Consider the following 288,358-nt stretch of genomic DNA (forward strand, 5'->3'; position numbering starts at 1 on the left):
CGTGTCGGGATACAGCTATCGTCATTTCTCCACTTTTACCACAACCCATAGAGGGTGCCACAAATGTCATTTAGCTAGCTGCTGGATTTTGTTGTTCGCTAATTTGATTAATCGGACCTATAAATGTAGTTGGAGTGTTGTATTCAGGCGTTAAAGCATGCTAAGTTTCAGATCATGAGATCAAGATGTTTGCTATGCAGGTTCTGGAAGATCTAGAAAGCTAGCCTTTTAACACTTTTGTTCATAGTGTGACCAAGCATGCCAAGTTTCAGATCATGAGGTTCGTACATTTGGAGGAAGTTTGGGATGGCTCTAAATGCTCGGTTTCAGAGAGATTCTGGAAGATCTAGAAAGCTAGCTTTCTGTGCCGGTTATTGTGTGTAGCTGCTCTACAGCAGACCACAAATCAACACAAATGAGCATAAAAGGTCCCCTCAAAGGTCGGTTTGAAAACAAAAGTCAAGTAGAAAGTGGCTAAAATAAGGAAGATCATGAAGTTCGTGTATTTGGAGGAAGTTTGGGATGGTTTCAGAGAGTTCTTCCAGTGTGACTTCCTGATGTGGGCGTGTCCAGGTACAAGCTGTACAAGATGTTTGCTGTGCAGATTCTGGAAGATCTAGAAAGCTAGCTTTCTGTGCGGGTTAATATTGTGTGTAGCTGCTCTACAGCAGACCACAACTCGACACAAAAGACCAAAATGAGCATAATAGGTCCCCTTTTGGGCTGCACGGCGGTCGAGTGGTTAGAATGCAGACCCACAGCTAGGAGACAAGGGTTCAATTCCACCCTCTGCCATCTCTGTGTGGAGTTTGCATGTTCTCCCCGTGCATGCGTGGGTTTTCTCCAGGTACTCCGGTTTCCTCCCACATTCCAAAAACATGCTAGGTTAATTGGCGACTCCAAATTGTCCATAGGTATGAATGTGAGTGTGAATGGTTGTTTGTCTATATGTGCCCTGTGATTGGCTGGCAACCAGTCCAGGGTGTACCCCGCCTCACGCCCGAAGATAGCTGGGATCCAGCAACTCCCGCGACCCTCATGAGGATAAGCGGTAGAAAATGAATGAATGAATGAGGTCCCCTTTGAGGTCGGTTTGAAAACAAAAGTCAAGTAGAAAGTGGCTAAAATAAGGAAGGTCTCATCTTTTTTTCTTTCTCGAACAGCTGCCATTTTTGTTCAGTGTGACCCCCCCCCCCCCCCGCCCTCCCAGACAACCTGCAGAAAAGTGCAATCACATCATTTCAATACACAGACCTTCAATACTGGAGGTTGACTTTGAATTGTGTCTAGGTGAGAGCATGGCGTGAAAAAAAGGGCACCAGATAAGAGAGAGTAAAAAGAGAATAAAGAAGAGAGGCTATAAAGACTGGAGGACACATGCTGAAAGCTCACAGTGTATATCAGCCCCAATCAAAAGGGTCCCAGTCTTTTAGTGCACTGCTTTCTTTTCCTTTTGTCTTCTTTGCATTACTGTCTCTCTGTAGTCCCACTGTGGTGCAGTGGGCTCTGGAAAGCAGTCATGACTAGTTGTCACCAGTGGGCGTGGACCTCTGCTGCCACCTAGAGGTGTTACGGATAACAGCACGTCCAGTTGAAGGGGTCAGAATGAAGCAATAGATGAGTCACTGTCTGCACATTGCATAAAGCCAAGTCATGTGATATCATTAAAAAAAACGAGCTGAAAGTAGAAAAAGACTTGCTTTGAGGAGGTGTCGCTGTGCAATCAACATAAACGTAAGACATGCTGGGAAGTTGACATGCACGCTGCCCCATCACGCTCCAGTACAGGACTGCTGGCGCTAAGTTGGAATGGCCGAGCGAGGTATTGATGCTGCTGGATGGATTTGGTAAATGGAGGAAAAAGTCAGAAGTCACCATGAAGAGACCGTAGGAAGGAAACCAGTCGAAGCAGCTCGCAACTAGTCTAGCTTTAAAAACACTAAAATGCTACTAGAGAGGCTAACAACACGTTACCGGTTATGGAGTAAGTAAAGTATCGATATTTTGATTTTACAGCATGAAGAGCTGGTATCGGAAGTGTCAATATTTTGTATTGATCCCAACCTATAAGCTAGCTGTAAGCTAACGAGTCCAACCTGTAAGCTAACAAGTCCAACCTGTAAGCTAGCTGCAAGCTAATGAGTCCAACCTGTAAGCTAGCTGTAAGCTAACAAGTCCAACCTGTAAGCTATCTGTAAGCTAACAAGCGCAACCTGTAAGCTAGCTGTAAGCTAACAAGTCCAACCTGTAAGCTAACAAGTCCAACCTGTAAGCTAGCTGTAAGCTAACGAGTCCCACCTGTAAGCTAGCTGTAAGCTACCAAGCCTAACCTGTAAGCTAGCTGTAAGATAACAAGCCCAACCTGTAAGCTAGCTGTAAGCAAACAAGCCCAACCTGTAAGCTAGCTGTAAGATAGCAAGCCCAACCTGTAAGCTAGCTGTAAGCTAACAAGCCTAACCTGTAAGCTAGCTGTAAGATAACAAGCCCAACCTGTAAGCTAGCTGTAAGCTAACAAGCCTAACCTGTAAGCTAGCTGTAAGATAGCAAGCCCAACCTGTAAGCTAGCTGTAAGCTAACAAGCCTAACCTGTAAGCTAGCTGTAAGATAACAAGCCCAACCTGTAAGCTAGCTGTAAGCTAACGAGTCCAACCGGTAAACTAGCTGTAAGCTAACAAGCCCAACCTATAAGCTCGCTGTAAGCTAACAAGCCCAACCTGTAAGCTAGCTGTAAGCTAGCTGTAAGCTACCTAGGTGCATACAAGTTAATAAGGCGGAACAAAATTTCTGTAAAATCGTCGTTTCCACACATGCACATTTAGTTGTTACACCAATAGAAAATAAGATCAGTTGTTGCCACACTGTTTGGAGCTCAAAGGCTAATAGGTGGAAAGGCTCAAGATCATCTCTATAATTCCCTACTAAGGCACGTGTGCAGCCATTAAGGTACAGTATATGTGTTTTGTATTGTTTTCATTTCAGTCTATTAGTGTCTTAGTTTAGTTATTAGTCTTATTAGTTACTGTATATTTGTATTATATGACCTGTAATTTATTGTATTTTGTATCTGTTTGAACCCCTTTCAGTTCTCACGTTGGTTTTGTAATAAATCCATCAGTAAAATACAAGAACTAGGAAGGGGAATGTTTACTTTTAAGTTGATTTTTTGTGTGCCCCCAAATGTTCTATTTACACTCCTAAAATTTGAAAAACAAGCTAGTTGGGGCCCTGAAAAGTCTGAATAAAAGATGCTTCATGAGTCAACCAGACGCTCTTATGATGTTCCCTGAAGGCCACACTGTGAAGACATTAACTAAAATGGCCATGTTTTGATTTGTTTCAGACATACTTAACAAGTTAAAGGATCAAGTTAAGGATCATCACGTTTCCACTCGCACAGTTCAACACGTCCGAAACTGAGTCCGAAGAAGCAGCACTTATTGATTAATGAAGATGATTCACGGTAAGAAGTAAAACGGACTAAAAGGAATTGTGGCTTTTTCTGGGAACACAAGTTAACCTCTCTCTTTAATGGGCTGCTTGATTATGAATACTAAAGCTAGCTGTTATTAATTCATGCATTCCCATTCTTCTAATGCAGCGCATGGACTGCTCCGTAGCACTAATCCTAGCGATCTGCTGTCACAGTCAATTTAGAAGCAATCATGGCTCCCCCTTGACACCGTTGCTCACATGATGAGCCCCCAGAGGAGTCTCCTTTTTTCCTGATCTTCTGTGCTAACTTGAATTGCTTTTTCATGAAATCCACACAGCTGAGAGTGGACCGTGACGTTAGTGACAGATGGAAAAAAATGAAGCTCCTGAAAGTAAGATGATCAAGCTGTGGCACTTTAAAGTCTATCGCCGACATCTTGGGTGACTCGCTACCTTCATGTTATCACATTAGCGAGCGGCGTCAGCCTGATCAAGGTTTTATCTCCAGCCACAGATGTTGGGGAGATCATAACCTCCCTCGGTGGTGATATTTGAGCCATGGGAGTCGACTCTATCTTCCAGCTGTTCGAAACTATTGCATTGATAAGACATGAAAAAAGAAAATGGTTTTTATGGTCAGAGCTTTACAACAAGCATAATTCAGACTCCCCGACGCGCCCGAAGCTTTGTTCTCATGCTACATTTGTCAGCAGCCTTCAGAAACGAAGGTCTTTTAAATCCCGGATCCCCGGTGGTCAGCCCCCGACTCCGACGCTAAAGGGCTTAACGGCTCTGAAGCTCGATGTAATTATTTTTAAAGGCTTTATCTCACGTGATTTGTGTTGACATCTGCAAATTAAAAAAACGTTAGGCCTCGCTGTAATTCCAAGGAGACAACACAAATTTGTTTACACGATGAAGCAAAGGGTGGTGGATTACGGGAACGGTTGAATGCCTCACCTCATTAGACAGTTTAAGGGCTCATTTTGTGAATTATCTTACGTACATTCTACATATCAACCCTTGATTAATCCAATTTGGAAGGATTGCATCTTCTATACAAATATCTTAGACAACATCCCGCTTTCTCTTGTTTTTCACTTTTTTTGTCTCAAAATAGAAAGTGTTTGCAGAAAATGAATAATTAATTCTGAGGCCTACACTGTTTTATATGGTAAGCGACAGCTAGCATCGCTAGCGTTGTTACCATTGTCAATAAATACAAATAATAATCCAACTGCTGGTTTTGCAGTTGCTAACATATATATCTTTGTAATGTGACTTTAGAAGTGGGAGTCCCATTTCGAGAAGGCAGTGGTTCGAAACCCGGCTGCGATAAGTGACATTCCGCAAAGTTAATAAATGGAATCTTTTCAAATAGTTTCAACGTAGGAACCCTGATTCTGACTTTCCAAATATGCAGTTTTTCCATCCTTAGAGCCCCGTAGACATGAAAGAACACCCTTGTAGTCACCTCTCCACTCCTATTGTTCTTTGTTTACCACACATTGCTCAACTGGGATGTGCAGGCTACAGGATCACGGCAAGGGCACGAGACATGAATGCCTCTTTAAATATGGTATGCTAAAGTGTTAGCCTCCAATGTGTTTATTTTAAACGTCAACGGCAGGGGCGTCACTAGCTTCTGAGAACTGGAGGGGGCTTAGCCCCCTGGAGATGCACAGGATATGAATGAATGTAGTAGACATTCAAAAAAAAATTGCCTGTTATGATTACTGTCATCATTATTCTTCTTCTGATTATTACTATTACTAGTACTAGTAGTAGGCTAGTATTAGCCTGCTTATTGGCTTTCTTATTAGCCTGCTTTTGCCCTGTTATGTAAAATTTGTCATTTTTTAAATTTTTTTATTGATTTTTTTTGTAAAAAAAATCAATAAATTTTTTTTTTTTAAATCTATAAGAAATATAAAATTAATTAGGGGGACTTAAGATCATCTTAGGGGGGCTGAGGTCCCCATAAAATAGGCCTAATGACGCCACTGCTCAACGGAATGGGGATGAAGGACAAAGAAGCCAAAAAACGGACAAGAAGAACTGCTTTTCACTGTATCACGTATCATGGCTGACTCCATGCAGTGTGACGCTAATCGAAGCCAATCAGATTGACTTGACTCTACTCTACTCGGTGGGACACACAAGCACCAGACTTGATTGCCGGAACAACAGGCAGGTTTGAATATCTCACAACAGGCACGATAAGTAAAAGAAGTAAAAGTCCCAAATAAAATTACTACGACTACTGCGACTGTTACTAACTTTTTGTATCTGAGTTTGTATCTCCGTTGGGCATGTCAGTGTGGCGTTTGCACGATCTCCCTGTGCATGCGTGGGTTTATGCGAGTACTCTGGTTTCTCCCAACTTCCAAGTATATATATGTATGTTAGGTTGATTGCCCCCCCTCTATTGCCCATTGGTAATATAGGGGGCCTGCCATTGGCTGACGACCAGTCCGAGGTGTACCCAGCCTCATGCCCAATTTCAGCTGGGATAGGCTCCAGCATACCCCCTAGAACCCTAGTCAGAACCGGTGTGATAGAAAATGAACATGGACTTTTTCTTATCTTTAAAAACATGTTTTTAAATTCTTATGTAAACACATTTAGTCTTCATCACAACCCTGACAGCAGCACACTGAGGAAGCGTTGCACCTTCTGCTAAATTTACCTTTGCTTTCAATGTCTGTCAGACGTGACAGGGAACATTGCTCTACCTGTCTCTTAGCGAGGCGTGTCGGAAATGACATCACGCGTATTTACCTTTCACCATGTGCACTAAGTATAAATGAAACGAACATCAGGGAGGGTCAATTGTTCATGCATTATAAGGAGAAAGGGTGAGTGGAAAATGGAATGGGTGGGGATGCTTGTGACCCGAACCACGGCCTTAGTATTCATGCGTGTGCTACTATATATCATTTTCTCATCAACATTTTCTCGGCATTGCTCTTTTATCATCAGTGTATTTTCCCTTAGCTGCCTTTAGCGTTGCAGAGTGCTGGTGCCATTTTCTGCCTGCCTTCTCCATTTATCCTGCCTTTAATCTTGCATCTACCATGCACGACTGGCCTTATTCTCCTGCTATGACCTCTTTTATTTTGCTATATGGGTTCCTGTTCATCAGGCATACGTTTCAAATAGAAGCTTTTTTCATGTCGGCCGCGTTGTTTGCCTTTAATATCTGACCTGACATCATTTTTAATGCCCTGCTTGGAGCGTCTGTGTTTCCTGTTTATATGACGTTAAAGTTGTTGGTCAACTTCATATGCAAGTGTTTTATATGTTATGAATATGTGATAATTGTAAGTATGAGCGTAATTATAATTAACTGGTTAGAATTTGGTGGAGACACGGCGGTCAAGTGGTTAGCGCGCAGACCTCACAGCTAGGAGACCAGGGTTCAATTTCACCCACGGCCATCTCTGTGTGGAGTTTGCATGTTCTACCCGTGCATGCGTGGGTTTTCTCCGGGTACTCCGGTTTCCTCCCACATTCCAAAAACATGCTAGGTTAATTGGCGACTCCAAATTGTCCATAGGTATGAATGTGAGTGTGAATGGTTGTTTGTCTATATGTGCCCTATGATTGGTTGGCCACCAGTCCAGGGGTGTACCCCGCCTCTCGCCCGAAGACTGCTGGGATAGGCTCCAGCACCCCCTTGTGAGGAAAAGTGGTAGAAAATGAATGAATGAATTTGCTAAATTGTGTGCACGTGTTTGTGCACGTGTGCATTGTGTAACCTCCTCTGCACAACACAGCGAACTGCAACGTCTTTGGTAGCGAATCTTTTGAAGTCACAGAAGCCAAATGGAGTGCACTACTCTGTTGCAACCAGCAGAGGCGCTGTCATCAATGTTGCACTTCTCACTATACTACAGCATAACCAACCACGAGTCCAGTTGCCTTGATTTAACCTTTTGGGAGGAACAGATGAATTAACGGATGAATTGGTTTGATTTACATGATTATTTCTTATGATGTATATTTTTCGATGAGAATCGGACCTTCTGGACCTCATTAATGATGGAAACCAAGGGTCCGCTGTGTAATAAACTACAAGTGGCCCAGTGAGATACGCATCATGTGCATCTAAACGTGTTTCTCTGCTTCTATTATACAGTATGTGTTCTAACTTTATCTACCAGCGAATGACCAGAAGTGTCTGATGATGCCAGATGAAAAGATCAAACCAGCACTTCATCAAATACTCGAAATAGAACATTCATAAAACATGCTTTCCTTAGCTAGCGTGTAATAAATCACATAATGCATTTTTTATCATCTAACTGCTGCAGGGTTGCATTGAAAGGTACCGGGGAGGAGAACTGGAGGAGGTTTTTAAAATCATTGATATTTCCTCCGAACAGTACTGACCCGTGTTCTAATATTCACTTTTATATACACTGCAAAAATCTTCAAAATCTGCCGTGACGTTTGCATCTCTGCTTTTTTCACCTTAGTTAATCATTTTACCGCAGGCATTAAAGTTTACCGCCTTAGGACCCCCCCTTTTAATTCAAGTGGTGCATGCGGCTCGCACGCACACTTTTAACAATTGATGACATTCCCCTTTCGGTGCCTTCTTCTTGTTATCGCCGGTAAACTGCCCTCCTTGTTATTACCTCCATGTATTTCCAATTATTTTATATGTGTAAAAGGGCAAAGGGACAAACGCAATGGAAAGGAGAGAGAAGGGAGTCGGGCTGAGCTGAAGCACTTTGTAATGCCACGGGCAGGTTATAAGAAAGATAAATAGTGTGACACCTTAATGGAGCCACGCAGTTATCCTTTATGAATAAAGTGAGATTGCTTCATAAAAGGTGTGCTGGTGGTGATTAACGACGGAGATGAACCGCTTGCATCGATCCTAAATGTAAAAGGACTCTCTCGTATTTTACGGCCGGTAATGCTCAACAAATGGCCTTGTTAGTTGGATTCAAGCTTAGGAACTTGCAGTGTTGGACCAATTAGCCATACAATATCGGTGAAAAACTTATTAACAAATATATTACACAACACAGGAGCATCAGAACCAATGTTGTAATTTGGTAACATGTTACACCAGAATACAACATTCATTCATTTTCTACTGCTTTTCCTCACAAGGGTCGCAGGGGGTGCTGGAGCCTATCCCAGCTGTCTTCAGGCGTGAGGCGGGGTACACCCTGGACTGGTCGCCAGCCAATTACAGGGCACATATAGACAAACAACCATTCACACTCACATTCATACCTATGGACAATTTGGAGTCGCCAATTAACCAAGCATGTTTTTGGAATGTGGGAGGAAACCGGAGTACCCGGAGAAAACCCACGCATGCACGGGGAGAACATGCAAACTCCACACAGAGATGGCCGAGGGTGGGATTGAACTCGGGTCTAGCTGTGAGGTCTGCGCGCTAACCACTTGACCACCGTGCAGCCCAATTGAGCAAATTCTTACCATTCATTCATTCATTTTCTACCACTTTTCCTCACGAGGGTCGCGGGGGTGCTGGAGCCTATCCCAGCTGTTTCGGGCGAGAGGCGGGGTAGCTGTGAGGTCTGCGCGCTAACCACTCGACCGCCGTGCCGCCCTAGAATACAACATTATAACTACAGTTATAGCTTCATAGGTGCCCTTTAAAGCGCATGCAGAGGTAATTAGTCAGTAGAGACTGAGCGGGGATGATTATGGGAGACCGGTACCGGTCCGTGGCGCATTTGCTACCAGGCTGCACAGAAATAATAAATAATTTATTAACGACTCACCGTGTCCCATCACACCGAGATGGGACCATCTCGTCTCGACGAAACAAGCTCAGGCTTGTATATATATATATATATTCCCTGCACTTAACATTTGTTTTTAGCCCCGTCGTATTTTATATTTGCTATATTTTTCAGCCACACATTGTCCGTGAAAAAAAAGACCCAAATCACACCAGTCCGTGGTGCAAAAAAAAGTTGGGGACCCCTGAACTAGACAGTGGAACCTTGGTTAGCATTCGCCCCTGTTAGCATGTTCTTTGAAAATGTATGCTCAATTTTGCGTCGGTTTGCATTCATTCTTGGGTTGCACATCTTAGCTAGCGAACAAAATGGAACTGGAAGTATGATGTCGTCAGTCGTCACGGTGATTATAGTTTTACAAACACAACAAACAAACGACAAACACAAGGAATACATGGAAATGTATTCCGCAAAGACGCAATTGGGCGGCTAGGTCGCCCGCCACCATCTTCATGTTTTGCCATAATTTATTTCTTGAATTCTATCACTGTTTCTCACCTTTTTTATCAAAATGCTGGCACTTGTAACTTTTATTTTACTTTTTTTTTTTAAATCGGTGCATAGTGCATAGATTACATGCAGGGAATATTCTGTTGCTTCCCAGGCGGGGGCGGGGGGCAACAAAAATGGCCATCTTACTGCTAGCACCACCAGAGTGTAATACGGCCTGAAACTGCCAGGGTATGAAAGCCCAGAACATCTTGGCTCCTTGGATGGCGCCACAATTGGGTAAATGACACTTTAGTGCCGTCGCTGTTGGTACTACATACCCATTGCTGTGTAATACGGAACAGGAAGCGGTGCGAGGCCCAATTTAATCAGGTGTTAAGTTTAATTATGAGGTGTTGTTATCACTGTGACTATTTCACATCAGGCCATAGATTTTTAATTGGGCTACGACACGCCCATGCATGGTTAAGCGCATTCAGAGCAGCTTAATAGACTGTGAAAAAGGGTGATGCATTTAAGAGGCAGAGGGAAGTAATAGAAATACTGGAAAGATATTGTTGCCTTGTGTGCTTTGCTCGTTATTTTCCTTGGGCAAAAAGAGCGTTTTTAAAGGTCAGGCCCTACAGCATAGTCCGTCCAGCCCTCACCATGTTTGCTTCTACTTATACATTTCCATTTTTCAAAGCTTGACCGCCAGTATTTGCAACTTAAGGCTATTTGGTTGTAAAAATCCATCAAAGGCCCATGATTTGTTTGTCAATTGGACTAATGGTGCACTCCTGCCCAGGCCACATATTGTTGAATACTGAAGCTTAAATCATAGTTATTATTGTGAGACGTTCTGGAGGGGGGCCAGACAGCCCCTAAGCATGCAGCACGGCTAACTAGAGATGTGCTCCATTTGCCAACTCATTAGCCTAATTTGATCAGTTATTTTGTAAATTGGGTGTACTGTATGTGGATGGTGAGCCTTAGCACTCACTTCAGGTTCCTGATTTTAACATTAACGTATTGTTGGATCACCTTCGATAAAATAAATGACTGGTATTACATTTTTCATTGCAAACTGAACATGTGATTTTATTTTATTTTTTTATTTATTTTTTTATTTTTTATATTTTATTTATTTATTTATTTAGTATATTTTATTTATTTATTTATTTATTTTGGGGGTCCCGTCCAGCCATTGGGGCAGATATTATTATTGATCTAAATGCCCTTACATGCTAAACAGATTTGCTCTGTGTCAGGAAAGGTGTAGGCTACAACTTCCCTGTACCATGAAATTTTATTTGCCGTTATTTGATGTTTTTGTTGTTCACATTTGGAGTGACCGGACCGGAGAGACAAAAACAGCAGCAACAACAATTCCCATAACAACAACAGTGACAAACAGGACTGCATCAGTTAAATGTCAATAATGGCTAAGGGTCACAAAGGAGATGATACGAACATCGTGAACATGTGATATTAGAAAAATAATATAAATCTGGTCTTGCTTGGTCTTTCATTTAATTTTTTATACAGCTTATATTTAGGGTCGTACCATTCAATTGAAGCAATGCTAATTATTATTTGTTGCTGTGTGGCGTGAACTGTACAGAAGTACTTTCCATCTGGTGCCTGACACTGCCATTTTATTTTGGATAATTGCAAAAATCATGTGAACAGTCTGAATATTTGCATCTAGTGATATATAATAATAATAATAAGGAGGGTCTAATGAGTTGCACTTGGGCTTGTCTGACCGGGATCGATTGCTGGTGGCTCGAGTGAGGACATGCGATCCTGATTTGTGGTTTCTCGCCGTAAGACCCCTTGCTCAGAAGCCACTCAGAAAGCTTCCCGCCCCCGCACTCCATCCACACACACAATTTGCCCTCTATCGCTTACTTTCTCTCCGGGCTAAAGAGTTTGCTGGCGGTCCCCGCAGCATGGTAAAGTCATCGTGGCTTTTGACAGAGATGGAGAGGATTATTTTCCGACACCGCTCTGGATTCATGCTGCAGGGGGTGCGGGGGGGGGGCACGTGGATCAATAACCTCACAAGTGCTGCGGCCGCCTCAGACTCTTGTGCAATTTTCTGTGCGTACAGACAGCTTGTATCGGTTGCTTTGTGTGTCAGCAAGCGGGATTATGCAAAGACTACTTCACTGATTTTAAATAAAACTTTGGAGATAGATGGCACAAAAGCAGATCAAGGCTTATGTGCACATAAGAATCAAAATGTGGGCCAGGGAATTGATTTTCTTTCATTCGGTACAAGGAAATGAAATGCACAGACAAAGACAAATAAATATCCTCTCTCATTTGTTCCTAATGCCAAAAACCACAGCTGTAAAAAAATAAAAACAGTAAGTCTGCTTCCCGAAAACCACTTCAGTATATTCACATATCTTATACGAAATTTATTTTTGGTAAGAGGAACAAATGTGCCAGGTTTTGTGTCGCGTGGCCACATGATTAATTTTTTCAGGACTATCCTAAGGAAACTTCATTTAACAAATCCAATATGGTCGGAAAAAAACAACAAAGAAAAAAGGAATAGGACGGAATGCTGCTGGCATCTCTTAAGGGTTAAATTATTTGGCATTCCAAATCCTCCTGCTCGTTCCTCGGTTTTTCCTCCTGGACCCAGAAGTACTCGTCCTGCTGCAAGCGAACTAGTCGTTACTGCAGTTCTTCACAATATTTTTAAAGGGGTTCCCATTGGTTTTGACCACATTGCCAACCATTCAGAAACCAGACCACAAGACCCAAGTCCAATTATGTCTTTAAATTGAAACTACTGTCATTCGGGCTGACATTTTGTCCGCCTATTCTAATGAAAAGATACGGCAAAATTAATTGGCTAATGGCGTTGACACAGAGGGGGAAAGGCAGTAATTGCATTTGAAAAACTTCTTCCTATTACACCGAATCCAACCCCCCCAAGATGTAGAAGGACAGCCCTCAGTGTTTTACTAAGCCAATGGTTCGCAATTATTTTCTGTCATGCCCCCCATTTCCCCTCCTTTCTTCCGATTTGAAATACTCTGGAGAAACATATAATATCTGTGTATTTATCTGTACTCTACAGTAGAAAGAAAGGGAATCCTAAAAGCTTATTTAAGACTTAAACTGCTGAGTACAACAAATTCATCCATGTTGGATGACATGCACCCCCTGACAGTACAACCGTTGGGGGGCAGGGGGGGGCGCCCCTCTATTTGAGAAGTACTGCACTAAGGGAAGAAATAGCAAAGACAGCAAAGGGGGCCTAGCCTGCCCCGTAAACAGCAAACAAGATGACGTGAATAACCTGAATAAAGTATATCACTCCGAGGTTGCTGTTCTTGAGCAAATTCCTGCATCATCGCAGCATGACAAAAACTGAGGGGGGTAAATCAGTTCAGTTCCTATTTGAACTGCTTTGGAACAACAATGAAAGATTCATTCATTCATTTTCTACCGCTTATCCTCACAAGGGTCGCAGGGATGCTGGAGCCTATCCCAGCTGTCTTCGGCCCAGAGGCGGGGTACACCCTGGACTGGTCGCCAGCCAGACAAACAACCATTCACACTCACATTCATACCTATGGACAATTTGGAGTCGCCAATTAACCTAGCATGTTTTTGGAATGTGGGAGGAAACCGGAGTACCCGGAGAAAACCCACGCATGCACGGGGAGAACATGCAAACTCCACATAGAGATGGCCGAGGGTGGAATTGAACCCTAGTGTCCTAGCTGTGAAGTCTGCGCACTAACCACTAGATCACCGTGAAGCCCTATAATGAAAGATATGCGAGATTTATTATTTAAAAAAAATTTTTATGCATGGTGCTAATTAGTGTCGGGCTAGCTCGGGCTAGCGGGAGTTCTGTTTTACTACATAACTCCACAAGATGGTGATTGTTGGACTTGAAGTATCAGTCTTGAGATCAGCTTTATCTACCTCTGCATGTGTGTTAAAATATCGGTTGTAAATATTGGTTTGATATCCATACACATTGTTGCAATATTGTTATTACACAATTGGTTGTGTTGCTGATGTGTTGTGTACATTATTGTCAACAATTGAACATGTGGTCAAAAAGAGATATTTTTCCTTTTTGCCAATTATCACCTGCTTCCAATCAACACTCCATCTTCGTTAGGTAAATAAACACCCCACCTATAATTGGAGCATTCTCTTTACTTCCATTGCAATTCTTTTTCTAGGATCAGTCTTATATGTTGATGTTGAAATTACCGTGTGTAAGAAACACTCGTAGAAAATGGTCTTCGGTCTTCTCACCTGGACTTGGGTTTTGTCTTTCTTCAACTATCTGGTAGAGATAGACTCGGCATCTTTCCCATGTGCAGTAATAGCTGTCATCACCGGCTTGTTGTCATTTAGCAATCACCCACTCAGGACTCATGCTGTTCTGACAAACAAGGCTTTGGGACACAGGTTTTGGTTTTGGTTCCAGTGGCGGGAAGGCCCAGTGCCAGGGATTCACCCAGGAGGTTAACTGATGTGAAGTAGCGCTTGAAGTACAGGCGACTACTTGTGTTTTAACCATGCCGCCCCCCCATTCCCAGCCTTTGATCAGCAATGTATCCTTTCCTGGGTCAACGTCCAAGTCCAGCATCAGACCATCTGGAGAAGCAGAGATCAAGAGCTTTAAATCTGCAGGGTATGGCTTGGTGGCCTGTAAAAGCCATCACTTGCTCATCACTCAATGGAGACTTTTGTGGTATGGGCAGACTAACGCAGACTTACTTTGTCCAGAAGATCAGGCCTGACTCTTCTGCGTTCTTGTGTGTCTTTGCTACACACAGGTCATACAGGACAATCTTCAATGAGTTCCTCAACTTGAAGAACCTTACTGTTTTTTTGGTATTTCTGGCCCTCATCTGGAGCATCTGAATGCTTCCAAGTATTCTGAGATGTTGTCACCAATATACTGAGCACTTCATCGAACTCAATCCATTCATCACTTTCAGTCTCTCCAACCTGTCCTGGGTCTTCCCCGAGGCCTCATTCCCATCGGATGTGCCCTGGACACCTCTCGAGGGAGTCATCCGGGAATCATCCTGGCCAGATGCTCGAGCCACCTCATCTAACTGCTCTCAATACAGAGCAGCAGAGGTTCTTCTACAAATTTCTCCTGGAGGACAGTGCTTTACACCTTATCTCAAAGGCTTTCGACCATTTTCTTCAAGGAATCCACCGGACATACTTTGTGGAGTTTGAGGCTGGAATCCCTGATGGAGGAAAAATAAAAAGACAATCAATGAGGTGATGAAGACAATATATGACCTGTCTTATCTATTTATCTATTGATCTATCACACCAGGGGTCTCGGCCCACAGAGAACCACAGTGATTGGTGGAGATTCATAAAAGGACTATTATTTTCCCAACAGCAAAGAATGAGCTGGTTCTCAGGATGATATACGTACTAAATACACAGATATATATAGATAGTAAGTAACATATAATTTTGATATTTAATATGACTGTACTCATTGTGGACCAGTCCAGGGTGTACCCCGCCTCTCACCCGAAGTCAGCTGGGATAGGCTCCAGCATACCCATAGTGAGGATAACCATGGAAAATGGATGGATGGATATATTATTGTTTTATGCATGCAATTACCCAGTTACAGTACATTCTTCAGTTATGCTATTTTTTTAATAATTCATCTGAATCTGAAATACACTTTCCACATGCAGTTAATCTGTGTATAGTATTTATTTAAAAAAAAGTCAGTCAAGTCCAATGAAATATTCACAATAAAACATACACTATGCAAAGCTAATATCCTGTAGCTGCAAGCACAATAGTTAGGATGTTGTGTAAGTGAGCACAAATTTGAAACACAAAATTAGAACATAACGTGCTGTTACTTTAGACTACTAGTCCTGTCCCCCCATAAATCCCATCTCCAAAATCCTTTCCTTTGTAAGCCATTGTCAACATCATCTCCGCGACATCCAAGCTCATGCTGTCCGCTCCAACCCCCTCGGCCCCCCCACCTCAATGACGACACGCTGTGCAACCCGAACCTCTCCTTCTGCTATTTTTGCTATTCTAAGGACAGCACTATTTGGACACAATCTCCTGGAGAGCCATTGATCTGGAGTGGACTCTATCAGTCTTCATAACTGTGACCAAGTGTGACCACGAGGGTGGCCAGTGAGACGCATGGAAAATAGACCAGCTCTGTTTTCCCAACTCTTCAAAAACATTTGTGGCATTTCAATAAGATATTGCATTGAAAACAACAATGAGTGTAAAAGTGACTATAGGTGTGTTCTTTCATGTCTGCCAGGCTCCAATATTGTGCAAAAACATATTTAGAAGGTCTTAAATAGATTTTCTGTGCTCTGACTATGAAAATATTCTATTTATAAATAAGAAATCCTACTTAGCGGACATTTTCTTAACACGACTGTGCCTGGGAACAGTTCGTCGTGACAACCAGAGATGTTAAACACGGATGTTATTCCTGCAAATAAGAGCAAAAGCATATTGTTTCATGGCCTCTGAGAGACCATTCATGTGCAAATCAACAACTCCCGTCTTAGGTCGCTGCAGAACAACCACAGTATCTTACACCGATAGATAAAAAAAAACTGTATGCACTGGTATCTTCCACCAGGGAGATGAACATGTCACGGTCCAGTATTCTCTTCTTCCTTTTCCTTTTGAAAGAAATTGGCCAGGGAGCGCTAACTTCAAAAGAGTCACTCCCCCCCATCTCTCTTGACTCTTTGATTGCTATCTATTCCTGCCGTGTACACGCTATTGTAGAGGCTGCAGACGGCTTTTATTCTTGTCGTCTTCACTTCCACTGGATAAAGGCCGCCATTGTTGCACCAGTAAAAGTATGGAAATTGTTTTGATGATGTATACTGAATTTACGTGGCTACACCAGGCCTGCCAACATGTACGTATGTTTTGTAGTTTTGACCGTTAAATACATATTTACTGTATCTCTGCTATAGAGTACATGTTTTTATGTCTTTTATCCCAGTGGCTTTCCTTGTTTACACTCTGCGCATAGCGCCTTTAAAAAATCCTTGAGCTGCAGGCGTTTATTTATCAGCTTGTAGACTTTTAGTTCATTGTGCCAATTATGATCCCACAAGGGAAATGTATGTGTTTATATTCATCTCCACTAGTAAGCACCATCGGTATTCGCCAGGAAGGGCATCCGGGATGTAAAGGGCTTTAGCCAAAAATCAGTATGCGGATCAAGAAGATCCGCCGTAATCAGGAAAAAAGCCAAAATAAACAAAAAATATATATATTGTTATACGACTCACAGTAGTAGGAGCAGTTGTTGTTGTACACATCTTCTTTAAAATGTATTTATTCCTTCAGTCCCGTTAGAAATCCAAATACTATCAATCCACTGCGTACCAACACTGTGTGTAATAAAAACATTTTGATGCCTCCCAGTAAACTCATCCCTTGTAGATGAGGTCAGAGTAGAACTCGAACATGTTATTTTTGTGTGTACCATTCATTAACTCTGACATTCATGATGGCCTCGGCCATAATTGCTGAACGACAACATCATCATATTCAGTTTTCTGCGTTCCAATGAAGTCATCTGGCTCTGTCCGAGACCCTATCTCATCTGGTGTGGTTTGTTTTGCAGTATTTTCATCAAACTTCCCTCTGTAAATATGATGCAAAGACTCCTCACCAGTGGAGTTGAGGTGCTGTGATTGCTCCAATTTGCAGAGCAATGTTGCCCCCTGTTGGTGACATAAAAGAACGGCGTTAAAGCTGCCAGGGAGTGGCTGCTAATGGTTCCACACATGCATTGTGATGATGCTCTCTTACTCTGGAAACAATTCCCGTTTGAGTTGAACTCAGTCAACCAGAATATTGCTTTGCCTTGCTCATGCTGTCAGCGCTTGACAGCTGACCCAGCAGCTCACACTGAAATGATGGAGCGAGGATATGAGCAAATGATGGGGTCATCTGGAGGTAGACGTTCTAATACTGGGAGGGGGTGTCACAGAGGCCTGTCAATGAGGTGGGAGTCCGTGCATGCTGCCGTCCTAGCTTCATTTCACATGCACGGCTTCACTGTGGTAGCACGCAGCTCCGGGATAGAAAATTGCACCAAGGAAATCCACTTGCTGCTTTTGTTTCGTTTCACCGCCAAAGCCGCACGTGACGCAGACACGCTCACGTGCAACACAAACATCATCTGGGGACCGCAATTTATGTTGGGATTACAAATGACAATGACAAAAGAAATGAACAGAGGGGATTCTGCAATCTTTCCATTTATCCGTATGTTTATGCATTTTTTAACTCACTCAGTATTATTATTATATTAATATTAATATAACACATTTAAACAAACTTTAAATCTTGGAATAATAAATTGTACAAAAGTATATAGGCTATTTTGAGGACATTAAATAAAATATAAATATAAATATAAATATAAATATAAATATAAATATAAATATAAATATAAATATAAATATAAATATAAATATAAATATCAAGTCGTCCCAATTCAAATTTGGCAGCTTCACTTTTTAAAAAAAATATATAATTTGGTTCAAATAAAAATGCCTAGATGATCTAAAGTACAAATACACTGTATCAGGCATTCAGAAGTAGTAGTACTCCTGAATAGCAGTAGTACTAGTAGCAGTATGTTGTCAACACTGGTCACTAGCATTACACAGCAGACATGATTGGCGGAACAACATGCTTAAAGATCTCAGCAGGCACCGCTGGTAATCACCCCTGGTAACAATCTCTGGTAATCACCCCTGGTAATCACCCCTGGTAATAATCCCTGGTAATAACCCATGGTAATAACCCCTGGTAATAACCCCTGGTAATCACCTCTGGTAATAACCCCTGGTAATCACCCCTGGTAATAATTCCTGGTAATCACCCTTAGTAATAACCCCTGGTAATCACCCTTGATAATAATAACCTGGTAAAAAAAATCTCTGTTAATCACCCTTAGTAATAACCCCTTGTAATCACCCCTGGTAATAACCCCTGGTAATCACCCCTGGTAAAAATCCCTGGTAATCACCCTTAGTAATAACCCCTTGTAATCACCCCTGGTAATAACCCCTGGTAATCACTATCACTGATACTGATATTCCTGGTAATAACCCCTGGTAATCACTCCTGGTAATCACCCCTGGTATAAACATGCTCGACTGTGGCTGGAACCCACCTGCAGCTAGAAATCAATTTCCAACATCACATCCTGTCCACCTGCCACTCAGCTCCCTTAGGGAACGCATTTATATCAATACACAATAGCTCAATATGTGCTGCTATTACGTCTACTGTATTGGGTCATTCAGGTTTCATTAGGTCATGTCTGGAGGGCTCTAATCATATTACAAACAATACATAGAAGGGAGGAAACGGCTTTTCTATGCTCAAAATATGAAAATATTCAATAGAATGACAGATGGGTTTGGTTATTTCCCTGCAATGAAACATTGAATGGATTCATCAGTTCCCAAAAGGCTATACTTTCATGAAGGAATCAATTTATGCCATGATCACCTTGTCACCTGCCCTCAGCCAGCCTTGCGAAGCTCCACAACTGTTCAGCGCCGCACACACACTTGTCGCTGTTTGTCTGGAATAAACCAAAATATTACATAAATAAGTGCCTTTGTTCCATAGCCTTGCTGGTGCAGGTCCAGTGGCCCATACGACGACGCACATGAGTCAAATGAATAGCTTGCCATCTAGCTCTGCACAGGCCTGATAACGAGCCATTCATTTGAAGGATGCGTGTTGGAGCATATAAAGCACAGAGGGTCGAGGGTCCCTTGGCACTGGCTTTGGTATATTATGCCATTAAAGTACTGCTAATTTAAAGTTGTTTTGGGGGGTGGGGGGGTTGTGTATTGGAATGTGCTCCAGCAGCGTTTACGTGCCGTACCCTAACACAGTCAGATATGTAGGCTCAAAGTGGACACATCAAGCCTTTGTATTTATTGGTGTGTGCTTTATTGGTATGTTTGCCCTACCCAAAGGACGACAATCTAAATATTATGCCAATAAAGTCATAATTACGAGAAAAAAATGTATAAGAAGTTTTCCTTCGATCAACTTTCATATTTCATATTTTATGTCAATGTGAAATTTTTCTCTGTGGATCCAGGAGATTGTAAAGCTATCTATGAATAAATAATAATAATACATTTACGCCTGACTAATTACATCTGCCAACAAAAGCCAATAAACATCCAGTCGTTGGCACAAATGGCATCCTTCCATCTTCCTTGATTTCAGTGCCAAACAAGTTTTGATTTCCTCTTGAGAGAAATGCTTGAAGATTTTAAATGATCCTAATTACCTGTTTCACCTTGAATGCATCACCGTTGGGCCAAAGTGCTGCATAGGCTTCATTTCTGAAGTTAATCAGGTCGCCTTTCTTAATACTCTTTCCGCACTAATCTGATTATGTTTATCTGATGCTCGCCAGGAAAATAAACGCTCAGGCACATATTAAGTTGCCGCATTATCACTTGCTCTAATTGCACCTTGTCCGTTTAATTAGTTGGCCCGGATTCTACAGCGGTCAATGTGTGGGAGGACAGCGTCAACAAGGAAGCTACCAATTAGGACCCGGGGTCGAGCTGATGGGGTGACGGACGGAGGAGGGGGTCGATTGAGGGAGAAGGCCGATGGGCGGGCTCCGTGACTGGATAAAAGTCATATGCTAACTCTGCCAATAATGCGCTAGTCCAGATTTAACTGACTTTTTGACCTTTTTCCCGCCTCTGTACGCCTCAAGTAACATACGTATGTTGACAGGGCTGCTGATAACTAATTTACATTTACTATAACTCATTGGAGATTTAATATACAGTATATTCCCGGGGCGTCACGGGGGGGGGGGGCTTAGTCCCCTGGAGATGCACAGGATATGAATGAATGTAGTAGACATTTAAAAACATCCCCAAAACAAATAAGGAACAAGAACCGGGATATAACTTTCCCACTTTTGGACAGATTTAGTAGAGATACTCAATTGTTTTAGGCCACCATTAAATGTACACAAGTACACACAATCTACACTGCAAAACCGCTGCTCAAGCCCTGGAACCATTCTGTCCGGTGGACAGTGATCAATGACATAATAATCATTATTATATTATTAATTAGCCTATTATTATTACTATCATCACTATTCTTCTTCTGATTATTATTACTACTACTAGTAGTAGTAGTAGGCTAGTATTAGCCTGCTTATTGGCTTGCTTATTAGCCTGCTTTTGCCCTATAGCATGAAATTTGTCAGAGATTTTTTTTGTAAAAAAAAAAAAAATCTATTAATTTTTTTTTAATCAATAAAAAAAGATAAAATTATTTAGGGGGACTTAAGAACATTATAAGAAATTTTTTTTATTTTTTTAAAAAAGTGAAGCTGCCAAATTTGAATTGGGACGACTTTATACTGTATATTCATATTCATATTCATATTCATATTCATATTCATATTCATATTCATATTCATATTCATATTCATATTCATATTAAATGGGCCTAATGACGCCACTGGTATATTCAGTTGCAACATTGTATAGGAATGGCATGTTGTTCCCTGTTCCCATTCAATCAGCCGAGTGGAGCATCACTGTAAAGTGTAGTATTCCGTTTTATTGGCCTATTTGGGACATGCTTGTGCTTCACAAATTCTGCCTAGCGATAAAAGTCCTTGCATATATGTAACCAGGAACATTCATCCATCCATTTTCTATACCGCTTATCCTAATTAGGGTGGCAAGGGGATGCTGGAGCCTATCCCAGCTTACTTTGGGCCAAACAGAACAGAGACATTTAAAAATCAGTTCTATGTTGTTCCACCATTTTTTCAAATAAAAAGCACCACTGTTCACGCTCGAACCAAATAAAATCCACGTCTCTTTATTAGCTCCTAATATAGTTTGACTGCCAAAAAATGAATGCATGTAAGCATCCCATATTAATGCGCCAATCTATGAAGTCAACAAGCTAAGTGGATGGACTATTTCCTTGAGCTTGTCCATGTAGGCAGGGACTTCAACTCTCCAATCACCTTTCCTCCGACGTTCAGCAGCTTCAATGTGGCAATAAAAAATGCTTGAAGGCAAAAATAAAATATTGCGCCTGTCTTGGATGGTGACAGATGGAGACGTGGGGGCGGCGGGGTGGTGGTGATGTGGCTTTGCTGGAAGTAACGCTGAGGACCAAGGCCAGAGTGATGAGAGTAAGGCCACATACTCCTGACCTTGCCCGGCTGTCCCGGCGCCACCTTCTGTCACCGGCAGGACTAGCGGATGAGGGACTCAGCGGGCCAGGATGTGCTCGCTAAACCCGGCTTGACAGAGCATGACGGAAGAGGCGGTGAGCGGAGGGGCGGGGGGTCACCGAGAGGTAGATCTTCTTTCACTCGGGAGTGTACCACGGAGCCGCTGTCGGTGACGAGCGCCGTGGCCTTGGATGGCAAACAGTCCGTGAATCCATTGACACATAAATCCACCGTTTCCACAGCAGCGGCCATAAAAACCTTTCTTAGTAAATACCAACCCGACCGGCCTTGAACCCATGCCAAATGCTGAATAGGGAATATCTCAACCTGCAGGGGAGATTTCACAACATTCATGTTTAAAAACAACTGGTATTTGTATTGTATTTGTATTGTATTTGTATTGTATTTGTATTGTATTTGTACTTGTATTTGTATTGTATTTGTATTGTATTTGTCCTGTATTTTTATTGTATTTGTACTGTATTGTATTTGTGTTTGTGTTTGTATTGTAGTTGTACTGTATTTTGTATTGTATTTGTACAGTATTTTGTATTGCATTTTGTGTTGTTTTTGTATTGTATTTTGTATTGTATTTGTACTGTATTTTGCACTGTATTTTGCACTGTATTTTGTATTGTATTTGTATTGTATTTGTACTGTATTTGGTATTGTATTTGTATTTGTATTTGTATTTGTATTTGTATTGTATTTCTACTGTATTTCTACTGTATTTTTATTGTATTTGTACTGTATTTTGTGTTGTATTTTTGCTGTATTTGTACTGTATTTTGTATTGTATTTGTATTGTATTTGTATTGTATTTTGTATTGCATTTTGTATTGTATTTGTACTGTATTTTGCACTGTATTTTGTATTGTATTTGTACTGTATTTGGTGTTGTATTTGTATTGTATTTTGTTTTGTATTTATATTTGTATTTTATTTGTACTGAAGTTTGTATTGTATGTCTATTGTATTTCTACTGTATTAGTATTGTTTTTGTACTGTATTTTGTATTGTATTTTTACTGTATTTGTATTGTATTTGTACTGTATTTTGTATTGTATTTGTACTGTATTTTGTACTGTATTTTGTATTGTATTTGTTATTGTATTTGTATTGTATTTGTACTGTATTTTATATTGTATTTGTACTGTATTTTGTATTGTATTTGCATTTTATTTGTACTGTATTTTGTGTTGTATTTGTATTGTATTGTATTTTGTATTGTATTTGTGTTGTATTTGTATTGTATTTTGTGTTGTATTTGTACTGTATTTTGTATTGTATTTGTATTGTATTTGTATTGTATTTGTATTGTATTTGTATTGTATTTGTATTGTATTTGTATTGTATTTGTATTTGTTTTTTACACAATGCGTTAGCATCCCACTTCCTGGTTCAGGTGGGAAAATGTAAGCTGACGAGTTCCAGTTTTGATTGACATACGTAATTCTATGTAGAGATCCTCCATATTATTTGGGTATTTGCGCATTCCCAAATATGAATACAATTTAATAAGACTGGCGACTATGCAACTTGGAAAGCTGCTCATTTTTTATCTGGCACCAACATTCATGGACATCAATGGACAAATATGAACATTTGCATATTTCCTGACTGAATACAGAGAAGAAACCCAAGATGAGACTGCAGAGAGTGTCTCCTCTCAGCTTAGCGTGCTTTCCATCTGAGTGCACTCACTGAGTGCACTCAGTTGGATCATGGCACCTGCCAGTTTTTGTTTGATAGCATGTTGCCAATAACACAATGTTTGCAGAAAATGACACAAAAAAGTAGTTTTACATCAAAATAACAATTTATTAACCAATATGACACTATGGACTATGTATAGTTGTCACGTGAACTTAACTGTGTGTATGCAAACACAAAATAAGTCTTTTTTTTGAGTGATCACAAAAACAATACAAGACGTAAGAAAATCTTGGATAGGACGCTACCATGTGTATTCTGACCCAGGAGAACACTTAGATATTGGGTACGATGATGACAAAAAGTGAAATTAAATTTCATTTTTTTCCAATTCCAGCCGTGCAGAGAAGATCTCAGCTGTTGAAAGAGAAACACTTCGCTTGGAAAGGAAGCGAAAGGTCAAGCTCTCCGCTCATCTCGTTAAACATCTCTGTCTCAGGTGAAGCTTGTTGTTGGTTAAATTCAATTTTGACAGATTTAGAAGCCTCACACTGCCACGTTCGGGGTCGATGCAATTTCCACAGCCATAAATCTCAAATAACCAAGCGAAGACCCCTTTTTAAAAGCTCTCAGTCAGCTAATAAAAATGCTGCTACTTTTTTTTTTCCCCCCCGCTCCCTTGTTTTTAGTTTACCCCGTGCACCTGAATGAGCCTCCTCGACAGCCATCGATCCCATGTGATGTCTTGTTACTGTTTGGACGCCACTCGATGGAATCTATCAGCCAAACGACACGGCATCTGCTTCCACTCACGTTGTCAATGTCAGCACTTTGGCCACCTCGAGGCAAACGCAAGTTGCAAAAAAAAAAAAAAAAATCCAAGAACTTTTGCCCTTCTGGCAAATCTTTGAAGCTAGCTGTTCTATTAGCAAATCATTGAAGCGTTTTAAATACCACAGAGGGCATCGCTCAAATGCTAATAACTGTCAGGGTGGCAATTTACAGCGTCTTTAGCTCCTCAAAGTGTCGCAAACAAGCTGACCGCACACTTTGCTAAGTACGTATCTTTCACGATAATTCAGTTGGAGCTTTTAGAAAAGGCATCAAAAGTTCTACCTCGAATTAACTCCACTTCTACTCCTGTTTGGCCCATAGGACATCATGGGAATTGAACTCACCTGTTGTCATTATGAAAGTTTTAGGAGTTGTTTTTGTACAATTTGAACTTTCTTAGACGCTTTCAATTCAATCTCAGACGTTTTTGAAAAGCCATCCTTCTCGGTACTCGCCATTTTTGATGATTTTGACAGATTTTTTTACAGAATATTGCGTTCTTGGACTATTTTGATATGGTATGTAAATAGCAAACATTCATTCATTCATTTTCTACCGCCTTTTGCCGCCTATCCCAGCTGTCTTTGGGCAAGAGGCGGGGTACACCCTGGACTGGTGGCCAGCCAATCACAGGGCACATATAGACAAACAACCATTCACACTCACATTCATACCTATGGACAATTTGGAGTGACCAATTAACCTAGCATGTTTTTGGAATGTGGGAGGAAACCGGAGTACCCGGAGAAAACCCACGCATGCACGGGGATAACATGCAAACTCCACACAGAGATGGCCGAGGGTGGAATTGAACCCTGGTCTCCTAGCTGTGAGGTTCGCGTGCTAACCACTCATCCGCTGTGCAGCCCTATGATGAAAGATATGCAAGATTTATTATTATAAATATTCCAATCACAGGGCACATATAGACAAACAACCATTCACACTCACATTCATAACATCAACACCACAAAAAATGTGGTGAAATTTCCCTTCAACATGACCTCCTTTGTACCTTTTCACTTCCTGGTTGCTGCATAGATCTTTTATAAGGCAAAGATGGCTGCCTTGCTATTAGAAAATGCACTTCTACCACCTTGTGGCCACCGAACATGCGCTCTTCTATTGTAGAGTTGAGTCATCACTTCTTTGTGCCTCTCGCCCCCCCCCCCCCCAAAAAAAAATTAAAATATGTATAAATACTTCTTACTTCTAGCGAATGAGTTAAAAAACAAAACAAAAAAAAATGTGTCATCATGCTTATAAAAAATAAAAGTAAACGATGGAAAACATTCCGAGCAGGATTAAGTGACAGGCCTGGGAGGCGGGTCTCTTCACGTAAGACACAGTGTATATATTGCAATCTATTCTGTTCTTCCTTTGTCACAATAAGTTCCATTTTCTGTTTTTAATAGCTAATTGTTAAGTTCTCACAAGCATGACGTACCTTTAAATTTTGTGCTATTTGACGGGTGGTTGTTCCCAAAATTTGTCAGCTTTGCTTCGCTACATAATTCTTTGCATAATCCTGCCTATGAACTAACAAAGCTGCAAAGGGAAAGTTGCACCTTTTACCTAATTATTATGAGTACACTGTACACCACGAGCAAACAACACTGGCAATGTCCCATTTTAAAAGCATTTCATAGAGTAAAGCAACAATTTTTAAAGAATAATACCCACCCGAAAAGTCAAATCTCATGGGACTTGAGCTCCGTGAGCATCTAATGCTTAAGCCTGCCAAGTAATAATAATAATAATATGAACAGTATAATTAACTGCCTGCACAAATTGTCAGGTTTTAGCTTCCCAACATGCGCAGGAGCATAATTATTTTGTACTCGACAGAAGCGAACCGTCTGAGTGAAGCCAGTGGCGCAAACAACAACAAAGCAGACTGCAGGCCTCACAAAGCCCAGCTAATTCGCATCAGTGAGTTTTGCTTTATGCAAATGAGCACCTCTAAAAGCCATTATGTTGGACTTCATTGATCCTGAGGCTTTTTTTTCCCCCTGCTCCATTAAGATGTGTCTGAAATTTCAATGACTACCTTATTTATGCCATATTTTATGCAGGTAAGAGTAATTGTTGTTAACCTGCACGGTCTTCTCCACTGATTGAGAGTCGCGTGCACTGTAAAAAAATCCAAGTTAAAAAAATTTGTAACCTTGCTGATTTTGATTAAATCTAGCAAATTATTCCAAGTAATTTCAACTCACAACTAAGTTTCTTCAACTTAAAAGATCAAGTCCATGTGACTTATTGCTTTGTTTTGGGAATTTTCTTTATTAGGTCAAATATTTTGGTTGTATCAACAATAGAACTCACTTTTGATTTAGTCTAACTAATTAGCAAACTCCACACAGAGATGGCGGAGGGTGGAATTGAACTCGGGTTTCCTAGCTGTGAGGTCTGCGTGCTAAGTGGCGGGGTTATATTTGGGTTGTTTTTAACCATCGTTTGTCAGAGTGTAGCTTCCAGGTATGAACAGTGGAACCTCAGTTAGCGTGTCATTTACATTACAGCCAAGTTAATAATAAGTAAAAGAGTAAAAAAAAATATTAAGAACTACTCTAAGAATTAAAACTTTATTCACATTCCACACATAGCACTGTTTTTGAGCATTTAAGAATGAATTTTAGAGCATGAAGAGCTGGTATGGGAAGTATCATTGTCGATCTAAATTCCAGCATCAAGTCATTTTTTGGCCATCTGACTTGTGAAACTCCCGAGGCTCATTTAAAATGGTTGAAAAATACTATATTATTGCACCATTTTGTTGTAAAATGTATGCAAGAGAGATGTGAGAGATGAAAATGATTTTGGAGACTGTCTGTCTCGTTTTCATTCCTGTGTGCAGTCAACCAAAGTGAATTATTGCATGGCGGAGTGAATATTCTGTAATTGGAAGTGGGATCTCTCAGGTGAAACATCCCGGGTTGGGATTAATTTAACTTGTACATTTGCAGAAGTTGGATGAGACAGTAACAATGGAAATGGACTTCCATGTAAACGTGCACTATTAAGCTTGGATATTACCGACTTTAATTACAGTATCCTGCAGATACCATCACCGTTTAAGGGGGTGGTCACAAAGAACGTGTTATTCACGGAATAACAGCAATGACTTGTGGCGCAACTGTGTTAACTAGCAAATAACTACGGAGTCAACCACTGACGACACAAACGGGGCAATGACATCCATTTTCGGTTTCCATTTTGAGTTTTATAATAAAGATTCTTACAAAAACAGTTGGATTCATACAGTTTAATAATAACATATTGCTGACATATTTTAAGGCACAATTTTTGCACAATGTTTCAACGTATTCCAAAGTTCCACAGCACATTTTTTCCTGATACTATCCTAACTTTATTCTTGTAATGACTTCCTGTCAGTTGTATTTTCGAGATACAGTCGTCCCTCGCTACATTGCGGTTGGGACATCGCACCCCCAGTCCTTTGCAGTAATAATGATAACGAAACAAAATGCAAATATGCAAATGCAAGTATACGCATTCTAATCGTGAATGGGGTACTATATTCCACATTGGCCACTAGGTGTCAGTATTTGGTCAGACTAGGGACAGGCAAGATAATAATAACTTAAAGGGGGCTTATGATGCTTTTTCCACGTTTCTGACCTATAAATGTAGTTAAAATGTAGAATTCTGGTGTTAAACCATGCCAAAGTTTCACAAAATGAGGTCTGAGCATTTAGAAGTGAGCCCTGAAATAAGTTTGGGATGGCTCGGTTTCAAAAGGCGTGGTAAAACTGCGCTTTTGTGATGTCATAGATGAGTGGATTCCCTTATATGGATGTGACTGTAAGCCAGATAAGCTCTGTGCCCTCCCACAAGCGCTGCTACTTTGTTTATGAAACAAGTTTTTATATTTGGTTTTGTGTGCTTTTGGGTGCTGGAGCCTATCCCAGCTGTCTTCAGGCAAGAGGCGGGGTACACCCTGGACTGGTGGCCAACCAATCACAGGGCACATATAGACAAACAACCATTCACACTCACATTCATACCTATGGACAATTTGTCGCCAATTAACCTAGCATGAGGAAATCGGAATACCCGGAGAAAACCCACGTATGCACGGGGAGAACATGCAAACTCCACACAGAGATGGCCGATGGTGGAATTGAACTCAGCTCTCCTAGCTGTGAGGTCTGTACACTAACCACACAACCACCGTGCAGCCTTTAAGTACTATTTTAAGGACAATTCATATGTTTTCCTTTTTAAAAATTGCAGGTTCGGTACTGTTCAAACTGGTATTGAAACCATTTCAAAAGTATAGATATGTATCGATATGTAAATGATATGTAAATGATATGTAAACGACACCCAGTCCTACTCAATGAACCAGTAAATTATTGCTTTCTAATGAAATGTTGTGTTAAAGTGAAAATGAAGCGACAGGAAGGTTGCTAAGGTCAGGTCCTGGACTGCCTTGGACCCCCGCCCCCGCCGCCCCCCCCCCCCCCCCCCCACAAGCTCACCTGTGCTGCCGCCTCCTGGACGGCAGTGCATCGCTGCTTGTGTGTGTGTACGTGCGTGCGCGTGTGCGTGCGCGTGCATATGCGTGTAGTGAGCGAGTCTGCTCCGCTCCTCACATTAAGTCCACGGCCACTCGGCAGGCGCCTTCCAAGCACGCACAAGGAAGCTGGGGTCCAAATGGCGAGCACCGCACCGCCGCTACCGCTGCTCCTCCTTCGGCTGCTCCTCGCCGGAGTCGCTCTCACACGGACCGCGGAGACGCTGCGGGCCGAACGAGGAGGCGACGACGGGACGCCCGGAGGCAGCGAGGGCCACGCGTCAGGGACGCCGTGCGAAATCAAGACCGTCACCGTCTCCACGTTGCCCGTGCTCCGGGAGAACGAGTTCAGCTTCACCGGCGTGGGAGCCTCCGGGAGTGCGGTTGGAACGGGAGGAGGAGGTGCCGCCGGAGCAGGTGGCGCCGCTGGAGGAGGACCAGGAGGAGGAGGAGGAGGAGGTGGGGAGTCGCGGCTCCTGTTATTCGTCAGGACGGATGTACCTGGGAGGATTTCCGTTATGGATGATCTTGACAACACGGCTCTTCCTTACTTCACACTCGGTAAGAAGCGCCCTGATCCCGGACCACCTCATTCCATGTTGTCCCCTGACACCAGCAGACCTCCTTGGAGATACTTGGAGACACTAATTGTCCAGAAACGCCGGACACGACTTTAGCACAACAAAAGTGTATTATTACTTGAAAACGTGGTATAATAATAATCACTATTATCATCACGTGGGCGTCTATAAACAAAATATCTACTTTTATAGCCATAAGATGGTAGTAGAATGATGGGGTAACCTAGGGGGGGGGTTTCAAGTTACACTAAAATGAACAAATAATAGTTGAATTAAGTGCAAAAGGTGAATGCAATGTTCCAAGGCTAAAGAAAAAGTCAAAGTAAGTAAAAGTAAACATTACAGGACTGAAGTCATGAAGATCCTTTTTTGTTATGTAAAGTTGGGGCTCCTATACAAACAATGCTCAGAGAACCGACAAAGGATTTTAGCTAATGAACCATCCTGAGGTGCAACCCTAACCCCCAACCCCTAACCCCTAACCCCTAACCCTGATTCCTGATTAGTTCTTCAGTAAATAATATTTGCAGTCGCAGGCCACCCAAAACTTGATTCCAAACTTTCTGATTTGGATGCAATGTACTGCAGGAAACCGGAGCAAGTCTTGGACGGGAAGAACAGTTGGTCCATTTTGATGTGTCGACCAGGGTTGTAGGACCTGGCTAACCCTAACCCCAAACCCAACCCCCAAGCCTCTAACCCTCTAATTAAACAGTTTATTAACCCTCTAATAAATATTTGATAATATGAGAAGTTTGAATCTCAGTTTGTGCATCTCTGTGTGGAGATTATATTTTCTTGGTTTACGTCTTTGTGGTTTACGTCTTCTTGGTTTACATTTTGTTGGTTTACGTCTTCTTGGTTTACGTTTTTTGGTTTACAGCTTCTTGGTTTACAGCTTCTTGGTTTACATCTACTTGGTTTACATCTTCTTGGTTTACATTTTTTGGTTTACAGCTTCTTGGTTTACGTCTTCTTGGTTTATGTCTTCTTCGTTTACATTTTCTTGGTTTACGTCTTCTTGGTTTACAGCTTGTTGGTTTACAGCTTGTTGGTTTACGTCTTCTTGGTTTACGTCTTCTTCGTTTACGCCTTCTTGGTTTACATTTTGTTGGTTTACGTCTTCTTGGTTTACATTTTGTTGGTTTACGCCTTATTGGTTTACGCCTTATTGGTTTACAGGTTCTTGGTTTACATTTTCTTGGTTTACGTCTTCTTGGTTTACAGCTTCTTGGTTTACATTTTGTTGGTTTACGTTTTTTGGTTTACAGCTTTTTGGTTTACAGCTTCTTGGTTTACAGCTTCTTGGTTTATGTCTTCTTGGTTTATGTCTTCTTGGTTTACATTTTGTTGGTTTACGTCTTCTTGGTTTACATTTTGTTGGTTTACGCCTTATTGGTTTACATTTTGTTGGTTTACACCTTATTGGTTTACAGCTTCTTGGTTTACGTCTTCTTGGTTTACGTCTTCTTGGTTTTCATTTTCTTGGCCATTCCAAAAACATGCTAGACTAACTGGTCACTCCAAATTGTCCATAGGTATGAATGTGGTTGGGAATGGTTGTTTGTCTATATGTGCCCTGTGATTGGCTGGCCAAAATGGCTGAAGACAGCTGGGGTAGGCTCCAGCATACTTCCTGGTCATCCTGGTGAGGACAGGTGGCATAGAAAATGGATGGATGAATAATATGAGAAATATTACAAGAAACATTGTCAATTTACCAGAATCCAATGAGAGTAAAGTAACATTAATATTCTGCAACTTTACAATTGCCACTTCCTGCTAATATGAATTGTTTCATGTAACTACTTCATTCTCAAATCTCTACAGTGTTTTTCTACAATGTGAATAGTACAAATTTAATTTAATTTTCCCATAATATTGAAACTTTAGTTTAATAAAATCCCAAACAAAATTCATAACTTCATACTTGTAAATTGTAGATATTTTATTGTAATATTGTGACTTCATTCTCATTTGAAATCTTCTCATATTACATTCATCTTATAATGATTCTTGTTCTTTGTGTTAATCGTGACCTCCAGACGCCACAATGGTTCAGTCGCTCCTGGATTAATCGAAAGAACAGGAAGTGACCCCCCCCCCCCACCGGCCCCCCAGCACAGTTTTAGTGACAGTCTTTTTTCTTCTTTTTTCATTTCCACTCAGCACTGCTTTCCCACGTTGTAGTTGAAATAAGATTACATTTCATGCACCCCCTCGCCCTCACTGTGCCACCAATCAAGGGATGCAATTTGGTCCTGCAAATGTGCATGAAATTGATATTTTATTCTCACACTAGAACACACCCACAGTCCAGTGGTGGGGGGACTTCCAGTGAACGAGATACTTAGCTGGAATTTGCATCGCTGTCAAGCAAAATCATGCACACATGACCCCCCCCCCCCACACACACACGCCACGCCTCCCATGTCCTTATCCCCCACATAGAGAGATCAGTGAATGGGTGTAAATGGCACCCTGCTGCTCGTTTCACAGGTCAGGTGTTGAATATGAAAAATGTGACAAATGAGGACTTTAACATTATTTTATAACGATTATTACAGATGTACTTTCCTGTGCACAACTCAATTCTGAACTCCCAACATAATTTCGTGTTCGCCACTCACTCTGCTCCCCTTAGGAACACATTTACTGCAACACGCACAACCGCAAGTCTTATTTATGTCTTAAATGGCTTATTGACTTTTATTATATTACTAAACTTGTTAATACGATGGCTCATGTCTAGAGGGTTTTCATAATGTTAAAAACATATTTAGAAGGTTGTAAACAGATTTTGTATGATTTGAATATGAAAATATAGATTATTTATATGAATGATCTGGTGTTTTAAGGTATCTGCTGCAAAAAATATTGTCCTTCCCAAGTTTTAAAGTGAACGTGGGCCAGTTTGACTGCATTCACAAGCTGGATTTATACATATTTGGCCTGTGGCCTGTGATCACCTTGAATATTAATATTATGTGTTAATATTAGCACCATAACTGCTATGTTGTTTACTAACTTCGTCCATTCTCTAGCATACCTTTTCTTCAGTGGCTTGGTGTTGCCAGGTTACTGGTTTATGTGTGTGTGTGTCTGTGACTGACAAGAAGAAAAGCTCTGGCTTTGTGGGGGTCGAAGGTGTTTCTGGTTTGAATGTGTCAATCATTCAACCCCAGATATGAGGTGATCTATCATTTTGACCGGTCTTATTTTGGTATTAATATGGTATATTTTGCACATATTCAGATGCTGTAAAGGTCCAGAATCCACATTTCCAACCAACTGAAGACTCAGTATGTGGCAACAGTGTTTTTATTGGACTATATTTAGCCTGCTGTGTTATTTTAATCTCTTCCCTTGCTCTTAATTTTCCTTCAAACTTGCTGCAGGGAGGCTAAAAGCCAGGCAGGAATGGCTGGGACGGGCTGGAAGCACTAAGCTAGTAAATCACTTTCTGTTCTCATTAAGGACCAACTGGCGACTGGCGAGAAAAGGATTCTCTGTGCTCTCAGGCGAGCACGTTTGCAGCTGAAACCGCTAGTCTATCTAGTATCTGTCTGTCTATCTAGCCATCTATCTCTTACATATCTATGATATCTCATAAACCGTTTCGTACACATTGCTATAGCTCATGTTATTTTGCACTTAATGCACTTTAAAACCCTATACAGTATTCTACGTAGGTGTTCAAGAGCTGTTTTATTTAGGCGACAAGCAGATGTATGCACTCTATTAATGACTGTTTCTGTGAAGCTGAGTGCTTATCAACAAATCAGCTTGTAAACAGCAATGTAGTAAGCTACATGATATGATCACAGGATATTGTAGTCACGTTTGATCATTTGTTCATGCAATGGATGGTATTACATTCAATGGTGTCACATCATTGTGGCCTGTGGACTCATATATATCAACTAAGTGTTTTTTTTTAAATTATGATTGGAGTGCATGAGAAAGTGGAAAGTAAATTGTAGCTCTCTTTGACCACATGCAAATTTATTCATAAATATATTGGACGTGAGGCAGCAACAGAACCAATGTTGCAATTGTGGTAATAAGAAGCAGCATTTACACATACACATACTGTGTCTCCACAGTGGTGCGCAATTTTGCATGCCAGTAAATTGCCTGTAAACTGTAACAGTGTGTATTTTGTAATGTTCGACATTTGCGGCACGCATCATTTCAGTGAACCAGTCCTGAATGCAACATGAAGGCACTTCAGTCTATGTACAAACAATGTGGGCGGTGTCTATAAAATGTGATTGGATGTGGAAAATTGGATGTGATGTTCTGTTCATAAGTGATCATGATGCACAAAGAGATGGATGCCTTCTCGTCAACAGTTCCCTCTCTCACAACTGCCTAGTTTTTTGTCGTTTGTTGCCCTCTTCCTGCTTTCTTCACTAACTCTATCCGTAGCTGTGACAAAATATACTTACCTTTCTTTTTGCATGAGCTTCTTCTCTGGAGTTCAATATCTTTTGGTCCCTTGCAAACAGAAGAATTCATGACTGTTGTTGCGTGGCGTCAAGCGGCCCCCAGCAGGATGCAGCAGCACCCCACCAAATAATGCCACAACTGCTTCACGGATGGGGAAGCGGTCGTGACAATGCATACCCATGCAGTAAGAAGGTGTGTCGCACATACTCGGAGACGGAAACAGTACTTGACATAAATGAAAGTATTTCATGTAATCTTTGTGTTCCCACTCAATTTAATCCGGAAGGTTCTCATCCCTCATTCTCATGAGGTATTGTTGTTGTTCATTGATCCTGCAGGTGACAAATGCTAAAGCCTTGGCAGAGGTCTGGTTTGCTGGTGCAGGTGTCAACAGAATAGTGCAAAGACTATCGAGTGGATTTGAATCAAAAGTGCTCCTGGGGGTTCGATCATGGCAAGGAAGAACCTTGGGACATTATTTTTCAGTAATTGCTAAAGAAAGTGAATTGATGCCTTGTGTGTGTTCCGTTGGTGCTTTGGTTTCAATTAAAGGAACACATCCGATTGATGCGTGGTCGCTCCTTATTAGCCAAACACAGCAAAAGCACAAGAAGTGCTATCTTTTGTCGGCAAACATGGAGGTTTAGTGTTGGGGGGAAAAAAAAGCATTTAGTGCATTTAGGGATCCACAACCTGGCAGGCTGTAAAACTTTTATCGTGGTCACAGAAATGATGTAGAGGCGAGATGTGAAAGGACACATTGCCATGACACTGGCCTTTTGCCACCGTGATTTGCTGACACGCTAAACTATTTGACAAGGGCAACACACTTGTTTTATGCCTCGCATTATAAATGTTATGAACAACAATATTAAAGTTGCTGTTCCTCTTTGGCGCCAAACTACACTGTTTTTAAACCAAAAATATAAGAACATCACCAAAGTATAGCAGTGATTTAAAGAAGAGATTGGACAAAATTAACCTATTAATTACAGTCATATTTATTCATTCTTTATTTTAATCTTGTTAAGCCAATATTTATTCTCCAATATAAGCGTTTCGGTATGCACATTGGCTTTTTATGAAGTACGTTTTTATGTTTTGTGTTTCTTGTGATTGAATTGTTTGGTGTGGGAAACGGAAACGGACATTGATTGGCTGTCATTGTGTTTGATCTTGTTTTGCATAAGCTAATAGGCTTGTAGATGGGAGGGCAAGGTGAGTAGCGGAGAAGAGGCGGGAAAATGGAATGGCATGTGATAGTTGTTAGACGATGAATGAGTAATTTACATTTCAAAGGTTCCCCAGAAGCAACATTGATGAAGGTAGCATGATTTGCATTTTTAGGAAGAAGGAGTTTGCGTACCACTGAAGTGTAGTTTGCAAGAAGTGGGTGGATTATACAGTTTTTGTGGGTCAGCATCCCCGTGCAGAACCTAGCCAAATGTGAAGAGTCCAAAGATAAAACCAGACATTCAAGATCGATACGATGGCTTTTTATATTTAAAAAAATAATAAAACTAACTGTATTTTGTGCACACCTGGAGGTAAGAACAACTCAAACTAAGTTGGATTTGACAAACTGGGCCTTTTTCCAAACCAAGTATCATGACATCACTGATAGTAACCAAACATTAAAAAAGCAGTGGCATCTTAGAAGTGCAAACCGTGGCTCCAAGGTCGTCGACATCGCTCAACAACAGTAAACCTTTGGTCCTGAATCAGCTAAGCAACTCATTTCACCACATTTCAAATAATTACAAATTTCCCCACTGAGGGACGAATAAAGGCATATCTTAATCTTAATATTTTATTGTTCTTCCTAATTGCAGTGGTCAACCTTTTTACACTTGCCCGATAAATCAACGGCAACAGCATTTCTGTGATTTCTCTGTGAGCAGATCTGCTCCAAAAATGCAGCTACAAAATAGTTTTTCCACTTGTTGACATCTTCTGGATTCCGTCTATCGACATCAATTTAGCTGTCCGGCATTTGAAAAGGATGATTTGTCCTTCATCTTTCCTTGACTAGTCTTTACAATGTTTTCTCAACATTTTCTTTTGCATTCTTCTGTCCCTTTCAAAGTGGAGAGCAGTCTTTTAACATTATTTTTTGATAGAATAGGATAGAATAGAATGCCATTGTAGAAAGTACACCATTAAAAAAAGACTTAATAATAATAACAATGAGAAAAAAAAAACACAAGCATAAAACACACTAAGGCCGCACGGTGGTAGAGTGGTTGGCATGTTGGCCACACAGAAGATGGTAAGACCTTGGTTCGATTCTCCGCTTGGGCGTCTTTGTGTGGAGTTTGCATGTTGTCCCTGTGTGTGTGTGTGTGGCTTTTCTCCCCCTCCCACCTCCATTCTAAAAACATGTTAGCTTCATTGGCGACTCCAAAGTATCCATAGGTATGAATGTGGGTGGGAATGGTTGGTACTGGATGGATAAAACATACTATAAACAGAAAAGCATCAGCTTCTGTATATGAAAACAAAGCCCATTGTGCATGTAACACATTGGTGGCATAAGCTCATAAGCTTACTTCCATGTACAGTATACGGCCCACTGTACTCCCTGGTGTGTGCATTTACTGCATAATGTGGCACTGATTTATAAGAGCAGTTCAATTGAGGTGCTCTTTTTACCCCCCCGCCCTTCGGGAGCCGCCTCCGATGTGTCCTGAGCACATAATGCAAACCCCCAAGTGGGACATAATGTCTAATGTGTCTCTTAGTTTGGGAATGCCTGCGACACATTTGGGACACGGGGAGTTTGGCTGCTGTCCCATCATCATGCAGTCAAAAACAGAAGATGAAAAGCATTTTCCTTAAGTAACAGTTGAATTTATCTCATCCAACACAATATGTTGTGGGACACTGATCAATCTCTGATGGGTTGTTTGAGGTTCTGTAACCAGATTAGTGCATGTTTAAGTGTTTGCAGCATCACACGCTCACTAGCACAGCATATGTGTTTCTTCATCAGCTTTTTAAAAGTAAATCTTTTGTGCAAGTGGACTCCGGTGAAAATAGATCTGTGAAGTTGATAAAAGGTTCACATAATTAAAAATGTATGGGGAAGTTCAAATAACTCTGGCTAGCTCCCTTGTTTAAACCATGTAAACTTTTATGCCCCTGCCTGATTAAAATGCGTATACCATATTTCTTGTTTTTGAGAAAATCTGAGGACAGAGGACAGTGAGAAATCAATTACACTGTAAACTATTGGATTGGAACTACACCTTGCAATCCAACCTGCCTCAGTGTTGCCAGTGTCTATTGTTAGTGGTGATGCAAGAGGCACGATTGGAACTACACCTTGCAATCCAACCTACCTCAGTGTTGCCAGTGTCTATTGTTAGTGGCGGTGCATGAGGAAGGACTGGAACTACACCTTGCAATCCAACCTACCTCAGTGTTGCTAGTGTCTATTGTTAGTGGCGGTGCATGAGGAAGGATTGGAACTACACCTTGCAATCCAACCTACCTCAGTGTTGTCGGTGTCATTCAGTGGCGGTGCATGAGGCAGGATTGGAACTACACCTTGCAATCCAAACTACCTCAGTGTTGCCAGTGTCTATCATTAGTGGCGGTGCATGAGGAAGGATTGGAACTACACCTTGCAATCCAACCTACCTCAGTGTTGTCGGTGTCATTCAGTGGCGGTGCATGAGGCAGGATTGGAACTACACCTTGCAATCCAAACTACCTCAGTGTTGCCAGTGTCTATCGTTAGTGGCGGTGCATGAGGAAGGATTGGAACTACACCTTGCAATCCAACCTACCTCAGCGTTGCTAGTGTCTATCGTTAGTGGCGGTGCATGAGGCAGGATTGGAACTACACCTTGCAATCCAACCTACCTCAGTGTTGTCGGTGTCAATCAGTGGCGGTGCATGAGGCAGGATTGGAAATACACCTTGCAATCCAAACTACCTCAGTGTTGCCAGTGTCTATTGTTAGTGGTGATGCAAGAGGCACGATTGGAACTACACCTTGCAATCCAACCTACCTCAGTGTTGCCAGTGTCTATTGTTAGTGGCGGTGCATGAGGAAGGACTGGAACTAAACCTTGCAATCCAACCTACCTCAGTGTTGCTAGTGTCTATTGTTAGTGGCGGTGCATGAGGAAGGATTGGAACTACACCTTGCAATCCAACCTACCTCAGTGTTGACGGTGTCAATCAGTGGCGGTGCATGAGGCAGGATTGGAACTACACCTTGCAATCCAAACTACCTCAGTGTTGCCAGTGTCTATCATTAGTGGCGGTGCATGAGGAAGGATTGGAACTACACCTTGCAATCCAACCTACCTCAGTGTTGTCGGTGTCATTCAGTGGCGGTGCATGAGGCAGGATTGGAACTACACCTTGCAATCCAAACTACCTCAGTGTTGCCAGTGTCTATCGTTAGTGGCGGTGCATGAGGAAGGATTGGAACTACACCTTGCAATCCAACCTACCTCAGCGTTGCTAGTGTCTATCGTTAGTGGCGGTGCATGAGGCAGGATTGGAACTACACCTTGCAATCCAACCTACCTCAGTGTTGTCGGTGTCAATCAGTGGCGGTGCATGAGGCAGGATTGGAAATACACCTTGCAATCCAAACTACCTCAGTGTTGCCAGTGTCTATTGTTAGTGGTGATGCAAGAGGCACGATTGGAACTACACCTTGCAATCCAACCTACCTCAGTGTTGCCAGTGTCTATTGTTAGTGGCGGTGCATGAGGAAGGACTGGAACTAAACCTTGCAATCCAACCTACCTCAGTGTTGCTAGTGTCTATTGTTAGTGGCGGTGCATGAGGAAGGATTGGAACTACACCTTGCAATCCAACCTACCTCAGTGTTGTCGGTGTCAATCAGTGGCGGTGCATGAGGCAGGATTGGAACTACACCTTGCAATCCAAACTACCTCAGTGTTGCCAGTGTCTATCGTTAGTGGTGATGCAAGAGGCACGATTGGAACTACACCTTGCAATCCAACCTACCTCAGTGTTGCCAGTGTCTATTGTTAGTGGCGGTGCATGAGGAAGAATTGGAACTACACCTTGCAATCCAACCTACCTCAGTGTTGCTAGTGTCTATCGTTAGTGGCGGTGCATGAGGAAGGATTGGAACTACACCTTGCAATCCAACCTACCTCAGTGTTGTCGGTGTCAATCAGTGGCGGTGCATGAGGCAGGATTGGAACTACACCTTGCAATCCAAACTACCTCAGTGTTGCCAGTGTCTATCGTTAGTGGCGGTGCATGAGGAAGGATTGGAACTACACCTTGCAATCCAACCTACCTCAGCGTTGCTAGTGTCTATCGTTAGTGGCGGTGCATGAGGCAGGATTGGAACTACACCTTGCAATCCAACCTACCTCAGTGTTGCCAGTGTCTATTGTTAGTGGTGATGCATGAGGAAGGATTGGAACTACACCTTGCAATCCAACCTACCTCAGTGTTGCTAGTGTCTATCGTTAGTGGCGGTGCATGAGGAAGGATTGGAACTACACCTTGCAATCCAACCTACCTCAGTGTTGCTAGTGTCTATTGTTAGTGGCGGTGCATGAGGAAGGATTGGACCTACACCTTGCAATCCAACCTACCTCAGTGTTGTCGGTGTCAATCAGTGGCGGTGCATGAGGCAGGATTGGAACTACACCTTGCAATCCAAACTACCTCAGTGTTGCCAGTGTCTATCGTTAGTGGCGGTGCATGAGGAAGGATTGGAACTACACCTTGCAATCCAACCTACCTCAGCGTTGCTAGTGTCTATCGTTAGTGGCGGTGCATGAGGCAGGATTGGAACTACACCTTGCAATCCAACCTACCTCAGTGTTGCCAGTGTCTATTGTTAGTGGTGATGCAAGAGGCACGATTGGAACTACACCTTGCAATCCAACCTACCTCAGTGTTGCTAGTGTCTATTGTTAGTGGCGGTGCATGAGGAAGGATTGGAACTACACCTTGCAATCCAACCTACCTCAGTGTTGCTAGTGTCTATCGTTAGTGGCGGTGCATGAGGAAGGATTGGAACTACACCTTGCAATCCAACCTACCTCAGTGTTGCTAGTGTCTATTGTTAGTGGCGGTGCATGAGGAAGGATTGGAACTACACCTTGCAAGCCAACCTACCTCAGTGTTGTCGATGTCAATCAGTGGCGGTGCATGAGGCAGGATTGGAAATACACCTTGCAATCTAACCTACCTCAGTGTTACCGGTGTCTATTGTTAGTGGCGGTGCATGAGGCAGGACTGGAACTACACCTTGCAATCCAAACTACCTCAGTGTTGCCAGTGTCTATTGTTAGCTTGCAATACGTGTCTGCTTTTTTTTTTGTATATGTTGTTTTCTGAAAAGTAATGTTCAAATCCTGGCTTGATCTCGAGAGCCCGATCTTGTCTCGTGAGTCCCACCCCTACTAATTAGCAAAATCACATTGGCGTATAATTGCATACGAGGAGACGATCAGCCTATTCTTGGGGAAGAAGGGGGACAAGAGAGGCGTCTTTGTTCGTATAAGCTGATCACAATGATGTTTAAGACCCATAAAATTTGATTCCCGCCAGAATTCGCTACGCACCTTGGAAGCCTTCCAACTTTTGCACATCCCGGCATTCTCTCCCAGTTTTTGCTTTCCGTGATAAAACATATTCACCTCTTATGGAGCATTTGTGTTGTCTTGTGCAATGCACATTTGTATGTGTTGGCTTTATCTGCAGAGGGACACGCGCTCTAAGTCTTCTTTGTTGCCTGCCCATTAGTCTGTGGGTAATATTGTCCCTTTCACTTCAAACAAAAGCCAAGACATTTTTCTTGATGTGTGGTCGGCAAGATATAAAAGGAAGGCGTCCTGCTGTAGATAATGCCGGTATTGTGCTGCAAATCTTATTTTTAAGGAGTGGAAGTTTTTTTTTTTTTTTGAAGTCCAGGGTCTGCATCGCACTTGAACACAGTGTACGCTCGGGTTGGGTGATATGGACGTAAGCATGTATCGCGATATGACCATAGAATTAAATTCAGCGGGATCTTATATAAAAAGCTCCAAACCAGTCACTGATTATGTAGTGGACCGTGACGATGATACATATATGGTTGAGTTAAAAATAAAAATGATCACCCAACCCCTGCTTACACATCTCCGTACCATCATCACCTGATCTACTTTGGACAACTGCAGCATATTTTCCAGCAGCACTGCTAGACTCTGAAGCCAGGCCGTAAGCGTTGTTGTGCACTCGTTGCACGCTCATTGCTATGACACAGCTGCTCCTTTTTGAAGGCCCATTGAGCTTTTTTTTTTTCAGGTAGTTTGTCTGACGGTGGATTAGCTCTGATCCATCCACAATTACCCTTCAAAGTAGAACACAGCCGAGTGTTTCCTCCTGAGGTCATGGCTCTGGGATGCTTTTTTTTTCTGGTTAAAAGGTGAAGAAGTGGATTTGCAACCCATTTTGCTGCAACATTTTATTGACCGGGCGGTAAGATCTTCATGCTTATTTAAAAGATTGGCCATTTTGAAATGTCAAGCATTTTTATTGCACCGTTGTACGCTTGTATGGCAGAATAGATTTACTATCAACTGTCCAAATAGCTGGTAACACATGAGGAGCAAGATAATTATGTCTTGTCTACAGTCAAGCATTGTGCTGGTCTGGGGAAAGCATGAGTGCTTCTAGCTACTGTTCATTGTGGGAAACATGAATTCCAAGTGGGATGATAATGAAAATGATATTTCTGGAGCATTCACATCACTTAGAATCGTAAAACAACTAAATGCGCCTGACACCCAAATTCGGATTTAAGCTAAAAATGAATGTAAGGACAGAGGCATCAATCAGCATTCGTTCCCCTCCTCCTGTCCCGCCTGCATCCTGACTCGTCCTCTGGGCTGCTGCTGTTGTGGTGATTTAAGCCCCGTTGCAGCCGTCAACCATGGAGAGGATGAGTGGCTGCCAAAAGCTCAGTTTACAAGACCGGGCTTTTTTGTAGTTCAGACTCAAACACAGATTCTCAGTCTGTAATCATTCATAATTCAAGTACAAGCATGCTTAAAAAAATGGGCATGGTATCAGAAAGTGTCAAAAATAGGCATGAGTATAAAAAAAGGTAAAATTCATTATTTTTTTTATATGGGTCTTATGAACATTGCTGTTAAAAGTTTCAAGTTCTATGTAATTTTCCTGCATATACTGTATTTACTGGATATATGAATATTCAAATTACGAGGGTATGATACTGCTCTGTGCAACACAGCTGGAAAAAAAGTCAAATCAGATATTCATAGGAATTAAGTATTCATTTTTAAAAGAAAGGCAAGCAGATGTTCTCTAATTCCAAAGCGCATCACATCGTAAAGTTCAGCGACAGTCACGGCTGATTTGATGAGTTCCGGAAACTTAACAGATCATAATAGAGTGCTGTGTGTGCAGTGTGCCTTCTCATCCATTAGTCCAATAGCGAGATCGCTGTTCCGTAGCGTGACCGCAATCGGGACAAATGCACAATTAACTCGGTAATGAGACAGCTCAACAAACACTATTAATGAGTTCATTCCAAAAGTGGCGTTTTCAAGCAATCAAAGCTTACGTTTAGCCTGGTAAATATCGCTGCTGCTATCAGAGGGAGCATCACTGAGAATTCTCATTATTTATGGGTGTGATTCTTATTATTCGTCCCTGTAAATCGTCATTGGCTCATGGGTTGATAATGTTTAGTTGAATCTCAATGTACGGCTACATCAAGGATGTTAATTCGTCTAATTTCTGGACGACCCATTTATTGGGACACTAGGAAAACATGTACTAACTCTGCACTGCCTTTTTTAGTCATACACCCAAGCCACTTCCTCTCGCTTGTGGCAGTATCATTTCCATGATCAAGGAGGTTTTTCCGTCACTAGGTCATGGAAATCCACAGCTTCTACAAAAACCAGTTGAGTGCCTCCTTTCAAAAGTGACGTAATCAAGTGAGGGATGTTGGTGGTCATGAACATGCTCGAGTTCAGTGCTTCTGTTATTTTCTGGCATTCATCCCCACGGCACAGAAATGTTTTTCATCTGTTCCGTACAGACTGAAGTTGAAACTGAAACCAGGAAAATGAAGGGGAGCTATGAAGCATATTGGATGCTGAGTAAGACAACTGTGTACATGTTGGCAGGTCTTCACTAGCATTGGAACTTCTCCCTATCTCTCATCCCCCGACAGTTCATTGCACACCATGATTTGGAATCAATGAATTCCATTAGAAAAATCTTCTACTACCTTTGATGATTGGTGTAACTAATAAAAATCGATAAAATCCAGACAGCACAGAGTGACCAGAACGTAAAATACACAAAATGGGACTATACGTCTGTTGCAATACAGCGAACATGAGAGTGGCACCCACATCGGGTGTCGTATTCTTTGGCAAGAGTAGAGGGAGAGACAGCTCAAAGGAAAATAGTGACGAGGGCGGGAAGAGCGAAGAAAATGACAGAAGCTGTCAAAAATTTGGGATCATTTCAAACTCAAAAAGACAGACAACCTGGTGCAATGTTTGCACCGTCAAACGGAGCTGGCATTCCAACAGTAGTACTACAATAGTACTACGTCACGGGTCCATCACATTACCAGAAAGCACACTGAGCAAACAGCCAGAAACAAGGTGGAAGTCTATTTCGGCAGATACCTATTTATATCGGGGCCTATTCTCCCATTGATGCTTTAGTGTTGGAAGTTCAGCACATTCCCATGTTGGTATTCTCCCATCCAGAGTCCTGGATGCATGGAATCACGGACAAAGGACTGAGGCGACCTTTGGCGTGACCTTATTTTTTGGGCTGCATGAAAGTGATGGAACATTGGACTTTTCCCTATACTTGTAAAGTATATGACAAAGATAAAGAACACTTTTGATTTTAGAGCCCTGTAAACATGGAATAACACCCCTATACTCACTTTCACACTTATTTTTTGTTTATATCACCGGGTACGGTGTCACTACACGGACATAAGAGTCCCCCCCCAACCAGATCTCCTCCCTAGTGTCACGATTGGGATTCACTCCCTCATGACAGCTCTCTTAGTTTTCCTCTTTTCCTCTGTTCCTGGTTCATGCCCTTATTTTGTATTCACTTCCTGTGTTGCTCTGTTCTGTTTTCCGTTGCTCTCCATTATCTCCCGCACCTGTTTCCCATTTTCTGTGATGCCTATTTAGTTCAGGTGCGCGCTTCTTTAGTTGTTGGGTCATTGTCGTTTTTATGTTGGACATGCTAGTTAGTGGTGCTGCTGCATCGCATCGGCAATGAATACATTTTTACCTGTAGTGTTGATACTCTACACCAGTGTTTTTCAACCTTTTTTGAGCCACGACACGTTTTTTTACATTGGAAAAATCTTGTGGCACACCACTAACCAAAAATGTTACAAAATGTCTCGCGGGCCGCATTTGGCTCGCGGGCCGCGGGTTTGAGACCCCTGGGTTAAAGGAATATTCCATCCCTGTTCAATTCTTTCCGTTTGAGCAAATAAACCAAATGCAATTGGAATATTTGGGTCCATGTATGCTATTGACATAATGGCTATTGATATAATATTTGCAAATGATGATTAATACAGTAAAGTCGATATTCTCGGGAGTCGGAAAAAATACCGATATAACCGGACTTTCCATATGTCCGATCCTGCGCCGAACTGCATTAAAAGTGGGCGAATCTTTGATATGGCATGTAATTTTCTCCTTGAGTTCATGGATTGCGTATCTAGCATGCTTTTGTACTACAATAAATTTTGTACTACAGTAAATAAAAATAAACTTACGCTGTAGTGATTACCGGTTACCGGGACATAATTCACCCCGGAACATAATTCACCCCGGAACTATCGATAGGGAAGGTGTTGCCACCCGGAGGGGTAGGCGCGAGGGACCGGTGTTTTCCGCTGTGTGTGCTGCACTCTGGTGGTGGAAGTGTGAAAAATAAAGTTGACTGGAAGCAGCCGTTCGCCGTGTTCTTTTTTGGTATTGAAATCCTTAAGCAAAGATTGATTTAAGCTGCTTTTGTATCGATATAAGCAGACCAAATTGGCTGGCGGGAGATGAAAAGGGCATCGTAGTAACCGGATTATCATAATAACCGTGTATCGTACTAACGGAGCTAATTATATCATAAAAGACTAGAAATTTGCCGGGAAATGAAAATAGTATCGTAATAAGTAGTAATTCGTTATAACCGATATCGATATAACGAGACTTTACTGTAAATGTTAATTATAAAAAGTGATATTGGATAATTCCTCACGGCACACCTGACGGTTTCTCAAGGTACACTAGTGTGCCGCGGCACAGTGGTTGAAAATCACTGCTCTACACGACCATGCCCGAACGTGACATCGAGTTTGCTTTAATAACTTTATAATAACTTAATAACTTAATAACTTAATAACTTTAATAAAGTGTTTCAAATGGAGTTTATTAAAATATAGTTTGTAACTGTACTGTACTGTAGGCTCCCTGGAAATCTGACAAAAAATATTTGTCCAGAAGGGCTGATCCGAGAGGAGACAGTTTAAGAATCATGCAAATTTCTCTAGTGGAATGTCAGAATGTAAATATTGAGGCCAAGAGTGTGAGCACCAGACTTTAAATCACTCCCAAAGGTCTGACTTGACATTTAATTCTGTACTTTCCACAGTAAATGATTCGGAAAAGCCTTGTTAGCTGCACTTTTTGGAGGTGATACGTTATTTGACTGTGTTGCCTGTCCCATTAGCGTTGATGGTATTTGTTTGGAACAGGTTTAGGAAGTACACTGAACATCACGGAAGATTCTACGTTGGCTATTCAACATGTCTGAAAAGGAGCAGGAAGAAGGAGAGATGATCTAATCCTACTCAGCAGTTACTGATAGGTCACTTCCTGTGTTTCGGAAGATAAACTATTGAGAATGTGTAACAGTAACTGGATAGCAAATACAGGAAATACAAGAAAATATGAAATAATTTCATATCAATATTAAATACATTAATAAAAACAATGTATCATAGATGAATAAATGCAGGATATACTAAGCAATCATTTATGAAATGAGGATAGATCAATGAAATATACCTTGGAGGACAATCTATTTGATTTGGCAACACCCCTATAATGTTTGATTCCGTGCATGAATAAACTCCGACCACTCAGCGATGGCTTCTTCCCTCCGCCCGCCTCTAATGGATTTGCCCGTCTGATGATGAAGTCAGCAAATAATTGCAACGACTGCGTGACTCATCAATCACATTAATTACATTTATATGTCATTTTAGCTCTCTCCTTTAACCTAATTGAGATTTAGCCATTTTGTTTTGTTTTCCCGCCGCTAATGCGGAAAACTTAAGTGCTTGCGTGTTGTTTCCAAGTTTGGCACTTTGCTTTGACTGCTTAATGCTATTTGTCAGTGGATTTGAAAAGGCTTCTTAGTTTGCAACCTATTGATCTGGAGGCTGTTAAAGGTTACGTGGCTTAAGAAAGTCAACATCTAATATACAAGGATCAAAACAAACACATTTTAAGGGCATTGATTTTAGCAGGCTGCAGGGATGCCGTCCAGACAGAATATAGAAGCAGGATGCGTTTGCTTCTATTTTGTACTTGGCTAAATTGAGTTACAACTCAGTCGTCGGGGGTATGCTGATAAATTGCTAAGTCACAAAGAGTCACATGACAAGGGTAAAGTCCAAAGTAGGGATCTTCAATTACATTTAACTAAAGACCAAATATTATTTTTATTTTCTTACTAAGTAAGCCCATCGACCTCCGCACTGGCAAAATACATATTTTATACTCCGGTCTCTGTTTCTGCCTTTCTTTTAGTTTATAGTGCCATATTTGTTTAAATACAAGCAGTCTTCTTCTACTGCTGCTTCTTTGTGTCGTGTACCCGTTGCTGTCGCCCCCTGCAGGGCAGAACAAGTACTGCATAAACAGGCTCTTCTCTAGTTACATTATTGGTAATGGTAATGGTTTTACTTCATTTGAACATGCATCAGATTACAATTGAATGCATCACATAATCAGTTCACAGTTCCACATGTCCAAAAGGAGTAGGAAGAAGCAAAGCTTATTAAATCCTACCCCTCCATCTGGTACTTTTACAATCAGTAACTGTTACATTTGTTCACTTCCTGCTTTCCTAATGTAGTTTAAGTCTTTTTTTTTAAATTGTTTGTCCTGTACCGAAGTACGAGGTGATATGACCATACAATGACATAATGGGTACCATAGTAACTGTCAAATTATACTCTGACTGTACTCTGTACTCTGTACTCTTACTACTCCAAAGTACATCCAAGTTTACTTCCCATAGTTACTTCCGGAACGAAGTTATAGTCTAGTAACAGTCATGATTGATATCCGAGAGTCGTACTGACTTTTGTGGAAAAAAAAAATAGCGATAAACATCTACCAGCACTGAAATCATATCTCCCCTTTTGGCTGTTTAATTATGCGGAAAATAGACAATAAGATGGCCAGGAAATATTTATGAGTGACGTTTGGCAACGTTGTTGGTTTCACTCTGATCATATGGATGGTTTTTTGTGTCTAAATTCAATTTGTAAAATATTAAATAAGCTGGGTAAATATATCATTCAGGCTGCACGGCGGTCGAGTGGTTAGCGTGCAGACCTCACAGCTAGGAGACCAGGGTTCAATTCCACCATTGGCCATCTCTGTGTGGAGTTTGCATGTTCTCCCCGTGCATGCGTGGGTTTTCTCCCTCCGGGTACTCCGGTTTCCTCCCACATTCCAAAAACATGCTAGGTTAATTGGCCACTCCAAATTGTCCATAGGTATGAATGTGAGTGTGAATGGTTGTTTGTCTATATGTGCCCTGTGATTGGCTGGCCACCAGTCCAGGGTGGACCCCACCTCTCGCCCGAAGACAGTTGAGATAGGCTCCAGCACCCCCGCAACCCTTGTGAGGATAAGCGGTAGAAAATGAATGAATGTGTCATTCAAGTATGCCATAATTAAGTACAATGTGAAATGAATCATTTTTCTATTCAATGAAATCAAGAATTTTATGTTTGATTACGGAAAATGGGCGAACATTTCACCTCAGCATTCTCTGTTTGTTTCTTTCAGCTTTTTCCTGATTCTGGAGTCGCCACAGGGGATCTTTTTGATCCGCATACTGATTTTTGGCTTGAGCCCTTTAAATTCTGACGAATACCAATGATGCTCAGCCACCTTTTCAAAATCAACACAGGTCTTTTGTGAATTGCAATAAAGATTCCAAAATAATTTTGAAATGATCAATTCAGAATTTTGTCATATTTCAGAATAATAAAAATAAATGCAGAGTACTATTTGGCTCCAACCAGCAGGGGCACCATTGATTCTTTTTGGACCATTGCTGTGCTCAATACAACACGGGCATGGAAACAGGAGTTCAAAACGTTCAAAGAGACGGTCTGTCATCCTATTGATTCAGGCAGTGCTTCTCCAATAGCGGGGCGGGGGGGGGCTTTGGCTATGAATCAATTTGTTGTGCTCAGCATGCAATTTGACTCTTGAATAAGCTTTTATTCTTCACTGCTCTCCATTTTGTTTCATTTCGCTGGTTTCAGTTTCGATTTCCGTCTGTACAGTAGAGATACATAAATCAATATTATCAGTTCCTCAACAGTATTTCAAATAGAGGGAAACATTTTCCTTCACCAGTGGGGGGGAAGGCAGAAAATAATTGAGAGCCACTGATTTAAGGGAGGGGCACGGTGGTCGAGTGGTTAGCGCGCAGACCTCACAGCTAGGAGACCAGGGTTCAATTCCACCCTCGGCCATCGTTGTGTGGAGTTTGCATGTTCTCCCCGTGCATGCGTGGGTTTTCTCTGGGTACTCCGATTTCCTCCCACATTCCAAAAACATGCTAGGTTAATTGGCCACTCCAAATTGTCCATAGGTATGAATGTGAGTGTGAATGGTTGTTTGTCTATATGTGCCCTGTGATTGGCTGGCGACCAGTCCAGGGTGTACCCTGCCTCTTGCCCAAAGACAGCCGGGATAGGCTCCATCCCTCCCGCGACCCTCGTGAGGAAAAGCGGTAGAAAATGAATGAATGAATGATTTAAGGGAACGTCGTCAAATTCCAATCCCTTACCTTTTTAAAATGTCAACCCCCAAAATCATGACAAGGAACACTTGCTTTCATAAAGGAATGTTCTGGAAAATAGTAACAACAGAATAACAACAGAATTAAAAAAATGATTGACGGCATCATTTTGTTTTGTTTGTAAGTGTTCTTAACAGCCTGTTATTATCGTGGTAATCGTCCACCGACTAATTTGAATTGATCGGCATGTTGTTTTGTACACGATTCCCTAGTGGTCATATCAAAGGGCAACGGCCTGTTGGTTTGACTGGCGGCAGCCATGTGATTAGGCACCGGGCTCCATCCGGCGCTAAGGTCAGACAGGCTTTAATGATGTGTTCGTGTGTGCGCCATTATTGACTCTTTTCCATGGCGATGGGGGGAGGCTTGTGGAATAGGCTGCCACCCCTTTTGAAGGCCCCTCATAAACGTCCACATCTTCTCCCAACCAGCCTCAGTTGCATCACTATCATGCGACGGTGTCATGTCGGCGTCAAACAACGTGTTTACATCCTTGATTTGTGTGACTGTACTTCCACTCCGGGAGTGAGTGGATTTACAAATATACAATCAATGGAGCTGGCAAGCGATGCGTTGTTCTCGGATAATGATTTTTCCATCTGAGTGTTGTGCAGTTTTCAACGTTTAGCACAACGGCGGGGGCATCACAAGTTACACAAAAATCTGCCAAATTTTGGCGGAGGATTCTATGCTCTTGACGATTGATAACAGAGATTGCAACACCTTCACAATGTGTGCACTTTTTTTTTTTGCCTCCTTTGACTGCTATCCACTGGAATTAAAAGAGTCAATGCCCTGGTCTCAATTTAATACAATAACAATTCCGTTTCCTCTTCACTGAGTTGGGGTCTTCTCTCTTTTGGCATCCTTTTTTTCCAACAAGGAAGTTTCACGACAAGCTGCTTCCACCAACAGTTAGATTCCAGCATATCAGGTTCATGCATGGGGTGTTTCTCATCAAGCTAACAGAAATGATGGGCAATGATGTTGCTATGCAACACTGTCTGTTGAGCTTTGAGGCTCACGTTTTTCGATCAGAACTGACATTTGAAATGGGCTGTAAACCAAAACGGCGACACCTACTGAAGCATGTCTCGGTTTTATCGCTTGATCATTTCAACAAGTGATGTGTTACGTGTTAACGTGTTAACAATTATTGTACGTTAAGCGGAAAGGTACGTCGTCTTGTCGTCATCTATGTGGTTCTTGCCATTCCTCCGTATTTAATCAGCATTGCTGCATTTAATAGTCATATTATTTACATACTATTTGAATATACATGAGAATAAAGCATCATCTATTTAAAACTTTATTGATTTTCCAAAAGGTCGGATTCAAACCAAGACATACTCTAACCAAATCGATCCAAAACCAACCTTGTGTTCATTTTGTGACCATGAATTATTTCTTATGAATGAAATAGTGCTTCTCACCTCCGGTGTCTACTTTTCTTTTGATGACCGCTGCAAAAAATAAGCCAAAATGGAGGCAAAGAAAGTTGCAAATGGCAGCATTTTGATGAAGAAGGTGAGAAACACTCTTGGCTTGCAGGAATAATTCATGGCAAAACAGGAAGGTGGCGTCTGTGTTGCTCTGGCTGCCACATTTGTGTCGGGTGTATAAAGTAAAAGTAACCCTAAATGTTCATATCATGTCATTTCTATGCATGTACAATTGTTTTTTCTATCATTAACTGTACAAAAACTGTAAAAATGTGTTTTGTGTTAATATTTTTGGGACTTGTGAGGTAACTTTCCAAGCAAGGAATTACAGAAGCAACTGCTGATGACATCTTAGATGGGCAAAGTCGCTCACTTCTGGTTCCTGTTTCCATAAAACAGGACTATTTGTTTCCTAAACCGATAACGTACGCAAACTGAGGCCTCGGATGGGGAAATAGTATGTAGGTATTGTAATGAAAAGCAGTATCGTTGGTGGCGAGTACTGCACCGGGCTTCTCGTGTTGTATAGACTAGGAGGAACGAGGAACCGCTGTTGAACAGTCAGCGGTGCCTTTGCAGTGTTAGCTTTTGTGTTTCTCTCTGCATGGCTTGGGGGCTGTTGCATATTTTAGTGATCCAGAGTGCTGGCCACCTTTGAGTTGTGAGGTTGTGACAAGGAAGGTTTATTATACTCTTATTCTTAGTTGTTGTTTTTTTTTTTTTTTTTTACCTTGCTCTGACTGCAGGGAGTTTAGACGTTTTCTTTCTGTCCGATCAACATATTCATTGAAGATGATAGCTTGTACCTTTCAAAGATTTACGCTAATGTTAAAAGGCCCCCAAAGAGCAATGTTGCCGTGTTCATTTGAACGCTCCAGTTTCACGAGTTCAAAGAAACCTTTGTTTAGCTGAAACCAAAGCTGAACAAATTGTGCCTTTACTTTTCTAATGATGCTACAATATTGAAATTCATCGTCTTCTAATAGCGAGACATCTTTTTTAATTGGCTTTGGCAAAACACTACCTACTTTCTATAATAGTTGGAAACAATGTTTTCCCCAATGCACTTTTGTATATGTTCCTCCCTACAGGGGTCAAGTGTCATTTTATGATTATTCATTATTTTAATTCTACATGCAACATATTCTTTCAAAGTTTTCAAATAATAATATAAATATATAAATAATATAATAAAATAATAAATATAAATAATATAATATAATAATATAATAATATAATAATATAATAATATAATAATATAATAATATAATAATATAATAATATAATAATATAATAATGAGTAGCGGAAAGTTACACAAAAATTGTTTTCATTGTTTTTATTTTTTGTTTGTGTTCCCCCTTAGGATGGAGACTTTGCCAAAAAGAAAAATGTGAAATTTGGAAAATGAAGTCATAAATTCACGAGAACAAAGTCATAATATTATACGAATGAAGTGGTAAATTCACCAGAAAAAAATATGTAATATTACAAGGATAAAGTTGTAAATTTACGAGAATAAAGAATGAAGTCATAAATTCATGAGAAAAAAAGTCATAATACTAATATGTCATACATTTCTCAGAATTAAGCAGTACATTTACGGGAAAAAAGTTATATTACTATGAGAATGAGGCCGTAAATTTCAGAGAATAAAGCCATAATTTTATGTCTTTGTTTTCCTATCGCAACATTTTTCTTATAAATTTCCAACTTTATTCTCTGAAAATGTATTTTGTATTTTTTAATTTAATACAAATACAAAATATATTTTAATTATGTGGCCGTTTTTCTGAATTAAAAATGCTTTGAAGTGAAATGCAATCCTGGAGAGTTGCGTCTTTTTGCTTCTTGTGCAAAAAAAACGTACAATACCTGCAAATCCGGCTATGGAATGAGGTGTTTGGATCTTTGGTATTGAATGAGTTAATAAATGTGTTCCAATCGTAGACAACCATGTGAGTATTTTGGTTCCATCTCTTCATTGCATTGTATCATACTTCACTGAATCCAAGTGTATCATCAGTGCGTCATCGATGCGAATCAATGCACCAGTCAGGTGAATATAATTGATATCGTAATCCACTTCCAGGATTCAGACTCTAATCAGTGGAGGAAAAGCACATGGGGGACCGAGCTTTGGAAAACAACACAGGGGACTGTACACAATGGGGGGGAATCGTAGACGGCAAAACAGAGGCTCCCTGAATACGTGCTTCACTCCACGGGCTTCACCGTCGGTGCTTAGGAAAGCCAGACGGGCTGGGCTAACACAAGCCGACAGCCTGGTATGTGGTCTGAGGCGAGAGAGATTGCGGTGGCGCTGATTTATTATGAGTGGATCGTTGCCAGGCGGATGCATGCGGTGCATCAGGTGCGTCTCATGGTGAGAAATCCCATTTTGAAACGCTCCAATCCAAGCGATTTGCTGCTACTCCTTGTCACATGGAACTCTGTCGAAGAACTCTTATTTTGATTTATTCACATTTTGGAAAGTCTTTTCAGTGTAGAAGTGTATGTATAGCGGTTTTAATCAGTCCGCCATCCGTAGCTGGATGCTAAGTTCACGCACCTCCAGGCACTTATGGACAATTTAGAGTGGCTAATTAAGCTAAACTCGGAATGTGGGAGGAAGTCGGAGTACTTGGAAAAAAAAACAAAACATGCAAACTCCACACAGAGATGCCCAAACTGAGATTTGAATCCGGATCTTCCTGATCCACCCCGCCTGTGATGCCACCATGCAGCCCAGGTCACCATAGTCCAAATCCAAATAATTAATCTATAATAACGTTCTTCAGATTTAACAGTGCAACAAGTAAATCAGTCTTACGTGATTTGTCATGTCCCCTTCAAAGACCGCTTTGTCTGACTTTTTCTCGATAATTTGTGTTGAGCTCAATCACTTCATCATTGTGCATGATTGTTTTGGCCTGCTTTTGTGTTAGTGCACACCAAAATCGAAGGCGATGCACCGGTACAGACAGCAAAAGCTTTCTCCAGCTTGATTGCTTCCAAGGAGAGATGCTGACATCCCACTGCGATGGCGTAAGACGTAATGCTATCAGCAGGAGAGCTGCTGCGGCAGCATCTCTGGCAAGGACTCTCTTCACTGCATTCAAGCACCGAGTTTCAAGTGTCTTTTGCCACTGTTGTTGTTATTGGCTGCTTTCAGCGGGAAGCTTTCGATCCAAAGTAAAGCAAGAATACGTACGTTGTGGAATATTAACTACACTGAGCAAACACATAGACACAATGCTCTCATCTTCCATATGCTGAGTTGAAAGATGTACAATTTTGTCAATATTTTGTCTCAAATATTCACAAATCGGCAGCACGGCGGTCGAGTGGTGAGCGCGCAGACCTCACAGCTAGGAGACCAGGGTTCAATTCCACCCTCGGCCATCTCTGTGTGGAGTTTGCATGTTCTCCCCGTGCATGCGTGGGTTTTCTCCGGGTACTCCGGTTTCCTCCCACATTCCAAAAACATGCTAGGTTAATTGGCGACTCCAAATTGTCCATAGGTATGAATGTGAGTGTGAATGGTTGTTTGTCTATATGTGCTCTGTGATTGGCTGGCCACCAGTCCAGGATGTACCCTGCCTCTCGCCCGAAGACAGCTCGTGAGGAAAAGCGGTAAAAAATGAATGAATGAATTTATGAATATTCACAAATCTGTCTAAAACTGTATTAGTTAGCACCTTTAGCCCATCTACCTGACAGGTGTTCCATGTGAAGATGCTGATCCACAGTATAATTAGTGCACAGGTTTGACCCCGGACTGCAATTAAAGACCATTATCACACAGCAAGATTTAGTGTTGCAGGACAAAAAACATAGTGACTTGCAGGAATGTCCACTAGAGCCAACACTCCTTGCTCTACAACAGGGGTCTCAAACTCAATTTACCTGGGGGCCACTGGAGCTAGGGCCTGGGCAAGGCTGGGCCGCATCAGGTTTTCCAAAAAAACAAAAAACAAAACGCATTTATTAAAAACAGAAAAATATACAAACTTTTTCAGTGCTTTGGTTCCGATTTTCTACAATAAAAGCTCTGATAAAACATTCCACTGTTTTCAAATATCTTAATTTTTATTTTTCTGCACAAAATAAGATGAAAAATAAATAAACAAATCAAGAATAAAGAAAATCAATCAATCAGTAGTAAATTAATAATAATAATAAAACGGCAAATAATAAAAGCTTAAGAAACCACATATAGTTGGTGGGTAGACAAATTATTTTTTTCAGATTAAAATGAACAAAGCATTATTAGAGCCCTGTAGACATGACAAAACACGACTATAGTCACATTTATACTCTTTTTATTTACAACATATTGCGCAACGGCGGGGTCTCGAGACACATGCTAACTCGCAAACTAGACAGCTAGCGACCTAAACGGTAGCCTTCAAGTTATTTCCTTTAAACTTAAATAGCCAAAAACTTACCACTTCCACACGGATAGGGAGGATAACTATTAACAGTTATTTAACCTTTACCATGAACATTAATCAAACGTAATCATTTTTTCTGGGTACATGATACCATACAGCATCCATATCAAACTTGCGCGGGCCGCACTAACATTAAACTTTCATATCAAGGCGGGGGCCTCAAAGTAGTGTTCTGCGGGCCACATTTGGCCCGCGGGCCGCGTGTTTGGGACCCCTGCTCTACAATAAGCCGTAGATGTCCAGGAGCATTTGTCAGTACCACCACACCAGTCCGGGACCCCCATTCAGCATCTTCCCCTCCAAGATTGTCTGAGACGAATCACCTGGATGGCTCCTGCAACTATGGCTTTGCATAAGCAAGGAATTCCTGCACAAAATGCCAGAAAGCATCTCAGGGAAGCTAATCTGCATGCTCGTCGTCCTGACCTGCAGTTCGCCGTCGTTATCGACGTGAGAGGGCAAAAGCTCACAGTCGGTAGCGGCTGGCAGTTTGGAGAGATGCCCGCTTCATAAGGGAATCTGGCTTTCACTGTACGGGGAAGTGGCGTACAGCGTGTACTAGGGGTGTGTATTGGCAAGACTCTGGTGATACGATGCGTATCACGATACTAGGCTCACAATGCGAAATATCACGATACTCTTAACAAGGCGATATTCTTTTTGTTTTTCTTGTAGTTAAAGATTTTTTCCTGGAAAAACTGAATTACACCAGCAATATGCACTTTTTTATTCCATTAGAACAGTATGTTGTGCTGTATCACAAACTTTCCTCTGTAAAAAATTAAAGTGTAGCATTTGGATGAATAAAGCTTTAACATCCAGCTGTAAATTTACAAAAAAAAAACAAACATAAAAAACAAATAAATTAAATTATGTCTCAAGATCCTGCTCAAATGTTCACATTCTATTAGCTGTGAAAAAATGCAGAGTATACAGTCCCTGACCAAATTTTTGTGGAACAAAGTAACTAACATCAGTAAAAAAGTCCTTTTAGGATGCTTGAAATAACCATTATTTAACAAAATAATGATATCAATTTGAAAAACATAATACCTGCAATATTACAGTACTACTTTTGTAGTATACAAAAGTACCTTCGCATTGCTTGCTAGCGGCAGGTCCTCATGGTGTCTCGCTAAGTGGACTCGCAGATTTGTCGTGTTGCCCGAATACTTTATTCGGGCATGACACATTTTACAAACGGCATGGGTTTCGTCAATTTCTGCATACTCTACTTTGTGTAGAAAATGAACCTTTGTCATGTCTGCACTTGAATAAATACTATATACAGTCTATGATAAATGCTTAAAAATATCGATATCATACTTTTTAATATCGATACAGTATTGTGGTTTGCTGATGTCAACATTGCGGATGAAGCGCCACATGTGGGGTAATGGTATGGGCCAGATGTATGTCATGGAGTGCATCTTTAATGCACAGAGATATTGAAGGGCCCATTGTGGTGCCGTTCATCCACGCCTGTCAACTCATGTTGGGGCATGATAATGCACAGCCCCGTATTCCAAGGATCTATACACAATTTCTAGAAGCTGAAACTGTACCCATACTTTCACTGCGTGAGGCAAATAGTGGTCGATTCAGTAAAACTGTGCATTTTGGCATGGCCTTTTATTGTGGCCAACCTAAGTCACACCTAAGAAATAACCAAGCTATCTCATCTACATCTGCATGATGTGAATATATTATCTCAGCAAAGAGGAAGTGCACACCAAAACCGATTTAGACAGATTTGTCAACAATATTTTTATTCCTTTTGTTGTCATAGAAAATGTTTGATATTTTGAAGTTCAGCTGGTGAAAGATGGGAGCAAAAACAAAAGTGTTATTTTTATTGAATGTATTATCAGGATGTGGGATGATGTCGCGCGTTGCTGGTCAAACTGTAAGATGACACCTCGGTGAAATGTTCTCACGTATTACTGTCATTCCAAGGCTCTGGTATTTTTAGACGCTCATTTCCCCTGCCCTGTTCCTTCCTGTTTTACCCTCATTACAATGAAACTGAAATACAAAGCTTGATCTTTGCCTTTTTTTTTTATTCCTGTTGTTCCCTTTTTAGTGTGTTTTGGATGATTATCTGTCATTCTAATAATAACATAAAGCCAGTCATTGTATGTTCCAGCCTTTTATTTTGGAGGTGAGTGATGTATTTATGTAGCTATATATTTATTAGGCATAAGTAAATCAATCCATTTATTCACCAATTATTTTTTTATAGTAAGATGATCGCTATGCTGGAGCCTACCCCAGCTGACTTTGGGGACTAACATGAGTTGTGTACTTTGTAGATGTTCTCCTCTCTCCTCAATCACAGGCAGCGGTATAACAGTAGTATTCTACAGCGGTCAGTAGGTGTCAGTAATGTTACACTGATGAGACAGTAGCCACTGCAGGAAGTACATGAACAGTACAAGAACATCTCGGCCATAGTTATGTCTAATATAATCTACTATATCGGCTAATACAAAAATAACCTACCAAAACAGCAAAAAGAAAACATTTTGTTTACTTTAGCAATGATTTCCCATGTTCATGTAGTATTAAGCAGTAAATTGTACAACACAGTAACATCAGAAGTAATTAAAGAGGTCTTGATTAATGTTCGGTAAATACACTTTTCGCACCGCCTTCCACTCACTTTATGTATACTTTTATATTCCAGTCTGTTTACCTCGGCTGGATCTTTTAAAGTTCACCTAAAATGAAATGATATTTTGTCATCCACAACATAAATCACAAGTAAATAGCTTGTCCTGTGTTCTATGAAAAGGCTAAAACTAATATCGGTGCTGTGTAGTTTTTCAATCATTTTTACGTATTTATTTTTGTTTTAAATGCCAACTCTCAACCTTGATTAGATTAGAGAGTCAATTTGATTAGATAGGCTTGTATTGATCCCCTGGGAAATGAAGGTTCCAGTAGCAGCAATACTGTGTACTGTATACAAGATGGTGGCTATAGCAACACAGCACATAGAGGGTACAGGCCCCCCCTGAGTGATAGTTTGATGGCACGGGGAACAAAGGACTCTTTATCCTCTGATGGCCAGCAGATATTTTCTCTGCCACCGTCACCAGGGAGTGCCGCTCCATGCCAATCGGAGAGCTTGTCCAAGCGGAATCATTCATTTTTGGAAGTACTGCCGCCCTGGTAGTGTAGAACAGGGGTGGACAAACTTCTGGCCATGGGGGGGGCACAACACAGCCACAGCAAGTTAACGTGTCACATAAGCCAAACACATAACTTGAAGCTGTTATTTGCCAATATCCGCAAAGCATGCTGGGTAGTCCTACTGCAACAACAATATTTGCGGGGGTGCTGGAGCCTTTCCCAGCTGTCTTTGGGCGAGAGGCGGGGCACACCCTGGACTGGTTGCCAGCCAATCACAGGGCACATATAGACAAACAACCATTCACACTCACATTCATACCTATGGACAATTTGGAGTCGCTAATTAACCTAGCATGTTTTTGGAATGTGGGAGGAAACCGGAGTACCCGGAGAAAACCCACACATGCACGGGGAGAACATGCAAACTCCACACAGAGATGGCCGAGGGTGGAATTGAACCCTGGTCTTCTTCCTGGCAACAACAATATAAGCTATGAAAAACAAAACATCCATCCATCCATTTTCCTCCGCTTATCCGGGTCTGGGTCGCGGGGGCAGCAGTCTCAGTAGGGAAGCCCAGACTTCCCGGTGCCCGGCCACCTCCTCCAGCTCCACCGGGAGGACACCAAGGCGTTCCTAGGCCAGTTGTGAGACATAGCGTGTCATTGGTCTGCCCCGGGGGCTTTTCCCGGTTGGGCATGCCTGGAACACCTACCCCTCGTAGACGCACAACTACGGGGGTGCCAGGGCGGGTGCCTGGGCGACCTGGTCTTCGGCGGCCAAATCTGGTTCTTGGAAAAACAAAACATGGGCTATCAAAAGCACGTTATAAGACAACCTCAACATATTTTTCATCCGCCGTTTTGTGGACCGCTTTTTCTGAACAAATATGGGTTACACTGTACCTTAAAATGAGGTGTGAGTAATGATGTTGGTCCAATTTAATTAGGGAAAATCTTGTCTCAGGAATACCGTTGGGATTTTCTATGCTCAGTTGGATTTCATAGAGGCTCACTTACTTAAGGGCATGATGAATAATGATCGATTTGGTGGGCTAATGAGTTGCAATAAATTGGGGGGAAGACAGGTTGAGGCCGTAAAAAAAAAAAACCAACCTGACATCAAATGACCGAAATATTTTGAAGCACGAGTTTCTGTTGGCGCTAAAAGCGGTTTCCATGAATATAAATTTCGAGGGTTGGTGCAGTATGACATCAATTTAGATTCATTGCTTGTAGTTGGCTTGGGAATCATAGTCGCATAGTTCATAGATTATGTAAACTGACAAAGACTGACAATGCTCCTTTTTCCACTGCCTGGCACCGTAGATCAGTTTTCCCACTGCTAATGAATTAGGCTGGACTTGGATTGGTTAAGAAAAGCTCTGGTGCATTTGCTGTGCAAGTACGTTTCGTTTGGTCAAGCGTGAACCCGATCATCAAGATCATCCAGACCTTGGGGTCCACCAACATGCCGGACACTATCTCGGTCTGCTTGCAAGTGAACTCTAACGTGGGTTGTCTCACTTGAGCGTGGATGTGAACGATACATGGATCAAAGACGCAGATCAGTGTTAGCATGACAGCCATTAAGTATGCAGACCTGACAGGAAGTGCGGTCTCTGTGTGGGCACCCTTGTTTTAGGAGGTCTTCACAAGACCTTCTGATAAGTACGACTGAATAGCCACGTTTACATGGACCCAAATATTCCAATTCCATTCGGGTTATTTGCTCAAACGGAAAGAATGTAACCTTTGTATACACCTCATTCCGAAAGAAAAGTGCCAATCCGAATGAATATATAATCGGATTCACAGGGGTGGAATATTCCTTTCCCCAATCCGATTGAGGTATCTTGTACCCGCTCAATCGGAAAGTGGTCAGACTGCGTTCTTCTTCGTGGTGTTTTTCTTCTTCCGTTGTTTATTGGCGGTTGGCAAGCAGCTTTCGTGTGCATTAGCGCCATCTGTGGAACAGAATCTAAACCCTTCTATACGCCATTCACAAGTCCAGTTTTATTCATTCATTCATTTTCTACCGCTTTTCCTCACGAGGGTCGCGGGAGGTGCTGGAGCCTATCCTAGCTGTCTTAGGGCGAGAGGCGGGGTACACCCTGGACTGGTCGCCAGCCAATCACAGGGCACATATAGACAAACAACCATTCACACTCACATTTATACCTATGGACAATTTGGAGTCACCAATTAACCTAGCATGTTTTTGGAATGTGGGAGGAAACCGGAGTACCCGGAGAAAACTCACGCATGCACGGGGAGAACATGCAAACTCCGCACAGACATGGCTGACGGTGGAATTGAACCCTGATCTCCGAGGTCTGCGTGCTAACCACTAGACCGCCGTGCAGCCCTGTGCCGAGCTTAATTTTAAAATATTAGCAAGATTGAACTTTATCTTTTCCTGTTCCCGGGTGCGTTCTTTAAGTGAATGCTGAGATATGACGTAACACGCAGCTCGAGACTTTCTTCAATTTAAAAAAAAAATGGAGGACTGGACTGCTGCGGAAAGTTTGTTTTTGATTCAAACTAAATTTCAAGACTGGACGAAGGAAAAACTGGCAATACGGAGTTAATCCAACAAGTAAAAGAAAAACTGGAGGAAGTTGGTATCATGTGATGTTGGTGTTTACGCTTTACTGGGCATGCCCCATTGACTATTCTGGTTGATTATAGCGCCGCATGTATACACGCGATTGGAATATTCCTTTCCATGTATACCATGGATTTTCAGAAAGAGAAAAACTCCTCATGTAAACGTGGCTAATGTCTCTGCATTCTGTCGCTTTTGAGTATTCTGTGGTCTCATTTTTCAGTTTGACTTGGTTTACCCTATTAAGCCACCAAAGCCGAACCGCAGCCTTAGTTCTATGGCATTCCCTTAAAGGGACGTTTACCCAACAACATCTCTGCTGAACTTGTTGCGTGCAGCGATCTCTGTCATTTCAGACCAGCCATGACGTCTCCATGGTCCTCTGCAGCTTTTCGCTAATCTATTTGTTTCTTTTTTTCTTTTTCTTTGTGAATGTTGTCACTAGCATCCAAATCTCGTAGGCTTCTACAATAAAGCATTGATAGCGAGACTGGGCTCATATGCTGAAGATAAGCCTCTTAGGTAAATAAACTATCACGCTGACTTGACTCACATTCCCAACCCACTCCTCCATTGTTTAGCTAGAAAAAGGGAGGAAAACAAAGGGACGGCATTAAGGCAGTGGGATTAAGGTCTTTGGGGAGTTATTAGTTGTTACTATTTGCTTTTATTCATTGTGAAGACTTTCGGCACCATCAACATTGTTATGGATTAACCGCTTTTGGAAACGACCATCATTGCTGAGTTCTCTAAAGAGACCGCAAATTAACTTTTAGAATTGTTTTTTTCTCCACCCTCGGCCATCTCTGTGTGGAGTTTGCATGTTCTCCCCATGCATGCGTGGGTTTTCTCCGGGTACTCCGGTTTCCTCCCACATTCCAAAAACATGCTAGGTTAATTGGCGACTCCAAATTGTCCATAGGTATGAATGTGAGTGTGAATGGTTGTTTGCCTATATGTGCCCTGTGATTGGCTGGCCACCAGTCCAGGGTGTACCCCGCCTCTCGCCCAAAGACAGCTGGGATAGGCTCCAGCACCCCCGCGACCCTCATGAGGAAAAAGCGGTAGAACATGAATGAATGAATTTGAATTTTTTTCTATTGGTTTACCTTCCGTTCATCAGTGCAAAACATATGCTACTCTATCTACCGTAAGATGAAGAGAACTAGCCCAAGGAGAAGAAGATGGTGGGGCCATTCATTCAATCAATGGGAAGTTACATTCTTAACCTTGGCGTCTGAATCAGGCCAGTCGGGGTTGAAAGCCTGCAGTATGAAATGTAGTTCAAGGTCAAAATGCAATGGACGTTTTAATGCATTTTGAAATTCGGTATATTACGTAGTATGAAAAGTCAACACTCTCCTGTGTCATAGCTAGCTGACATATACACGGAACATTAGCTGAGTGTTTTTCCTTCACGGTCGTGCACATTGGAAAGGGAGGGGGGTTACGTGAAGCGGCGTTGCATTCAGGGTAGGTTGTAATGTTGATAAAGTTATTGTATACTTTAAGGTGTACAGGAAAAACAGCATGGCGCCATTTTCCCTCCGTGCATATGGTTGAGAACTCATTCATTTCTCAGCTCTGTGATGTTTATTCAGTTAGCACGTCTACTTAGAAAACACAATTTCCAACTCTTTGCGCTGAGCTGAAAATAACCACTTATACAAACACATTTTCCACAAACAAGTTATTAGGTCTGAAATGACCTTGCCGGTTTTGTAAGCTCGTAGGTGTAATTGGCACTTGATCCAAGATAGGTCGGAAACTCATTGACGCACAACCACCTTGACCTCCTTTTTTTTTTTTTTTTTTTTTTTGCAGAACTGCATAAGCCACTACAGCGAATAGAGAGTTAAAATCCTCGCCTTTCTGTGAAATGTTCAAAGTCAGCTGAGATTGTCTCCCCTTTTCCCTAAGAACCTGAACAAAATAGGTGCTACAGAAACATTTTGATTTTTGTTGCTTGTGTTTACAGTCCTGTATTGTGTTTCTGGTCCAATGTTTATTCTGTACTTGTTCACCAGCTCTGGGTTAAAATCCCAGTAGAACCTTGTTCTGTCCTGACTGAAAGTCCAAAAAATGGTCCAAATTTGTTTTTGTTTTGCCTGTTCTTCCGATGTGTTGCCAGCTATACTACATTATTCTATTCTAACGATCAGATCCTGTATGCTTTTGGGTCTGTTGGTACTGAAAAACACAATTTTTTACTTGTTTCATCAAATCTACCATGGTTCTCCTGGGTCATACCAATCACTTCCTTACCTACATCACGTTGGAATTATTATTAAATCTCGGCCTTTGTTGGCTTCTTCCTCTACAATCAAAGAAAGACTTAAATTGGCATTCGGCCTGCATTTGGATCTGCCTTCTGGACTTAATGTGAGGTTTTATATTTGAGAAATTATGCCTTTTCGCTTAAAATGGTTTGATACTTGGATGGTTTTGTCCCATTTGCAGTGTCACATCATAGACTGTACCATATTGACCCCCATATATATAAGAATATATGATTATCAGAGGGGGCGGCACGGCGGTCTAGTGGTTAGCGCACAGACCTCACAGCTAGGAGACCAGGGTTCAATTCCACCCTCGGCCCCGTGCATGCGTGGGTTTTCTCCGGGTACTCCGGTTTCCTCCCACATTCCAAAAACATGCTAGGTTAATTAGCGACTCCATATTGTCCATAGGTATGAATGTGAGTGTGAATGGTTGTTTGTCTATATGTGCCCTGTGATTGGCTGGCGACCAGTCCAGGGTGTACCCCGCCTCTCGCCCGAAGACAGCTGGGATAGGCTCCAGCACCCCCCACGACCCTCGTGAGGAAAAAGCGCTAGAAAATGAATGAATGAATGATTATCAGAGGGAAAAAAAGACCTGTCTTATATTTTAGATCGAAATATTTATAAATAAATAAGAGCTTTTCTTCTTGTCGCTCACACACAGCAGTAACTGAGAGAGACACATACCCTCTGGAATAAGTATGTGTTTTTTGCGTCTTATAGTCAGGTCAATGCAGTGCTAAAAACCTGGTGGTACCTTCTTACCCGACGTCTATCTCCTGAGTGACACCCGAGTTAACTCCAGTTCACACAGGTCTGCGGCCTCCTGTCCCTTGCCTCGTGGCCTCTCCTCTCCTAGGACAGGAAGCCATTTAAAAAGGGGAGCATGTTGGCCACAGCTGGAGCATGACGCTTTGCTGTCCACTACGGATTTATCTCTGGCAACAGGCGACCTGACTCGGCACGCCGGCGGCATTGGCGTCATTAATCAGGAGGGATGCAGCCCACTGCCCTTAGGAAATTCATTAAAAATCAGCAGTGACGCATTATTTGAAAGGCGGAATTTATTGTTTGGGTTGTAACCACGTATCTCCAATAGTTAAGACTAGAATTGAGACGGTCTACTAAGGGGAAGATTGTGGTTCAGAGTGGGTTTTCCTAAAACCGGATCTTTCGTCCATCGGTCCGTGTGGATTGATATTGATTTCCATTTTCCTGTGACATGGAAACTGATTGAAAGGTCATCTTATTGATGGGTAAAGGTCATCATATTCTTCAACGGAATATTCATACTTCATCATATATACATCTGCCAAGTGCCGCCAAGAGTGAATTAGGTTTAATTTTATTCTGCAGTTTACCTGTGATAACTCTATGTATGCTTTTGTCATTCATCAATTAATTCCGCTGTTTCCTTTCCATTTGGTAACTTTTCTTTTGGAGCGCTGTGGAATTTTAATGCAGATTATGCACCTTGTCACGCCTTAATAATGGACAATAATTGTAAACTTTGCTGTCACCTTAGTTTAGAATAAATAAGCCATTTCAGATATCAATAAGATTATTGCTGGTATTATGAGATCATTCAAACTTGCAGTAAAAGAATGTTGTTCCAGAAATCAAGTCTGGTGTTTGTGTCAGTAACATTACCGACACCTACTGACCAGTGTAGAATACTGCATATCATTCACAGTGTCTTTGAACACGTCTTATGAATGCCTTATATTTGGATTTTAGTTCATTTAGTCATTTTCATGTTTGAGTAAGCTTCATTTAGGCAAAAAAAATGTAACATTTGCTTTGGAATGCATATTTTTTGACTAGTAATGGGCGATAGTCAACTACAAAATAATTGTTTATTCATTTTGCCAGTTTTCAAAAAACTGGAATGGAGTGAAGCCACAAAATTCCAACCGCAAAATGGCAAAGGATGACGGTATTCGAGTTACATCATGAAATACAGTATGTCACAAAAGCTGGCCGATTCAAAACGCTTACTTCATGTATGTGTTTATAAGATAAGATAAGATAAGATATGCCTTTATTCAGTACAAAATACACAATATAGAAAAATAAACAATATAAACATCCCAAGTATTAACAAAACAGAGTTATATACAAATACAGTATGTAGATAATATGAAACGAGATGAGATATATGACCAGTCTATACATTGAGATTTTGAGTTTAAAGTGAGTTAATATGAGGCATCATGGAAATACTTCAGAGCCACTTTTGGTCTAGCAACGTCAACACTAAGCAAATTGGAACAAAATGTGACCAAAAGTTCTGTTTTCTTGTTTTTTGGTCATCAGGAATTCATCAAACTTCTTCCTTTTTCATGGCTTTTGTGTTTGTCAAGAACTGCAATTTTAATGTTGATGTGTCAACAACAATGCACAATAATTATATAATAAGATTCTCTACGCCTGACTCACTGCTGCCGTTTTAGTCCATAACCCGTTCATCAGAACGATTGACAGTTCATACCACGGACGAACTGAATGGATATTCCAAAAAGGGGCGTAAGCCATCTGAATTTGTCAACGTTAATTATGACATTTATTGACGTGAATGACAGGCTATAAATGAGCAGCCTCCCGCTTTAAAACAGATCCCTCATGTCTGCTTATGAATGTCAACATCAGCGCCAGTGCACTCTATTCTCCACACTTGACTCCACGGAAGTAGCCAAAAACAAAGGATTAGTCTTTCCTAATGTGTGTTTTATTACACCAAATCCGCCCACATTGGCACTGCAGGCCAAGCCCCTCCATCTCCCTCATTGCGGACAACAAGCCTTACATTATACTAAGAGACACTAAGATAGATGTGAAATCAAAGTAGGTCTCCTTAATGGGATTGGAGCGTTTTAGAAGACACCTATGCACTTAGCCGATAAGGGGATTGTTTATTCTGTTAATGTGTCACTTTAAATACATTAGGAGCAGCGAGAGGCTTTGTTTTTGTTTTTTTTTTTGTTTGGGGGGGGCACTTTGCCACACTAATCCACAGGAGCACCACCGACATGCATAAATTAGGCCGTAATGTTTTATTTATTTATTTATTTGAATTTAATGATCCTGATTTCCTGTCATGAAGCAACATTTCCCACCTGTGTGTGTGGCCGGACTTTAAATGATACGGGATGACCTTGAACAACGGCAGCGTGTGCACATAAACGCTGGTTGTCTTCAGTGCTAATGAGAGACAATTGGGGTCTGGCTGTGACACAATGGGACCGCAGACAAGCAACTATTTATTTTCTCTGTTTATCCCTCCCAAAGTCCCCAATGGGTTTGAGTCCCTCATACCTGAAGTAGGGCTGCTGCTATCAAATAGTTTAGTATCGCTGTATACGTAGTGGAGGTTCATGTTAGTTCAATAAAAAGACGAAAAGTGACAACGTTCTTTAGTGTCACATGCGCTTATATTTTATTCATTCATTCATTTTCTACCACTTATCCTCACGAGGGTTGCGGTTGGTGCTGGAGCCTATCCCAGCTGTCTTTGGGCGAGATGCGGGTACACGCTGGACTGGTCGCCAGCCAATCACAGGCACATATAGACAAACAACCATTCACACTCACATTCATACCTATGGACAATTTGGAGTGGCCAATTAACCTAGCATGTTTTTGGAATGTGGGAGGAAACCGGAGTACCCGGAGAAAACCCACGCATGCACGGGGAGAACATGCAAACTCCACACAGAGATGGCAGAGGGTGGAATTGAACCCTGGTCTGCGCGCTAACCACTCGACCGCCGTGCCGCCCTATTTGATATATTCTCTTTTACGTTTGTAAAAATTCTGTTCATTCCTGTGGATAGTGTCCAACTTTGAAAATTGGAAAAATGCCTTGTTGTTGTTGTTTTTTTATGAGCTGCATTACTGGTCTTACTTCCTTTTGATATGACAAAAAAATTACGGGCCAAAAAAATTAAAAAAAAAAAAAAAAACTTAAACAAGGATGAAGAGTCATGATGTGCTATATATATATATCACTATATTGACGGTTACTATGGTACCCATTATGTCATTGGATGGTCATATCACCTTGCACTTCGGTACAAGGTACATTATTAAAAAAAAAAATGGAAAAAAAAAAATCTTAAACTGTATTTTGGAAAGCAGGAAGTGAACAAATGTAACAGTTACTGATTGTACCAGATGGAGGGGTAGGATTTAATAAGCTTTGCTTCTTCCTACTCCTTTTGGACATGTGGAACTGTGAACTGATTATGTGATGCATTCAATTGTAATCTGATGCATGTTCAAATGAAATCAAACCATTACCATTGAAATGGAATGGTTTGGAATGTGTACATCCCAAAAAGTGAGCCACATTAGCTTTTCTGAAGTCAGGTTTTGTGAAGTGGTGGTCACCTCACTCCTTCATGCTGGGCCAGTCACTGCAAACATGATTGGTTTACTGGCGGAGGTGTGCACAGTGTGCAGACCAGCAGCTGCTGCTCAGATTGAGCTCAGTTGGAGCTGAAGTGAGGACGGGTGTGGACGACGGTGATAAGGTGGGGATGGTGCCGGCAGGGACTCTGGTTCTGCCGGAGTGAAAGTCACGGCCATGTGGCATTTCAAGGGAAGGTTTTTTTTTTTACGCAGCACGTATGATATCTCAGCTTATATTCCACTTGAAATAGTCTGCTATTACCACAAACATAGACGTCCTCCCAGCCATCCATTTTCTACCGCTTGTCCTCACTAGGGTCCCGGGTATGCTGGGGCCTCACAAACATACCCGTCTACTTGAATACGTGGATTTACTTTTTAATTAATGGCCATATGGTTAAAGGGAGCTAAAAGCGAAATGAATAAATAAATATAATAATGATGATTTGAAGAATACTTAGAGCAGGAGACAATATGGGGTAAACATACCCTCCTTTGCAGCGACGGTGCTGATTGATTGCTGACAGCTGATTGACATCCAGAGAGTTGGGAATACCGAGCTGAAATGAAACTCTCTGATACTTTCCACTCTTGCTCCATATTTGCTTCACCTGTGCTGACCTCTCCCATCGCTCCCTCTGTTTTGGGCTTTGAAAGTGATGAATCCATCCATTCCTCCTTCTCAAATGAATTATTGAAACGCCGCTCGCCTTCTGTACTGTCACAGATCAACGCCATAGGCACAATGAGCCAGCAGTTGGTGGAAGACATTTTTTTTTTTTTTTTTGGAATTCTACCACGTATGTAGCAATTCTCTGCAAAGTGCCCTCGGGGTGCCAGCTTTCATCCTGGTAAACGCTGATGACACGGGCTTGTTGCCGGGCTGACAAACTGTCACAGAGCTGTCAGCCTTGAACAATCAGCGAGCGTGTCAGCTCTATGATCACCTTTAACAAACACCAAAACCTACTGGGAACCTCGGTTGTGGGTGGGTGGGGAACTACAAACATGCGAACACCGGAATACGCCGCAATTTGTCATGTCGGGAGCCCACGCCCGGCTGTCTGTCAGCGAGCTGGAGGCACCGGCTCAACCTTGACATTTTTATTTTAAAACACCGGCAACCTGCCGCCCGATTGAGCCTGATAATCACGGTGGATCTCCGACACCTAAGGGCGTGTTCACACTTGTCATGTTTGGTTTGGCTGAAATGAACTCTGGTCTGTTTGCTCTGCTTGTGTGGTCCGTTTGGTCCACTGTGCACCAAAAACGTGGACTTAGACGCTGGGTAGATGTGTCTTGATCTTCTTACAAACGAACCCTGGTGTGATTCAGTTCACTTTGGCATAAACGACAAGAACCAAAGTTGTGGACCAGAATTAAAACAACAGCAAAAAGCGTCCCGAAATGAAACAAAGACAAAAGGAAAAAAACATGTAATATGTCACAAAAGCTGCCCGATGACAACAAATGAAGCCCTGAAGTGCTGCTTAAATTTAAATTATTTTTAACCATAACAAAAACAAAAAAGTTCCATGTGTGAGTCAGACTATTCCATCTAAACAGCTTTGTTTGTGGGTGACCTCCTCCATTTTGGCACATCTCCTCCCACGCGATGCAAAGTGATACCACACAGATGGCTTCATTTAAAAAAAAAAAACAAAAAATGATGCATCGCTCCTATTGTAGACGTTGCCGCTAACACATTACATTTCATGGATGAAATACACTAGCAGTTATTTGGAGATGCTAGCGGAACAACACTAGTGTTGACGTTTGCTAGCATGTTAGCATTTTATCCATTCTCTGTTGAAGGAGTTCATTTATTCATTCATTTTCTACTGCTTTTTTCTCACAAGGGTTGCGGGTGGTGCTGGAGCCTATCCCAGCTTTTGAAGGAGTATTGTGTATAAATGTGTTTTTGGTACTTAAGCTAGTTAGTACACCAACCGTTTGCATCTCGGCGTTGCATTCATTGTCCTTTCAAGTAGTTTAGGGCTACAGGAAGTCATGTCAAATATTGCAAAAACAGCACAATCATTTTTTTTAAATTTACAGTACTTCTACGATATAATTCTAATCAACTGTAACATATTTATATGTTATCATAAAAGTCACCTGATTATCTACGGTCTGGTTAATTGAAATTCATTGATCCCATTATACTTATATAGCACTTGTTTATTGTGGCTGGAGATGCTCCCATATTAAGATTACAGATTATTTCAGTTGCATCCCACCCTCGGCCATCTCTGTGTGGAGTTTGCATGTTCTCCCCGTGCATGCGTGGGTTTTCTCCGGGTACTCCGGTTTCCTCCCACATTCCAAAAACATGCTAGGTTAATTGGCCACTCCAAATTGTCCATAGGTATGAATATGAGTGTGAATGGTTGTTTGTCTATATGTGCCCTGTGATTGGCTGGCCACCAGTCCAGGGTGTACTCTCTCTCGCCTCTCGCCTGAAGACAGCTGGGATAGGCTCCAGCACCCCCGCGACCCTCGTGAGGATAAGCCGTAGAGAATTAATGAATTATTTCAGTTGCCATTTTATTTTTTTGTTTGTTTTTTTTTTACAATCTTGACTGTTGTAAATTCCCTTAAAACTTACAGTGTTGCTAGGATTCAAACCTCACCATGTAACACATGTTCTTTGTGATCCAAGGAGTCAATTCCAGTTTTCCAACAAAATTTACTAATGGATTCCTGTGGCTTGTCCTTGGACGCAATCTGGCTTCGGCCACACACACACACACAAACACACACACACACACACAATAATAAAGGTCCTGCTAATGAATATGCGGTACCCGGAGGCCACGCACACCTCTTTTCCCAGTGACGTCTGGCTCGGCGCCTAATGACAGAACTCATAGAAACACAAGAAGGTGAACTACCTCATCTACATAACTTTGTACAAACATAGACAACAGAACCAGAAAATAGAAACGTACAATCTTTGCACCAGAAAAATAATTTATAATATGGATCGGTTATTCCAAGCCAGCAGAGCGATGGTCCACGGCGAATATGACAGGAGCGTTTTAAGCTCCGTTGAAGAAGGCAAGGGGACAGCTCAATCTGTGTTGGCGTGGCGTAAAAAAAACTTGCTTTAATTGGAGGGAAGGTGAAGGATCATTCGACGTCGGTCCGTAGAAAGAAGCCAGCCGCCAGTTAAAGCTTTTTAAGATCTTCACACGCCACTAAATTTTATCGTACGTGCCAGTCAGCACAAAAAAAGCACAGGTCTCGCAAAGGTTTATTACATCTGGAGACAATGTGCCTTCAGAGTATTTGAGGTGAATAAAAGATGATTTCATGCTGAAATAACCACACAGGAAATTAGTAATGCTGCTCAAACTGTTTGTATCACATTTTTATTTCACTGGAAGGAAAAACAAGCAACAATTATATATATTATGTTATCGTTTTTCTGATGTAGTTCAAGCAGAAATGGCAGTAATTCCATTCACGCTGAGGTTTTCTTATGCTTCGCATGCAATGGCAGCACTTTGTTGCGTTATTGTTTTTCTTAGTTTTTCAATTATTTTGTGGAACCTTATTTTTAATGAGACGGGACAAACTCTGAATAGGTTTTGACATTAATGTTTATATTTTTTTTTAAATGTTGTTTTTAATTAAAAGAAAGGAGGAAAAGAAAGAAAGAGATGTCTTTTTTTCCTCAATGTTCTGGACTCCTGCTTTAATGCGTTTTTTTATATAAGTTACATAAGTCCTGGCTATAATGCTGTTTACATTTGGTAGAGTCTGAAACCAACTAACCACCATAAATGAAGGATCGCCATACTTACCGTATATATAATATAATTATAAAATTATGAATATATATATGATATATATATTTATATTATATATATAACATATAATATATTTAGAATTTGTTTATTTTATTTATAATTTTGTTATTTATTAAAAACATACATAAGTGGCATTGGAGTATAAATTCGCAGGAATTATATAATATAATATATAATATTTATATATGATATGTTATATATTATATATAATTTTATTATTTATTTAAAAACATACATAAGTGGCATTGGAGTATATATTATATATTATATATAATTTTATTATTTATTTAAAAACATACATAAGTGGCATTGGAGTATAAATTTGCAGGAATTATAATATAATATATAATATATAATATAACATATAATATATATATATATTATAAATGTATTATAAATGTATACTTTTTTCATAGGTTGGCTGTTCCTGCAAATTTATACTCCAATGCCACTTATGTATGTTTTTTCGACCTAATTATGCATTTTTGGCATTGTGCGACTTATATTATAATTTTCTGTCGCAACTTTTATTATAATTTACTGTCGTCCCATTAGTGGATATTTTTCCTCCCTCATATTTAAAAACATACGTAAGTGGCATTGGAGTATAAATTCGCAGGAATTATAATATAATATATAATATATAATATAACATATAATATATATATAATAATATAATATAATAATATATATAATATAATATAATAATATATATATATATATATTATAAATGTATTATAAATGTATACTTTTTTCATAGGTTGGCTGTTCCTGCAAATTTATACTCCAATGCCACTTATGTATGTTTTTTCGGCCTAATTATGCATTTTTGGCATTGTGCGACTTATAGTCCAGAAAATAGTGTATTTTTTAAAAAACTATAATCCAGTTTTTAACTGAATCAACAGCACCTCCACTCGTGGCGCCCAATTAGTGCTTTGTTGTGCTTCAACGCCCGATTAATGTGACGATGACTTAATGAAATATTAGGACCCTATCTAGTCTTCAAGTCCTTTGTACTGGCTTGTTATTTTGTCTCACGGCTGTAAGAGATAATCTCTGTCATTGTCTGACACGACTGCCTCCCACAATGCACCCTGCCTGCACCTGAAGGAAAGAGCTCCGCGAAGCCTCCCCTGTCGCCATGGCCTCCGGCCCGGAGTCGGCAGGTTAATAACAAGCCACGTTCGGCGCCATTTGTCATTTGCTACCTGCCGCTGATGATAGATGTCACAGGGTGTCTGCTCCCTTGTCACCCGGCCTACATGACTAATACCGGCACCTAATCCGTCACCACTACTGCTTTATCTCCAGCACCAGTTAGAAAGTCACACAATCCACAGATTACCTGGTTAGCTAATGCCATTAGCCACGTTTACATGAGGAGATTTTCCTCTTTCCGAATGGAATCTTTCCCAATGTACCAGAAAACAGTGTATACATGGAATTGGAAAATTTGGGTCCACGTATACGTGGCTAATGTCACATTTTTTCATGACGTTGCTTCATATGGCACTGAAACATTTGGTGTTCTTTTGACTTGCCAAAGCATCATTGTGTAGGTCAAACATCAAGGTCACAGCATGGCCAAATACAGTATGTCAAACACACATTGGTCGACATATGGAAGAAGGACTTTATACTGTAGAAGAAGGCACTTAAGTCTATAATCCGTATAGAATATAGCAGCAACCAATCTATTGAGTCCAGACTTCAAGGTACTCAGCTTACTTCAAACAGCCTGAAAATTCCTTCATCACACACTTTGTCAGTCTCTCTCTCACTTCTGTTGTCACTCTCAATAGCCACGTATACATGGACCCAAAAATTCCAATTCCATTCGGGTTATTTGCTCAAACGGAAAGAATGTAACCTTTGTATACACCTCATTCCGAAAGAAAAGTACCAATCCGAATGAATATATAATCAGATTCACAGGGGTGGAATATTCCTTTCCCCAATCCGATTGAGGTATCTTGTACCCGCTCAATCGGAAAGTTCTTCTTCGTGGTGTTTTTCTTCTTCTGTTGTTTATTGGCGGTTGGCAAGCAGCTTTCGTGTGCATTAACGCCATCTGTGGAACAGAATCTAAACCCTTCTATACGCCATTCACAAGTCCAGTTTTATTCAAAAAGAAAATACATATCTATATAAAACATGTGCCGAGCTTAATTATAAAATATTAGCAAGATTGAACTTTATCTTTTCCTGTTCCCGGGTGCGTTCTTTCAGCGAATGCTGAGATATGACGTAACACGCAGCTCCAGACGTTCTTCGATTTTAAAAAAAATGGAGGCACGCAATCGGCACTGGACTGCTGCGGAAAGTTTGTTTTTGATTCAAACTAAATTTCAAGACTGGACGAAAGAAAAACTGGCAATACGGAGTTATTCCAAAAAGTGAAAGAAAAACTGGAGGAAGTCGGTATCACGTGATGTTGGTGTTTACGCTTTACTGGGCATGCCCCATTGACTATTCTGGTTGATTATAGCGCCGCATGTAGACACGCGATTGGAATATTCCTTTCCATGTATACCATTGCTTTCGGAAAGGTCATTCGAAAGATTCCATTCGGAAAGAGAAAAACTCCTCATGTAAACGTGGCTAGTGTCATTTTTGTCTCGAGGCTAATTCTCCCTTGGGGCTTGTGCTATCCTCTTCAAAACGCAACGGTCCAGCCTGGCTTGCCTATTTTATTTTTTTACTTAAGTAGCAGCTGCTAACTAGGTCAACATTGAATTTGTTCCATTTTCCCTGATGTAAGCATTGTCAACGTGTCCTGATTGTAGGGTATACGTATGTATATATGATGATTGACACATGTGATAAGGCAGAGTTTGGACTGTATACCTGGAGTAGTGCTATTGTTTCACATGTATCACCTCTGCACTGCTTTTAAACGGTTCCAGCTCCTTCTTTTCATATTGGCTTCCCAATAGCAGATACAGGCCCGAAGCTAAGGCTTTTTTTATTGGCTTATATTGCAGATGAGTACTACAGATAAGAAGATGACACTGGATGGAGAGACTGCTTTTTTTTCCTGCAACCGCACCATTCAATGATTGTGATAAAGCTACTGTCGTCCCATTAGTGGATATTTTTCCTCCCTCATCTGGAAAGAAAGTCAGGAAACGCTATTAACAGAAACATGACACATTCATTTTACCCGTAAAGGCTTTTGATTTGTGCCACTTAGCCAAACAAATCTCCGTCCAATACCAACAAGCTGAAAGCATCTTTATCTGAAAGAGAGCGAAAGAAAGAAAAGCAACGCTTGCCAGTAATTCTTACTGAGCCGACTTCATGACAACAGAACATCTTATTTAGAAGTAATATTCCGAGATAGGGCGGCACGGTTAGCACGCAGACCTCACAGCTAGGAGGACCAGGGTTCGATTCCACCCTCGGCCATCTCTGTGTGGAGTTTGCATGCGTGGGTTCCGTGCATGCGTGGGTTTTCTCCAGTTTCCTCCCACATTCCAAAAACATGCTAGGTTAATTAGCGACTCCAAATTGTCCATAGGTATGAATGTGAGTGTGAATGGTTGTTTGTCTATATGTGCCCTGTGATTGGCTGGCGACCAGTCCAGGGTGTACCCTGCCTCTCGCCCGAAGACAGCTGGGATAGGCTCCAGCACCCCCCGTGACCCTTGTGAGGAAAAAGCGGTAGAAAATGAATGAATGAATGAATTCCGAGATAGAACATGGAATTATGAAGCGGTGTCCAATAGTCACTAAATGTGTCCTCTCATTACGCAGAGATGTCTGGGACGGAGGAGGACATCTCTCAAGTGCACTGGAAGCAGCAGTGGTTGGAAAACGGGACGCTGTACTTCCACGTGTCCATGACCGAATCGGAGCTGGTGGCCCAAACGACACAAGCGTCCGCACGGGAACCTGCGCACGTGCTGCACGAACACATGCACCTGCTGCACATCTCCGTTATGGTAAGTCGGAAACTGCAGTTGGGCAGCTTCTTTCATCCAGCAGCTCTATCTAGCTCTGCATGTGCTTTAAAACGGTATTTGCACTAGTCGGCTGTTGGAACTCATGTATGTTGCATTTGCTGTAATGTTGTTTACAATGACCTCAGCTGAGAGGTTTACTCCTTACTCCTTCTTTCTCATGTACTCTTGATCATTATTGATCATTATTCTCCAGTCCAAAAAGTAAGCTTTACAGCGCCAGCTCTAATTACAACAATTACCATATTTCAACGTCTTCTACGGAGAATCTCACGGAGGCGGCTGGAGTAGCAAAGGTTGGTGGAGAGCCTCGCAGCCGGAAGGTGTCCTCTGGCGATCGGAGTGAACATCATTATGTGCGCCACTGTCAGTTCAGGGCCAGACTTCGGTGTGAGGACTCTATTCATCCAGGCAGTTGACTGTCACTCTTCCACCCCCTCAAGCCTTCATTCTTGGCCGTTTCCCTTCTCTCCTCCTCCTCCTCCTACTCCAACTATCTCCAAGCAACAGGTGGACCTCAGTTTGCAAAATATTGAACTGAAATATTACAAGTGGTCATCAGGTTCCGTAGGAGTTCTGCTTGTAGAAGGAGTCAAGTCAAGTTGTGGTGTAAATTGAATCTTCTACCTCAATGAACTCCCAAGTCACCTTTAATGTACCCACACAAAATGGAGGACATGAAATACAGTAATTAAATATACAGGAATGAAAAGAACCTATCCGTCCTTGAACATATTCAAGGATAGTGTAGCGCCCTAGTAGTAGTATCAGAATCAGAATGCCCTTTATTGTCATTTTACATATAGTAGAATGAAATTGCAGCAGCTCCATTTTCAGTGCAAGACAGTATGACAGTACAAAATATAAAAATTAGAAGAATAAATAAAGAAAAAAATAGGAGAATTAGAATAATAAATAATAAATAACAAAGGGTCTAGATCAGGGGTCTCAAACTCAATTTACCTGGGGGCCACCGGAGCTAGGTTCTGGGTGAAGCCGGGCCGCATCAGGTTTTCAAAAAAAACCCAAAACGCATTTATTAAAAACTGGGAAAAAAATCAATAAAAAAAAACTATCTTCAATGCTTTTGCTTTTCAGTACTTTGGTTCTGGTTTTCCACACCAAAATATCTGATAAAACATTCCACTGTTCTCAAATATCTTTTTTTTTTTTTTTTCTATACACAAAATAAGATGAAAAAAAAACAAATTAAGAATGAAGACAAATCAATCAATCAGTAATAAATAAGTAAAATAATAATAAAACAGCAAATAAGAAAAATGTAAGGAACCACATACAGTTGGTAGAGAAATTATTTTTTTCAGATTCAACAGTTATTTAACCTTTAACATGAACATTAATGAAACTTACTAATTTTACCCAATTAGCAAGTTAGCATCGTACTCAGTTCCATCTGGGACAGGGGTGGGCAAACTTTTTGACTCGCGGGCCGCATTGATATGACAAAATTTACGGGGGGGCAGACTATATATTTTACACGTAACAGTCCACCTGGTATTATTGTATCTGTAAAATTGTCATGCAATCTGCTATTATTATTTATTATTTTATATTTATATTTAAATATTTTGAAAATAATAAAATATTATAATAATTACAATGAAATTAAAATAATAATTATTATATTATTATTATGTAAAATATGCAAATATAACAATAATATTATATATAATTAATATAATAATTAGCAGTAATATAATAATTATAATAATTATAATAGTTCTAATAATTATTATAATAATCTAATAATCTAATAATAATAATAATAATAATAATAATAATAATAATTGTTATTATTATTATTATTATTATTATTATTATTATTATTATTATTATTATTATTATTATGTGCTTGTGTCCCTTTTTTCAGGAGCACTTTGTAAACAACAGACCATGTCAAAAAACGAAATTGATAAAACCATCAAAAGGTTGGCTCAGGCCATGATGCCAGGTTGTATGTTGAGTTTAAATGAAATACTTTGGAAAGATTGGGCGGGCCGTATTCAAACACTTGGCGGGCCGGATGTGGCCCCCGGGCCGTAGTTTGCCCACCCCTGATCTGGGAGCAGCATCGTAACTTTAACAACATGTTTGATGAGATGCTTTATCTTGACGTGTATTTTCCGTTTTATTCCAAATCATTTCCTGCATTTATTTGTACCCAGCGTCATAAGCCTTTAGCTTCATTGCTAATCCAAAGCGTAACAGGGCGGGGTAACAGGGTAGGGTAACAATATGGGCGGGGCAAAATCATGTTAATTGTGTCCGGTGTGCACACAGCTTTAAGCTGTGATTTCAACAGTAAACTTTGGTATCAAGGTGGGGGCCTCAAACTAGCGTCTCGAGGGCCGCATTTGGCCCGCGGGCTGCGAGTTTGAGACCCCTGGTCTACATTGTAGAGGACGATTGGTTGCCTTGATTACAATGTTACATCTTGTTGAGGGAGATGATGGCTCGAGGAAAGAACCTAGTAGTAGTAGTAGTAGTAGTAGTAGTGTTATAATCGTATATCGTAGTTTTTTTTTCTCTGTCCCGGTTGCATCACTCCAACTTACTGGTGTGTGTGGGACAGAAAGAGAAGCTGAGCCACTGCGGCCGAATAGTTTGATGCCAAGTGTTAGAGTCTGAGTATTAACATAAAATACATTTCTGCCAGCAAACCACGCAGAGTAATACTTCAAATGAAAACTTTTTTTCCAGTTATAGCCCGTTATGATTATGATGATTATTATTGTGCCTGTTATGGGATAATTCCAACAACAATTCTTGTCTGGCGTGTTGCTAGTGACACCGAGTGGCCGGAGTAAACTACAGTTCATAAACTTCTTGTGTTGCATTTAGTTATGTTTATGCTTGGAAATGCTCATGTTAGATCCAGAATATGGAACAGTTGTTTAGTCTGCGTATTTTGGACTAAAGATCCAACCAGAAAATGGTAATTCATTCATTTTGGAAAAAAAAACAAAGTGAGGGTGTGATGTTCGAACCTTGTTGTGCTGAGCGATGACTGCATATGGTTCAGATGAGGTTTCATTCGAGCTTTTTTTATTTATTTTTTGCTGAACTGGTGTCCTAATCTGTATCAGCAATGGATGTGCTGATCCCCACTGCAGTGGTACATACCGTAATTGACAGCTTAGTATTCTATACCGCAAGTCTTTTTGTCTCTTCACAGAAGCCATGACTTCGGAATTATAGTCACACAGCGGTAGAGCGAAAGGAAGCAAACGTAATGTAATTCATTGCATTGTTAGCCTCTAAGAGAAGCGTCTGGGAGGACGTCACACCGGCAGGTAGGTCAGGACATGAAAGAAAAAGTGCAGAAAAATGCAATGATGCACACAAACAAATAGGTGAGCTATGAATGCTATTTATCAATTTGATATTAATATTCAACTTGAGCTTCACTTTGTTCATCTCCCAGAGAAATTCACGTTTTTTAGCAGCTCAGCAAAAGTGTCCGAATAAATAAACCTAATCGCTTTGAAGTAAAAGAAAAAAAAAGGAAACTAGGAAAGTTCATTCAAAAAAGAAAAAATGTATTAATTTTCTACCGCTTTTCGTCACGAGGGTCACAGGGGGTGCTGGAGCCTATCCCAGCTGTCTTCATGCGAGAGGCGGGGTACACCGTGGGCTGGTGGCCAGCCAATCACAGGGCATATATAGACAAACAACCATTCACACTCACATTCATACCTATGGACAATTTGGAGTCGTTTTTGGACTGTGGGAGAAAACCGGAGTACCCGGAGAAAACCCACGCATGCACGGGGAGAACATGCAAACTCCACACAGAGATGGCTGAGGGTGGAATTGAACCCTGGTCTCCTAGCTGTGAGGTCTGCGCGCTAACCACTCAACCACTGTGCTGCCAACTTTCATTTCAATAATACAGAATAACTACTACAACTAATAATACTGATACATAATCAATTAGTCCAGCGGTTTCCTATCAATGGAAAAGGGCAGTGATAGTAATCTGCCACTGAAACTGATTGGAGACACAAGCGATTCTGTATTTTCTGAATAATTTTAAAATAATGTCAGTGTTCGTCAGACAGCTAAAAGAAAATCCAGTTTCAGTTATTTTACACTAAAACAGTCCCATTGTTTTTGTAGCATTGCTTTGGTTGGATTATGGTTAAAATATGCTGCAAAATAGTCAACCTTTTTAAATACCGCTTGTCCTCATTAGTCACAGGAAAGCTGGCGCCCGTCCCAGATGAATGCTGCAAAATATGAACTACATTTCACCCTATCGCCATGTGGAGATGATCATTATCATGGCCGTGTATTGTATTTATTGGCAGAAAAACAATACTGATATAAACCAATATGTCAATATTTGTATGGAAGTTCCAAGGTAAGCATTTCATCATTGTTAAAACATGAAAACATTCAAACAGTTCCCAATGTTTAATGACATAAAAAATGACGGAAAAGGTGATTCGCTCCTTACATATTTTTTGTCATTGTCATACAGGTGTAGTGCGAAAGGTAAGAAGTGACAATGCGTACAGTGCCGTTTCCATGGAAACACACAGATAAAGTGGGAATCCCAGAGGTGTATTAACGTTACACATCATTGTCTTTGAAGTTAAGTTCAAAAGACTTGATGTACAAAATGGTAAGCTGTCGTTGACGCCAGGACGAACGAACACGACGGGACTCGGCACGTTTCTCACAGCTACCAATTAGAGCAGTCGTTAAAAAAACACAAAAACTTTTAATACCATATTGACCTGAATATAAGATGATACTTTTCTGATATGTTTCTGTCCTCATGTACAGGACAAGTATGAACCAAAAATGCTAAAGGAATCGACCATCTTTTTTTTTTTTTATTCAAAGCGTCTGGAAAGATGTACAAAACTTCAGAGCCATATCATGTGTAATGTTACCATAAAAACGCAATATTATGGGGGGATGACAACGCCAGGACAAGAAAAAACTTCACTAAAACAATATTTTACCAGAATTTTACCTTATTCTTTCCAAAAAAATGCATCTTATATTTAACGTCTAAAAAATTTATTTTGGTTACAAATTACATCACGAGTTCAGCAAAAATAAAAGCAAAACAAATATTAATTGTGATACTAATAATACTAATAGTAATACTAATAATACTATATCAACCAATAACATCAAACACAATAGAAAACTTTTTTTTACATAGACAAAAAGTATGAAAAAGACAATTTATCTCATAATAATACGCAAAACAAACTAGTGACACGAAACTTCTCCCAGAGGTTTTCTTCCAGTCACTCAAAAATCCGACAGATATGTTCTTTTATGAAAAATACCAAATGGTATATTCACAGGGAGCACAGGTCATATTTGACCAAGATGACAAACAGTAATGGCCGACAGCTCAGAGTCCCTTATATGCTACATCAAGACACATAACCCCCCCCCCCCTGAGACCACAACGCACAATGGCAATTAGACATGTTCCATTGACGACCTGGACTTTCCGCCAATCGGGCCATCTTTTTTTCCGTGAAGTTTTTCAATCATCCTGGCTCATTTGCTGTAACTGGCCATATGCCCGAGGTCATGTTTTATTCTTCAGGAACTATTTTCATCCAAGCGCACCCCTCTGCACGGCCCAAATGGTCCTCTTATAATTAAACAGTCATGGGTGATGTATGGCCCTCGGGGAGGCGGGTCATCCAGGAAGAAGAAAAGAAAAAGTGTGGGATAGGGACCGTCGGAGAGATGAATGTTCCCTGCGTGGCAAGCGCTACTTTTTAATTGCTCTCTGTTTTAATTGTTTCTGTCACCTTTGTACACATGCAGTTTATTGCACCGTGCATATAATACATGTTGGCCCTGTAGCTTCTGGCTCTGACATTAAAGGAAAGCAATACTTTTTGGGAATTTTCCGTATCATCAACAATCCTCATGTGAGACATGAATACACGGCTTTCTCACAGCTCACTACTACCTGGAATGGGACACGCCCACGTCGCCTACAGAGGCCGCTATTGAAATGCCTCCAAAAACTCCAACCAGGTTTTATGGGTTTATACACATTAGTCCGGTGGTTCTTTTACAGTCATGCCCCCCCCCCCAGAGCTTTAACAGTCATGTCCCCCCCCAGACCTTTTACAGGCACGTAACCCCCCGCCCAGACCTTTTACAGTCACGTACCCCCCCAGACCTTTCTTTTACTGTCACGTACACCCCAGACTTTTCTTTTACTGCCACGCAACCCCCCAGACCTTTCTTTTACAGTCACGTGCCCCCCCCCCCCCCCCCCCCCCCCCCAGACTTCTCTTTTACAGTCAGGTACCCGCCCCAGACCTTTTACAGTCATGTATCCCCCCAGACCTCTTATAGTCACGTTACCCCCCCAGACCTTTTACAGTCATAAAAGCCGCCAGACCTTTTACAGTCATGTACCCCCCCAGACCTTTTACAGTCATGTAACCCCTAGACCTTTTACAGTCACAAACCCCCCAGACCTTTTACAGTCATGTAACCCCCAGACCTTTTACAGTCACAAACCCCCCAGACCTTTCTTTTACTGTCACGTACCCACCAGACCTTTCATAGTCACGTACCCACCAGACCTTTTACAGTCACGTACCCCCCCAGACCTTTTACAGTCACAAACCCCCCAGACCTTTTACAGTCACAAACCCCCCAGACCTTTTACAGTCATGTACCCCCCCAGACCTTTTACAGTCATGTAACCCCCAGACCTTTTACAGTCACAAACCCCCCAGACCTTTTACAGTCACAAACCCCCCAGACCTTTCTTTTACTGTCACGTACCCACCAGACCTTTCACAGTCACGTACCCCCCCAGACCTTTTACAGTCACGTACCCCCCCCCAGACCTTTTACAGTCACGTACCCCCTCAGATCTTTGATCTGAAGCCATGTACCCCCTACCCCTGCACACTTAAAAAAACACAAACCTCATTACGTTTGAATTATTATGAATTTGAAATATAGAAGATAATCCAATAGTTCATTAGTTTTATAGTAATTCTGGGTCAATACTGTGCTACATAAATAAATGATTGATTGATTTTCGGCCCTTTGAGTTGAGTTGTGGACTCCTATAGAGCAGCTACACACCATAACCAGCACACAAGCTTTCCAGATCTTTCAGAATCTGCACCTATTCAGCTCTATTTTTTTGGATTTTGTGGTTCCTGCAAATATGGTCTGTTTTAATGTATTCCTCCAATGGCCACCTTACATATAATTTTACATTATATGTAATTGGAGCGTTGTTGCCGCTTTTTGGAGTTTTCTCAGAAGTCTTTATAGGCGGAATATTTATTTTTGTCTTTTTTAAATATCTTTAGAATACACAGAAATCTGTGTTCATGTCTCACATAAAAATGTTGCATTATAGTATGGGCAGAATTCCCCCCACAAGTGCAGTTTCCCTTTAAAGCTGGATATATTAGATAAGTGGCTTGGATGTTTGATTAATGTGCTCTTTGTTCCAGGGAAGCTTTAACATAGAGTCAGTCTTTGCACGCAGGGTTAAGTGGTTCAAGTCACCTGCTAAGTGTGCTAATGAAAAGCTTTTAGTTCAAGAAATAGTGAATTAAAAAAAAAAAGTTTAGCACTCTAATCATCATTGAACTATATTATACATGGGATACCACCTATAGTATTTAAAATGGCACACAAATAAAGTACAGATAAACTGCCAACTGACATTTCTAGCTGTCCAACATTTACTGTTGACAGCATGGGGCGACGCTCATAACTGCGGCTGTACATTCTGCTGTGATGCTTCTTTGGGATTCATGTTACAAAAATATATTTGATCAGTGGATACTTAACACTAAGTTCTATCACAAAAATGACAACACAACATGTAAAGATAAGTAAACACAGTACTGCAACAACTTTGTTAACTCTAAACTCAACTTTTTACCAAACAAGTGCCGTAAGGCATGTTGGAAAGCCAGAGATATTCCCAACAACCCAACTATGTATTATATTTTTATATTTTTGTGATGTTTTTGTGGAATACTTCCTTTGGCCCAGTAGCAGCCCCCAGGTTGCTTGAGTTTGAGACCCCTGCCGTAGATGCAAAGGAACTTGACATAGGCTTTGGGAAGTGGGAGTAGCACGAGCTGCAACAATCTGACATCTCCTTGAGGCAGCTGCGGTGCTGATGGGGAATCGACCACAGTTGCGTATTGCAACCCCGCTTAGTCAAGGAGCGGCAGAATCGAAGTACGAAAACAAACAGACAATTAAGACAAACCAAACGCTTGTGTAAATTAAATTTTTTTCTGGACCGAAACATCACAGTCCAAATCAGGGCTGCAACTAATTAATCTGGAGCTTGATGTTCAGATTAATCGATTATACCCCGTTTCCCCAAGATGTCGTAGAATCGAACTGTTCAACACTTTCAGGACATTCAGTCTAGGTACTTTTCAGATGGCAAAATTTTTAGTGCGGCGGCACGGCGGTCTAGTGGTTAGCGCACAGACCTCACAGCTAGGGGACCAGGGTTCAATTCCACCCTCGGCCATCTCTGTGTGGAGTTTGCATGTTCTCCCCGTGCATGCGTGGGTTTTCTCCGGGTACTCCGGTTTCCTCCCACATGCTAGGTTAATTGGCGACTCCAAATTGTCCATAGGTATGAATGTGAGTGTGAATGGTTGTTTGTCTATATGTGCCCTGTGATTGGCTGGCGACCAGTCCAGGCTGTACCCCGCCTCTCGCCCGAAGACAGCTGGGATAGGCTCCAGCACCCCCCGTGACCCTTGTGAGGAAAAAGCGGTAGAAAATGAATGAATGAAAAAAATTCTCACGCAAAATTCCCACTTTTCTATTACCGCATTTCTCGAAAGTACGTTGGTAAATCTCACTCCTTGATGCCTTTTAAAGAGTTTTAAAGAGATCTGTGGACGCGCAAAGAATACAGACGTTCAAGCAAATGTTCTACCACTGAGATCCATTCATTGGTTCATCTTCTTTGGCGCTTAAACCCTCACTTGGGTCAAAAGTACCGCTGAGGTTTTGGACAGTAAAAGGTGAGCCTTGATAAGTGGTATCTTTTAAAAAAAGTCTTCAGCTAATAACTCCAGTGTTATGTTTTTATCTTTTTAGTCCCATTTTATGCTCTTAGTCTTCAGCGTTTAACTCCAGTGTTATGTTTTTATCTTTTTAGTCCTATTTTATGCTCTTAGTCTTCAGCGTTTAACTCCAGTGTTATGTTTTTATCTTTTTAGTCCTATTTTATGCTCTTAGTCTTCAGCTTTTAACTCCAGTGTTTCCTCAGGGGGGGGGGGGTCCTCCACACTGGGGGCTGTGTCGGGTCTGCTGAGGGGGTCCCATCCTTGGGTCCCTTCAACCCGGCCGGCTGGGGGTTCCTCTCTTTAATGGGGGGGTCCGCCCGTCTGTCGGAGTTCCTTTTAAGTGTGGTAATTGTTTTAATTCTGTAAAGCACTTTGTGTTGCATGTCTTTGCAGGAAAAGTGCTATACAAATAAAGTTGATTTGATTTTTTTTTTTTATCGTCTTTTCTGTATCTTTGTTGATATCAATATAGAACTCCTCAAGTTGGAGCTATGAAAGTCTTGGCTTTAAGGAATACAGTGGAAGCGCTATACTTGGATGTTCTTGAGGTTACACAATTGAAAATTCAATCATAAACCAAAAAAAAAAAAACATATCCACACATAAAAACCTCACAATCTGAACCTCCATCATGTGAAAAAATAATTAGTATGCATGGAAAGTATTGCGACTTGAATGATTTTCATAGTCAATAATGTGTATATGTTGTTAAATAACAGTGTTAATGGAATGTCTGGCTTATTATTGATGCCGCCTAAGTAGCGTTATATGAGTTCCGATTAAAATTTTGCAGCTCTCGTAAAGCTCTCTGACTGCACCGCTATTGTTTTTGTCATCAATCTTTCTGGTGCTGTTGAATTGCTGTTGGGTTTAATCATCCAGTAGGGGGGTTATTTCTTTTTTTTTTTGGTTGAGTGACGGCCACAAATCAACACACACAATGTCAAAGGTAAAGTAAAAAGTCCTTCACATTTGTGAAAGACTTTTACTACGAAGTATTGGCTTTTTTTTTAGAATATGAGCATTCAAAGTGCATTGCTCGATGTAGATGTCGAAGATACCCCCAAATAATAGCCCCCTCATGTTAAACTGCACAATTGGAAGTAGCCTTTTATTGCGGCCAAACTAATGCATGCCTGTGCAATAATCATGCTGACTTTCTAATCAGCTCATGAAAAATTGGGTTGCATTTCTATTTTGCCGATTGTACTCCTGCAGTGATGGAGTTGTCCGTGGCTGGGTGCAGATGTTCAACATGATAACTCCCTAAACTGCTCCTAATGCTCGCTACATCATACTACATTATACCTTTAGACAGGATCCTTTTTCCAGCTGGTAAGAAAAGTCCTTCAGTCTGCCACAAGCTTCTCATGCAGAGCAGCAGTTAATGTTCCCTCCTGTGCTGCTGTGACATTAGAGTGGCCTGATCATCCGTTGGGACACTAAATGTGCCTCGTTGCAGGAATGGGGGGTTTGCGATGTGCCTTCTCCTTGGGTTCTTTCCTGGAAGTGATAGGGCTATTTAGGAAGGACTGTTTGTCCTCTCGCTTTCTCAAACTGGCTCACGTTGCAGGTCCCATAAAGACATTACGGTAATGGCGCAGCTTGCATATGAACATACTATAGATGTGGATTTTATTCATTTATTTGCTGGGGGGTAGATAGTTAGAGCAAGGTAAGAGTATCCCTGACACATACGGTACATATACTAAGTGTCTCAGGAGGAATCTGTACTGTATATACTTTAGCAAAAAGGTCAGTTTTGAGTTGTTTGAGCGTGTTTGTCCCCCGGATTGAGTCGGGGAGATGCTTCCATAACAAAAGAGCCTGATATCTAAAGGTTATACCTGCAATTCTACTTCTGATAATTCTAAGATTTGCAACTGGGAGCGCAGTATTCTACTGTGTTGATAGGGTACTAGACTCTCCAAGATGTACTGGGGTCTGGCCGTGTCGTGCTTTATGTGACAAGGACCGTTTTGAACTCAATTCTACAATTTACAGGTAACTAGTGCAGTGATGCCAGGGAAACTTTATTTTTTTTTTATGGTTCATAGATGAGAAATTGCAGTTCTTAACAGCATATCTCATATTTGCGAACTGAGAGAAGATCCTGGTCAAACATGATGCCAAGGTTCAAGAGTGCAAGACCAATTACGGCGGTTATATCATTTGCAACCTTGACTCTGAGGTGCTGGGAACCAAGAGTATGATTTCTGTTTCAGTTTAAAAATCTGAGGTCATCCAGCTCTTGATGTTTTTTAAGACTCACAGGGAGTTTGGACATCTGACTAGTTTCATTTGGTGTCATTTATAAATAGAGTTGTGTGTCATCTGCATGACAGTGGAAGCTTTCTAATGATACTACAGAACAGGTCCAAGCGCGGAACCCTGTGGGATACCGGTACTGACCTTCACATGTAGTGTTTATTTCCATGGATACAAACTGCAGGTGATCTGACAAATAGGAAATAAGAAAATATACTGTTTATTTTTTTTTTCTTTTTACACTTATTTCACCATAGAATATGTGTTTACATATTTCAGTGGATGAAATGAAATGTTAAAGAAATACAAAAAATAGTTGATTTGTGCTATTGTGTATTTATATATTGTGTATTTGTCTAACTTTTAATTGCTACAGAATCCTCCATCATGGCTGTTCTTACGGTTAAAGAAGATGTAGTTGCAAATGCAATGCAATCATTTTATTAAGGTTAAGCTATTTTTTTTATTTATTAACACCATTACAGGATTCTAACTCACATTTTGACTGTTAAGTGAGATAGCTTTCTTGGTGCCTCTCCACTGTACGTTTGTATTGGTGCCCATATCCTGACACGGGGTGAGGAATTAAGGCTTGTTGGGAATATTTATCCATATTCCAATGTGACAGCTGCATCATTTCACAGCCACCCATGCAGGTATTTCTCTACCATTGGGCATTAATGCCGGGACAATAGTACACTTGGGGGCAGGCTAAAAGCCTAATTTCCTTTATTAGTCCTCGCCATGGACCACGATTTGCCTATTCTCCATGTTGTGTTGTTGTTTTCTCCATTCTGACTCTGCTTGTAAAGGTGTAGAGTGGTTGGGGGAGGGTTGTATAAATGCATCATGCAGATGCTTCCTGGCATGCATCCCACATTTTCTCATTGGCAGCTGTTCTCTTGCTCCGAGTTAAGAAGGCACTAATCACATGGTTTGGTGCTCTGATACGACTTCAAGGTCTGTGCCGCAGTAGCTGTGGCTCACATCCAGACAGTTTTTGGTTAGGATTGAGACACGTAGCTTTTGGAAATGCGTCCGTCTATTTGTGAGAATGTGTTGGGCAGTCGAGTAGCAAGTTGGCAGAAAGATAATATGCAGGTGCAGGTCATTTTATTTGTTTTTAGAACAGGGGGGGGGAAAGGACGCGGTATCAAGTGGAGAGTCCTTGACTTTCTTTGACTGCGTTTACGGTTGAATTAGATTGCTTTTACTCCAACACTGCGATACCAGACTACGATATCGGGCAATGTTGACTTACGCCCAACTATGAAGGGAACCTGTGTATTCTGGATGAGTGAGTACACTACTATCGGTATCAGTTCACCCATCTTTTTTTTTTTTTGACAAAAAAAAGTTTCATGTCTCATGCTATGGTTATCATCACACTTCTCCTCCTTTACATATCTTTCTGTGGTAGAAAAGCCAAAATTAAAGGCAGACATTTTGCATTTTGAGACACATTTTCCCAAATGTTTTTGACAAAAAAAAGTTTACTTCTCCCCCTTTACGTATCCTTCTGTGGTGGAAAAGCCAAAATTAAAGGCAGACATTTTGCATTTTGAGACACATTTTCCCAAATGTTTTTGACAAAAAAAAGTTTAATGTCTCATGCTATGGTTATCATCACACTTCTCCCCCTTTACATATCCTTCTGTGGTAGAAAAGCCAAAATTAAAGGCAGACATTTTGCATTTTGAGACACATTTTCTTAAATGTTTTTGACAAAAAAAGCATACAAGTTTAATGTCTCATGCTATGGTTATCATCACACTTCTCCCCCTTTACATATCCTTCTGTGGTGGAAAAGCCAAAATTAAAGGCAGACATTTTGCATTTTGAGACACATTTTCCTAAATGTTTTTGACAAAAAAAGCATACAAGTTTAATGTCTCATGCTATGGTTATCATCACACTTCTCCCCCTTTACGTATCCTTCTGTGGTGGAAAAGCCAAAATTAAAGGCAGACATTTTGCATTTTGAGACACATTTTCCTAAATGTTTTTGACAAAAAAAGCATACAAGTTTAATGTCTCATGCTATGGTTATCATCACACTTCTCCCCCTTTACGTATCCTTCTGTGGTGGAAAAGCCAAAATTAAAGGCAGACATTTTGCATTTTGAGACACATTTTCCCAAATGTTTTTGACAAAAAAAAGTTGAATGTCTCATGCTATGGTTATCATCACACTTCTCCCCCTTTACGTATCCTTCTGTGGTGGAAAAGCCAAAATTAAAGGCAGACATTTTGCATTTTGAGACACATTTTCCTAAATGTTTTTGACAAAAAAAGCATACAAGTTTTTTTTTTTTTCGGTTCACCCATCGATGTGTTGGCTGTGTACAACGCGTAGAGGAAGTGAGGTCATCAGACGGCTTGCAAGTGATCCGTACTTATATAGGAAGTGATTTGAGTGCCGCTCGCCCTCTGTTGAAAATTGGTCGTTTTAGATTGTGACTGCGGCGTGCGGCTCATGAAAACACAACGGCAATGCTATCGTGTATTTAGCCAAATCATCTGTTGTTGCTGTGGTACCCGTTACTGGAGCGTGTGTAGGCGTTGTTAATATAATTACTGAGTGGAGTAAAGAGCTGATGAGTGCAATTTCATAATTGGTTGTGCTAATGCAGAATGAGTTTTTATTTTATTTTATTGACTCCTTGCCTTGAATATCTCCATTTACTAACAACATGCTGTACCATGCAGTAGATTGTCTCTTTATTTCAGGAGTGTGCGCATATATAAGCTGACTTAATTGCGGCAATACGGGGGATGAAAACAATTACCACAATGAGCAATATGGTCTCTTTAGGACAAGAAAACATACATAAACACTTCATTTTCATTCATATCGGGACATGGCTTTATTAGGGATGATTTTGCTGCCTGTGGTAATGAGGAAAACAACCCGTTGCTAGTAAATGAATATACTCCTTAATGTCAATTCATCATTTAAGCAGCATTGATTGTTTTAGAATGAGACCAACCCCTTCTATGAAAGCACCGAGCTCGCCACCCGACTTCCATTCACTGCAGCATCTCACTATTGATTCATCTCAATTGTTGTTCTTTCTTTTTCAACGTAGCGCTGATTAGAAACGTCGAGCGGAAATGACCAATTAATGCCATTTAAAATGCTTATTTCCCCCCCTCTTCTCGCTGCTAATGATGGCAGATGTGTGTTTTCTGCTAGCGGCCATTAATGTGTCAAGTGGCAAATTGGAACATCTGTGCCATCCTTCAATGGCAGTTGGAGGCTTTGTTCAGACTGTTCTGGGGGCACGTGTTGGCTAATAAAGTCATAAATTAAAACATAAGCAATATGTTTACGCCGGACAAAGATCCTCTATATGAGCGGGGATGGAGTATGGATATTCAGTCTTAGACGGACTTTATTGAGCCTCAAGGGAAACTGCTGGGTTCAAGGAGCTCAATTGCAGAAGAAAAAAAAAGACACTTTAAAATAAAATGCAATATGAATAAAACATAATGGAATAAAAATAATATAAACTGTATTTACAAATATCAGCGGCCGAGACTGCATATACAGTTAAAAAAAAAACCCGTCCCTTGCACCCACCCCTCCGGGTGGCAACACCTCCCCTATCGATAGTTCCGATCGTCCGTGCGTGCGGGGACAACCGCCCCGGCCCCGCACTGCTTATGGCAGAGGAGAATGGTGTGGTGAAGGGGACAAGATTGTCCACGCAGGGGTCGGCACGCCTGGCCCGGCAACTGTGCCGGAACTGTGCCTCCGCCTGTGCGAACCACCACGCCACCGCTGCTGATTCCCAGAACTCCGGCAATTTTAGGGTGGCGTTTGTAGTCATGTTCGCTGTAGCTCCGAACACTTCGGGGACTACTGTCGGGGTCACCAGTGAAGGAGTGTCGAATTTGGGAGAAAACTTTATTTTTCTTGCAAACATTAACTTGCACTCTTTGCTACGTAAAGACATGAAAGCCCCATCTCTCAACCACAACAGGAAGCGGAAAACCCCCGTCCCTCGCGCCCACCCGCCTCCTCTATCGATAGTTCCGAGGTGAATTATGTCCCGGTAACCTACCACTACAATAATTTCTACACATAATTCCTCAAATAACTGCTTTGTATGAAGTACAAAGTCCACCTACGACAGGAGCGGAAGCAAACAAAAACATGTAAGAAGGCTTTGTGGTTGCCGTTGCGTGTGATTGATGCCTCATGCATTGCAATAAAAGGTCAGCGCCATGCTTTGTGTCCAAAGTAGGACCATGGGATGAGAAGCAGAAACAATTAATAAATCACTTCCAAGGTGACTGCACACACACACACACACACGCCGCATCGTGTTTCAAATTGTTAATCAGCTGCTTCTCCGTTGCACCCACAAGTATTAAAGGTGATTATTGGTCTCGGCTCGGACTTCCTGTGTTGCTGCAGGAACGGCCATCAGCTCTTCTCTTTTCTCAATCAAAGGCATCTCAAGGGTCTCATAGTCCGAGCTCTCTTATTATTACCTTGTTATCAACAAGCTGGAGCATGGCCCATTGTCGCAGCGCTATAAATATCCACTTTTTTTTTTTCATCTCGGCTTTCTGTGAAATGTCACCAAGGAGGCCAGAGACCGACAGCCGGCCCGTGCTTCCTCAATATAAAGATAATATTTGGAGCTTATGACAGCAAGATGATGGACACACAGTTGTGGTTGCTGGTATTGTCTTCTCATACACTTACAGTATGGCGGTTGTTGGGCAATCATGTTAGTTTCTATGCTCAAGGCGGTCATTATGGGATGGTGTTCTATTGAGGGATGCAGCCATGCTCCACTACAATGGCACAAGAAGCAAATAAATACAAGCCATTAGCTAAATGTTGGTTTGTTTTTAACTAATGGACGTGCACATGATTATCATTCACATCAGCTGGGATAGGCTCCAGCATACCCGCATCCCCCTAGTGAGGATAAGCGGCATAGAAAATAAATAAGTGGGTATTACAGTACATTATTGAATATTATATATAAATGTAATTAATTAATTAATTCATTCATTTTGTACCGCTTTTTCCTCACGAGAGTCGCGGGGGGTGCTGGAGCCTATCCCAGCTGTCTTTGGGCGAGGGTACACCCTGGACTGGTCGCCAGCCAATCACAGGGCTGATTAGACAAACAACCATTCACACTCACATTCATACCTATGGACAATTTGGAGTGGCCAATTAACCTAGCATGTTTTTGGAATGTGGGAGGAAACCGGAGTACCCGGAGAAAACCCACGCATGCACGGGGAGAACATGCAAACTCCACACAGAGATGGCCGAGGGTGGAATTGAACCCTGGTCTCTAGCTGTAAGGTCTGCGCGCTAACCACTAGACCGCCGTGCCGCCCTGCATTACATTATTGAATATTATATATAAATGTCATTCATTCATTCATTTTCTACCGCTTTTTCCTCACGAGGGTCGCGGGGGGTGCTGGAGCCTATCCCAGCTGTCATCGGGCGAGAGGCGGGGTACACCCTGAACTGGTGGCCAGCCAATCACAGGGCACATATAGACAAACAACCATTCACACTCACATTCATTCCTATGGACAATTTGGAGTCGCCAATTAACCTAGCATGTTTTTGGAATGTGGGAGGAAAACGGAGTACCCGGAGAAAACCCACGCATGCACGGGGAGAACATGCAAACTCCAGGGTGGAATTGAACCCTGGTCTCCTAGCTGTGAGGTCCGCGCGCTAACCACTAGACCGCCATGCAGCATATACATATATATAAATGTGATACAATTATTCCTGCAGTTTTATTTTGTTAAAAATAAATGTTACGTTCTGCCATCATTATGGTTGACATAGTAGGTTATATGCTTAGAAGCTTTAAAACGGTGCTTTTATTTCTTGATATTTGCGTTCTTCTTCCACCCAAATAGAACCTTTGCCATGAAAGCATTTGCAGTGAATAAACCAAAAAGGTCCGATCTTTGTTCAAAAAAAGCATCTTTGTAAAACGGCCTCAAGCTCTGAGGTCTTGATCCAGATTTTCTTCACGTCTCTTTGGGAGAGGAAAGTGTCGGGTCAAGGGCGCCCGCTAATGCTTGAAAAAGTCCCGTCTGAGTGGCGAAGGGTGGGAGTGTGCAGCAGCAGCAGCAGCAGCAGCAGCCGCTTCGCTCTTATCTGCTTCTCATATCGGCTCTATAATTCCTGCTGTAATTCACAGGGGCTGGAGCTCAACACGCCGCTATCGCTATCTGACCTCACATCTTTCTACTTTTTTTGCGTGATGGAGATGTGTGGCATGTGGAAGATGAAGTAATGGGCTGATAGGGGGGAGAGAAATGGGGGGTGCTGTGTATTATAGTTGCCTTCGGGGGAACAATACGAAAAGGTTGAGCTGATGTGGTCCAGTTTAAGCCGCGGGATGTTTACATCCAGATCAACAGATTGTATGATGATGTCTCCAGGGTCATTCCACAGGTAAATTGCATGTAGTTCGGCCTCTAGCGTGTGTGGGCCCTTCCTGTGAATTGCAGTTAAAGGGTCAGTGACTTATGGGCAATTTGTTGCTTAGCTGTGACTATGTTTTGCTTGATGGCGGCCATGTTTTTTTTTTTTACTTATCTTGCTGAAATTACACACACAGATGCTTGCCGTTCCTCTAAAGGTGTGTACCATATTTTGGTAAACACCCTAAACTGACAGTGGGTGTTTATTAGAGGCGGCACGACGGTCGAGTGGTTAGCGCGCAGACCTCACAGCTAGGAGACTGGGGTTTGATTCCACCCTCAGCCATCTCTGTGTGGGCTAATTGATTATGTATCAGTATTATTAGTTGGAGTAGTTATTCTGTATTATTGAAATGAAAGTCTGTAGCACAGAGGTTGAGTGGTTAGCGCACAGACCTCACAGCTAGGAGACTGGGGTTTGATTCCACCCTCGACCATCTCTGTGTGGAGTTTGCATGTTCTCCCCGTGCCTGCGTGGGTTTTCTCCGGGTACTCCGGTTTCCTCCCACATTCCAAAAACATGCTAGGTTAATTGGCGACTCCAAATTGTCCATAGGTATGAATGTGAGTGTGAATGGTTGTTTGTCTATATGTGCCCTGTGATTGGCTGGCCACCAGTCCAGGGTGTACCCCGCCTCTCGCCCGAAGACAGCTGGGATAGGCTCCAGCACCCCCCACGACACTCGTGAGGATAAGCGGTAGAAAATGAATGAATGTTTATGGTGCTGGAGCCTATCCCAGCTGTCTTAGGGCGAGAGGCAGGGTACACCCTGGACTGGTGGCCAGCCAATCACAGGGCACATATAGACAAACAACCATTCACACTCACATTCATACCTATGGACAATTTGGAGTCGCCAATTAACCTAGCATGTTTTTGGAATGTTGGAGGAAACCGGAGTACCCGGAAAAACCGTTCTACTTAGTTTTTACTGTAAACGTAACTACCTTTGTGGAGGTAATGCCACAGAGTGGTGGTTCACTGTGATTCTCCACAGTGCACAGATGGCGACCAAACCCACAGAGGATGCTTCGGGACTGGTGTCACTGCGCTGCATGAAAAAAAAAAAAAAAAAAAAAGCTTATTTAGATCATGAGGGGAATCATGGCTGTGCCAAGGTTGAGTCTCAGTGGAAGCCATTAAAGCAAGGGTACAAAGGTGGATCGATCATAATTCAGCATTAAAATTCCGAGCTGTTACACAGTCTGCTTTCGTCGCAGTGAGCCGTGTTGTAGATTGGGTTTTCACATTTTCTGATGATCAAATCACGGATTTCCTCCGAGGCATTAACTGCGACTGTGCAGCAAACAATTCAGTAATTGCTGAGGTGGGATTAAAATCAGCTCTGCTTCTTCTTACTGCTTTGAATGGTGCAGGTCTTTGCATGTGATGAACGGTACTACTATAACTTTAAGATTGTACCCTTCTTAGGTATAAGGCCAATGAAGTCTTTTTTACTTGTTTCCCATTTATTAAGAGTTCCATTTTCAATTCCAAGTCAATAACATGTCCATTAAATAAATGTAAAAATATCAAAATTTATCGATGCACTCGACATTGTAGTTTCAGAAACAAATGTAGCTTCAGTCACCTTTCTAATGGGATGACTTAGTCGCCGATGCAATTCCAAGCACTTTATGAACACGCAATAAAACACAACAGTGTGCAAACACACATTATCTTACTTATGTTGTTGTATTGTTTAAAATGAACAATGTTCACACATTTCATATGATTTTGTATGTTTTCTGTTGATGTATATTTGCATGGCTAAAGTATAAATCACCCTGTGAAACTGCAGACGGACACTTGTCAGATGTTCACACATGAAAGAATACTTTTGATATCTTTGTACCAGAATTTAGTAATACTGTATTAATTAATAATATCGTGTAGCGGTATTCAAATCTGTACTGTTTTGTAATGGTAATGGTAGTGGTTTTATTTCATTTATTTCATTTGAACATGCATCAGATTACAATTGAATGCATCACATAATCAGTTCACAGTTCCACATGTCCAAAAGGAGTAGGAAGAAGCAAAGCTTATTAAATCCTACCCCTCCATCTGGTACTTTTACAATCAGTAACTGTTACATTTGTTCACTTCCTGCTTTCTAATATTAGTTTAAGTTTTTTTTTGTTTTTATTTTTTATTTTTTTTTTGTCCCGTACAGAAGTACGAGGTGATATGAGCATCCAATGACATAATGTGTACCATAGTAAGTATCAATATAGTGATATATATAGCACATCATGACTGGTTCAAGACTCTTCATCCTTGTATTTAGCAAACATCAACTGCTTGTATTGTTTCTTGAATTGGCTCATCGTTGTGCATTGTTTGAGGGTCTTACTCAATCCATTCCATAGTTTGATTCCACATACTGAAATGCTATGGCTTTTTAACGTAGTCCTAGCATATAAGTGTTTCAAATTTAGTTCTTCCCCACGTTTAGGTGCAGAGACAGGCATGAATGAATGGATTTTTTTTGTCTATTTTTGGGTTTTACAGGGTTAACTTGACTTTGAACGCCCCTTGGAGAAGCAAATGTATATTCCGCTCATCAGTAATGAAAGAAAAGAAACCAATTCAAGTGTGAACAGGAAATTAGACTGGAACCACGTTATGAGAAGGCAGAAATGTCATTACTCACTGCTCTCACATGCAATGACAGCAAAATGAAAGTAAAAACACATCTGCTTCCCAACTCACCATTATGTCCTGGTTACACACCTTCATAGAACACGCTATGCAGATTGGCACATATTAAGACTCGGGGTGTCATGGTACATGTAACATAGGATACAGTGCAGAGGAACAGGAGCTAATTATGCAGCATTTAGAGTAAAAAGGAATAAAATATAAACATTTCAACGTCTCTTCATTGTCATGCTGCTGCTGCTGGAGCAAACCTTCCGTAATCGTACGGCTGGGGGTGCATATGGAAGTTAGGGGAGTTAGCCATGCACTAGCTTCCTCTTCAAAGCTGCCATCCTACCAGAGATTAATGAACACGCTTCTTCGGGCTGCCTCCCGTCTCACCATAGTGTGATTTATGGACATCCAGATGCCTGCAAGGTGGGGGCGGGGGGTTGGGGGAGTGGTGCCGTTTGTTTTTTTTGTCATGAAGATTGAATTTTAAATGTTGTGACGAATGACCCCGGGGTTTTATATAGGTATGATTCATTTGTGCGTGTGCGTCAGTGTGTGTGTCTATAATCAGTAGTCATGTAGCGTGCCGTGCTGATGAAGCATTTTTCCCTCACGTCGCAAATATGTCACCTTTGGGTTTCGTACTGTATGTCACACCAATATGCTAGCGCTGGCATGAAACCTCTTTAAGGTAAGGCGATACCAATATACTTTTTTTTTGGGGGGGGGGGGTAAGACGGCCCTTGGGGTATGACTTGGGGAACCCTGTAGGTTGTGCTCAAAATGCTATGGAAGAATGCTAGGATGCATGTAATACATACTATGACATTTAAAGAAAAATGGCCGATGGCTTCGGGCCAAAAGACATTTGGCTTGGTGGTGGCCATGTTTTTCAAGCAGTCATGTGACATGAAAGTGTCGAGCAACGTTTTTTTTTTCGAGCAATGCAAAGTTTTTGTTGGGAATATTCCCGACCATTTCTCATGTCAGCACCTCGAATTACTCAGCTGAGAATTATGTGGTCATATCACCTCGTACTTCGGTATGTAATTAAAATTAAAATTAAAATTAAAATTAAAATTAAAATTAAAATTAAAATTAAAATTAAAATTAAAATTAAAATTAAAATTAAAATTAAAATTAAAATTAAAATTAAAATTAAAATTAAAATTAAAATTAAAATTAAAATTAAAATTTTAAATAAAATTAATTACTAAAATTTTAAATAAAATTAATTACTAAAATTTTAAATAAAATTAATTACTAAAATTTTAAATAAAATTAATTACTAAAATTAATTACAAAAAATAAAATTAAAAAAACATATTAGGAAAGCAGGAAGTGAACAAATGTAACGGTTTCTGATTGTAAAAGTACCAGATGGAGGGGTAGGATTTAATAAGCTTTACTTCTTCCTACTCCTTTTGGACATGTGCAACTGTGAACTGATTATGTGATGCATTCAATTGTAATCTGATGCATGTTCAAATGAAATAAAACCATTACTGTTACTTCATTACAATTCAACTAAACATACAAAAGTTACAGTGGGTGTTTGAGAAATTTCAAGTCAATACAGCTCGTCGCTTCACAAAAAGCCATCATATTGTGTCTTTGTAGAGCACAGGCTAAACAGCAGGAATACGGGCGTCGACACCCTTTTGTGTGCAGCAGTTCAGGATTGGACGAATACGTCATACCAACAAGACAGACTTAAAAATGTACCAACTCTCATTTTTCTGAACTGTATGTTCCCTGAGGCTTTCTGCTATCCGATGTATTGAATTGGCAAAAGCAAAATGATAAAGAATGAATGCATCCCTCTTGTCACAGAACAAGTCATGCCTCCCTTCTTTCCCACTCTTCGGTAAGAGCGTATGGATTTCCTTTATCGTCCAGCCGGTGCTTGAATGACACGCTGTTGTTGATGTTTTTGTGATGGTGAGATATCGAATGGAGCGTAGACAAATGTAATGCTCCACAAGACTCAGAAATGGAAATAAAAAAAGGAGTGTAAAACTAGCCAACAAACAGCAATACATTGATGGCGTGTGACTAAATATAGGAGCCCTGACTTTGCATAGGAAATGAATATCAAGCACGCTTGCACCGCAAAGCATTTGTGGGTCTGGTACAGGTTGAGCTGCTAAAAACTGCTGATTAAACATTCTGGCATTTTTTTCTGAAGCTAAGGTATAGTCTATGGATGTTGCTTAGGTTGCATACAGATGCTAAAAGTTCACGAATCCTGGAGGTTGCAGTGGTGTGGCTCCAAGTGAGAGCAGTCAGCGGGACACGTTGTCTTCCATTGCTGAGGGAGGCTGGTCATCTAGTTCGATGAATTCAATTATTTTTAGGTTATTGGCTTCGACTTTGATGCTGCACGGTGAGCCTTGAACTCACCATACTTTGTCAAATGTCATATTCGATGAAATCATTTTTATTTATTGCAGGATGCAAACTTTACATTGTTTGTGCATTTAAATTGATAGAACCAGAATGAGGCCAAGTGCTTTAAATAGTTATTAACGGGTAGTTAATGATAAATGATGCTAATTGTGTGGAAGTGGTTAAACACGGTTCACGGTTTTGAAAAAAAATATTGATAATATTTGAAAATAAATATCAATAAATATTGTCCAAGGCGGCACAGCGGTCGAGTGGTTAGCGCGCAGACCTCACAGCAAGGAGGACCAGGGTTCGATTCCACCCTCGGCCATCTCTGTGTGGAGTTTGCATGTTCTCCCCATATTTTGGTAAACACCCTAAACTGACAGTGGGTGTTTATTGGAGGCGGCACGGCGGTCGAGTGGACACTGGGGTTCAATTCCACCCTCGGCCATCTCTGTGTGGAGTTTGCATGTTCTCCCCATGTGTTTTCTCCGGGTACTCCGGTTTCCTCCCACATTCCAAAAACATGCTAGGTTAATTGGTGACTCCAAATTGTCCATAGGTATGAATGTGAGTGTGAATGGTTGTTTGTCTATATGTGCCCTGTGATTGGCTGGCGGCCAGTCCAGGGTGTACCCCGCCTCTCGCCCAAAGACAGCTGGGATAGGCTCCAGCACCCCCGCGACCCTCGTGAGGAAAAAGCGGTAGAATAATGAATGAATGAATGAAATATTGTCCAGCATATTTTTCAATGACATATTTCCCTGTTAATGTAAAATATTTCTTGATTTGCTTTCCCAGGGTGGCCTCATCGCCCTGCTCCTTCTCATTCTCCTTTTCACTCTGGTCCTCTACACTCGCCACCGATGGTGCAAGCGTCGCCGCATCCCCCAGAAGAGCGCCAGCACAGAGGCCACACACGAGATCCACTACATCCCCTCGGTTCTGCTGGGACCCCAAGGGAGGGACAGCTACCGTGGATCCAGAGGAACTCACCAGCATGGCGGCTCCGTCATCGGCATGCCCATCCGGGAGACGCCCATCCTCGACGATTACGACTGCGACGAAGACGATCCGGTGGGGCGCTCGTTGAATTCCACCCCCAACCAACTGCACAACAAAGTGAGCGACGGGAAGATCCAGGAGGACTATGGGGTCGGGATCGGCTACGGAGGACACGCTGACTACAAGGAGGAGGAGCTTAAGCATAATTTGGACAAACGAGGTAGGTTCTCTATTTTATAAATGAGACTTCGTCCCAGTCTCAAGCAGTCGTTGGCGGAAAGAAACCAACGAGATGCTCAGTGGTGGTTGTCCTCCTTTTGAACGTTGGCAGTGATTCCGTGTGCCAGCTCCCAGATGGCCCGGCCTGGATGTCTGAATTTGGCTCTGGTCAAGGCCACCCACGTAACCAGCATGTCCTGCTCAAATTTTGTCAAACATTTAGCCTTGAAGCCTGATGTAGAAGAAAAAATACATTGGATCCTGGTAGTTACTTCAGCATAACACATAAAGGGTGCGTTCACAGTAGTCATGTTTCCTCGGGTTTCCGGCCACAACAGCAGCATGGATGCAAACAGCACTCAAATGTGCAAAAGTATCTTTTTCTCATTTTTGGTCCAGACCAGGGCACCGAACCGCAAGTGTGAATGCGTGTTAGCCGAAAGCCATAATGAGTCCTTTGCTCATTAACGTGTGAAGCAGTGATGCTGTATTTCTATGTCGGAAGGTCAAGTGACCAAGGACGCGGTTGGACTTGATTAGATGCTGAGATGTGTCATCGGGAGGCCTCTTGACCCTCGCCAGATGTAATCAGGAGGGTCATCAAGAGCGCGACATGAAAAACCCTGCACTGCCTTCTAGTGTCGGGATGAATTCCGCATCATAATTGCATGGCTGTGTTGTAGCATCTGTTGATGTGCTGGTGAAAGTGGGCCACTTCTTTGCTCAGTTCAACTTAAATAATTGAAGCACGCTGGTGGCGTTAGCGGAAGTCCTGGTTATTTATGTCATTCTGAATCATGCATTGGGGAAACTTTAGGAAATACACATTTTTTAAGTCTTACAGTCATCCTGCATTTGGCACAATATGTTTAGTCACATACGGTGTATTCATGTTCAAGTTACAGTGTACCACGTATCATTACCGCTACTCATCGATACCGATTGTCATAAAAGCTGCCTTGCTAATTTAATTTTGGTCACCAACCAATCACAGGGCACATATAACATGCAAACGCCACACAAAGTTTCATTCATTCATTCATTTTCTAACACTTATCCTCACAAGGGTCACAAGGGTGCTGGAGCCTATCCCAGCTGTCTTCGGGCGAGAGGCGGGGTACACCCTGGACTGGTCGCCAGTCAATCACACACTTACATTCATACCTATGGAAAATTTGGAGTCGCCAATTAACCTAGCATGTTTTTGGAATGTGGGAGGAAACCGGAGTACCCGGAGAAAACCCACGCATGCACGGGGAGAACATGCAAACTCCACACAGAGATGGCCGAGGGTGGAATTGAACTCGGGTCTCCTAGCTGTGAGGTTTGCGCGCTAACCACTAAATCGCTGTGCAGCCCACAAAACTTAATATTTAATTTAATTTATGGTAATGGTAATGGTTTTATTTCATTTGAACATGCATCAGATTACAATTGAATGCATCACATAATCAGTTCACAGTTCCACATGTCCAAAAGGAGTAGGAAGAAGCAAAGCTTATTAAATCCTACCCCTCCATCTGGTACTTTTGCAATCAGTAACTGTTACATTTGTTCACTTCCTGCTCTCCTAATATAGTTTAAGATTTTTTTTGTTTGTTTTTTTTTTTTTTTTTTTTTTTTTTGTCAGGTGATATGACCATACAATGACATAATGGGTACCATAGTATAGTGATATATATAGCACATCATGACATATGTATATATCTCTCCGTGTATTAACTTACAAATATACACTCTCCTCCAAAAGTGTTTGGGAACGCCTGTAGTTGCTGTGCCAGAAATAAAAGGTTGTCAAGCAGAACATGCAAGATGTCTGCAGCCGCTGGAACGGCACCTATGCCTTTGTCCAGAATATCTTGATTCCAAGAACAGAGGTGGCCTGTGACCTCCACACTCTCCCACCCAGCAGTGACCCTAAGGGGGGAACGCCACGTGAACCTCAGACATGAACAGTAGTACTTGTTTGGGGAACTGAACCTTCAATCAGCTAGAGTGTTTCCGAGTGGAAACAAACTTAACTCATTCAATCCCAGCCATTTTTGATGATTTGGACTCAATCTTCAAGGCACAGGATTCTTGAAGATCAGAACGTACCTACAATGAAGGATCCACTCGATTCCTCCCACATTCCATAAACATGCTAGGTTAATTGGCCACTCCAAATTGTCCATAGGTATGAATGTGAGTGTGAATGGTTGTTTGTCTATATGTGCCCTGTGATTGGCTGGCAAACAGTCCGGGGTGTACCCCGCCTCTCGCCTGAAGACCGCTGGGATAGGCTCCAGCAGCCCCCACGACCCTTGTGAGGAAAAAGCGGTAGAAAATGAATAAATGAATTATTCCAGGGTTCATATTGTGCAGAACATCTTCTGTCCAAGAAGGATAATCCACTGTCTTGTGGGAAAAGAATGCAGCATGATATCCAAGACTGGCAGGACCGGCAGGGTCTCTGTTGTGTATTCCAGCCACATCCAAGCCAGCAGGATGTCTGTTTTCAGCTGCAGGTAACATTTCTTCAAAGAAGGGAGCAAGCCTGAGCCCAGAGCATGTTGACATGCTCACCTTCCTTCATTGCCATCGAGAGCTCCTTTTAAACATTGCACAAACGCCTGTCATGAGAGAGACAGAAAAGGGGGTTTGGTCATTGCATGGATTCTTCCGAATAAATTGGTTTGAAGCATCCAATATGTGGAACTTCATGCATGGACTCGTTTCAAGATCCTGTGGAAATGTTCTTGCTTTTTGTGTTGCTTTTCCCAAAGGACATCCGGAAACTTCTAGCTACCTCATTTAAGTTGCACAGCATAAAGGAAAGGCTTGTTTGTTTTTAATTAATGCCATGTATTTTTAACACTCACAAGAAATACTTGCTTGAGAGTACATTTATACATATACTAAATATACAGGGCTGTACCGCTCTATACACCAAAGGGATATTTAGTACACAATAATATTTGATTTTTTTTCCTGTATTTTTTTCCGTTTTTACGTAAAACGACAAAACTTTTAATCTTTTAAAATTAATTTTAAATCTTCAATTTTAATAAAATTTTGTAACAGGACTTTAGATCAAAACATGTGCCAAAAATGGCACCAAATGAATTTTGATGAAGTTATGGCATTTTAAGAACTCCTACAACATTAGAAATGCTAAGCTCCTCCCACTAAGCTTTTCATTAAGCTTTTTTACATAAAATGACAAAACTTTTAATCTTAAAATTTTAAATCTTCAATTTTAATAAAATTTTGTAACAGGACTTCAGATCAAAACATATGCCAAAAATGGCACCAAATGAATTTTGATGAAGTTATGGCATTTTAAGAACTCCTACAACATTAGAAATGCTAAGCTCCTCCCACTAAGCTTTTTATTGCGATGGATTCCGATCCCCGAATGAAGATTTAAGGTCAGCTATGACGGCCGATGCCGGGACAGAGCTTCGAAATCGGTGACTTAACGTTCACTGAAACTGCTGTCCAGTTGTGTTTGTTTTGTGGTTAAGATGCTTTGGAAGACATGCTAGCATACTTGGAATTTCCTTGTTGTTTTAGCCTGTAATGATGTTGATGACAGCCATGTTTTCCAATTGCTTGTCAGTCTCCTAAAGGTGTGCCGTTCCAATGAAACACATGTGTGCAAAATTTCAAGTCAATCAGACACATGGGTTGTGGTTTAATAACTATAACTATCCCTTTCTCTGAAAAATAATTACACGGGCAACACAGTAGAGATGCACATTTGACTCTTATTTTCACCTTTTAGTGTTATTCTACATCAACAAATTGGTACGCTACTTGAAATTGACGCTCGGTAAATGGCAACGACCCGTATTTGGGAAAATGCTGTATCCCTGTTGTCAACACTCTGATGTATTTTTAATGTCTCAAGTCAATTTCCATCTTGAAACCCATCGACTGCCGATGCTGCAGTGTCGAGAATAACACTGAATAACCAATCACAGTTTTGAAGGTGTTGGGATCGAACTGGCTTGTTTCTTTCAGTACCTGCTGATATATGGAGAAGGGGTGGGATTAAAAAAGCTTTGTGTCTTCCTATTCTTTTTATTCATTCATTCATTCATTCATTTTCTACTGCTTTTCCTCATGTAGGTCGCGGGGGTGCTGGAGCCTAACCCGGCTGTTTTCGGGTGAGAGGCGGGGTACACCCTGCACTGGTTGCCAGCCAATCACAGGGCACATATATACAAACAACCATTCACACTCACATTCATACCTATGGACAATTTGGAGTCGCCAATTAACCTAGCATGTTTTTGGAATGTGGGAGGAAACCGGAGTACCCGGAGAAAACCCATGCATGCACGGGGAGAACATGCAAACTCCACACAGAGATGGCCGAGGGTGGAATTGAACCCTGGTCTCTAGCTTTGAGGTCTGCGCGCTAACCACTCGTCTGCCGTGCAGCCTGAATGATAATGTAATAATGCTATTTTCATTCATTCATTTTCTACCGCTTTTTCCTCATGTAGGTCACGGGGGTGCTGGAGCCTATCCCAGCTGTCTTCGGGCGAGAGGCGGGGTACACACTGGACTGGTGGCCAGCCAATCACAGGGCACATATATATGTAGACAAACAACCATTCACACTCACATTCATACCTATGGACAATTTGGAGTGGCCAATTAACCTAGCATGTTTTTGGAATGTGGGAGGAAACCGGAGTACCCGGAAAACATGCACGGGGAGAACATGCAAACTCCACACAGAAATGGCTGATGGTGGAATTGAACCCTGGTCTCCTAGCTGTTAGGTCTGTGCGCTAACCACTCGTCTGCCATGCAGCCCCTATCCTTTTTAGTCATGTTGAATTATGCAAGCGTAAACATACTGTATAATGTACTGTATGTTCAAAATCAACTAAAGCATTATAGTTGGCATTGGCACGTTACTAAAAGGGGCTAATTCATCTGCCGGAATGTTTGCCTGATGTGCCTTCGCTTTCCAAATAGGTCTCCCCAATGAACAATTTGGCATTTTCCGAGAGATGGACCACAAAGCTTTTAATTTAATGCCTCCGCTCCCCCCAGCTGCACTCTGCCTGAAGAGGTGGCATTTGGGGCAATTAACTCGTATCCCAGCGGCTGATCTGTGCCGCGACCCATGATGCCTTTAAATACCAGCCTACCTTTTGTGTTATCTATTTGTCGTTTCTGCCGGATAAGCCTGTTCATTTGAACCCCATAATATTATCTTGAGGATTAAGGCAATGCAACGTACAGTAAGACTTCTGACATTATTATTCATTCATTCATTTTCTACCGCTTTTCCTCACGAGGGTCGCGGGGGTGCTGGAGCCTATCCCAGCTGTCTTTGGGCGAGAGGCGCCGTACACCCTGGACTGGTGGCCAGCCAATCACAGGGCACATATAGACAAACAACCATTCACACTCACATTGGAGGAGTTGGCTCTTAAACTGGATTAACCAGAGTTTATTAAAAAATCCATCCGTTTTCTATGTCGCTTATCCGAACTAGGGTCTCAGGGGGTATGCTGGAGCCTATCCCAGCTGGACAGGTGGCCAGCCAATCACAGGGCACATATAGACAAACAACCATTCACACTCACATTCATACCTATGGACAATTTGGAGTGGTCAATGAGGCTAACATGTTTTTGGAATGGGGGACAGAGTACCCGGAAAAATGCCACGTACGCACGGGGAGAACATGCAAACTCCACACAGAAATGCGGCGAACTGAACCTAGGTCTTCCCGATCTGTGTGGCCTAACCACATGTCCACCGTGCGGCCCCTTGTCTTTTCTTAGATTAATTTATTTATTCATTCATTCATTTTCTACCACTTGTCCTCGCGGGGGTGCTGGAGCCTATCCCAGCTGTCTTGGGCGAGAGGCGGGGTACACCCTGGACTGGTCGCCAGCCAATCACAGGGCACATATAGACAAACAACCATTCACACTCACATTCATACCTATGGACAATTTGGAGTCGCCAATTAACCTAGCATGTTTTTGGAATGTGGGAGGAAACCGGAGTACCCGGAGAAAACCCACGCATGCACTGGGAGAACATGCAAACTCCACACAGAGATGGCCGAGGGTGGAATTTAACCCTGGTCTCCTAGCTGTGAGGTCTGCGCGCTAACCACTCGCCCACCGTGCCGCCCCCGACATTATTAGTCAGACAAATTCATCTCATTTTGACATGTATGTCAAACACAAGCTGCATAAATCAGGAAGTTAGTAATTAAAACATAGCACAACACTGTTGGATATCTCGATGTGAGGCGTTCACAGGAGCTGGTATCACCGTCACACCTTCGCCTTCGTCACAGAGCCATCAGGTGAGATTCGTGTCACGGTGCAGATGTACCGAATAACACAATGTAGGCCTTAAAGCCCCATTCAACCAGCGTCGTGTCTGTGTCACTACATCCTTCAAGCTAATCGTGCTTTTCTTGCCGTATTGAGGATTTGTATGACTTTCATTTGAAATACATACTGTATGATAGCTAGCTTTTTATGAGGTGATTAGAGCCGAGTGCGGCAGTGACATTAAGGGACGTGTGCTTCCGAAAGGATTGGCGTTCTCTTGTTGGTTTTATATCATATAAACATAGAAACAGCCTTGTGTACATTCCCGCTTCACAGAATCATATGAATCATATTTTATGTTTTTTTTTTGTTTTTTTTCAACCGGCTGCATCCTTTTGCTAGTGCAGTGGATTTGGTGCACTGTGATAAAGCACTCTGATGGATTTAAAGGAGAGTTATTGTTGCTGCATTGAGACATCCGTTTTTAACATACAGCCATATGTGTTGGATCCTGAATCTGATCCGGAATTAGAGACTGGACAGTCCAAAGTTTCTGACTCTCTGAATGGCAAGTAGTTTTAGCATTTTAGCATTAGGTTTTCTACAACATCGGTAGAGTGTAATGTGGTCATTTATTTGTGTGAGCATTAAATGAATGAATAGTCCAGTGAACACAAAAGATAATCAAATATATTGTGTTGTAATGTGGTGTCCAAAGACCAAAAAAAGAACCAAAAAAAAAGAATTTGAACAAAAATATATATTGAATTATTGAAAAAAAAAAAAAAACAGCAAGAAGAAAAAAATGTATTCACTAATGATGTTACAAGAGGTGCCGGGGCTTTGAAGCATGTATCAAGTGGGCACTTCCGCGAAGTGTGTACCGAAGGGCCGAAATTGATGATGTCCAAAGCCTCGCTGCCCGGCTGTACCACATAACGGATTCGGGAAAAGGTTCAGAATTTGCCACATTTGTCACTCAGCGAAATATGTGTCACATGATACATGGCATTTATGTACAAGAAAACATTCAGTATTTTATATATACTGTATATTTTATCGCTAGTATGCAGTCACATCAATGACATCAATATATTAAAATAATAAGGGACAAGTGCCACATATTGACAGTGTATTAAATCAGTGTTTTTCAACCTTTTTTGAGCCACGGCACGTTTTTTACACTGGAAAAATCTTGTGGCACACCACTAACCAAAAATGTTACAAAATGTCACCACGACCTCACACGTGCATCAATAAGTCTATGGGAGGAACAAGGTAGGTGTTGCCACACGGACCAATATTACATTGCTCTGCCAGTCTTTACACCACAGACACTCCACAGTAGCCACGTTTTTACATCACCACTTTTCTCTTTCCGAATGACCTTTCGGGAAACAATGGTATCCATGGAAAGGAATATTCCAATCTCTTGTCTACATGCACCGTGAAAATCAAACAGAATAGTCAATAGGGCATGCCCAATAAAACGTAAACATCACCATCACGTGATACCGGCTTCCCCGAGTTTTTCTTTCACTTGTTGGAATAACTCCGTATTGCCAGTTTTTCGCACCCTGACAACTTTCCATTTGAGCGGGTACAAGATACCTCAATCGGATTGGTTAAAGGAATATTCCATCCCTGTTCAATTCTTTCCGTTTGAGCAAATAAACCAAATGCAATTGGAATATTTGGGTCCATGTATACTATTGACATAATGGCTATTGACATAATATTTGCAAATGATGATAAATAAATGTTAATTATAAAAAGTGATATTGGATAATTCCTCACGGCACACCTGACGGTTTCTCAAGGTACACTAGTGTGCCGCGGCACAGTGGTTGAAAATCACTGTATTAAATGACCAAATAGTCCAATAAATTCAGCATGCACAGATAGAAACATGCATTTTTAACGCAGTTTGTCAACACCCCCCCCCCCAACCCCCTCAAAAAATTAAATAAAAAATTGCATCCGTTGTGTCCACTCCAGTGTGAAAACAGACTGCAGGAGTCTCATCAGTTCCTTGTGCTGCATTGTGTACTCGGGAAGCTGTGACGGCGAACAAAATGAACAAAACCCCTCAAGCAAAGTACGCCATCTGATGAGGTCATTTAGTCGAGGAAGGGGCCAGGAATCATTTAAGGACAAAATCAAGGACCCGAGTTGCCAGGAAGTATGGATAGGACTGAGAAATACACCTGAGTAATCTGATACAAAGCATAAGAAATACAAAATTCAATGATTGATTTTCGCTACAAATAGCATTTCTACTGTAGCTTCGGTTCCTCGGCCACTAAATAACACGCATGAGCTTTCTGTGGATACTTTCCAAGGTGGGCGGTCCCAGCATGGTCACGTTTTAATTGTTTAATTGTCAGCACGTCTTAAAAAGGAGGAGGCAGAAACAGTTGACTTAATCCTACGCCGTCTCCACGCCGCAGCAAGTAATGAATGTTTGTTCACTTCCTGTGTCTAATAGAGGAAAGAATAGATAACGTGTGCAGCAAGAGACAGACAGCTCATGTAGCGTTGAAAGAAGAGTGTCATAAAAGTACGCAGTGCATATAAGATATAGGGTACATATTCTCCACTTTGCTGCTGCAGCCCTTTTTATTGCCGCACTCCATCTTCTCGCAGAAAATTGAAGACCTTAGTTAGACCTCCTCTGTGGGACTGATGCATTCAATGCAGAGTGCTTTTACTGTGTTTTTCAGTACTGTGAAGTAGAAAATACTTGTTTTGTAAAGCAAAGTATACAGTACTGCACTACCAGGCATCGACCAGCAGAGGCGCTACTAATTCGAAATAGCAAATAGATTATATTCCGCTACCAGTCAAACTCCTGCTTAAAAGCCTTTAAATGTATCTGTTTAACATAACACTTTGTCAGCATAATTTTTCATACTTGGCGCATAATTCACAAATGTTTGTTTGCTGTAAACTGCCATTGGTCAATATGCAATTTCAGGCAGAGCGATGTTGCAGTGTATGAAATTAACGTAATTGTCTCAGGATGCGATGAATCATCTTGGGTGTGTGATAAATTGGCACCATATTGTAATTATATTTGCATAATGTCTCTCCGCTTCATTTCCGCTGGAAAGTTCCACCACCCACCCCTTCCTGCAAACAGCATTTCATGTTGTTGTTGGCAACATTGGGATCTTTATAAGCAGCTAGCTATATATCAGTGTCTCTCCCCTGGGTAGCCGTAAAGGCGTTACATCAAACTCAGACGACCCAGAAGCAATTAATACACTTACAAACAATCAAAACGTGGAATTGTTTGATGGGAACTGTAAAATATGAGAACATATCCTATGAAGGGATCACATAGAAGCGTACAGATAGCCTCGAGTATCTTCGAGGTTTAAGTTCCTGGTTTGGACATCCATCCTTTTTGAAGCCTATCCCAGCTGGACATGAAATACAATACATGCATGATAAAATGGAAGCTATTTCATGTAGTACTGCAACGTTCGATAAGACACACATGAAGTTTTTATTGCAGGTTTGAAGTATCTCACCACAGGCATAGTAATAATTAGTAATAATCATCTTCATATAATAACGGTTACAGTTGCAGCTCTAACCCACAATGAGCTAAAACTCAACTCTGAACCTCCACATCACTTCCTGTCCTCCACACATCTGGAACACATGTACTTCAACACATACAAGTTTTATGTTTGTCTTAAAAATATTATTTTCTCAGATTATATGTATTGAGTATTGAGTAATATGAGCGTAAAGGTGACTATAGGGGTGTTATTTCAAGTGTGGAGGGCTCTAATGTAAAAAAAAAAAACTAATGGGAAAGATTATTTGATTTATAAATTGCAACGTATACATGGACCCAAATATTCCAAATATTCCAATTCCATTATTATTTGGTCAAACGGAAAGAATGTAACCTTTGTATACACCTCATTCCGAAAGACAAGTGTCAATCCGAATGAATATATAATCAGATTGGAATATTCCTTTCCAGGTATACCATTGCTCATTCGGGAAGAGTCCATTCAGAAAGAGAAAAACTCCCTATTGCAAACGTGGCTACTGATTTATAGATAAGGAATCATACCCAAAAATAAATAATTAAATTATTAAGTTTATTTTTTTTCCTCAGAAATACAAAAAAAAAAAGTTCAACAAGTATAGCAGTGATTTCATGAACTTATCTTTTATGGCCTGGTGTTTGTTCCTGCCAGAGGCAAAACGAACATCGCTGGTCATATTGTTTACCACTAAACATTCAAACTCATAATTTGCATATTCATGTCCACCCTCTCTGTGATGTATGAGAACAAAATATATCCCTTAAACTTGCATGTATCGGTACTTGCTGTTAATCTTGAGGGCAAGTCAAGGCACGTTTACATGAGTGGCGCATGTTTCATTTGTGCTTTTACACAAAGACACAAATGAAGTGGAAAAAACAGCAATGATGCCAGAAGCCTACATGATCTCACACACAAAACCTTAATTAACAAGGATATATGCAGTAGTAGTTTTGCTCGCTGTGTGCTGCCAGCCGTCTGGTTTTTGACTCCATCACACCGTGCTTTAATGAGCTGGACAACTTCCTGTGAAGATGCCTCGTGCAGGTCAGTGTTTGGGTCTGTCTTCAGCTACTTTTAAGCATGAAGGGACGCATCTATATTTTATCGTGACTCAAGGCAAGAGGCAATGTGAAGATTGTTTTTGGATTCCTGCAGTCCGAAGTCAACAATATACTGTAGTTGCCAAAATAGATAGAAGATAAGATGTCATCTCCAGCTTGTACAACAAACAACACAACACAGGCGGCATACAGAGTAACCTACCCTACTGCACTGTATGGCCATACAAATGACTACATGGAATACCCATGCAAAACAAAAACCAATATATTCCCTCCGCAAGGCATGCTGGGTAGCTTGTGCTATTCTATTCTCCTCAAAATATCAACGCTTGATTAAAAAATATGTTGGGTGGCACGGTGGTTGAGTGGTTAGTGCGCAGACCTCACAGCTAGGAGACCAGGGTTCAATTCCACCCTCGGCCATCTTTGTGTGGAGTTTGCATGTTCTCCCCGTGCATGCGTGGGTTTTCTCCGGGTACTCCGGTTTCCTCCCACATTCCAAAAACATGCTAGGTTAATTAGCCACTCCAAATTGTCCTTAGGTGGTATGAATATGAGTGTGAATGGTTGTTTGTCTATATGTGCCCTGTGATTGGCTGGCGACCAGTCCAGGGTGTACCACGCCTCTCGCCCAAAGACAGCCGGAAGAGGCTCCCGCACCCCCCGCGACCCTCGTGAGGAAAAAGCGGTAGAAAAATAATGAATGAATGAAAAAATATGTTGAAGAGACCATCAGAGAAGTAAACGAGGAGGAGTAAAGATACTCTTGATAGCCAACGTTTTATTGTCGTACAGCTGGACTACCCAGCATGCCTTGAGGGCATTTGGAAAAAACAGTTTTAACTCACGTGTCATGTTTAGCATTTAGCTGTTGTTAGCTGACTACATGCATTGGAACATTACTGACATCTAGTGGCAATGGAGTGACACTACATAAGGTATACCTTCTTGTCTTTCAATGTTTTTGTCAACTAACGATAGCCAACCACAAAACAGCTGTCATTTATTGAATTCATTAAAAAAAAAAAAAAACGCAATAGAGAGGGAGCGATAATCAAACCCAATATTCCAATGGACGACTGTACGCATTTGTCAAGGATTATTGGAAATGTTTAGGAAGAATTTTTTGAAGGGGTATGCATCACTCTACCGTATAAGCGTTTGAGTGGACAGCAGCCTTTCCTTTGTATATATTAATGCCGCTCCGCAAAGCAGCATCTGACAGCGGTGCACTGCCTCTGTGATGTCTGATATACTGTACGAGCCGTCATCACTGTCGGAGTAGCCTCCGGAGTGGCAGGCCCACGGTCTGTGCAAGACAAGAAAGGAAGCGAGCGCAAGGATACAGAACATCCTTTCCATCAACTTCCCTTTTTTCCCCAGTGGCACCAAAACCATCCGAATGCCTTGGAGCATGTCAGCGTCTTCCTTTACAAAACATCATATTAGAGGTAGAGGTCAGATGGAGAATTCTAGGCTTGTGTTCCAAGAGTGTGGCTTTGTTGTAGAACATTATTTGGACCAGGTGTGCTCATCTGCATCACTTCTATTCTTAGTAAATGACTTTTCTAAGGAAAAACACACCAGTTTAAAATGTCAAGTTTGCTATTTACAGTGCAGCGACACAATTTGAAGGTCCTGGTATATTGAATATACTGGTCTTTGTACTGGCTTCTTAGTGTGTTAATACATACAGAGGAACCTTGGAACTCCACCACAGTATGTTCCAGATGAATGTACCGTATTTTATGGACTATAAGTCGCTCCGGAGTATAAGTCGCACAGGGCCAAAAATTCATAATTAGGTAGAAAAAAACATATATAAGTCGCACTGGAGTATAAGTTGCATTTTTTGAGTTTTTGTTAGAACTTGCCTTCCAGGAGGACGTAATGTCTGCTTTGGTCAAGTAGTAATACCATATTTTCTGGACTATAAGTCGCTCCGGAGTATAAGTCGTACAAGGCCAAAAATTCATAAATAGGTAGAAAAAAAACATACATAAGTCGAACTGGAGTATAAGTCACATTTTTTGACTTATTGTTAGAACTTGCCTTCTAGGAAGAAGCCTGTCTGTTTTGGTTAAGTAGTTTGGAAAATAAAATACCATATTTTCTGGACTATAAGTCGCTCCGGAGTATAAGTGGCACAAGGCCAAAAATTCATAATTAGGTAGAAAAAAACATACATTAGTCGTACTGGAGTATAAGTCGCATTTTTTGACTTATTATTAGAACTTGCCTTCGAGGAGGACGTAATGTCTGTTTTGGTCAAGTAGTTTGGAAAATAAAATACCATATTTTCTGGACTATAAGTCGCTCCAGAGTATAAGACGCACAAGGCCAAAAATTCATAATTAGGTAGAAAAAAAACATACATAAGTCGCACTGGAGTATAAGTCACATTTTTGCGGGTAATTTATTTTATGACCAAAACAGACATTACATCATCTTGGAAGGCAAGTTCTAACAATAAAAGAATAGAGAACAGGCTGAATAGGTGTAAGATATGCTAACACAATGCTTATTCAGCTACACAAAAAATAAACATGAACAGAAAAGGTGTCCAGTCTTTATGTAAATAAACAGTTTTTTCATTTATAAGACTGGCATTCAAAATCACAAAGTGCCTCAGCTTTGGTTCCCTGCTGACACCCCCCCCCCCCCCCCCCCCCCCCCCCTAAGTGTATGAACACTAAGCAGACTACACGTTTGGCAAAAATGATGACTTGTTCACTTCAAAGAGCCGGCTCCCGGCCTGCTCTAAGAGCCATTTTGTTGGGAAGCGACAAAAGGAGAGAGCTGATAGGAGGCTACACAAGGGCCAGGGCAAGACGGAGGTGCAAAACAAAACACGTAAAAGCTCATGCGGAACAAAAGCCAGAACAGAAGGTGACAAGGAAAGTATTCAAACACATACACAACGTACAGTATTGCTGCAATTCCTGCTAGAGTGGCACAAAAGACTCTCAGATTGATGTAGTAAAGTCATTAGTAAGATAAATGTAGTAAAAACGGGCGGCACGGCGGTTGAGTGGTTAGTGCGCAGACCTCACAGCTAGGAAACCAGGGTTCAATTCCACCGTTGGCATGTTCTCCCCGTGCATGTGTGGGTTTTCTCCCGGTACTCCGGTTTCCTCCCACATTCCAAAAACATGCTAGGTTAATTGGCGACTCCAAATTGTCCATAGGTATGAATGTGAGTGTGAATGGTTGTTTGTCTATATGTGCCCTGTGATTGGCTGGTAGGGTGTACCCCGCCTCTCGTCCGAAGACAGCTGGGATAGGTTCCAGCACCCCACACGATGCTCGTGAGGAAAAGCGGTACAAAATGAATGAATGTAGTAAAAACACATTTGGGAAACAAGTTCCCTGTGCAGTATAACATATTTTAAACTACATATGTTACTAACCAAAACAGCAGCATCTATTTTTATTATTTTTTTAATATTTTTTTCCCGTACTTATGTGCTGACACCACAATGTTGTGCCTTTGTGTTTACTGTATGTTCCAACTTCGATCTAGTCTCCATAATAATTATTTATTGTATTTTTTTACTTTGAAATTGCAACTTTACTTGATGTATATGTATGTTAAATTATTTATTGATGGAAATATATTTGCAGATATGTGCAATGAGTAGAAATAGTACACTACAGTATACAAGAAAAGCAAAAACAAACCTGCCATGCTTGCGTTGTGATCTTGATCATGTGATCTCGACACCCCTTGGCCTCCAATCACTTTCATCAGACATCCTTTGTCTCCCCCAAACTGTTTTGGCTTTTTTTTTTTGTACCTGTCTTACCTCTTACCCTCCCGTTTCATGTAGCTGTCACATCTCCAATAGGCGGCGTCAATGTTTCCTCCAATTGACGTACTCAACTTTTTTTCCGTCGGAACGATGGAGCGTTGGATAAATCACATAGGGAATCAAACGCTTTGGCTTGAAACCCCGCTATTTCATCCTTTATTGAGCTGCTCTGCCATCATTTGCTCTTCCAGGCGTGAAGGGGAGGACAAAAACAAGGCAACTCCATCGCTGCAGTAGCAACACTAGAAAAAGTCAGTAATGCAAGTCAATGTAATAAGAAATTTGCAAGGATGCTATTTCTTGGGTACATTTATCCCCCTACCCTGAAGATACTTTTTCTTTTTTTTTTGTGTGGAATTAAAACAGCGGGGTCCCAATGATCTTCAAAAATGTTCTCATCATTTCCCTGGTGGCTACATGGGCTTCTGTGAATACAAATGCTGTCGAGCTGCCAGCCAGGATGGATAAGAACAAGACAAGTGTGCATGTGAAAGACTTGCCTTTAAATCGGCATTCAGGCATAAATGACATGGCGGCAGTTACTTTACTTTGATGTTCGCTCTGGCTTTAAGGGAGTATTTCTTCTTTTCTGAGTCATGTTTTTAAAAAAAAGAAACGGCAGTTTTCAATGGTGGCAGCTTAGGTATTGATGTTTTCTTCTGTCCTGTTATCTTTCAGCAGTATTTAATCATGTTTTGGGATAGAATTGTGTGTATAAGACATTCTTGCACTCAAAACAAGGACACTGTTCGGTTTCCAAACCTTTGGGAAATATTTTCTTGTGTGCGGAATGTAAAATTACATACTTGGTATTCATCACAAACTCTAGCTACCGGTCAGGAATCCGATATGTGAAATGTTAGGGATTGATCCAAAAAGTCCTAATCGATATTAGTATGAATGTCATTCATTTGATCATTTTCTAATGGGGAGAGAAAACAACCATAAATATAGATTTTATATAAGGAACAGCTGATTAACCCATTCAATCCCGGCCTTGACACACAGGAAGTTATCGGTATCGGTATTGGCCGTTAAAAAAAAAGTACTTCCCGAATTTTTATAGTTTTAGAATTATAATTTTACATGCAAGATTAATTCAAAATGCACATAAATGTTGAATGGAAGACATAAAAGAACATTTATGGTTACTGAATGTTGTCTTATTTATGTCTTATGTATTATTTTTTATTTATTTATTTGTATTAAAAAGCATTAAAAAATGAATGAATGAATATATTATCAGAATCAGAATCAGAAAAGGGTTTATTGCCAGGTATGATCAAACACATACTAGGAATTTGTTTTGGTGAAGTAGGTGCAGACACATCTATTAAAAAAAGAATGAAAAATACAAAATATACAGAATAAACAATATAAATATATGTACACAGTCTGTTTTTTGTTTGTTATTACAGATATATTATATATATAATATTATATATATTATATATATTATATATAATATTACATATTCTAAAATTATATTATTATTATGGAATTGAACATGTTAATATTGTAACATGGAAGGAAGATGGCTATTCTAGTGGTAAGGGAAGGATATCCAGCAGAACGGAAGGATATCCAGCAGAACGGAAGGATATCCAGGAGAAGGGAAGGATATCCAGGAGAAGGGAAGGATATCCAGGAGAAGGGAAGGATATCCAGGAGAAGGGAAGGATATCCAGGAGAAGGGAAGGATATCCAGGAGAAGGGAAGGATATCCAGCAGAACAGAAGGATATCCAGGAGAAGGGAAGGATATCCAGCAGAACGGAAGGATATCCAGGGGAAGGGAAGGATATCCAGGAGAAGGGAAGGATATCCAGGAGAAGGGAAGGATATCCAGGAGAAGGGAAGGATATCCAGGAGAAGGGAAGGATATCCAGGAGAAGGGAAGGATATCGGATCGTCAGTGACACGGAGGCTGAAATTGGCTCCAGCCTCCCCTCCGATCCTGCAGTGGATAAGCATTATTGATGATTGATGGATGCTTAGATAGGAAGATGGATGGGTGCATAGGTGGCGGCTGAAATGTGTTGCACCACCGTACGGTAGCAGGGATAGAATGTCCATGCTTGCTCCCGTCATGCCTGCAGGTTAGAATGTCTGTGTTTTCTTCCGTCGTGGGAGAAAAAAAGCAATATTTGCACTATGAGATTTACAGCCCATCTATTACGCTTAAAGTTGTTTGCTGGTGTAAACATGACAATCGGCATGCAAGGGATTCAGGTCAGAATTCCAATCTTTGCTGTAACAGATACAAGTGGCATACAGGTCAGAGCTTTCCATCCTGTCGGGGTGGCCCCCAAGTTGTGTTCGTTTTGGGCCGTTCATGCTTTCCCTGAATCATTCTCTTTTCCAGGGTGGAATAATCCAACATTATTTATGCCGACAGGACCAAGTCCTATAGGTGTCTCCACGGCGATCACGGTTGACTGCAGCTGACCGCATAAAATGACATCAGTCAATGGATCACCCAATACTCAAAACAACAGGGCACATACGTATAGACAAACAACCATTCACACTCACATTCATACCTATGGACAATTTGGAGTGGCCAATTAACCTAGCATGTTTTTGGAATGTGGGAGGAAACCGGAGTACCCGGAGAAAACCCACGCATGCACGGGGAGAACATGTAAATGTAATGTACATAAAAGATAAGGTAACAAGGTTTAAAAACTGTCTAAAATGCATAAATATGGTTAGAGCATTTAAGAGTAGTAATAGTTCATGTCATACATATAAAATTCAGTTGTAAAAGAAAAAAAATAAATCCCGAGGGTGAATATAGTCAAGTCATCTTGGATTGTCTTCCTTATTCTGGACCACAGGTTAGTACAAAGTAGAGATAATTTATATTTTAACAGCTGTAAAGAGTTTAGAAAGTTGCGAGAGTAAACAGCTGACTGCTAAATGTTTGTTACAAAATGTGTTGTAGAGCATTTGAACATAAGCTAAATGGCTAATGCTAGCCAGCTTTAATGTACAGTTAATAGCATGAAGCAGGCTAATTGAAAAATATGAAATGTGTCTGGAAACAAATTATTGATGTAATCATCTTATGATATCTGAATTCAGTTGTAAAAGAAAAAAAAAGACACCGTGCTATTTTTTTTATATGTTTGTTTCTAAAATAACCAAATCTCCATTGTTGCCGTTTGGGTGTAATACCGCAACATCCACTAGGGGGGTGCTAGCAGCAGTGGTGGTATAGAGTAGTTGACAAAACGACAGAGGAAGAATAAATCCTGAGGGTGAATATAATTATATAATTATTATAATTTATAATTTAATGGCTGTAAAGAGTTTAGAAAGTTGCTAGAGTAAACAGCTGACTGCTAAATGTGTGTTACAAAATGTGTTGTAGAGCATTTGAACACAAGCGAAATGGCTAATGCTAGCCAGCTTTAATGTACAGTTAATAGCATGAAGCAGGCTAATTGAAAAATGTGAAATGTGTCTGGAAACAAATTGGTTATTGTTGTTGTAATCATCTTGTGATAGCTGAAGTGTTGTTATTTTTGAGAGGAAGAATAAATCCTGAGGGTGAATATACGTCAAGTCATTGTGGATTTTCTTCCTTATTCTGTACCACAGGATTTTAAAGGCATACAGCCCCTTCACAAACTCCACACAGAGATGGCCGAGGGTGGGATCGAACTCTGTGTGCTCTGTGTGCTCACCACTAGACCGCCGTGCAGCCCTATATCATCATTCCACCCGACAAAAAGAATGTTCCAAATGAATCTTGAGGGGCCCACAATTGATATTGAATTCCTGTAAAGACTGTCATGGAAGTTCTGACCCAACGGGTTGCATCAAAAGGCTTTATGGAAGCTTTAACACCGCACGCTCAGGCTTTTTTTTATTTTCCAACGGTAGGTACGCTGCCAACGCAATGTCCTGCATTTAGCATGACCTTGCTTCCATTAGCCGCAGGCCTTAGTATCACTTGGCAGCCCTGACTTTTCCATAAGAGGGTCGGGAGTTTTCAGAAAGGGCAGAGTGGGTTTCAACACAGCCTTCACTTAAATCATAATGATGTATGTGCCGAGAGACGGAGAGAGGCGGAGAGAGACGGTCTCTTTCGCTCTCCGCTGCACTTGAAGTAGTAAGAAAACGGATCGATGGGTTTATTTGGTGTGAATAGCTGTTATGATGGCAAATCCCTCCCATCCATGAGTGGAAGCTTTCTTTCATGTGAGCCACGAGGCTAACACTCACCCGCACCCCAGGGTTGGTACATCGGCACCTCCGTTTGCAACAACATGGCCGGGAGCAAAAGATGCAGCCATCAAAGTTCTTCTCCGACCTCAAAGATTGTTCTGTCAGTCGGAAACATTTTGTGTTGCCCCCCCCCCCCCCTCCGCTCTGCCATTAGGTAGGGAAGAAACATGTCTCCCCTTGGGGCTTGGAGCAGACACTCTTTGGCGTCCCCACATTGGACCATAAAGTTGACTCTCAACTTGAGTCTCTGATGTTGATTTTGGAGGTTCAGCTGTTCGCTTGGGCCCTCCCTTTCCCTTATTGACCTCTCCCTTTCAAGACCCCCCCCATTTCTATAAAATATGTTGAGGATTTACTGATTTTTTATTTTAAAAAATTCATAAAACTGTTTTTAAATCATTGGCATGGTTGCTCCTATTTGTACACGTGTTCATGTGTTGTGTTTGAATTAAATTATTCATTCATTCATTTTCTACCGCTTTTCCTCACAAGGGTCACGGGGGGGTGCTGGAGCCTATCCCAGCTGTCTTCGGGCGAGAAGGGTACACTCTGGACTGGTCGCCAGCCAATCACAGGGCACATATAGACAAACAACCATTCACACTCACATTCATACCTATGGACAATTTGGAGTCGCCAATTAACCTAGCATGTTTTTGGAATGTGGGAGGAAACCGGAGTACCTGGAGAAAACCCACGCATGAACGGGGAGAACATGCAAACTCAGAGATGGCCGAGGGTGGAATTGAACCCAGGTCTCCTAGCTGTGAGGTCTGCGCGCTAACCACTCGACCGCCGTGCCGCCCTGAATTAAATTATGTATAGAAAAATGTTTTTCATATTATGTTAAAATCTATACACCTGTTAAATGAATGTTATTGCCCTTCGACAGGTGATACTCATCAAAACAGGTCGCCCCCTAAGTCCCCGGATTGGTTGCCTGCACCCATCGGGGACATACATATATGTGTGTAGGGCGGAGATGGGATCTAATATGTCTGATGAAGGTCAAACGGACCGAAACGTTACTTAAATAAACTAATGAATGAGAGCGACACAGTGTGCGGGAACCTCTTTTTGGAGACCTAATCATATCTCATTCATCATATATCTTATATAACATATGTTATATATGACACTATGTAATGAAAATGATCCAACATGAAAACAAAACATGGAATTAATAGTAAAGCAATTACTCTGAAATTTAGGTCAGACAAAAAAAAAAAAAGTTAAGTATACATCAAGTGAATGGTCTCCACATTTTGACCTCAACAAAGGTTCTGTCCAAATGACTCTTTGGTGCAAGTGAGAACATTAATATATGGCGCTTGACCTGTACGCTCTTCCTTTTATCATTTCCACGCTCGAAGGAAAGTGAGCAAAGCCTCTCTCTCTCTCTCTCGTTCTTTCGCTCTCTCGCTCACTCTACTACGCAGTCACTTTCCCCAAAGCGAGGTGTTCTTGAGTCATCTATCAGAATGACTGAGACTGAGCCACTATGGAAGCGTTGGCAGGATCCCCTGTAGAGAGAGATGAGGCAATATTGGATTGATGGAATCCTTTGAAGGCCAGAAAAAGTACAAGAAATATGGCAGCTTTTTTTCTAAACGGGGCAGGCTATTGGCTCATGATGTATATGATGCTCTCATTTCCAATCTATCCGAAGACGTAAAACAAGTTATTTGCAGCTTGTCCTCTCTTTGACTTTAGGAGCATCTTCCCACATTTGTCTTCCATGTCTGAAGCATATATTGGTCACTTTGAGGTGTTATGCTATGAGTGACATTTCCATTCTGTCATCCTCTGCTGTAGCGATTGACCCGAACAGAGAGGCGGTGGAAGATTTGATGCAGAGGTTCCAGGACAGCTTCCGCGTTCCGAAAACTTCGCCGGACATTTCTCACTACCAGCACGTCATCCACAGCTCATCGACCGGCCGCCGGAGAATCCCCAGCCACACCAGAGGTAGGAAAGAGTTGTCATACAAGCTTCCTCTGGGGGCTTGCAGCAGCTGGAGAAAAATAAAGAAACCTGATAAGCTAGCTATGTTAAAGGAAACATTTATGTAAAAGAAATGTAATATAGTATATAGAAGAACATATTTACCTACTGTATATACTGTAGATCCAAGAACTTATAATTAGATTAGACAAATGAACTTTTGGCAACTCGGTCGACTTATGGGCTTTTATTACCGCGCTGCCATGCGGTGTGTTTTTCAGTAAAATAATGGTATAATTTCTCTCTTTTGTGTTTGGGTACACAAGAGTACGCAAACATAGGACATGACTCCATCTTGGTTTGAATAAGTAAATCATAGCATATTTGTACAATGAAATGAACAAAAAGTGATTCATTTTTCATTACAGATATTCAGAAACACATTGACCCTGTGCAATACAATCCTAAAACAGAAGTTCAGAACATTCAAGTACTCCCATCTTAAAAGAAACTATCAATGAATAATTGTTGATACATAGTGTATGACAAAAATTAATTAATTCATTATTTTAATAGTGCAACATCTGTACAGTCGTTCATTTATGTTACACGTAATGACGCAATGAAACGTAGTAATATGATGTCACCCTTTGGTGGGCCAAACTACTGTACATACACTATCATGATATATGTAATGGGCCAATCTGCACAGTTGGGAAGCTATTATCCTCAGCATTTGAGTGGGAAGAGAAACACAAGGATATGTCGGGGGGGGGGGGGGGGGGGGGGTCAGCTCCAGCGTCACACAGCAAACGGTTACCGTGTCGCTAATGGCCTTCATTTGGCCAAAATGGCTGTCTGCATAATGAGTCGGTGGCTTTTTGTTGTTCTCCTGGAGGGAAATAACACAGCGGGAATAAAGACAAAGTGTGCTAGAGTGCAGCTCTCACAAAGCAAAGCACCAAGGTAAGCTAATATTATTTGCATTAGGAGAACAGCGTGTCTTAACAGTTGCTCAGCAGGACTAAAAAAAAAAACAAAAAAAAAAAAACTTCAGTAGCAGTTTTGTCCGCTCGCCTTCGCCCTGCAGCAGTTAGCCTGGCCTTGTTTCCCTCGTGTCAGGAAGTGCACATGCATTGCATTTTGCATAAAGTTGAGGTGTATACTCTCTACTTGTAGTCTGTCTTCCATAGCTGACTTTTGCATAATACTTCATCATGCAGGTGAAGTGAAATAAAATGAAAATAAAAAATTCCAACATTTTTCATTGTAAAATATTCAAGTCTGCATCGTTGTTGCCTGACTTCATGCTGGTGTTGTTATGTCGCGATTGAAAACAAATTAATTCCTCCAGCAGCTGCTTCTAAAGTTAACAATATGTAAATTGGAGAAACCGTGTTTGCAAATAAGGCTGCATTATAAGGAAGCGCAAAAATATCAGTTCCAAAAATATATCCTCTTTTGAACTTCCTTCATCTCTATATGGGACAAGAAGGGTACGGGAACTGATGTCCTTCAGCTTTATTTATAGATTCCCGCTTTTTGATCAACTTTTGATACTCCAGATGATCTTTTTCGATATTTGACTCTTTGTAGGTGAAGTCAGGCAGTCAGTACTAACGTGGATGTGATCTGCTCCTATCCAATCCTGGATATATGTGTCACTACCTGCGGAAATCTAAGCATCTTCAGCTCTGCCACCTCTAGCTCTGCCTCGTGTGGTGGTTAGAGATGGCGTCTCTAGACCACACCTACTTACTGGTCCCACTACCGTCTTGGAAATATGTTGTCATAATCAACTCTTCTGTCATGCAACTCACCTCTTTTCCACACTGTCCATTTCTCTGAACGATCGACTTAAGTACTTAAAATCCTCCCACCCCTCCCCTACGCCTTGCTTCCTCGCACTTCCACCTAACACCTGTTCATTGGCACGCATGTATTCCATTTTGCTCCAACTGACCTCCATCCCTCTCCACAATGTCACCTGCAAACGTCATCGTTCTCTCAGCTCATCTGTCAATCTGCCCATCACCGTAGCAAACAGGAAGGGGTTCAAGAGCAGATATTTGATGTTGTGCAATCCCACCCACGGCACATCCCACTTCTTATACGTGTCCTGTACAACTCAAACATACCTGTCCGTCACCCCAGATTCCTTCACACTGGACCACAGTTCCTCTATCAGTACTCCATCATATGCTTTAGTCGGCTTTTCTGTACTTCTCTATGTGGACTTTGGTGCAAACATTGCATTTGCATGAAACCATACTGCTAATTTCCTGAGCCTTACTTCCACTACTCTTTCTCAGAGCTTCATTGTGTGGCTCATCAGTTTTATACCCTGAAACGCCATCGCCCTTGTCCTTAAAGATCGGCCCCAATACACCGCCCCTCTGTTCCAAAGACATTACTGACCAATCTTGTTCCTCTGAAAACTTGCATACATCCACAGGTCAGGTCATCAGGTGCGACTGTCTCGTGACGCCTGGAACTTCCTCATTCACGGTAGTTGCCGCAGTTTCATCCGCTTTTTGATGTATTATTTTCATCTTGCCCGCACACCATCGTCCCTTATCAGCACATTCCAATCTCGGATCCTTGGTCACCCTAACCTGATATATTTCCTTCCTGCCATGATCTCCCTGCCTTGCCTATCGCCACCGGTTTGTGTTTCCATCCTTACAACCCATCGGGAATTTGTGTTCCTCCCCCTTTTGGAGATAACTTTTTACTTAGCCATTTCCATTTGTTTGGTAAAATCAACGATCATCTGGCCCTCCTCGTCTTTGTCCTTCACAACATTCTATCCCATAAACCTCCTCCTCTCCTCTCTGTGTCCTTCACCAACATTGAGGATGCACCGATTACCACGCTTTCACCTCTGAGAATACTCTGAAGCAATCCGTCCTTCTCTCTTGACGCTAAAGCAACTTGTGGGTTGTATGCACTAACAATGTGCATCATTACTCCCCCGATTCCAGCCTCCATCACCTTGACGCTGTCTGTCACTCTCCTGACCTGGTTGCTATATTATCCCTTCAGCATCACACCTACCCAATTTATCTGTCTATCTATTCCATCTGAAACAGCTTCTACCCTCCTCCGATGCTTCCTTGCTTTGCTGCACTTCCATCTGGTCTCTTGGACAGCTATCATGCTAGTTCTCTACCTTTCTCTTTGAATGTGCAAACGTTTAGAGTCCCTTCACACACTGCTGCCTTCCTCATCGCCGTCCTTCCTCACATTTATCCCCAACTGGTCTTTGATGATCTGTAATTATAGCGTTTACACGATATCGGTTTCCTGGATGGTACCTAGCCTGCTCAGACTGATATCAAACCCAAACACAGGCTGGTAAGACCACAGGGGATCTCGGATCCAAGCAGGAGGATTTAGGTAGAACATGGTTTTTATTTTCTGTTGTGTGCCGGTCTCAGTTGTACCGCTGCTCTGCGTGTTTGTATATGCATGATGCCCAAAGGTATGTCACAGCGGCCGCCCACTCAACTCTCCTGCAATCCTCTTCTGCTGTTGCTGAACCCAAACAAACCCACCCCATCCTTGTCCACATGTCGGTACAATGTACTCATGTTGAACATTTATTGTGGAGGACGGTAAATAATGCTCAGGATTTCATCAGCCAGATTTAGGAGTCGCTACCTGAGACGTGGTTTGCTTCCCAACCTGGCTCTACTCCTATTTTCTGTTTTTAATCCGCAGCACTGGCACACTGGCAGCAAACCTAGTTAAAATGCCAAACGGGAGCTGGAAAAATCCACAGTATTTAGACTTGTTGATAAGGTGGATTTCAAAGAGTGACCCCATGTTTTCCCCTGCAGTATGTTGCTTCTTCACCTCTGATCATGTGGAAAATATTTAGAAATCGTGACGCCACCGGCGAGGAATGTCTGCAGAGGTGCTGGAGAAGTGTTGTCAAGGCAAATATTACTTTATGATATGAATATACAATATATGTAATATAGATTATATAGTATAAATGAATAAGAAAAAAGGAAGAAAGACAAACAAATCATATTAAACTTGCCCTCCAATGATTTATCTTCATCATTATTACATGGAAAAGTTTTGTGATAGATTTTGTGGTAAAATTATGTTACAGTGGAATCGTGTTTTTTGTAGGATTTTCAACAAAAATATTTGCTATAAATATGTCTTGGTTTCCGTGCACAATTGCAGTTATTCTACTGTATTTTTATGCTCTCAGTTACTATTACATATGTTCATCAGAAGAGTGCGCTACTCACAAACCACACTGAGTCACAGCATAATCCTTGTCACATGATGTGTCATCTGCTATTCAATTGTGCTAATTTATAAAAGTGCTTAATCGGCAACGTATAATGGGAGAACTTTGAGATGAAACATAATTTTTTTATATAGAATGGAATGGCCTTTATTGTCATTATACAAGATGTACGACAATATTGGAGAGCTTCTTCTTTCAGTGCAATAGTTAAGTTTAAAAAAAAGTATACAAAAAGTAAAAGTAAAAAAGACAGTTTAACAAGATATATACAAGATATTTATACAAGATATCCAAGATATACACATAATATTGCACTGGGGCAGATATGTATTGCACAGACACCGGAATATATATTAATTTTAGTGCAAATAATGAATGATGTATACAGATGATAAAAGTCGCATATGAGTGTATTGTATTGAGTTGTTAAATAAATAAATAATGTTTTCTAGGTAGTAACAGAGGCAGTGATGTAAATATTAAACATTTACATTACAATGACCGGGCTTGTTGTATGTCTGAGTTCAGGGCCAATAATCAAGTTTATTTGTACTTCTAAAGGTAATTAAGGTGTTTTTACTCATTTTTATGTTCTCTCCAAGGTGTTATGTTTTTTCCGACATATGCAAATTAGATGGTGACATCATCTAGAGACAACCAACTTTTCAGTAAGTGGTTCATTTTTGAGTTGGGAAGCTATTCCAACCAACAGATTCTATCCAAGGAATCCTTAAACCATCTTTATTATGCATGTCTGTCACCTTTCTTCCTGCCAAAGCAGGAAGTATCACGCACGATGGGGCGAACGCCGTCAAGGGTGCTGTTGATGTGATGAGGCGTTGAAGCGCACTGTGAACTGTGAGTGTTAGAATGAACTTTCAGGCAGTCTCTGTACTTTGTAAGTCGTAGCATCCTGCTGTGGGATTGCGTAATCATGTCTGTATGACGTGATGCGCTGTAAAGCATGGTCTTTCAACCATTTGTATTGAGTTGTGGTCTCCTATAGAGCAGCAATATAGACACACTATAACTCGCACAGAAAACATTTTAGATCTTCCAGAACCTGCACCTATTCCAGCTGTATTTCCTTTGATTTGTGCTTCCTGCCAAAACGGTCAGTTTTAATTTATTCCACCCGCCTCCGGGCATGCCCACTCTGCTGTGATTGGCCACAAAACCTACAACAAATATAAAAAACAACATCACCTAAAGCTACAGTTGTTTAATACCGATGGTTGGAGACCCTGGCAGGTATTTCCAACGTTTACAGTTTGAGTTAATACATCAGCAGTTTAAATAAAAATGAAAGTCTGTTGATCCTTATTGACTAAGATGCTATTTCATTTATTTTTCAAAACATTTGACTCGTCCGATTTGCTGTAGCAGCCTCTCAGATGTCATCTTGTGCATTATAAATGGCAAATCTGCATACTTGCATCCTCCTTTTTGTACAATTGTACACGCCAGCTTGCATTGCGCCGGACTAGAAAATATTTAGCCGGTGTCAAAGGGCTGGATGCAGATGTGCCTTAATGTGATTAGCACTCGCAGAGCTACATGTGCTGTCAGCTTAATTTACCCACTCGCATTGTCACACACACACACACACACACATATGCTCTCACTGTGACCCATTGCACGCTAAAACAGACAAGTTGACACACGGCTGCTGAAAATCCAACATCTGCGCGTTTGAAAGGAAATAAAAAAAAAGCTTTAAAAGAGTCGCAAAAGTAGCTGAGGTCACGTCAAGTTGTTGCATGCTCCTGCGTACGGGGGACTCGTGCACATGCAGTATTTATTCACACCGGGGCATCCAATATACATGCAGCAAAATAAGCCCAGCTTGCCTCTTTTATTTAGTATTTCCCTTCATATTGTTTTTTTTTTTTTGGTGCTGCAGAAATACTGAAGCGTCGCACTCCAACCTGCATGGTTTGAGGATTTTTTTTTTTTTAAAGCCCCCTGGGGCAAATATGAATTGGTGTTATTGGGCTGAATAAACCCTGAGTGCTTGCCTGTTTGAGTCTTTGGCCAGCATTCTTCCTTTAAAGCAGCAGTGCAGTAATACTGTTGTATTCAGGATGTTTTACTGGTTTTGGAGTAGGTCCTTATAAACATCATGGCACTCTTGTATTGGAAGGATCTTTAGCGACCTTATTTGCCGGAGGTCACAAAAACATACAGCACAAGGCTTCCGCCATATAGATGATCTTTGACTGGCTTAGATATTCAATTCATCCATTTCTCTCTTTATTCACGTGCCCCTGGAGAAGATATGTTTTTTTCCAGAATTATGACTAAGCAAGGTGCATAGTTACTTTGCTATGCGGGGGATTCGAGATCATGACCTTTATGTGAGCAGTTTTGCTTTCAATCTTTCCATTCTTACAGCTTGTTTCCCACATAAACACGATACTCAATTAGTATGTTGACTGTATGGCGGCCTGTTTATCTTTCAATTTAATTAAGATGATAATAATGTGGACATAAATCCGTAATCCATTGTCTCCTGCAATCTTCTCCCCAAGTACAATCTTACGGTATCGACCTACATGTCAATCTGATTAAATTAATCACCTTGCTGCCTTGCATCCCACCTCTTTTTAATCGCATAATTCATGCTTAAGTAAACAAGTTAGGCATATGCATGTCTGTTTGATTGCCTATTTACTTAGTAGCATCTTTTACTATTTAATGGGATCTTACAAAAACATATGAAAAAGTCTATATTAATGTATTATTATGGAGTATTTTTAAAGAAGACAATTGGTTTTTGGTGTCATTTAGTCTGACTGGTGTTAATGAGCTCATGAAAATGATTGAGCAATAAAAAGAATTACAAATAAAACACTTATGAGATGTGAGCAATAAACAAATGCAATATTTGATAGCTTTATGATAAACAGTTGTGGCTATGTTGCTATAAAGATGAAATTGATTTTGATGTTCAGTGAGCTGCTAATGCACTGTGGAAATTGCCTTCCACTCTTGCTAATTCATGACTGCTCTTCTTTTAAGTAGCTTTCTTTGCCTCCTCATTCTGTCGTTTTTATCACGACTTCTATTTGTTACCTGAGTGCTTTCTTTATGGTGTACGCCCACAATGCGTGGAGTTTATATAACACTGCAAATATGCTGCAATGGGTGAAGATAGCCAAAGATTATTATTGACATAATCCAACTATCCATCCAATCCATTTTCTATGACGCTTGTCCTCAGTCGGACATGCTGGAGCCTATCCCAGCTGACTTTGGGCGAGAGGCAGGGTGCACCCCGGACTGGTAGCCATTGAACCACAGGACGTAATTCAACTAGTATTATTAATTATAGAATTATGACTATGATTATAACGTTGCCAGTCTGAGGAACCTTAAACCTAGCCTTGGTGATAACACATTTTTCCAGACTATAATCAGCTTACAAATGATTGGCAATAAACCGTATTATTATCAACATTATTTTGAGACCATTTTTAATTAGAGTAATAATATATGTATATGATATTGTCAACATGATCTTGAGACCATAATGTAATGAAATTAAATGGCATAATAATGTGTGTACACCGTATCAAAAGCAATAGACTTTCATTCCTCAGGAGTATTTAACATTGTAATTGGAATGTCAAGAGGTTTTAAATAAAATAAGCAAACATAATAAATTAATCCAAGAAAAGACAAGGGGCCGCACAGTGGACAAGTGGTTAGCGCATAGACCTCACTACTAAAAGACCAGTGTTCAATTCCACCATCGGCCATCTCTGTGTGGAGTTTGCATGTTCTCCCCGTGCATGCGTGGGTTTTCTCCGGGTACTCCGGTTTCCTCCCACATTCCAAAAACATGCTAGGTTAATTGGCCACTCCAAATTGTCCATAGGTATGAATGTGAGTGTGAATGGTTGTTTGTCTATATGTGCCCTGTGATTGGCTGGCGACCAGTCCAGGGTGAAACCCGCCTCTCACCCCAAGACAGCTGGGATAAGCTCCAGCACCCCTGCGACCATCGTGAGGATAAGCAGAAGGGGGAATCCAAGAAGGGGGATAAGGGGCCGCACGGTGGACAAGTGGTTAGGCCCAGATCGGGCAGACCTGGGTTCAGTTTGCCGCATTTCTGTGTGGAGTTTGCATGTTCTCCCCTTACATGTGTGGCTTTTTTCCGGGTACTCTGCCCCCCCATTCCAAAAACATGTTAGCTTCATTGACCACTCCAAATTGTCCATAGGTATGAATGTGAGTGTGAATGGTTGTTTGTCTATATGTGCCCTGTGATTGGCTGGCCACCAGTCCAGCTGGGATAGGCTCCAGCATACCCAGAGACCCTAGTTCGGATAAGTGACATAGAAAACGAATAAACTCGGGTTAATCCCGTTTAAGAGCCAACTCCTCCATCATCTTTCCTCAGCATCACCGCATCCCAACTAGTCATCAAGTGATTGATTCTCATTGGATTCTTTCTCCTCTTATCTTCTCCAGCAAGCGGAGGCGTGTTTGGGCCTCAAGGAGAATCAGGGTCAGATCCCGAAGACGACAACCAAATGAAGTTTTACACCGAGCAGCACAGAGGACGACGGCGCAGCAAAGGTGAGACGGAAGACACCTTTACATCAAGACGCACAGGGAAGGAATTTCAAGATAAACACATGTAAAGCTCTTAAGCCTGAACACACATCCGCTGTCGGGCGCGCTTGTGAGCAAACACTGAAGTGTGTCGGGTTTGCGGACATAAAGTAAATGTTTGCTGGCGTGAGTGCACATGCTTTTGTCTACTCAGTAGGCTTTTATAGTAATTGAGAGACCCCTTCACAGGCCCGGTGACACCCACCCACACCCCAAAGGGATTAGCTAAACCAGCACTTTCGCTGCAGACGGTAGACCTTTCCCAGAATGTGATAGACGCGTGATTCAATTCAACATTCCCACTCCCCGGCTTTCTGTTTTTGACCTTCAAATGAATCCTACCATTTCCAATATTCAGTTTTTATTACAAATGAAGCGCATGGGGTATTTGCAAGATGCTTTTATTAAACTGGCGTATAAAATACCAATAGGTGGGGGGGTAAGTGGTTCATTCTTGGGAATGGGAAGTTTGACAGAGCTAAAGGGCAACCAAAACAACCAATTTATAAGGTTGACAGTAGAAGCGATATCATCTGGAAACCTTTAGGGAGCTTTGTCTAGGAGGCTGGATTTGACCCAATTGTGTTTTTTTTTGTTTTGTTTTTTACATGAAGAAAAACATTTTTGCGTAATGTTGAGTATTTTTGTAGTCTTTTGAGTCTTACAGTCTTGAGTAAGAAGAAATAATATATAACACATTGAAATAAATGGTGTGGGAGGAAGTAAAACTTATTAATCCCACCCCAATATCTATAGGGTGATTCAATGGAAACCAAAAGCAGCTTTTTTTTCTTTCTTCCTAGTGATACCTCAGCATTTATTAATATTTATACATGTGAAGGGATTTCTAATACCAGCCGTAGTAATACAAATACTTCAATGGTATGCAACACCAGATACACAGCGAATACCAGCAATGACACAATGAACACCACAAGGTAAATAACAGTTAATCACCCATCCAACATGAACACAGTTATACCTGAATCTCTCTGTATTGTAACCAGATGATCTGAACCTTTGGTTTAACACCAGCATCCAACATTCTTGCTACATTTATAGCTCAGAAAGCTGTTTGCAGTTCCCCTTTAAAGTACACATTTCATATTTGTAGTCTCACATCAAAATGTCATCTATCATGATTGTTTCGCTGCCCCTCTCTTCTCATGCAGTGTTATTTATGAAATGACATGTGAGAAGTTTACATTGAGAAATCAATCAGTTTGGGTTACTGCTTGTCAGTGAAGGGTGATGGCGGGTCCGGCAGCCGAACCAGTTTAGAACGTCTGTTATAGGTCATTTTCAATAACATTTGGCAAATGATGAGTAGTGAAATATTAGCTCAAGGCTGCCACTTCCATTCAAGGATCTTCATCCATTGTGTCAGAAACCCTGATCGGCACATAATTAGCAATGGCGGGACTATTCAATGTTGCTTCGCTTTGTTTACCTGCAGGCCACCCCCACAGTCCTCTAAATAAGGTCACCCTGACATTGATTACCATCAGCACCTGTGTCGTCGCCATTGTCTACGCCACGCAGGATTCCTGCCCACTCACTGTCAAGGTCACGCTTCATGTGCCCGAGCACTTTGTCGCAGATGGTGAGTACGACACGAACACAGGATGTCCATGACGGTTCGTGATATTAATTTACACTGCTATCATGGTAGGTGTTAGCATGCGGACAGTTAGCATGCCGACTACGCACATCAGTCCTGCCTCGGCTTTGGAGCGCGGGACAAATGCAGCGTTGAAGTTCAGTGTCAGGCTATCTCTATCCTCAAACTATTCTATGATTTCGTTTTCCTGCAAAATTTTCCGATGCACCTGAAGCACAGCATTTTTTGTTTGTTTTTGTACACGGCTTACAGAACTCAACGGACAAGCGTATGACCGGACAGAGAAAGAGAAGACAAGCTAACAAAAAAAAACAGACCGGAATGCCAGTTTTCAGTCCTAAACCATATTGACGTCGGAAAGATGGCCTGGACATAAATAATGTACACCCAAGACATGCAAGCTCTAGGCCGGGACATGCGTTAAAGTGCTGAAATAATGAGCGATGTATGGTAGCGAGGAGACAAGCGATAAGGATGTGCAGCGCCATAAACTGGAAAACCTCAGCAGGAGTGACTAATGGGATGCGAAGACATCAGCAGGATCGGGAATGGCAAGAAAGAGACAGAGGGAAAATAACTTGGCATTGAAGTTACAAAAAGGAAAAGTTAAATAAAGTTTTTCAGTTAAATAGTTTTCAGTTTTCTCTGGTAAGTTGTGTGTAGAATGATACATTTGTATTTTTTTGTGATTTTAAATGTATGCTTATGTTCTATTGTCCAATGACAGAAAATAGTAGTCATCCTATATTTGAAGTCGTTTTATATTCTGGTCAATACTAAACACCACCGTGAACACGTCAGTGGAATTTAAGCAATTGGAAAGTGTTGGAAGCTGTAACGTTGCATTGGATGCACCCCCCTCTGCATTTGATTTGTCCTTTTATGTCATTCTCCATGAACCAGGAAGTAGCCTGCTACACAAACGCCTCACTTTTGTTGACCTTCAATCTTGTCATGCTGAGTGGCATTCTAACATTGCAACATGGCCATTTATTGATGTAGTTGCCGTTGTAGTATACCCCATTCATGGTGTTGTTTACATACAACAGATCGAGAACCGCTTTTCACAATAATTGCTACAAGCAGATGTGAAGGCTACACGACAAGCCTCCCAATGTGTCGGCGAAACACGTTGGGCCAGAGAAGAGCACAAGCCGGTGGAAACTTTTCTCGTTTTCCATTTAGATTCAAGCGACTTGTTTAAGTGCCTCCATCTTTATTCATCCTTCCATGACTGACAAAAGACAACGGTAATGTGATCGCCACCTTTTGTGTCCCACTGTGGGACGGGAATCGGTTTTAAATTGACCCGCAGTCCTTTGAATGCCTCTGATAGCCCACCTTCCACCAACCACCTCGCTGTAAAATAATCTTTATGCTAAAGCACAATCCACCCCTCAGCGCTCCCGCTGAATGTAAAAGTCGTTGGCATCAATTAAGGATAATCTTGTTCAGTGATCAGAGTTTAATGATTGGCCCGGGAGCAATGAGAAAGAATGGTCCCACTACTGCACTTATTAAGGAAGTCTCGTAAATATATGCATTATAGCCTTCTCCTTTAAATACAGTCTGGACGAAGGGGAGTTTCAGTTTACGGTGACTAAAGGAAATGAAACGGCATCTTTCCAATGACATTTTACGACTTCTTTTCTTCACAGGAAGTAGTTTTGTGGTGGCCATGGGCGGCCTCCTGGATGTTTCCAACTGGTTGAACCCAGCCAAGCTCATCCTGTACTACCAGACCAATTCGTCCAAACAGTGGGTCCGAGACTACTGCGGACAGAGGACCACAGACCCCTGCGAGCAGGTCTGTGACCAGGACACAGGTTAGTACTTCAGGATGTACTCTGTACTCCGGATGCAAAAACATTGTTGGATACAGTCAAAGCAATGTAATGATCAATATGAATAACAAATAAATACGTTTTGGTGGTTGTTTGATCATACAGGACAGGGAAAATGGAGTTTAGAACACAATCATATGAATATGGTCTGTCGAAAACCCAGGTCTGACTGGAATAGCAAAGCTCTCATTTTACCGGTCCAGCTGCTTTCCTACCCTGACTTATGGTCATCACATTTGGGGAGCGCCCTAAGTAGCCCGCCCTGTGATCGACCTTGGATACGTGAAAGAAGACGGATGGATGGATGGATGGATGGATGGTGTCAAGACATAGTGAATGTTATTATAAACAGCAGAAAACACTTACTCCGAGGCATTTTTTTTCTGCTAATTATTAAACTATCATATTGTAAATGAACCAAATGGTCGGGAAAAGCATATATTTAACATATTGGTAATGTAATGGTAATGGTTTTATTTCATTTGAACATGCATCAGATTACAATTAAATGCATCACATAATCAGTTCACAGTTCCACATGTCCAAAAGGAGTAGGAAGAAGCAAAGCTTATTAAATCCTACCCCTCCATCTGGTACTTTTACAATCAGTAACTGTTACATTTGTTCACTTCCTGCTTTCCTAATATAGTTTAAGTTTTTTTTTTTTTGTTTTTTTTGGTCTTTTTTCACGAGGTGATATGACCATCCAATGACATAATGGGTACCATAGTAAGTGTCAATATAGTGATATGTATAGCACATCATGACTGGTTCAAGACTCCTTGACATCCTTGTATTTAGCAAACATCAACTGCTTGTATTGTTTCTTGAATTGGCTCATCGTTGTGCATTGTTTGAGGGTCTTACTCAATCCATTCCATAGTTTGATTCCACATACTGAAATGCTATGGCTTTTTAACCTAGTCATAGCAAGTGTTTCAAATGTAGTTCTTCCCTGAGATCATATTTCTCCTCTCTTGTATTGGATGACATTTTTAAGTAATTGGTTATTTTTAGCCTTATGCATTATTTTATCTGTTTGAAGATGAACTATATCATCAAGTTGAAGTATTTGTGATTTTAGAAATAAGGAGTTTTTATGTTCTCTGTAGGCGGCATTATGAATTATCCTTACTGACCTTTTTTGCAGTACATTTAGTGAGTGAAGATTGCTTTTATAGTTATTAGCCCATATTTCCACACAATAAGTAAGATATGGTAGAACCAGAGAGCAATAAAGAGTTTGGAGTGATTTCTGATCGAGAACAAATTTTGCTTTGTTTAATATTGAAATATTTCTGGCCACCTTATGTTGTATATTTGTAATATGAGGTTTCCAGCTCATATTTTCATATTGGGCTACTAAGGGTTCTAAAATTAAAATGTTATTGAAAACCTAAAACAATTATCAATAGAATGTAACATAACCTCAGGTTATAACATTTGCAAATATGCTAGCATACCTTATCAACACAATTCTTAACAGTTTATGAATTCATATGCAGGTCATAAATAAATCATTCCTCACAATAGGCGGAAGCAAGTTTTTTTTAACTCGAGTGTTTCAAGAAAAAAAAAAGGTCCCCCATCGCATGCTTTTTCAAATCAAAGAGTTTTGAGCATAATTGTGCTGACATTAAAACAACTCTTAAGCAAAGCTCGGAGTGCAGAGTGTCACGTTGTCGCACGAGTGGCGTCGCTCCCACTGGTATTTCACGGCCACTACATCAAGCCTATAAGCTCATTAGAATGGATTACATCTGTAATGTATGTGAATGAATGTCGCCGTGGTCAAGGGCGCGGTGGAGGCTGATGCATAATGGATTACAGCAACAGATACTCAAATGCGTCACAATGCCGAAGATGGAGTTTGTGGATTGTGCTGCGTTCAGGATGTCCGCCGTGTGTTTATACGTCGGGGAGACCGGTGATCGTCCTAATTCAATTTGCAGCCGTTTACTCTCTAGCTAAATTTGGAAGATTCTCCTTGTAGTAATGCCTCGCCCTTTCTCCTTGTCTCTCCCAATTTATTTCCCCTTTCATCTGTCCTTTTCAGCAGCGAGATTATTTGATGAGAGATTGCCCTCAAGTGTGTTGTATCTCTTCCTCGGGGGCAAACTAATCTGTCCGCTAGCACAAATTAAAGGTGCTCTTCAGAAAGTGCTTTCTATTTCCATCATTGTCCTCTCTGTGTAAGTAATGTAACATCCTACACATCCACCACCAACAATGGTGGAGGCTCTCAGTACAAAAGTAAATCGACAGTGCCTCTGCTGGTTGCAGCCCAGTACTGCACTCTTGTATCTCCATCCATGCCCATCCCGACTTCTAAATACATTGACATTTGAGCTAGATCCCTCGAGCCTACTTTCTCTTCACGCAAGATATGCACATTTAAGCTAATGTTACATATTATTTATGCATTTTCAATCATAAGAATATTCTAAATGAATAAAAATACAAATACAGTTTAATACATTAATTCATTCATTTTCTACCGCTTATCCTCACAAGGGTCGTGGGGGTGCTGGAGCCTATCCCAGCTGTCTTCGCACGACAGGTGGGTTACAATCACAAGGCACATATAAACAAACAACCATTCACACTCACATTCATACCTATGGACAATTTGGAGTCGCCAGTTAACCTAGAACACCCACGCATGCACAGGGGGGAGAACATGCAAACTCCACACAGAGATGGCCGAGGGTGGAATTGAACTCTGGTCTCCTAGCTGTGAAGTCTGTGCGCTAACCACTCAACCGTCGTGCAGCCCCCAGTTTAATACAGTATAATATATTCACGACGCATAGTCTACAATGGCCACAAGGTGGCACTATAGTAACACACACCAGACGTTATTTCATTGACTAACTCAACTTTGAATCTGCAACGTTATTTTTTGTCCGCACGTCCATAAGAAATTTACTGGAACACACACAAGTCTTATTTGGCTTATTTTCTCAGATGGCATCTCGTATATTGGGTAATACAAGTGTAAAGGTGACTATAGGGGTGTTATTTCATGTCTACAGGGCTCTAGTATATCAGTGAATAAGTCATAATTACCAAGTTGTCTATGCTGTACTAGGGGTTAAACACTGTAGTATATATACCACATACCATGTCTATATAGCCATAGAACACAGTATTCTGTACGCCATGAAAAATCAGTCAAATTCATCACAAATGTATGGGATTGAACGAGTTAAGCATGTTGGGGGGGTTGGAGGGTGGGGTCAACCTAACCATATTTTAGTGAGTTATTACCTACCTTAATTAACCTATTCAGCCCCAATTAATCCTTTGTTTACGTGAAACACCTCCTCACCCAACGTCTTCCACTAGTCATTTCCATGGAAACGACAAATGACACCAAATGAAAAGTAGGTGAAGACATGATTTGTAATTAGGAACACAAAAGAAGCAAGGAGATCGGCGGGTCTTCACGAGGATACTTATGATGATGGATGCTGTAATACATTTCTCCTTAGTAGGGCATTTAGCGGCTGGATAGGATGAATTGGCTAATAATGGGGAACCTCATCGTAATAAAATGATAACTCCAGTCATTACGTTATTAAGGCGACATCATCAATGGACCGCGCACTGAGTTCTGCGTTTAATTGCCGGCGCCTACTCTGGGGTGATGATATAATTATAATGTATGTTTCAAGTAATGATATAGGCGCGCTGATTTTTAGCATGGGCACTCTATTACATAATGACGGCATATCATGAAGCAAAGTTACAAAGAGCAAAGATGGAGTGACAAGTGAGAGTTTAAATGCTGGCTTTGAGAGTACAGTAAATGGCACTGCTAAATTATAGTTGCCGTGTTTATTTTGCTAAACTGCAGAGAGGATGGACATTAATTGGTAGCCGGCGATAATTAGAGAGAAACTCTTTAAATGTAACAACTTTATGTTTTAACTTTCTTCATGACTTGGAGTGCAGGAGCAAGTGGAAAGGAAAGTGTAGCTCTCTTTGCTCGCATGAAAAATTACACTTTACAACATAGCAACAAACCAACCAATGTTGTAATATCCGTGAAGAACAAACTGCTCAGCCAGCATTAAAAGCACAGTTTCACACCAAGAGCAACAAGATAAGCAGCATTTTAAAGCGCATGGAGAGGTAGATTAAGATGCTGAATGTTGGCAAGATACAGTTGTACCTCTGCTTTTGTCATGAATGCCTTCCAAAAGTTCAGACGGAAACTGGTATGCACAAAAGCCAAGGCAATTTTTGAAATAGGAAATAATGTTAATAGTTCCAGACACCCCAAAAAATTAACGAGAAATATGTTTTATTGAGAATAATTAGTTTTGCACACATAACACAAGAGATGGAACTTATTGTTGACGCGGACTTCCTCGCGGGATTGGATTCAATACAGTTTCTGAACTTCCTTATAAAACTGCTGGCCTTTGCAACTTTCTTTGGCCCCATGGCAAGTTATTATATTCATTCATTCATTCATTCATTTTCTACCGATTATCCTCACAAGGGTTGCGGGGGTGCTGGAACCTATCCCAGCTGTCTACGGGCAAAAGGCAGGGTACACCCTGGACTGATAGTCAGCCAATCACAGGACACATATAGACAAACAACCACTCCCACTCGCCAATTAACCTAGCATGTTTTTGGAATGGAATGGTTATGGGAAACCAGAGTACCCGGAGAAAACCCATGCCTGCACAGGGAGAACATGCAAACTCCACACAGAGATGGCAGAGGGTGGAATTGAACCCTGGTCTCCTAGCTGTGAGGTTTGCGCGCTAACCACTTGATCACCGTGCAGCCTATTTTATTTCATTCATTTATTCATTTTTTACCGCTTATCCTCACGAGGGTCGCGGGGGGTGCTGGAGCCTATCCCAGCTGTCTTGGGGCGAGAGGCGGGGTACACCCTGGACTGGTGGCCAGCCAATCACAGGGCACATATAGACAAACAACCATTCACACTCACATTCATACCTATGGACAATTTGGAGTTGCCAATTAACCAGAGTACCCGGGAGAAAACCCACGCATGCACTCCAAACTCCACACAGAGGTGGCAGAGGGTGGAATTGAAGCCAGGTCTCCTAGCTGTGAGGTTTGCGTGCTAACCACTCCACCACCGTGCAACCTATTTTATTTATTTTACTTAAAAATGCATGGACAGTGGGTTAGCAACATTTCCCCAGGTAGAACATATACCCAGGATCGAGGGGTGCAAGGGTTTTTACAATTTTCACATTTTGCAAGACATTTTGAATGAATAACGACATATTAATACGTCTTTGGGAGTGGGCGGTCGGGTTGCAAAAAATGTATACAAACGTCTTTGGTAGCGAATAAGTTCAAAACCATTGAGTCGAAATAGTAGGATGCAGGGCAGCTTATTTTATTTGAACCTTTTAAAGGCAATATAAGCTTTAATATGTATTTTTATTTTTTCCCCCCAGTGAGTAACTATAAGCCTGAAGCCCAGATAACAGCAATGTGATTCATGCTTCCCAAACTGCAGTCATTCTTCATCAGCTGGAACGTAGTCTTGGGTGCAACTACGATCCTGCCGTGGCATTATTGCTTCTTATGTTGCTTTTCAACTAGGCACCTTTTACCGCACAAAGGGCAATCAGAATATTTGTTGCCGCTCTTTGGCCACATCATATAGCTGCCGTGCCCCCCCCCCCTGGAGGTAGCAGCGGAGGGCCTATAAAGTCAGCCAGTAAATTATTAAACAGCAGGTGATAAAATGTGAATGGTGTTGCCTGCATGGCCATTACACATTGGATTTTTTTCCGCTGTTATGCTTCCCCAAAAGCGGGCCAAGCGGGAGCGGTCATCACCGTTTATTTGGAGATCAGTTGAGGGTTTTTGTGATCTGACCTAAGACTTCACAAATGGCATCCTCTGGAACGCCATCATACTTTCATTGTTGTCTTTTTTTTTATACAGCAATGCAGGTTCATATGCTTTTGGTGCTAGGATAAAGTGCTGCTTAGAAACTGACAATTACATGAAGCACACTGCATACTGTCTGTATTTCTATTGTGGAAAAAAAAACACTTGAGGATTAAATGGTACTGTTCTAAATGGTAATTTATTCATCTTCTGACAATAAACGTCTTTTTTCCTCTCTCCATCTCAGGAGAATGCAGCTGTCATGAAGGCTATTCGCCGGATCCCGCCCATAAACACCTATGTGTTCGCAGCGACTGGGGTCAGAATGAAGGGTAGGTTCGGCCTTGCACGTGGGACCGCACTGCTGACCTTACATAAGCACCCACAAGTTGTTCTTTAGCTGTATGAGCATACATACGTACATTATTCAAGGGACCGTCTGCGGTCAATTCCTTCAGCTGCCTAGAGGGCGCCAACATCGGGACGTACGAAGCACATGAAATCCCGCCGGAATGCCGGCGCTGCTTCGACAACAAAAGTACAGGACACATCCCCAGACTGCTAGATGATCTCCAGCTGCTTGCTACACTGGACTGCTTTTGTCTGCCTGCACGACGGAGCCTATCCCAGCTGTCTTTGTGCGACAGGCGTGGTACACCCTGGACTGGTGGCCAGCCAATCACAGGACACATATAGACAAACAACCATTCACACTCACATTCATACCTATGGACAATTTGGAGTCACCAAATAACCTAGCATGTTTTTGGAATGTGGGAGGAAAAAAGCCAATCAAACCCATGTAGCTAAAATACTAAATCACCTCCACCTGTCGTCTGCTGGATCCCATCCAGCCACGGATCCAGTTCCCGTTCACCGTTTTAGGGAAAGGCGCTGACAGACGGTAATCTGAGCTCCATGCAAACACGGCAAGGGATGCATCTTTTTATTGGGCTGCAATACATCTTTAGATTAGATCCTGTATGAATGCATTGGGCAACAATATGGTGATGTCACTCACTTCTTCTGCTCAGACCTTGGCCGTATGCTAACCTGGAGAAAGGTTATGACCTGGTAACCGGAGAGCAAGCCCCCGAGAGAATCTTCAGGTAAGTTCTTTCTTTACTTCTGGAGCATCTCAAATGTGCAAGCATGACCTCTGTTGACCTTCGTCCCAGTCGTGTTGTTTTTTTTTTTTGTTGGCATGTGTTTGTGAGGCTGATGGAGCATACGGATGCCTGCAGTGAAGCAGAGACACAGATGGATGGACGGGATAATGCAACTCGTGCTTGGTTGTATGGTTTTAGTTCGAGCCCCCCCGCTCCTCAGCCCCCACCCCATGGGTCCTCTGGTGTGGAGAGATAGCCTCAGGGCTGGTCCTAGACTCCTTCAAATGCTTTTACTGCCATTCTTGGTAGACTTCCCTTTTGTGATGGGATCATATTGGAAGTACAGGACAAAGTCCGATTCCAGCATTTTTGCATAGTCAACTTTTATTGGAATAAGTAAAATCACCTAGAAAAATCACATTATAATTAATATTTTTGCACTAATTACACAACCTGCCAGTTATTTATTTTTTTTCGCTCCCGGCGAATAAAATGTGTAGGACATGTGTGATTTAATATTTAATGAGATTTAATATACAATAAAATTAAAATTGTAAAAATATTGGAAAGTCAGTTCGGGCTAATTCAGCAATCAGAGAGTCGTTTAAGTTTGGCAAACAATATGACATTTTTGCTAGCATAAATGTCAACATAACATAAAGAGAAAGAGAACATGAAAGCATATACTTAAAAATAAAAAATAGAAAGGTGCCCAATGCAAAAAAAAAAAAAAAAAGTAAGCTACCGTCCAGCCTCGTACGGGTGGAACGCCGTTCTCTATTCTTCGGGATGTTTGTTTGTTGTTTGCATGGTCATGTCTGTCCAAAGTAGTTTGCTTGAAAATGTACGTCTCGTGATTGTGCTAACGCAGATCACTCTACAGTCTGGGTCAAGGCTTGTGGCTGCCCGTCAGCAAGAGCTTTGTGGTGCCGCCGGTGGAGCTGTCCATCAACCCCATCGCCAGCTGCAAGACTGACGTGCTGGTGATTGAAGATCCGGGGGAGGTCAGGTCAGTCGGAAAATAGCTGGTCTGTTTCTGCTGTGGATTGTTTTTGTTACATAATCCTCATAAGCACGGACACGAATTACAAGGATCTTACATTGGGATGAAGGTAGTGATTGCACCATTACCTTTTTGGGGTTTTCTTGCTTTCAAAAATATACATATATATAATTCAATTTGGTTGAAGTGTTTTTAAATAGTCCTATATATTAATTTTGTTATTAAGAACAACAACATCTATGTTTTAGCATTTATCTCTATACAAGGTACATGCACCCTATCCTTCTCTAGGAAAAGTGCTGACATTTACCTGTAAAAGTCTGACCACCTGGTGAGTTTGGGTATATAAGAAGCAAAGCTTATTAAATCCTACCCCTCCATCTGGTACTTTTACAATCAGTAACTGTTACATTTGTTCACTTCCTGCTTTCCCAATATAGGGTTTTTTTTTGTCACGTACCAAAGTACGAGGTGATATGAGCATCCAATGACATAATGTGTACCATAGTAAGTGTCAATATAGTGATATATATAGCACATCATGACTGGTTCAAGACTCTTCATCCTTGTATTTAGCAAACATCAACTGCTTGTATTGTTTCTTGAATTGGCTCATCGTTGTGCATTGTTTGAGGGTCTTACTCAATCCATTCCATAGTTTGATTCCACATACTGAAATGCTATGGCTTTTTAACGTAGTCCTAGCATATAAGTGTTTCAAATGTAGTTCTTCCCTGAGATCATATTTCTCCTCTCTTGTAGAGAAGTATTGGATGACATTTTTAGGTAATTGGTTATTTTTAGCCTTATACATTATTTTAGCTGTTTAAAGATGAACTATATCAGCAAGTTTAAGTATTTGTGATTTTAGAAATAAGGAGTTAGTATGTTCTCTGTAGGCGGCATTATGAATTATCCTTACTGACCTTTTTTGCAGAGAGCAATAAAGAGTGTGGAGTGATTTCTGATTGAGAACAAATTTTGCTTTGTTCAATATTGAAATATTTCTGGCCACCTTATGTTGTATATTTGTAATATGAGGTTTCCAGCTCATATTTTCATCTATTGAGATCCACAGAAATGTATTTTCCTTCACCCTTTCAATGTCTACATCGTCTATTTGTATTTGCTGGTGTGTGCCCTTTCTGCTGTTACCAAACAGCATGATTTTAGTTTTACTTAGGCTCAAAGGCAATCTATTATCATCAAACCATCCTTTTAGTGTGACCATTTTTTCTCTGGCTTTTCTAATGATTTCGTTTGTACTCCTAATATTCAAATGAATTGGAACCAAACATAAATGACATGTATGATACAGTTTCTTAAAAAGCAGGATGAGTTGTAGACGTACCATATTGACCCAAATATAAGAGCAATCCTAACAATTGTGTCGTCTTATAGTTGTGGACTACACTTATTTTATCCGTGCAAACCAAACAGGCGGTGCCAAAGTTCTTCCTTTAAACATGGACCCCTCCCCCGGAGGAGAGACTAAGTAGAAAAAGTGTCTTGAAGGTTGGTTTCAAGTTAGAAAACACAAGATAGTGGCGATCAGTGGTCAAGCAGTTAAAATAAGGGTTGTCTTAAATTCGGGGTTGTGTTATATTTGGATCATTATGGTATTGCAAATTATATTTTAAGAATAATGTCATGAAAACGTGTATTTAAGAATAAAAAAATCACAGTAATGTAAGTTTCTTCCTTAGTTTGTTTTTTAGACTTGCCTTGCAATAAGGACACACGACTATTATGGCCTCCTTATGATAAATATAAATAGGTGGCGTTTTATCCTAAGTCTCAGTCTACTGTATGATTAGTGTTAAAAATACCTCCCCAAAGGATTAATCACTTAAAAGAATATGTAAAAAAGTTTGAAGATAAATGACTAGGCTTTTAATGACTGATTAAAAGCCCACTTCAGGTAACGTGGCGTGTTGTTCTTGATGAGTCTGTGTAACATGGGGACATCTGTCAGATTGTCATGAATAATGCAGTGACGTCTCATTATCCAAAGCACCTTTTTGTCCTCATGGGGAGCGTTTGGAGTTGGTAGCTGGTGGCTGGTAGCTGGTGGTGAGTTTTAATGCAGCATTGATGTCATTTAGGCCTGTGATAAATGTTGCGGGGAATTATGCCGGAGCCGCTGCTTCTCAAAGCGCAACGTTTCATTTAAGCCCTTTTACAAAATGAATTTGGATGTTTTAAAGCTGGATCACGTCAGTCGATGTTAAGGTAGAAGTGGAATCATTGATTATATGACCAGATAAATAAGGGGAAAAGAATCACATGGTAATAAAGCCGCTGAATGTTGACCAATGCAGCTACTGCTGTAAATAAATGCACACATGAATACAACCCACGCCAAGAGGTTGTCTACAGCCACAAGGAAGTCTGTGATGAGTTGAATAGAGGCATTCATTGGAGGAATTACGGTATTGATAATGTTGGGAAAGTGTCAACAATACTACAATTATATTTATTGGGATGCCTTTTGCGGCGATGGGCAAACTTGTGGACTCGTAGGTCTCATTGGGTTAAATAATGTGGTGGAGTAGTCATCAAACAACAACATACTTGCTCACGGTGCAACAAAGCAAATCCACCTTGAGTTAGTAACAACTAACACATACTGCAAAAGTGTTCTTTCTATATTCTGAAAAACACAGGAGGAAGAAGCAAAAGCCACTGAAAATTCTCAGGATGAATTAGTACATATTTCCATAATATTATTGGTATACAATCTATGCAAGTATCAAACTTAAACATCTTTCACCTTAAAACAAAAAGTTGTATATATATTTTTTTATTTATTGTATATTATATATATTGTATATTTTATATATATTGTTGTATATATATTTTATATATATTGTTGTATGTTTATGTATATATGTATACGTTATGTATATATATGTATATATATATATATATATATATATATATATATATATATATTTGTGTGTATATATGTGTGTGTGTGTATATATATGTATGTATATATATATATGTTAGTGTATATATATATGTGTGTGTGTGTGTGTATATATATATATGTATATATATGTGTATATACATATGTATATATGTGTATATATGTATGTGTATAATAAATTATAAAAATTAATTAATTTATAATAAATTATAAATAATATATTTTATTTAACAACATTTATTCGTCTCAACAAATGAACAATGGCACAACAGAACAATGGAATAAGAATTTGGCCACAATATGAATATGTTTTGTTTCCAATTGTAGCTGACATTGTCTTTAAACCAGGATTTTTAAAGTCGGATATTTTACACGTTTTAGAGTTTTGAATGTTCACCTTGAGCTAACTCCAACATGACTGACAGCTGTAATGTTTTTCATTAGTAGAAAAAAATGTCATCTTAAGTCCCAGCAAAGCCAAAGCCGTGCCACCCCATGTGATGAATGACGTCCCTCGGCGTGATCAAGCGAAACGTCAAAATGTGCCGTTACTCAGAGCGAGTGACACCACAAACAAATTCATAAATCCACCTTGCGGGATCTCAAAAGATGTGCATATCTTTATTTTATCACTGCTGTTTTCCACCTACTATCCTTACCCCTTCGTGAGAACAGTTTTTTTTTTTTTTTTTTTTTGCAACAATATTCAACAGGAGTCAGCATATTTGCGAGGAGCATTAATCAAGTGCAGGGGCGCACCAATAACGCACTCTGTAATCATGCCGCCGCACTGCTCTAACTTTGGGCAGTGTCCCTCGCTCGTTCATCATGTGCACACGCCAGGGAGATTTATAGCAAGTACATTAGTCACTGTTTGGATGCAATGAATATGCTTCGGGGGTCGGCCGAGTTCCAAAAGAATTGATCTCACTTTGCACACAATTTGGAAATTCTACCTGGAATAAGTCTTTGTCTATTTTGGGAGCAAAGGTCCAGGATGTACTACGATGACTCCTCAGCAGGAATGTAAGTCACTGATATCCATCGGTGGGTTTACTTTTAGAAATTAGAAGCATACAGTCGTCCCTTGCCGTTTCTTGTTTCCAACATTGGTCCCTCAGTTAAAACGAAAAAATAATATTTTAATAAATGATGCCTGTGTTGTGGTTAATTATGGCCTACTGGTTAAAAAATATAGAAAAACAAGTCGTGTGTAGTATTGTGGAAACTACAGGTCAGTACATTGATATTAACATTATTACATTGATGAGACATTACATTAACACTGCCTGGAGTCAGCCATAGCCTGTTTAGCATGATAGCATGACATGTTTGCCTCCCGTTCCATGTGGAAGTGGTGCGTTTTTTGCTTCTTTCTCTTTCTTTCTGAGTCCGTTTGAAATTCATTTTAAAGTTTAGAATTCAAATACAAATTGGAGGCTAACTCGTTAGCTCAGTGGGATGCTATGCTTAAAGCGGCAGCGGTCTCTTGTGTCCATTTAGTGATCTCGTAAAGTTGCGCTGTGTGGTGTAAAGAAGTAATAATAGGAGTGCCAATGAGTGTAAAGGGGGTCATTTCATGTCCACGGGGCTCTGATGGTAAAAACTGTCTTAATCTAGAAAGTCTTTAGAGTCCGACTTTGCAAAATTCACTTATCACGGTTGGGTCTGCAGCCAGTTAACCGTGATAAATGAAGGATGAATATACAGAGTTTCCCTCTCCTGACTTATCCCTTTCATTCATTCATTCATTTTCTACCGCTTTTCCTCACAAAGGTGCGGAGGTTTCTGGAGCCTATCCCAGCTGTCTTCGGGTGAGGTTGCTAGCCAATCGCAGGGCACATATAGACAAACAACCATTCACACTCACATTCATACCTATGGACAATTTGGAGTCGCCAATTAACCGAGCATGTTTTTGGATGTGAGAGGAAACCGGAGGTCTGCACGCTAACCACTCAACCGCCGTGCAGCCAGACTTATCCCTTTTAAATTGTGATTTCTCATCCAACCAATTGGCATAAATACAATTGATGCTATCGATCTCCTGGATGACTGTTGATCTCTTAAGGCTCTGCACCCTGTTTCAGGATTCCGTATGAAAAACAAACGTGTTAGCCATTAGCCGTTCCAAACTGTGCATGTTTCCGACACGTATTTAGATGTTACTCATGATCTCCGAGCTCCCACCCATGGCCAAAAATGTAAATGTTCCACTGTCTGACCCCGTAAATGTTTAGACTGAATTGTTAAACGCAGCATCGGGACGGGGCCAGCAGCCACATGCCAAGACATATTTGACTATGTCCTGGTTAATGAGACACATTGTTTTACACCGGAATGTCCCCAAATCCTGGCTGGAAGTACATATTTTACAGCATTTCTTCTCCCATTTGGACTCCCCAGTAAAAGTCTCGCTTCCCTTCCCCAATTTGTGTCTCTCTATGCAGAAAGCCAGTTGGTATGCACTTCACAGCTGAGGCAAGCCAAGGTTTTTTCTCTTGGTTTTTTTTTGGCCTGCCTCACCTTCTCCTTGCTTTGTTTTTCCTCTATATTAAGGAGTCATTTGTCAATGCTCGGAGATCCTGGCAGAAAGGAAGGATGTCCCATATTGCCTTTCTAATTGCAAATGCCGTGCCATCAAACACAAAGGACGAGGTCAAATCGCAGAAGAATGCATGATATTTGTTTTTTTTGCTGGCGGATATAAGATCCAACATAGAAACGAGCAAGATGTTTTTTTTTTTAGGTCATTGTTTAAAAATAAACAGAGATAAATAAAAAGTGCATACGGTAGACAATTAAGGACATGATGAGAGAGCTTGTCTCAATATGCAACCTTGCACTATGGACTTCCTGTTTTCTGCACAGTTGCATAACGGCAGTGAGAGAAACCTAATAGAGTTAGAAAAATGGACAGAACATTTGTACCGCTTTTCCAAGGGCTGCTTTCAACAACTGCGGCCAAACAAACCTTGGGAGAGGGACGCAAACCTGCATCTGTCGCCGGAGTCGCCGGAGTTGCTTCCACTGGACTTAAAGTGGTTCAAGGATCCCCTTGGTCTTTTTTTAGAGGTACTGAAAAGTACATCTAATATGTACTCTTGGTTGCCATGATAACCACTGACGTAGATTCTTTTCTTTGCCCGTCCTATTCAGTTTTGAGTACCGTAGTTATTCTGTTTCGGGCCTACATGCTGTGCGTACGTCCAGGTACGTAGCTTTAACTCCTCCACTGCTTTGGCTGAAAGGTGAGGTGTACAATATGTGGCCCCAGGGTGTCATTAGTGTGTGGGTCATGTACACTGCATGGCTGTCTTCAAATGGCAAAGTGTATGGAGTGTATACTGTACTGTACATCAAGTCCGTCTCCAAGGAGCTTGGCAGGAGCTGTAAAAAGACGAGCAAAGCAGGTCTAAGAGCTTTGCTTTAGTGGAGGCGTACTCGCCAAGGATGTTGCTGCCTGTTCATCAGACACGGCCAGGAGAATTTCACAAACTTTCTGGATGAGTGGATAATGCAATAAGGAAGATATCATTACATTTTGGAGATAGTCCAGATGATGTTTTTTTTTATTTTGATGATTTTTTTATAAGTTATAAAAAAAGAATACATTTATCGTGATTAATTGGTGACACTCCTGACCGTGAATTTCCGCAAAATAGATTTTTTTCATAAAAAATTTAATATTTTTGTAATTTTGAACCTTCTAAATACTGTTTTTAATCTCATTACATTTTGGAGATAGTCCAGATTTTTTTTTGGGATAAGTTATACAAAAATAATACATTCATCATTATTATTTGGTGCCACCCCTGACTGTGATAAGTGAATTCCGCAAAATATAATTTTTTTCTGAAAAAAATTAATATTTTTGTAATTTCGAACTTTCTAAATACTGTTTTTAATCTCATTACATTTTGGAGATAGTCCAGATGATTTTTTTTATGATGATTTTTTTTACAACTTGTGCAAAAATAATAAATTTATCGTGATTAATTGGTGCCACTCCTGACCGTAATAAGCGAATTTCCGCAAAATATATTTTTTTCTTAAAAATTGAATATTTTTGTAATTTCGAATCTTCTAAATACTTTTTTTTAAACATTATTAGAGCCCACCAGACATGAAATAACACCCCTATAGTGACATTCATACTTACTGTATTTTCTGGACTATAAGTCGCTCCAGAGTATAAGTCGCACAAGGCCAAAAATGCATAATTAGGTAGAAAAAAAAACATACATAGTAAGTCGCATTTTTTGTGGGTAATTTATTTACATAAATTAAAATTATTTACATAACTACTTGACCAAAACAGACATTACATCATATTGGAAGGCAAGTTCTAACAATAAAAGAATAGAAAACAGGCTGAATAGGTGTAAGATATGCTAACACAATGCTTATTCAGCTACACAAAAAAATAAACATGAACAGAAAAGGTGTCCAGTGTTTATGTAACATAAACAGTTTTTTCATTTATAAGTCGCTCTGGAGTATAAGTCGCAGGAACAGCCAACCTATGAAAAAAAGTGTGAAATACGGTATATTACCAACAGGAAGACATACTTTGCACTTAACTTTGCTTGAAAACCCTAGAAACTATTTGGCCCTGGAATTAGTCTTTCAGACCAGACCAACCTCGACCGTATTGCAAGACTCCTTTTGCTTCCAGGGTTGCAATCGAACCCTTGACGCTGCCTGCAGCTATGTGCATCGTTTGCGCGTATGGCCCCCTTGCACAGGATGCCACCCCGACCGCCCTGTGGATCATGGACCCGACACACAGAACACGAGTGCCCGTTGTGTTGCGTCCGCAGCGGCATGTTGGCAGCCCGTCCCGGGAGATAGTTACCGTAGTTACCAAGACAAGGCTGAGCAATTAATATTCCGTCAGCCGTTCCGTTATTGATTGGCAGACAAAGAAAACTCCCAGTGCGACCAAAGGCCAGTCCGCCCCTGCCTGGAGAGACACTCAATATATGTGAATTCAACTTAACTTGTGACCCCTGGTTGCTCATAATTCATAATAACATGGTGAGAGTGCGGATCCAATGCTGCGCTGCCATTGAAGAACGTAGTAAATGCAAATAGATTTCCCAACGTGTGATGTCTGAAAGCTTGCTTTAAATTCTATTGCATTTGAGGCTGTTAAAGCACATAAATATATATAATCATGCACTGTTATTCATATTTCAGCTCATAATAATAGTTAAAAAGGCCATATTTCAGACATAGTTGCAAATGGTGATTCTGATCCACTTCGAATCCCCAAGACTATTTTAGCCGTCCTTCTGGCGCTTGTACTCCTCAACATAACGGGGGTGTAGCTATCTATCAGGGGCGCAATTTGGGCATCATCCAAATTAGAAGGTGAGGTGAGAACTTAGCTTCCAACTATTTGTATTATTATTTTCCTGATATATTTACTTCCTCTGAACAAATTAACCGCAGTAAAAGAATACGACAGCAGACCATGAGTCCCCCCCCCGCCAGTACATCCGTCCCGCCATCATTTATGATGCTGCTGTTTATAGAGTCCAGTCACTCTCAAGACGCTGCGTGGTCTCTGTTGTGCTATTACTGTTTTTGCTTTGTTTTTTTGCAAATAAAAACACAGAGGTCGCTCACCCCGCCCTGTTTATTCTGACAGCAGCCGTGCGCAGGGGAGGGGGGGGGGGGGGTGTTTTGGAGCATGACCGGGCATACTGCGGTGAAGCAAAGCGGAGCAGTCTGGCTGACAAAAACACTCTTTGGACGTGATCGATGATTCTTCTCGTGTTTTTTTCACCCCATTGTGGGTCTAGGGGGTTAGCATTTTGGCTCATGGCAAGAACTCCTAGGGACTCCTAGGCCCTCCTAGGGACTCCTAGGCCCTCCTAGGCCCTCCTAGGGACTCCTAGGCCCTCCTAGGGACTCCCAGGGACTCCTAGGAACTCCTAGGGACTCCTCGGGACTCCTAGGCCCTACTATGGACTCCTAGGAACTCCAAGGCCCTCCTAGGAGACTCTCAGGGACTCCTAGGAACTCCTAGGGACTCCTAGGGACTGCTTGGCCCTCCTAGGGACTCCTAGGCCCTCCGAGGGACTCCTCTCAGGGACTCCTAGGCCATCCTAGGCCCTCCTAAGGACTCCGAGGAACTCCTAGGGACTCCGAGGGACTCCCAGGCCCTCCTAGGGACTCTCAGGGACTCCTAGGCCCTCCTAGGGACTGCTAGGGATTCCTAGGGACTCCTACGTCCTCCTAGGCCCTCCTAGGCCCTCCTAGGAACTCCTAGGGACTCTCAGGAACTCTCATGGACTCCTAGGGACTTTCAGGGACTCTTAGGGACTCTTAGGGACTCCTAGGGACTCCTAGGAACTCCAAGGGACTCTTAGGGCCTCCTAGATACTCCTAGGGACTTTTAGGCCCTCCTAGGGACTCCTAGGAACTCTCAGGGACTCCTAGGAACTCCTAGGGCCTCCTAGGCGGCCATTGAAAAAGGACTTGTTGACCATACATTTCCCTACTAGTCATTGAATCAATCAAGCACGTTTAATTTGTGAGATGGGTTTTATTAATCGATACGTCTCTCGTTTATTGCGGTTAATTCTTTCCAGACCTGACCTCAGTACATGGATGGTTTGCGAAGATTAATTTAAGATTTAGTATTAATTCAGTATTTATTTTTGATTTATTTGTAAGTATATGAAAAGACAACAGTGTTTCTTGTGTAAGCGTCTGTTAATCACAGCCAGTAAGTTGGGCTGTTCCATTAAATCCCACCCGGGGGTCCACTTTGGCTCGGAGCGTAGGATGGTAACTAGAAATGACGCCTGCTAGTAGCAGGTTTAGTGAATGGAATCGTGTCGCTAGCAAGTAGACTTGAGGCAAATAGCAAACATTGTTACAGTCGGCAACCATGCTTTTTAATTAGTTTTTGAAAGTGTTCAATTCCACTTAATTTGAATGAAATGGCTGCACATTAAAAATCACATCGGTAACGCCTACCAGACGGAGAGGTAGGATGAAATAGGCTGTGCTTTTCAGACGTGTTGGACTGTGTAAATGTACATGTAAATACTACGTGATATACTTCAATATGATTTGGTAAACATGTTTGAAATACATCAAATCATTAGCATTATCATGAATTCCGTACTTCTCCCAGGCTTTTGTTCAAGCACGATGCAGGTTGTAGTTTCGTTTAATGAGCTTCCTGCTATGAAATCAACAAACCCGCTTTAGGGGAAACCTACCTTGTCATTTGAATAGAAATGTATTCCACAGTCTGACAGAAAGAATACATCTCAAGAGGCTTCTGTACATTTCTTTCCGACTTGGTGCTTTCTCTCTCATTCTCTTTCATAAAACAAGAACGCACGACTTCCATCTTAATTGCACGAGAAGTTGCAAGGTTATGAGAAAGTGCTTTCCAGGCAGCGAGGATTATGTTTATCTGCTTAGGCATTCCTTTCCATTTGTCATTTCTACTTTTCAGGACGTATGCAAAGGCATCTTCATTTGTTTTCTTTTGCTTTTATCTATTTAAACCCAGAGACGAAGCCATGATGTCCACGTACTTCGAGACAGTCGAGGACCTTCTGGCATCTTTCGGGCCCGTCCGTGACTGCTCCAAAGACAACGGCAACTGCAAGAAAAATTTCAAGTGTGTCTCGGACCGCCAGTTGGACTCATCCGGCTGCGTGGTAAGCTAGTATCTTGTTTTATTGGTTGGTCTGCAGATGTGATCCTGTTTACCTCAACGCCTGACAGTTCTCGGATCAGATTTGGGTTCAAGAAAGAGAACAAGATTGCTATTAACTCATTGGCTACCAAAGACTATTTATAAGTACCGTTACCATCAAGGCCCCAGTGAAAGGATGCTTTAAATTAGACGTAGGCTGCCGGGAATAGAAGTTCCTGCAAATGTTGATGGAGGAGGGACTATCGACTACCTTAGAAGCTTCGAGGTGAACCGGCTGGCAAACGTCTGCCCTTATTAGGAGAGGAAGAACAACCTTACAGCTGTCAGGTTCAAGTCTCGAGTACAAAGCCTTTGGAAAGTTAAAATACTGCCAAACAGCATCATATATATATATATATATATATATATATATATATATATATATATATATATATATATATATATATATATATATATATATATATATATATATATATATATATATATATATATATATACAGTATATATCTAAAAAAAAGAAACTGACAACTATGGTCTTTTTTTCCTCATTTTCCAGCCTAATTTAGGTGGGTGTTATTTGAGCCCCCCTGTCAGAGGAGGTGCTAACACAACTGTGATATGCCACACGGATGGTGTAAAATCCATTATCACAGGCCTTCAAGGCTGTCTGCAGCTCTCGAGACATTTTGGAATCCATTTGAGGGGAATTTAATTCTAGTCAGAGACTAGCACAGAAGTTTTCATGACATTTCAGAGGATCCAGCAAGTGGTTTTATTTCATTATTATTTGGCTGCTCACCTCAGCTTTGCAGTGAAAATGCTCTTTGCCGCCATTTTAGTGATCAAAAGTAGACCTGTGTTAAGTGTATAGGAGTACATATTTACTGTTTAGTGTACAGTTGTAATTTCCAGTGGATATTAAATCTCCCCGGTTATGCAAGCTGTACACTGACTACACTAAAGTTGGTTGTGGGATACTGTATACCAGGGGTTCCCAAACTTTACCAACTCAGGGCCCACTTGAAAATCTAAAAAATGTCAGCGGCCCACCTTTGTCCTATAAACAGTATGTAGACAAAATGCTGCGTTCTCGGAGCACTTAATAATATGTAATAATATTATTAATAATATTATTATTATTATTATTATTATTATTATTAATAATAATAATAATAATAATAATAATAATAATAATAATAGTAATAATAATAATAAATAATACATTATTATATTATAATAATATATTATATTAATATATTTTTCATTAATATATAATAACAATAATATTATTATTATATTATTATTATTATTATTATTATTATTATTATTATTATTATTATTATTATTATTATTATTATTATTATAAAATAATAAAATAATAATAATAATAATAATAATAATAAATTATTATTATTATTATTAGTGACATTAGCAACAACAATAATAATTGCATAATAATAATATTTTTTATTATTATATTATAATAAGTATTACAATATATTAATAATTTATTATTATTATATTGTAATGATTATTATAATATAATAATAATAAAATTCAGGATTGAAATGAAAGCGGGGGATAAAGGAAGCCCAAACTTTTAATCTGTGGTTTCCACACAAGACAGAATTAATGATCATATATTTCATAACTGCATCCAAGACTGGCATGATGACCAGAGAGCTACGTTCCAATCATAAACTGTATAAGGTTCCTAAAATATTGTGACAGGTCAATAACACTCAATAGGTTATTACTTGGGCCTATAAATATTTTCTTTTTAAATTGTGCAATAAATATTTTACAATAAAAGTATTTTTTTAATAATATTTGCAATAATGAATCATATTTTTAATGACCTCTCATGGCCCACCTGCAGTACCACCACTGCTATACCATGTGTCCTCTGAAAGGAGGCGTTCAGATGGTGTAATATTATGGTCTGTCTCCCATCAGTCTGTCTCCATAGGGAGAAGTTCTGCCACAGTTTTGTAGCTGCGGATTCTAAATCCATCAATTTGACCCGACGGGTTTTAGGGAATTTGTCTGTCTCCGATCTCATATTACAGCGCTTTTGCACAGAAAGACTGCGACGGATAACAGCGTGAAGCCCGGAAAAGAATGCTCGACTGCTTCTGGTTTGCATAAAGGCTCAGCAGGGAGGATAACTAGCAAATCCTCCCCATGAGAAGTGTTGTCATCACCTTTTACCCACAATCCCCTGTGTGGCCCTACAGCATCAGTATGTTTACGAGTGTGCTGTTGCTGCTGCTGCATTGCCCTTGCTACCATTTGGAATTCAAAGGTTTAAAAAAAAAAAAAACATTCTATGAATTATTATTTCATCCCTTTTGCAATCCGCAACTTCAGCCTTCTGCAAATTGGACGGCTGCTGCCGACAAGGAGGAATGGATGTCTGAGTGATGTCTCCGACAGGCGTCATGAATTCTATCTTAAGCCATGTTTGTGCTACATAGGACGGTATGCTTAAATCATGAAGTATATCAATTGCAATCCCCTCATAAATTGTATGTGAATGGAACTCTTGTGTTGGAAGCAGTTGAAAGAATTGCCAGCTATGTTTTGTTGATGCCGCTGTTGTCTCCATCCAACCGGATGGTGCGGCATAAGATCTACACTGACTGATGGTAACCAATTGAGGGAAAACGTTTCATATGATAAGTGCATTATAACGGGCCATTCTTCGGAGCGCGCTTATCGTTTGGAGTGGGAGTCTCTCCCGAGTCCGATGTGGCTGAGATCCAAACCTCAGTGAAATATTAAATGTCATATTCAACTGCCATAATCCTAAGCAAGGAAGCTTTTTCTAAACTACTCTAGTTACTTCAGTAGCCACGTTTACATGAGGAGTTTTTCTCTTTCCGAATGGAATCTTTCCGAATGACCTTTCCGAAAGTAATGGTATACATGGAAAGGAATATTCCAATCGTGTGTCTACATGCGCCGCTATAATCAACCAGAATAGTCAATGGGGCATTCGCAGTAAAGCGTAAACACCAACATCACGACTTCCTCGAGTTTTTCTTTCACTTGTTGGAATAACTCCGTATTGCCAGTTTTTCCTTCGTCCAGTTTTGAAATTTAGTTTGAATCAAAAACAAACTTTCCGTAGCAGTCCAGTGCCGATTGCTCGCCTTCATTTTTTTTAAATCGAAAAACATCTCGAGCTGCGTGTTACGTCATATCTCAGCATTCGCTGAAAGAACGCTCCCGGGAACAGGAAAAGATAAAGTTCAATCTTGCTAATATTTTATAATTAAGAATTATTATTTTCTTTTTTAATAAAACTGGACTTGTGAATAGCGTATAGAAGGGTTTAGATTCTGTTCCACAGATGGCGCTAATGCACACGAAAGCTGCTTGCTAACCGCCAATAAACAACAGAAGACGAAAAACACCACGAAGAAGAACGCAGTCTGACAACGTTCCGATTGAGCGGGTACAAGATACCTCAATCGGATTGGGGAAAGGAATATTCCATCTCCTGTGAATCCGATTATATATTCATTCGGATTGGCACTTTTTTTTCGGAATGAGGTGTAAACAAAGGTTACATTCCTTCCATTTGAGCAAATGACCCGAATGGAATTGGAATATTTGGGTCCATGTAAACGTGGCTACTGAGAGACTAACTATACTGGAGTTCTATACATTAAGGAATTACAGTTCTAGCCATTGCTTAGGTTTTAAAAGGCAGACTATTTGGATACATTTTGTCTCAAGCCTCACAGAATTCGATGGGAAGGGGGCACGGGGGGGCTGGGGAGTCATACCCCTCTTGAGGTGAAATGTTGACGCTCCCAGTGTTCCCTGGCAGTTTGAGCCCATGTAATATTTCTATGTACTGTAACAAAGCAGCCTTTTGTTGCCTTTGTGTTCCCTATCAGAGAAAGCAGCTTTTAAATACATTTAGCCATCAAGCTTCGCTCCACAGTCTGATGGAGTCGTGGGACAAAGCAACCCTCAGGCCTCGTTTGTTATGTTGTCACCAGTCGAGACAGGAGAGAGCGTAGCATTATTTAAACCGGGACCGCTCTCCTCGGAGCACAATGGCGAGCCGGGGATGCAGAATGGAGCCATTAGCTGAGTGTATATATGCACAGATTGTTCTTATTACCGTGTCTCATCCTAAATAGCTCGCCCCTGACAAGCGCGAGGACACCGACATGAAGATGAAGTCGGCCAATTAGATAAGGAAGTCACTGAGGAAGCTGATAAAGTGGTGGGTTTACATCCCTGTAAATATTGTTCCCACCTAATACCAGGATCAAGATAAGAAAGATTTGATAATGACTTGAGATCTCTTTCCTCAGCAGCAGCATCAGAAACCTTTTTCATCTAACAGGAAGCCATGGGTGGCGTGTGTGTTCCGTCTGTCCACTGACAATGACCCGTGCTAAGGTTGTCCATGCGATGTCCAAATAGCTGGGACACCCGACTGTCAGTAACATACACAGCCCTGGACCATTACACTACCACCACCATACCACATCCATCCTGGTATACACTTGCATTGCCAGCGATGTAGACAATAAAGGACCATCATTAAGCTATACCTCTATACGAGCAGTACACCGACGACTCCAAGGTTCCCCAATAAGGAACTTAATGAAACTTTTATTGGATTCTTGGTGGCTTTTTGTTTGTTTTTTTTTAAGTATACTTTGCTTTAAATTGCTCCATTTTTGAAAGCTAATTAGTGTGTTTTTAATCCCCTCAAGTGTACTCAGGAGTGCAGCATCATTTCACTGGTAATTATTGGTGTAGTATCTCTTCTTGTAATTGCCCTTCAGAGTGGGCGCACGTAAATGCTTTACCTTTTTTAAACTGTTGCTTTATGACAACACTTGTTCGAGCTGAGGACTTATGTGTACTGAAGAAAATATATATATTTTTTCTCATATATATACTTTATATATTTTTTTTTTCATATATATATATATATATATATATGAGTCAATATATAATAATAATTAATTAATTAATATATAATATTAATTAATTAATAATCGAATATATATTCATTCATTCATTTTCTACCGCTTGTCCTCACGAGGGTCGCAGGGGCTGCTGGAGCCTATCCCAGCTGTCTTCGGGCAAGAGGCGGGGTACACCCTGGACTGGTGGCCAGCCAATCACAGGGCAACACTTGTTCTAGCTGAGTACTTATGTGAAAGAAAAAAAATATTTTAAAAAATATATATATTTTTTTCATATGTATATACTTTATTTATATTTTTTCATATATATATATTCATATATAATATTAATTAATTAATAGAGAAATTAATACATTTATACATACTATTAATTAATTAATAATCTAATATATTTTTTTGATTCATTTTCTACCGCTTATCCTCACAAGGGTTGCAGAGGGTGCTGGAGCCTATCCCAGCTGTCTTCAGGCAAGAGGCGGGGTACACCCTGGACTGGTGGCCAGCCAATCACAGGGCACATATAGACAAACAACCATTCACACTCACATTCATACCTATGGACAATTTGGAGTCGCCAATTAACCTAGCATGTTTTTGAAATGTGGCAGGAAACCGGAGAGAAAACCCATGCATGCACGGGGAGAACATGCAAACTCCACACAGAGTAATACATACATTTTTTTTTGTTTGTTTGTTTTTGTAGTATAGCAATTTTGCCTCTTTTGTCCTTGTATGCATTAGACAAATTAATCCCAGGTATGTAATTGATACTAAATTTATTGTATTACTCACTTTGTGCTTAGAAGCCAGACTCTTTCCAGTAAGTCACAGTAAGGTCTATTTCCTGTTCGGCGGCGATCATTAGAGGTAACACTTTTGATGCTCAGCGAGCTGAAGCCCCGCAGAATTTGTTGAACGTTTGAGGCTTTTTTTTTTTTCCAGATTACTACTCTTGAACTCCAAATTGCCCCACTTGTTGGAGGCTCCACTGCATCTCAGTCAGTAACAGAGTATTCACACTCTTGAAGATGTGTTCCGCCATCGAGTTCCTGCAAGAGAACAGACTTCATCAATGTAAAGAGATACATCCTCTCCTGCTCTGCAGAGAGACAGCTCTGCTAATGACTAACTTGAAATGCTTTTATTCGATCACATCCAGCCTGCATGACAATCGCCAAATGACGCAGCATGGCGTGATGAATGGCGCCATTCTGGGTGCTTGGACGTCGGTGTTACATTTAGTGAGATGCAGCAAATGGATCTGACTTTCTTATCCCTTTTTTCTCCATAAAAAGATGTAGAAATCCTGCTGACATCCTGACTTCTGCATTCAGAAAATTCCACTGGCAACTATGCATACAATATCTCATCAAAGTAAGCACGGCCCTCACATTCCTGCAAGCATTTTTATCATTTTTCTTCTTAGGTTTAGACAATGGAAATGGAACATACTTTTTTATCACACAACGTATTGCTTGCATAGCAGTATATATTTGCCGTATATATCTACATTTGAAGGAATGTAATGAATCCCCGGCTTAGAAAATACCCGATTGAGGTGGAAGGACACAACACCCCCATATAAGATGGTATTAACCCCCCCCACCCCCATTTATCCCATTCTAACTCACGTTTCCATAGGAGAACATGGCTGGGTTCTTAGAGCAGGTTTCAAAAATTCATAAATAATGGCTGTTTCTTGGTCAACTATGGTCTATTATTCATCAAGACATATTGAAATACAATGTGTAGTATTCTGGTCACTAAGTGGTAGTCATGACACAAAACATTGAGGTATTACCTTTCATTACGTTACCTGGAAGGGTATCTATAACGTTCACATTCAGCCCTTTGTATCGAGTTATGGACTCCTATAGAGCAGCTACACACAATGACCCGCACAGAACGCTTTCTAGATCTTCCAGAATCTGCACCTATTCCATCTGGATTTCCAAAATGGTCTGTTTTAATTTATTTCTCTAATGGCCCGCCCTGCTGTGATTAGAAACATGGCATGCCCATATACGAAGCCATGGTCCTGCAGAGTGGCCTGGTCCAGCAGGACAGCAGTATTGTAGACCAACTCCATAGTGTTCTTCAGGGACTTCATGATACCAGCAGCCAGTCCTCACAATCTGTTGACCTCGGGTAAACAAACAACGAGACAACATTATTTTGTTTGGTTTCGGACCAGATGATCGTCAGTCTCAGCTTCCTCGCCTCCTCACTGAGCCTATGAGCAGCAGTCAGGGTGGCGTCGTCTAGGTCGGTCAGGTTGTAGACACCAATTTTGACTCCAGGGAATCGAACACTCGCTGTCGTCATCAAACAATCAAGATAGTCATAGCTTTGGTGGAAGAGCGAGGGTATGGAAGATGTTCCACAGTGTGGCTCGGTCAACCGTGTCCTGGCTTGGAGATCGATGAGGGCGATGATCAGGTTCCGGTCCTTGAGGAATCCACTGGTCTTCTCAATGAGTAGATTCAGGAAGTAGGGTTCCTTATTTATTCATGAAATATTTTTGAAGTTGACTACCTTCTAAAGGTGGTTGTTAATATTGTCTGGGTCCTCGACATGAAAGAAGACTTACATCCAGGTCAATATGGCGCATACTCAGCCTCCCATAAGAAGGATGATTGCTAGCCCGAAATATACAGCTGCCTGCATCTGGCAAGCGTCAGGTAATAAGTGAGCTGAGGTGCTGTCATATTTTTTGGGAATTTACACTTTTGCCTCTTTGATTCCCCCTCTGCTGACACCCGCTGCTCCACTCCCCCCTCTGATCCATCAGGCTACCTTCAGCTCCTCGGTGACGCCTGATTAAAATGCATGTGCTGACCTCTGTGTCTTCCTCCGCTTCTTCTGTCTCTTATCTTCCCCCATCCTCCTCTCCCCCGTCTGCGTCCTCGCGTGCAGTGTCCTAGTGGGCTGAGGCCGGTGAAGGATGGCTCCGGTTGCTATGACTACTCCAGGGGCATCGACTGCACGGACGGCTTCAACGGGGGCTGCGAACAGCTGTGTCACCAGCAGCTCGTACCTCACGAAGACGAGCCCGGATCCAGCAATGTGCTCATGTACTGCGGGTGAGCTTTGCAAATATTCACGAAAAATGTAGTAGTATTCCACAGAATATAAGCATCGAGGACAGGATATTGTTGCATCGTTGGGGGTGTGTCTGGTTTCCCAGCATGCATTGTGGCACAAAAGTGATATTCATTCATTTTCTACCGCTTATCCTCACAAGGGTCGCGGGGGGTGCTGGAGCCTATCCCAGCTGTCTTCGGGCGAGAGGCGGGTGGCCAGCCAATCACAGGGTACAGTGTTTTTGGAATGTGGGAGGAAACCGGAGTACCCGGAGAAAACCCACGCATGCACGGGGAGAACATGCAAACTCCACATAGAGATGGCCGAGGGTGGGATTGAACTCGGATCTCCTAGCTGTGAGGTCTGCGCGCTAACCACTTGACCTCTGTGCAGCCCCCAAAAGTGACATGTTTAAGGTTAATATTGTTGTTTTATTGTTGGTATATACTATAATATACTGTAAGTACACAAGTATTTAATGCTACTGCTAAAACATACAAATTACGACGTGTAGAAACACTGCCTTGGCATGTACACCTTTTGGCAATACTTTGGATGGCTGGATGTCTATGGGGCATGCATTAATGGGCAAGCCCATAATAATGTGGAGAATAAATAGATGACATCAAATATGGTATTATGACATTATATATTATGTATATAATATATTATGTAATGTAATGTAATAGGGCTGCACAGCGGACGAGTGGTTAGCACGCAGACCCCACAGCTAGGAGACCAGTGTGGAGTTTGCATGTTCTCCCCGTGCATGCGTGGGTTTTCTCCGGGTATTCCGGTTTCCTCCCACATTCCAAAAACATGCTAGGTTAATTGGTGACTCCAAATTGTCCATAGGTATGAATGTGAGTGTGAATGGTTGTTTGTCTATATGTGCCCTGTGATTGGCTGGCGACCAGTCCAGGGTGTACCCCGCCTGTCGCCCGAAGACAGCTGGGATAGGCTCCAGCACCCCCGCGACCCTTGGGAGGAAAAGCGATAGAAAATGAATGAGTGTAATGTAATATAATATAATGTAATATAATGTATACTATATATATATTATGACATAAAATATATATATTACTGGTTGTATTTTACAATATTACATTTTTTAATAACAAAATTTTTTTTGTTTTATTCCGCAAAGAATTCAAGTGGTAATAGTGGACGTCAATGTCAACTTTCTGAGACGTCTATGCCAGACTGAGCAAGTGTAAAGATGGCCGCATCCTCTAGTGTTTGGTTCATGCTACTCAATACACTTCATGTGTTATGCTAACACTGACTGTTAATTAACTCTGCAGCAGGGCTTTTTATAATTGGCTGTCATTGTTGAGAACATTTCTACTGATTTCCGATGCACAATTCAGCGACGGCCATCTGCTGATGATTTGCATAACTCGTGCCTGGATGGATGGGCTGCCTGGAATTGTGCTCACATGGAACTGCTGCAAACTCCTGGTCAAGGACAATCTAACCATCAATGTAGCGCTAGCTTCATTTTCCACACATTAGCCTGACTGATGCCCTAATTGAAGGACAGAGGACCGAGATGTGAAACTGGCCGAGCAGGCTGTCTTTCACTGGAATATGGCGAACCCATCAATCACGCTCCCATGTCTTTCTCCTCCTCCTCAGGTGTGTGCAGGAGTACAAACTGGCGTCGGACGGGCGCTCCTGTCTGTTGCAGTCCGACAACTGCGAGGGACCCAAATGTCCGCGGAAGGCGGCTCACTTCAACGACACCTTGTTTGGGGAGATGCTGCATGGATACAACAACAAAAGCCAGCAGGTCAACCTGGGACAGATTTTCCAGATGACCTTCAGGTAAATTAGCGTGCATGATCGCATCCTCAGTGTGAGCATCAGTGTCTCTCCAAAAGCCAAAACGTGTCCTGGCCGCACTGGATTACTGATCTTTCCCATGGAGTATTATTGGAAATCGTTTACTTACAGCAATATTTGGGCATATTTGCATACATTATACTACATGCCACAAACAGATACAAAATGGACGTCTTTGCAAAAGTACAACATAGCTAAGCTATAGATTCATTTTCACTGATCCGCCAAGCCTGTGCCAAAAAGCCACCGCGTGACACGTTCAAGTACAAGCACCTTCCATAAAGTTACCCTTCTGGTACCACAAACCCATCTGTTGCCACGGCAGCAGCGGCTGCAGTAGAGAGGTATTTCATTCGTATTTGAGTACCTGGAAGCGGATTTTGAAATTGTTCCAATACAATTAATTCCCCAGCACTGCCGAAGGTGGAAAACAAGTGTTTTATTAGCATTTAGCAAAAGTGTTTTATTAGCATTTTCAGGTTTCTGGCAGACTTCAACCTTCATTTGGGTTTGACATCAAAATCCAAATATGAGACCACAGAGAAGCACAACTTTAGTTTGAAGCCACCTGTTATCATGTGAGCAAAAGTATTGGGACACGCCGACAGGTGTGTGTTGTTGCTGACATGTCCTATTTTTTATTGAGTCAGTAAATGGCCCCGAATGTCTTGTGTGCTAGTGAAGGTGAAGGTATCAGTATCTACTATTCATAAAATACTTCATAATAAAAGTACAATGGCTACACTAGGAATTACGCCAGGCTGGAATTTACCAAAAAGTTCAGAGACGAGCCGAAACAATTCAAGACAGAAGCTTTGTGGACTGATGATTTCAAACAAAACAACAAGTCCATCCATCTCTCTTTAAATGGTGGAAACAACCTCAGGTTATTTACATGAAAATAATAATAATAATAAATAATGCCACCTACAGAGAACATACTAACTCCTTATTTCTAAAATCACAAATACTTCAACTTGCTGATATAGTTCATCTTCAAACAGCTAAAATAATGCATAAGGCTGAAAATAACCAATTAGCTAAAAATGTCATCCAATACTTCTCTACAAGAGAGGAGAAATATGATCTCAGGGAAGAACTACATTTGAAACACTTATATGCTAGGACTACGTTAAAAAGCCATAGCATTTCATTATGTGGAATCAAACTATGGAATGGATTGAGTAAGACCCTCAAACAATGCACAACGATGAGCCAATTCAAGAAACAATACAAGCAGTTGATGTTTGCTAAATACAAGGATGAAGAGTCTTGAACCAGTCATGATGTGCTATATATATCACTATATTGAAACTTACCATGGTACCCATTATGTCATTGGATGGTCATATCACCTCGTGAAAAAAGACCAAAAAAACAAAAAAAAACTTAAACTATATTAGGAAAGCAGGAAGTGAACAAATGTAACAGTTACTGATTGTAAAAGTACCAAATGGAGGGGTAGGATTTAATAAGCTTTGCTTCTTCCTACTCCTTTTGGACATGTGGAACTGTGAACTGATTATGTGATGCATTCAATTGTAATCTGATGCATGTTCAAATGAAATCAAACCATTACCATTACTATTATGAAAATGGCATCCAGACCTCGACATTCCTCCCATTCATGTTCCGACTGCAACATCAACATTTTGTTTTGCTGCTCAAATAGTAATCATGTGTCTGAAAGCAAAGAGCTGACCTACTTCAAGAAGAATCTGATTCTTGTTCAATTAAACCCAACTCCAACAATTTTACATGTAGTGCAGCTTCGCTGTTTCGGTGTGCTTTCCCGACAATGAGCAGCCATGAACCTCTCATCCGTTTATAAATGCAGACCAGCTATATAAACAAAAGCCCAGACAGAACGGAAGAATACAAACCGAAACTAACCCCCTGATGCTTTGCCCCCCCCCTCCACTAGACTAGCAAGTCCCCCCATTATCTAAACTGCTAGCAAAAGTCAAATGAATGCATTTGATGGCAACCATTTCTTCTTCCACCATGAGCCCCAAGTGGTTGGAGTCCCTGATTCCCTCCCAGCAAAGGAAATGCATTTGAATCTGCCTGCAGCATTATTGGATGGAGCTGCTCTATAGGAGTCACAACTCAAAACAAAGGGACGTAAAATGAGAATAATAGATCCCCTTATATAATCTAAAAATGTTATGCATGATGGTCGTTTGGATGCTGATGTTTTATTTCGGTGACAACCGTCCAACCTCAAGTCCCACTGCACTTCATTGTTGTGTCACTGGTGAACTATATTGAACATGCGGTCTTCTCCATATCTCTAAAGACACATTATCATGAGCAACAGTGTTCCCTTGCTGCACTGTAGAAAAAGAAAAAAGAAAGAAAGAAAACATAAAGACAGGATGAAAGAGCCTTGACATCTCGCAGGAGCACAATTGGCTCTCTGCTACTTGTGTCGCTTCAGCCCGTGTGAGTGACAAGCAGTGCAGAGAGTGACATCTCAAGGTTTTGGGAGGATTGAGACTTTATCCCTTCTGTCAGCCCACCCGCCCGCCAAGGTGCTGCTCGTTGATAAAAGTCGCATGTGACGAAAAAGCTCCTGTATGGAGATGATGAGCAGTTATCTAAGCAGAATTACAGCGGGCCCCGTATCACCCCCCCCCCCCCCCCTCTCTCTCCTCGCTGGCTGCCTTCTATTTGCACACGTGCATGCTACACTGACACTTTTCAAGGGCACACCATTTCGGCGTCCCCCCTCAGGTCATGATAGTCCTGCTTGGCTAAACACACCCTGAGGCTGGCCTGTGTATCGTGTAATGATGTGATTCATGTTGCTTAGACATGCAACTTTATCATAAACCTGCTGAAAACATCTGAAAAGTGGAAAGCAGCAGGTTGGAATCTGTATGTCTACAATATGTCAGCATTAATAACATCATTTAAGAACTACTTCCACATTTCAATCCAGATGCACAACTTTAAAAAGGGCACCTATGATGCCTTTTTTCACCTTTCTGACTTATTAAAGTAGTTAGAATGTTCCGAACCTGGGGGGGCAGCCTTCTCCATTGTTGCCCCCACCCTTTGGAACTCTTTGCCCCATTCACTCCGTGCTTGCACCGACGTTCCCACTTTCAAAAAACAACTCAAAACCCACCTGTTTAAATCCGTTTTTAATGTCTAACTTTTAGCTAAGAGACCAGGGTTCAATTCCACCTACTGCCATTTCTGTGTGGAGTTTGCATGTTCTCCCCGTGCATGCGTGGGTTTTCTCCGGGTACTCCGGTTTCCTCCCACATTCCAAAAACATGCTAGGTTAATTGGCGACTCCAAATTGTCCATATAGGTATGAATGTGAGTGTGAATGGTTGTTTGTCTATATGTGCCCTGTGATTGGCTGGCCACCAGTCCAGGGTGTACCCATTGCGACCCTTGTGAGGATAAGCGGTAGAAAATGAATGAATGAATGAACTTTTATACCCGACTGCTGCGCCCCACCCTGATTTTAGCCTTGTTTTAGCTCTGAATGAATGTTTGGATATTTTATTTTAATGCATTATTTATTGTTTTTACTCAACTCTATTTTTATTTCTTTTTTTCTCTACTGTAAAGCGTCTTTGAGTACTCTAAAAAGCGCTATACAAATAAAATTTATTATTATTATTATTATTATTATTATTATTATTATTATTATTATTATTATTATTATTATTATTATTATTATTATTATTATTATTATTATTATTATCATTAATAATAATAATAATGTTGGATTCTGGTGTTAAACCACCAAAGTTTCATATCAGGAGGTTTATGCCTTTGGAAGTGAGCCCTGAGAGAAGTTTGGGATTTGAGCTCCGAACGCTCGGTTTCAGCGTGGCTCACGGTGACGTCCTCCTTATATGGGCGTGCCCAGGTACAGGCTCAACTTCCCATGGCCAGATTGTGGCTGTGTGTGATGTTGGCATGCCTGCCATGCATGGTTGTTCCCGGCCTAACGCTAACTACTGTGTTGTCCCTCCCACGCTGTGCTCCTTGCTACGCACTGGTCGTATTTATTTTACCCAGCATGCTTCCGTTGCCTTTTCATCACAGACAAGCACAAAGCACACAGGAGTATAATACCCCCCTCCCTCTAATTAAACGTGTATTACCACATGTCAGCTCACGAGAGCACTTCCATCGCTTATGAAATCCACTGCGACTTTTTGTTGAAGGAAGAAAAAAAGCTTGTATTCCGAATGACTCGGTCCCTGTGCATATGCTCTACTTTTTTTTTATATATTTATAGCAATATGTAAATGCTAAATTATTATTCACCTAATCCCTCCCAAGCACCACGCCACCATCTCCACCCTCATGTAGCTTTGATATGCAGATGCCGAATTTCACCTCCCGCCGATTCCCACGTCACCTTTTGGTGAAACATCCCGTGATTTCAGTGAAAGCTAACCGCCCCACGAGTTGTGTATTGTAGAAAGAAATTGCCTGTGATTTATAACTCTATTGCACACATTTTGTCTCAAATTGATCTCACTCGGCGCCGTGTCTCTCAAGCAGGCCCGGGGAATGAATTTGTGCTGTTATGGAATTACAGCACATTACCATTTCTCGCAAGGCGTGTATTTGGGGGGGGGTGATAAAGTTGCACGTGTTAATGTAAATGTTACGGTTGAGAGCAATTCCATTACACCTTGTATGCGATATAACTTGGAATGTGACAAGCCGGCATATGAAGTATGTATAGTTTCAGTTTTTTATTTCCATATTTTCTGCTCATAAAACACCCGCTTTGAGTGTTGTCACGCTTCTGGTCTCAATACATCTACATCTATTTATATTCATATCATTCCGTCCAAAAGGCTGCTTTTTGTCCTAATCCAGCAATACGACACAAACAAAGACGCTTGTAGTACATGGGAATTCAACTCGAGTTGTTTGCTGTCTTTGAATGTCTCATGGCTCATAATAACATCATCATAAAGCGTCATTTAGATGTGCTGCTATTAAAGAGACGAGTGCTAGCTGCTATCTGGTAGCTTTTTTTAATTTAATTTTATTTCAAATATATGAAACATTACAGTGCATTTCTTACATCAATCAAAATATAACTTTCCATTATTTACATTTTATTCAACTATCTGATCACAAGCCCAAAAGGAGTAGGCTGAAGCAAAAGCTAATTAATGCCTACCCTTTTTTGCAAGATATAATCATGTTCATGCCACAGTATTGTTTTCCCCAATTATTATTATTATTATTATCATTGTAATATTCATTCATTCCTTCATTCATTTTCTACCGCTTTTTCGTCACGAGGGTCGTGGGAGGTGCTGGAGCCTATCCCAGCTGTCTTCAGGCGAGAGGCAGGGTACACCCTGGACTGGTTGCCAGCCAATCACAGACATCATATATAGACAAACAACCATTCACACTCACATTCATACCTATGGACAATTTGGAGTCACCAATTAACCTAGCATGTTTTTGGAATGTGGGAGGAAACCGGAGTACCCGGAGAAAACCCACGCATGCACAGGGAGAACATGCAAACTCCGCACAGAGATGGCCGAGGGTGGAATTGAACCCTAGCTGTGAGGTCTGTGCGCTAACCAGTCTTGTTTTCCCCTGTTATTATTATCATTGTAATATTATTATTGTTGTTATTATTGTTGTTATCATTATCATTATACAGTGCGAAAGCCCTATTGTAATCGTAATGTTTATAATTATTATCATTATTGTTATAATCTTTATTACCATTATTATTGTTATTATTATTGAGTCCAAAGTTGGGTTCCTTTGGAGTTATTAATACAGTACATACCAATATGATGCAGTATGTAGTGTCCCGTCATTGGATGAGTTAAACAGAATGACAAAGTGCACTCAGCCTTTAACTCCAATCTGAGGACACCCTAGCCGTTGTTCTAGCAGCTAAACCAGACATGAGTTGCAGTCTCGTCACCATACACTAATCTCATTTTCACTTCTTATAATTATGCCAGCCAAGAGTAAGGATTTGCTTAAACATTAATCTCATTTTCACTTCTTATAATTACACCAGCCAAGAGCCAAGCTTTGCTTATGAGTCTCATCTAAGTCGTCATATTTGGACTTAAAGGAGTTGGGAAAGTCTCTGCAAAACGGAGGACGACTTAGTTGTGCAAATGGGATGCGTGTACTGTAATACATCTCATGTTGCTACACGTAATGAGCAAATACAGTAGAAGAGGAATGGAAAGTGCATCTGATTCTTCTTAGCAAACACACGTCTCAAAGCGAGACCCTGACTAGCGAGAGTAATTGCTGACTCTCGCTTCCCATATGTTCCTGCTGTAATTCCCGGTAATTATCTCCTTCTCCCGCTCGTGCGGGTGGTTTGCAGACAAACGTTTAAAAGGCAATTTCTCTCCCGCTTAATGAGTAGCCGTGTGGCAATGAGCAGGACTGGTTGGACGGAGGGTTAAGTTGTGTCCTTACACTTTCGCGTGTTACAAAATTACTCAGGGCCATTGTCTAATTCTTGTTTTTTTTTAACTAATTGGCATAAATTATTAAAATTATTACCGCATGACATGGTCAGCGCATGGCAAATCGTGATTAACGTCAAGGCAGTAAACTACTCCACTCAAGAGGGTTCATGTTCATCATGTTCTGCCTCCTGCTAGTCTCTAATCAGGAAGTGACAAAATAAGACCACCATTTTTGGTCATTTTGATTACGTCCGATGATATATATCTTGCAAATTTCTCCATGGGGATGAATAAAGTATCTAACTACCTACCTACCATATCTCGCAGGATGCATGGTGGCCTAGTAGTTAGACATAGACATAAACTTTCTTTATTGTCATTGCACAATAACACAGCAGTGAAATTGCCAACAAAATGTCGTTGCCTGGCTCCCGTGTAATAATAGATATAATAATGTGGAGAATAAATAGATGACATCAAATATGAACAATGTACAGCGTAAACTGTAATTTGTACAAATAATTTAAATAATTTTGATTAAATAACAATAATTTAAAGTTTTGGTTGTGCGTGTGGGCAGGTAGAGGGGCTTATTTGGCATTGAGCAGTCTGATTGTGGTTGTTCTACAGTGGATGCTGCAGAGCCTTCACCCCGACGCCAGGTGAGAAAACAGTCCATGCTGGGGGTGTGTGGGGTCAGAGTAGATCCGACGGGTTCTTGATACACAGCGGGTGTTTTGCTATGTCCTTAATGGGGGGGGGGGGGGGGGGGGAGCGGGGTCCCAATGATCTTCTCATTGGTAGTAGTTAGCATGTTGTGCTGTGATTGTGGGGGTTTTCCTGGCCCGTGTTCTCAATATGGGCCGCATATTGAGGACCAGAAAAGAACTCGCAACGAGCTTGTCAACCCATTGGAACTTGCAGGAAGCCATTACTCAATATAACAGTCTGATTCACGTTGTCATCTTACAAAGAACTCTAAACTCATCACACAGCAACTTAACATGCAAAAGATAACTAATAACTAATGAATGCACACGAAACAATAAGAGTTTAAAATAAAAATTAAAAAAAACAGCAGCTGTTTGAATTTAGTCTCATGATGCATTTCTTCCCAGCAAAACCAATTAATTCAGTTGCCTCTGTCCACCAGAGGGCGCCAGAGGAACCAAAGGCTTCACTGTACAGCAGAAATGAGGGTACATTCATTCATTCATTCATTTTGTACCGCTTTTCCTCACAAGGGTCGCGGGGGTGCTGGAGCCTATCCCAGCTGTCTTCGGGCGAGAGGCGGGGTACACCCTGGACTGGTGGCCAGCCAATCACAGGGCACATATAGACAAACAACCATTCACACTCACATTCATACCTATGGACAATTTGGAGTCGCCAATTAACCTAGCATGTTTTTGGAATGTGGGAGGAAACCGGAGTACCCGGAGAAAACCCACGCATGCACGGGGAGAACATGCAAACTCCACACAGAGATGGCCGAGGGTGGAATTGAACCCTGGTCTTCTAGCTGTGAGGTCTGCGCGCTAGCCACTCGACCGCCGTGCCGCCATGAGGGTACAAAAAATACGAAATTTGGAGATATTTGGTTTTCATCGAACTATAGTCCACCTGTCTTCATTCTGGACAACGGTGAAGCTCCACAGAGACTACATTTGATTTAAAACACATTCTCTCTCTCTTTCTCTCTCTCTCTCTCTCTCTCTCTCTCTCTCTTCTCTCTCTCTCTCTCTCTCGTTCTCTCTCTCTCTCTCTCTCTCTCTCATGATAACTGTCCTCAAAACCGCCACTGTCCGGACAGATGAAACTAAAATGAAACGTGGAATAAGTTAGGCGGCTGTGAATGTTTTATTTGATATTTTTTCAGTCTGGTATTTGTCCTTGTATGAGTCAGAGCTCGTGTAAGTCTTCCCGAGGCGTTCGCTCGCTGGTCAGCTCATACGAGACGAGGCGGCACCTCTAATGCAACCTGGCTTAATAAGTGACCATGTCAAAGCGGCTTACCGCTAACTGGCCTCAGTTTGAGGCAGAGGTAGAGATAAGGGTTTATTCCAGAGCAAAAGTGCAAAATACATAGACATGCTGGACTCAAGACTGAAAAGTTAGTGGAAAAAAAACCTACAGTGCATAAATAAAGTAGAAGAAGAAGAAGAACACCCCAAAGACCGACCTAGACTAAAGAGCATAATCGTGTTTCTGTGCTAGTTGTTTTGAATTAAAGAAGAAAGCAATTTTTTTTATGAAAAATGATTTTAAGACAACAATGTGTGCTTCAGGTAACCTTCGATCCAGCGACTGTACCTTAAATATTGTTTCAAATTCTTCTCTAATCCATGACATTGTGCCGTTTGGTCCTTTATCATCTTGGGTGTGACATCATTCACCCAAACAATGGTGGCTACTAAACACTACCACTTGACCTCCTGAATAAAACGGGTAGACGTCAGCCAAACGGCATGGACATAGTGACGGGTCGGAACTGAAACCTGGTTCAGTACCTCAAACAATGACCTCAATCCATTTCTTTGAATAATAATTTTTGGAATGTGGGAGGAAACCGGAGTACCCGGAGAAAACCTAGCAGGAAGTTGATAACTGAAATATTCAATTTCATGAAAACTAAGAGTTTTAAGAAGAGACTGAAATAAAACCCTTATTTTGTGTCCAAATTGGGTGCAACTACACTAAAAATCGATATGTTTCTTGCTCTTTCTTTTGAACAACAACGTCTAAAAGCCTGAGGAGCTTTGACACGAACCACCGGTGTCTCATTAACTTGTCACTTTCTGTTGGATATTTAGAATCAATGTGAAATATTAAGAGAAAAGACTAAATAAGGACACAAATGGACTCTAATGAAGTTATTATATGAAGCTATTGTCGTGTATGTGAGGCTTGTTTTGTGTTGGAGAACGCATTCAATGGCACAAAAAGCTTGGATTTTTCCACTCGGCTTCCTTGCTACTTGTGCTGAAATCACCTTGTGCAGCTTGTCAGCCAACCGGTGGCAGACCGGAGGGTGAAAAATGAGAATATGCAGCATAAAGCATCAAAGTGTCAACGTTTGATGGAGTTGCCACACGGGGGGTTAGCTAACAATGCTTGTCAGTGATAGATGGCTTCAGCCGCCTGCTGGCTTTTAATGAAGAAAAGCTGCAAGGAGTGGTTTTGGACTAAGGCTAAAAAGGCTGAATTAGAGGTGGATGGTTTTAGTATTGATTCATGAACTTAGCGGCCAGGCGGTGGACTCGGTAGTCGTGTAATTTTGCATCCCCTCTCGTCTGCTATTTGTCTCCATCCTGCGACTTTTACAATATTTACCACTTATACATTATTCATAGATGTTTTTCCTCACTTTTATCCAATTATATGAAGTTGGCTGCATTCGGGATTCACGCTTCTCGGCTTGGCCGAATGGCAAATGACATTTTGCATGATACGATCTCCAGTGGCGCTTGGTCATTTGATATTGACTGGCAGGGGGGGCAGATAGCATAATGACATCTAATCACACCTTAATGCCACCCCCGTCCATTTGTCACTAAGCAGTCCAGGGGACAAAAGATCACCGATAGAATGGATCATTTGCAACAGCCGTTTCCTTTATTCTGTTTTCCCTTTAAATTGCTTGACAGAGAAACCTTTTATTTCTTTTATCTCACAGCATTTTTTTTTAAAGGACACTTTAAAAATGATTTGATGTTTTTTAAAAAAAACACGCTGAACTTTACCTATTGTATTCTATGTATTCCATTTCTAGAAGGATTTATTTAATAAATAGTGTTGCACATGACTATTTAATTACATTTGTTTTGGTTGGATACGAGGCATCCACAACATATGGATGGATGGATTATGATGATTATTAACAGTGGCGTCATTAGGCCTATTTTAGGGGGGCTGTTCTTTTTGGGATTTTTTACCAAAAAAATCAATACATTTTTTTTTAAGTTTTTGTTGATTTTTCAATCTATAAAATCTTTTTTAAAAATTTAATTGATTTTTCAATCAATCAATTGTTTCTAATTTGTATTGATTATTTTTCAATCATTTTTTTTTATTTCTTGATTTTTCAATCAATTAAATGTTTTAAAAATGTGTATAGATTTTTTTGTTTTGTTTTTTTTTTACAAATAAATCAATACAAAATTTTTAAAAATCTATTAAAAATAAAAAATAATAAATAAATAAATAAATAAATAAATAAATAAATAAATAAATAAATAAATAAATAAATAAATAAATAAATAAATAAATAAATAAATAAAATGGGCCTAATGACGCCACTGTTAATAATCATCATAATCCATCCATCCATATGTAGAGGATGCCTCATATCCTCACAGGTTAACAACAACCAAAACAAATGTAATTAAATAGTCATGTGAAAAAAAATATCTGACAAATTTTATATAATAGGGCAAAAGCAAGCTAATAAGCAAGCCAATAAGCAGGCTAATACTAGCCTATTACTACTACTACTAGTTGTAGTAGTAATAATCAGAATAAGAATAATGATGATAGTAATAATAATAGGCTAATTATTAATATAATAATGATTATTATATCATTGATCACTGTCCACTGGACAGAATGGTTGCAGAGCTTGAGCAGCGGTTTTGCAGTGTAGATTGTGTGTACTTGTGTACATTTAATGGTGGCCTAAAACAATTGAGTATCTCTACTAAATCTGTCCAAAAGTGTGAAAGTTATATCCCGATTCTTGTTTTTTATTTGTTTTGGGATTTTAAATTTTTTTTTTATGTTTACTACATTCATTCATATCCTGCATCTCCAGAGGGCTAAGCCTCTCTCGTCCTCAGAACCTAGTGACGCCCCTGATTATGAATATATATACAGTATAAATTATCCCATAGAGTATTGTATTAGTTTTCATTATTTAGGATGCTAGATGAATACATATGTACTCTATCATAATAACTATATGATGATGGTTATTAAAAGTATCTCATTATGTATTTTTCCAAATACCATTAAAAAGACATAGATGTGTATCCACACATCAGTAAGTTCTCGAAGGTCACGAGGTGCCCACTGTCAGAGGTTGTTAAATTGACCAATATCCGGTACCGAGATCTCCTCCTCATCAGCATCTCGGAGCATCCTGCAGCTCGTGCTCGTGTTCACATTTAAATCGCACCAGGGTTATTAAAATAAAGACACAAACACAACTATTACAATCATTCAACATCCACTGCTGTTTCCCAGAATTCTTTCCTCCGTCTTGCCTTTCTGTTCCATGCCTTTCCTGCAAAGGCTGGCTAATTATCCCATTTATTGTTAAATCCAAACAGCGTGGCAGCCGCAGAAATTGCCGGCATGCTGTGTCATGGATGTATTGTGCCTAGTTTTCCGCTACTTAAGGGAGAGAAGATTGCGAGATTGCTGATGACTCCTTTGCAACGACATGCAAAAGCACAATTATTGTTATCTCCTCACAGCTGTCGCTTGTAGTTCTTATCTTTTTTTTTTTCTTTTTAATAATCAAATCCCTGGAAGAAGGACCGGGATTGTTTTCATGTCCTGGAGAAGATGTAGACCGATATGGAGCATCTGGAGACGTCATTCGCCTTGGGCTGCATTTGCATTTACACTGCAGGTCTTTAGACTCAATTGGGATTCATAACATGCGTTACATTTCTTATGTTTCTTTTTGTCTTTAAACGCTACTTATTTATACACTGAATGAATATTGGTCAGCAACAACACAGAGGTAAACACACACTATAAGACGTCGGCCATTGTTTTCCTTATTTACTGTATTGAGCCGAATATAAGACAAACCATAAAATCAGACTTGCTTAGGGAGAGGTAGCCACATGTTGGTTTGCCTATATAGTGTACATTTCTAGACCCCGACTATAAGACCACCTGTTCAAATCATATTTTCCGTATTGACCAGAATATAAGACGATCCTGAATATACGATGACCCGTCTCTGTGAAGACTACTTCTTGGACAAACGTTACAGCTGCATCTCTTCAGATCATTGGTCCAGTCGTTGGCACAAAGCTCTAGTTTGCATCTATAAATCTCTAGACCAGGGGCCTCAAACATGCGGCCCGCGGGCCAAATGTGGCCCGCAGGACACTAGTTTGAGGCCCCCGCCTTGATATGAAAGTTTAATGTTAGCGCGGCCCGCGCAAGTTTGATATGGATGCTGTATGGTATCATGTACCCAGAAAAAAATGATGACGTTTGATTAATGTTCATGTTAAAGGTTAAATAACTGTTAATAGTTATCCTCCCTATCCGTGTGGAAGTGGTAAGTTTTTGGCTATTTAAGTTTAAAGGAAATTACTCGAAGGCTACCGTTTAGGTCGCTAGCTCTCTAGTTTGCGAGTTAGCATGCGTCTCAAGACCCTGCAGTTGCGCAATATGTTGTAAATAAAAAGAGTATCAATGTGACTATAGTCGTGTTTTGTCATGTCTACAGGGCTCTAATAATGCTTTGTTCATTTTAATCTGAAAAAAATAATTTGTCTACCCACCAACTATATGTGGTTTCTTAAGTTTTTATTATTTGCAGTTTTATTATTATTATTATATTTATTTATTTATTACTGATTGATTTTCTTTATTCTTGATTTTATTTTTAATTTTATTTTGTGTAGAAAAATAAAAACTAAGATATTTGAGAACAGTGGAATGTTTTATCAGAGCTTTTCTTGTAGAAAATTGGAACCAAAGCAACGTTTTTAAAAAAAAAATGATTTTAATGAATGCGTTTTTTTTGGGGGGAAAACCTGATGCGGCCCAGTCTCACCCAGACCCTAGCTCCAGTGGCCCCCAAGTAAATTGAGTTTGAGACCGCTGGTCAAGACTGTATCTTGAACACATGAGTGGTTGGCGGTCCAGTTTTGTGGCCACAAATCAGCTCTGGCTCAGCTCCTGGTGTCCCTGACTAGAACACCCAGGATAGAAGACGGATGAGTGGTTAGATTCTGACAGTACTGCCTTGCAGGGACTAAGCAAGATTTGGTACTACAACAAATACTTGACAGTACTTATTTAAGTCTTCTACTTTCGGATATCTCGGAGCTAATCCAGCATGCTGCAGCTTCTGACGTAAACGCCCTGTGACCTGCACAGCACTGGCACCCAGTGGTGACGAGCGCACGCTTCAGAAAGACTGTTGTTATCCCAAGAGGACGCCAAGGACACATCCCTCCTTTCCCTAAGAGGTATCGGCTTTGTCCACTCAAGGATTTACAGACCCTCCCTCTCTGTGGAAAAATAGGCGTCCTTCTGACACCTCCCAACTCCTCAGCAACCCCCCTCGTGGCTGCAGGTCTCACCTTATCGCAGCCATAATCGCTTCTTTTCTGTCTCCTGCTCACCTCCTGAACCCACTCTGAGCCAAAAATGACCTCTCATCCCACCGACGTTTTGTCATTTCTGTCTTGTGCACTGCAGTACTTTTTTTTTCATTTTGTAAACACTTCTTAACAGTTGCCCCTAATCAAAAAGCAATTACATGCTGCAGTCTTATATAAACCACAGAAATATTAAGCTTTATCGTATTTGTGGACTTATAGTATTTAGCGTGTGCTTTGTCCTTGGCACAGAGAAAGAGGGACATCTAGTGGACGTTTAGGATGGTGCACTGTTTCTTACTAATGTTTTTTGGTTTTTTCCCCCACACAGATCCTGTTGAATTATATGATAAGAGTAAACATGCAACTGTAGATAATTATTCAAATTTTTAAGTTTATTTTGTAAAATTACATTATCCTATTTATGAGTGATTTAATTAATTAAATTAATTATTTTTTTTTATTATTTTTAATTAGATCTTTTTTTTATTTGCAATTATTGCATCGTCATTATTGTTTTATTCTACTACTACTACGGTGTACAAGTGGTTAGCGTGCAGATCTCACATCTAGGAGACCGGGGTTCAATTCCACCCTCAACCATTTCTGTGTGGAGTTTGCATGTTCTCCCCGTGCATGTGTGGATTTTCTCCGGGTACTCCGGTTTCCTCCCACATTCCAAAAACATGCTAGGTTAATTGGCCACTCCAAATTGTCCATAGATGTGAATGTGAGTGTGAATGGTTGTTTGTCTATTTATGCCCTGTGATTGGCTGGCTACCAGTCCAGGGTGTACCCCGCCTCTCGCCCGAAGACAGCTGGGATAGGCTCCAGCACCCCCGCGACCCTCGTGAGGATAAGCGGTAGAAAATGAATGAATAATAATAATAATAAATGAGGTTTATTGTCCATAGGGAGTGAATGCTTGTTTGTTAATATCTGCTTTGTGATTGCCGGATAGCTTCAGTTTTTCATGTATTTCCTTATTTTTCAAATTTTTGTTGCTGATTGCCTGGGAAGTTTGAAATGGTTCTTACTGCTGTATAATTAGAGTGCCATACACTCCATTTTTTGAAACAATAATAACAACCATAATAAGCATTCAACTCAAATTGCAAACCAAAAATGGCATTTAGCATTATTAAATATTCTGTTAATGTTCCTCAATTAGCAGATAAGCCAGAAGAGACTGGGCTCATTGTACCGCCTTGTGCTTAGGATTTGTTTGTGTATTGGGTACTCGTGTTACCGTGGGAATTAGAACGTCTTTGTCACCACAAAGGTCCACAGTGGCATCTTCCACGTGGCTTTCTGGACAGCCAACACCGACAATACAGTGCTGGCATTGTGAGGCGAGCCATTCAAACACCGTTAGGTCCAGCCGTTATTGGAATGGACTTGTTGACGTTGGATCGTCTTAAGAAGCAGAAGGCTAGCGATAGCACTTGGGACTACATGGTGTAAACAACTATTGTTACACTCCATCAAGGGAAGAATCATGACAGTGATGGCTGCGTGCAACAAGCATAACAAAGTATTTGCATGGAAGCCATCAGCTCTTTGCTCCCTAAATTGGCCTCATCGGACATGGAGATAGAAATGGATTTCATCTGCTTTAACTGCTCTCGACTATTATTCATGATAATAACACTTGAGGTTGCTTTCAGGTGGTTTGCCACTTGTAGGCCCCCGCGGGTCGGGAGGAAGCCCAGTATGTGGGCCTAATGAACCCACGCGGGTCTTAAATGAAACATGAGTAAATAAACAGACTTGTAGAGGGACGCCGTGTATTGGTTATTGCACCATGTGTGTTGTGTAACGTGCCCAGCCTTGTGTGAGTGGCGGGAGGGAAAGGTGTGCTTGTTGTGGAGAAGTGGTTTGATGCTACCTGCTGTCTCCTAGACCCGAAATATAAGACACCTTTTTCAGACTTTTGAAGGAAACCATACTAAGTTCAATTTGGTGGTACCAAACAACCAATGAAAAGCATACATTATTTTAAATAAATTATTATAATAAATCATTATAATAAATTGTTATATTTATATTTTACATTATTTTATTTTTTATTTTATTTTTTTTAATTTTATTTTGTTTTATTTTTCTTTTTTTTTAATTACAAGGTTAATGGAAAAAAAATGTTCATTTTTGACAACGCTTGATAATTTCAGCTCCATGTGAGCCTAAAAATGTGTTAATAATAAATGCATGTTATGTTTTCATTATACATTTAACATTGTTTTATTTTAAATTATTTTAAATAAATTATTATAATAAGTCATTATAATAAATTATTATATAATAATTATTTTACATTATTTTATTTTTTATTTTATTTATTTTATTACTTTTTTAATTACAAGGTTAATGGAAAAAAATGTTCATTTTTGACAACGCTTGATAATGTGAGCCTAAAAATGTGTTATAATAATAAATACATGTTGTGTTTTCATTATATTTTTTTGTATTAACATTTTGGCTGTGTAGTTGTCCAGTGACAACCTTAAAGGGGTCCTATTATGTTCCTTATTCCACCCTTTGTATTGAGCTGTGGTCTCCTATAGAGCAGCTACACACAATAACCTGCACAGAAAACCTTTTAGAGCTTCCAGAATCTGCACCTATTCCAGGTGTATTCCCTTGGATTTGTGCTTCCTGTTTTCATTTATTCCACCCACATCCTGCCTGCGGGCACGCCCACTCCGTTGTGATTGGTCACACACCCAAAGTGCTTCCTAACTATGAACCATGTATGGAAGTCCACCACTCTGTGACATCACAAAGGGGCAGTTTTACCACACCTTTTGAAACTGAGCGTTGTGAGCCATCCCAAGCTTCTTTCAGGGCTCACTTCCAAATACGTAAACCTCATTATGTGAACCTTTGGCATTATTTAACACGGGGATACTACCTTCTAACTACATTTATAGGTCAGAAACGTGGCGAAAGCATCATCGGTCCCCTTTAGTGCTGAATATCTTGCCGAGTAATGTGCATGAGTGTATGTTTTTGTTCCTGTAAGGCGACATAGCAACTTCTTCCATCCTTTAGACTTGATGTCATTGAAATAAATGTGTCAAGCCACTGTTATCTCCTCACGGCGCCCCTTCCTCCTCCTACTTTGAGTCAGTTGTACATTCACTGGCAGCTGGCGAAGAAAGCAATGAGAGAGGATGAAAAATTGATACCACAAAGAATGACTCAAAGGTCCCCAGAGTGTCCACGGCACGCGTTTCTCAGCTCAGAGACTGGATCCTATATAAAAGTGGATTATTATAGGAAATAGTTGCTGCTGCTCGCTGAGCTCCCAGAATGCAGCGGGACAACTCAGTCCTTTTGTCGGGGGGGGGGAATGAAAGCCCAAAGCATTTTATCTGCTGGACAGAAGTGGAGCATGTAACCCACACATTATCTATGATGAGTGTTTATTTTCTGAAAGGGCCTTTCCCTTATTTCATGGAGGTAACATGAGGTGCATGAATGTTTTCGAGAACATTTGCATCCTTTACTCCAAGCATAGCCCATTTTATGCTGCAAACTACAACCACAATAGGATATTGTTACTTGAATGCCGATTTGAAAATGCATTGACAAATTAAGCTGCATTCCTTTTTTTTTTTTTTTACCTCCCTCTCATCTAGAGATAACAACTTCATTAAGGACTTCCCCCAGTTAGCCGACGGCCTCATGGTTCTCCCTCTGCCAGTGGAGGAACAATGCAGAGGCGTGTTGTCTGAACCGCTGCCAAACCTGGAGCTTCTAACAGGTACGTTTGTTGCTGCAAGCCTCCCTATTTCCCACAGGAAATGATAGAAATAGTTTATCATACTGTATGCAAGTGTAAAATGAAGTTAACCACTGTTACCAGTAAGACATAAAGTACATGCATATCTAGATAGAGCTCTCTAGTCTAACGCAGGTGTCACCAACGGGGTGCCCGCGGACGCCCATGCGCCTGCGCGAACCACTTAAGGCGACAAAGGCATGTTCTAAAAATAGCATCGGTCACAAATTGTCATTTTTATTTTGTACTTTAAATTTTGAATCAGAATTGCTTTACAGTAATGTGTTTTTTTTAATAACGTTGTATAACATAAAAAATGAAAACCAAAATATTTTATATATAACGATCTCTGACCTCAGGTCAAAGTTCATGTGTGCCGCGGTGATGAGGAGTTAGCTTACTTGTGGAGTTTAGCCCCCCAAAACATAGCGAAAAAGGACTTACAATTTTGACGGTGATTGGGAGGAAGAGTTTTTCTTTACGTCTTTTAAAGAAAGATACATGTGTCTTTTTTTGCGGGACGACTGTTGCAATACCAAAGCGGCACAATGTGGAGAGACGAACGCCCAAATGCAAGCTAGCCACCCGGAGAACCGAACGGAGGAACTGGATCAGGATGTCGTTACGTGCCGGTGGTTTAGCATTCGGTGGATACTTAGACTTAACCTTTTTAACACATTTGGCGGAGAAAACAAACTATTTGAATTGTGAGCTGCAAGGTAAAGGTAAGACTGTCGCTCACATGTAAAACAAAGATGAACATTTCTTTCAGTGCATTTAGAGACAAAAAATGCTGCACTTTCCCTTTGTGTGGTAGGTATTAGATGCTAATGCTCCTGCAACTTTGGATAAAGCAGTAAACAAGTACTCCCAAATTATTAACAAGCTAGGACAGGAATTTGAAGACTTATCACGATGAAGTCTCACCTAATTCACATCACATTATGCAAAATAATATACAAATTAAAGACCTGGTTTTCTTTGGACAACTGTGTTGACCTTGTCTTTTTTTTACTTTTTCTGGATAAATTCCATCCTACACCTCTGCCTCTACTCCTTAATCCTTCCCATTAGCTAAATGACCACCGGCTTTCACCAAAATTGGACACACCACAAACCTTAGCCAGCCACTTTCATTTAACATGCATTCACACATCACCTATGAAATGCCCCCCATTGGAAATATGAGTTTTTACTTTGCAAGTCTGTGTCCTGTTTTTTTTTTTGGTTTTTAGGCGACGCCAAGTATAATGAAGCAGCAGGTTACCCAATGGTTCAACAGTGGCGAGTACGAAGCAATATGTACAAAGTCAAGCTGAGTTCCATCACTTTGGCTTCAGGTCAGACCCATTTTAGTCTTAATTCATCGTGGCAACTAAAGGGTTACATGTGTTATTAAATATTGTTTTTCTTTTTCGAATAAATAGGTTTTGCACAGGTTCTTAAGACGCTGTCGGGGCAGAGCACACGGGAGGAGCTGTTGGCCTTCCTCCAGCAATACGGCAGCCACTACGTATCTGAGGCGCTGTACGGCTCCGAGCTCAACTGCAGCATCCACTTCCCCAGCAAGAAGGCCCAGCAGCAGCTTTGGCTTCAATATCAGAAAGGTGAGACGTGTGGAAATTAGGAAATATTGCATGAAAAATAACAAGTGAGAAGCACAGTTTTAGAGCACATGCAGTACATACAAGTTTGGAAGTTTCCGAAATGTTTATTGCACTCAAGAGAATCAACGATACAAACACAAAAAGCCAACCACGAAAAACACAAAATATTTCCGTCCATGTGTTCAACACATCATAAGGATCCACATGCTCCAGAGCACCTGAGGGGAACCTGGCGGGGGTGGGGGTGTTAAGTTCAAGGACCTATTGCAAATGTCACTACTTTTTAACGATACCATATTGCAGGGTGAAATGACTGCTTAATTAAATGACATGAAACATGAAAAAGTTTAGCACACTGACACAAGGACACTTAAGTTTGTTGTTGTTGTTTCTGGTAGTGACTATGGAGTTTTAACTACCTGTAGTGACGTTTAAACCTATGAGACTAGAGTGGAGATACCAAACACACCGCATGTGTACAAAAACAGGACCAGTACTTGAATAAATGTAGTGTTTTTTTTTTAAACCCATCTATTAAATTAACTTACAGATATTTCAGTGCAGAGTTCAAAGTCATCTTTAAGGCTCAAACGTGCTCTTATGAACACAACCTGGACTGGAAGGTGCATATTGTCTTGGAACAGATTGATGACCGTGGAATTATAGTATGACAGGTGATTTTCATGATTAATGTCCCCTTAATACATTTTAGCAGATCCTTGGGGGGAGAGAGGGTGACAACACCTGAACTGATACAGAAAATACATTTTGCTAATGACAGATGGTCTTTTTTTTTTTCTTTTCTGACAGCTACATATCCACTTACTTTGAAATCTGGCAATGCCATGAGTGAAAACCCACAAAAATGACGTGAAAGTGTGATAATCCACAGCTTGTCTTCACAGCATTCGTCCCGTTAGTCTGTATGTACCATTGCAGACTATGCAGTGCATGCACGCTCCCTGAATGTTACTGGATGCAGTTCAACAAACACTTATACGTCCTTATTGATTTATTTTACTGCACAGTAAACTTTAAAGCCGTCAAATGTCTGTCTGTGCTAATAAAACAATGACACAATAAAGTGCTTCACAGGCCCGAAGGCCCATATGCTAATTCTCTTCCTGTATTGCGAGTCTGACGCAATTGCAGATGAAATTAGCTTAAATTCTTATATTAATGACAACCTGTGCCTGTATATTTGGATTATTGCAAGGTAAGTTGTTGAAATAATAAGGTTGCTTGTGACTCAAATTGTGTTGGCCAAAGAAATGTGGCATGGGATTAAGTGTACACAAAACAAACTCTTTCCTTCAGCTTATGCAGGCACCAAAACACCAAAAGGAAGTAACACTTCCTGTTGCGCTTCGGTGCAGATCCTCTAGGAGGTAGACGAGTGCCTTCTTTGAATGTAAGAGTACACTTTGACACAGTGGTCCCAGCAGTCCAGCACGAGTAGCTGCCCTTTGGGTGTGGTGGCCACCCCCACTGGACAGTTAAGTCCATCTTGGATGAGAACTTTGAATCCCCCTTCTTTGGGAAACTGAAGGATCTCCTTTCGGCCGCTGTCCGTTACCAGTAAATCCCCATTAGTGTCCACGCACATGCCGGTGATGCAGCAGAAGTCCTCCGACTCGGAGAAGAAATGGCTCAGCTGCTTGCCGAGCTGGCCGTCGGTGCCCACCGAGCCGATGGAGAATCCGCCCTCCAGGTGGGGCTCGTTGTGGCGTTTCTCAAAGTTCAGCGCCAGGCCTTGGGTGAAGTAGACTGTACCGGCGGCATCGCACGTCACAAACTTTGGCCGCACGGCCGAGCACAGCCGGTTGTAGCTCACCACACCGGCGTTACGGTCGACAGCGATGCACCACAGCTTGCCTCCCTCCACGTCTGACACCACAAACTGGCCCGAAGGCATAGCTGTGATGCCCCAAGGTTTAATTAGTTGGTTCTTGTGGCACGCGATGCACTGTCCATCCATGGTGTACACTTTAACCGAGTTGTCGTAGTTGTCGGTGACCCCAATTAGACCTTGAGGTGTGACCGCAATGGACAAGGGCATGAGGTTTGGCAGGTCAGCGCCGAGGAAGCTCAGGACGAAGTTATCTATGCTGCTGGCGTTGCGACGGATTTCACGCTGGAAGCCTTTGCGGTTGAATATTTGGATGCGGTAGTTGCCGCGATCAGCCACCAGGACCTCGCCTTGCTGGGTCACACAGATGCTAACTGGTAAATTGAAAGAGCCAGGAAGAGTTCCCTTACAACCCATCTTCTTCACAAACTGGCACAATGGAGGACCGGCACATGCTCCGTCTTGCGAGCCCCCTCCTGCATCCATGGACTTGGACTTGTAAGTGCCTGGTGAGCTACAGGAAGTCTCATCAGCAGCTGCTATCATGTCCACATCTCGGTAAATATCCACTGGAGGCCCCACTGCTCCACCTACAGCTCCTTCTACACTCTCAGCGTCCTCCTCAAGCGCAGCCTCCAACCTGCATTCTGCACTGTCTGTGTTCACTGTGTATGGACTCGTGGTCAAATGCCCAACCTCTGTTGGTTTAGAGTTCTCTGTGCGGACCAGCTCGGGCTCATGTAGCTGGAACACGGTGGGTAGGCTGCTCCTCAGGTTGAGCTCCTCATCGTCACATCCGGCTCCTTCATCCTTGAGCAGGCTGATATCGCTTTGCCTCACCCGCATGTTTAGATAATCACAGCACGACACCACCTTTACCTCCGCGATGTTCAGACGATATGTCTGCTCCTCGAGGACCTGCGCGTTGAGCTTCTGCACTTCCGCCATGGACGCCCTGAACGTCATCCGAGACTGGCTCAGCTCATCTTGAAGCAGCAGCTCGGCTGTGGTGTAATCCTGCTGCACTGCGCGATACTTGGCTCTCAAGGATTTGGAAACGTTTTCAATTGCTGTCTTTTTCTTCTGGATTTCACCCATGAGTTCACGTAGGGTAGACAGTTTACCGCCCAGTTCTTTACGACGTTGCTCAGCGGCCATCCGAATCAGCTGGACGGAATGGCCCTTGTGTAGATGCCCCTCGCCTTTACATAGCTCACACAGAACCACGGTGCAGTCATGGCAGTACTGCCGCGGTAAGCGGTTGCAGCAGGACCCACACATTAGGGCGGCCGCCGCCGCACTGCAGGATGTGGCACAATCGAGGATCTTCAGGACTGTGAGATTGTCTGCCAACTGTGAGATGCTGCTCATGCGTGAGACCTTGCTACAGAAGGGGCAGCGTACGCCATTTATGGTGTTGGCCAAGAGTTTCTCGAGGCAATGGCGGCATACGGTGTGACCACACTGAAGGAGCTTTGGTCTGAGTTGGTCCTCGTTGAAGGTCTCCAGGCAGATGGGACATTCAAGGACTTCTCGCATTAGCTCTGCATCAAGTGGATAAGACGCTGTCGCCATTGTGGGTGTTACCTGAAAGACAGAAAACCCTAAATGTTAACTTAAGTCCAAGACATGATGTTATGACAAGAGTTAAGTTTGGTCCAAGTCCCACTGTAGACCAAGTGAGTTGGGAATGGCTGCGTCTCCTGTACACCTCCAACAAATAGACACTTAAACTCGGTTTATGTGTCGCTATTTGCAAACGGTGCTGCTTTTTAAAATGCCTTTATAAGGAATACAAATGATGGATTTAATTTGTGTTTCAATGGTGCAGGCTGCATCGTGGAGTTGATATGTTCTTGTCATGCTTGCATGGATTTTCTCTGGGTTCTCTGGTATCCTCTGATCTCCCAAAAATACACGTTAGATTAATTAGCGACTCTATGTATGGTTGTTTTGTCTATATGTACCCCACTTCCAGTTCACAGTGAGGGCAAATGGTATAGAAAATGGATGCATGGATAGATGTGAATGCTGTGATCTGCTGTGGCCAGACCCAATTTATTAAAACAATAACAAATCGTGGACTGTATGAGCAGAAGAAAAACAATACGCTAGCATTAATGTGAATACTTGCCGCTCGGAATAAGAGGGCGGGGCTCCAAAATGACAGCATCAAGAAGATCAAAACATAAAAGGCGTTTAACGTTGACGTTTGACGAGCCAAGTGTAAATGCATAATAAACGTTAATAGTGTTTAAAAAACTGTGCACATTATATTTCTAATCGTCAAAGATAATGGTTTAGCCGGCTCATTCATTTTTGGCTAATAAAACACAGGCCTCACGAGCAAAACAAACGTATGCCTGAGCGACACTCAATCAAAATGGCTGGATTTCCTCAAAGTGAGCTCCAAACAAATGGTCAGATTATTCTTCTTAATCTCTCCGAGCATGCCACTGTTAAGAAAATTACCTTTGTTTGACCGCAGCTTGAAAATAAAAGAGATAATTGATCGGCGAGCTGTGTATGCTTCGGTGCGGCTGCATCCGCTGGCAAGACTGCAGTGTCGTCGGTAGTGACGTCACGTACGCAATTTTACGTGCTGACGTAATGCATCGAAGGCGGATGTTTGGATTGTTTTGATTGGCTGCTGCGTTAACATGGCAACGCAATCAAGCACAGGAATAGGCGGCATTACGCTGATTTTTTTTTTTTGCGTGGAAAAAATTACGATTTGAATAATGCTTGTAGTGCATCTTTTTTTGTTATATCATGTAATCATAATTTGGAGCTATTTCCAACCAATTGTGAGCTATTATGTCAAAAATAGGAATATTTGAGCGTGCCACTGCATTTTGTGCAATTATGTCATCGTTGAGACACAATCTTGTGGTAACAGAAAGTAACCACTAGATGGCAATGTAAGTCTTCTAGACCTGTCACAAAGTGACTGGAAGCGTCATAACTATATGGCATTCATTTATTCAGAGGTGGAAAAAGTATTAAGAATATTGTCCTCATGTAAAAGTACTAGATTGTACTTTAATAAAAGTAAATGCACAGATCTAAATAAAATCATATACTCAAGTCAAACTTTTAAAAGAATATGACATCAATATTAGAAAAAAAAGCAGGCACACCAACATTGAATTCAGCAGTTTATTGCATATTTAGCCCATTCACTTGTGCATGTTGGGAGGGGTGCATAATCATCATCTTTTCACACTGCCAACCTTGGCAGCTCTTTGCCATGCGTTTCAACGCTCGTCCTTACGCAACACTTGCCTGTCAACACACACACACACACTGGCAAGAGATGACAAATGGTGGAAATTCCCCCCAGACCCCCGGCCATTGATCTCACACCAGCGTGCAAATTAAAATGTCGTTGTTGACTGGTTGCAGTATAACTACTCATCAGGGACAGAACTCCTGTGGCTGGGGTTGCGTTGCCCGGGCAACAACAGACAAAGTGTCAAATATCATCCACATCAATTTAACACAGATGTTGGGAGATATAGATACATATTAGCAACAGGATTCAAACTCATAAAAGGTCATAAAATCCTATTACTGGTGATATTACTGAAAAATATATGATGTATGTTACGGGAGACCAATGGTCAAATGATGGAATATGTTGCATTCCAGTCATAATTTGGACATGGTAACCCAGCTACTGCATTGTACTCTATGGACATGTATGACGTATAAACATGTTTAAAAGTCATTCAAATAGTAAAAGGACTAATTAAGCATCATTTATACATTTAAATTGCATCATTTCTCAGCAGCAAGAGGTGACAGAACTGATTATGACATTCTGTGAACGTTTTTCAAACATCATCATCGGTTCCTCTCGGATGTCTGAGGCAGAAATGTACCCGTATCCTAGAACCCTATAGGCCCATGGAGGTATGGGGGTCCTGACCTGAAGCCTGGGTTGATTGTTGATGCTGTTGCCTTGGTAACCTGGACGCATGACTTTAAGGGAGCAGAAGTTCAGAGGTGGCACCGAGGGGAACGGTGCATCTATTCCCCCGAGGATGCGCATGATGGAGTATGATTTCACAGATGTGTTGCTAGCTCATCTTCTCCAATGGTTTGTTGTCTCAAGCTAGCCTCCAACCAAAAGATCAAAGAGTCGTTTTTGAAGCCATCCATCCTTTGGAAAGCTGATGACTGGGTGGGATTAAAGCTTGTTGTTCTTCCTCTTTGCTTTAGCAGCACGTGAAAGTAAAACCAGATGCAATCAAACCGTTATCCTTCTCCATCAGAGGCGACAGACCAAGGGGTTGGCGGAATTGGCAGTGGGCGTCACGAGCTCAAGTCGGTGCCCTTCATCAGCTACCTGTCAGCGCTGCAGAAGACCCAGCTGTTGTCCGACGATGCGGTGAACGGCGTGGAGATCAGCTGCGAGGAGAAAGGCAGCTGTCCGGCCGGATGTCACCTGTGCCGCCACCAGGCCGCTACGGTGGGGTCTGCGGCAGGGAGAGGCAGGGGCGGCGAGCAGCCTTCGCCCATTCCAGTTCTTTTGGAAGTGAGCCGTGTGGTGCCCCTCTACAGCCTGGTGCAGGACAACATCACTAAAGAGGTATTCCATTTGAATAATGATTTGGACTGCTTGAAAGAATACGGAGGGAAAGGCCGTTTTCGTGCACCACAACAATAATCCATCAGCAACATAAGCACTTGCACAGCACTGTTCATTTAAATAAACCATGTTTTCGATGTAACATTGTACATACACTATGTCTTTTGCCCCTCTGCAAGTAAAAACTGGATTTAATTTTGTTGTAATGATAAAAATCTGAATTTAGATTTAAAATCCCTCTCATACATGCTGGTCATCTTTAAAATAGATAGATAGACTTTCTTTATTGTCATTGCACAATAACACAGCAGTGAAATTGCCAACAAAATGTTGTTGTCTGGCTCCCGTATAATAATAAATAATAATGTGGAGAATAAATAGATGAACTTAAAAAAACTTAAAATAAAAGAAAGAAGGTTCCACTCTAACTTAGAGCAATGTTAAATGTATAAAGCCGTTAGTAGAGGTCGAACAGACGAGCAATGGCGGAGCTTTGCGTGGTCGGCCACCCTTGGTCACTCTCTGTCCCCCACCGCCGCCCCCGAACCGCCGCCTAAGCCGCTTGTAGCCATTTTACCGCAGCACACAACTTTCCGTGTCGTGGAGCTGTCTATAAGTGAATCTTGCATGAAGTGCGAGCGATAGGCATGTGCACGGCGGTCGCAGACCTCACAGCTAGGAGACCAGCGTTCAATTCCACTCTCGGCCATCTCTGTGTGGAGTTTGCATGTTCTCCCCGTGCATGCGTGGGTTTTCTCCGGGTACTCCGGTTTCCTCCCACATTCCAAAAACATGCTAGGTTAATTGGCCACTCCAAATTGTTCATAGGTATGAATGTGAGTGTGAATGGTTGTTTGTCTATATGTGCCCTGTGATTGGCTGGCCACCAGTCCAGGGTGTATGCCGCCTCTCGCCCGAAGGCAGCTGGGATAGGCTCCACGCGACCCTCGTGGTAGAAAATGAATGAATGAATGAGTCAGCACATGGGTGTGCTCTCCGTAGCAGCACGAGTGGACATGTGAACAAAGTCCGAGTCTGGAGTTGAAATCTCACTGCCAGTCGACATCCACTTCCGTATTATGCCTTGTATGCTGCATGGCTTTGGCCGCCATGATGGGGAGCAGAATCCAGAAACTATGCATTGAAAACATGTCCTGCTCGGCTATTAATTGCTCCAATAGATGGGCCAACAGCAGAGGTGGCGCTACGGGGTCACCCGGGGTCACCACTGGCTGACGAGTGTCAACTTACTCCCAGACCAACGTATGTAATGGTCTCACCCTGGCCACCTCAATTAATTATTCTTGGCACCACTACTTTTGGCAGAAATTGAATTTATTGTTGTAAGTCAACTTTTATTTAACAACTAATAACAATATATCTCAGTTTTCCTACGTGGTGTGGATGATCACCTTCACACTTGAACAAACTGTACCAGTTCCTTTTAGAAAGTGTGAACCCACCCTTAATATGACTACATTGTCATAATGTCATTTACTGTGACACTTATACTGTTTATTCTTAAACAATAATATTAATATAATATAATGGTAATATTTTAATATTTTAGCTTTATTTTCATAATATTTCAACTTTTTTTTTCATTTCCATTCTGTTTTGATACAGTACACGTTTGCGGCTAAGCAACTGCATGCTAAAATATTCAAATCATATTTAAAATGTTCAATATGGCTCACCGAAATCTTAGTAGAGTACAAGTATTTTTGTTTGATATACTGTATATTTGTAGTTTTATGGAACTTGCTCCTGAAAGTATGTAACAGTTGCACATTGTCGCCTCTAGGGGGCATTGGATAGTTATTATATATTTTACCCGTGCCAGTGAGCACTGTAATACAGCAGGCATAAAAAAGATGACATCATGGTTTTCTCTCCTTGAGAGGAAGTCAAACTCTGTGTGTGTATGTGTGTGTATACGTGTGTGTGTGTGTGTGCTGCACAAATATGTGTGCATCTAAACAAGGCTTGACAACTGAATGTAATATCAGCATAATGGCCAAATGTTTGGCCCGTGGAAGTTAATCATAGGAGATTGCTTTTCCATAAGGCAATTAAATAGGATGGGGGGGGGGGCAGGTTGTGGCGTCACAATGCATTCAGTTTGCTGAATTCCAGGCTCATCTTTGCATTGTTTATTGTGCCATGAGGGGCTTTGTGTGTAAGGCCACTTCTTTATGCATGCCCTAATCAAGCATCCAATCACGATACACACATTTATTTAGGAAAACACACGCGCATACGCAGCAGAGCTGTGCAAGCGTGCATCAAGCCCCAAGGAAAAGCAGGCAGAAAAATCGATACCTGACGATCCCTAGTGGGTCTCATCAATAACTAAACGTGAGGAAGAGCAAAAAAAATGAGTCCAATACCCCCCCGTCCTTCTCTATAGCTATACGTACAGAGTGAGATGTATGTCGAGGAGGGCTGGACTGCAGTGGATTGCTCTTCTGAGGTAGCTCCAGGCAGGATTATTAGCTTCTTATTGATGTCATCGACCTCTAGGGAGGGGGGGGGGGCATCACTCTGCTCCTTTTTTTTTTGCCTCCTCTTGCTTCTGTTCTTGCAACTGCTGCTGCGACTAGCCCGAAAACTACATTAAAAAGCACGAGATGTATCGAATTAAAGTCACATGACTCGCTCTTTCTGTTTGGGCGCATGTGTGTGTGTGTGTGTGTGTGTGTGTGCGTTTCGGCTCACACACCTTTGAGACTTGAGACTTGTGTCTTTCTACTTGGCTGCCTCGATCAGGAAAGACAGCTGCCATGTTGCAAAAGCTTTCTCCGTGATGAGCTTCGTCTTTTTTTTGGAGGCAGTCTAAACTGCCTGCAAGAAACGGAAATGCTCCCGATCAGGTGGAATGACGTAATCTAGGAAGTGTATATACATGGGGGGAGGAGGGGCACAGTCAAACTTTGATATATTTAAAACCATCGGCCGTCTAATAATGCCTAAGGTCTGATATTTGTTGAATCTTTTCCACTCAATCAAGTAAAAAGATATATACATTTACATATAATAATAAAAATCATCTAATAGCTTACAGCATTTCACACAAATAGACTGATAGATGAGAAGTCAAATGAAGTTTATCAGATTTCCAGAAAGCGTGCAATAATTATTTCAACAAAAGTAGGCAGGTGCGTACTCCGTTTAGGGCACGTGATCAGAAAAGGCTTCTTCCGCACGACTCTCCCAGAATAGCTGAATAGTTGAAGGATGCACAGGGACACCATCTGCACCAAGATCATGTTGGAGGTCTTTGGATCTGGTCTGGGGGTTGACTTTGACTCTTCTCGCCATCCTGGGCCTCTGTTCTTGGCCTGCCACTCCAGGCCTTAACTAGAACTGAGCCTGTGGTCTTCCAGTTCCTCACTATGTTCCTCAGAGTGCAACATGACAGCTGAAACCTCTCAGCTAACTTTGGTATCCTTCCCCTAGACCAGGGGTGGGCAAAGTTTTTGACTCGCGAGCCGCATTGATTTAAAAAAATTGATGGGGGGGCCAGACTATATATATAAATTTTAATAAATTAAATACATTTATTTATAAATTTATAAATACATTTATTTACAAATTTATAAATAAATTTATTATAATTATTATTCATTCATTTTCTACCACTTTTCCTTGCAGAGGTGTTGGAGCCTATCCCAGCTGTCTTTGGGCGAGAGGCGAGGTACACCCTGGACTGGTGGCCAGCCAATCACAGGGCACATACAGACAAACAACCATTCACACTCACATTCATACCTATGGACAATTTGGAGTCGCCAATTAACCTAGCATGTTGTGGGAGGAAACCGGAGTACCCGGAGAAAACCCACGCATGCACGGGGAGAACATGCAAACTCCACACAGAGATGGCCGAGGGTGGATTTGAACCCCGGTCTCCTAGCTGTGAGGTCTGCGCATTAACCACTAGAGTGCCGTGCAGCCTTTTTTCAGGAGCACTTTGTAAACAACAGACCACATCAAATAACGAAATTGATAATACTTTGGAAAGAACGGGCGGGCCGTATTCAAACACTTAGCGGGCCGGATGTGGCCCCCGGGCCGTAGTTTGCCCACCCCTGCCCTAGACCATGATGTTGAACAGTCTTTGCTCTCAGGTCATGTGACATGATTGGCTTTCCTTGTGTTTGTTTGGCACCGTGGGTGAGGTACTTTTTTGGATCGCTGCAGGTCAAAAACTACTCAAACCTTAAAAAGGTTGTCTCATATTGACTCTGACGACTTGCTTCATGTTGCCAGCTTGTATGTTCAAGGCTGCATGTAGCCCCCGGGCTGTAGTTTGCCCACTCCTGGCATGAAAGATTTGTCATGATGTGAAATTGAAGAAAAGATGACTAGCAAAAGAAGAAATTAATGCCATTTGTGCATGTTCCCAGAACTGACGCAAACCTCGTTGGACTTCAGAGCAGTTGGGAAAAGTTTCAAATGAGAAATACTCCATGCATGGGAGAAATGTGGATTTTATTTTATGGACAAAGACTGACATTTTTGTCTGGAACAAGATGATGCTCTTTCTGACTTCCAGTGCAAATAAAAACTACTTCAGTAGCAATACCGTATCGTGGTACAAGTTGGAAATCCCCAGACTTGAAATGTACTAAATTGTCTGTGTTGAATACGAGACACGGCGTGCTGCTGCACCTGAACCTCAAAGTTCTAGACGAGTTTGCTGTCCAATAGCTAAGCCGTTTTTAAATTGGAGATTTTAAAGGGGACCTTTTATGCTTTTTCCACTTCTCTGACCTCTAAATGTAGTTCCAATGTCGTATTCTGGTGTTAAACCATGCCAAGGTTTCAGATAACGAGGTTTGTGCATTTGGAAGTGAGCCCTGAAAGAAGTTTGGGATGGCTCCTTATCTGGTTAGGAAGTACTTTAGCCGTGTGACCAATCACAGCGAGGTGAGCATGCACGGAGGCGGGCCCCGGGTGGAATAAATGAAAACAGGAAGCTTAAATACAAAGAAATACAGCTGGAATAGGTACAGATTCTGCAAAATCTAAAAAGCTTTTTGTTCGTGTTATTGTGTATAGCTGCTCTATCGGAGTAAATCAATACAAAGGGTAAAAAAATGAGCATAATAGGTTCCCTTTAAGGGAAATTGTAATTGCTTTGATTGCCTGTTAAGCCTGCTGTTTCCAGACATCATTTGTCTTAATTGGATCAATGCATTTCATTTCCTAATGAGTATAAAATTCCCCAAATGCGTGTCATATGTCTGCAGGTCTTAACATGACTGGAGTCGCTCTTGAAATAGTTAACATGAATAACAGGCACCCTTCCAGATACCTCACTGAACCTAAGCACCAGCTTTTTGCCTGATCAGGCCTGCCAGCACTCCTGTGTTGCCATAAACTGAGTTATGGCGAACCTTTTCAACAAATTGCTTGTGAGCTTACTGGGTAAGAATGCTCTATATCTTTTTGCGAATAGGCTGCTGTCATGCTCGCATACTCGCGGGGGACCTGTCTCAGAGAGAAACTGTCTAAATCAAGATTTAAATCAGCAAACGGTGGCACAAACTGGCCTCCTCGGTGCCAAAAAATGTCTCCAAAGACATTAAATCTCAGGTTGCCTCCTTGAAGACACAAACCAATGATGAAATGCACACTCATTAAATTTGCTGAAAAATATATAGCGTTTGTGTTGAGGTTTCATGACACTAAATGAATGCTTGAAATCAATCAGACACCATTGAGAAAAAAGCAGTCAAACAAAAAAAAACTAAATTGGAATTAGAAGATTTCAATGGTGGGGTTGAGGCCAGGGTTCTCAGATTCTTTATACGGACTTTGTTTTGTGGGGGTGGCATGTCTTGGTATGCCGAAGGAAGACAACGATATGGCCTTAGTGTTGTACTCCACATCCCTACTTTGCTGCACTGTCCTGTTTTCTTGCTGCCCTCAGTCTCCTCTCGGATAAAATTACCCTAATTTCCGGACTATCGAGCAAACCAGAATACAACACCGGAATACGAGCCCACTAAACTTAAAGAGTAAAAAAGATTTATACATACTGTATATACATGTGTACATATGTACATAAGTATATACATACATATAAGTCCCACCTGTCTGTAAGCTGCAGTATATTTAGTACGCAGAACGATGTTAACAAAGATTTATTTTTACTTTTAATTAAATAAATGGGGCGGCACGGCGATCGAGTGGTTAGCGCACAGACCTCACAGCTAGTAGACCAGGGTTCAATTCCACCCTCGGCCATCTCTGTGTGGAGTTTGCATGTTTTCCCCGTGCATGCGTGGGTTTTTCCGGGTACTCTGGTTTCCTCCCACATTCCAAAAACATGCTAGGTTAATTGGTGACTCCAAATTGTCCATCGGTATGAATGTGAGTGTGAATGGTTGTTTGTCTATATGTGCCCTGTGATTGGCTGGCCACCAGTCCAGGGTGTACCCCGCCTCTTGCCCGAAGACAGCTGGGATAGGCTCCAGCACCCGCCGCGACACTCGTGAGGAAAAGAGGTAGAAATGAATGAATGAATTAAATATATGTTTATTTTGGGCGAACCAACACAAGCGGCATCTCTGATTTCCTGGAGGCACAAATTCTGCTGCGTTTCCTGGAAATATCCCGTCACCTCCCCAATTAACTCTGACTGATTGGAATGGCAACATCAACGCACGTATACACACACAAACCGCACACTCCGACAAGCTCCTGCGTGGGGCCGACTCTTCACCACCGCTGGTGATCATTTTATAAATCAATACAGCGGGCCAGCTGGACTGCGTTTGCTTGTATTAGCGACTAAGAACGGACAGTAATATGCTCAGCTTATAGCAGGGAAACTGATTAATATATTAAAGAGGTCACCGCGGACCTTTCTTAGTAAGTCACGTCAGGGTTTCTACGAAAATGTAAAGGTCCAAATGTATTTTTGGCGCCGTTGAGTCTGTGGGTAGGCTAATTGATGACGACAAGGAATTTAGCAGCTGAAGTTGTTGCTGTTGCTCAAGTAGGAGATTGCATTCCAGCTCAATTTCTTCAGTATTGATAAAGGTCAGTGCCATATTTGCCATAAGAGGCAGAACCTTATCTGGACTTTCAGTAGCATCGCTGTCAAAATATCTCCTTTTGCAAGATGAAGCATGATGCATAAAGATTGCTTCTTGGCCATTAGTCTAAGACAGAATATGGATCTACAGTGTTCTGGGAAATGTATCCATGGATAATCAATAACGTAGAAGATACCCTTCTCTTTTCACCTTATCTAGTTACAGCAATGGACGCAACAACACAAAAACTGGTGGTTTACCAACCACTTCGGTCAGTTACATACGAGAAAAGCAGTACTCTTGTGTACTGTCCCAATACCTCTATGAAGCAGAAATTGGATAAAATGCAACTGAAGACAAAAGTTAAAATATGCTATTTATTTAATACCAGGGTGTTTATTTCAGCAAATAGGACAATACATTAACTGTAAGCAGGATTTCAGAAATTTGCAGTCATTTTATATAACATCTTTTACTTTATAATGATTTGGAGGACATGAGAAAGTGGAAGGATGTCTTCTAAACCAACACTAATGTGAGGCCGGTGGTTATTTGTGTTGGTAAACGGTGAACCTAGCGACGATAGGAGACACTATGGTCAATTGAAAAGAGGCGTCAATTGAATTACCTGAAATGAAATTGCAACACGGCGTACTAGTGGTTAGCGCGCAGACCTCACAGCTAGAAGACCAGGGTTCAATTCCCACCCTCGGCCATCTCTGTGTGGAGTTTGCATGTTCTCCCCGTGCATGCGTGGGTTTTCTCCGGGTACTCCGGTTTCCTCCCACATTCCAAAAACATGCTAGGTTAATTGGCCACTCCAAATTGTCCATAGGTATGAATGTGAGTGTGAATGGTTGTTTGTCTATATGTGCCCTGTGATTGGCTGGCGACCAGTCCAGCGTGAAGCTGACAGCTGGGATAGGCTCCAGCACCCCCGCGACCCTTGTGAGGAAAAAGCGGTAGAAAATGAATGAATGAAATTGCAACAATGTAGATCAAGCACGTTGTATGTTGTATGATGTATGTACATTCACTGTACTCCTGTAATTCTGACCGAAGCATTACTCTGTTAACTATAAAATACATATTAGAAATAGAAAATCAGCATCTGCTGTGATGCTGCAGTGCTTTACTCTCAGTCAACCTCCCACCTCACTCCCGAAAAACCACAATCAGAATCCTTGTTTATCCAGCGGAGACTGGCACGCATTACTTGTCAAACATAAACACGGCAGTAATCGCTTTGTCTATTTTTCATATATGCAGCCAAGCAGTGAAGCGTCCATAGCCATATGGGCTCTTTGATTTTTTTTTTTTTTTTTTTTTTTCGAGGGGATTCTGATGGCAGCAAACACACGGCGGGGCCCTCGCTCTCTTTCGCCTCGAGGAGCTGAGGTCATTCCTCCGATTTGTCTCATCTGTGAGCGCGAAGAAACCTCCCAGTCCAGGTTTTTCATCAACATCTTGACTTTGTCTGTGGCGGGACCCCTGCTGTTGTGTTTTTCTCTGGCAGACATGTGGGTTCAAGTCGGGGAGACACAGGGTATAACCTTTTTACCCTTTGGTGTGCCAGAAGGAGATATGATATGGCCATTCGCCAACCCCTTGTTCCGCATTCATCTTGACCATTTGATGAGTCTTCTGTTGGACACATATGGAATAACCAAATGGGAAATCTGGACCCCAAATATGCAATTGGAAGACTTTATACAAGATTAAATGGCAAGGTTCTTCTCAGGTTCTTCTCAGGTTCTTCTCAGGTTCTTCTCAGGTTCTGTGGTTTACTTATTTTGTAGTACACAGTCATGGCTGGGGATGCACACTACCTCCATTGGTTTACCAACAGTATCACATTCCATAGTCTCCACTTTGGAGCAGCCATACGGTTTTCTTTCTGCCCCCAGTCTCATCTAGACTAGGACTAGGACTAGGTCTCCAACAGCCACAAGCCCAGAAGGAATTACAGTATTATCCTCCACGGTCTTGGTTGATTTTCCTGCTGGATTCGGTCTCCTCTTGAATAAAATGCATCTCCTTTAAGTCTATTTCATCTATATAGATCACATCTTTTCTATTGGAGGATTCCAGTTAAGGGATGAGATTATTTGCATTTTCCGTCTAAGTGTTTTCAAGCAACCTGTCTGGCTTTTGGATATGTCACGGTGGACAAAAGAGTCTTCTTTGTTTGAGTTTTTTCAACGCCTGGTACCCGCTGATAATGTTTCTGCACCGTTGTGGCGTCCTATGTTTGTGACGGTCTCCAAAGTCCAACCAGTTAGGAGCTGGTAAATAACCAAGAGTCTCAATTGATCCAGCAGAGTGACAGGGGGAGCCAGAGTGCTTGCAAACTCCCCCTGAACTCTCTCTCCCACTTTCACCATAGCGCCTGTGGCTTTAAGGGAAGCCCTGACATTATATTTTACTGCTTTGACGCTCCTATTGGCATTTCACTGCCTTTTAGAGAATGACTGAGCGCCTTGCCTTTGATTTTCCTTTCAGCCGTTAATGAAGCAGCACAAGGGGACGCAAGGAGATGATGTCATCTCCTCATATCCCAACCGCCCCTCCCCTCCCCCGTCCACCGCCGGTGTAGACAGGCGACCACACAAACATAGAACGGAGGGGGATGTTTTCGTAACTCCATCATGAAAGTCACGGTGCATCTATGGTATCGCAGCCAAAGCTCCACAATGTCAGTGAAATGTTCCCGGCTTCCGGTAATTGGGAGCCACGGAATTCAAAAGGTCCTTCTGTCTGCATGCGTTGAAGGACATTTCAGCTGGTTGACACATGAATAATTTTAAGGAACATGCAAAGGAGAGTCTCCCTATAGATTAAAAAAAAAGGTGTGCGGTTGTGTGCGTGCTCCGATATGGGGAGACGGCGAGGCGGGGTGGAGTAAGCCTAGATGGACAGGGAGTGCATGTTCCCAGAGATAATTGCATTTCTCTCACCTGTTACCCTTTTGCAGGCCTTCAAGAGCGCCACGATGAGCTCATACTGGTGTGCCGGAAAGGGCGACGTCATTGATAACTGGTGTCGCTGTGACCTGAGTGCCTTCAGCAGAGACGGCCTCCCCAACTGCAGTCCCCTCAGGCAGCCGGTGTAAGTGTGAGGTGACGCCGCGGCACCTTGGCATTCATGCACAAAAAGAGACATTTTCATGGATGCATGCACACACACTTATGTCTGGAACCACCCATGGGACACACGTGGGGGGGGGGTTTCGGTACACAAGCACAGTTTCCAATGTTCTCATAGCTGTCAGTCAAGCCATTCCTCTCAAAGGAACATGTTCTTATTCAAGGTGTCCTAATGATACACTTGAGATCTGGTCAATCACTGACTCCATTAAAGGGAAACAGGAAGTGTCCTGTGAGCATCACATGATCTGAAATCTAAGGTAGATAAACTGTGACACCATGTTAGAATTTCCTTATCTTTGGTAATGCAAAAAAAAAAAAGACGGGTTTGTCTTATATTCGGGGTCTAGCGATTTATATTACAGTTAATGAGCACTTCTCCTTTGCCAAAATAATAAGCCATCCGCTATATGATATGCCATGTGTGCCGTACTAAAACACAGATTATTGTGCCGGTGTGCTTTAGGCTGGCCACAATAAAAGGTCCACTTCAAAATGTGCAGTTTAGCACACACCACAGTCATCGATATTGTGTGTTGAGGAAGAGTGCAATAAGCAACCAGAGCGGTTGCCCGTTCATTTCTCAACCATAAGCTCCCAACAAAGGTATTTACCAGAATTGGCTGCTATTTACCAGAATTGGCTGGACACCCAACTGGCCTCACAACCACAGACCTTGTGTAACCACACCAGCCCAGGACCAATATAGGAAATTGCACATTTTGGAGCGGCCTTTTAGTGTGGCCACTTGTGCAATAATCATGTTGTCTAATCATCATCTTGACATGTCACACGTGTGTAAGGTGGGTGGATTATCTCGGCAAAGGAAAATTCTCACCAACCGACAGAAAAAGTTTTTTTTATTTGTGTTCAATGTGTTTTCACATATATGATACACATCATGCATGTGTCAAATTCCGACATTGCTTTTGCACTCTGCCTCGTTTAGCTTACGCCTGGCCCCTTACCTGGAGCCGTCCAGCACAATGGTAGCCCTGGAGTGGTTGGACGTGGAGCCACTGATTGGGGGAAAGGTTTCGGACTACATCATCCAGCATAAACGTGTGGAGGACCCATCAGAGGCTGAAGTCTACACAGGTATGATATAATGGAAAGGTTTGATCATTTGCAGCAAGATATCAAGACCAGCTATCAAACAAGGAAATTGACACTTCATCACTAAATTTGATAGAGCAACTGGTACTTTTTGCGGTGTGTAACATGTTCCTGGCCAATTATTTTCCCATGAAGAAGCAATGAAGTTGTTTGAGTTGAAAGGTTTGACAGGATAATTGAATCTAGAAATGAAGCGAATCTTGGCATACGGATTCACTTCAACATCCCAATGGGATGTCGTTCCAGATGCCACAAATGGTGCTAACCCATGCTGCAGATTTACAAAAGTAGCCATAGCTCTTCCAGGGGGCCGAGGTCGAGTCGGAGGAAGGGGGTGATAGAAGCGTAATAATATTGGTGTAGAAGGAGTTGGCTTTAGTCATTGGGAAGTATGGACAGGCCATCCATCACCCCTGGGAGGAGTGCTGATGAAGCATGGGCCCCAGCAAGGTGGTTGGAAGGGGCAGATGGTGTGGGTGACTCATTCTGCTATGTGCCAGTCACCGCTATAAATCATGTCGTAGGAGACTGTGTAATACAGATTAGACGTCTTTATCTTCATTTTTCCTCTTTTTTTCCTCTCTTCCTTTTATATCCACCTGTTAGTCATGCCTGCCTTGTACTGTATACTCACTCAGCTTTTGGAACGAAACCATGCATAAAAAGTATATATACAGTACATGATGGTGTTTTAGAGTGCTCACGGACCCTGCTGTTTTGGAGACGCGGTTCATTTGGCAGAGGACTCCGTCAAGATGCAGGTTGCCCGTAATTAATTATGCACAGCATCGGCACACATGTGGGCGCTTTGCACTTTTGACGGTAAATGCTGAAAAGCGCAGCTACTCAACGCCGTCTTTGTTCGGATGGAGATTGCTGATACATACTTGGAATGGATCGCAGGGGGAAGATTTATGAAATAATAGGGGCCTTTTAAAATGATGAGATCTTGTTCTCGGGACTCAGCAAATAATCATCCATAGCGTTGAGATGTATAATTTTCTCACACTTTTACTGACTTATTTGGAAATTATTGGATTGGGAATGGACATTCTTCCTCCCGGCTGGTGTCTTCTTAAAGGATAATGGTGAATGTGCTTCCTAGTAAAATGGAAGATGGCTTAAGGAGACCAAAAGTTCTAGTCAAGCCAAGTTGGCGCTGCTCAGGTTGAGGACACAAAATGATCCAATCATCTCACACCTTCAGTCATTTCCCCTTCAGTCGTTCTCATGCACACATTCCCCTGGCTAACCAACCTTCAACCGCTGGCCAACGAGCAGCTTTCAATTTGGGATGAGTGCTTTGCTCGAGGGCATCTTGGTGGTTTTCTGAAGTCCTGCATTTCTCCATGTTCATATTTTCCAAGTAAGCGTGAAGGTTTGAACCGCTCTCTAACATCTTAGTGTGCGGGTACACACACGCTCAAGGATTATTCAGTGCATTGAAGGAAAAACATCATGGTACATCCTTGGTCGATGGACTGTCAATCACAATCAGGTCAGCCCTTGTCTGTACTTAGTTGCAGACCGCGTACTGTTCCAGTCCAAAGTCTTAATCCTATAAATACTCTTACGCAAAAGCAGGGCATCATTTCAGAGAGGCTGGTATTTCTCAAATCTGAAAAGATATAATAACTTCATTTTGTAACTTTACCAATGATTTGGAGTGCATGAAAAAGTGGAAAGAAAAAATGCAGCCCTCTTTGACCACATGGTTATTCATTCATTCATTCATTTTCTACCGCTTTTCCTCACGAGAGTTGCGGGGGTGCTGGAGCCTATCCCAGCTGGACTGGTCGCCAGCCAATCATAGGGCACATATAGACAAACAACCATTCACACTCACATTCATACCTATGGACAATTTGGAGTCGCCAATTAACCTAGCATGTTTTTGGAATGTGGTAGGAATCCGGAGTACCCGGAGAAAACCCACGCATGCACGGGGAGAACATGCAAACTCCACACAGAGATGGCTGACGGTGGAATTGAACCCTTGTCTCCTAGCTGTGAGGTCTGCACGCTAACCACTTGACCACCGTGCCGCCCCACATGGTTATTCATTAAGTTGTTTTTTTTTTTTATTCATTAAGTTTGGGATTTAGACATGAATATGAAGTTTGAATTTACTAAATATAAAATAATAATTCACACCGTTCAAACTGTTCTTCTTTTAACCAAGGATGTCCAAAATGCGGCGTTGAAACCCAGATACTGTACATACCGAATGTGGTTATGCCTTATTCTTCTTCCATGGTGACAGCTTATCTTGATTTTGAGTGGCTATCTATTCTAGGACGCCTTAAATATATCATTACAATACACCTGTTTAGCATTTCCCGGCGCTACAAGGTAATGTTCCTAGTACCGGGTTAACTGGGGTGCCAAACCTGCTAATACAAGGTTTGGCAGGAATATCTTTGTGGATCATAACAGTAGCACCTGCATCCAGAGAGTGGCTTCCAACAGATACAAAGCCTCCACTGAAGGCTAAGGCTACATCCGCATGGATTGCCAAAATGGGAAAGAAAACATAGCTTGGGGTCGATGTTTAGGAGGCAGCTGCACACGTACATATATTGATACAAACATCAGAGCATTAGTCACGCAGTTGAGGAATGTGCACGCTTTCTCTTTTTTCAATGCCGGAGCTGTCTAGACTACAGTAGGGGAGCAAAATCTACCTGTCCTCAAGTGGTTGCATTTAAAAGTACATCAAGTGACAGTCCGGGGTCTGCAGTTTTATGTCACGGTTTCTTTGTATGTATGTATCCCACGCTAATTACTATATGTTTTTGTGCTTTTTTTTCCTCACTCCGATTTAAGTCATTTAACAAGCCTCCCTTTTGACTCGTGTTTTTTCATCTGTAACAGCTTCCTCCATGAATGGATGCAATCATCCTGTCCTTTGGATTCTTGCCTGCAAACGTTGCATTCTAAGCCAGCATCCCAAAAATGTTGCTAATGTGACTACCTCCTGTTTGATCTAAACTCCGGGATTTTTTTTTCACTATCATTGGCTACGCAATACCTGGCCCCGGGCTGCTGCAGTGCGAGGTGGGGTGCACATCTGCATTGATCAGCACGGTGAACCTGGTTTAGGCCAAATGTGTTCCATCTCATCCCAGGTCTGGACAAGTCTTGGCTATGAAGGGGGAAAATAGTCCCCTCAACTTTGCATGCAGACACACAAATCCACTAAAAATGTTCCCGAAAGGAACGCTTGGGAAGGAATCTGGGATTTCAAAGATTCATATAACCTCAAGTAACACGATAAGGACCGCCTGATACAGAACATACACCCAAAAGTGGTCCATGAGTAACTTGGTAGTGGACTCTACTTTTAGACTTTGAATTTTAGAAGAATTAACAATTCCATTGAATGCACAAACATCCATGTTCTGACGGTTCAGTGTATAGTCGAATTGCGGCCTTTTTGTTGCATATACTACTAATTTTCTACAAATGATGCCAAGTTAACTAATCCCCATACAGGCAAGAAAAAACTCACACAGAAGACACTCAAACAAAAGCAAGACTCTGCCGAGATTCGATGTCTGGTACATAGAGAACACAGGACCGAGGCTTGACGGACGGATGATAAAAATGAACACAATAAGAACTGTATCCGTAACAGCAATAATGTTATGAACTTAGCATACTGTATGCATTGTAAATGTTCTATGAAATTAACCACAGAGTCTGCGAAAGTGACCGGTTGTGTGGTCTACAAAAGTGAAAAAGTGAAGATATAAATAACACATTTGATGATTATGATTATTATTGCACCTGCTGTGAGATAATGTAAACCCGCAATAAAAGTATATTGTTTTGGCTATCAAATCCGGTGCTTGTGTCACAGAACAATTACTGACACCTAGTGAGCAATGTAGGATACTATATTCACAATGTTAATGTGGTTTGCTCAAATAAGCATTTTTAAACTAATAGGCTGTATTCAACGACAAAACAGCATGATTTACTAATTAATGCTTTTGAAAAATTGTGAGCGTAAAGCCGTGGAATTTTAACCGTGATGTGGCGAGGTGCGACTGTATACAAGGTTTGCCGACTGTACCATACCGCCACGCATGATCACGCACCCCTCCCCGGGGTTGGTCCACAGAGAGCCTGTGTGACCATCTTAGCTGGGAACAATCGACCCGTCCTTGCAGCAAAGTTGAAGGTGAGGACACTGTGACATGAAGCAGTCGTCATGCGCTTGCATGAAACCATCTTTAGGAAAGGGAAAGAGAACAGAGAGAACAACTTAGATGCTCAGATATGTGGAAAAAGGCGTGGTATTGTGAAGGACATCACTTTTATAGCGCTACCAGTTAAAGCGTGGCTGCCATACAGTTTCTTTTTCATAACATTGTCACAAAAAAAAGACCACTTTCGGTGCCAGACATAGATTCGGTTCAGACGGAGGGATCACCTGTTCCTGCAAGTATAGCAAGAAGAGCAGTGACTCACAGGGATGAAGTGCAGGTGAAGATGAGGTCACAGCAGATGGTAGTTGATCATCCCAAGTGCTGAATAAAAGCAAATGTAAAGGTGAGTTGTGATGGCATTTATAGTCTTCAAATATGATAACTCATTCCCCATTGGCATGTAAATTGCGGCTCTGTGTTTTCACAGCAAGCAGTCTTGAGGGAGCACGGCGGTTATATAAAAAAAAAAGTGAAAGGACTCGCAAACATGAGCTGTGTTTGAATGGTTAGTGTCGCCGTGTCACCCCGTTCCTGTTTCCTCGTGTGTTAAGGAAGGGTCGATAAGTCAACAGAAACTTGGCTCACAGTAAATTGTCTTCTGGAATGCTGATGACTTGTCTCTCCACTTGTTATTTTCTGGCGGATTTTAACTAAAAGTGATGTTCAACTTTTAGAGGATTGGGATTTTTAAGGCTAATCAAAATCAAAATTGCATTTATTGTCATTGTATTGCATACAACGAAATTTGAGGCAGGCAGCCAACAAGACAACTATATTGCCTGAGTGTTATGACTGCTAGGTAAAAGTATGAATAGTAGAGTACTTATCTCAGGACTTGCCTTGCCTCACTGTGGGTCTTGCTAGATGGCCTCTAGATGGCAGAACAGGTCAGGGGCATCCTTCACCTAGACCACTAATGTATTCATGGTATAGTCCAGCTTTGATATTGATGATCACATGATATGCGTAGACCATACGACTTGATGTCTGCAGCGGGAAGGGACAAAGCACACAAATCCAGAAATGGTCTGAACGTTATTGATATTTTAGGTGTTGCCCTTTTAACCTGTTCTTCAAACCCCTCACTCGGTTTTCAGATATGACCTCCTAAGGGTTGGCTTCATTGATTATTGAGGTCAAACGCTGCAGGATTTTAAGGGGCTCTAAAACCTTGCAAATGCAAGGGAAGCACCTTATACGGTTACTGCCACTGCAGTTTGTTTTACAGTAAATTGCCTGTTATGTTTTGACTGCATGGGAATGATTAGTGGCTTACCTACCCCATAACGTCAGGCGTCCTTATTTCCTGTCTCTCACGGTTAGTTCCCGAAGGAAAAAAAAAAATAGGGAAGGTGTGAAAGTCATCATGAAATGCGCCTAATAAAGTGGAGGGTACCTGGAAAAAGCTTCTGGGTTGTGTCATCACCTTTCTACATACACGTTGTTTTGTCAGCTGCTAATTCGCCTTGACCTTAAATCACAGTTCTGCTGAGGTGACACGTTTATGTGCACTTGTGGGCTCTCTACGACACACACGTTTCATGCTAATAAAAAAAAAAACTGTGAGTCTTCTTGTGTCGCGTTACATGTGCATGACACCTGATTTTCTGGCATCGACTAGGCAGGACTGGACTGGCGGTTGGAATATACGTGTGTGTGGCAGGGCGATTACAGGGATGGCGAGGGATGACAAAGTGTGAAGCGGTTGTATGACAATGTAGAAAGGCACAGTCGGGTGGGAATAATGGGCGGGACAAAAGAGGCAGCGCAGGACTGGAGGTACTCGGCAATGATGTCATCTCATATTTGCAAGGGCTGGGATTAAATAAGATCTGCTTCCTTCTACGACTTTTTGGACATGTTGAATTGCGATGGACTTCACTGTAACTCTGTTAAGCGTGTTTGGTAAGGGTAATGGTTTTATTTCATTTGAATATGCATCAGATTACAATTGAATGCATCACATAATCAGTTCACAGTTCCACATGTCCAAAAGGAGTAGGAAGAAGCAAAGCTTATTAAATCCTACCCCTCCATCTGGTACTTTTACAATCAGTAACTGTTACATTTGTTCACTTCCTGCTTTCCTAATATAGTTTAAGTTTTTTTTTTGTCACCTCGAAGTACGAGGTGATATGACCATCCAATGACATAATGTGTACCATAGTAAGTGTCAATATAGTGATATATATAGCACATCATGACTGGTTCAAGACTCTTCATCCTTGTATTTAGCAAACATCAACTGCTTGTATTGTTTCTTGAATTGGCTCATCGTTGTGCATTGTTTGAGGGTCTTACTCAATCCATTCCATAGTTTGATTCCACATACTGAAATGCTATGGCTTTTTAACGTAGTCCTAGCATATAAGTGTTTCAAATTTAGACCTCGCGCACAGACCTCACAGCTAGGAGAGTTCAATTCCACCCTCGGCCATCTCTGTGTGGAGTTTACATGTTCTCCCTGTGCATGCGTGGGTTTTATCCGGGTACTCCGGTTTCCTCCCACATTCCAAAAACATGCTAGATTAATTGGCCACTCCAAATTGTCCATAGGTAGTGAATGTGAGTGTGAATGGTTGTTTGTCTATATGTGTCCTGTGATTGGCTGGCGACCAGTCCAGGGTGTACCTTGCCTCTCGCCCGAATACAGCTGGGATAGGCTCCAGCACCCCTCGTGACCCTTGTGAGGATAAACAGAAGAAAATGAATGAATAAATGATTATTTTTAGCCTTATGCATTATTTTAGCTGTTTGAAGATTAACTATATCAGCAAGTTGAAGTATTTGTGATTTTAGAAATAAGGAGTTAGCATGTTCTCTGTAGGCGGCATTATGTTTGAAATCAACTAATATTTGAACCAAACAAACAGACTAGCCATTTGATAGTTGCACCCTTTTTTTTACTTCTGGTCTCCTCCTTGCCCAGACATGCATGACATTTGGACCACTCCTTTAGTTTCCACTGGTGACATGTCCGCTGTGGTCATGTTCGGAGGTATCCCACTGCCCCCGGTTTATGTAAGAGCCCGTCATTGGTTAAGACCCCCCCAGAATGTGTCGATAAGCCCTCATTCAAAGAGATTGAATTATATGGAGATAACCGGCGTCCTTGAGCATGGGTGCAGATAACAGATTGGAGTGACACAGCTGACTCTCTTTGTTTTGTTAATTAAAGATGACCTCATCGCTAAAAATGGATGCTGTGCACCTCCTCGTCACGAGCCTCGCCATCAGCAGATTGCAGATCGCAGGCAGGGGGCCAAGGGGTTTCTGCATTCCCTTCTCCCCCCCGTTTTCCTCACAAACTCATCGGTGGTGTTTTTTCCCCCCACCTCCCTCACTGAATGATATATCATATACTGTATACCGTATGTATAACTCACTATAGCGCATTTGTGTTACACGCGAGTTCCACTTTTTATTCATTACTGTTTGTTTTGGAGCAGTTACAACGGCAGCGATGAAAGGAAAATCTTTGAATGTGATAAATCACAGAGACAACTTATGCTGATCGATACAGAGTGCATTTAAGCATGCCATTGGCTTTGATTCATGTTACTGTCTGGGACATTAATAGTCGTAAAGTAGAGTAGTCTTAAGAGTTTCCTCGGGAAGATTTGTATAGAAACTATATGAATGATCTCATTTCAATGATATGTCTTAGTTTGTTTTACCAGTTAAACAGTAGGCTTTTTTTTTTGCTCGGAAGCCTGCATTTAGTTGCCAGTACGCCAGGCTATCCAAAAGCAGAAGTCCTGTAATAAATCCTTCCTAAGTACGCAGAATTTAAATTTACTGAGATACTGTTGTCAGGTTCATCATAGTTCCAGATGCTCCTCAACTCTTGAAGTCTTGTTTCATTTCATTTTATAAGCTGTTTTTTTAAACAGTTATGTGAAAAAGCACCCCATGCGGTGCCCTAATTTTTCCAGGCCTTGTGTCTGTGTGTCCGCTAACTCTTCTATTCCGAGACCGCTGCACACAAACCAGTCAGATCGTCAGAACCTGCACCCCCTGCTGTGTTGCATGTAATATTATTTTCCTGACAAATACACCACAACAAGTTTTACCCTATAATTTAGATTTGGATTACATGGCATAACATTTGAGCAAGTCTGAAATATATGGCTGTTGTTATTGAAGGAGGACTTCAACGTAAAAATTCTCAAAGGCTTGTGATCCATGAATGGACAAATAAAGGTCCTGTTTCAATTGGAATAATTAAATTAATACTTTTTCGTCATTATGTTCACACTGATCAATGGATCAACAACCAGGATGTTCTCAGAAGGAAGTGACCACAGCGTCATCAGCTGGTTGCAACAAAGGCTGGAAGAGAAACGTTGTTTACTTCCTTGTTAGAGAACAGCAAGTCGGACATGTGCATTCAGAAGTTTGGAGAGGGTCAAGTCAAGTTCGTCTGTAAAAGTCATAGTGGATTTTAGGTTCATCCTGAAATTTCACTTGGAAGCGGAACAGCCCTAACTTTAGGAATGTATGCCTTGTTTTATGATTTTATGGTTGTTTGGGCTAATACTGCTTAGAAAGCTACCAACAATGAAAACCATTCATCTTCTATACCAGTTATTTAGGGTTGGAGCTTATCCTAGCAGTCATTTTTGGGGCATTGAACCAATCACAACTGGACTATTCGTGTTGTTTTATAAGACATTTTGCCTATCATCAGAACAGGCCTGTGTAGTCTGACTAGTGTTTGTCCTCCCGAGTCATTGAGCATGAACTGATGAGAGGCTAAATGTCTTCCGAGACAACCTGAACAGTCTAGTTGGGATTGATTCCCAACTCGACTGATGGCCAGTAAATGACAGCTACGGTATGTGAACTGCGATCCTTGCAATGAAAACACTGTGATGGGCAAACTGTCATCACCAATTGTTTTAATTGGTACAGTTGATTTTGGATAATTGAGTCTGTATTTGACATGATGGAAACGTGTGTTAGCAGAGCTGCCTTACAGCAAAAAGTCGCTGGTACGATTCCATCTTGGACCATTCTGAACACCCAACTTTTTGTCCTTTTTCTGTGTGGGATGTGAGCCTTTACCTAGTACCCGGTACTTCAGGTTCCCCAGGTTGCTGACACAACTGACACAACATCTTGGTTTTCTGTTACTGGTCTTTAAGCAGTCCCAGACACCAACTACCTCTAAGGGTTCCGACAATGTCATAATCTCATACAAAGAGGCCATGCGTTGCTACAGTATTTGGTGAGTTGGAAAAACGTCTGTGTTGGGATTAATAGTACCCACCAAAGATCACAGGCTGTTGAGCATTAAAAGGTCTAAAGTGCCCAACAAGAACAAGAACCAAATTCAATGAAGCCACAATTTGGCCTCATGAAAGTGTCACAAAAGGAACCCAGTGTGCCATCAAACCACAACATGAAACCCAAATTCTTGCAGAAGGCAGTGAACATCTTGGCGGGGCATCACTACATTATCCAATAATATTAGGAGTCAAGATGATAATTGGAGTGGAATATTTGTGACCAATGATAATGACAACCAGTCAGCGACTGAGCTTGTTGTGGTCCAGAGCCAAAAAAAGAGTGTGTTCTGCTCGGCTTCCTTTGGAAGACCCATTAATTTATATCAATAGTGGATTTTCACTGAATATTATGCAGCATGCTGAGGTAAGAAGTCCAAATCGTCCAAGGAGTCATCACTAGATGTCTGTCATAAAATGTTATGGCATTTTAATGTGGAGACATGTAGTATATAGGCTAAAACCAGGGTGTATTAATTGCCTTGTGCAGATATGTTTGCTGCGCTAATCAATTCAGTACCCGATATTAAGACCATAGATTCTATTCAGTGAACCGCTTTTATAGTCATCAGGTACAGGTCTAAAAACATTAGCATTAGCAGCTTGTATAAACTCTACGAGAGCTGCTGCATGAGGTCTCATGAGTGGTTATTAAATAATGATACTCATTTGGTGTTTCTAAGGAAATCAAGTCAATAGTTTGTTTATATATTTATATTATTACAAAATATGGCATATTTAAGGCGGCACGGCGGTCGAGTGCTTAGCGCGCAGACCTCACTGCTAGGAGACCAGGGTTCAATTCCACCTTCGGCCATCTCTGTGTGGAGTTTGCATGTTCTCCCCGTGCATGCATGGGTTTTCTCCGGGTACTCCGGTTTCCTCCCACATTCCAAAAACATGCTAGGTTAATTGGCGTCTCCAAATTGTCCATAGGTATGAATGTGAGTGTGAATGGTTGTTTGTCTATATGTGCCCTGTGATTGGCCGGCCACCAGTCCAGGGTGTACCCCACCTCTCGCCCGAAGACAGCCCCGAATATGGCATATTTATGTAGGTTTGTTTATGCAAGGAATACTTTAAACTCGAAAATGTTGGGAAACACTGCAACAATTAATAGGCGTTTTACCGCTTCCCTTCTGTTGCAGTCACGTGATTTGGAGAGGATCTGCTCCTAAAACACTAATTGCTTTAACATCTTACATTGCATTGCTGATATTTGACTTTCCCGACCTAATTCGTTTTCACATTGGGTGTAATCGACACGTCGTTGGTGTGAAACAGTGGCCGACTGCAGGCTGTTTTTCCCCACACTTCCTCAAATTTCCTCTCCAAGCCAAAAAAAATGTCCTTAGGTTTGAACCCACTGACCTTGAGGATTAACACATCAGTCGCTCACCCTACCTCACACAAACACACACAGCGTCATGTTTCCAGCACTTCAGGGGACATTGCTTTGGCGAACCTGCATACATGCACTGTGACCTAACCCTGAAAAAGTGACATCAGGTGGGCTTTTCTTAATATTTGCATCTGCAGAGCATTTCTGCAATATAAATGTCATTTGTTTAAGTGCAAATGCATGCATCGGGGAGTGTGGCATTGCATTGTAAAATATGTGCTGCGTGCAATACACGTATTTCTTTATAATCTGCTGCAACTTTCTGCTCATTATTTGTAATTGCTCCTTTCCTGCCTACAGCTCCTATTGCACACAAGGCTGGCCAACCACGCCTGACTTTTACTCTGCTGCTGCGCTTTTTTTTCTTCTCCCTCCTATTGTGTTTAGTTACATGTTGCGGCACTTTAGAAGGGCTTTCCTTGTCGAGTCGGGTCGTTCTGGGTCAGGAAGCTTTGCTGCTGTGGGCCTCCACAGTGTTGACCATAACAGTCAATACGAATCTTCTGAATGACATCATACATACTGTAGGAGGCTGGGGTGTGTTTGTTTCAGCATCATCATTCCATCACCTCGTCCAATGATTTGCTATCATTTATTCCCCCCTCCCCCCCGGTTGCCTGCTTAAAAGGTCACTTGGCACTTCCCGTCAGGTTTTAATTGCCGTATAAGCTGGAGAATACACAAAATGGCTTTTACCATAATAGAATTTTAGGAGGTCTAATTTTTGCCAGCTGTGTGCTGTGTTTTGGTTTTTGGTATCGATAGAAAATGTTGACCACAAGCATACCAACCAGCTGCCATCGTGAATGGGGCTCTCGTATTTGGAGATTTTTTTTTTTTACTATCAGCTAATTGGATAGGTATGGAAGCAGGTCAGCGCTACCAAACTGAGAACCCTAAACTCATTTGGTCAGTCATAGTGAGATTTTTAATATTGCATAAATATGTGCTCACAAGATGGGCTGCACGGTGGTCTAGTGGTTAGCATGTCGGCCGCAAAGTCAGGAGATTTGAGTTAATATCTAATATCTAGCATCTTCACGTGAGACTCTAAACCAGGGGTCTCAAACACGCGGCCCGCGGGCCAAATGTGGCCCGCAGGACACTAGTTTGAGGCCCCCGCCTTGATATGAAAGTTTAATGTCAGTGCGGCCCGCGCAAGTTTGATATGGATGCTGTATGGTATCATGTACCCAGAAAAAATGATTACGTTTGATTATTGTTCATGTTAAAGGTTAAATAACTGTTAATAGTTATCCTCCCTATCCGTGTGGAAGTGGTAAGTTTTTGGCTAAGTTTAAAGGAAATAACTTGAAGGCTACCGTTTAGGTCGCTAGCTCTCTAGTTTGCGAGTTAGCATGTGTCTCAAGACCCTGCAGTTGCGCAATATGTTGTAAATAAAAAGAGTATAAATGTGACTATAGTCGTGTTTTGTCATGTCTACAGGGCTCTAATAATGCTTTGTTCATTTTAATCTAAAAAAATAATTTGTCTACCCACCAACTATATGTGGTTTCTTAAGTTTTTATTATTTGCCGTTTTATTATTATTATTATATTTATTTATTACTGATGGAGTGATTTTCTTTATTCTTGATTTGTTTATTTATTTTTCATCTTATTTTGCGCAGAAAAATAAAAATTAAGATATTTGATAACAGTGGAATGTTTTATCAGAGCTTTTATTGTAGAAAATCGAAACCAAAGCACTGAAAAAGTTTGTGTATTTTTCTGTTTTTATTAAATGCAGTTTTTTGTTTTTTTTTTTTAAAACCTGATGCGGCCCAGCCTTGCCCAGACCCTAGCTCCAGTGGCCCCCAGGTAAATTGAGTTTGAGACCCCTGCTCTTAACTGTCCAAAGGTGTGAATGTGAGCGTGAATTGTTGTCTGTATGTGCCCTGCGACCAGACCAGGGTGTACCGCACCTCTCGCCCAAAGTCAGCTAGGATAGGCTCCTGCTTACTCGTAACCCTAACGAGGACCAGCGATATGGAAAAGGGATGGATGAGAACACAAGATTATTTAAAAGTCCTAATTTGTGCATTGACTTTTGAATAATATGTATCATAGAGTCTGTTTATTGACAGGACGGAAAAACCTCCTTCGACTTCTTCTTCAAAGTGATGCCCCTGCCCTGAAAATGATTTTAAAAAAGAGGCATCCCTACACATCATAAGATAAAGCTTGCACTATGCCAACGATCCATCAGTCAACTACAAACGTGGGTTCTATATGTTCTTTGAGGGAAGGCTTCTGACAAATGGCTGGGATTGAATGAGTTAACATAAAAGCTACAGACACACACCAGGGGCGTACTAAAAGCACCTTTAAACTGCCTAAATTCCAGCTTCAAGGCTATACTTGAACAACACATCCAATACAGAACTGAAGGACCTCTGAGACCTATTTAAACGTCTTTGGACCATACCTGCATGCTGTAGACATGCAGTATATCAAACCAAGAGCATTTTACCAATTAAGCATCAAATCATCTTTTTAAACACGAATGCAAGTAATTACATGTTTAAATTCCATTTTTTGACATGACCTTGAATGACACAGCCAGTCATTCCTCTGTTTGGAAACATCAGGTTTTAGATTGAACTCGTGGTTTGTGTTACATTTGTATTCTGGTTGGGAATAAACGGACTGGAATTGATTTGTTGTTTTAGTCATAAGATCACGAAGGGGGACGTAAAACGATCTCTGTATTTTACCCTTATTTGGTTAGCTTCTCACAAAGTGGCATGTGCAATCTGCCCAAAGTACATTTTGTGCCTGGTCATGATGGTACGTCCTGTACCTCAGATACATTTACCATTTGATCCATGGAATGCTTTGGTTGGGTTTTGTCAATAAACATGTTTACAATTGTAAACATGTAAACAAACACTTTTCTTCTACTGAGATCTTCCATTGATGATTATACAGTGAAGAGTCACTGAAGACATTGTGAGCTCAGGTTTTTTTTAAGTGGAACCGATAGATAAAATTTGCTGAGGCACATCAGCATACACATGCATTTCATCTTGCTGTCCGTGTGATGCCCAGTTATGACCTTTTCACTCATGTCACTAAACAAAGCCATGCTGGTCTTCTAGAGCGGTGTCTACTGTATGACAGTAATGCTGTTTTGGGGCCTTTCAGTTCATGAAATATTAACTTTGCATTTTAGACCATATGACTAGTTTAAGGATACCGTCAAGCTTAACATCTGAGTTTTCAAAATGCGAGGTGTGGTTTCGCAAACATGAAGTTTCATTTTGGACCGTAAGTTTGGGTGGTAGACCATTTTTTGAGTCACTTTTCCAAATGTGAACTTTGAGTTTTGCACTTTTTGCGGTCAATTGCCCGTTCCTCTTTTTTTTTTTGCAAACATCAGGAATTGATTTAGAAGCTTTTATGCATGGCTTGCTGAAGCTTAAATTGGGCTTTTGGAAATTTCATTGACAGTTTCCAAAATGTTAAGTTTGGGTTTGGGTTTTAGACTTTGAAAGGCGGTTTATGAAATGAAATGAAATGTTATGTTTGGATTTTAGACTACTGAAGGATTGTTTTGTAAACATTATGTTTGGGTGCTAAGGTTTTAAGGATGTTTTTCCAAATGTTAGGTTTGAACTTACATGTTTCCAAATATGAAGTTTTGTGTTTTAGACTTCTAGGCAATACTTTCATTTGCATTCATTCATTTGGTGACGGACTTCACTGTTTATGGTGGTGTCCTACAATTTAATGTCAAAGAATCTGAACTACCACTTTAACGGAACACTGTTGACTTTTTCTTTTGGGTTTTCTTTTTTGTGAGGGCTTTAGCGTAAAAAATGGTATTTCCCATGACTCCCGTTGCTAGCAAGTTGATTTAAACCTGTTTTCTGTGTTATGAAGCACAGAAAAGGCTATGACTGAGGCCTCCATGAGAAAGTGGGAAGGAAAGCATAGCTCGATGCTAATGCTAATTATTTGCCTTTGTAGACCATTGGGCAGTTAATCGATTATAGTTTAATTTGAGAATCGATGGTAGTCGATGGCAAGGAGTTTTATAGCAAATAGCTTTACAACTAAAACCAATCATTTAGAGGATCATCATCTCCCCTGCTGACGTTTGTCATTTTCCATTACTTGTATTTTTCTCCGTGCTCCACTCTCACTGAGGCTGATACAAAGCAAAAGGAGAGCAGCCATCAACCACCGATGATGTACATCCTGCTAGAAGTAGAACAGACAAAATGGCCAGGCTTACGCAAAAGGAACATGAGTCAGTTGTCCTACAGTTGGATTTATACGGGTCAAGAATATGTGGCAGTGACGTACGTATACCCACTCAGACCCATCCTGAGTGTTTTTCACCAGACAGACATTATTCTACTTATTAAAATTCCTTCATGCGTCATAAACATACCTTTCATCCTTTGTCCTCCTTCTTTTCTCCTCTGCTTTTGTCTGGCCTGTATTTAGCTGGTATTTTAGCAATCTGGCACCGCACTGACATGCCTTTTGTATTTGCTTGTCATGAAAGGTAGACCAGATAGATCCACACCACGAGCCAATTCGGTTCATCAATCCATCTTCTATAGATCACTGCCGATTTCATCTGCAGATTATGAACAGTCCGACTGGGACAGTTATTGTTCACCAAATGTCCGCATGTCGGCGTACTTAAGTTACCAAATACGCTAATTGCAAGGAAAATAACTTATGCTGCTTTGACTGGCCTGTGGTATGAGCTGTAGCTTGTGGTGTGCCACCATCGTTACAGATATACCTTCATTCATTCATTCATTTTTTGCTGCTGGAGCTGGAGCCTATCCCAGCTGTCTTTGTGCGACTGGTGGCCAGCCAATCACAGGGCACATATAGACAAACAACCATTCACACTCACATTCATACCTATGGACAATTTGGAGTGGCCAATTAACCTAGCATGTTTTTGGAATGTGGGAGGAAAACCCGGAGAAAACCCACGCATGCACGGGGAGAACATGCAAACACCACACAGAGATGGCTTGAGGGTGGAATTGAACCCTGCTCTACTAGCTGTGAGGTCTGCGCGCTAACCACTAGACCGCCAATAGTACCTGTTTTTTATTATTATGGACAATTAGTTGCTGCCTTCAGAGATGTTTTTTGCTTGATGGCAGCCATGTTTTTCAACCGATCCTGCCCAAATTTTACAGTCAGTCAGTCTCGTAAATGCGTGTACCAAATTTGGTGGCCATTCGTCTTAACACTCTAAAGCTAAAGTGGGTGTTTTTGTAGAGCACATTGATCTGTGTGAGAAACTTCACTTCTCCGACTTCTGGAGGTTTAATAACAGTGCCACCATGTGGTGTATTTATCTGACCAATAATAGCCCAGTTTTAACCCTTTTGTGTGCAGCTGTTGAGGAGTAGAAGAGTTAGTTGAAATAAACATTCACATGACTTTTAAAGTCGTATAGGCTCCAGTAGTACTGCACTGTAAACAGATATACAGTATTATAAATTAAATTGCTTAGACATTAGGCTTGCCAAAGTAATTAAAACAATACAAGCTCTGCTTTTGTAAAAGGTAACTCTTTGAAAGAACGGCAGTCCAGGAATGTATTTTTTAGGAAAATAGGAAAACCTTTGATAGACACATATTTCTTTCTATGAAAAGGTCAAGTCACACATTCATAGTGCTGTTTTACATCTCTTTTCCAGCTCGCCTTCTTAATTTGTGCTCTGCCAGCCAGATTACTCGAGTGTTTACAAGTTGGCGCTGGTATTATAAACTCAAGCTAATCTGCCCTTTGCTTTGTGTAGAAATAGTTGGAAATCTAACCTTTTCAGAGCTTTTTTAGACTCCTGATAGCTTTCACCTTTCCATCAGTCCCACTAGCACTGGAAAATGGAAAAAAGTGATTATTAAAAAGTGGTAGTGATTCTACACACAAAAAATAATTTAAGTATAGTTCTAAAAGCATAATGGCACCAAATGTGTTCATTTATTTGGGTGACAGCCCACGATGTTACGTTTTTGTTTTTTTTTTATACTTTATTTTTATTTTATATATTTTTTTAAAACGTCAACAGCAATACAAACACACTTAAAACAAAAGGGGGGCACTGGACACACACAGCACACAATTTGGCTATCCCACATTCCCTGTCATGGTGCAATTTGAGTAATTTCCTTGATTTTTGTCCGTGAACAGTGTCCATTTCACTCATTTTTCTCCACACATGTCTTTTTCAGTCCTCAATATAGGTGTCAATAGTTCCATGTCATGTATTGAGTTCATCACACAAAGCCAGTCCTCCAGTACCGGGGGTCTTGGATTAAGCCATTTTTTGGTAATGGCTTTTTTACTTGCTACCAACATGATTTTATATAAATACCTTTAATATCTTTTCTTAACACAAAGTCTCCCACCAGGTGGCCCAGATACAATGTCTCACATGAAAAAGTCACACTGTAACCCAAAATCCTCTCCATGGTTTTACATGCCCTCTTCCAAAAATTGGTACAATATTCCGTATTTGTCACATTCTAATGTCTACAGCCGCAGCTGTAAAATAATGGTGAAAATAATGGATTTGTGCTGTTGTTTCTATGTGTATGTTTACTAATTAATCAAGGTTAACAGAAGATTTATTCAGGCCCCAAGTAGTGTCGTCTGGCCATGCTATGTGTGCTTGTTGTTTCTGAATATTTGACAGACAGAAAGAAAAAAAAGACTACAAAGTCGTTGTTGTGTCGTGACCTTTCCGCCCAATTCTGTCTCTCCACCAGGTGAAGTGTTGAGCTTGCTGGACGATCTCTTCTCCGGCTTGGGTTCATCCTGTGTCGTGCCCGGGAAGAGGAGTGGCGACCGTCCCCACACTCTGCTTTATTCCGTCGTTTTCAAGTGCCTGGAGCCCGACAGTCTCTACAAGTAAGTTGGATGCCAAATTTTCCTGGAAAAGGTAATCGCTCTGTTTTGGTTGCTTTAATTATTGCTGCTGGGTCATTTTCAGGATGGAAAAGAGACGTGTTGTTTTGAATGACTGTGTAGTATGAGCTGAAATGATTTGCTGGGTTCCTGTGGAGCACTTGGTCATATGACCCGTTGCAAAACCCGTCTCATTCCAGCCACCGGTGTATTAAATCCCCACAAGGGACAATACGATAGAAAATAAACTTGAATATACTTTAGTATAGCCAGTGTACAGTTTGCAAGGCAGTATATGTTTATTATATCATGGAAATGAGTCAACAGTATTTAAACAACACAATGAGTAGACAAACATGTCCACACTATTTAGTGGGAGCACCATTGTTATGTAGTACCGCCTTAATCCTCTTGAGAATGGAATTCACCAGAGCTGCATTGGAATCCTCTTCCACTCCTCCATGATGGCAAGTCTGGTGGAGCTGGTAGATGTTCAACACCTTTCTCTTGCAGGGGAGCGAATGCTGAATGGCGAAAAGGCGGGCGTCCACCAGTTATGAAAGCTGCATACTGACTACTAGTCTATCAAAGTTTCATAGTACTTTGAGAATCTATATTATCACATACTACAGTATTAATTGGCCCTGTACCCTAGAAACCGCCCATGAATGATACGGGAAAAGGCCCAAATGATACTGTGTCAAAGCCCAGGGCAGTGATACTGATAAAATATAGAGTTTAACCATGTCCAGTATCAGCCCCCGTAGCTGTCCACTCAGAACGCGCTGCTCTGGTATCGTGCCCGTGAAACAACCAATCAGAGAACAGCGCACGAGCGTGAACACACAGCGTTTCTTTTGCTGCCGTCTGTGCTCTGTCAACATGTCAGCGGTTGACACTCCCGGCGAAAGACAAATAGGGAAAATAGCAAACAGAATATTAGAAATGGAACGTTTTATCACCATTAATGAGGACGACACTCTTGAAATGATTTGATTAAATAGTACGTGATAATAAGCTCATGATTAAATAGTATGTGATAATAAGATCATCACATGGTTTGTCTGGTATCAGGCCCAGTATCATGCCTCCCGCGTGCCAGTATCAGCCCCTCGACACACTTGGGGGAATGATACCTGGCCTGATACCAGACAAACCATGTGATAACCTATAACTATATATAAAAAGCGAGGCAGGCACTCCATTTTCTGTTAGCGTAAGAGAAGTTTGACAGGGCCTTGGCGATGCTACCACCAGTTCACTTGCAATGTGGTCCAAAAATGTGGAGGGTGTTGAATCTTCTTCTAACATACACCAAGAATGTCAAAAATGCACAATTCCGAGCTTCAGAAATGTGAACCGCTTCTCTAGTGGAGTACATCTTCATCCAGAATAGGTAACACTTTGGAGATTTCGGAGTGGAATGATTGCAAATGGTGTGTCCAAAAGGACATGGGGTCACCATGCAAAGCAGTAACAATAAGACAGAAGCCCTGTTGGAGGCCATGCTGAATTTTGGCTGTAAAACTAACAAAGTAGATTTTCAATGACTTTTTGGGGGGTGTCTCATGTTTGCCAAAGCAAATGTCTGAAGTAGATGAGCTCTAACGGACCTGGGATCATCTTGGCTCTTCACATTCACTGATAGATGTTGGACTTCCTCCTATCATCATGGGCTCTTTTCCTTTTTGGCATTTAAGACGGGCTAGCCACGCACTCCAAAACAAACAGCCACGTGTCAAGCTGTGCACCACATGAAAGGAAAGGAGCTTTGTGGTGATATCAACTATTGTGCGATGACATGTCCAAAAGGTGATAAATATGATTCAATGATGAAAGAATCTGCTCCGCTCTTGCTGAGCTCCAGAATTCTAATACATTCACCAGATTGTTAACTAAATACAGTGAGGAGAACTATATGGTTTTTGGCACATTTTTAGGATGTTCTACCAATAATATGTGTCACTCGAGCTGGTTTAAGAGCACAATCTCACCCACTTTTGACGTAACAGGCTTTGCTACACGTCTTAAAATAAAGCGCTGCCTACTATCCATCAGTCGGCCACAGATGTGAGAGAGTTTTCTTTCAATACGATCATCTAGCAGGACATGGCCGTTAAAGTGTGAGTGTAATTAGTTGTGCCAGTGTTGCTAACATCTGTGTCCTCCTGTTGTATTCTTTGTGATATTTTGTATATGATTTATGGCATTTATGATGTTGGACAAGTGCAGAGGTACAGTATATCTGGGTTGCAATCTCCATACGGCATCCATGTGTGGAGTTGGCATGTTCTTCCCGTGTGTGCGTTGTTTTTTTCCAGGTATTCCAGCTTCCCCCCACACTCCAAAAACATGCATGTTAGGTTAATTGGTGACTGTAAATTATCCATATGTACCCTGTGATTGGCTGACGACCAGTCCGGGGTGTTACCCATGTGATAGTAAGGGCCATGGGTGGATGGATAGATGGATGGATGTGCAGAGGTATGTAAAAATGGATACAATTCACAATACCACTTATTTAGGCTGCCTAAATGTGTCTATCAAGGCTACATTTGAGGCAATACAATATTGCGGGATCTTGGAAAGTACTATAATAAGGGGATTCCAATCAGGAAAAACAACATAATGTAACTTTATTGAAGGAAAGAATTCTAAACGAGAGATTTTGAAACATCTTTAGAGACAGGAAATGGAGGTGATTCTCAGTTTTTGAGCATCTTTGCTTCTATACACCTGCAGATAGATAAGCAAACAAAGCATCATTTAGGAATGGGAGACAGTGCCCACATGTTGTTGTGGCTGTCACTGGACACATTGAACTTTATGTTTATCGTCATCCTATTGTTTTGTGGCCTTGGTATGTTTTGAGAACCTCAACTTTGCTCCTCAAAAAGGAGAGTCCGTGATACAAAGCTGTGGGAAATGTGATGCAGAGTCCTTTTCATCCCCAGATTATATGACGGTCAAAACGACGTACACGCCATGACCGAATAAATGTCAAAGCAATTGACTTAACTCCAATGATGACTTTCCCAAAAGCTTGGACAGGAGATAAGAATATTTGGGGAATGACCGTCGGGTTAATCTAAGGAAATCTAGCCTCCACTTACAAAAACCCTACAAAAAGAGGCTAATTGAAAACTTTGTTGCACTGTTATCTTTGTTTATGCATTCTTCACCGTGTTGTTTTGGACCGATAAGGGGAGAATTTACGTCGAAATTACGTCTGAGGACACATCTGTTTGCAGCCAACCCCACTGTCTAAATCAAGAGTCAGATAAAGCCTCCAGTGGAATTGGCTTTTTGACTTGATCATTCCCAATGGCTATGGCAGCAGTATTTCCCTTCCACTTCAGAAGACCGGGCTTCTTGATCAATGTCAGACACCCATTTCAAAAGAGGAAATTAGAAGTCCATAATAAAATAGTATTACTTTTTTTTCATCCGAAATGCCCAAACACACAATATTACTCCAAAAATATTATGTCCCATGACATTAGCTTAGAGACAGTGAGTTAATTTAGCATGTAAATGTGAGCATATTTAGGTTTAATGTAAATTTTACTTCAATCGCTTACTGGTATTTCTTTTGTACCACTCTCTTGTTGGTTTTTGAAGCTCTAGTTACAACCTCCTTAACACGCAACAGTGCAAAATGTAAATTCTTGCAATTGTTCAGCTGATATATATGTATCTTACCAACGACATTGGTAAGACAGCCAATATTTGTAGTCTTCAGTGTGATTTTTTTGATGTAGAAAATTAAACAGAAATCAAAATAAAGCAGGGAAAATATCCGGGATGACATTGTCTGCAATCCAAAGAACTTGCATTGTCGGCTTAATTGTTCATAGCAGTCAAATGGCCTCTTGCAGGACTCATACATACCCCGATATATCATGCATTGTTATTTTAGTAGCTTCCATTTCTTTGTTTTTACATACTTATCAATATGTGGAATCAAACTATGGAATGGATTGAGTAAGACCCTCAAACAATGCACAACGATGAGAGAATTCAAGAAACAATACAAGCAGTTGATGTTTGCTAAATACAAGGATGAAGAGTCTTGAACCAGTCATGATGTGCTATATATATCACTATATTGACACTTACTATGGTACACATTATGTCATTGTATGGTCATATCACCTCGTACTTCGGTACGGAACAAAAAATTCAAAAATTCAAAATTAAAAAACAAACAAACTGTATTATAGAAAGCAGGAAGTGAACAAATGTAACTGTTTGGAAAAGTACCCGATGGAGGGGTAGGATTTAATAAGCTTTGCTTCTTCCTACTCCTTTTGAACATGTGAACTGATTATGTGATGCATTCAATTGTAATCGGATGCATGTTCAAATGAAATAAAACCATTACCATTATCATTACTGTATACGTATCTAGACAATTGACTCATCCTCTACTAACAGTCTTGCATCTTTCTGATTAGTCCTCAGCTGCTTCTAATTGTCTCCCAAAGTAGTGAGTCTCCAGACCAGACAGTCCATTTGTTGGAATTATTTTACCGCCCCATCCATCTTTTTATTGGCCTGTTTATAAGCATTTCCTTTAGTTTTTTCTCCAAATTAATTGACCCTGTTGGGTACCCCAGGCCTGTGGCAACCACATACACCACTCATACATTGGTAGTCGCAAACAAATATGGAATGACTTACCTGCAGAAGAAAAAGGCATATGCAAATGTGGAAGTGTGTCAACATTAACAGCATGAGCTGCTTTTTTATATGCATCATATTTTCTGAGCCAGTGGTTACACAAGAAGCATTCAAAAACCAAAAAAAGGTCAGTTGTTAGTTCTAAAATGACCCGTGCAACTTTTCCAAAAAATGACTCATGAGCATTTGGGGGATAGGGTTTATTATATGTTGTCCATCACTCTCTCTCTCCCTCTCTCTCTCTCTCTCTCTCTAACTCTCTCTCTCTCTCTCTACTCGGCAGTACATCAATTCTCTTTTGTTTTCATTTCCTTTTGCCTCCTCTTTCTTTTCTTTCCAGTGTCGTCTTCTCCATCCAAAATGTAATAAGTGGATGACCATATGAAACTGTTGTCGAAAGTAAGCAGGTATTGCTGCTCGATTGCACCATTTGAGTGAGCTGAGCGCAGGCCGCTTTGATTTCTAAAGTAGTTGAAGAAACAGAAGTAGCCGCATTCACTTGAAATATCTGCTATATAAATGTTGTCACTATTATTTTGGGCCGTGGAGTGTTGCTGATCTGCAAAATTTGAGGATTTCCATCTTGTCAGATATTCTAAGCTGCCATAAATTCTTGCGGCGGCAAGAAACAATCCTATGCAGCTCGGATTGATTTGTGGGCTGGCTCAACTGATGTGTGTCCAAAATGCTGATGTCATGGAAATGGCGTCCCCTCAGCATGCCAAAAATACTGTCCTAATTGATCCTCTCTTACCGAGCTTTCTTGTCCTGTCATCTCTTGTTCAGACGTACCACCATCCGCTGTCTCATTCGGTTAGAGGGAAATGGTCACTTTAATGACAACGCAGTTCATTTACACGAACGCTTAACCCACATTTGTCCACCTCGGTATGTGCTGAGCTTTCAAACCATAGCATGAGGTCAATGCCGGCCCGGCGGTTACACGGAGATATCAAGACAAGGCTCTGCTATTTGAGCTACATTGCTAACATTTTAAAAACAGGTTAGCCTGTTTGCTGAACAAAAAAATATACATATATATAGATAAAAATTGCTAATGAATATTAATTTTTTACTTGGACTAGCGCTGCTGCTACCCGTTACTCATGAGATGGTTGCCAGATTGTTGTTTGTACACTGCTGCACTACTTTGTACTCTATTGGCACCCTGCTTGGTTTGCTGCCCTCTGCTGTCTCGTTTGCTACTTTGTCTTATGTTAACACTTTGTTAGCGTCTTGGTGACGTTTTCGTGTGCTTATTTTCTCTTATACTTGAGCACCTTTTGTGACAATATATATTTTTTTATACCAACCTTCTTCGTCTCTGCGTTGGGGTCCTACATTTTTGGCCCCCACCCATTCCTCATACAGATAGGATACAGATGGGCGGGTGAACAGATACAGATAGTGTTGTACTTGCTCAGCTCAAATACTGTATGTATATATATGTATATACACAATATATGATATTAATATACTGGATATTTTACTGCGGTTTTGGGGATGCTGACTGATACAGATTTTTTTGTCATTAAGATCAAATATGTGAGGTCATTTTAAGGACCTCTTAAGGGTTAAGATCATGTATGTGTGTATGGATGTGTGTGCTAGTTAAATTCAATTACTACACGTGGGGGTCTGACTTGACTCTGAGAGACAGACATGACTGTCATGGTGGGGACCCAAAGTGTTGGACCTGACAAGTGAATTCTTAAGGGCGTGTGTGTGAGAGCGAATGTGTGTGTTCCTGACTTTGCTCTGTTTCAAGGACACATTTCACACTAAAGACCAGCTAATTGGGGGGGGGCTTGTTAAATTGGGGACAAAGGCCAAGTCCCCTATTAGTGAGGAAACGGCTGCTTTTCGGGGTCAAGGTTAGGGTTAGTTTTTGGTTGCCTGTGATTTTGTTTATGGTATGTCAATGTAAAAAAAAAAAAAAGTAAACCTTAGATGTGATGGTGGGTGGCCGTGAAGGTTTTGTGTGTGTTTGGCCAATTCTGTTGCTTGATGTTTGACATTCTCGTGGCAGGCCAGACCACGTTTGGCTTCTTTGTGCTCCCAGGCGATCTTTATCATCATCGGACACCCTGTTTATTCGACCCCCCCCCTTTGCTGCCGCCTCTCAATGAAATCCTAACTACTTGGCAAGTTCCTTTCACCAGCAAAGCTCAAAAATGTTTCTCCTCCATTTACCCGTAATATGTTAATGTATTTGCACAGTGAGCAGTTATTCGTCCCTGTCTCAAACCCAGAAAACAAAAACATGGACACAGTTGCGTCCCTGGAGAGGTTTGAAGGTCCTGGCGTTTTGTATAAGTACACTTAACAACTTTCTAATTGCTGTTAGGGTACACTAATGTTAGCATGTTAAAACACAGCTCGGCCAACGATAAAACGTCTCCCCGGTTGTCCCCATCCCCTTTGGTTGACCTATTCGTACCCATCCGCATCCATCTGCATGGTATGCTGTGGTCCCATGATTTGAACAGTATGCCTTGTACAGGCTGACATTGTTTTACTGGGCAGAGGAGCCACCAAAGCCCCCATACAAACGTTTTATTTGTGAGGTTCGTGGGGGAATGCCGCATTCACAATACCAAATAACAAGATCAGACAAACTATGTGAGCTATGCCCAAACAGGTCATGTTACAACCAAAATAAGCAACCCTTGGACGCCTCTCAATAGACATAATTTAAAACATTGAAAATGGGTTTCGGAAGAAATGCAATGAAAATATTCTAATTCGTAACCTTGCTGTATTTGTGCACTAGGCATGCTCAATACTTGGAATTTGGTCGGGGGTTGTTCTCGCTCATTGTGTTTTGTGGTTGGCTTTCTGTCACAGAGTAGTTATATATGGTGGCATTGAAGGGAATACAAATGTTTGGACATACAGTACGTGCCTACTTATGAATTACGGAAATCAATAAAACCATTTCCTGTGTGTGCTTATGGATGTTTGCCACCTAAAGTTACAACAACGGAACACAAACTCAGCTTGATTATGCAGATAGTTTCCATATGCATGTACAGATGAACTACCACGAGGTGACAATATATGGAGGTTACATATACAGTGGTCCCCCGTCATACTTGGAATTTTGCTGCAAGAGTTTCCACAAATGGGGTGGCACGGTGGTCGAGTGGTTAGCGCGCAGACCTCACAGCTAGGAGACCAGGGTTCAATTCCACCCTCAGCCATCCATTCTCCCCGTGCATGCGTGGGTTTTCTTTGGGTACTCCGGTTTCCTCCCACATTCCAAAAACATGCTAGGTTAATTGGCGACTCCAAATTGTCCATAGGTATGAATGTGAGTGTGAATGGTTGTTTGTCTATATGTGCCCTGTGATTGGCTGGCCACCAATCCAGGGTGTACCCCGCCTCTCGCCCACAGACAGCTGGGATAGGCTCCAGCACCCCCGTGACCCTCATAAGGAAAAGCGGTAGAAAACGAATGAATTAATGAGTTTCCACAAATTGATTAATCAAGAAATCATAGTGTTTCATGGTTGAATATGTCCTGTTATTAGTCAAAAGCATCATTTATGATGATGTTGTGTACTTTTCTTGCTTAAATTAAGCATAAAATAGGTAGATAGAATACAAACAATCTTGTCGCTTGATCACTACATCACTGCCAAAGCAGATCCAATCCTCCTGTGGATCCTGTGGTCCATCCTTCCCTCACTTGTGAAGATCTTGAGGTACTTAAACTCCTCCACGCAAGATCTCATTCTCGATCCTGAGATGGCACCTCACCCTTTTCCGGGTGAGAACCAAGGACTCAGACTTGGAGGTGCTGAGTCTTATTCCAGCCGCTTTGCATTCGCTGCCAGCGATCCAGTTAGAGCTGAAGATCATGGCCCCCATGAAGCCGACTGGACCCCATCATCTGCAAATCTGGGGATGGCGATTTATTATCGTTTATTTGTCCATGTATTAGAACACAAATGTGTATTTACATGACATGAATGGAAATGTACAATTTTTTGTGTACAGTACATTTCATCCAAATGATCGAAAGACAACTACAAGCGCAACATAAGAAGCCCTGCCCAGTCAGCCACTGCATAAATGAGCAGACATGCAGTAACAGTTTCCATGAGAGGATCAACACACCAGCACAGGTGCTTTCACTTATACTGAATTATTCGACTCCTGGCCTCCACATTGAGGTCTGGTGTAGCCGCGCTGGATCAAATATATTACGAGGTGACACAGGTGCAACAAAGCTAACAGGGGAGTTGTCGTTCAACTGTGGTTTTTCCCCACACCATCATGGGTTCAGAGAAAGTATCATCAGATTAAAGGGAAAGGCATTAAGGTCATAAACTATATATGATGTGTAGTTTAGAGGGGGACTACCACATACAGTACAAGTCTACAAGTATTTGGACATCTTTTAACGACGTCGCCTTAACCTTCCATGCTTATACCGCCATGACACTGTCAAGCGCCTTCATTTTTCTTGCCACCGAAGGTATATTGATGTCAATAGCCACCGTTGATCCATTGTATTTGAATTCCACATGGTCAGTCTACTCCCATATTTTCATTCACAACCGCACACCTTGACATTTTCAAAAGGCCACGTAAAAGGTGAGATGCTTCCTGCACCGAGCTGTGTGTCATACGATGTTCTGGCCATCTGTCTCAAACGGTTTATTCTGTGCCACATTATCAGGGTACTAAGCGGCCATGAAGTCTGTCACTGAGACCCCCACAACCAAAGCCATTGTAATAGCTGACATTTCCAGAGGAAGTCACAGAGTTCATTGGGGACAAATTTGGATGGTCTTTTTACTCCTGACGACCTTGCGGCATCGGGTGCAAACATTTATTTTTTTTATATATATAACCTAATCGTTTTAAATAAGTCCCAGGAGTCTATTTGACAGAATGTAGCCCTGATGCTGGAATTCGAACAGTTTAAAAGTACTGTGAGTAAACCCTACTGAGAACATGTTTTGTGTGTCTGTAGCTTTAATGCTAATGAGCTCCGTTTGTCCTCTAGTACAGCTCTCTAGACATGAACTAACACCCCAATAGTCACCTTTAGTTGTTCAATATTTGAATTTATTTAGCACTTATGTTTGAAAATGCTTAATTTAGGCGACAGTAGCTTAAACACAATCATGTGTTCAGGCTGTACAGTAATATTACTGACACCTAGCGATCGATGTAGAATACTACACATCATTCACAGTGTCTTTGAATGCGTGTTCTAAATGTCTTATATATGTATTTAGTTCATTTTGCTATTGTTATGCTTCAACATTCTTAATTTAGGCATAAAATACTTAAACATTGCTTCATTATGCAAATGTTTGACTAATAATAGGCTGTATTCAACCATGAAACAGCATGATAATTAATATATTAATAAAGAGTGAAGCCGCATACCGGCAAGGGACTAATGTGTTGCATACAACAATGTAACATTAAGGAGTTGAACATGAGGACACAAACATTAGCAATATTAGCTTAGGTATGTGAAATACAGTGCTATTTACACTCCGATTTTAGCAGCAACATAATTAGCCTAATGGTCGAAGACAAAGAAAATTACCAAACGTATGTAGCTGAAGGGCAGGGATCCAGGTTTCATTAAGAAGTGTAGTGAAGCCTGTTCTTCCCTTCATAGTCTCATAAAAACCCACAACTTCAAACACGACTCTTTTCTCAAATGTGAGGGAGATTATGATTTTTCTTACATTTCAATAAATAGTAATAGTAACACTTTTTCTTCCTGTCATTTCAGGTTCACTCTCTATGCAGTGGATAGCCGGGGCAGTCATTCAGAGTCCAGCTACGTCTCTATACGGACTTCCTGCCCCATGGTGGATGACAGCCGAGCTGAAGGTACAGTACGCCTATGGTTTCTCATTCTATCATCGTGGCCGTCTTCTATTTCCACTGTTTTGCTGTTAAAGCAAAAAAAAAATTGAAAAATGATTCTGATGATACAATCGAGTCATTTTCCAATTACAGTTTCTCAAATGTGGTGTGGTTTTGTTTTTCTTCATTCTATAATTGATGTTAATAAATCAGTTGAATTTGGTCTGCTGCTTTGGAGAAAGCACATCTGAAGGACATAAACTAACTAACTTGTTTTCCTGTCAATGCACTGACTTGTATGACCTTTGGCAACCATTTCATCCAAACAGCTTTTCAAAAATCCATTAAAACCCAACCTGACCCAACTTAACCTCAAAAATTGCAGAATTGTTGACAAATGTACAAAAAAAATTGTTCATGACTACAACGTATATGTGAGTACACCTCTCAGATGGCGCATACATCTTCTCAAGGGACAATACTATAGAAATGAAACATGGATACCATGTACTTTTGAGTGGTCGGTGTACAGCTCGTACAGCAGTATTGATTTAGTCTGGACTGAAAAGGACTCATCACACAGCCATTATTGTCTAAATAGCATCACACATCTCAGTTTTAAAGGGGACCTATTATGCTCATTTTCGGCCTTTGTATTGAGTTGCGGACTGCTGTAGAGCAGCTACACACCATGACCTGCACAGAAGGCTTTCTCCATCTTACGGATCCGCAGCATTTGCATGGATTTCGTACTTCCCACGCAAACAGTCTGTCTAATGTAGTCCACCCACGGCCTGCCTCCAGGCACGCCCACTCCCTTGTGATTGGTCACATTCCCAAGCGCTCCTGAGGACTTTCGGATGTGTAGGTCCGGGTTTACTGAGTGCGGGCGATCTGCAGCCCATATACGGAAGTCCAGATTGCATTGATGAGAGTAAAACTCTGTAAAACCGAGCGTGCAGCGCCATCCCAAACTCGCTTCCAAATGCGCAAACCTCATTATCTATTTAACACAAGAGTACAGTATTGTAACAACATTTGTAGTTCACAAAAGCGGAAAATATGTACAAATATCTAATAGATCTCCTTTAACATTCTACCCCAAACCTAAGCTATAACTCTAAACCCTGATCCAAACTCCAACCCCGACCCTTAGCCCTTACCAAGACCCAAACACATCCTGGCGCTGTGCTTGGGCTCTTTACAGCTTCCCAGGGTCACACTACATACTGGAATTCATATTTCCATCAATGAACCACAGCTCCCCAGTACAGCAGCACTTGTGCGGCCCCATTCCGCGACAACACCATCCAAGACACAATTCTCTTACTACTCTCTTGTGTTAGCAGGTATTTAGAAAATAATGGCTGTGTGCTAAGTCATGTTCAGAGGAGAGTAAATGTATGTCTCCAGAAAATACCCAAGTTCCATCAAAGAGTGTCACGAGACACAAGATCTTGCAAGATTAAAATGAAAAAGATGTCTTGTGAGAACAGGGAACAGATCAGACTGTGAACTACGGCATCACGACTGTGAATGATAGTACATAGTACATGATAGTACATGTAATATTGTAACATGGAAGTGGCAGTGTGCGAGGTAGAATTGGAACCACCAACCTATCTCATTCCCAGAGCCACTCTTCACTCGGCGGATGCATTTATTTTCCATCATGGTGTTCATGTCCAAGCAGAAGCTGTAGTCATTCTACATGTGATCAAACTTACTTAAGATTTGTCCGATCAAAACGCAATTTCTGCATAACAATTGCTGCACTTTTTTGAACACTTCTCTGATGCCACTAGCTTAATCTACATGCATTCTGTGGTATTTTTTTCTTCTGTGTTATTATAGCCATGGCTAATGCTAATGCTTGACTCATGTATTTTCATGTGTTTTATGAAATTACATTGTCCCCTACACATAAACTTATCTCATCGAATAAGTTTTCTGTTTTGGAAATTCGCTACTATCTTTTTCAGTTCATGGGAACTGTAGTTCTTTCAGCGTAGCCATAATACTAATCTACTAATACTAATAATACTAATCTACTGCAGTCCGTTTTACCTGTTTTTACATAACTACATATCAACATTAATGTACAGCTACAACTTCATCATTCTTTTAACTTTTAAAACTGTTAATTTTGCTTTAGTTTTTGTTTTAATGAAATTAAAAGTCCAGTCCTATATATTGTCAATGTACTTTTCTAAAGTGTAATGATAAAATACTATCTAGTCTCATTCTCATAAAGCTAATATCGTGTATCGTTGGGTCTCGTGAGCTGAATGTATTGTAATACCCTGAGTATGTGAGGGAATCTCCTTATATGTTGTTTTCCTCCCTTTTGAAGAAATAGCAGACAAAGTGTACAACTTGTACAATGGCTACACCAGCGGTAAGGAGCAACAGATGGCCTACAACACCTTGATGGAAATCCCTCCGCCTCTGCTCTACCGAGTCCAGCACCACTACAATTCCCTCTATGAGAAGTTTGGAGACTTCGTCTGGCGCAGCGAGGACGAGTTGGGCCCCAGGTGAGAGGATTTTTTTGGCCCAATTTATCATGGATTGGCACACCCAGAGAATACTTAAAATAGGGCCCGGCTTAGACGTCTGAGTAATCTAACAGTTTTCACGTCTAGACGTTTTTGTGACGTATTGTTTAGCATCCGTTACAGTCATTCTGGGTTTTCTTACATAACAACTGTACTTAGCCTGGTGCTGCCAGACCATTGAGCTACAGTATTTCATCCTTTAAAATGCTTGGTAATGCCAAGGTAAAGGTCTTCAAAATGCCAACTCAAAATCGCTTAAACATCACCAACCCAATGACTGAACCTCGTAGGAAGATCAGGAACTCTTAGTGTTTATGTACACCCATCACTGGAATCAATTGGAATGATTTATTTCAATCGCTCTTTTTGCAGAGTGGAATAATTGGACATTTACATTTTCAGTGATGTTGAAAAACAAGAATTAGTTGCAAAAGTTTTATCATTCATTCATTTTCTACCGCTTATCCTCACAAGCTGTCTTCGGGCGAGAGGCGGGGTCCATCCTGGACTGGTGGCCAGCCAATCACAGGGCACATATAGACAAACAACCATTCACACTCACATTCATACCTATGGACAATTTGGAGTCACCAATTAACCTAGCATGTTTTTTGGAATGTGGGAGGAAACCGGAGTACCCGGAGAAAACCCACGCATGCACGGGGAGAACATGCAAACTCCACACAGAGATGGCCGAGGGTGGGTTCGAACCGAGGTTTCCTAGCTGTGAGGCCACTTGACCGCCGTGCAGCTGCAAAATTTTTGAATTTCTTTTTAATTTTCTCTTGCTCATGTAACATCACAATGACACATACATGTTCAAATATTGACGTACACCCCCCCCACTATTACTAATACTTAAGTGCTCATGACACTTATAAAAAAAGTAATTTAAACGTTTGTGTCACACTGCTGTCACCCACCAACTATCAAATAAAGTTGTGATTTTCTCAACCAACGCCATCTTGGCTGTGACGTCATGTCGATGACGCCTTCCGGCAACCAGACTCATCAGAAGTCAACCAGGACACACAAATATTGACAACAGTTATACAGTAATAACTCTCACTGACGTTGTGTTGTGATGAGTACTTATTCATACATTGTTACTACATACAGTACATCACAATTTGAAGACGTGAAAAATCGTAAGAATTTCCGCTAACTTTATATGACGGTCTATTTTTATAATGCATATCAGCGCATTCATAAGGCATTAATAATGTGTTATAAATCATGTTATAAATGTTCATAATGGTGTATGACAACTTATACAAGATTTCTAAATGATTATAAGTGGTGGATATAATGTGTAATGTTTCCACTAGAGCTTCAAAATGCCAAAAAGACAAAACATTTTTAACTAAGCAATTTATTCTTGCAACATTAAAGTGAAATAGCTGAGAGCACAGCCTTTAAAAGCCAAAAACTTGGCAAAAATGTGGATTCAAAGTCATTTCCTGTCGGGTATTCACACTGTCACGATCTGTCGATGGCAAAGGTTAAAGTGCTTTCTGTCTTTGAATGCTGTCGGATTGTTGACCTGCATAAGCAACGCCGCTCGCAGAACACCATTACTGCGAGGTTAGGCGCAGTAAGACAGTCTCTGGAAACTTCTTTAAAGATCCTGAAGGTTATGGAACAAAAAGTCAAGTGACAAAAATGTCATGGGCCATGAGCCGGAGGATTCTCTGGTAAGCCAAAGTAAACGTGAAGTTTGTATTTTATTGTTCCCTCGGACTGTTTTTATTCACTTCAAGTCCTTATCTATTACCTTATCTTTATCGATCACTATTGATATGTCACACATTCTTTCCAGAGCTGTGGATGAGCTCCTCTTTGGGTTTCAGAAATTTCATCTGAACTTTGTGTTTTTCATCTTGAGACTTCATCTTCATTTACGTTTTGACCTTTTTGAACGCCATCGTCTCTGAGGTCCATGCAATAGCATCCAGAACTGGTGAACCGGTGAACTGGTGAACCGGTTTCAGAAATTTCATCTGAACTTTGTGTTTTTCATCTTAAGACGTATCCACGCATCCATGATGTATTGTCTCTTAGTGTAAGAACTTCATCTTCATTTGCATTTTAACCTTTTTGAACGTCATCGTCTCTGAGGTCCACACAATAGCATCCAGAACCGGTGAACTGTAACTGGTGAACTGGTGAACCAGTTTCAGAAAATCCATGACATATTGTCTCTTAGTGTAAGAACTTCATCTTCGCTTACATTTTGACCTTTTTGAACGCCATCGTCTCTGAGGCAAGGTCCACACAAGAGCATCCAGAACCGGTTTCAGAAATTTCATCTGAACCTTGTCTTTTTCATCTTGAGACGTATTGTCTCTTAGTGTAAGAACTTCATCTTCATTTACATTTTGACTTTTTGAACGTCATCGTCTCTGAGGTCCACTCAATAGCATCCAGAACCGGTGAACTGCTCAACCGGTTCTAGAAAATCCATGATGTATTGTCTCTTAGTGTAAGAACTTCATCTTCATTTACATTTTGACCTTTGTCACCTAATGTCATGGTCTCTGAGGTCCACACAAAAGAGCATCCAGAACCGGTGAACTGGTGAACCGGTTCATTAGGTTCCACCAGTAGCAGCAGCAGTTTCAGAAATTTCATCTGAACTTTGTGTTTTTCATCTTGAGACGTATTGTCTCTTAGTGTAAGAACTTTATCTTCATTTACATTTTGACCTTTTTGAACATCGTCTCTGAGGTCCACACAATAGCATCCAGAACCGAACTGGTGAACCATGCTGCTTGAATGTATTCCTTGTCCAAAACCGTTCCTGCTCCTTTCATCATTGTTCTGACCTTGTGCTCAGCAGAAGTGGGATGTCAGCTTCACCCAGCTCAGTTTCTATATGTCTTAGCTGGTAGGTTCACTCGTCTGTTTGACGACACTGTGTTTCCATCTCCACATTTAAATGATCTGATACTTGGAGTCTGTCTGCAGTGGCTTCAGCACTCCATTTTGGCTACGAGTATTCAAGTAGTTTTTCAGCCATTTTCCCCAACAATCTGTGCGAGTGCAGACAGTATCATTAATAGCTGACCTCAGGGATCCAGTCAGGAAGATCTCTCAATCAGACACTGAGGCTCTTGTGAACGGTGAGATATTATACTCTTCGGTTAACTTGACTTGTTCGTTGTGCTCGTACAGCCTTTGCCCAATGACAAGTGCTCTGACAAATGCCAGATCTTGATCTCTTCCCCAACTTGTCCAGTGGATTGATCCGCAGAATGGGTACTGTGTGATGCTATGATGTCATGCTATGCGTCTTATTGGCGGCTGGAGATTAGATTAGATTACATTAGATTAGATTCAACTTTATTGTTATTGCTCATGTCACTGGTACAGGGCAACAAAATGCAGTTTGCATCCAACCAGAAGTGCAATTTTATAAGTACCTTAGTAAATGTAGAAAAAAAATGGACAGATCTATGTAAAAAAAAAAAAAAAACTATAACAGGCTATGACTATAATACAATGAGGATATGTACAGGGATATAAATGACTATAATATGGCTATTGTAGATTATACAGATTATAAACAGTATGCACAGTATGGATGTGACAATATATAATAACAGTAATATGTACAGTATTGCAATGAAGTACTAGAGTATGGTTATTGCAGATTATATAAATTATAAACAGTATGATCTATGAATGCAACAAGATATTACAGTAATATGTACAATAGTGCAATATGTACAATAGTGCAATGAAGTGATTGGGGGGGGGGCATAGATCAGTGGGGGGATGTAAGTACTGGAAGGGGTGGGCAATGGGGGGCAATGGGTTACTGGATTGTGGATTCTGGAGTTTTTCCTCCAAAAATCCTTTTTGACCCACGTTCATGCCGTTAATACCAGCCGTGTTTTTTGTCCAGTAAGTTAAAGACTAAAACGCGGGCCGCACTTTGGACACCCGTGATCCAGAAGTTAGAATGACTTACCATATTAAGGTTTTGGTGACTCTAGTCATAATTGTGAGTGTAAATTAACAGAAGTACTTCTTGTATTCCATCCTAAGTCATCGTCAGTCTGAGAAATCCATGTTGACAAGCTTCAACAACAACATGTGATGTGTTTATAATATCCAAAGCATCCAACACAAAAGTCTAATTTGTACCGATTGTGGTTATTTTGATCATTAAGGAAAGCTATTAGCCAATATCGGGATGGGGGTTGTTATTGTGTACATGGATTTGTGTGTGGGCGGCGGTAAAGGGGGTCGTGGGTGGTTGCCTTTTGGATGAGCGTGCTTGGATTATTTACTGCCCCGTGTTGGCAGGCTTGAGCCTCATTGGGAGTAATTTACAAGCGGGCTCAATTGGTGGTGCCGTTTTTAAAGGCCAGAAGAATGGCCAAGTGTAAACGTAAGCACAATCAGCGCTCCTCCAGGCACCGACAATCCCAGGAGCTCCTGAATGTCCGTGTGTATTTATTTTACGACTCTATTTATAGCCGCATGGAGTTTTTTTTTTTTTTCACCGCTCATTTTCTTAAATACACAAATGAAGAAATGTGTAGAACCTGAATTTATTGGACTGCAATCTGAAAGTCACTTCTGAGGTTTTGTTTTTGTTGCTTCCACTGTGTGTTCAGCATCATAAATATTTAATTTGTCTCCAGTTGACATGCTTGCAAGTCTCCCTTGATTATGTGTTTGCTATTGTGTTGTGTCAGACATAAGAATTTAGGGGGAAATGAGAAAATGTTTCCCCCATTTTCAGCAAATAAGTGAAAAGGATGTCTGTACTCCTTTTTTTTTGCCTAACTAAAGACAGATGTTGATGCTCAGCAGACGCTGCTTTTCAAAACAAATGGAATTTTTTCCCCCCTTCTCTGTGTGTGTTTTCCTCATTTTAGAATCCCCACTAGCTTAACAACCTTGAATACAAACTCTACTGTAGGTGTATTCTGTTGTTTTTCTGCTTTGCAAGCATCTTGGGTTGCATTGTAAACAGCAGCAACCCCCTCCCCCCCTCAACTCCATCGCTATCGGACAATTCAACTCGCAGCTGCTTGTGATGGTTTCGACCCAGACTGGCAGGCAGGCAGGACGGACGCAGTTCCCGCACTTCTGAGAGATCCATTTGTGTGCAGACACAGAGGCAGTGAATGTGCAAATGTGCTGCATTTCTTTCATTTTTGTGCATTCATTTATTTGGTGACCTTAAGTAAACCCGTGTTGACCTTGATAATTGATGATTGACAAAGCAGCTTCTCGGAAAAAGGCAATACTGTTATAATTATGAAGTCAATGATCGGCTGTCAGGCCAGCATTTTAGCAACCATAGAATAATACTAATAATACTAATGGTCAAAAATATACTAATAATACTAAGTTGGAATGTTTGGCATTGTACAATGTCATTGTAATTGTACTGGTACACAAGTTTAGTGTAACAGTAACCATAATACATTGGATAGTATTAAATCATTCATTCATTTTCTACCGCTTTTTCCTCACAAGGGTCGCAGTGGTGCTGGAGCCTATCCCAGCTGTCTTCGGGCGAGAGGCAGGGTACACCCTGGACTGGTGGCCAGCCAATCACAGGGCACATATAGACAAACAACCATTCACACTCACATTCATACCTATGGACAATTTGGAGTCGCCAATTAACCTAGCATGTTTTTGGAATGTGGGAGGAAACTGGAAAAAACCCACGCATGCACGGGGAGAACATGCAAACTCCACACAGAGATGGCCGAGGGTGGAATTGAACCCTGGTCTCCTAGCTGTGAGGTCTGCGCGCTAACCACTCGACCACCGTGCCGCCCCATTCGTGGAAACTAGCAGTTCATTTAATCATTAAATGAAATTATTGAAACATGTTTTGAAATATGAGGCTGCACGGTGGTCAAGTGGTTAGCAAACAGACCTCACAGCTAGGAGACCCAAGTTCAATCCCACCCTTGGCCATCTCTGTGTGGAGTTTGCATGTTCTCCCCGTGGAAATCTGTGCAATTGGCCCTCGCACTGGAGGTAGGGTAGTTATGGCCATGACCCGAAAAGCTTCGCTTTCAAACCAAAAACACTGACTTCCTGTGTCCTTCCTTTATCCGAGGGCAGGTCCAACTCCATTTTTGTTATAGTACTTCCTTTTACATAAAGCCGTAATATTACTAAAAAGTGCATTTCACAGGGATATAGTTGCAATATTATGATAAACAACTTTGCTGCACAACGGTGAAGTGGTTAGCGCACAGACCTCACAGTTAGGAGACCCGAGTTCAATCCCACCTTCGGCAATCTCTGTGTGGAGTTTGCATGTTCTCCCCGTGCATGCGTGGGTTTTCTCCGGGTACTCCGGTTTCCTCCCACATTCCAAAAACATGCTAGGTTAATTGGCGACTCCAAATTGTCCATAGGTATGAATGTGAGTGTGAATGGTTGTTTGTCTAGTATATGTACCCTGTGATTGGCTGGCCGCCTCTCACCCGAAGACAGCTGGAATAGACTCCAGCGACCCTCGTGAGGATAAGCGGTAGAAAATGAATGAATGAACATCTGCTATTTCAATTTATGATGCATTTGATTCAAAACGGGAATCTTCAAGTATTCCAATGAGAGCCTTGGAAAGCAAAAGTAACTTTTCTTATCTGAATATTGCAACGATAACAACAATATCAACTCATTGGCTACCAAAGATGGTTTCTTTCAATCCAAAGTCAGCCGTAGAAGAATGTCAAAACGTCCTTATGATCTTCAAACCGTATGACTGGAGATAATGGTGTTGTGAAATGATGTTCCAAGTGTGGTTTTACCAGAAGATTCCACTCTACGTTCTCGCTGACCATTTTGTCATCTTCTCTTTCTGACAGAAAGGCCAACCTGATCCTCCGCAGGGTGGACAAGATCAGTCACTACTGCCGCTCGCTCCTGCGCAGCACCCACATCCAGAGCCGCAGCGACACCATGGCGTACGTCTACTGCCGCAGCGACGAGGGTCGACCGCCCGGCGGGACGTGGCGCAGCTCGTTGCACGAGGGACGTACGTCCTGCACGGAGAAGCTCATTTCTGTACAACGTAACACGTACAGCAGCACGAAACTGCGATGAAACGCAAGTATGGGAGACATTTTGGGACATCATTGACTGCAGCAGACACAACGGACGCCGTGTGGGACTTACTTTCTTTTGGAAGACCACAGAAGAAAACACTTGAAAAAATGAGAAAGAGCGACGTCAACGTGTAAGATAGTCTTCAACCAAAAGCTAAAGTAGTTGGTTTAAATACTTTGAATGTAACTGTGTGTTTTTTTTGTTGGTGCTTCCACCAGAAGTACCGGAAAAAAAAAAGAGAAACAACCTTTTTACAAGAAAAATGAAAATGAAATTAAAGTCATGCACAACACTTTTGGTGTTTAGGTAGCGCTTGACAAAGACTTTTCAATTTTATTTTCAAAATGTAAGCAAAGTTTGAATTGAAAAAGTTTGAAAATTCAGCAAACAAAAAAAAAATGACAACATAACCTGATGATTGTACTCTAGTTGATGTTCTACTTGGTGGACATTTGCAGGTTTTGGACTCCATGTAGCTTTCATAAACAGTTCATTTACCTCCTCTTTGGGTTTCTATGTTGAATGCACACACACAATCTATGTGGCATACCATGGAAGTCCTATCAATGATAACCACCAACTTTCAGAATAGAAATCAACAGGAAAACCCGGTAATAAACCAAAAAAAAAAGTGAAGCTGTGAATACCGTGCTGTGTTATGAAGCGGCGGCGCTTCAGCCATTTAGCTTTCATGATTTTAATTGACACAAAATATAACTGATCATTCTTCTCCAGTTGACATGTTGGACATGAAAGCGTTTGGATTTTATGCAGCAATCATGAAGATGTACTTTCCAGGCTTCCGATACAGCTCCTGTGATTGGTTCTTACCCCGCCAAAGTTTTGAGGTCCATGTTGATGGGGAGATGATTCATGAACACGATGATTCATTGAAATCATCTCCACAAAGGAATTATTGCCCCCCCCCCCTTGCGGGGACAGCCACCTGCAAATTGAGCCTGTTCTCAAGAGAATTTAGTAGGCTTTTGTACAAAAATATGAAAGCTTGTTCATATTTATTGCAATTTAATATTTTATAAGTTATTTTTTTATTTTATTTTAATTATTTACAGTTTATCATAACATGTTAGATCTAAAAAATAGTATTTTGTATAAAAAAAAGTTTACACTTTAGTGTTTAGTTAATTCTTTTGAAATGATAAATATCTAAAAAAATAAATGTAATCATTTTTTTTCAGTTTTCTTTTTCGGTCTCTAAAATGTAATAATTTTTTTCAGTTTTCTTTTTCGGTCTCCAAGGTTGTTCCCACGGCCAGGAGAATTGTTTTCATCAAGTTTGACGATGCCTTTTTTCCACTCTTTTCATCTCATGTTATATAAATTGTAATAATAAATGATAATGTACATTGTATACATGTAAAAAAAAATGTATTATGTGTACTTGATTGTCATTTTTTCTGAAGAATGTGTAATATTAAAAATGTATATACAGTACATTGTACTGATACTGAATGATGTGATCAGTTCTGTTTTCAAACCATTGAAGAAATAAATTGAAATAAATACAGACAAAAAACAAAATAGTGATTTTTGACAAAAAAAAACGTAAGGGGTTAGTATGTCGTTTTTTTTTGTTGTTTTTTTTTCAACTTGCTTCTAATTCACTTTTGGGGTTCACAAAACAGGGGAAACCTCACACACACTCAACAGGGGGCCCAGAAGCACCCAAAAAACGCATAAAATGCCAGAGTTTGAATTTGGTGATTTTTTACAAGAAACGCAAGGGGTTAGTATGTCGTTTTTTTCATTTTTTTCAACTTGCTTCTAATGCACTTTTCTGGTCCAAAAAACAAAGGAAACCTCACACACACTCAACAGGGGCCCCAGAAGAGCCCAAAAATTGAATAAAATCCCAGATTATGAATTTGTTGACTTTTGACAAAAAACGTATGTATGTCGTTTTTTTCATTTTTTTCAACTTGCTTTTAAAGCACTTTTCTGTCAAAAAAAAAGTGGAAACCTCACACACACTCAGCAGGGGACCCAGAAGCATCCAAAAATGGCATGAAATGCCAGATTTTGACTTTGGTGATTTTTGACAAAATACGTATGTCGTTTTTTTTTCTTTTTTTTCCACTTTGTTTTTTTGCCCGTTTTTCTTCCTGGTCCCTGATTAATGTGTGGTGGGTTTTGTCCACTTCCCGGACCAGGAAGGTGTCATTTAAACAACTTTAAAAAAAGGCGAAAAATCGACAGCCGCGGACCTGAAAAACGGGCAAAAAACGAAGCGTCAGAAAAGTGGGATTTTTTGCCTTCGTTAGGTCCTGCCGGGACCCCTGATTAATGTGTGGTGGGTTTTGTCCACTTCCCGGACCAGGAAGGTGTCATTTAAACAACTTAAAAAAAAGGCAAAAAATCGACAGCTGCGGACCTGAAAAACGGGCAAAAAACAAAGCGTCAGAAAAGTGGGATTTTTTTGCCTTCTTTAGGTCCTGCCGGGACCCCTGAGTAATGTGTGGTGGGTTTTGTCCACTTCCCGGACCAGGAAGGTGTCATTTAAACAAATTTAAAAAAAGGCGAAAAATCAACAGCCGCGGACCTGAAAAACGAGCAAAATACGAAGCGTCCGAAAAGTGGGATTTTTTGCCTTCTTTAGGTCCTGCCGGGACCCCTGATTAATATGTGGTGGGTTTTGTCCACTTCCGGGACCAGGAAGGTGTCATTTAAACAACTTTAAAAAAAGGCGAAAAATCTACAGCCGCGGACCTGAAAAACGGGCAAAAAACGAAGCGTCAGAAAAGTGGGATTTTTTGCCTTCTTTAGGTCCTGCCGGGACCCCTGATTAATGTGTGGTGGGTTTTGTCCACTTCCCGGACCAGGAAGGTGTTATTTAAACAACTTTAAAAAAGGCGAAAAATCGACAGCCGCGGACCTGAAAAACGGGCAAAAAACGAAGCATCAGAAAAGTGGGATTTTTTGCCTTCGTTAGGTCCTGCCGGGACCCCTGATTAATGTGTGGTGGGTTTTGTCCACTTCCCGGACCAGGAAGGTGTCATTTAAACAACTTAAAAAAAAAAGGCAAAAAATCGACAGCCGCGGACCTGAAAAACGGGCAAAAAACAAAGCGTCAGAAAAGTGGGATTTTTTGCCTTCTTTAGGTCCTGCCGGGACCCCTGAGTAATGTGTGGTGGGTTTTGTCCACTTCCCGGACCAGGAAGGTGTCATTTAAACAAATTTAAAAAAAGGCGAAAAATCAACAGCCGCGGACCTGAAAAACGAGCAAAAAACGAAGCGTCCGAAAAGTGGGATTTTTTGCCTTCTTTAGGTCCTGCCGGGACCCCTGATTAATATGTGGTGGGTTTTGTCCACTTCCGGGACCAGGAAGGTGTCATTTAAACAACTTTAAAAAAAGGCGAAAAATCGACAGCCGCGGACCTGAAAAACGGGCAAAAAACGAAGCGTCAAAAAAGTGGGATTTTTTGCCTTCTTTAGGTCCTGCCGGGACCCCTGATTAATGTGTGGTGGGTTTTGTCCACTTCCCTGACCAGGAAGGTGTTATTTAAACAACTTTTAAAAAAGGCGAAAAATCGACAGCCGCGGACCTGAAAAACGGGCAAAAAACGAAGCGTCAGAAAAGTGGGATTTTTTGCCTTCGTTAGGTCCTGCCGGGACCCCTGATTAATGTGTGGTGGGTTTTGTCCACTTCCCGGACCAGGAAGGTGTCATTTAAACAACTTAAAAAAAAGGCAAAAAATCGACAGCCGCGGACCTGAAAAACGGGCAAAAAACAAAGCGTCAGAAAAGTGGGATTTTTTGCCTTCTTTAGGTCCTGCCGGGACCCCTGAGTAATGTGTGGTGGGTTTTGTCCACTTCCCGGACCAGGAAGGTGTCATTTAAACAAATTTAAAAAAAGGCGAAAAATCAACAGCCGCGGACCTGAAAAACGAGCAAAAAACGGAGTGTCCGAAAAGTGGGATTTTTTGCCTTCTTTAGGTCCTGCCGGGACCCCTGATTAATATGTGGTGGGTTTTGTCCACTTCCCGGACCAGGAAGGTGTCATTTAAACAACTTAAAAAAAGGCAAAAAATCGACAGCCGCGGACCTGAAAAACGGGCAAAAAACGAAGCGTCAGAAAAGTGGGATTTTTTTGCCTTCTTTAGGTCCTGCCGGGACCCCTGAGTAATGTGTGGTGGGTTTTGTCCACTTCCCGGACCAGGAAGGTGTCATTTAAACAACTTTAAAAAAAGGCGAAAAATCGACAGCCGCGGACCTGAAAAACGAGCAAAAAACGAAGCGTCCGAAAAGTGGGATTTTTTGCCTTCTTTAGGTCCTGCCGGGACCCCTGATTAATGTGTGGTGGGTTTTGACCACTTCCCAGACCAGGAAGGTGTCATTTAAACAACTTTAAAAAAAGGCAAAAAATCGACAGCCGCGGACCTGAAAAACGGGCAAAAAACGAAGCGTCAGAAAAGTGGGATTTTTTTGCCTTCATTAGGTCCTGCCGGGACCCCTGAGTAATGTGTGGTGGGTTTTGTCCACTTCCCGGACCAGGAAGGTGTCATTTAAACAACTTAAAAAAAAGGCAAAAAATCGACAGCCGCGGACCTGGAAAACGAGCAAAAAATGAAGCGTCCGAAAAGTGGGATTTTTTGCCTTCTTTAGGTCCTGCCGGGACCCCTGATTAATGTGTGGTGGGTTTTGTCCACTACGGGACCAGGAAGGTGTCATTTAAACAACTTTAAAAAAAGGCGAAAAATCGACAGCCGCGGACCTGAAAAAGGGGCAAAAAACGAAGCGTCAGAAAAGTGGGATTTATTTTGCCTTCTTTAGGTCCTGCCGGGACCCCTGAGTAATGTGTGGTGGGTTTTGTCCACTTCCCGGACCAGGAAGGTGTCATTTAAACAACTTTAAAAAAGGCAAAAAATCGACAGCCGCGGGCGGACCTGAAAAATGAGCAAAAAACGAAGCGTCCGAAAAGTGGGATTTTTTGTCTTCTTTAGGTCCTGTCGGGACCCCTGATTAATGTGTGGTGGGTTTTGTCCACTTCCAGAACCAGGAAGGTGTCATTTAAACAACTTAAAAAAAAGGCAAAAAATGAGCAGCCACGGACCTGAAAAACGGGCAAAAAACGAAGCGTCAGAAAAGTGGGATTTTTTGCCTTCTTTAGGTCCTGCCGGGACCCCTGATTAATGTGTGGTGGGTTTTGTCCACTTCCCGGACCAGGAAGGTGTCATTTAAATAACTTTAAAAAAAGGCGAAAAATCAACAGCCGCGGACCTGAAAAACGAGCAAAAAACGAAGCGTCCGAAAAGTGGGATTTTTTGCCTTCTTTAGGTCCTGCCGGGACCCCTGATTAATGTGTGGTGGGTTTTGTCCACTTCCCGGACCAGGAAGGTGTCATTTAAACAACTTTAAAAAAAGGTGAAAAATTGACAGCCGCGGACCTGAAAAACGGGCAAAAAACGAAGCGTCAGAAAAGTGGGATTTTTTGCCTTCTTTAGGTCCTGCCGGGACCCCTGATTAATATGTGGTGGGTTTTGTCCACTTCCCGGACCAGGAAGGTGTCATTTAAACAACTTAAAAAAAGGCAAAAAATCGACAGCCGCGGACCTGAAAAACGGGCAAAAAACGAAGCGTCAGAAAAGTGGGATTTTTTTGCCTTCATTAGGTCCTGCCGGGACCCCTGAGTAATGTGTGGTGGGTTTTGTCCACTTCCCGGACCAGGAAGGTGTCATTTAAACAACTTAAAAAAAAGGCAAAAAATCGACAGCCGCGGACCTGGAAAACGAGCAAAAAATGAAGCGTCCGAAAAGTGGGATTTTTTGCCTTCTTTAGGTCCTGCCGGGACCCCTGATTAATGTGTGGTGGGTTTTGTCCACTACGGGACCAGGAAGGTGTCATTTAAACAACTTTAAAAAAAGGCGAAAAATCGACAGCCGCGGACCTGAAAAAGGGGCAAAAAACGAAGCGTCAGAAAAGTGGGATTTATTTTGCCTTCTTTAGGTCCTGCCGGGACCCCTGAGTAATGTGTGGTGGGTTTTGTCCACTTCCCGGACCAGGAAGGTGTCATTTAAACAACTTTAAAAAAGGCAAAAAATCGACAGCCGCGGGCGGACCTGAAAAATGAGCAAAAAACGAAGCGTCCGAAAAGTGGGATTTTTTGTCTTCTTTAGGTCCTGTCGGGACCCCTGATTAATGTGTGGTGGGTTTTGTCCACTTCCAGAACCAGGAAGGTGTCATTTAAACAACTTAAAAAAAAGGCAAAAAATGAGCAGCCACGGACCTGAAAAACGGGCAAAAAACGAAGCGTCAGAAAAGTGGGATTTTTTGCCTTCTTTAGGTCCTGCCGGGACCCCTGATTAATGTGTGGTGGGTTTTGTCCACTTCCCGGACCAGGAAGGTGTCATTTAAATAACTTTAAAAAAAGGCGAAAAATCAACAGCCGCGGACCTGAAAAACGAGCAAAAAACGAAGCGTCCGAAAAGTGGGATTTTTTGCCTTCTTTAGGTCCTGCCGGGACCCCTGATTAATGTGTGGTGGGTTTTGTCCACTTCCCGGACCAGGAAGGTGTCATTTAAACAACTTTAAAAAAAGGTGAAAAATTGACAGCCGCGGACCTGAAAAACGGGCAAAAAACGAAGCGTCAGAAAAGTGGGATTTTTTGCCTTCTTTAGGTCCTGCCGGGACCCCTGATTAATGTGTGGTGGGTTTTGTCCACTTCCCGGACCAGGAAGGTGTCTTTTCAACAACTTAAAAAAAGGCAAAAAATTGACAGCCGCGGACCTGAAAAACGGGCAAAAAACGAAGCGTCAGAAAAGTGTGATTTTTTGCCTTCTTTAGGTCCTGCCGGGACCCCTGATTAATGTGTGGTGGGTTTTGTCCACTTCCCGGACCAGGAAGGTGTCTTTTCAACAACTTTAAAAAAAGGTGAAAAATCGACAGTCGCGGACCTGAAAAACAAGCAAAATACGAAGCGTCAGAAAAGTGGGATTTTTTGCCTTCTTTAGGTCCTGCCGGGACGCCTGATTAATGTGTGGTGGGTTTTGTCCACTTCCCGGACCAGGAAGGTGTCTTTTCAACAACTTAAAAAAAAGGCGAAAAATCGACAGCCGCGGACCTGAAAAACGAGCAAAAAACGAAGCGTCCGGAAAGTGGGATTTTTGGCCTTCTTTAGGTCCTGCCGGGACCCCTGATTAATGTGTGGTGGGTTTTGTCCACTTCCCGGACCAGGAAGGTGTCATTTTAACAACTTTAAAAAAGGCGAAAAATCGACAGCCGCGGACCTGAAAAACGAGCAAAAAACGAAGCGTCAGAAAAGTGGGATTTTTTGCCTTCTTTAGGTCCTGCCGGGAACCCTGATTAATGTGTGGTGGGTTTTGTCCACTTCCCGGACCAGGAAGGTGTCATTTAAATAACTTTAAAAAAAGGCGAAAAATCAACAGCCGCGGACCTGAAAAACGAGCAAAAAACGAAGCGTCCGAAAAGTGGGATTTTTTGCCTTCTTTAGGTCCTGCCGGGACCCCTGATTAATGTGTGGTGGGTTTTGTCCACTTCCCGGACCAGGAAGGTGTCATTTAAACAACTTTAAAAAAAGGTGAAAAATTGACAGCCGCGGACCTGAAAAACGGGCAAAAAACGAAGCGTCAGAAAAGTGGGATTTTTTGCCTTCTTTAGGTCCTGCCGGGACGCCTGATTAATGTGTGGTGGGTTTTGTCCACTTCCCGGACCAGGAAGGTGTCTTTTCAACAACTTAAAAAAAAGGCGAAAAATCGACAGCCGCGGACCTGAAAAACGAGCAAAAAACGAAGCGTCCGGAAAGTGGGATTTTTGGCCTTCTTTAGGTCCTGCCGGGACCCCTGATTAATGTGTGGTGGGTTTTGTCCACTTCCCGGACCAGGAAGGTGTCATTTTAACAACTTTAAAAAAGGCGAAAAATCGACAGCCGCGGACCTGAAAAACGAGCAAAAAACGAAGCGTCAGAAAAGTGGGATTTTTTGCCTTCTTTAGGTCCTGCCGGGACCCCTGATTAATGTGTGGTGGGTTTTGTCCACTTCCCGGACCAGGAAGGTGTCATTTAAACAACTTAAAAAAAAGGCGAAAAATCGACGGCCGCGGACCTGAAAAACGAGCAAAAAATGAAGCGTCCGAAAAGTGGGATTTTTTGCCTTCTTTAGTTCCTGCCGGGACCCCTGATTAATGTGTGGTGGGTTTTGTCCACTTCCCGGACCAGGAAGGTGTCTTTTCAACAACTTTAAAAAAAAGGCGAAAAATCGACAGCCGCGGACCTGAAAAACGGGCAAAAAACGAAGCGTCAGAAAAGTGGGATTTTTTGCCTTCTTTAGGTCCTGCCGGGACCCCTGAGTAATGTGTGGTGGGTTTTGTCCACTTCCCGGACCAGGAAGGTGTCTTTTCAACAACTTTAAAAAAAGGCAAAAAATCGACAGCCGCGGACCTGAAAAACGGGCAAAAAACGAAGCGTCAGAAAAGTGGGATTTTTTGCCTTCTTTAGGTCCTGCCGGGACCCCTGAGTAATGTGTGGTGGGTTTTGTCCACTTCCCGGACCAGGAAGGTGTCATTTAAACAACTTAAAAAAAAGGCAAAAAATCGACAGCCGCGGACCTGAAAAACGGGCAAAAAACGAAGCGTCAGAAAAGTGGGATTTTTTGCCTTCTTTAGGTCCTGCCGGGACCCCTGAGTAATGTGTGGTGGGTTTTGTCCACTTCCCGGACCAGGAAGGTGTCTTTTCAACAACTTTAAAAAAAAGGCAAAAAATCGACAGCCGCGGACCTGAAAAACGGGCAAAAAACGAAGCGTCAGAAAAGTGGGATTTTTTGCCTTCTTTAGGTCCTGCCGGGACCCCTGATTAATATGTGGTGGGTTTTGTCCACTTCCCGGACCAGGAAGGTGTCATTTAAACAACTTTAAAAAAAGGCAAAAAATCGACAGCCGCGGACCTGAAAAACGGGCAAAAAACGAAGCGTCAGAAAAGTGGGATTTTTTTGCCTTCTTTAGGTCCTGCCGGGACCCCTGAGTAATGTGTGGTGGGTTTTGTCCACTTCCCGGACCAGGAAGGTGTCATTTACACAACTTTAAAAAAAGGCGAAAAATCGACAGCCGCGGACCTGAAAAACGAGCAAAAAACGAAGCGTCCGAAAAGTGGGATTTTTTGCCTTCTTTAGGTCCTGCCGGGACCCCTGATTAATGTGTGGTGGGTTTTGTCCACTTCCCGGACCAGGAAGGTGTTATTTAAACAACTTTAAAAAAGGCGAAAAATCGACAGCCGCGGACCTGAAAAACGGGCAAAAAACGAAGCGTCAGAAAAGTGGGATTTTTTGCCTTCGTTAGGTCCTGCCGGGACCCCTGATTAATGTGTGGTGGGTTTTGTCCACTTCCCGGACCAGGAAGGTGTCATTTAAACAACTTAAAAAAAAGGCAAAAAATCGACAGCCGCGGACCTGAAAAACGGGCAAAAAACAAAGCGTCAGAAAAGTGGGATTTTTTGCCTTCTTTAGGTCCTGCCGGGACCCCTGAGTAATGTGTGGTGGGTTTTGTCCACTTCCCGGACCAGGAAGGTGTCATTTAAACAAATTTAAAAAAAGGCGAAAAATCAACAGCCGCGGACCTGAAAAACGGGCAAAAAACGAAGCGTCAGAAAAGTGGGATTTTTGCCTTCTTTAGGTCCTGCCGGGACCCCTGATTAATGTGTGGTGGGTTTTGTCCACTTCCCGGACCAGGAAGGTGTTATTTAAACAACTTTTAAAAAAGGCGAAAAATCGACAGCCGCGGACCTGAAAAACGGGCAAAAAACGAAGCGTCAGAAAAGTGGGATTTTTTGCCTTCTTTAGGTCCTGCCGGGACCCCTGATTAATGTGTGGTGGGTTTAGTCCACTTCCCGGACCAGGAAGGGGTCTTTTCAACAACTTTAAAAAAAGGCGAAAAATCGACAGCCGCGGACCTGAAAAACGGGCAAAAAACGAAGCGTCAGAAAAGTGGGATTTTTTGCCTTCTTTAGGTCCTGCCAGGACCCCTGATTAATGTGTGGTGGGTTTTGTCCACTTCCCGGACCAAGAAGGTGTCATTTAAACAACTTTAAAAAAAGGCAAAAAATCGACAGCCGCGGACCTGAAAAACGAGCAAAAAATGAAGCGTCCGAAAAGTGGGATTTTTTGCCTTCTTTAGGTCCTGCCGGGACCCCTGATTAATGTGTGGTGGGTTTTGTCCACTTCCCGGACCAGGAAGGTGTCTTTTCAACAACTTTAAAAAAAGGTGAAAAATCGACAGTCGCGGACCTGAAAAACGGGCAAAAAACAAAGCGTCAGAAAAGTGGGATTTTTTGCCTTCTTTAGGTCCTGCCGGGACCCCTGATTAATGTGTGGTGGGTTTTGTCCACTTCCCGGACCAGGAAGGTGTCATTTAAACAACTTAAAAAAAAGGCAAAAAATCGACAGCCGCGGACCTGAAAAACGAGCAAAAAATGAAGCGTCCGAAAAGTGGGATTTTTTGCCTTCTTTAGGTCCTGCCGGGACCCCTGATTAATGTGTGGTTGGTTTTGTCCACTTCCCGGACCAGGAAGGTGTCATTTAAACAACTTAAAAAAAAGGCGAAAAATCGACAGCCGCGGACCTGAAAAACGAGCAAAAAATGAAGCGTCTGAAAAGTGGGATTTTTTGCCTTCTTTAGGTCCTGCCGGGACCCCTGATTAATGTGTGGTGGGTTTAGTCCACTTCCCGGACCAGGAAGGGGTCTTTTCAACAACTTTAAAAAAAGGTGAAAAATCGACAGCCGCAGACCTGAAAAACGGGCAAAAAACGAAGCGTCAGAAAAGTGGGATTTTTTGCCTTCTTTAGGTCCTGCCAGGACCCCTGATTAATGTGTGGTGGGTTTTGTCCACTTCCCGGACCAAGAAGGTGTCATTTAAACAACTTAAAAAAAAGGCAAAAAATCGACAGCCGCGGACCTGAAAAACGAGCAAAAAATGAAGCGTCCGAAAAGTGGGATTTTTTGCCTTCTTTAGGTCCTGCCGGGACCCCTGATTAATGTGTGGTGGGTTTTGTCCACTTCCCGGACCAGGAAGGTGTCTTTTCAACAACTTTAAAAAAAGGTGAAAAATCGACAGCCGCGGACCTGAAAAACGGGCAAAAAACAAAGCGTCAGAAAAGTGGGATTTTTTGCCTTCTTTAGGTCCTGCCGGGACCCCTGATTAATGTGTGGTGGGTTTTGTCCACTTCCCGGACCAGGAAGGTGTCATTTAAACAACTTTAAAAAAAGGCAAAAAATCGACAGCCGCGGACCTGAAAAACGAGCAAAAAATGAAGCGTCCGAAAAGTGGGATTTTTTGCCTTCTTTAGGTCCTGCCGGGACCCCTGATTAATGTGTGGTTGGTTTTGTCCACTTCCCGGACCAGGAAGGTGTCATTTAAACAACTTAAAAAAAGGCAAAAAATCGACAGCCACGGACCTGAAAAACGGGCAAAAAACGAAGCGTCAGAAAAGTGGGATTTTTTGCCTTCTTTAGGTCCTGCCGGGACCCCTGAGTAATGTGTGGTGGGTTTTGTCCACTTCCCGGACCAGAAAGGTGTAATTTAAACAACTTTAAAAAAAGGCAAAAAATCGACAGCCGCGGACCTGAAAAACGGGCAAAAAACGAAGCGTCAGAAAAGTGGGATTTTTTGCCTTCTTTAGGTCCTGCCGGGACCCCTGATTAATGTGTGGTGGGTTTTGTCCACTTCCCGGACCAGGAAGGTGTCATTTAAACAACTTAAAAAAAGGCAAAAAATCGACAGCCGCGGACCTGAAAAACGAGCAAAAAACGAAGCGTCCGAAAAGTGGGATTTTTTGCCATCTTTAGGTCCTGCCGGGACCCCTGATTAATGTGTGGTGGGTTTTGTCCACTTCCCGGACCAGGAAGGTGTCATTTAAACAACTTAAAAAAAAAGGCGGAAAATCGACAGCCGCGAACCTGAAGAACGAGCAAAAAACGAAGGGTCCGAAAAGTGGGATTTTTTGCCTTCTTTAGGTCCTGCCGGGACCCCTGATTAATGTGTGGTGGGTTTTGTCCACTTCCCGGACCAGGAAGGTGTCTTTTCAACAACTTTAAAAAAAAGGCGAAAAATCGACAGCCGCGGACCTGAAAAACGGGCAAAAAACGAAGCGTCAGAAAAGTGGGATTTTTTGCCTTCTTTAGGTCCTGCCGGGACCCCTGATTAATGTGTGGTGGGTTTAGTCCACTTCCCGGACCAGGAAGGTGTCATTTAAACAACTTAAAAAAAGGCTAAAAATCGACAGCCGCGGACCTGAAAAACGGGCAAAAAACGAAGCGTCAGAAAAGTGGGATTTTTTGCCTTCTTTAGGTCCTGCCGGGACCCCTGATTAATGTGTGGTGGGTTTTGTCCACTTCCCGGACCAGGAAGGTGTCATTTAAACAACTTAAAAAAAAAGGCTAAAAATCGACAGCCGCGGACCTGAAAAACGGGCAAAAAACGAAGCGTCAGAAAAGTGGGATTTTTTGCCTTCCTTAGGTCCTGCCGGGACCCCTGATTAATGTGTGGTGGGTTTTGTCCACTTCCCGGACCAGGAAGGTGTCATTTTAACAACTTTAAAAAAAGGCGAAAAATCGACAGCCGCGGACCTGAAAAACGGGCAAAAAACGAAGCGTCAGAAAAGTGGGATTTTTTGCCTTCTTTAGGTCCTGCCGGGACCCCTGAGTAATGTGTGGTGGGTTTTGTCCACTTCCCGGACCAGGAAGGTGTCATTTAAACAACTTAAAAAAAGGCAAAAAATCGAAAGCCGCGGACCTGAAAAACGGGCAAAAAACGAAGCGTCATAAAAGTGGGATTTTTTTGCCTTCTTTAGGTCCTGCCGGGACCCCTGATTAATGTGTGGTGGGTTTTGTCCACTTCCCGGACCAGGAAGGTGTCATTTAAACAACTTTTAAAAAAGGCGAAAAATTGACAGCCGCGGACCTGAAAAACGAGCAAAAAACGAAGCGTCAGAAAAGTGGGATTTTTTGCCTTCTTTAGGTCCTGCCGGGACCCCTGATTAATGTGTGGTGGGTTTTGTCCACTTCCCGGACCAGGAAGGTGTCATTTCAACAACTTTAAAAAAAGGCGTAAAATCGACAGCCGCGGACCTGAAAAACGGGCAAAAAACGAAGCGTCAGAAAAGTGGGATTTTTTGCCTTCCTTAGGTCCTGCCGGGACCCCTGATTAATGTGTGGTGGGTTTTGTCCACTTCCCGGACCAGGAAGGTGTCATTAAACAACTTTAAAAAAAGGCAAAAAATCGACAGCCGCGGACCTGAAAAACGGGCAAAAAACGAAGCGTCAGAAAAGTGGGATTTTTTGCCTTCTTTAGGTCCTGCCGGGACCCCTGATTAATGTGTGGTGGGTTTTGTCCACTTCCCGGACCAGGAAGGTGTCATTTTAACTACTTTAAAAAAAGGCAAAAAATCGACAGCCGCGGACCTGAAAAACGGGCAAAAAACGAAGCGTCAGAAAAGTGGGATTTTTTGCCTTCTTTAGGTCCTGCCGGGACCCCTGATTAATGTGTGGTGGGTTTTGTCCACTTCCCAAACCAGGAAGGTGTCATTTAAACAACTTTAAAAAAGGCAAAAAATCGACAGCCGCGGACCTGAAAAACGGGCAAAAAACGAAGCGTCCGAAAAGTGGGATTTTTTGCCATCTTTAGGTCCTGCCGGGACCCCTGATTAATGTGTGGTGGGTTTTGTCCACTTCCCGGACCAGGAAGGGGTCTTTTCAACAACTTTAAAAAAAGGCGAAAAATCGACAGCCGCGGACCTGAAAAACGAGCAAAAAATGAAGCGTCCGAAAAGTGGGATTTTTTGCCTTCTTTAGGTCCTGCCGGGACCCCTGATTAATGTGTGGTGGGTTTAGTCCACTTCCCGGACCAGGAAGGGGTCTTTTCAACAACTTTAAAAAAAAGGCGAAAAATCGACAGCCGCGGACCTGAAAAACGGGCAAAAAACGAAGCGTCAGAAAAGTGGGATTTTTTGCCTTCTTTAGGTCCTGCCGGGACCCCTGATTAATGTGTGGTGGGTTTTGTCCACTTCCCGGACCAGGAAGGTGTCATTTTAACTACTTTAAAAAAAGGCAAAAAATCGACAGCCGCGGACCTGAAAAACGGGCAAAAAACGAAGCGTCAGAAAAGTGGGATTTTTTGCCTTCTTTAGGTCCTGCCGGGACCCCTGATTAATGTGTGGTGGGTTTTGTCCACTTCCCAAACCAGGAAGGTGTCATTTAAACAACTTTAAAAAAGGCAAAAAATCGACAGCCGCGGACCTGAAAAACGGGCAAAAAACGAAGCGTCCGAAAAGTGGGATTTTTTGCCATCTTTAGGTCCTGCCGGGACCCCTGATTAATGTGTGGTGGGTTTTGTCCACTTCCCGGACCAGGAAGGGGTCTTTTCAACAACTTTAAAAAAAGGCGAAAAATCGACAGCCGCGGACCTGAAAAACGAGCAAAAAATGAAGCGTCCGAAAAGTGGGATTTTTTGCCTTCTTTAGGTCCTGCCGGGACCCCTGATTAATGTGTGGTGGGTTTAGTCCACTTCCCGGACCAGGAAGGGGTCTTTTCAACAACTTTAAAAAAAAGGCGAAAAATCGACAGCCGCGGACCTGAAAAACGGGCAAAAAACGAAGCGTCAGAAAAGTGAGATTTTTTGCCTTCTTTAGGTCCTGCCGGGACCCCTGATTAATGTGTGGTGGGTTTTGTCCACTTCCCGGACCAGGAAGGTGTCATTTTAACAACTTTAAAAAAAGGCGAAAAATCGACAGCCGCGGACCTGAAAAACGGGCAAAAAACGAAGCGTCAGAAAAGTGGGATTTTTTGCCTTCTTTAGGTCCTGCCGGGACCCCTGATTAATGTGTGGTGGGTTTTGTCCACTTCCCAAACCAGGAAGGTGTCATTTAAACAACTTTAAAAAAGGCAAAAAATCGACAGCCGCGGACCTGAAAAACGGGCAAAAAACGAAGCGTCAGAAAAGTGGGATTTTTTTCCTTCTTTAGGTCCTGCCGGGACCCCTGATTAATGTGTGGTGGGTTTTGTCCACTTCCCAAACCAAGAAGGTGTCATTTAAACAACTTTAAAAAAGGCAAAAAATCGACAGCCGCGGACCTGAAAAACGGGCAAAAAACGAAGCGTCCGAAAAGTGGGATTTTTTGCCATCTTTAGGTCCTGCCGGGACCCCTGATTAATGTGTGGTGGGTTTTGTCCACTTCCCGGACCAGGAAGGGGTCTTTTCAACAACTTTAAAAAAAGGCGAAAAATCGACAGCCGCGGACCTGAAAAACGGGCAAAAAACGAAGCGTCAGAAAAGTGGGATTTTTTGCCTTCTTTAGGTCCTGCCAGGACCCCTGATTAATGTGTGGTGGGTTTTGTCCACTTCCCGGACCAAGAAGGTGTCATTTAAACAACTTAAAAAAAAGGCAAAAAATCGACAGCCGCGGACCTGAAAAACGAGCAAAAAATGAAGCGTCCGAAAAGTGGGATTTTTTGCCTTCTTTAGGTCCTGCCGGGACCCCTGATTAATGTGTGGTGGGTTTTGTCCACTTCCCGGACCAGGAAGGTGTCTTTTCAACAACTTTAAAAAAAAGGCGAAAAATCGACAGCCGCGGACCTGAAAAACGAGCAAAAAATGAAGCGTCCGAAAAGTGGGATTTTTTGCCTTCTTTAGGTCCTGCCGGGACCCCTGATTAATGTGTGGTTGGTTTTGTCCACTTCCCGGACCAGGAAGGTGTCATTTAAACAACTTAAAAAAAGGCGAAAAATCGACAGCCGCGGACCTGAAAAACGAGCAAAAAACGAAGGGTACGAAAAGTGGGATTTTTTGCCTTCTTTAGGTCCTGCCGGGACCCCTGATTAATGTGTGGTGGGTTTTGTCCACTTCCCGGACCAGGAAGGTGTCATTTAAACAACTTTAAAAAAAGGCGAAAAATCGACAGCCGCGGACTTGAAAAACAGGCAAAAAACGAAGCGTCAGAAAAGTGGGATTTTTTGCCTTCTTTAGGTCCTGCCGGGACCCCTGAGTAATGTGTGGTGGGTTTTGTCCACTTCCCGGACCAGGAAGGTGTCATTTAAACAACTTAAAAAAGGGCAAAAAATCGACAGCCGCGGACCTGAAAAACGGGCAAAAAACGAAGCGTCATAAAAGTGGGATTTTTTTGCCTTCTTTAGGTCCTGCCGGGACCCCTGATTAATGTGTGGTGGGTTTTGTCCACTTCCCGGACCAGGAAGGTGTCATTTAAACAACTTTTAAAAAAGGCGAAAAATTGACAGCCGCGGACCTGAAAAACGAGCAAAAAACGAAGCGTCAGAAAAGTGGGATTTTTTGCCTTCTTTAGGTCCTGCCGGGACCCCTGATTAATGTGTGGTGGGTTTTGTCCACTTCCCGGACCAGGAAGGTGTCATTTCAACAACTTTTAAAAAAGGCGTAAAATCGACAGCCGCGGACCTGAAAAACGGGCAAAAAACGAAGCGTCAGAAAAGTGGGATTTTTTGCCTTCCTTAGGTCCTGCCGGGACCCCTGATTAATGTGTGGTGGGTTTTGTCCACTTCCCGGACCAGGAAGGTGTCATTAAACAACTTTAAAAAAAGGCAAAAAATCGACAGCCGCGGACCTGAAAAACGGGCAAAAAACGAAGCGTCAGAAAAGTGGGATTTTTTGCCTTCTTTAGGTCCTGCCGGGACCCCTGAGTAATGTGTGGTGGGTTTTGTCCACTTCCCGGACCAGGAAGGTGTCATTTAAACAACTTAAAAAAAAGGCTAAAAATCGACAGCCGCGACCTGAAAAACGGGCAAAAAACGAAGCGTCATAAAAGTGGGATTTTTTGCCTTCTTTAGGTCCTGCCGGGACCCCTGATTAATGTGTGGTGGGTTTTGTCCACTTCCCGGACCAGGAAGGTGTCATTTAAACAACTTTAAAAAAGGCAAAAAATCGACAGCCGCGGACCTGAAAAACGGGCAAAAAACGAAGCGTCAGAAAAGTGGGATTTTTTTCCTTCTTTAGGTCCTGCCAGGACCCCTGATTAATGTGTGGTGGGTTTTGTCCACTTCCCGGCCCAGGAAGGTGTCATTTCAACAACTTTAAAAAAAGGCGTAAAATCGACAGCCGCGGACCTGAAAAACGGGCAAAAAACGAAGCGTCAGAAAAGTGGGATTTTTTGCCTTCCTTAGGTCCTGCCGGGACCCCTGATTAATGTGTGGTGGGTTTTGTCCACTTCCCGGACCAGGAAGGTGTCATTTTAACAACTTTAAAAAAAGGCGAAAAATCGACAGCCGCGGACCTGAAAAACGGGCAAAAAACGAAGCGTCAGAAAAGTGGGATTTTTTGCCTTCTTTAGGTCCTGCCGGGACCCCTGAGTAATGTGTGGTGGGTTTTGTCCACTTCCCGGACCAGGAAGGTGTCATTTAAACAACTTAAAAAAAAGGTGAAAAATCGACAGCCGCGGACCTGAAAAACGAGCAAAAAATGAAGTGTCCGAAAAGTGGGATTTTTTGCCTTCTTTAGGTCCTGCCGAGACCCCTGATTAATGTGTGGTGGGTTTTGTCCACTTCCCGGACCAGGAAGGTGTTTTTTCAACAACTTTAAAAAAAGGCGAAAAATCGACAGCCGCGGACCTGAAAAACGAGCAAAAAACGAAGCGTCCGAAAAGTGGGATTTTTTGCCATCTTTAGGTCCTGCCGGGACCCCTGATTAATGTGTGGTGGGTTTTGTCCACTTCCCGGACCAGGAAGGTGTCATTTCAACAACTTTAAAAAAAGGTCAAAAATCGACAGCCGCGGACCTGAAAAACGAGCAAAAAACGAAGCGTCCGAAATGTGGGATTTCTTTCCTTCTGTAGGTCCTGCCGGGACCCCTGATTAATGTGTGGTGGGTTTTGTCCACTTCCCGGACCAGGAAGGTGTCATTTAAACAACTTTAAAAAAAGGAAAAAATCGACAGCCGCGGACCTGAAAAATGAGCAAAAAACGAAGGGTCCGAAAAGTGGGATTTTTTGCCTTCTTTAGGTCCTGCCGGGACCCCTGATTAATGTGTGGTGGGTTTTGTCCACTTCCCGGACCAGGAAGGTGTCTTTTCAACAACTTTTAAAAAAAGGCGAAAAATCGACAGCCGCGGACCTGAAAAACGGGCAAAAAACGAAGCGTCAGAAAAGTGGGATTTTTTGCCTTCTTTAGGTCCTGCCGGGACCCCTGATTAATGTCTGGTGGGTTTTGTCCACTTCCCGGACCAGGAAGGTGTCATTTAAACAACTTAAAAAAAGGCAAAAAATCGACAGCCACGGACCTGAAAAACGGGCAAAAAACGAAGCGTCAGAAAAGTGGGATTTTTTGCCTTCTTTAGGTCCTGCCGGGACCCCTGAGTAATGTGTGGTGGGTTTTGTCCACTTCCCGGACCAGGAAGGTGTCATTTAAACAACTTAAAAAAAAGGCAAAAAATCGACAGCCGCGGACCTGAAAAACGAGCAAAAAATGAAGCGTCCGAAAAGTGGGATTTTTTGCCTTCTTTAGGTCCTGCCGGGACCCCTGATTAATGTGTGGTTGGTTTTGTCCACTTCCCGGACCAGGAAGGTGTCATTTAAACAACTTAAAAAAAGGCAAAAAATCGACAGCCACGGACCTGAAAAACGGGCAAAAAACGAAGCGTCAGAAAAGTGGGATTTTTTGCCTTCTTTAGGTCCTGCCGGGACCCCTGAGTAATGTGTGGTGGGTTTTGTCCACTTCCCGGACCAGGAAGGTGTCATTTAAACAACTTTAAAAAAGGCAAAAAATCGACAGCCGCGGACCTGAAAAACGGGCAAAAAACGAAGTGTCAGAAAAGTGGGATTTTTTGCCCTCTTTAGGTCCTGCCGGGACCCCTGATTAATGTGTGGTGGGTTTTGTCCACTTCCCGGACCAGGAAGGTGTCATTTAAACAACTTAAAAAAAGGCAAAAAATCGACAGCCGCGGACCTGAAAAACGAGCAAAAAACGAAGCGTCCGAAAAGTGGGATTTTTTGCCATCTTTAGGTCCTGCCGGGACCCCTGATTAATGTGTGGTGGGTTTTGTCCACTTCCCGGACCAGGAAGGTGTCATTTAAACAACTTTAAAAAAAGGCAAAAAATCGACAGCCGCGGACCTGAAAAACGGGCAAAAAACGAAGCGTCAGAAAAGTGGGATTTTTTGCCTTCTTTAGGTCCTGCCGGGACCCCTGATTAATGTGTGGTGGGTTTTGTCCACTTCCCGGACCAGAAAGGTGTCTTTTCAACAACTTTAAAAAAAGGCGAAAAATCGACAGCCGCGGACCTGAAAAACGGACAAAAAACGAAGTGTCAGAAAAGTGGGATTTTTTGCCCTCTTTAGGTCCTGCCGGGACCCCTGATTAATGTGTGGTGGGTTTTGTCCACTTCCCGGACCAGGAAGGTGTCATTTAAACAACTTAAAAAAAGGCAAAAAATCGACAGCCGCGGACCTGAAAAACGAGCAAAAAACGAAGCGTCCGAAAAGTGGGATTTTTTGCCATCTTTAGGTCCTGCCGGGACCCCTGATTAATGTGTGGTGGGTTTTGTCCACTTCCCGGACCAGGAAGGTGTCATTTAAACAACTTAAAAAAAAGGCGGAAAATCGACAGCCGCGGACCTGAAAAACGAGCAAAAAACGAAGGGTCCGAAAAGTGGGATTTTTTGCCTTCTTTAGGTCCTGCCGGGACCCCTGATTAATGTGTGGTGGGTTTTGTCCACTTCCCGGACCAGGAAGGTGTCTTTTCAACAACTTTAAAAAAAATGCGAAAAATCGACAGCCGCGGACCTGAAAAACGGGCAAAAAACGAAGCGTCAGAAAAGTGGGATTTTTTGCCTTCTTTAGGTCCTGCCGGGACCCCTGATTAATGTGTGGTGGGTTTTGTCCACTTTCCGGACCAGGAAGGTGTCATTTAAACAACTTTAAAAAAAGGCAAAAAATCGACAGCCGCGGACCTGAAAAACGGGCAAAAAATGAAGCGTCAGAAAAGTGGCATTTTTTGCCTTCTTTAGGTCCTGCCAGGACCCCTGATTAATGTGTGGTGGGTTTTGTCCACTTCCCGGACCAGGAAGGTGTCATTTAAACAACTTTAAAAAAAGGCGAAAAATCGACAGCCGCGGACCTGAAAAACGGGCAAAAAACGAAGCGTCAGAAAAGTGGGATTTTTTGCCTTCTTTAGGTCCTGCTGGGACCCCTGATTAATGTGTGGTGGGTTTTGTCCACTTCCCGGACCAGGAAGGTGTCATTTAAACAACTTTAAAAAAAGGCAAAAAATCGACAGCCGCGGACCTGAAAAACGGGCAAAAAACGAAGTGTCAGAAAAGTGGGATTTTTTGCCTTCTTTAGGTCCTGCCGGGACCCCTGATTAATGTGTGGTGGGTTTTGTCCACTTTCCGGACCAGGAAGGTGTCATTTAAACAACTTTAAAAAAAGGCTAAAAATCGACAGCCGCGGACCTGAAAAACGGGCAAAAAACGAAGCGTCAGAAAAGTGGGATTTTTTGCCTTCTTTAGGTCCTGCCGGGACCCCTGATTAATGTGTGGTGGGTTTTGTCCACTTCCCGGACCAGGAAGGTGTCATTTAAACAACTTAAAAAAAAGGCTAAAAATCGACAGCCGCGACCTGAAAAACGGGCAAAAAACGAAGCGTCATAAAAGTGGGATTTTTTGCCTTCTTTAGGTCCTGCCGGGACCCCTGATTAATGTGTGGTGGGTTTTGTCCACTTCCCGGACCAGGAAGGTGTCATTTAAACAACTTTAAAAAAGGCAAAAAATCGACAGCCGCGGACCTGAAAAACGGGCAAAAAACGAAGCGTCAGAAAAGTGGGATTTTTTTCCTTCTTTAGGTCCTGCCAGGACCCCTGATTAATGTGTGGTGGGTTTTGTCCACTTCCCGGCCCAGGAAGGTGTCATTTCAACAACTTTAAAAAAAGGCGTAAAATCGACAGCCGCGGACCTGAAAAACGGGCAAAAAACGAAGCGTCAGAAAAGTGGGATTTTTTGCCTTCCTTAGGTCCTGCCGGGACCCCTGATTAATGTGTGGTGGGTTTTGTCCACTTCCCGGACCAGGAAGGTGTCATTTTAACAACTTTAAAAAAAGGCGAAAAATCGACAGCCGCGGACCTGAAAAACGGGCAAAAAACGAAGCGTCAGAAAAGTGGGATTTTTTGCCTTCTTTAGGTCCTGCCGGGACCCCTGAGTAATGTGTGGTGGGTTTTGTCCACTTCCCGGACCAGGAAGGTGTCATTTAAACAACTTAAAAAAAAGGTGAAAAATCGACAGCCGCGGACCTGAAAAACGAGCAAAAAATGAAGTGTCCGAAAAGTGGGATTTTTTGCCTTCTTTAGGTCCTGCCGAGACCCCTGATTAATGTGTGGTGGGTTTTGTCCACTTCCCGGACCAGGAAGGTGTTTTTTCAACAACTTTAAAAAAAGGCGAAAAATCGACAGCCGCGGACCTGAAAAACGAGCAAAAAACGAAGCGTCCGAAAAGTGGGATTTTTTGCCATCTTTAGGTCCTGCCGGGACCCCTGATTAATGTGTGGTGGGTTTTGTCCACTTCCCGGACCAGGAAGGTGTCATTTCAACAACTTTAAAAAAAGGTCAAAAATCGACAGCCGCGGACCTGAAAAACGAGCAAAAAACGAAGCGTCCGAAATGTGGGATTTCTTTCCTTCTGTAGGTCCTGCCGGGACCCCTGATTAATGTGTGGTGGGTTTTGTCCACTTCCCGGACCAGGAAGGTGTCATTTAAACAACTTTAAAAAAAGGAAAAAATCGACAGCCGCGGACCTGAAAAATGAGCAAAAAACGAAGGGTCCGAAAAGTGGGATTTTTTGCCTTCTTTAGGTCCTGCCGGGACCCCTGATTAATGTGTGGTGGGTTTTGTCCACTTCCCGGACCAGGAAGGTGTCTTTTCAACAACTTTTAAAAAAAGGCGAAAAATCGACAGCCGCGGACCTGAAAAACGGGCAAAAAACGAAGCGTCAGAAAAGTGGGATTTTTTGCCTTCTTTAGGTCCTGCCGGGACCCCTGATTAATGTCTGGTGGGTTTTGTCCACTTCCCGGACCAGGAAGGTGTCATTTAAACAACTTAAAAAAAGGCAAAAAATCGACAGCCACGGACCTGAAAAACGGGCAAAAAACGAAGCGTCAGAAAAGTGGGATTTTTTGCCTTCTTTAGGTCCTGCCGGGACCCCTGAGTAATGTGTGGTGGGTTTTGTCCACTTCCCGGACCAGGAAGGTGTCATTTAAACAACTTAAAAAAAAGGCAAAAAATCGACAGCCGCGGACCTGAAAAACGAGCAAAAAATGAAGCGTCCGAAAAGTGGGATTTTTTGCCTTCTTTAGGTCCTGCCGGGACCCCTGATTAATGTGTGGTTGGTTTTGTCCACTTCCCGGACCAGGAAGGTGTCATTTAAACAACTTAAAAAAAGGCAAAAAATCGACAGCCACGGACCTGAAAAACGGGCAAAAAACGAAGCGTCAGAAAAGTGGGATTTTTTGCCTTCTTTAGGTCCTGCCGGGACCCCTGAGTAATGTGTGGTGGGTTTTGTCCACTTCCCGGACCAGGAAGGTGTCATTTAAACAACTTTAAAAAAGGCAAAAAATCGACAGCCGCGGACCTGAAAAACGGGCAAAAAACGAAGTGTCAGAAAAGTGGGATTTTTTGCCCTCTTTAGGTCCTGCCGGGACCCCTGATTAATGTGTGGTGGGTTTTGTCCACTTCCCGGACCAGGAAGGTGTCATTTAAACAACTTAAAAAAAGGCAAAAAATCGACAGCCGCGGACCTGAAAAACGAGCAAAAAACGAAGCGTCCGAAAAGTGGGATTTTTTGCCATCTTTAGGTCCTGCCGGGACCCCTGATTAATGTGTGGTGGGTTTTGTCCACTTCCCGGACCAGGAAGGTGTCATTTAAACAACTTTAAAAAAAGGCAAAAAATCGACAGCCGCGGACCTGAAAAACGGGCAAAAAACGAAGCGTCAGAAAAGTGGGATTTTTTGCCTTCTTTAGGTCCTGCCGGGACCCCTGATTAATGTGTGGTGGGTTTTGTCCACTTCCCGGACCAGAAAGGTGTCTTTTCAACAACTTTAAAAAAAGGCGAAAAATCGACAGCCGCGGACCTGAAAAACGGACAAAAAACGAAGTGTCAGAAAAGTGGGATTTTTTGCCCTCTTTAGGTCCTGCCGGGACCCCTGATTAATGTGTGGTGGGTTTTGTCCACTTCCCGGACCAGGAAGGTGTCATTTAAACAACTTAAAAAAAGGCAAAAAATCGACAGCCGCGGACCTGAAAAACGAGCAAAAAACGAAGCGTCCGAAAAGTGGGATTTTTTGCCATCTTTAGGTCCTGCCGGGACCCCTGATTAATGTGTGGTGGGTTTTGTCCACTTCCCGGACCAGGAAGGTGTCATTTAAACAACTTAAAAAAAAGGCGGAAAATCGACAGCCGCGGACCTGAAAAACGAGCAAAAAACGAAGGGTCCGAAAAGTGGGATTTTTTGCCTTCTTTAGGTCCTGCCGGGACCCCTGATTAATGTGTGGTGGGTTTTGTCCACTTCCCGGACCAGGAAGGTGTCTTTTCAACAACTTTAAAAAAAATGCGAAAAATCGACAGCCGCGGACCTGAAAAACGGGCAAAAAACGAAGCGTCAGAAAAGTGGGATTTTTTGCCTTCTTTAGGTCCTGCCGGGACCCCTGATTAATGTGTGGTGGGTTTTGTCCACTTTCCGGACCAGGAAGGTGTCATTTAAACAACTTTAAAAAAAGGCAAAAAATCGACAGCCGCGGACCTGAAAAACGGGCAAAAAATGAAGCGTCAGAAAAGTGGCATTTTTTGCCTTCTTTAGGTCCTGCCAGGACCCCTGATTAATGTGTGGTGGGTTTTGTCCACTTCCCGGACCAGGAAGGTGTCATTTAAACAACTTTAAAAAAAGGCGAAAAATCGACAGCCGCGGACCTGAAAAACGGGCAAAAAACGAAGCGTCAGAAAAGTGGGATTTTTTGCCTTCTTTAGGTCCTGCTGGGACCCCTGATTAATGTGTGGTGGGTTTTGTCCACTTCCCGGACCAGGAAGGTGTCATTTAAACAACTTTAAAAAAAGGCAAAAAATCGACAGCCGCGGACCTGAAAAACGGGCAAAAAACGAAGTGTCAGAAAAGTGGGATTTTTTGCCTTCTTTAGGTCCTGCCGGGACCCCTGATTAATGTGTGGTGGGTTTTGTCCACTTTCCGGACCAGGAAGGTGTCATTTAAACAACTTTAAAAAAAGGCTAAAAATCGACAGCCGCGGACCTGAAAAACGGGCAAAAAACGAAGCGTCAGAAAAGTGGGATTTTTTGCCTTCTTTAGGTCCTGCCGGGACCCCTGATTAATGTGTGGTTGGTTTTGTCCACTTCCCGGACCAGGAAGGTGTCATTTAAACAACTTTTAAAAAAGGCAAAAAATCGACAGCCGCGGACCTGAAAAACGGGCAAAAAACGAAGCGTCAGAAAAGTGGGATTTTTTTGCCTTCTTTAGGTCCTGCCAGGACCCCTGATTAATGTGTGGTGGGTTTTGTCCACTTCCCAGACCAGGAAGGTGTCATTTAAACAACTTAAAAAAAGGCAAAAAATCGACAGCCGCGGACCTGAAAAACGGGCAAAAAACGAAGCGTCAGAAAAGTGGGATTTTTTGCCTTCTTTAGGTCCTGCCGGGACCCCTGAGTAATGTGTGGTGGGTTTTGTCCACTTCCCGGACCAGGAAGGTGTCATTTAAACAACTTTAAAAAAAGGCGAAAAATCGACAGCCGCGGACCTGAAAAACGGGCAAAAAACGAAGCGTCAGAAAAGTGGGATTTTTTGCCTTCTTTAGGTCCTGCCGGGACCCCTGATTAATGTGTGGTGGGTTTTGTCCACTTTCCGGACCAGGAAGGTGTCATTTAAACAACTTTAAAAAAAGGCGAAAAATCGACAGCCGCGGACCTGAAAAACGGGCAAAAAACAAAGCGTCAGAAAAGTGGGATTTTTTGCCTTCTTTAGGTCCTGCCGGGACCCCTGATTAATGTGTGGTGGGTTTTGTCCACTTTCCGGACCAGGAAGGTGTCATTTAAACAACTTTAAAAAAAGGCAAAAAATCGACAGCCGCGGACCTGACAAACGGGCAAAAAACGAAGCGTCAGAAAAGTGGGATTTTTTGCCTTCTTTAGGTCCTGCCGGGACCCCTGAGTAATGTGTGGTGGGTTTTGTCCACTTCCCGGACCAGGAAGGTGTCATTTAAACAACTTAAAAAAGGCAAAAAATCGACAGCCGCGGACCTGAAAAACGGGCAAAAAACGAAGCGTCAGAAAAGTGGGATTTTTTGCCTTCTTTAGGTCCTGCCGGGACCCCTGATTAATGTGTGGTGGGTTTTGTCCACTTCCCGGACCAGGAAGGTGTCATTTAAACAACTTTAAAAAAAGGCGAAAAATTGACAGCCGCGGACCTGAAAAACGAGCAAAAAACGAAGCATCAGAAAAGTGGGATTTTTTGCCTTCTTTAGGTCCTGCCGGGACCCCTGAATAATGTGTGGTGGGTTTTGTCCACTTCCCGGACCAGGAAGGTGTCATTTAAACAACTTTAAAAAAAGGCAAAAAATCGACAGCCGCGGACCTGAAAAACGGGCAAAAAACGAAGCGTCAGAAAAGTGGGATTTTTTGCCTTCTTTAGGTCCTGCCGGGACCCCTGATTAATGTGTGGTTGGTTTTGTCCACTTCCCGGACCAGGAAGGTGTCATTTAAACAACTTTAAAAAAAGGCAAAAAATCGACAGCCGCGGACCTGAAAAACGGGCAAAAAACGAAGCGTCAGAAAAGTGGGATTTTTTGCCTTCTTTAGGTCCTGCCAGGACCCCTGATTAATGTGTGGTGGGTTTTGTCCACTTCCCAGACCAGGAAGGTGTCATTTAAACAACTTTAAAAAAGGCAAAAAATCGACAGCCGCGGACCTGAAAAACGGGCAAAAAACGAAGCGTCAGAAAAGTGGGATTTTTTGCCTTCTTTAGGTCCTGCCGGGACCCCTGAGTAATGTGTGGTGGGTTTTGTCCACTTCCCGGACCAGGAAGGTGTCATTTAAACAACTTTAAAAAAAGGCGAAAAATCGACAGCCGCGGACCTGAAAAACGGGCAAAAAACGAAGCGTCAGAAAAGTGGGATTTTTTGCCTTCTTTAGGTCCTGCTGGGACCCCTGATTAATGTGTGGTGGGTTTTGTCCACTTCCCGGACCAGGAAGGTGTCATTTAAACAACTTTAAAAAAAGGCAAAAAATCGACAGCCGCGGACCTGAAAAACGGGCAAAAAACAAAGCGTCAGAAAAGTGGGATTTTTTGCCTTCTTTAGGTCCTGCCGGGACCCCTGATTAATGTGTGGTGGGTTTTGTCCACTTTCCGGACCAGGAAGGTGTCATTTAAACAACTTTAAAAAAAGGCAAAAAATCGACAGCCGCGGACCTGACAAACGGGCAAAAAACGAAGCGTCAGAAAAGTGGGATTTTTTGCCTTCTTTAGGTCCTGCCGGGACCCCTGAGTAATGTGTGGTGGGTTTTGTCCACTTCCCGGACCAGGAAGGTGTCATTTAAACAACTTAAAAAAGGCAAAAAATCGACAGCCGCGGACCTGAAAAACGGGCAAAAAACGAAGCGTCAGAAAAGTGGGATTTTTTGCCTTCTTTAGGTCCTGCCGGGACCCCTGATTAATGTGTGGTGGGTTTTGTCCACTTCCCGGACCAGGAAGGTGTCATTTAAACAACTTTAAAAAAAGGCGAAAAATTGACAGCCGCGGACCTGAAAAACGAGCAAAAAACGAAGCATCAGAAAAGTGGGATTTTTTGCCTTCTTTAGGTCCTGCCGGGACCCCTGAATAATGTGTGGTGGGTTTTGTCCACTTCCCGGACCAGGAAGGTGTCATTTAAACAACTTTAAAAAAAGGCAAAAAATCGACAGCCGCGGACCTGAAAAACGGGCAAAAAACGAAGCGTCAGAAAAGTGGGATTTTTTGCCTTCTTTAGGTCCTGCCGGGACCCCTGATTAATGTGTGGTTGGTTTTGTCCACTTCCCGGACCAGGAAGGTGTCATTTAAACAACTTTTAAAAAAGGCAAAAAATCGACAGCCGCGGACCTGAAAAACGGGCAAAAAACGAAGCGTCAGAAAAGTGGGATTTTTGCCTTCTTTAGGTCCTGCCGGGACCCCTGATTAATGTGTGGTGGGTTTTGTCCACTTCCCGGACCAGGAAGGTGTCATTTAAACAACTTTTAAAAAAGGCAAAAAATCGACAGCCGCGGACCTGAAAAACGGGCAAAAAACGAAGCGTCAGAAAAGTGGGATTTTTTGCCTTCTTTAGGTCCTGCCAGGACCCCTGATTAATGTGTGGTGGGTTTTGTCCACTTCCCAGACCAGGAAGGTGTCATTTAAACAACTTAAAAAAAGGCAAAAAATCAACAGCCGCGGACCTGAAAAACGGGCAAAAAACAAAGCGTCAGAAAAGTGGGATTTTTTGCCTTCTTTAGGTCCTGCCGGGACCCCTGAGTAATGTGTGGTGGGTTTTGTCCACTTCCCGGACCAGGAAGGTGTCATTTAAACAACTTTAAAAAAAGGCGAAAAATCGACAGCCGCGGACCTGAAAAACGGGCAAAAAACGAAGCGTCAGAAAAGTGGGATTTTTTGCCTTCTTTAGGTCCTGCTGGGACCCCTGATTAATGTGTGGTGGGTTTTGTCCACTTCCCGGACCAGGAAGGTGTCATTTAAACAACTTTAAAAAAAGGCAAAAAATCGACAGCCGCGGACCTGAAAAACGGGCAAAAAACAAAGCGTCAGAAAAGTGGGATTTTTTGCCTTCTTTAGGTCCTGCCGGGACCCCTGATTAATGTGTGGTGGGTTTTGTCCACTTTCCGGACCAGGAAGGTGTCATTTAAACAACTTTAAAAAAAGGCTAAAAATCGACAGCCGCGGACCTGAAAAACGGGCAAAAAACGAAGCGTCAGAAAAGTGGGATTTTTTGCCTTCTTTAGGTCCTGCCGGGACCCCTGATTAATGTGTGGTTGGTTTTGTCCACTTCCCGGACCAGGAAGGTGTCATTTAAACAACTTTTAAAAAAGGCAAAAAATCGACAGCCGCGGACCTGAAAAACCGGCAAAAAACGAAGCGTCAGAAAAGTGGGATTTTTTGCCTTCTTTAGGTCCTGCTGGGACCCCTGATTAATGTGTGGTGGGTTTTGTCCACTTCCCGGACCAGGAAGGTGTCATTTAAACAACTTTAAAAAAAGGCAAAAAATCGACAGCCGCGGACCTGAAAAACGGGCAAAAAACGAAGCGTCAGAAAAGTGGGATTTTTTGCCTTCTTTAGGTTCTGCCGGGACCCCTGATTAATGTGTGGTGGGTTTTGTCCACTTCCCGGACCAGGAAGGTGTCATTTAAACAACTTTAAAAAAAGGCAAAAAATCGACAGCCGCGGACCTGAAAAACGGGCAAAAAACGAAGCGTCAGAAAAGTGTGATTTTTTGCCTTCTTTAGGTCCTGCCAGGACCCCTGATTAATGTGTGGTGGGTTTTGTCCACTTCCCGGACCAGGAAGGTGTCATTTCAACACCTTTAAAAAAAGGCAAAAAATCGACAGCCGCGGACCTGAAAAACGGGCAAAAAACGAAGCGTCAGAAAAGTGGGATTTTTTGCCCTCTTTAGGTCCTGCCGGGACCCCTGAGTAATGTGTGGTGGGTTTTGTCCACTTCCCGGACCAGGAAGGTGTCATTTAAACAACTTAAAAAAAGGCAAAAAATCGACAGCCGCGGATCTGAAAAACGAGCAAAAAACGAAGCGTCAGAAAAGTGGGATTTTTTGCCTTCTTTAGGTCCTGCCGGGACCCCTGATTAATGTGTGGTGGGTTTTGTCCACTTCCCGGACCAGGAAGGTGTCATTTAAACAACTTTAAAAAAAGGCGAAAAATTGACAGCCGCGGACCTGAAAAACGAGCAAAAAACGAAGCGTCAGAAGAGTGGGATTTTTTGCCTTCTTTAGGTCCTGCCGGGACCCCTGATTAATGTGTGGTGGGTTTTGTCCACTTCCCGGACCAGGAAGGTGTCATTTAAACAACTTTAAAAAAAAGGCGAAAAATTGACAGCCGCGGACCTGAAAAACGAGCAAAAAACGAAGCATCAGAAAAGTGGGATTTTTTGCCTTCTTTAGGTCCTGCCGGGACCCCTGAATAATGTGTGGTGGGTTTTGTCCACTTCCCGGACCAGGAAGGTGTCATTTAAACAACTTTAAAAAAAGGCAAAAAATCGACAGCCGCGGACCTGAAAAACGGGCAAAAAACGAAGCGTCAGAAAAGTGGGATTTTTTGCCTTCTTTAGGTCCTGCTGGGACCCCTGATTAATGTGTGGTGGGTTTTGTCCACTTCCCGGACCAGGAAGGTGTCATTTAAACAACTTTAAAAAAAGGCAAAAAATTGACAGCCGCGGACCTGAAAAACGGGCAAAAAACGAAGCGTCAGAAAAGTGGGATTTTTTGCCTTCTTTAGGTCCTGCCGGGACCCCTGAGTAATGTGTGGTGGGTTTTGTCCACTTCCCGGACCAGGAAGGTGTCATTTAAACAACTTTAAAAAAAGGCAAAAAATCGACAGCCGCGGACCTGACAAACGGGCAAAAAACGAAGCGTCAGAAAAGTGGGATTTTTTGCCTTCTTTAGGTCCTGCCGGGACCCCTGAGTAATGTGTGGTGGGTTTTGTCCACTTCCCGGACCAGGAAGGTGTCATTTAAACAACTTAAAAAAGGCAAAAAATCGACAGCCGCGGACCTGAAAAACGGGCAAAAAACGAAGCGTCAGAAAAGTGGGATTTTTTGCCTTCTTTAGGTCCTGCCGGGACCCCTGATTAATGTGTGGTGGGTTTTGTCCACTTCCCGGACCAGGAAGGTGTCATTTAAACAACTTTAAAAAAAAGGCGAAAAATTGACAGCCGCGGACCTGAAAAACGAGCAAAAAACGAAGCATCAGAAAAGTGGGATTTTTTGCCTTCTTTAGGTCCTGCCGGGACCCCTGAATAATGTGTGGTGGGTTTTGTCCACTTCCCGGACCAGGAAGGTGTCATTTAAACAACTTTAAAAAAAGGCAAAAAATCGACAGCCGCGGACCTGAAAAACGGGCAAAAAACGAAGCGTCAGAAAAGTGGGATTTTTTGCCTTCTTTAGGTCCTGCCGGGACCCCTGAGTAATGTGTGGTGGGTTTTGTCCACTTCCCGGACCAGGAAGGTGTCATTTAAACAACTTTAAAAAAAGGCGAAAAATCGACAGCCGCGGACCTGAAAAACGGGCAAAAAACGAAGCGTCAGAAAAGTGGGATTTTTTGCCTTCTTTAGGTCCTGCTGGGACCCCTGATTAATGTGTGGTGGGTTTTGTCCACTTCCCGGACCAGGAAGGTGTCATTTAAACAACTTTAAAAAAAGGCAAAAAATCGACAGCCGCGGACCTGAAAAACGGGCAAAAAACAAAGCGTCAGAAAAGTGGGATTTTTTGCCTTCTTTAGGTCCTGCCGGGACCCCTGATTAATGTGTGGTGGGTTTTGTCCACTTTCCGGACCAGGAAGGTGTCATTTAAACAACTTTAAAAAAAGGCTAAAAATCGACAGCCGCGGACCTGAAAAACGGGCAAAAAACGAAGCGTCAGAAAAGTGGGATTTTTTGCCTTCTTTAGGTCCTGCCGGGACCCCTGATTAATGTGTGGTTGGTTTTGTCCACTTCCCGGACCAGGAAGGTGTCATTTAAACAACTTTTAAAAAAGGCAAAAAATCGACAGCCGCGGACCTGAAAAACCGGCAAAAAACGAAGCGTCAGAAAAGTGGGATTTTTTGCCTTCTTTAGGTCCTGCTGGGACCCCTGATTAATGTGTGGTGGGTTTTGTCCACTTCCCGGACCAGGAAGGTGTCATTTAAACAACTTTAAAAAAAGGCAAAAAATCGACAGCCGCGGACCTGAAAAACGGGCAAAAAACGAAGCGTCAGAAAAGTGGGATTTTTTGCCTTCTTTAGGTCCTGCCGGGACCCCTGATTAATGTGTGGTGGGTTTTGTCCACTTCCCGGACCAGGAAGGTGTCATTTAAACAACTTTAAAAAAAGGCAAAAAATCGACAGCCGCGGACCTGAAAAACGGGCAAAAAACGAAGCGTCAGAAAAGTGTGATTTTTTGCCTTCTTTAGGTCCTGCCAGGACCCCTGATTAATGTGTGGTGGGTTTTGTCCACTTCCCGGACCAGGAAGGTGTCATTTCAACAACTTTAAAAAAAGGCAAAAAATCGACAGCCGCGGACCTGAAAAACGGGCAAAAAACGAAGCGTCAGAAAAGTGGGATTTTTTGCCCTCTTTAGGTCCTGCCGGGACCCCTGAGTAATGTGTGGTGGGTTTTGTCCACTTCCCGGACCAGGAAGGTGTCATTTAAACAACTTAAAAAAAGGCAAAAAATCGACAGCCGCGGATCTGAAAAACGAGCAAAAAACGAAGCGTCAGAAAAGTGGGATTTTTTGCCTTCTTTAGGTCCTGCCGGGACCCCTGAGTAATGTGTGGTGGGTTTTGTCCACTTCCCGGACCAGGAAGGTGTCATTTAAACAACTTTAAAAAAAGGCGAAAAATCGACAGCCGCGGACCTGAAAAACGGGCAAAAAACGAAGCGTCAGAAAAGTGGGATTTTTTGCCTTCTTTAGGTCCTGCTGGGACCCCTGATTAATGTGTGGTGGGTTTTGTCCACTTCCCGGACCAGGAAGGTGTCATTTAAACAACTTTAAAAAAAGGCAAAAAATCGACAGCCGCGGACCTGAAAAACGGGCAAAAAACAAAGCGTCAGAAAAGTGGGATTTTTTGCCTTCTTTAGGTCCTGCCGGGACCCCTGATTAATGTGTGGTGGGTTTTGTCCACTTTCCGGACCAGGAAGGTGTCATTTAAACAACTTTAAAAAAAGGCTAAAAATCGACAGCCGCGGACCTGAAAAACGGGCAAAAAACGAAGCGTCAGAAAAGTGGGATTTTTTGCCTTCTTTAGGTCCTGCCGGGACCCCTGATTAATGTGTGGTTGGTTTTGTCCACTTCCCGGACCAGGAAGGTGTCATTTAAACAACTTTTAAAAAAGGCAAAAAATCGACAGCCGCGGACCTGAAAAACCGGCAAAAAACGAAGCGTCAGAAAAGTGGGATTTTTTGCCTTCTTTAGGTCCTGCTGGGACCCCTGATTAATGTGTGGTGGGTTTTGTCCACTTCCCGGACCAGGAAGGTGTCATTTAAACAACTTTAAAAAAAGGCAAAAAATCGACAGCCGCGGACCTGAAAAACGGGCAAAAAACGAAGCGTCAGAAAAGTGGGATTTTTTGCCTTCTTTAGGTCCTGCCGGGACCCCTGAGTAATGTGTGGTGGGTTTTGTCCACTTCCCGGACCAGGAAGGTGTCATTTAAACAACTTAAAAAAGGCAAAAAATCGACAGCCGCGGACCTGAAAAACGGGCAAAAAACGAAGCGTCAGAAAAGTGGGATTTTTTGCCTTCTTTAGGTCCTGCCGGGACCCCTGATTAATGTGTGGTGGGTTTTGTCCACTTCCCGGACCAGGAAGGTGTCATTTAAACAACTTTAAAAAAAAGGCGAAAAATTGACAGCCGCGGACCTGAAAAACGAGCAAAAAACGAAGCATCAGAAAAGTGGGATTTTTTGCCTTCTTTAGGTCCTGCCGGGACCCCTGAATAATGTGTGGTGGGTTTTGTCCACTTCCCGGACCAGGAAGGTGTCATTTAAACAACTTTAAAAAAAGGCAAAAAATCGACAGCCGCGGACCTGAAAAACGGGCAAAAAACGAAGCGTCAGAAAAGTGGGATTTTTTGCCTTCTTTAGGTCCTGCTGGGACCCCTGATTAATGTGTGGTGGGTTTTGTCCACTTCCCGGACCAGGAAGGTGTCATTTAAACAACTTTAAAAAAAGGCAAAAAATTGACAGCCGCGGACCTGAAAAACGGGCAAAAAACGAAGCGTCAGAAAAGTGGGATTTTTTGCCTTCTTTAGGTCCTGCCGGGACCCCTGAGTAATGTGTGGTGGGTTTTGTCCACTTCCCGGACCAGGAAGGTGTCATTTAAACAACTTTAAAAAAAGGCAAAAAATCGACAGCCGCGGACCTGACAAACGGGCAAAAAACGAAGCGTCAGAAAAGTGGGATTTTTTGCCTTCTTTAGGTCCTGCCGGGACCCCTGAGTAATGTGTGGTGGGTTTTGTCCACTTCCCGGACCAGGAAGGTGTCATTTAAACAACTTAAAAAAGGCAAAAAATCGACAGCCGCGGACCTGAAAAACGGGCAAAAAACGAAGCGTCAGAAAAGTGGGATTTTTTGCCTTCTTTAGGTCCTGCCGGGACCCCTGATTAATGTGTGGTGGGTTTTGTCCACTTCCCGGACCAGGAAGGTGTCATTTAAACAACTTTTAAAAAAAGGCGAAAAATTGACAGCCGCGGACCTGAAAAACGAGCAAAAAACGAAGCATCAGAAAAGTGGGATTTTTTGCCTTCTTTAGGTCCTGCCGGGACCCCTGAATAATGTGTGGTGGGTTTTGTCCACTTCCCGGACCAGGAAGGTGTCATTTAAACAACTTTAAAAAAAGGCAAAAAATCGACAGCCGCGGACCTGAAAAACGGGCAAAAAACGAAGCGTCAGAAAAGTGGGATTTTTTGCCTTCTTTAGGTCCTGCCGGGACCCCTGAGTAATGTGTGGTGGGTTTTGTCCACTTCCCGGACCAGGAAGGTGTCATTTAAACAACTTTAAAAAAAGGCGAAAAATCGACAGCCGCGGACCTGAAAAACGGGCAAAAAACGAAGCGTCAGAAAAGTGGGATTTTTTGCCTTCTTTAGGTCCTGCCGGGACCCCTGATTAATGTGTGGTGGGTTTTGTCCACTTCCCGGACCAGGAAGGTGTCATTTAAACAACTTTAAAAAAAGGCAAAAAATCGACAGCCGCGGACCTGAAAAACGGGCAAAAAACGAAGCGTCAGAAAAGTGGGATTTTTTGCCTTCTTTAGGTCCTGCCGGGACCCCTGATTAATGTGTGGTGGGTTTTGTCCACTTTCCGGACCAGGAAGGTGTCATTTAAACAACTTTAAAAAAAGGCTAAAAATCGACAGCCGCGGACCTGAAAAACGGGCAAAAAACGAAGCGTCAGAAAAGTGGGATTTTTTGCCTTCTTTAGGTCCTGCCGGGACCCCTGATTAATGTGTGGTTGGTTTTGTCCACTTCCCGGACCAGGAAGGTGTCATTTAAACAACTTTTAAAAAAGGCAAAAAATCGACAGCCGCGGACCTGAAAAACCGGCAAAAAACGAAGCGTCAGAAAAGTGGGATTTTTTGCCTTCTTTAGGTCCTGCCGGGACCCCTGATTAATGTGTGGTGGGTTTTGTCCACTTCCCGGACCAGGAAGGTGTCATTTAAACAACTTTAAAAAAAGGCAAAAAATCGACAGCCGCGGACCTGAAAAACGGGCAAAAAACGAAGCGTCAGAAAAGTGGGATTTTTTGCCTTCTTTTGGTCCTGCCGGGACCCCTGATTAATGTTTGGTGGGTTTTGTCCACTTCCCGGACCAGGAAGGTGTCATTTAAACAACTTTAAAAAAAGGCAAAAAATCGACAGCCGCGGACCTGAAAAACGGGCAAAAAACGAAGCGTCAGAAAAGTGTGATTTTTTGCCTTCTTTAGGTCCTGCCAGGACCCCTGATTAATGTGTGGTGGGTTTTGTCCACTTCCCGGACCAGGAAGGTGTCATTTCAACAACTTTAAAAAAAGGCAAAAAATCGACAGCCGCGGACCTGAAAAACGGGCAAAAAACGAAGCGTCAGAAAAGTGGGATTTTTTGCCCTCTTTAGGTCCTGCCGGGACCCCTGAGTAATGTGTGGTGGGTTTTGTCCACTTCCCGGACCAGGAAGGTGTCATTTAAACAACTTAAAAAAAGGCAAAAAATCGACAGCCGCGGATCTGAAAAACGAGCAAAAAACGAAGCGTCAGAAAAGTGGGATTTTTTGCCTTCTTTAGGTCCTGCCGGGACCCCTGAGTAATGTGTGGTGGGTTTTGTCCACTTCCCGGACCAGGAAGGTGTCATTTAAACAACTTTAAAAAAAGGCGAAAAATCGACAGCCGCGGACCTGAAAAACGGGCAAAAAACGAAGCGTCAGAAAAGTGGGATTTTTTGCCTTCTTTAGGTCCTGCTGGGACCCCTGATTAATGTGTGGTGGGTTTTGTCCACTTCCCGGACCAGGAAGGTGTCATTTAAACAACTTTAAAAAAAGGCAAAAAATCGACAGCCGCGGACCTGAAAAACGGGCAAAAAACAAAGCGTCAGAAAAGTGGGATTTTTTGCCTTCTTTAGGTCCTGCCGGGACCCCTGATTAATGTGTGGTGGGTTTTGTCCACTTTCCGGACCAGGAAGGTGTCATTTAAACAACTTTAAAAAAAGGCTAAAAATCGACAGCCGCGGACCTGAAAAACGGGCAAAAAACGAAGCGTCAGAAAAGTGGGATTTTTTGCCTTCTTTAGGTCCTGCCGGGACCCCTGATTAATGTGTGGTTGGTTTTGTCCACTTCCCGGACCAGGAAGGTGTCATTTAAACAACTTTTAAAAAAGGCAAAAAATCGACAGCCGCGGACCTGAAAAACCGGCAAAAAACGAAGCGTCAGAAAAGTGGGATTTTTTGCCTTCTTTAGGTCCTGCTGGGACCCCTGATTAATGTGTGGTGGGTTTTGTCCACTTCCCGGACCAGGAAGGTGTCATTTAAACAACTTTAAAAAAAGGCAAAAAATCGACAGCCGCGGACCTGAAAAACGGGCAAAAAACGAAGCGTCAGAAAAGTGGGATTTTTTGCCTTCTTTAGGTCCTGCCGGGACCCCTGATTAATGTGTGGTGGGTTTTGTCCACTTCCCGGACCAGGAAGGTGTCATTTAAACAACTTTAAAAAAAGGCAAAAAATCGACAGCCGCGGACCTGAAAAACGGGCAAAAAACGAAGCGTCAGAAAAGTGTGATTTTTTGCCTTCTTTAGGTCCTGCCAGGACCCCTGATTAATGTGTGGTGGGTTTTGTCCACTTCCCGGACCAGGAAGGTGTCATTTCAACAACTTTAAAAAAAGGCAAAAAATCGACAGCCGCGGACCTGAAAAACGGGCAAAAAACGAAGCGTCAGAAAAGTGGGATTTTTTGCCCTCTTTAGGTCCTGCCGGGACCCCTGAGTAATGTGTGGTGGGTTTTGTCCACTTCCCGGACCAGGAAGGTGTCATTTAAACAACTTAAAAAAAGGCAAAAAATCGACAGCCGCGGATCTGAAAAACGAGCAAAAAACGAAGCGTCAGAAAAGTGGGATTTTTTGCCTTCTTTAGGTCCTGCCGGGACCCCTGATTAATGTGTGGTGGGTTTTGTCCACTTCCCGGACCAGGAAGGTGTCATTTAAACAACTTTAAAAAAAGGCGAAAAATTGACAGCCGCGGACCTGAAAAACGAGCAAAAAACGAAGCGTCAGAAAAGTGGGATTTTTTGCCTTCTTTAGGTCCTGCCGGGACCCCTGATTAATGTGTGGTGGGTTTTGTCCACTTCCCGGACCAGGAAGGTGTCATTTAAACAACTTTAAAAAAAGGCAAAAAATCGACAGTCGCGGACCTGAAAAACGAGCAAAAAACGAAGCGTCCGAAAAGTGGGATTTTTTGCCTTCTTTAGGTCCTGCCGGGACCCCTGATTAATGTGTGGTGGGTTTTGTCCACTTCCCGGACCAGGAAGGTGTCTTTTCAACAACTTTAAAAAAAGGCGAAAAATCGACAGCCGCGGACCTGAAAAACGGGCAATAAACGAAGCGTCAGAAAAGTGGGATTTTTTGCCTTCTTTAGGTCCTGCTGGGACCCCTGATTAATGTGTGGTGGGTTTTGTCCACTTCCCGGACCAGGAAGGTGTCATTTAAACAACTTTAAAAAAAGGCAAAAAATCGACAGCCGCGGACCTGAAAAACGGGCAAAAAACGAAGCGTCAGAAAAGTGGGATTTTTTGCCTTCTTTAGGTCCTGCCGGGACCCCTGATTAATGTGTGGTGGGTTTTGTCCACTTCCCGGACCAGGAAGGTGTCATTTAAACAACTTTTAAAAAAAGGCGAAAAATTGACAGCCGTGGACCTGAAAAACGAGCAAAAAACGAAGCATCAGAAAAGTGGGATTTTTTGCCTTCTTTAGGTCCTGCCGGGACCCCTGAATAATGTGTGGTGGGTTTTGTCCACTTCCCGGACCAGGAAGGTGTCATTTAAACAACTTTAAAAAAAGGCAAAAAATCGACAGCCGCGGACCTGAAAAACGGGCAAAAAACGAAGCGTCAGAAAAGTGGGATTTTTGCCTTCTTTAGGTCCTGCTGGGACCCCTGATTAATGTGTGGTGGGTTTTGTCCACTTCCCGGACCAGGAAGGTGTCATTTAAACAACTTTAAAAAAAGGCAAAAAATTGACAGCCGCGGACCTGAAAAACGGGCAAAAAACGAAGCGTCAGAAAAGTGGGATTTTTTGCCTTCTTTAGGTCCTGCCGGGACCCCTGAGTAATGTGTGGTGGGTTTTGTCCACTTCCCGGACCAGGAAGGTGTCATTTAAACAACTTTAAAAAAAGGCAAAAAATCGACAGCCGCGGACCTGACAAACGGGCAAAAAACGAAGCGTCAGAAAAGTGGGATTTTTTGCCTTCTTTAGGTCCTGCCGGGACCCCTGAGTAATGTGTGGTGGGTTTTGTCCACTTCCCGGACCAGGAAGGTGTCATTTAAACAACTTAAAAAAGGCAAAAAATCGACAGCCGCGGACCTGAAAAACGGGCAAAAAACGAAGCGTCAGAAAAGTGGAATTTTTTTCCTTCTTTAGGTCCTGCCGGGACCCCTGATTAATGTGTGGTGGGTTTTGTCCACTTCCCGGACCAGGAAGGTGTCATTTAAACAACTTTAAAAAAAAGGCGAAAAATTGACAGCCGCGGACCTGAAAAACGAGCAAAAAACGAAGCATCAGAAAAGTGGGATTTTTTGCCTTCTTTAGGTCCTGCCGGGACCCCTGAATAATGTGTGGTGGGTTTTGTCCACTTCCCGGACCAGGAAGGTGTCATTTAAACAACTTTAAAAAAAGGCAAAAAATCGACAGCCGCGGACCTGAAAAACGGGCAAAAAACGAAGCGTCAGAAAAGTGGGATTTTTTGCCTTCTTTAGGTCCTGCCAGGACACCTGATTAATGTGTGGTGGGTTTTGTCCAATTCCCGGACCAGGAAGGTGTCATTTAAACAACTTAAAAAAAAGGCGAAAAATCGACAGCCGCGGACCTGAAAAACGAGCAAAAAACGAAGCGTCCGAAAAGTGGGATTTTTTGCCTTCTTTAGGTCCTGCCGGGACCCCTGATTAATGTGTGGTGGGTTTTGTCCACTTCCCGGACCAGGAAGGTGTCATTTAAACAACTTTAAAAAAAGACAAAAAATTGACAGCCGCGGACCTGACAAACGGGCAAAAAACGAAGCGTCAGAAAAGTGGGATTTTTTGCCTTCTTTAGGTCCTGCCGGGACCCCTGATTAATGTGTGGTGGGTTTTGTCCACTTCCCGGACCAGGAAGGTGTCATTTAAACAACTTTAAAAAAAGGCAAAAAATCGACAGCCGCGGACCTGACAAACGGGCAAAAAACAAAGCGTCAGAAAAGTGGGATTTTTTGCCTTCTTTAGGTCCTGCCGGGACCCCTGAGTAATGTGTGGTGGGTTTTGTCCACTTCCCGGACCAGGAAGGTGTCATTTAAACAACTTAAAAAAGGCAAAAAATCGACAGCCGCGGACCTGAAAAACGGGCAAAACACGAAGTGTCAGAAAAGTGGGATTTTTTGCCTTCTTTAGGTCCTGCCGGGACCCCTGATTAATGTGTGGTGGGTTTTGTCCACTTCCCGGACCAGGAAGGTGTCATTTAAACAACTTTAAAAAAAAGGCGAAAAATTGACAGCCGCGGACCTGAAAAACGAGCAAAAAACGAAGCATCAGAAAAGTGGGATTTTTTGCCGTCTTTAGGTACTGCCGGGACCCCTGAGTAATGTGTGGTGGGTTTTGTCCACTTCCCGGACCAGGAAGGTGTCTTTTCAACAACTTTAAAAAAAGGCGAAAAATCGACAGCCGCGGACCTGAAAAATGAGCAAAAAACAAAGCGTCCGAAAAGTGGGATTTTTTGCCTTCTTTAGGTCCTGCCGGAACCCCTGATTAATGTGTGGTGGGTTTTGTCCACTTCCCGGACCAGGAAGGTGTCATTTAAACAACTTAAAAAAAAGGCGAAAAATCAACAGCCGTGGACCTGAAAAACGAGCAAAAAACGAAGCGTCCGAAAAGTGGGATTTTTTGCCTTCTTTAGGTCCTGCCGGGACCCCTGATTAATGTGTGGTGGGTTTTGTCCACTTCCCGGACCAGGAAGGTGTCTTTTCAACAACTTTAAAAAAAGGCGAAAAATCGACAGCCGCGGACCTGAAAAACGGGCAAAAAACGAAGCGTCAGAAAAGTGGGATTTTTTGCCTTCTTTAGGTCCTGCTGGGACCCCTGATTAATGTGTGGTGGGTTTTGTCCACTTCCCGGACCAGGAAGGTGTCATTTAAACAACTTTAAAAAAAGGCAAAAAATCGACAGCCGCGGACCTGAAAAACGGGCAAAAAACGAAGCGTCAGAAAAGTGGGATTTTTTGCCTTCTTTAGGTCCTGCCGGGACCCCTGATTAATGTGTGGTGGGTTTTGTCCACTTCCCGGACCAGGAAGGTGTCATTTAAACAACTTTAAAAAAGGCGAAAAATTGACAGCCGCGGACCTGAAAAACGAGCAAAAAACGAAGCGTCAGAAAAGTGGCATTTTTTGCCTTCTTTAGGTCCTGCCGGGACCCCTGATTAATGTGTGGTGGGTTTTGTCCACTTTCCGGACCAGGAAGGTGTCATTCAAACAACTTTAAAAAAAGGCTAAAAATCGACAGCCGCGGACCTGAAAAACGGGCAAAAAACGAAGCGTCAGAAAAGTGGGATTTTTTGCCTTCTTTAGGTCCTGCCGGGACCCCTGATTAATGTGTGGTTGGTTTTGTCCACTTCCCGGACCAGGAAGGTGTCATTTTAACAACTTTTAAAAAAGGCAAAAAATCGACAGCCGCGGACCTGAAAAACGGGCAAAAAACGAAGCGTCAGAAAAGTGGGATTTTTTGTCTTCTTTAGGTCCTGCCGGGACCCCTTATTAATGTGTGGTGGGTTTTGTCCACTTCCCGGACCAGGAAGGTGTCATTTAAACAACTTTAAAAAAAGACAAAAAATCGACAGCCGCGGACCTGAAAAACGGGCAAAAAACGAAGCGTCAGAAAAGTGGGATTTTTTGCCTTCTTTAGGTCCTGCCAGGACCCCTGATTAATGTGTGGTGGGTTTTGTCCACTTCCCAGACCAGGAAGGTGTCATTTAAACAACTTAAAAAAAGGCAAAAAATCGACAGCCGCGGACCTGAAAAACGGGCAAAAAACGAAGCGTCAGAAAAGTGGGATTTTTTGCCTTCTTTAGGTCCTGCCGGGACCCCTGATTAATGTGTGGTGGGTTTTGTCCACTTCCCGGACCAGGAAGGTGTCTTTTCAACAACTTTAAAAAAAGGCGAAAAATCGACAGCCGCGGACCTGAAAAATGAGCAAAAAACAAAGCGTCCGAAAAGTGGGATTTTTTGCCTTCTTTAGGTCCTGCCGGAACCCCTGATTAATGTGTGGTGGGTTTTGTCCACTTCCCGGACCAGGAAGGTGTCATTTAAACAACTTAAAAAAAAGGCGAAAAATCAACAGCCGTGGACCTGAAAAACGAGCAAAAAACGAAGCGTCCGAAAAGTGGGATTTTTTGCCTTCTTTAGGTCCTGCCGGGACCCCTGATTAATGTGTGGTGGGTTTTGTCCACTTCCCGGACCAGGAAGGTGTCTTTTCAACAACTTTAAAAAAAGGCGAAAAATCGACAGCCGCGGACCTGAAAAACGGGCAAAAAACGAAGCGTCAGAAAAGTGGGATTTTTTGCCTTCTTTAGGTCCTGCTGGGACCCCTGATTAATGTGTGGTGGGTTTTGTCCACTTCCCGGACCAGGAAGGTGTCATTTAAACAACTTTAAAAAAAGGCAAAAAATCGACAGCCGCGGACCTGAAAAACGGGCAAAAAACGAAGCGTCAGAAAAGTGGGATTTTTTGCCTTCTTTAGGTCCTGCCGGGACCCCTGATTAATGTGTGGTGGGTTTTGTCCACTTCCCGGACCAGGAAGGTGTCATTTAAACAACTTTAAAAAAGGCGAAAAATTGACAGCCGCGGACCTGAAAAACGAGCAAAAAACGAAGCGTCAGAAAAGTGGCATTTTTTGCCTTCTTTAGGTCCTGCCGGGACCCCTGATTAATGTGTGGTGGGTTTTGTCCACTTTCCGGACCAGGAAGGTGTCATTTAAACAACTTTAAAAAAAGGCTAAAAATCGACAGCCGCGGACCTGAAAAACGGGCAAAAAACGAAGCGTCAGAAAAGTGGGATTTTTTGCCTTCTTTAGGTCCTGCCGGGACCCCTGATTAATGTGTGGTTGGTTTTGTCCACTTCCCGGACCAGGAAGGTGTCATTTAAACAACTTTTAAAAAAGGCAAAAAATCGACAGCCGCGGACCTGAAAAACGGGCAAAAAACGAAGCGTCAGAAAAGTGGGATTTTTTGTCTTCTTTAGGTCCTGCCGGGACCCCTGATTAATGTGTGGTGGGTTTTGTCCACTTCCCGGACCAGGAAGGTGTCATTTAAACAACTTTAAAAAAAGACAAAAAATCGACAGCCGCAGACCTGAAAAACGGGCAAAAAACGAAGCGTCAGAAAAGTGGGATTTTTTGCCTTCTTTAGGTCCTGCCAGGACCCCTGATTAATGTGTGGTGGGTTTTGTCCACTTCCCAGACCAGGAAGGTGTCATTTAAACAACTTAAAAAAAGGCAAAAAATCGACAGCCGCGGACCTGAAAAACGGGCAAAAAACGAAGCGTCAGAAAAGTGGGATTTTTTGCCTTCTTTAGGTCCTGCCGGGACCCCTGATTAATGTGTGGTGGGTTTTGTCCACTTCCCGGACAAGGAAGGTGTCATTTAAATAACTTTAAAAAAAGGCGAAAAATCGACAGCCGCGGACCTGAAAAACGGGCAAAAAACGAAGCGTCAGAAAAGTGGGATTTTTTGCCTTCTTTAGGTCCTGCTGGGACCCCTGATTAATGTGTGGTTGGTTTTGTCCACTTCCCGGACCAGGAAGGTGTCATTTAAACAACTTTTAAAAAAGGCAAAAAATCGACAGCCGCGGGACCTGAAAAACCGGCAAAAAACGAAGCGTCAGAAAAGTGGGATTTTTTGCCTTCTTTAGGTCCTGCTGGGACCCCTGATTAATGTGTGGTGGGTTTTGTCCACTTCCCGGACCAGGAAGGTGTCATTTAAACAACTTTAAAAAAAGGCAAAAAATCGACAGCCGCGGACCTGAAAAACGGGCAAAAAACAAAGCGTCAGAAAAGTGGGATTTTTTGCCTTCTTTAGGTCCTGCCGGGACCCCTGATTAATGTGTGGTGGGTTTTGTCCACTTCCCGGACCAGGAAGGTGTCATTTAAACAACTTTAAAAAAAGGCAAAAAATCGACAGCCGCGGACCTGAAAAACGGGCAAAAAACGAAGCGTCAGAAAAGTGGGATTTTTTGCCTTCTTTAGGTCCTGCCAGGACCCCTGATTAATGTGTGGTGGGTTTTGTCCACTTCCCGGACCAGGAAGGTGTCATTTCAACAACTTTAAAAAAAGGCAAAAAATCGACAGCCGCGGACCTGAAAAACGGGCAAAAAACGAAGCATCAGAAAAGTGGGATTTTTTGCCCTGTTTAGGTCCTGCCGGGACCCCTGAGTAATGTGTGGTGGGTTTTGTCCACTTCCCGGACCAGGAAGGTGTCATTTAAACAACTTAAAAAAAGGCAAAAAATCGACAGCCGCGGACCTGAAAAACGGGCAAAAAACGAAGCGTCAGAAAAGTGGGATTTTTTGCCTTCTTTAGGTCCTGCCGGGACCCCTGATTAATGTGTGGTGAGTTTTGTCCACTTCCCGGACCAGGAAGGTGTCATTTAAACAACTTTAAAAAAAGGCAAAAAATTGACAGCCGCGGACCTGAAAAACGAGCAAAAAACGAAGCGTCAGAAAAGTGGGATTTTTTGCCTTCTTTAGGTCCTGCCGGGACCCCTGATTAATGTGTGGTGGGTTTTGTCCACTTCCCGGACCAGGAAGGTGTCATTTAAACAACTTTAAAAAAAGGCAAAAAATCGACAGCCGCGGACCTGAAAAACGGGCAAAAAACGAAGCGTCAGAAAAGTGGGATTTTTTGCCTTCTTTAGGTCCTGCCAGGACCCCTGATTAATGTGTGGTGGGTTTTGTCCACTTCCCGGACCAGGAAGGTGTCATTTCAACAACTTTAAAAAAAGGCAAAAAATCGACAGCCGCGGACCTGAAAAACGGGCAAAAAACGAAGCGTCAGAAAAGTGGGATTTTTTGCCCTCTTTAGGTCCTGCCGGGACCCCTGAGTAATGTGTGGTGGGTTTTGTCCACTTCCCGGACCAGGAAGGTGTCATTTAAACAACTTTAAAAAAAAGCAAAAAATTGACAGCCGCGGACCTGAAAAACGAGCAAAAAACGAAGCGTCAGAAAAGTGGGATTTTTTGCCTTCTTTAGGTCCTGCCGGGACCCCTGATTAATGTGTGGTGGGTTTTGTCCACTTCCCGGACCAGGAAGGTGTCATTTAAACAACTTTAAAAAAAGGCAAAAAATCGACAGTCGCGGACCTGAAAAACGAACAAAAAACGAAGCGTCCGAAAAGTGGGATTTTTTGCCTTCTTTAGGTCCTGCCGGGACCCCTGATTAATGTGTGGTGGGTTTTGTCCACTTCCCGGACCAGGAAGGTGTCTTTTCAACAACTTTAAAAAAAGGCGAAAAATCGACAGCCGCGGACCTGAAAAACGGGCAAAAAACGAAGCGTCAGAAAAGTGGGATTTTTTGCCTTCTTTAGGTCCTGCTGGGACCCCTGATTAATGTGTGGTGGGTTTTGTCCACTTCCCGGACCAGGAAGGTGTCATTTAAACAACTTTAAAAAAAGGCAAAAAATCGACAGCCGCGGACCTGAAAAACGGGCAAAAAACGAAGCGTCAGAAAAGTGGGATTTTTTGCCTTCTTTAGGTCCTGCCGGGACCCCTGAGTAATGTGTGGTGGGTTTTGTCCACTTCCCGGACCAGGAAGGTGTCATTTAAACAACTTTAAAAAAAGGCAAAAAATCGACAGCCGCGGACCTGAAAAACGGGCAAAAAACGAAGCGTCAGAAAAGTGGGATTTTTTGCCTTCTTTAGGTCCTGCCAGGACACCTGATTAATGTGTGGTGGGTTTTGTCCAATTCCCGGACCAGGAAGGTGTCATTTAAACAACTTAAAAAAAAGGCGAAAAATCGACAGCCGCGGACCTGAAAAACGAGCAAAAAACGAAGCGTCCGAAAAGTGGGATTTTTTGCCTTCTTTAGGTCCTGCCGGGACCCCTGATTAATGTGTGGTGGGTTTTGTCCACTTCCCGGACCAGGAAGGTGTCATTTAAACAACTTTAAAAAAAGGCAAAAAATCGACAGCCGCGGACCTGACAAACGGGCAAAAAACGAAGCGTCAGAAAAGTGGGATTTTTTGCCTTCTTTAGGTCCTGCCGGGACCCCTGATTAATGTGTGGTGGGTTTTGTCCACTTCCCGGACCAGGAAGGTGTCATTTAAACAACTTTAAAAAAAGGTGAAAAATCGACAGCCGCGGACCTGAAAAACGGGCAAAAAACGAAGCGTCAGAAAAGTGGGATTTTTTGCCTTCTTTAGGTCCTGCCGGGACCCCTGATTAATGTGTGGTTGGTTTTGTCCACTTCCCAGACCAGGAAGGTGTCATTTAAACAACTTAAAAAAAGGCAAAAAATCGACAGCCGCGGACCTGAAAAACGGGCAAAAAACGAAGCGTCAGAAAAGTGGGATTTTTTGCCTTCTTTAGGTCCTGCCGGGACCCCTGAGTAATGTGTGGTGGGTTTTGTCCACTTCCCGGACCAGGAAGGTGTCATTTAAACAACTTTAAAAAAAAGCAAAAAATTGACAGCCGCGGACCTGAAAAACGAGCAAAAAACGAAGCGTCAGAAAAGTGGGATTTTTTGCCTTCTTTAGGTCCTGCCGGGACCCCTGATTAATGTGTGGTGGGTTTTGTCCACTTCCCGGACCAGGAAGGTGTCATTTAAACAACTTTAAAAAAAGGCAAAAAATCGACAGTCGCGGACCTGAAAAACGAACAAAAAACGAAGCGTCCGAAAAGTGGGATTTTTTGCCTTCTTTAGGTCCTGCCGGGACCCCTGATTAATGTGTGGTGGGTTTTGTCCACTTCCCGGACCAGGAAGGTGTCTTTTCAACAACTTTAAAAAAAGGCGAAAAATCGACAGCCGCGGACCTGAAAAACGGGCAAAAAACGAAGCGTCAGAAAAGTGGGATTTTTTGCCTTCTTTAGGTCCTGCTGGGACCCCTGATTAATGTGTGGTGGGTTTTGTCCACTTCCCGGACCAGGAAGGTGTCATTTAAACAACTTTAAAAAAAGGCAAAAAATCGACAGCCGCGGACCTGAAAAACGGGCAAAAAACGAAGCGTCAGAAAAGTGGGATTTTTTGCCTTCTTTAGGTCCTGCCGGGACCCCTGAGTAATGTGTGGTGGGTTTTGTCCACTTCCCGGACCAGGAAGGTGTCATTTAAACAACTTTAAAAAAAGGCAAAAAATCGACAGCCGCGGACCTGAAAAACGGGCAAAAAACGAAGCGTCAGAAAAGTGGGATTTTTTGCCTTCTTTAGGTCCTGCCAGGACACCTGATTAATGTGTGGTGGGTTTTGTCCAATTCCCGGACCAGGAAGGTGTCATTTAAACAACTTAAAAAAAAGGCGAAAAATCGACAGCCGCGGACCTGAAAAACGAGCAAAAAACGAAGCGTCCGAAAAGTGGGATTTTTTGCCTTCTTTAGGTCCTGCCGGGACCCCTGATTAATGTGTGGTGGGTTTTGTCCACTTCCCGGACCAGGAAGGTGTCATTTAAACAACTTTAAAAAAAGGCAAAAAATCGACAGCCGCGGACCTGACAAACGGGCAAAAAACGAAGCGTCAGAAAAGTGGGATTTTTTGCCTTCTTTAGGTCCTGCCGGGACCCCTGAGTAATGTGTGGTGGGTTTTGTCCACTTCCCGGACCAGGAAGGTGTCATTTAAACAACTTAAAAAAGGCAAAAAATCGACAGCCGCGGACCTGAAAAACGGGCAAAAAACGAAGCGTCAGAAAAGTGGGATTTTTTGCCTTCTTTAGGTCCTGCCGGGACCCCTGAGTAATGTGTGGTGGGTTTTGTCCACTTCCCGGACCAGGAAGGTGTCATTTAAACAACTTTAAAAAAAAGCAAAAAATTGACAGCCGCGGACCTGAAAAACGAGCAAAAAACGAAGCGTCAGAAAAGTGGGATTTTTTGCCTTCTTTAGGTCCTGCCGGGACCCCTGATTAATGTGTGGTGGGTTTTGTCCACTTCCCGGACCAGGAAGGTGTCATTTAAACAACTTTAAAAAAAGGCAAAAAATCGACAGTCGCGGACCTGAAAAACGAACAAAAAACGAAGCGTCCGAAAAGTGGGATTTTTTGCCTTCTTTAGGTCCTGCCGGGACCCCTGATTAATGTGTGGTGGGTTTTGTCCACTTCCCGGACCAGGAAGGTGTCTTTTCAACAACTTTAAAAAAAGGCGAAAAATCGACAGCCGCGGACCTGAAAAACGGGCAAAAAACGAAGCGTCAGAAAAGTGGGATTTTTTGCCTTCTTTAGGTCCTGCTGGGACCCCTGATTAATGTGTGGTGGGTTTTGTCCACTTCCCGGACCAGGAAGGTGTCATTTAAACAACTTTAAAAAAAGGCAAAAAATCGACAGCCGCGGACCTGAAAAACGGGCAAAAAACGAAGCGTCAGAAAAGTGGGATTTTTTGCCTTCTTTAGGTCCTGCCGGGACCCCTGAGTAATGTGTGGTGGGTTTTGTCCACTTCCCGGACCAGGAAGGTGTCATTTAAACAACTTTAAAAAAAGGCAAAAAATCGACAGCCGCGGACCTGAAAAACGGGCAAAAAACGAAGCGTCAGAAAAGTGGGATTTTTTGCCTTCTTTAGGTCCTGCCAGGACACCTGATTAATGTGTGGTGGGTTTTGTCCAATTCCCGGACCAGGAAGGTGTCATTTAAACAACTTAAAAAAAAGGCGAAAAATCGACAGCCGCGGACCTGAAAAACGAGCAAAAAACGAAGCGTCCGAAAAGTGGGATTTTTTGCCTTCTTTAGGTCCTGCCGGGACCCCTGATTAATGTGTGGTGGGTTTTGTCCACTTCCCGGACCAGGAAGGTGTCATTTAAACAACTTTAAAAAAAGGCAAAAAATCGACAGCCGCGGACCTGACAAACGGGCAAAAAACGAAGCGTCAGAAAAGTGGGATTTTTTGCCTTCTTTAGGTCCTGCCGGGACCCCTGAGTAATGTGTGGTGGGTTTTGTCCACTTCCCGGACCAGGAAGGTGTCATTTAAACAACTTAAAAAAGGCAAAAAATCGACAGCCGCGGACCTGAAAAACGGGCAAAAAACGAAGCGTCAGAAAAGTGGGATTTTTTGCCTTCTTTAGGTCCTGCCGGGACCCCTGATTAATTTGTGGTGGGTTTTGTCCACTTCCCGGACCAGGAAGGTGTCATTTAAACAACTTTAAAAAAAAGGCGAAAAATTGACAGCCGCGGACCTGAAAAACGAGCAAAAAACGAAGCATCAGAAAAGTGGGATTTTTTGCCTTCTTTAGGTCCTGCCGGGACCCCTGAGTAATGTGTGGTGGGTTTTGTCCACTTCCCGGACCAGGAAGGTGTCTTTTCAACAACTTTAAAAAAAGGCGAAAAATCGACAGCCGCGGACCTGAAAAATGAGCAAAAAACAAAGCGTCCGAAAAGTGGGATTTTTTGCCTTCTTTAGGTCCTGCCGGAACCCCTGATTAATGTGTGGTGGGTTTTGTCCACTTCCCGGACCAGGAAGGTGTCATTTAAACAACTTTAAAAAAAGGCGAAAAATCAACAGCCGCGGACCTGAAAAACGAGCAAAAAACGAAGCGTCCGAAAAGTGGGATTTTTTGCCTTCTTTAGGTCCTGCCGGGACCCCTGATTAATGTGTGGTGGGTTTTGTCCACTTCCCGGACCAGGAAGGTGTCTTTTCAACAACTTTAAAAAAAGGCGAAAAATCGACAGCCGCGGACCTCAAAAACGGGCAAAAAACGAAGCGTCAGAAAAGTGGGATTTTTTGCCTTCTTTAGGTCCTGCTGGGACCCCTGATTAATGTGTGGTGGGTTTTGTCCACTTCCCGGACCAGGAAGGTGTCATTTAAACAACTTTAAAAAAAGGCAAAAAAATCGACAGCCGCGGACCTGAAAAACGGGCAAAAAACGAAGCGTCAGAAAAGTGGAATTTTTTGCCTTCTTTAGGTCCTGCCGGGACCCCTGATTAATGTGTGGTGGGTTTTGTCCACTTCCCGGACCAGGAAGGTGTCATTTAAACAACTTTAAAAAAGGCGAAAAATTGACAGCCGCGGACCTGAAAAACGAGCAAAAAACGAAGCGTCAGAAAAGTGGCATTTTTTGCCTTCTTTAGGTCCTGCCGGGACCCCTGATTAATGTGTGGTGGGTTTTGTGCACTTCCCGGACCAGGAAGGTGTCTTTTCAACAACTTTAAAAAAAGGCGAAAAATCGACAGCCGCGGACCTGAAAAACGGGCAAAAAACGAAGCGTCAGAAAAGTGGGATTTTTTGCCTTCTTTAGGTCCTGCCGGGACCCCTGATTAATGTGTGGTGGGTTTTGTCCACTTCCCGGACCAGGAAGGTGTCATTTAAACAACTTTAAAAAAAGGTGAAAAATCGACAGCCGCGGACCTGAAAAACGGGCAAAAAACGAAGCGTCAGAAAAGTGGGATTTTTTGCCTTCTTTAGGTCCTGCCGGGACCCCTGATTAATGTGTGGTTGGTTTTGTCCACTTCCCAGACCAGGAAGGTGTCATTTAAACAACTTAAAAAAAGGCAAAAAATCGACAGCCGCGGACCTGAAAAACGGGCAAAAAACGAAGCGTCAGAAAAGTGGGATTTTTTGCCTTCTTTAGGTCCTGCCGGGACCCCTGAGTAATGTGTGGTGGGTTTTGTCCACTTCCCGGACCAGGAAGGTGTCATTTAAACAACTTTAAAAAAAGGCGAAAAATCGACAGCCGCGGACCTGAAAAACGGGCAAAAAACGAAGCGTCAGAAAAGTGGGATTTTTTGCCTTCTTTAGGTCCTGCTGGGACCCCTGATTAATGTGTGGTGGGTTTTGTCCACTTTCCGGACCAGAAAGGTGTCATTTAAACAACTTTAAAAAAAGGCTAAAAATCGACAGCCGCGGACCTGAAAAACGGGCAAAAAACGAAGCGTCAGAAAAGTGGGATTTTTTGCCTTCTTTAGGTCCTGCCGGGACCCCTGATTAATGTGTGGTTGGTTTTGTCCACTTCCCGGACCAGGAAGGTGTCATTTAAACAACTTTTAAAAAAGGCAAAAAATCGACAGCCGCGGACCTGAAAAACCGGCAAAAAACGAAGCGTCAGAAAAGTGGGATTTTTTGCCTTCTTTAGGTCCTGCTGGGACCCCTGATTAATGTGTGGTGGGTTTTGTCCACTTCCCGGACCAGGAAGGTGTCATTTAAACAACTTTAAAAAAAGGCAAAAAATCGACAGCCGCGGACCTGAAAAACGGGCAAAAAACGAAGCGTCAGAAAAGTGGGATTTTTTGCCTTCTTTAGGTCCTGCCGGGACCCCTGATTAATGTGTGGTGGGTTTTGTCCACTTCCCGGACCAGGAAGGTGTCATTTAAACAACTTTAAAAAAAGGCAAAAAATCGACAGCCGCGGACCTGAAAAACGGGCAAAAAACGAAGCGTCAGAAAAGTGGGATTTTTTGCCTTCTTTAGGTCCTGCCAGGACCCCTGATTAATGTGTGGTGGGTTTTGTCCACTTCCCGGACCAGGAAGGTGTCATTTCAACAACTTTAAAAAAAGGCAAAAAATCGACAGCCGCGGACCTGAAAAACGGGCAAAAAACGAAGCGTCAGAAAAGTGGGATTTTTTGCCCTCTTTAGGTCCTGCCGGGACCCCTGATTAATGTGTGGTGGGTTTTGTCCACTTCCCGGACCAGGAAGGTGTCATTTAAACAACTTTAAAAAAAGGCAAAAAATCGACAGCCGCGGACCTGAAAAACGGGCAAAAAACGAAGCGTCAGAAAAGTGGGATTTTTTGCCTTCTTTAGGTCCTGCCGGGACCCCTGAGTAATGTGTGGTGGGTTTTGTCCACTTCCCGGACCAGGAAGGTGTCATTTAAACAACTTTAAAAAAAGGCAAAAAATCGACAGCCGCGGACCTGACAAACGGGCAAAAAACGAAGCGTCAGAAAAGTGGGATTTTTTGCCTTCTTTAGGTCCTGCCAGGACCCCTGATTAATGTGTGGTGGGTTTTGTCCACTTCCCGGACCAGGAAGGTGTCATTTCAACAACTTTAAAAAAAGGCAAAAAATCGACAGCCGCGGACCTGAAAAACGGACAAAAAACAAAGCGTCAGAAAAGTGGGATTTTTTGCCCTCTTTAGGTCCTGCCGGGACCCCTGAGTAATGTGTGGTGGGTTTTGTCCACTTCCCGGACCAGGAAGGTGTCATTTAAACAACTTTAAAAAAAGGCAAAAAATCGACAGTCGCGGACCTGAAAAACGAGCAAAAAACGAAGCGTCCGAAAAGTGGGATTTTTTGCCTTCTTTAGGTCCTGCCGGGACCCCTGATTAATGTGTGGTGGGTTTTGTCCACTTCCCGGACCAGGAAGGTGTCTTTTCAACAACTTTAAAAAAAGGCGAAAAATCAACAGCCGCGGACCTGAAAAACGGGCAAAAAACGAAGCGTCAGAAAAGTGGGATTTTTTGCCTTCTTTAGGTCCTGCCAGGACCCCTGATTAATGTGTGGTGGGTTTTGTCCACTTCCCGGACCAGGAAGGTGTCATTTCAACAACTTTAAAAAAAGGCAAAAAATCGACAGCCGCGGACCTGAAAAACGGGCAAAAAACGAAGCGTCAGAAAAGTGGGATTTTTTGCCCTCTTTAGGTCCTGCCGGGACCCCTGATTAATGTGTGGTGGGTTTTGTCCACTTCCCGGACCAGGAAGGTGTCATTTAAACAACTTTAAAAAAAGGCAAAAAATCGACAGCCGCGGACCTGAAAAACGGGCAAAAAACGAAGCGTCAGAAAAGTGGGATTTTTTGCCTTCTTTAGGTCCTGCCGGGACCCCTGAGTAATGTGTGGTGGGTTTTGTCCACTTCCCGGACCAGGAAGGTGTCATTTAAACAACTTTAAAAAAAGGCAAAAAATCGACAGCCGCGGACCTGACAAACGGGCAAAAAACGAAGCGTCAGAAAAGTGGGATTTTTTGCCTTCTTTAGGTCCTGCCAGGACCCCTGATTAATGTGTGGTGGGTTTTGTCCACTTCCCGGACCAGGAAGGTGTCATTTCAACAACTTTAAAAAAAGGCAAAAAATCGACAGCCGCGGACCTGAAAAACGGGCAAAAAACAAAGCGTCAGAAAAGTGGGATTTTTTGCCCTCTTTAGGTCCTGCCGGGACCCCTGAGTAATGTGTGGTGGGTTTTGTCCACTTCCCGGACCAGGAAGGTGTCATTTAAACAACTTTAAAAAAAGGCAAAAAATCGACAGTCGCGGACCTGAAAAACGAGCAAAAAACGAAGCGTCCGAAAAGTGGGATTTTTTGCCTTCTTTAGGTCCTGCCGGGACCCCTGATTAATGTGTGGTGGGTTTTGTCCACTTCCCGGACCAGGAAGGTGTCTTTTCAACAACTTTAAAAAAAGGCGAAAAATCGACAGCCGCGGACCTGAAAAACGGGCAAAAAACGAAGCGTCAGAAAAGTGGGATTTTTTGCCTTCTTTAGGTCCTGCTGGGACCCCTGATTAATGTGTGGTGGGTTTTGTCCACTTCCCGGACCAGGAAGGTGTCATTTAAACAACTTTAAAAAAAAGGCAAAAAATCGACAGCCGCGGACCTGAAAAACGGGCAAAAAACGAAGCGTCAGAAAAGTGGGATTTTTTGCCTTCTTTAGGTCCTGCCGGGACCCCTGAGTAATGTGTGGTGGGTTTTGTCCACTTCCCGGACCAGGAAGGTGTCATTTAAACAACTTTAAAAAAAG

At 42.1% G+C, this 288,358-nt stretch overlaps 2 protein-coding genes across 4 annotated transcripts; one reads left to right on the forward strand and one right to left on the reverse strand.

The window, feature by feature from the left end:
• The first annotated feature begins 29,046 nt into the window (after positions 1-29,046).
• On the forward strand, positions 29,047-237,587 carry astn2 (astrotactin 2). 3 transcript variants are annotated; one of them, XM_078793956.1, is made up of 24 exons: positions 29,047-29,545; positions 75,052-75,239; positions 98,952-99,375; positions 120,169-120,321; positions 129,044-129,151; positions 130,644-130,790; positions 132,467-132,634; positions 138,795-138,879; positions 139,582-139,655; positions 139,749-139,839; positions 140,540-140,665; positions 151,132-151,282; positions 159,159-159,325; positions 160,965-161,153; positions 178,614-178,738; positions 179,992-180,096; positions 180,184-180,363; positions 186,490-186,806; positions 196,830-196,963; positions 197,951-198,099; positions 215,774-215,915; positions 226,360-226,460; positions 228,790-228,973; positions 235,846-237,587. In XM_078793956.1, exons 1-24 carry the CDS (start codon positions 29,125-29,127, stop codon positions 236,081-236,083), a joined length of 4,167 nt encoding a protein of 1,388 aa, XP_078650082.1. In that variant the 5' UTR covers positions 29,047-29,124; the 3' UTR covers positions 236,084-237,587. The 3 variants fall into 3 exon arrangements, with proteins under 3 accessions (XP_078650082.1, XP_057904836.2, XP_057904846.2); XM_058048853.2 differs by lacking the exon at positions 139,749-139,839 and having other exon boundaries at positions 139,582-139,656; positions 140,528-140,665; XM_058048863.2 differs by lacking the exon at positions 139,749-139,839 and having other exon boundaries at positions 139,582-139,656.
• On the reverse strand, positions 179,731-184,765 carry trim32 (tripartite motif containing 32). The gene is made up of 2 exons (XM_058048908.2): positions 184,685-184,765; positions 179,731-183,799 (listed from the first exon to the last, which is right to left on the reverse strand). Exon 2 carries the CDS (start codon positions 183,785-183,787, stop codon positions 181,745-181,747), a length of 2,043 nt encoding a protein of 680 aa, XP_057904891.1. The 5' UTR covers positions 183,788-183,799; positions 184,685-184,765; the 3' UTR covers positions 179,731-181,744.
• Positions 237,588-288,358: the final 50,771 nt, after the last annotated feature.

The sequence above is a fragment of the Doryrhamphus excisus genome, linkage group LG10 (genome assembly GCF_037039965.1).
Source record: "Doryrhamphus excisus strain RoL-2023G ecotype Guam linkage group LG10, RoL_Dexc_Guam_v1.1, whole genome shotgun sequence".
Lineage (NCBI taxonomy): Eukaryota > Metazoa > Chordata > Actinopteri > Syngnathiformes > Syngnathidae > Doryrhamphus > Doryrhamphus excisus.

Excerpts from the sequence above, each read along its gene's own strand:
- astn2 (XM_078793956.1), top strand. The coding sequence starts at position 29,125 with ATGGCGAGCACCGCACCGCCGCTACCGCTGCTCCTCCTTCGGCTGCTC. Across the intron at positions 132,635-138,794 it reads GGTCTGTGACCAGGACACAG|GAGAATGCAGCTGTCATGAA; the intron begins GTTAGTACTTCA and ends TCTCCATCTCAG. Across the intron at positions 159,326-160,964 it reads AATGTGCTCATGTACTGCGG|GTGTGTGCAGGAGTACAAAC; the intron begins GTGAGCTTTGCA and ends CCTCCTCCTCAG.
- trim32 (XM_058048908.2), bottom strand. The coding sequence starts at position 183,787 with ATGGCGACAGCGTCTTATCCACTTGATGCAGAGCTAATGCGAGAAGTC.